The 205535-nt window shown below is 30.0% G+C and overlaps 19 protein-coding genes, 1 non-coding gene and 3 pseudogenes across 36 annotated transcripts in view; 9 read left to right on the forward strand and 14 right to left on the reverse strand.

Annotated features, from left to right (window-relative positions):
* The window catches only part of LOC149886698 (caspase-3-like), a 5801-nt gene extending 4020 nt beyond the window's left edge, over positions 1-1781 (reverse strand). The window contains exons 1-2 of one of the 2 annotated variants that reach the window (XM_090091821.1): positions 1679-1781; positions 1134-1526 (exon numbers count right to left, since the gene is read on the reverse strand). In XM_090091821.1, coding sequence (XP_089947947.1) covers positions 1134-1488 — 355 coding nt within the window. In that variant the 5' untranslated portion in view covers positions 1489-1526; positions 1679-1781. Of the gene's footprint in view, positions 1-1133; positions 1527-1606; positions 1648-1678 lie in introns of those variants that run through there. The other variant, XM_090091822.1, reaches the window with a different exon arrangement.
* A 4258-nt stretch (positions 1782-6039) lies between these two features.
* Positions 6040-11852, forward strand: LOC149886699 (caspase-3-like). Of its 2 annotated transcripts, none has more exons than XM_090091756.1 (3): positions 6040-6142; positions 6295-6687; positions 11117-11852. In XM_090091756.1, exons 2-3 carry the CDS (start codon positions 6333-6335, stop codon positions 11665-11667), a joined length of 906 nt encoding a protein of 301 aa, XP_089947882.1. In that variant the 5' UTR covers positions 6040-6142; positions 6295-6332; the 3' UTR covers positions 11668-11852. The 2 variants fall into 2 exon arrangements, with proteins under 2 accessions (XP_089947882.1, XP_089947883.1); XM_090091757.1 differs by lacking the exon at positions 6040-6142 and adding an exon at positions 6172-6214.
* Positions 11853-15926: 4074 nt separating this feature from the next.
* On the forward strand, positions 15927-17482 carry LOC149886700 (uncharacterized; annotated as a pseudogene).
* Positions 17483-23031: 5549 nt separating this feature from the next.
* On the reverse strand, positions 23032-23550 carry LOC149886701 (protein ZBED8L-like). Its single transcript, XM_090091414.1, has one exon. It carries the CDS (start codon positions 23548-23550, stop codon positions 23032-23034), a length of 519 nt encoding a protein of 172 aa, XP_089947540.1.
* Positions 23551-25408: 1858 nt separating this feature from the next.
* On the reverse strand, positions 25409-28072 carry LOC145188124 (uncharacterized). Its single transcript, XM_090091877.1, has 5 exons — positions 27511-28072; positions 26864-27365; positions 26562-26754; positions 25729-26452; positions 25409-25628 (listed from the first exon to the last, which is right to left on the reverse strand). The coding sequence occupies exons 1-5, from the start codon at positions 27861-27863 to the stop codon at positions 25415-25417; spliced, it is 1986 nt and encodes a 661-aa protein (XP_089948003.1). The 5' UTR covers positions 27864-28072; the 3' UTR covers positions 25409-25414.
* Positions 28073-36468: 8396 nt separating this feature from the next.
* On the reverse strand, positions 36469-38363 carry LOC149886702 (uncharacterized). Of its 4 annotated transcripts, XM_090091673.1 has the most exons (6): positions 37925-38363; positions 37732-37818; positions 37600-37656; positions 37470-37526; positions 37327-37396; positions 36469-37194 (listed from the first exon to the last, which is right to left on the reverse strand). In XM_090091673.1, exons 1-6 carry the CDS (start codon positions 38081-38083, stop codon positions 37175-37177), a joined length of 450 nt encoding a protein of 149 aa, XP_089947799.1. In that variant the 5' UTR covers positions 38084-38363; the 3' UTR covers positions 36469-37174. The 4 variants fall into 4 exon arrangements, with proteins under 4 accessions (XP_089947799.1, XP_089947801.1, XP_089947800.1 ...); XM_090091675.1 differs by lacking the exon at positions 37732-37818; XM_090091674.1 differs by lacking the exon at positions 37470-37526.
* A 1101-nt stretch (positions 38364-39464) lies between these two features.
* LOC149886703 (uncharacterized) lies at positions 39465-42151 on the reverse strand (annotated as a pseudogene). The gene is made up of 4 exons (XR_016453783.1): positions 41766-42151; positions 41420-41587; positions 39606-41264; positions 39465-39523 (listed from the first exon to the last, which is right to left on the reverse strand). The product of XR_016453783.1 is annotated as an uncharacterized LOC149886703 (transcript).
* Positions 42152-45793: 3642 nt separating this feature from the next.
* Positions 45794-46551, reverse strand: LOC149886704 (zinc finger BED domain-containing protein 4-like). The gene is made up of 2 exons (XM_090091415.1): positions 46254-46551; positions 45794-46191 (listed from the first exon to the last, which is right to left on the reverse strand). Exons 1-2 carry the CDS (start codon positions 46549-46551, stop codon positions 45794-45796), a joined length of 696 nt encoding a protein of 231 aa, XP_089947541.1.
* Positions 46552-49526: 2975 nt separating this feature from the next.
* On the reverse strand, positions 49527-52808 carry LOC149886705 (uncharacterized). The gene is made up of 2 exons (XM_090091416.1): positions 51041-52808; positions 49527-50902 (listed from the first exon to the last, which is right to left on the reverse strand). The coding sequence occupies exons 1-2, from the start codon at positions 52485-52487 to the stop codon at positions 49527-49529; spliced, it is 2823 nt and encodes a 940-aa protein (XP_089947542.1). The 5' UTR covers positions 52488-52808.
* A 7983-nt stretch (positions 52809-60791) lies between these two features.
* LOC145190313 (cytochrome P450 20A1-like) lies at positions 60792-67214 on the forward strand. The gene is made up of 12 exons (XM_090091755.1): positions 60792-61192; positions 61347-61402; positions 61553-61722; positions 61919-62064; positions 62242-62412; positions 62527-62605; positions 62807-62934; positions 63207-63261; positions 63375-63492; positions 66424-66535; positions 66662-66726; positions 66825-67214. The coding sequence occupies exons 1-12, from the start codon at positions 61097-61099 to the stop codon at positions 67081-67083; spliced, it is 1455 nt and encodes a 484-aa protein (XP_089947881.1). The 5' UTR covers positions 60792-61096; the 3' UTR covers positions 67084-67214.
* Positions 67215-71733: 4519 nt separating this feature from the next.
* Positions 71734-87402, forward strand: LOC145189735 (uncharacterized). Its single transcript, XM_090090921.1, has 10 exons — positions 71734-72251; positions 73181-73273; positions 73610-73642; positions 73747-73863; positions 82775-82815; positions 82944-83242; positions 83472-83698; positions 83800-84486; positions 84612-87044; positions 87165-87402. The coding sequence occupies exons 1-10, from the start codon at positions 72231-72233 to the stop codon at positions 87192-87194; spliced, it is 3981 nt and encodes a 1326-aa protein (XP_089947047.1). The 5' UTR covers positions 71734-72230; the 3' UTR covers positions 87195-87402.
* A 138-nt stretch (positions 87403-87540) lies between these two features.
* LOC149886706 (uncharacterized) lies at positions 87541-90201 on the reverse strand (annotated as a pseudogene).
* Positions 90202-96822: 6621 nt separating this feature from the next.
* On the forward strand, positions 96823-115460 carry LOC145189771 (uncharacterized). 4 transcript variants are annotated; one of them, XM_090089662.1, is made up of 31 exons: positions 96824-96973; positions 98980-99069; positions 99856-99947; positions 100876-100950; positions 101075-101170; positions 101431-101538; positions 101718-101783; positions 102214-102343; positions 104225-104328; positions 104525-104614; positions 105949-105990; positions 106215-106301; positions 106522-106627; positions 106734-106844; positions 108534-108602; positions 108737-108904; positions 109017-109153; positions 109241-109456; positions 109588-109805; positions 110272-110590; positions 112208-112305; positions 112855-112939; positions 113023-113116; positions 113548-113620; positions 113731-113770; positions 113874-113936; positions 114150-114368; positions 114485-114596; positions 114747-114904; positions 115048-115098; positions 115204-115460. In XM_090089662.1, exons 1-31 carry the CDS (start codon positions 96883-96885, stop codon positions 115339-115341), a joined length of 3546 nt encoding a protein of 1181 aa, XP_089945788.1. In that variant the 5' UTR covers positions 96824-96882; the 3' UTR covers positions 115342-115460. The 4 variants fall into 4 exon arrangements, 3 of the variants coding, with proteins under 3 accessions (XP_089945788.1, XP_089945789.1, XP_089945790.1); XM_090089663.1 differs by having other exon boundaries at positions 114488-114596; XM_090089664.1 differs by having other exon boundaries at positions 96849-96973; positions 101718-101856.
* Positions 115461-116830: 1370 nt separating this feature from the next.
* On the forward strand, positions 116831-119809 carry LOC145190173 (transmembrane protein 106B-like). 2 transcript variants are annotated; one of them, XM_090089666.1, is made up of 7 exons: positions 116831-117012; positions 117221-117284; positions 117457-117610; positions 117806-117940; positions 118097-118149; positions 119400-119444; positions 119531-119809. In XM_090089666.1, the coding sequence occupies exons 1-7, from the start codon at positions 116847-116849 to the stop codon at positions 119667-119669; spliced, it is 756 nt and encodes a 251-aa protein (XP_089945792.1). In that variant the 5' UTR covers positions 116831-116846; the 3' UTR covers positions 119670-119809. The 2 variants fall into 2 exon arrangements, with proteins under 2 accessions (XP_089945792.1, XP_089945793.1); XM_090089667.1 differs by having other exon boundaries at positions 116870-117012; positions 117221-117289.
* Positions 119810-123974: 4165 nt separating this feature from the next.
* Positions 123975-127088, forward strand: LOC145190555 (uncharacterized). Of its 3 annotated transcripts, none has more exons than XM_090089670.1 (2): positions 123975-124116; positions 124889-127088. In XM_090089670.1, exon 2 carries the CDS (start codon positions 125397-125399, stop codon positions 126516-126518), a length of 1122 nt encoding a protein of 373 aa, XP_089945796.1. In that variant the 5' UTR covers positions 123975-124116; positions 124889-125396; the 3' UTR covers positions 126519-127088. The 3 variants fall into 3 exon arrangements, with proteins under 3 accessions (XP_089945796.1, XP_089945795.1, XP_089945794.1); XM_090089669.1 differs by lacking the exon at positions 123975-124116 and adding an exon at positions 124272-124331; XM_090089668.1 differs by lacking the exon at positions 123975-124116 and adding an exon at positions 124344-124475.
* A 3557-nt stretch (positions 127089-130645) lies between these two features.
* On the forward strand, positions 130646-131854 carry LOC145190019 (uncharacterized). The gene is made up of 2 exons (XM_080066764.2): positions 130646-130807; positions 131002-131854. Exons 1-2 carry the CDS (start codon positions 130693-130695, stop codon positions 131718-131720), a joined length of 834 nt encoding a protein of 277 aa, XP_079922890.2. The 5' UTR covers positions 130646-130692; the 3' UTR covers positions 131721-131854.
* Positions 131855-133355: 1501 nt separating this feature from the next.
* Positions 133356-142482, reverse strand: LOC145189955 (uncharacterized). 4 transcript variants are annotated; one of them, XR_016453305.1, is made up of 17 exons: positions 141925-142479; positions 141379-141540; positions 139844-140020; positions 139373-139453; positions 139108-139267; positions 138419-138549; positions 137952-138171; positions 137707-137852; positions 137234-137530; positions 136646-136935; positions 135547-136004; positions 135348-135445; positions 135112-135265; positions 134940-135006; positions 134568-134821; positions 134229-134430; positions 133356-134157 (listed from the first exon to the last, which is right to left on the reverse strand). XR_016453305.1 is itself a non-coding variant. In XM_090090244.1 (17 exons), the coding sequence occupies exons 3-17, from the start codon at positions 139911-139913 to the stop codon at positions 133799-133801; spliced, it is 2997 nt and encodes a 998-aa protein (XP_089946370.1). In that variant the 5' UTR covers positions 139914-140020; positions 141379-141540; positions 141925-142482; the 3' UTR covers positions 133356-133798. The 4 variants fall into 4 exon arrangements, 2 of the variants coding, with proteins under 2 accessions (XP_089946370.1, XP_089946371.1); XM_090090244.1 differs by having other exon boundaries at positions 136636-136935; positions 141925-142482; XM_090090245.1 differs by having other exon boundaries at positions 136636-136935; positions 139357-139453.
* Positions 142483-150407: 7925 nt separating this feature from the next.
* Trnay-gua (transfer RNA tyrosine (anticodon GUA)) lies at positions 150408-150498 on the reverse strand. Its single transcript is given in 2 exon segments — positions 150408-150443; positions 150462-150498. It is a non-coding gene; the product is annotated as a tRNA-Tyr (tRNA).
* A 7243-nt stretch (positions 150499-157741) lies between these two features.
* On the reverse strand, positions 157742-162269 carry LOC145189770 (cilia- and flagella-associated protein 337-like). Its single transcript, XM_080066437.2, has one exon. It carries the CDS (start codon positions 160771-160773, stop codon positions 157756-157758), a length of 3018 nt encoding a protein of 1005 aa, XP_079922563.2. The 5' UTR covers positions 160774-162269; the 3' UTR covers positions 157742-157755.
* A 349-nt stretch (positions 162270-162618) lies between these two features.
* LOC149886707 (costars family protein ABRACL-like) lies at positions 162619-163641 on the reverse strand. The gene is made up of 2 exons (XM_090090863.1): positions 163450-163641; positions 162619-162818 (listed from the first exon to the last, which is right to left on the reverse strand). Exons 1-2 carry the CDS (start codon positions 163580-163582, stop codon positions 162697-162699), a joined length of 255 nt encoding a protein of 84 aa, XP_089946989.1. The 5' UTR covers positions 163583-163641; the 3' UTR covers positions 162619-162696.
* A 458-nt stretch (positions 163642-164099) lies between these two features.
* LOC149886708 (uncharacterized) lies at positions 164100-165112 on the reverse strand. Its single transcript, XM_090090862.1, has one exon. The coding sequence runs from the start codon at positions 165063-165065 to the stop codon at positions 164646-164648; it is 420 nt and encodes a 139-aa protein (XP_089946988.1). The 5' UTR covers positions 165066-165112; the 3' UTR covers positions 164100-164645.
* Positions 165113-169357: 4245 nt separating this feature from the next.
* On the reverse strand, positions 169358-172255 carry LOC145190028 (vesicular inhibitory amino acid transporter-like). The gene has a single exon (XM_080066774.2). The coding sequence runs from the start codon at positions 171813-171815 to the stop codon at positions 170340-170342; it is 1476 nt and encodes a 491-aa protein (XP_079922900.2). The 5' UTR covers positions 171816-172255; the 3' UTR covers positions 169358-170339.
* Positions 172256-193619: 21364 nt separating this feature from the next.
* Positions 193620-201383, forward strand: LOC149886709 (E3 ubiquitin-protein ligase MARCHF4-like). 2 transcript variants are annotated; one of them, XM_090091701.1, is made up of 3 exons: positions 193620-193760; positions 195132-195413; positions 200843-201383. In XM_090091701.1, the coding sequence occupies exons 2-3, from the start codon at positions 195138-195140 to the stop codon at positions 201113-201115; spliced, it is 549 nt and encodes a 182-aa protein (XP_089947827.1). In that variant the 5' UTR covers positions 193620-193760; positions 195132-195137; the 3' UTR covers positions 201116-201383. The 2 variants fall into 2 exon arrangements, with proteins under 2 accessions (XP_089947827.1, XP_089947828.1); XM_090091702.1 differs by lacking the exon at positions 193620-193760 and adding an exon at positions 193768-193791.
* The last annotated feature ends 4152 nt before the right edge of the window (positions 201384-205535 follow it).

Genomic DNA, 205535 nt, shown 5'->3' on the forward strand with positions numbered 1-205535 from the left:
AAATACAACAGGTTAATGCAAGTTAATCAAATTGAATATCTATAATTATAATAATCAACATTTAGCTAGCAAAAAACACAAGGTAGTAGTATTATTAAAATGAATATAACACAATAAATTGGAAAAAAATAAATAGAAATACAAACAAGAAACATTTTGCCAACAAACAAAAAAACAACAGCATAAAAAAGTAAATGAAAATGACACATTAAAAAATAATTTAAAAAATTTGATCACTGTATCCAATTCTTTCTTCGTTTGTTCGAAATTTATTTGTTTGCGTTACGAAAACAAATAAACTACGCAAATTGCGTAAGAACTTTGTTATTTTAATTCGATTTCTTTTTTTTTATTATTATTTCCTTTATTTTCCTTTTTTTTCTTCCTCTCTTCTTTTTGGTTTATATACTTCTCCTTTATCTATTGTTTTTTTTCTATTTGTTCCTTTTTTATTTTTCTATGATCTGGTTCTATCATATTTTTTTTTAAACTTTCATTCAAACATCTTTTTTTTAAAATATAAAATATGCCTTTATAAAAAAGCTTCCGCCATCGTGGAAGTCATTGCATTTGATAGTAATATTTCATTTAAACTCTTGTCATTTACATTACGGTTAGTAAACTATAAATGAATTAAATTGATAAGATATCGAAATAAAATCTTTTAACAGTTAAAAGAAATTTTGTGAATATTAAAGTTTGTTATTTTGCTTTTCCAGGGGGGGGCAACTGCCCCCCCTTGCCCTTGCCTGCCGGCGCCCATGTGTATGTATGTATGTATGCATGTATGTATGTATGTATGTATGTATGTATGTATGTATGTATGTATGTATGTATGTATGTATGTATGTATGTATGTATGTATGTATGTATGTATGTATGTATGTATGTATGTATGTATGTATGTATGTATGTATGTATGTATGTATGTATGTATGTATGTATGTATGTATGTATGTATGTATGTATGTATGTATGTATGTATGTATGTATGTATGTATGTATGTATGTATGTATGTATGTATGTATGTATGTATGTATGTATGTAATACTAAACAAAACTGAAACAGCCTTTACTAAATAAAGCTATAAAAAGAGTCCACTTAAGATTCACCTAAGAATGTTAGTATTACCTTGTATCTTTTCATTTGAAACAATTTTACGGCATTCTTTTATCAGTTCATCTCTAGTGTAATCTGTATGTGATTCAGTAAAAAAGTTATTATCTTTAAAAAACTCCGTAAATTCTTTCGCATCATTGGCGGCTGCATAACGCGGTCTACAACAACCGATATAATTCACGCAGTTGAAAACAACCAAAAAGCCGTTTTTTACAGGGTAAGTCAAGTCATCGGCAGTACATCGTTCACGCGCTGGCGCATCAATATAATCTTGTGATAACTCAGTACAGTAATAAGTTTTTTGCTCAGAAAATAGCTCATTGGATTGTTTAAAGGGTTTTTCATACATGTTATTTTCTAAAGGCATGGCAAAAGTAGAAACTTCCCTTAGTTTGTTCTAGATAACTATAGAAAAAACAAAAAAGGAAATAAAATAAAATTTCATTAACGCATAAACTGTTTTTACTTATGAATACATTACTTACTAATGTGACTTGTAAAAAGTTTGAATGATTCGACTACAACAACGCAGCAATACTACAAAACCTCAAACTTACAATCGTGAGAATCTCTCGTTACAACAGAAATCCAAATGCTTTACGTTTGTTAATGAACAATATTTCGTCAATTTATATTAATTTAGTCAACGTAAATAAAGTTAAACGTAAACGTAAAATTCACTTTTTTAAAGAAAACTTTACCTCTGGAAATTACCTGAAAAAAAACCTCGGTAAATTTATTTCATTTGCAAATATGCTTTGCTTGACCAAAACTGAGCAGAGAATGCTTTAGAGAAGGAATAGCATGAGCTTTAAAATTAGTATAAAATATATTTGGACAGATGTCCAGAGAAAGTTAAAGATATGAAAAAGATATATGAAAAAGATTTGAAAAAAAGATACATGAAAAAGATTTGTTATATAGCACGTATATGAAAAAGATTTAAGCACTTAATCTACCCTGCGGGCATACTAACATTTAATCAACGTTTAGTAAAAGTTCGCCCAAAATGTTTAAATTTAATTTCGTTTTGATTTAGAACGTAAGTTATTCGAATGTTCCGTTTAAACCCTACTTAAACGTTCGTTTTAAACGCCGTACGAATGTAATAAATGAAACGATCGTCTTATTACTTTTCAGTATTTAGTATAACACTCATACTAAATATTGAAAAGTAGTAAGAAAACATCTGATTATACATTTATGCATTTAAAATTGTAATAGGACATGTCCAAATAAATTTTTTTACAGGTTATATAAAACTTAACTAGCTTAACTTATATAAAACATTGTGAATATAAATTGTAATAAAAACAACTCAATAAAACAATTGTACTAACTACTTAAAAGTAATCTAAAACGATCGTTGTCTAAATTTAGACGTTTAACTTTTCTTAGCTTCGACGTCAAAAAATGTTAAGCGTTGTCTAAATATGTATAAAGGAATTAAACTTCAAAAAAGTCTTGTTTATTTATTTTTAAGTTTGACAAAAATACACAGGGCCGCCGAGAGAGGGGGGGCCAAAGGGACAGTTTGTCCCGGGCGGCAGATGTCGATGGGGCGCCAGATGCCAAAGTAAAATAAAAATAGTTTTTTTAATCTTAAAATGCCATAATTGAAATGTATATATTACTCGCGTTATATCATTATTTTTAATTCCTCGAAAAAATAACAAACTGTGAATACAATTTAGAAATAATTCTATTCAGAATTTAGAAAGTAATAGTAAATATTTTTCAACTCTTTACGATCAACTTATTTATGGTAATTCATGTTTAAGATTTATATTTAACTATTGAAATATTGATTTATGACATTAGCTTTTTGAGATTGAGTTTATAATTTTTTAATGAGTTTGCGTAGTTGACAATGCTATTATTTTATTGATGCGTACGGTTATTTACAGTAACTGTTAATAATGAATCGTAAAAAACTTTCTGGTGCCCAAAATAGGGCATTGGCTTCCAAAAGGGTAAAAGAATGTGAAAAAAATAAACAAATGCTCCGAGAATTACGTTGGTTTGAAGGTGATTTAGTAGAAATAAAAATATAACATATATATATATATATATATATATATATATATATATATATATATATATATATATATATATATATATATATATATATATATATATATATATATATATATATATATGTGATTTTCGAAGCAATTTACAAATATTTTCGAAATTAATCATTTTTCACACAATGCCAATATCCGTTGCAGAGGGTGAAAGATCTTTTAGTAGGCTTAAGATTATAAAAAACCATTTCAGAGCCACCATGGGACAAGAGCGACTTTCAAATCTTATGATCTTGTCTATTGAAAATGATCTCGCGAAATCATTGTCATATGATGAAGTAATTTATAATTTTGCCTCGAAAAAAGCTCAAAAATTTTATTTAAGTTAGGAATTGTTTATGCTGCGGTTAGTTAGCAAAAAATGAAATAAAGTTAAAGTAGCTATAAAGGCATAATGTACTTTTTTGCTTCTATGCTAAGTATATATATGAAGCGAAATCTATAAGGGCGCCAAAAAAGGTTTTGTCCCGGACGGCTTGAAGGCTCTCGGCGGCCCTGAAAATACATATAAACTCATGACAATTTAAAAATCATTATTGCCATCAAGATCGTTTTCATGGTGATCCTCGTCATCGTTTTTATTTAAATTGATCAATCCAGCTTCTCCATTACACATTCTAAAAACAATTAAATCAGTATAAATGTTTACACTAAATGTTGGATTAAGGATCCAAAGATTTTAGCAAGTGGATGCAAAAAATTAAATACAAAAAATCAACAGTGGTACAAGAGGAGCCGTGGATAGAGCACCGAAAGATTAATAAAATCGTTTAAATTGCTTCACTACTTTTATATTCTTCTAATCTTTTTAGAAATATTAAAAAAATTTAATCAGATGGCGCTATGCTCTTTGAAAGCCCTATTCAACTTATCATAGGTTTACATTTCTTAATTAAAAATAAAATATTTTCTCCCTCTGCAAAATGGAGTATAACATTGCAACCAAGTAATTTATTGTACAGAAAAAGGGTTGATGTAGTACTTTTAATATATATACTTAGCATAGAAGCAAAAAAGTACATTATGCCTTTATAGCTACTTTAACTTTATTTCATTTTTTGCTAACTAACCGCAGCATAAACAATTCCTAACTTAAATAAAATTTTTGAGCTTTTTTCAAGGCAAAATTATAAATTACTTCATCATATGACAATGATTTCGCGAGATCATTTTCAATAGACAAGATCATAAGATTTGAAAGTCGCTCTTGTCCCATGGTGGCTCTGAAATGGTTTTTTATAATCTTAAGCCTACTAAAAGATCTTTCACCCTCTGCAACGGATATTGGCATTGTGTGAAAAATGATTAATTTCGAAAATATTTGTAAATTGCTTCGAAAATCACATATATATATATATATATATATATATATATATATATATATATATATATATATATATATATATATATATATATATATATATATATATATATATGTTATATTTTTATTTCTACTAAATCACCTTCAAACCAACGTAATTCTCGGAGCATTTGTTTATTTTTTTCACATTCTTTTACCCTTTTGGAAGCCAATGCCCTATTTTGGGCACCAGAAAGTTTTTTACGATTCATTATTAACAGTTACTGTAAATAACCGTACGCATCAATAAAATAATAGCATTGTCAACTACGCAAACTCATTAAAAAATTATAAACTCAATCTCAAAAAGCTAATGTCATAAATCAATATTTCAATAGTTAAATATAAATCTTAAACATGAATTACCATAAATAAGTTGATCGTAAAGAGTTGAAAAATATTTACTATTACTTTCTAAATTCTGAATAGAATTATTTCTAAATTGTATTCACAGTTTGTTATTTTTTCGAGGAATTAAAAATAATGATATAACGCGAGTAATATATACATTTCAATTATGGCATTTTAAGATTAAAAAAACTATTTTTATTTTACTTTGGCATCTGGCGCCCCATCGACATCTGCCGCCCGGGACAAACTGTCCCTTTGGCCCCCCCTCTCTCGGCGGCCCTGTGTATTTTTGTCAAACTTAAAAATAAATAAACAAGACTTTTTTGAAGTTTAATTCCTTTATACATATTTAGACAACGCTTAACATTTTTTGACGTCGAAGCTAAGAAAAGTTAAACGTCTAAATTTAGACAACGATCGTTTTAGATTACTTTTAAGTAGTTAGTACAATTGTTTTATTGAGTTGTTTTTATTACAATTTATATTCACAATGTTTTATATAAGTTAAGCTAGTTAAGTTTTATATAACCTGTAAAAAAATTTATTTGGACATGTCCTATTACAATTTTAAATGCATAAATGTATAATCAGATGTTTTCTTACTACTTTTCAATATTTAGTATGAGTGTTATACTAAATACTGAAAAGTAATAAGACGATCGTTTCATTTATTACATTCGTACGGCGTTTAAAACGAACGTTTAAGTAGGGTTTAAACGGAACATTCGAATAACTTACGTTCTAAATCAAAACGAAATTAAATTTAAACATTTTGGGCGAACTTTTACTAAACGTTGATTAAATGTTAGTATGCCCGCAGGGTAGATTAAGTGCTTAAATCTTTTTCATATACGTGCTATATAACAAATCTTTTTCATGTATCTTTTTTTCAAATCTTTTTCATATATCTTTTTCATATCTTTAACTTTCTCTGGACATCTGTCCAAATATATTTTATACTAATTTTAAAGCTCATGCTATTCCTTCTCTAAAGCATTCTCTGCTCAGTTTTGGTCAAGCAAAGCATATTTGCAAATGAAATAAATTTACCGAGGTTTTTTTTCAGGTAATTTCCAGAGGTAAAGTTTTCTTTAAAAAAGTGAATTTTACGTTTACGTTTAACTTTATTTACGTTGACTAAATTAATATAAATTGACGAAATATTGTTCATTAACAAACGTAAAGCATTTGGATTTCTGTTGTAACGAGAGATTCTCACGATTGTAAGTTTGAGGTTTTGTAGTATTGCTGCGTTGTTGTAGTCGAATCATTCAAACTTTTTACAAGTCACATTAGTAAGTAATGTATTCATAAGTAAAAACAGTTTATGCGTTAATGAAATTTTATTTTATTTCCTTTTTTGTTTTTTCTATAGTTATCTAGAACAAACTAAGGGAAGTTTCTACTTTTGCCATGCCTTTAGAAAATAACATGTATGAAAAACCCTTTAAACAATCCAATGAGCTATTTTCTGAGCAAAAAACTTATTACTGTACTGAGTTATCACAAGATTATATTGATGCGCCAGCGCGTGAACGATGTACTGCCGATGACTTGACTTACCCTGTAAAAAACGGCTTTTTGGTTGTTTTCAACTGCGTGAATTATATCGGTTGTTGTAGACCGCGTTATGCAGCCGCCAATGATGCGAAAGAATTTACGGAGTTTTTTAAAGATAATAACTTTTTTACTGAATCACATACAGATTACACTAGAGATGAACTGATAAAAGAATGCCGTAAAATTGTTTCAAATGAAAAGATACAAGGTAATACTAACATTCTTAGGTGAATCTTAAGTGGACTCTTTTTATAGCTTTATTTAGTAAAGGCTGTTTCAGTTTTGTTTAGTATTACATACATACATACATACATACATACATACATACATACATACATACATACATACATACATACATACATACATACATACATACATACATACATACATACATACATACATACATACATACATACATACATACATACATACATACATACATACATACATACATACATACATACATACATACATACATACATACATACATACATACATACATACATACATACATACATACATACATACATACATACATACATACATACATACATACATACATACATACATGCATACATACATACATACACATGGGCGCCGGCAGGCAAGGGCAAGGGGGGGCAGTTGCCCCCCCCTGGAAAAGCAAAATAACAAACTTTAATATTCACAAAATTTCTTTTAACTGTTAAAAGATTTTATTTCGATATCTTATCAATTTAATTCATTTATAGTTTACTAACCGTAATGTAAATGACAAGAGTTTAAATGAAATATTACTATCAAATGCAATGACTTCCACGATGGCGGAAGCTTTTTTATAAAGGCATATTTTATATTTTAAAAAAAAGATGTTTGAATGAAAGTTTAAAAAAAAATATGATAGAACCAGATCATAGAAAAATAAAAAAGGAACAAATAGAAAAAAAACAATAGATAAAGGAGAAGTATATAAACCAAAAAGAAGAGAGGAAGAAAAAAAAGGAAAATAAAGGAAATAATAATAAAAAAAAAGAAATCGAATTAAAATAACAAAGTTCTTACGCAATTTGCGTAGTTTATTTGTTTTCGTAACGCAAACAAATAAATTTCGAACAAACGAAGAAAGAATTGGATACAGTGATCAAATTTTTTAAATTATTTTTTAATGTGTCATTTTCATTTACTTTTTTATGCTGTTGTTTTTTTGTTTGTTGGCAAAATGTTTCTTGTTTGTATTTCTATTTATTTTTTTCCAATTTATTGTGTTATATTCATTTTAATAATACTACTACCTTGTGTTTTTTGCTAGCTAAATGTTGATTATTATAATTATAGATATTCAATTTGATTAACTTGCATTAACCTGTTGTATTTTAATTTTTGTTTTGTTTTTTGGAATGTCTAACTTCTATTTAATGTTTTTTAACTAATCATTATATCACTATATAATTTAGCATTATTTGGTGTTTACTTCACATTAGTTTTTTTACTGATTGTAAACAACCATGAATGTAAAATCTTTATTCAGAAATATATGATTGATATCATAAAAAATATTTGAAAAAAAGTTTCTTCAATTTATTTAATTTTGTGGACTGTTCTAAATTTAGGTTTTTACAATATTTTTTTTTCAGAATACTGAAAAAAATGTCCAAAAAACGACAAAGTAGTAATATTTTGGATTACTTCAATTTTAAACGTGTTGCAACTACAGATGATTCCGATAAATCACAGGAACATATTACTCTTCCTCAACCGGTAGTGGCACCAAGTGAAACCGATTGTGATGCAAGACAGCAACAAGATGTTGATGCATGCAATGGAAACATGCAGAAAACGTCAGAGGTTATGATTGGAGATAAATCATCAGAATGTAAAAATGATAACGGTAACTCAGTTTTCGATGTTGGACTTTATATTCAGGCAACAGCTAGAATTAATGATGATCTCAAGTATCATATACTTACCGAGCCATTCAAGCCCCATGAAACTTATGATTTTAAAAAAGATGTGCCAGAACATGAAGCTGGAAAGCGACGGTTTAGACATGCATGGTTGGTTCAATATGCTCCTTGGCTGGCGTACTCTTTAAAACTTAAAGGTGCTGTTTGTATATATTGCATTCTTTTCCCACAAAAGGTACATCGAGGTTTTCAAGGTGCATTTATTACTACAGCCTTAAGAAAACATAAGGATTTTAACGAATGTGCTCGAAATTACATGTCATCGTCATGGCATATGTGTTCTGAACAAGATGCTGAAAACTTCATGGCAGTAAGAAGAAATCCAAACAAAGAAATTGTATGTCAACTTGATGATTCTGTAAAACGCATTGTTGAAACAAACAGACAGAAGCTCTTTTCTATCCTTTCAACGATTTTGTTGTGTGGAACAAATGATTTGGCTCTGCGAGGGAAGGAAGGAAGTAAAGGAAATATGCATCAGCTATTGAACTTTCGAATTGAGGCTGGTGATAAGATTATAAAAAATCACCTTGATACTGCTGCAAAGAATGCAAAATATACATCACATCAAACCGAAAAAGAATTGATCAAAATATCTGAACAGATTCTGGTAAATGATATTGTGTCAGCTGCAAATAACTCCATTGGATTCTCAGTATTAGCTGATGAAACAGCCGATATTTCAGGGACAGAACAACTATCCATTGGAATACGCTTTGTCGACCCAACAAAAGAGCAAATGATTCGGGAAGAATTCCTTGGATTTGTTCCACTGAACGACATGTCTGCAGCTTCAATTTCCGACGCCATATTAAGCAAGTGTTTATCATTAGGTCTCAATTTAGATCGTCTGTTAGGTCAGGGATATGATGGTTGCTCAACCATGGCAGGAAAGGATAACGGCGTCCAATCAAGAATTAGAATGAAATATCCAAAGGCAGCTTTTGTTCATTGCTCATCACATAGACTGAACTTGGTTGTAAATGATCTGAGTGCACTTCCGCAAATTCGCAATACAATTGGTACTATCAAGTCAATTATTGCATTCTTCCGTGAAAGTCCTAAGAGAAGGTCAATGATACCCAACGTTCCTCTTCTCTGCGAGACTCGATGGACTGCAAAGTATAAGAGCATACGAGTGTTTTGTGATAATTTTGATCAAATATTTACCCAGTTGGATGTGTTATCTAATGAAGCAACCGGAAACACACGTCAATTGGCACATCAGTTGTTGTTAGCATCCAGCTCAACAACTTTTTTATTTGGACTAATTATCTCTTCATTTTACTCAGCTCTCCTGGAACCCTGTACTCAAGCACTTCAAGCAATTCAACTAGACCTTCCACAAGTACAGAGGCACATTCACGAATTGCTCTTGGTTATAAACCTACACCGTAACAAGGCAGATATGCATTTCAGTGAAGATATCTACAAGAGAGTGATCCAGTTGTCTGGAAAGTTGAACATTCAACTAACACCACCAAGGCAATGTTCAAGGCAGTTATACCGAAACAATTGTGGAGCAACGGATACAAATGTCGAGGAATACTTTCGCCAGGCTATGTATATCCCTTATCTCGATTCATTAATCGATTCGCTTCAAACGCGGTTCTCAGAAGATAACATTGCTCAATTTAATCTTTGTTTTCTTCATCCTGCGAAGATGAGAACTTTAACTCGTGAAAAATTCATTGAGAAAATGTCAACTGTCAATGAAGTATACAAAATTGATAACTTTAAACTCGATAGTGTAATTTGGTTTGATTTTTGGGCCATTCAATCTTTTAAAAACACAATAAACGAATTCACAGATTTACTACCAAGGACTGTGTTCTACCCTGCTGTTCGTGAAGCTTTGCTCATTTTAATAACACTGCCAACAAAAACATGTACTGTAGAAAGATCATTTAGTACATTGCGGCGCGTGAAGACTTGGCTACGATCAACCATGTCCAATGAGCGTTTGTCTGGCATTTGCATGCTGAGCGTGCATCGTGAAAAAATACGCTCCAGAAAATCTGAATTTATGGAACAAATTGTAAATAAGTTTGGCAGTGAACGCAGACGACTACAATTTGTTTTTACTGAATAACAATGATTTAATCCTTGTGTTTTTATTTTTACATTTTCTTTAATTTTTTGTTGTCACTGGTCTGATAAAATGACTTGATTAATTAATGCATTTATGTTGTTTTTGAAATATCACTGTTGAATTTTATTTTGCCCCCCCTTGTAAAAAATCCTGCCGGCGCCCATGTACATACATACATACATACATACATATATACATACATACATACATACATACATACATACATACATACATACATACATACATACATACATACATACATACATACATACATACATACATACATACATACATACATACATACATACATACATACATACATACATACATACATACATACATACATACATACATACATACATACATACATACATACATACATACATACATACATACATACATACATACATACATACATACATACATACATACATACATACATACATACATACATACATACATACATACATACATACATACATACATACATACATACATACATACATACATACATACATACATACATACATACATACATACATACATATATGCTTAAGTAAATGTATTTTCAAATATATATATATATATACACATGTATATAGATTACGATTGTATCGCGGTGCTGATATCAACTCATGGTAATGAAACAGGTTTAATCTGTTCTGATAAAAAAGTAATACCACCAAATGAAATTATTGAAATTTTCAGCGGCAAACAAAGTAGAATTAAAGATCAAATACCTAAACTCTTTTTCGTACAAGCATGTCGTGGTACTGAGAATGATGAAGGAAAAGTACCAACACGAAATTTTTCCATACCTCTTTCACATGATGCAGGTACCAAACTTTTGCTATCCTATACAAATACACTTGTAGCGTACTCAACCACAGAGAAAAGAAAAACATTCTCATATCTAAATCATCCCCTCCAAAAATACAATGAATCAAACACAGATGGTTCTTGGTTTATATCCTGCCTTCTTTCAATATTTAAAAAGTACTCTGAAAGAGAGGATATTTTGAGTATGCTCACACGAGTAAATGAGGCAATGTGTCTATATGGGGATGAATATAAGAAGAAGCAAATATCTTCACAAGAAAGTCAACTCAGATGCAAGATATATCTTACCAAAAGACACCGTTATAGTGTTTAGAAAAAAAACATTGAATTATGTCTCAAGTAGAGACATTATTTTAGTAAAAAGTTAGTTTTTAGAATTTTTGGTTTATAAAGTTATAAATTTAAAAATTAAATTATTTAAAATTTATTTAAAGTTTATAAATTGACAAATTTAAGTTTATGTATGATTTTCATTATGATCACAAAAACTATTCTCAATTTTAAAAAAGAATTGCCAATCTAAAGTTAACGTGTATTTCTTCATTATTCATCTTTCTTAATACTTTTAAAATTATAAATTTTAAAAGTGCTAAGAAAGATGAATCATTATTTCTATTCATCTCTGGTCCACTGAGTTTAAGATTATTATACTTTTATTAATCAACAATGTTACATACTGTGATGGAGAAATAAATACATGAAATACAAGTTTGAAAATAAATACATTTTAAAATCAGTATTCTCTACATAGAAGAGGGTTCAGGGATAGACGATTTGAAAGAAAATTTATGGCATTCCTTTATTGCTGAAAGTTGCGCTGAAAGTTTTTTGAGGATATTATTGCTATTTTTGCCATTTGATACCATATGTTTACCATGATGTTTTAACACCCTCCCACAGATCTGTTTTATTTACCTTATTCTTTACAGCTTTTAAAAATTTTTTCATTGGATTTAAATACGGGATTTGTGCTGGCTAATCTAATAGTGCTATATAATTATTTTGTAACCCTCTCTTAGATTTAGAAGCTGTATACTCAAGATCGTAATTATACTGGTATGCCAAAAGAAATAGTGTGTTATCATCAGTATTCAAAAGAATTGTTTCTTCAAGTATGCTAATATAACTATCAGCTGTCATATTGTCTGTTATTAAGTGTATAGGATCAACAAAAAATGGCAATTCACATTCCCAATCTATTATACTTCCATTACCAAACTTTTACTGTATTTTTTAAATGAGTTACCTTCTGAACCAAAAATGTTGAGTATGTTAAATTTAGATTCGTCTGTCTACAAACAACAGATTTCGTTGGTATTACCAATATTGAGTCTAAATTTAAAACAGAGATTTACAACCAAACAAGAAAATTAATCTATTGAAAACGTGCCACAAACACATTAAACTTACGTTATCACTGTTGCATTGTGCAGTGAAGGTGGGGCGTCATCAAAACCCCAGGAAACAATTAGCAATACAAATTATTTAATAGTAAAGAATCAATCGTTTTTTTTTTGTTTTTTTTAAAGGATGAAGGTCAATCCAATGATATATGTTAAGTCACTGATCTCAAAATATAATTGGATAGCGTATACCATTGATCTCAAAATATAACTGGATAGCGTATTCAATTGTCTTTTTCAAAAAAATGTGAAGCCAAAATTGGTCTTCCAAGATGGCGGCGATAGGAGCTCTTAGCGGCAATGGTATATTATATGAGCCCATGAGATGCATAGTGGTATAACTCACTTTTTTCAATATTTTGAGTTATTGCCACCAATGGTTAGCATTTTGTTTATTCTATTACATGGCAGAGTGGTATAAGTCTAATGATATCGATAATGATTCTGGAACTGTTTTTTTTGTTATGCTCTTCATTAAGCAGCTGTTTTTGTTCACAGCCATAGTGATATTAGTCAGACTTATACCACTATTGCAGTGTGAGGGTGGCGTTTTTCTTTTTTATTTATTATTATTATTATTATGTTTTCTGTTTTGCTGTAAAGGGGAAGGGGAAGTTTGGGTTTGGTGTTACGGTTATGTTAGGTATATGGAGGTTGGGAACGAGGTTAGTGGTCTGGGGAGTATTTGGTTAGGTAAGGGCGAGGTTTGGGAATAGTTTGGTTAGGAATGGGCAAGGTTTAATCTAACAGGGCTAAACTTATAATCGCCGTCCTCAGTAATTCTATAATATAATAAAAATCAACAAATGTTCTATTAATGTGTAATGGTAGCACTCTTACTCTTATAACTTTTATATAATACAAATAATATTCTCTTACGCTTCTTGCAGTGTTCAATGCTTTTTATTTCAATTACTCCTCTTTCTTTTATATCTTCTTTTATTACAAATATCTCTTCTTTAATTAAATCTTCTGGTTATTCTCCAACAATCAATCTTCTTTAAAATCTTCTTTTCTTCTTTTATTCAACTGCTTATTAAACTGATAATTCATCAAAATACTCTTCTTACCACAAAATTCTTTTTCTTCTTTAAAATCCTCTTTAAATCTCTTATAACTCTTTTCTCATAAAAATCTTCTTTTAAATCTCTTTAAAACTCCTTCTCTTAAAATTCTCTTTTAAATCTCTTCTTCAAAAACTCTTTCTCTTAAATTCCTCTTTAAATCTCTTTAAACTCTTTTCTCATAAAAATCTTCTTTTAAATCTCTTTAAAACTCCTTCTCTTAAAATTCTCTTTTAAATCTCTTCTTCAAAAACTCTTTCTCTTAAATTCCTCTTTAAATCTCTTTAAACTCTTTTCTCATAAAAATCTTCTTTTAAATCTCTTTAAAATTCCTTCTCTTAAAATTCTCTTTTAAATCTCTTCTTCAAAAACTCTTTCTCTTAAATTCCTCTTTAAATCTCTTTAAACTCTTTTCTCATAAAAATCTTCTTTTAAATCTCTTTAAAACTCCTTCTCTTAAAAGTCTCTTTTAAATCTCTTCTTCAAAAACTCTTTCTCTTAAAATTCTCAATTAAATCTCTTCTTCAAAAACTCTTTCTCTTAAAATTCTCAATTAAATCTCTTCTTCAAAAACTCTTTCTCTTCTTATCTCTTCCTCCACTTAACTCCAGTTAACTCTAGTTAACTCTAGTTAACTCCTTTTTGACTGTCTTATTCTTTCCTTTTTTTGAGCTTTTATAGTTTTTGCTTGTTTTCCTGTTGCGATATCTTTTCATTTATTTATATGGCAGGTTTATGAGTCTTCGTGTTTACGTCTTTTCTCAGTTGTATTTAACTTTTCTTCTTTCCGTTTTATCGTCTACTTACGTGATAGATCGGTGAATCATCGTGTATAAGTCTTTTCTGATCGTTGTTTTTAACTTTTCTAATTGTCGCTTTATCGTTTACGAGTCTCCACGTTTACGTCTTTTCTCAGTTGTTGTTTTTGACTTAATTCTTTTTGCTTTATCATTTATTTATGTGAATAGTGGATGAGTCATCTTGTATGTGTCTTTTCCGATCGTTGTTTTTAGCTTTTCTTATTATCGCTTTATCATTTACGCGTCTTCGTATTTACGTTTTTCCACAGTTGTATTTAACTTTTCTTCTCACGCTTTATCACTTATTTATGTGAAGAGTTGGTGAATCATCTTGTGTATGTTTTTCTATCGATCGTCGTTTTTATTTTAGTTTTCCCTCCTCACAGCAGCCAGCAACTTGACTTATACCACTTTGCCAATTCCTAATCTGGCTGTAAACAAGATTGATACGGTTCTGTAATACAGTATGATGGTATAATTTTTGCATAAGCCACAGGATATTGAGTTTTCTTTTTTAAAAATGAATTCAAGTGACGATGAATCATCTAGTGAGCCATCCATACTGGAAGATTCAAGATCTGAACATGTTCCTTCAAATTCGGAAGAAGTTATGTTTACTTTTTGAGGTTATGTTTTGGATAATAGTTGTTTGTTATAAACATAGACTAGAAAACTCTGGGAATGTTTATTAAATTTGTATATAACTTGAAGTTATTTTGCAATATACAAATTTTGAGTTTTTGTTTTTATTGAAAGTTGCTCACTACAGTGGTTTTATAACTTTTATAAGAAATAATAACCATGCCTTTAGATAAATATTTAATTTAATATGATAATATAAGATATGACTTCAGAAGAGACCTATTTTCAAGAAGATTGGTTACAACACCATATTTTTAAAGATTAGTTAGTTCCTGACGCTCATGCAAAAACTAAAGCTGATTGCAAAAGATGTAAAAACCGTTTGAATTGTCTAATATGGTTATTCAGACTGTTAAAAGTCATCCTGCAGGTATTTATACAAACTTTTTTAATGTGACAGTGAAAACTAAAAAGAAATAATGTTTGATTAGTTCTTGACGTTATATTATACTCTCAGTTATTAATAGATTGTAATAAACCTTGTGGTTGCAGTTATTGTTTTTACATTACTATTTCAAGTTTTGCAAGTTAAACTGACTGTGACAAAAAAGATAACATTAAAATGTGGCACATTTTTGAAAGCTAAATGTTTAATATTCAATTATTTTATTTTAGGTAAAACGCATCAATCTGCTGCAAAGTCTGTTAGCTGTTTCTTTGTTAATGGAAAAGAGTTGCAAGCTGAGTCACTTAGATGTGAAGAAAAAGATCGATCTCATCAAAAGATACGATGTAAAAATCTGATTTTGTGATTTATTCTTCTAAGAGTGTCTTGAAGTATGGCGCTAGTCCATACTTAAAGACACTCTTAGAAGAAGAAATCACAAAATCAGATTGTTACATCGTATCTTTTAATGAGAGTTTGAAAGACATAACCCAAACATGTCAGATGGACCTACTCGTTCGATATTGGGATGTCAATGACAAAGTCAAAATACGATATTGGACATCAGCTTTTCTTGGTCATCCCAGAGCTTTTGACCTTCTTACTCATTTCAGCGAAAACTTATCGAGATTTGATTCAAGTAAAATGTTTCAAGTTTCCATGGATAGGCCCTCTACAAATTGGAAATTTCTCAATGATCTAAATAAAGATAGAAAGAACAACGAGATCCCACAGCTTATAAATATTGGAAGTTGCTCCTTGCATGTTATATGGTACCTTTAAAGCAGCTATTGAATCAACCACATGGAATATTAAAGAAACTCTGAAAAGGTGTTGGCAAATTCTTCATGACAGCCCGGCTAGGTGTCAAAATTATGAAACAGTCACAGATGCAAAAAAGTACCCTCTTTTCTTTTGTGCAACAAGGTGGGTTGAAAGCAAATCTGTTGCGGATTGTTGCATTGTAATCTGGCCTAATATATGCAAGTTAATTGAGTTTTGGGAAAAGTTACCATCTTCAAAGCAACCCAAATCAAAAAGCTTTTTAACTGTCAAAAAAGCTGTTAAAGACAAACTTATTCTTTTAAAATTTGAAGTTTTCAGCTTTATTGCTAGCATATTAGAGTCATATTTATTGGCATACCAAACTGACAAGCCAATGATTCTATTCATGTTTAGTGACTTAGAAAGGCTGTTGCTATCCATACTGAGCTTGTTTGTGAAACGCGAAGTTATTGATATTTGGTCTATACCAGAAGTTGACTTTTACAAAAAAGAGAATCTACTTAAGGGAAATCAAATCAAACTAGGATTTGCAGCTGAAACAAGATTAGCTTATTTATAAAAGAAAGATATAATAACAATTACTGATATTCAAAGTTTCCAAAAAGATTGCACTAACATGTATGTACAATTATTTGAAAAGTTCATGGAGCGAACTCTATTAGGGTCTATCATTGTATGCAATTCTCAGGTTTTTAACCCTAATGCATTGATAACAATGACTCCAGAAAACGCTGAAAAGAAGTACAAATCTTTGTTGAAACACTTGATCAGCTTAAAGTATCTTTCACCAGTCTTTTCTGATAAAGCTATAAATCAATTTACCAATTTCTTTAGAGAATCAAGGGTTTATCAAAACAATTTTCATGAATTCAATAGAGATAGAGATAGTTTACATGACTTCTATTTTAAAAAGTGCAATCTAAGTAAATATAACGAGTTGGCATCAGCTGTCAAAATACTTTTTACACTAAGGCTTGGACAAGCTTCAGTTGAGAGAGGTTTTAGTATAAATGCCGCAATACTCGAACAAATCAATAACTATAACTAATACTCGAACAAATCGATAACAAAAAAAATCAATAACTGAAAGGCGTTTAGTTAAAGACCATATGCTATCAAATAATCTTCAGCCACATGATAGTTCAATAACAGACACTAATAAAAAAGAAGCAAGTCAATTGGCAAGGAAAGTTGTTAGCAATGAAATAAAAGATGTTGAAACAAGACGAGATCAACTGAAGAAGACCAGTGAAATGTTGCAGTTTGGTTTTGTAAAATTTGTTGAGGAAGCTGAAGAGAAGCAAGATCTAGGGTTAATTTCTAAAGCTAATGCTATGAAACGAAAAGCAAATAAGAAAAACGAAGAAATTAAGAAATTAGAGCTAGCACTTGGTATCTTAGAGCAAAAGAGAAAGTTGCTAAAATAACTTTATATAGAATGGTTCTCATATAAACTTTATATATTGTTAAAACACATTACTCTGTTCGAAATATCTTTTTAAAAAAACTTCTTCATTTTATTTTTTAAATAAAAGAATAATAAAAGGAATAAGGTTTAATTATCAATAAATTGCATGGAAAGATAATATGATTAATATTTATTGAACTTTTATGGTTTTTGTTTCCTTATTAAACCACATTTTATTACTTAAAAACCTTCCTTTAACAGATTGCTATCAATTAAAAAAGAAGTATTTATATAAGTATTTATATCCTTAAAAAATTTTGATAAAAATATTAGGGCAGCATGGGGATTCAGTTGCGAAAGTATTATATCCTTCAATATTAACAAGGAAAATTATATACTTTTCGCCTCCCGAACTCAGGGAAAAAGTCCTTGAAATTGGGTAAGTATCAGGGAATATTCAGGGAAAACTCAGGGAAAATGGATTTCTAAAACTGCCATGAACCCTGTGCTATTCTTTCAATAAAGAAAGTTAATGTACTCTATGTTCGTTTTTCTCTAAATATTCATCAATTTGTCAAGCCCTGAGAATATAACCAAGTGATTGATCTTTCAGATAATGATAATGAACATTCAGCAAAGAAAGTTGACTATGTGGCTTTAATTGGCTAATATTGTTTTGAATTCGCACAATAATGCAGTGTGTCAAAGATAACTTGACAGTACGAGTTTTACCAGTACAACAACAAGCTAATAATATAGATTGTTGTTTGTTTGCATTGGCATTTGCACAGCATATTGCTTCAACTGGTTCAAAATTAATGAAATGAGAAACCATTTATTTCAAAGTATTGTGGAAAACCACTTGAATGATTTTCCAGAGACTGAAAAACTGGCAAGGTTTTGTAAAGAAAGAGAATTTAAGTGAACTAGTAATGAAATTGTGTTTCAGCTTTTCAATTTATATATATATATATATATATATATATATATATATATATATATATATATATATATATATATATATATATATATATATATATATATATATACACTATTGGAGAAAACATTTGCAACCAATATTGAAAAATTCTAAAAAGTATTCCTAATTTTACATGTCTTAAAAACGAAACGAACTATACTACCACAGCAAACAGTTCAGGAGTCTGGAGTCATAGCATGCCATGACATGAGCAATCAGCTGACAGGTGACAGCACACAGGCAGAATTTCGTTGACAAGTGTTATTTTGCAGCGGACAAAACAGGTGCAACTTTTTTGGTTTGTTTCATTTTCTTAAGTCTGATCCGCGTCAACGTCACGGAAGTTTTTTTAATAATTAAAGGAAGTATCCAGAAGTTTCCAGAAGCATGCAGAAGCTTCCAGAAGTTTCCAGAAGAAGCATCTGGAAGCATCCAGTAGCATCCAGAAATATCCAGAAACATTCAGAAGCATCCACACGCATCCAGAAGCTTCCAGAAGCATCGAAAAAAAGCATCTAGAATCTTCCAGAACAGGTTCACACAGGTTCATTTTACTATATAAGAGACATGTAAATCGACATGTAATTCAGTCAGTATTATCAAGACAGTTTATCGAAATGAGTTTTATCAAAGTGTTTTATCGAAGAACATCAATACAAGAAGTGAAATGCAACAAGTGTTTCATTACATCAATACAGTTCACATCCAACCAAGACGTTGTGTTCCACAGAGCATTATTGTATCATCACAAGGTAAATGTAAAACAGTAAGCCTTGAGAAGCGTGATTATTTATTTTTATTACTTTTATGACTTCAAGTGCAAAAATGGCTCCCGACAGTCTTGGATTGGAACTAAGAAAGAAAATTATTGGCGATTACGTAAGTGAAATGTCACAAAAAAGTATTTGTGATAAATATCGCGTGAAAAAATGGACCGTATCAAGACTATGTTCCAAATATTGTTCTACGGGGAAGTTGGCAGCAGATAATAAAGGTGGAAGACCGCGTTCCACCACTTCTAGAGAGGATTCTATGATCGTCAGATCCGTCAAGAAGGATCCCTGGATATCATCATTCGAGATACAAAAGCAATTAGAGCTGCCTGTATCGGACCGAATAATCAGACGACGTGCTGTTGAAGCCGGATTGTTTTCTCGACGCCCTGCAAAGAAACCGCTGATTTCACTAAAAAACCAGAAGAAAAGACTCCTTTTTGCTACATCTCATATTGATTGGAATGTGCAGAAATGGCGAACTGTTCTGTTTAGTGAATCGAAGTTCAACATCATTGGGAGCGATGGCATTTGCCGTGTACGTCGACCGGCCGGAAAACGCCTCGATTTACGTTACTGTCATAAGACCGTGAAGCATGGTGGAGGCAATGTAATGGTCTGGGGGTGTTTTTCTGCTAACGGTCTAGGTCCAATGCATTGAAACGATGGAATAATGGACCGTTTCATGTATAAAAATATCCTGAAAGATGTTATGTTACCTTATGCTGAATGGAATATGCCAATAAAATGGGCTTTTCAGCAAGACAACGATCCGAAACACATTGCAAAAGTAGTCAAGCAGTGGTTTCAAGACAACCACCTATTGGTGATGGATTGGCCGCCTCAATCTCCGGATCTCAACCCTATCGAGAACCTGTGGGAGATTGTCAACCGCAGAATTAATCGTGAAGGTGTTCGTAATAAGGATCAACTGTTTGAACAAATCCAAAAGGCCTGGGCAGCAATTCCACAAAGTTTCATTGATCACCTGATCGAATCTATGCCTCGAAGATGCAAGGCTGTGATCAATAACAAAGGATTCGCCACGAAATATTGATAGCGAAATACAGCTTGGTCAACATTTTGTCGAGTTGCACTTGTTTTGTCGAGAAGAAAATCATCTTTTTTTAGTACTTTTGATTAACTTATTAATTTTCGTGTACAAATAATGAACTTTGTGATGAATGAAACTTGAAGAACTTTGTCTCTAAACAGTTACATAGTTATTTCTCTAAATTGAAAAAATGCAGCACTTTTATATAAAGAAACTAAATTAGCATTATTTGGTTGCAAATGTTTTGTCCAATACTGTATATATATATTGGCGACTAGGCCTAAATTATTTCTTTCTTTCTTTTTTTTCTTTCTTTCTTTCTTTCGTTCTTGCGTTCTTTCTATCTTTCTTTCTTTTCTTTTCTTTATTTCTCTATTGCTTTCTTTCATTTCTTTACTTCTTTACTGCTTTCTTTCTTTCTTTATTTCCTTTCTTTCTTTATTTCCTACCTTCTTTGTTTCACACTATCTTTCTTTCTTTCTTCCTTTTTTTTTTTTTTTTTTCTTTCTTTTTTCTTTCTTTTTTCTTTTCTTTCGTTATTTCTTTGTTTTTTTTTATATATTTTTGATTTGTATTTCATGGCTGATGATTGCCGTTAGGCATGAAACTTTAAGTACCATACATAGCTGTTGTTTCTTCGTTTTATATATATATATATATATATATATATATATATATATATATATATATATATATATATATATATATATATATTTATGCAATTGTGATTATACTTTAAAAGTTTAGAGTCTACAATATTTAAAAAATCGCTGAGTTTTTTTAATTTTAATAATTATTAATAAGTTAATGTATATTTTTATTTTCTTAGAAAAGTCTCATGGCTGAATATCATGTGACAAGGTTACTAGTTTTTTAAAGCAGCATTTGAAAAAGACAAAACAGTGTTCAAATATAGTTTAAAAAAACATAAATGACACCTTTTGGATCTTAATCACCCGCTACAACATGACAAATACTTTTATAACATATTTGCATGGTGAACGGTCTTACGTGTGAATTCCGTATGATCCATTAGTTAGGCAATGTGAACACACACAGCCTAAAGGTTGCTTTTGTTGTGTTTTTTTTTTCTTTATCATGATAGTTCCGGTTTAATTCGATTAATTATTTTGCTTGAGGTTGCTTACAAGTCTTATTGGTCTCAATCAACACATCTTACCGCGCAACCAGAGAAACATCCAAGTTCAAACTAAATATGGATTTTGCAATAACCAGACATGTCCGTTATGTATAAACAGCTGCTTCTGTGAAAGTTGTGCTATCATGAATCTAGATATCACCAAGTTGATAATGAAGAGATTTCGAAGCATTAATTACGTTCCTTTTTTTGTACCGTTTTTATGGACAGGACGAATGGGTAAACTACAGTCGTACAACAGCAGGGTCATTTCCGACATCAATTTCACAAAGCGGAGTCTTTTTCAAGTGCTTGATTGCCCAGTTGAATCGCCTCTTTAATCCTAAAGTAACTTGCAGTAGTACTGGATTGATTAGCACACTTAGAGGCGGCAATATTTAAAATTATTCAGCTGGAAACTAGTTATTTATTATCCAATTCAAAAAATAATGTGACTAACGTTAGTCACAATAAAAAAAAAATTTTTATTGAGGGTTTCCTGTGTCCCCGTGCCTATTTATTGGTATTCAACAATTCGCATAATTTTAAAACAACAGCTTGCGCATAATTTGTATAATTTGAGTGCGGACTTTGATCGCATTCTGAGTGATACTTTCTTTTGCTTACCTCACTTTTCGTCCAATAAAATCCCGCAAGTTAGACTAGTATATATAATATATCATTGATAAGGAGTGGCTAACTACCATAGAACGTGTTCAAATAATAACTATAGTTAGTATGAGATTCGGCGATTATGAGATTCGGCCCACGGTTCAAGATTTTAAAATCGAATTTTTAGTTCGAACTAAAAATTCGATTTTAAAATCTAAATTATGTAACGTTTTAAACCAGTGGTTCCCAACCTTTTCTTATTTATTCCCCAAATTATATATCATAAAATCTCCATGGACCCTTTTGCTTTTAAAAACTATTACAAGGCAAACATTTTAATACTGTAATTTTTATTCATCAGGACAATATTTTATTCAAGGTATTTTTTAATTGAATAGACTATCTATGACCCAAAAATATTTTATCTTAGTTAATATATGATACAAAAACTGGTCAATGTGAATTCTGGCACTGCTTATCAGCAATTAATATCTGAAAACTCGGTTTAGTTTTTGATAGAGCACATCTAATAACTGCATCAATTTCAAGTCTATTTCTTTTTTTGGTTTTTACAGATAACATGGCTGAAAACCCTGCTTCGCACAAATATGATGTTGAAAAAGGAATAAGGGCTTAAAGTGCAATTGTTGAACACGATGGATATGAATTCCTCATTTTCAACCAGAAGTTATTTAATGGTGTTATTTTGAAGTGATCCTTAGCAGTGGTATCATTCTTTAACTCTATAAATTCTTCTTGTGCTTCCTCATTCACATTTTTCACATCACAGGAAAATGGTGATATAATTACTTCACTACTCAAAAGGTTCACATCTGGAAAATAGTTACCAAATTCATTAATCAAATTATCTAGCTGACAAAGTACTTCTATCTTAATAACTTCGGGAAGCATGTTATTTCCAATTACGCTATTTAAATTTTGAAACATCAAGTTTCCATTATTAATTCTAGTCTTATACAGTTTGAGCTTTTCAATGAATGCCTTCAGTTTATCCAAGTATGTAATGACATTAGCATTTTTGCCTTGAAGTTGCAAATTTAAATTGTTAAAATGACCCACAATGTCCACAAGATAAGCAGTTGTTATTTCAAAATTGTCAAATTCAAAATATTCTACCAGTCCACTTTTCATTTGATATAAAAACTACCACTTCGTTTCTAATCCACATTCCAAAGGTTGTGTGGTTCGAAATGGAAACGAGTGTACAGGCTCTCTAAATTGTTGTAAAAAAAGTCAACTTGAATAAAACAGTGTACACCAACTACATTTGGAGCAATCTCTTTTACCCTAGTCTGCAATCCAGACTTACAACCTATCATGGCAGGAGCTCCATCAGTAGTAATTCCTAACAAATATTTCCATTGTAATTGATTGTCATTGAAAAACTGTTTCATAATTTCCATAATATCAGCTGCTTTTGTTGTTTCAAGGAAAGAAGAGAACAAAAATTCTTCTTTGAATTTATTATTGTGAATATACCTACAAAATACAATTAATTGTGCCATTGAACTTACATCTGTGCACAGTGGGCCATTGACTGGACAAAAGTATAAAAACCAAAGTCAGAGTTTTAATGTCATAATGGTTTTAAACAATTATATAGATATTATAAAACAGTTTAAAACTGTTTATATACACTTAAAATTTTAATGCATATACAAATGATGTGGTTGAAGTAGACGCAAATGTAAATTACAAAAAAAAAATTATAAAGAGAAAAATTTTGTTTAAAAAATCGATGGAAATAAATAACATTTACATAAAATATTGCGCTTTTTAAAATATTATATTATAACTCTATATATTATCTGGATTTTAAAAGTTGTTTGACTCAAATTGGTATGTAATTAACAAATTTGCAGCTACTTTAAACAAGCTTATTATTTTATATTTTATTGTATGACTTTTGTTTTTATTTGACGAAGTATTTTTTTTATTGTTACATCTTGCTTTTATACTTAGATATTTTGAAGCTTCTATATGTTTCCTTTATTAATTTCATAAATATGGCTGCCACTAGGCGCCACCTTGGTTTTCTTTCACATTTGAACATCTCTTTCCTAACAAAAAATCTGTAATTGCGCTCAAAAATTTTTATTTGCACAAAATTTTAAAAAACGCGGAAAACATATCATACGATCTTACTCATACTAAGCGTAGTACTGAACAATAATATATATATATATATATATATATATATATATATATATATATATATATATATATATATATATATATATATATATATATATATATATATATATATATATATATATATAGATATTAGGGTGTCCCAAAAAAAAAAAAAAAATTACCTCTCAAGCTTTTCCCATTCTCTAAGGTCTAAATGGGCTAAAAATACCACAGAAAAATTTTTTGTTCCAGTAAAAGTGATATCTGTAAAATTTCATTTTTCAAAAAAAATGCAATTTTTTGGAAAAAAATCATGTATTTTAGAAACTCTCTTGAAAATATATATTTCCAGTTTAAAAAATTAAATTTTTTTGAGTTGTTTTTTTGTCAGGTCCTTCTTCAGCTTCTTTCTGTTGTCTCTGGCAACCAGCATGAGGTTCTGTTTCATGTTGTCCGACCTGTAGCCTCCAACAAAGTCCTGGATTAGTCGGATATTCCTTTCAGCGCAGTCATTGACACATTTAATCGACTTCAAAAACCTTTTAAATATATCAAATGTCTGACTGGCATCTCCGCTGATCCACTTCTCCACCTCTTCTACAGGGATCTCACATACCTTGAACAAGATCCAGCTCTGGGAACCTACCAGCTCAGTAAGCTCTGTTGATCTGATAATAACCGGTAGCTTCGGTTTCCCCATATGAAACTGGTCAGGGACATCACACTTGACCAACTTCTCCAACATTTTCTTCTTTACCTTGTCGTCAATATCATCGTCAGCTAGGGACAGAATAACTAACTGTTCTGTTAAATACCAAGCATGCCGTTGCATGCTGGAAAGAAGGGCCTGTCCAAGTTTTGGTTAGTGGTCCCTTATGTCAAACGATGACTTAAAGGCAGCCAAGTCATTTGAAGTCGACTTGTCCACCATACAGGATTTTAAGAACCAGGGCCCATAACATACAGAAACAAAGAATGCTGCTGTCTTTACCATCTTCTTCTCTTCCTCATTCATCACCTGGGCTACCTTCTCAGTCATCCTTAGGGTCAGCAGGTATAGAGCATCTGCCATGAACCTTTAGAAAAAATTATTATTATTATCAAATATGTAAGAAAAACTTGAAAATGTACTTTCCCCTAAACACAAAAATTATTGATAATATACTATAACTGTACCTGGCTTCATGGCAGGCTCCAGGTTGATAAAAATGAAATCCTGGCACATCTCCACCCAAATAGAAGACAACTAGCTCACAAAACTTCTTGTAGTCCCCCCTGTTAAATGTCTCTATGGTCAGTGCCCTCTTGCCAAACTCCAGGGCCTCCCTTGCAATGTTGTACAAGGATGATCCGACCTGAAACTCATTCCAATCAAACCTAATGATCTCCTTCATCTTGTCTACCTCCTCCTTGATGTGTGGCCAGGTTTTCTGCAGTCTTACGTAGAGTGCTCTCCTTGGCCCCTTTGTTTTCTCACCAGTAAGAGTCTCCATAAAATGAGAGATGTGTAGCTCCAACATGTGTCGCCTGCATAGAAACCAGAGTAAAGGAATGTTGAGGATGTTTGTGAGGATGGTAATGGCCCCAAAAAATACTCCAGTGTTGGAAGCAGTGGTGTCACAGCATATGGCAAAGATCTGATCAACAATATCGTAATATTCTAGGAGATTTAAGATCACATCTGCCTGGTCAATTCCCTTGGAGCTTTCAGCTTGAACTACTCCAAGGAGAATGTCATTTGTGTCTTCAATATCAGGAGATGTAACACTGATTGCAATCCTTTCAACCGTAACAGTTATGTTCAGGTTCTCCTCCATCTCTTTGATCTGTTTGCCGTCAAAATGTAGGACAAGCCTCTTTCCCTTCAAGGTTTCCATTATATCTTGTCTTATCTTGTCTCCTAGTAATTAAAATAACTTTATCACCTATATAATTTAATCTTTATTTATCCTAGTTTTACTTGACCTTCATTATTTTCAATAATTTTATATTCTACTATTTACTCTTACCTAGATCTTCAATCTTCTTGAATCTCTTTCGATGAACAGAGCTTCTGGAGATGGGCACATCCTCAAGATTCACGCCTGCTTTATTGCAGATTGCTGCAATGAGTGCGGTTTGAGGTCGAATCCCGACCCTGTATCGAGCAGATACTTCAGAAGTACAATCCACCAGATCCTCAGAACTGATACTTATCATTATCTACATAATAAACAGCTATGATATTTCTAATCTAATTGAATTCAGTTTGATTAAGTTTACTCAAAATTTGTACAACCAACTTTACATTTTATTACAATCTTTTATTTACCTTGCCTTTTACTGTAGAATCAGAGTTTTGGAGTAATTCATTGACTGAATCTTCATCTGTGGAAATTACAGCTTCTGACTCGGATGCAGAAGAACCAGCATCAGATTCAAAGGAAGCCTCAAGTTCACTCAGAACTAGTTCCCTTGTTTTTTGTGTTTTTTTCACTTCTGTAATCTTCATATTCTTCATTCTCTGCCACCGATCATGTCTGTTTTTAACAGCTTTTTCAAATTCTTTGTCTACCTCTGTAGTTATATACATTTTTCTATCTTCTTTTTGATCTAAAAAAAACTGGATGTCCTCTGCCTTGGCCTTCTGGGAACGAAGTCGATCTGATTGGATCTTCTCCTCAAATTTCCCCACAGATATATCGAGGAGTTTGCTGCTCTCCTTAATGAACTCTTCCTGTATCTTAGTGAATCTACCAATGCTCGAATCCCAGTTTAGATCTCTCAGATGGATTATTTTGCAATACTTAATGTGGAGCTTCAGAATCTTATCCCTGATTACACATAAAAGAAGTTTATAAATTACATAAATATTGGTTATTTTTTATTATTTGTATTGGTATTTGATTATTTATTTGTTTATTTTTTGATTTACTTATTTGTTTATTTACATAATTAAAAGTTACTTAATTTTTTTACCTGACAGCAGCTCTAGAAATGATGAGTTCTCCAAAACCAGCCTTGTTCCACACATCCATTACAAGAGAAGTAACACATTTATGGTTGGGATCTTTACAGGATCTACCCTTGCAGATAAGGTCTTTGCCTGGAAAACTTTGAGGACAAGCTACAAAAGGTTTTGTAGATTTAAACTTTAAAGCCTTGGAAGATTTGATAAACTGTATATATCTGAGCACATTTCCAATGCTGGGGAGCTGGTTCGTGGGCAGCTGGTTGATAGGATACTTGAGAAGAAACAGTAGCCTTCTGGGATTAGTCTGTATCTTCCTCTTTTCTCCTTTATTCTTGTCTTTCTTACGATGACGGTCCATTTTAGAAATTACTATTAAATATTAAATTATATAACACACTTTATTTTATCTATTCATTCAATCATTCATTAAACAATTATATTATTCATTGAATCTTTTTTTAATTTTTAGCTATGTGTAAAATACATTATGTAGCATGACAACAAAAGTAAACTTGTATGTAGTACATATCTCTAAAACGTGTCATATGATCAAATCGCGCGTAATTAAATTTTCCTTTTTAATTGACCACAGACGACTTAAATTGACATTTAATCACACTAATACTTATAATAATATTGTTAAACTAGGGGATCATCATTAAGTTTATTAAAAACAAAATATAACATCAGAAAAAATTTCACTACAAATTTATCAAACATTGAAATAATGGACATTTATTTCTAAAAAATCGTAATTTTTAAATTTTACAGATATCACTTTTTGACAAAGGTTTTTTTTTTTCCGTTTATTTTTAGCCTTAGGGTACTTCAGAGAATGGGAAAAACTTGAGAGGTATCCTGGAAAAAAAAAAAAGTGTGTTTCTGGGACACCCTAATAGATATCGTAATTCAAATTTAGTTCTTGTTAATTTAGCGCTTGTCAAACCAAATGGATTTAATAATCTATTTTAATTGGTTTGGTTGGGGTTACTCATTTTAGATGTTGAACTGCTGTTTTTATTTAGGTTTAATGAGTGTCACAAGAAACGAAATTCACCAGTTTATCAGACTCAACAGTCTGTCAATACATAAAAAAGAAGACAGTATACTTGTATACAACTTTATTAAAGAACATGATTTGAAGCTACAAGGCAAAAAGTTTGAGAGTCAATTTCATTTATTTATTTCTGAATATGGTAAAAGATGGACTCGAAGTAAACGAACCGATGCAAAGTTTATTAGGAAGAATTCAGCTTGGCTTGAAAATGATTTTAATACCACATTAATGAAGGAGAGTAAAAATAAACAACTCGGTAGACCTATATTACCATTTGAAGATTCGTCTTCAAAAACAAAGAAAAGAAAAGTTGCAACTTTGTCAGCTTCAAATTCTTATGAGCTGTTGTTTGCTAGTGGCACACACCTGTGGAAAAAAGGTAGAAGAAAAGATGCTCAGATAGCAATAAAGTTGGCTAATAACAAAGATGCTGAACTAGATCATTCTGATAATACATCTGAAGAAGCGTTGGCTCTTTTGTTAGATAATGAGATGAGCAAATCTCAGTATCAGCGCTTAAGAAACAATGCGAAAAGCAAAAAAAGTAATTTATATCCACCATACAATGATGTACGTGAGGAAAAATAGAGGTGTTTGCCTAGTCGTGAATCATGGATAGCAACAGATTACTCTGCAGGCATCAATTTCCAAGCATTGGTAGATCATACTGTTCTGCGGCTGTTGGAAGTACAACATAATGTTATCAATTCGTTTGTTTTTGATAGGCTAGTTCTGCGCTCAAAGGTAGGTTTTGATGGGTCAACTGGGCAAAACATTTATACACAAGTTACTGACGAGCTGGAAAACAGAAGCTTTGTCCAAGAAGCAAGTTTGTTTCTTACCTGCTTTGTACCACTTGAATTGACAGGATTCTCTGGTGAAGTGGAGAAGATTGTTTGGAGAAATCCCCATCCGTCATCAAAATTGTACTGCCGAATTGTGCGGTTTAGGTTTGTAAAGGAGACAACTGATGTAATGAATGCAGAGCATCAGTTTCTTGAAAATGCTATTGGAAACTTAACTACAACTGCTTTGCCTAAGTATGAAAACTTAACTGTTCTTCACAAAGTTGATGTTACTATGATAGATGGAAAAGTAGCCACTGCATTATCTACAATTACTAATTCCAGTCAGTGCTGCTCAGTTTGTGGTTCAATACCAACTCAAATGAACCAACTTAATATTGTTTGCAATTTGCCATTAACTCCAACCGGATTGAAGTATGGTTTGTCAACACTTCATGCATGGATTCGTAGCATGGAGTGTTTGTTAAAAGTCGGCTACAAAGCTGAAGTGAAGAAATGGGCATCAAGGTCAGTTGCAGACAAAGAAAAAGTTAAAGCTAAAAAGAATTTAATTCAATCTCGGTTCAGAAATGAAGTTGGGCTGGTGATTGATATCCCCAGGTCTGGTGGTTCTGGATCATCAAATAGTGGCAATACTGCCCGACGTTTCTTCAGAAATGCTGAACAAACAGCAGCAACTATTAATGTTGATGTGCATTTAATTAAAAGGATATATGTTGTGCTTTGTATTTTGTCATCTGGTTTTATGATTGATGCCTATAAATTAAAAGACTATTGCTTAGAAACAGCACAGCTTTTTATAAAACTTTATCCCTGGTACTACATGCCACAGAGCTTGCACAAAATCTTGATACATTGGGTGGCAGGTTGTTGATGAGATGGTGTTGCCAATTGGGATGATGAGTGAAGAGGCCTTAGAAGCACGAAATAAAGACTTTAAAAAATTTAAAAAAGGAAGTGTTCGCGTTTAAAGACAAACGAAGATCTTTTACGGCGCTTTATGTGCTCATCCGATCTAGTAATCAGTGCTTTACGATCACCTAAGCACCCTAAAAAAGAAAATTTTCCAGATGGTGTTGTGCAACTCTTAAAAGAAAGCCATTCTTTTATTTTTTAATTTCGCCTTATTTATGTTGTACATAATTAATTTGTATTTTTAAATATGTAGACCTAACACTTACTAAGCTTGTACTACTTGTAGCATACATTGTCAAAGATTTTCGGTGATTGTGAATGCATGGGTACAATAATACCCATACAAATTTGAAAAGTAATGTAGACGCTTGTAAAATCTGCTAATTAGAAAAACTAATTAACTAAGCTAGAATATAATTATTTTACAGGAAACCAAGTTTATCTAGCGACGAGTAATAGCACGTGTAATAACACTAGTTAATATGACACGTTTAATAACACATATTAAACTGAAAAAAGATTTGCTTTCTGCGAGCGAGGATCAAAGGGAGGATTTCATAATAAAACACGTGCTAAATAGTGTACTTAGCACAAATAAAACATATACAACTAATAAAATTTAGCTGTTGCTAAGTAAAATTAGGTATCCATAGCAACTAAATAAAAAATATGTTTACTTTTTTAAAAAGCGTGACCTCATATTGGTACTTATGTAAAATTTGGTGAACATAGCACTTGTAAAAATATCTTAAAAAAAAACTATGTTTTTGCTACCCAAAATTAGGTATCCATAGCAACGAATTAAAAAAATAACACCTTCATAAGAAGCGCAGACATCATATTATAATAATATTATTATTACTCATCCTAATTTTAGTCAATATAACCCTAATATTAAATTAGTTATGAATTTTGTTCAGTAAAAGTAAATTCTGGCCCACTGTGCTGTGGACTCATCCAACTGAATAGAAAAATATGGTGATTATTTAATTTCATTAATAACATTTTCTTTAATATTTGATGAAATGTCAGTTAGCCTTAATTTGACTGTATTATATAATAAAGATATATTATCTATCTTCTTTACAGCTTCTTCTCCAAATAATAATCTAACGATTTCTTTTGTACATGGAAGTATGACTTCTTCAGTCAATGTGTGAGCTTTTTTCTTCTGTGCTATTATATATTAAACCTTATAAGATGCTTCTACTATATTCTGTTGAGTTTTGTGAATAATCCCAGTTTTATCCAACTTACATCTCTTCAGTGATTCAAATTTTCTTTTGAAAAATTCAGAATGTTTTGTTCGAAGATCAGGATGGCACTTATTTAAGTGAATAGCAAGCTTTTTGGGTTTCATAGAGTCATTTCCTAGTACTTTATAACAAGTAATACACTGTGGGTAGCAAATGGTTTGTTTTAGCATGTAGGTAAAACCATATTTCATATATTCATCTGAAATGACTTTTTTTTACTTTTAGACATGTAAAGAATTTAAAAAATAATATAAAATAATGTAATATATTAACTCAAGATTTGTATAATTCAGTTGAGAGTAGTACATTCTCGACTATTCAAAGAAAATAATTCAAATTACTTTCTTTCAAACCAATTAGTTAGGAAAAATATTTTTACCATAAGATAAGATAATTTTACATAGCATTTAAAACTTCGCAGTGGCTACGGGTACGTCTAGACGTATCTTTAATGAAAAAAGTTAGAGATACGTCCAAATATCCGGATGCAGTAGGAAGGATTAGACGTATTCCTTACAAAAAAAGTTAAAGATACGTCCAAACATTCGGTCGCGGTAGAAATATTTAGACGTATTCCTAACAAAAAAAAATTAAAGATTCGTCCAAACTTTCGGACGCGGTAGGAAGGTGTAGACATATTACAAACAGAAAATGTTTAAGATACGTCCTTATATTCGGGCGCAGTAGAAATGTTTAGGCCTATTCCTAGCAAACTAAAGCTAAAGGTAATTCGAAACTTTTGGACATATAGAAAAATTTAAGTGAGTTACTAACAAAAAAAAATATTACAATTGGTTCAAACTTTCTGAACTGAATTTTAGCAATGAACCGTAGCGTAGTAGGCAACCATTGCGTAGAGGTCAAGCACTTGGACTTCGACCGCAAAGCCTTGGGTTCGCTTCCCGGCCTGCCACAAAAACTTATTCAGTGAGGTTGGAAATTGAGAGCTAATCTATTAAATGCTATTCTATATGGGGCGGTGGTCTGTGAAAAGAGCATTAGGACTTCTTAGAGCACCTTAATAATACTAATATTAATAATAAAAAAAACTTGAGCCAATTTAACGAGAATTAAGAAAAATATTCAGCGATGGATGGATAATAACCGTATCCATATAATATATCCGTATACATCTAAATACCGAAGCCATAAAACAGATTCCTGTTTTATAGTACTATAACGGTCACGGATAAAATGCGGAAATACAGAATGCTGAAACCATGGACCTATAAGAGATGGACGTGCAACCTATTGTTTTACATCAAAGAGGCCGCAGAAATCAGCGAGCCATGCGAGTTTCCGACAAACTCTAAACTTTCACCCGTCAACAAAAAAATCTATTAAAATGGCTGCCCACAGTTTTAAAACAGAAACTCTGATCACGTGGTATTAGTTTAAACTTTCATAGCATTTTTTTAATAAGACTGTTCAAGATAAAGTAGCTACTTCACGCGTTGACAAATTACTAAACAACTTACACAAAGGTAAAGGAAATTAGTTGTCGGCACGAACAGATTTTCATCATTTTTCCAAGATAAACATTTGTAAATTTGTGAACTTTTTTCGTGTAAACAAAGTTCCGTCAATAATAAAATAGAGTTGTAAGGATAATTTTAAAATGAATAAAAAAAGTATAGCGAAATATAAAAAAGCTTAAATAAAATTTTTTGTTAAGGTCTGGTTTCATTCAACTCCTTGGTACTTCATTCACCAGGCTTAATTTTGTGTATTTTTTGAGTATTTTTTCCGATATGTTGCCATTTTTTGCCTCGACTACTCTATAAGCTCCATAATATATATTCCACTATGCATTATTTTTTCATAGGTGTATTTTCTAATGGGCTTTTTTATAATTTATTTGATATAGCAAAACGTTTTAAAATTTATTCAAATTTACAATTATCTTGCAAAATGCGGCCAGATATTTCATGTTTTCGTTTTTCATATTTCATATATTATTTCATTTGTCATAAAATGCATATAATAACCCATTTGTTTTTGTGAAATAAAAAATAAAAACTAGTTTATATATAGCTGGTAAATCATGTTATGTTAAAATTAAATACTTAGTTATTCTCGCAGTTTGCCATAAATTGGCTTTGCTAAATTCTTTAAAACTGTGACAAATTATTTTTTTCTATGTTGTATTTACATTAATTTTATGTATAAGTTTTTTATCCTTAAATGTATATATTTCTGTTGTTAAACATAAAAATGGAAAATTCTATAATATTCATAAACAAGAAGTCTACAGCAATATAATAGATGGAGTAGTTCCCTGGACATGAAACCATTGTGCTTTAGGTAGCTACAAAACTATTTGATATTTTGTATTATTTATTATATCTCTAGTTATACATGTACTAAAGTAGTTAAGCAAATGATCTCAATTTCTATATTATTATCAGCGTTATTTCTTAAAATGTTAAGAATGTCTAGCTATATAAAATTAAGCTTAAAACCTGATTCTATTGCTGTTATCTTGAATAACTTTAAGGAAGTTGATGTGACTGGTAAGGCGAGACCAAACTTTTTCGACGAACCCGACAGACTTCAATGTAATTTAATTTCTATTGTTTGAAACAAAAGATTTGTTACAACGCGCAATGAGCATGGTTCGCAAATAAAACAATAGGTTGCACGTCCATCTCTTATAGGTCCATGCTGAAACTAACAACGGGTAAAATGAGGGAATAAAGCGTGGAAATTAGGATAGGAGTATTATTGTCAAATTAACGATAAAATTTGTGAAAGTGGTTTTCAATTTATTTTAAAAAAATCCTAGCGTATTGTCAGCACATGTATTCTATATTGCTGATATATATTTTATCACTTTATGTAAATTAGATCAACTGCTAAGTTTTGCTAATATTACGAGGAAAGCTCGTTGAAAAAAATACATTTTGACGTAGCAATCGGAGGTTCAATGAACCCGGCTCCCTGAAGTACATAATTATACTTTTTTAAGCATGCATTGACTTAGCAAGACTTTACCACGACTTTAGCGCGTTACTGAAGTCTGAAGTCCCTCATTCAACGCACCCTGCATATTATATTCAAAATTTGCCCATTAGGCCTCTATCAAAAACCTAAACCCGGACCCCCTACGACCTTGCTACGTCACTGACCATTGCTTCAGAGGCCGCTACATTTAGAATAAAAATCAATAACTGCTAAAATTACTAAAACTACTAAAACCTTGTTGAGATAAAACAACTACATTGAATAAGTATTATTTATTCCATAGATATTATATAAATAGTACTTATAAATATACATAAATAAGTTTTAAAAACTCTTATTAATATTACAGTTAATGTTAGTAATAAACATGTTAAGAAATGAAGCTTATTGTTAAATTTAAAATAACCTACTTTAAGTACCAATAAACTTCAAAATTCAGGATTCAACAGGCATGTGCCACAGCACCAATTTTTATTTATCTTGGATGTTACCTTGACACAATTAAAGTGATACCATTCAAGGCAACTGCTACACTCAATTGATTCTGTAGGGGAATTCAGAAGACAAATTGGACAATTCCAAATTTTCATTTTTTTGCGTTTTAAAATAGCAGCTCTTAAAATCTTCCACGCTTGTGCTGTAAGAAATGGCTTTAAAATTTCAAAAACTACTATCTCATTAATTAGAGATGATGGAAGATCCTTAGCCTCTAAATTAAGATCTACAGTATCAGCAGGTGTAAGAATTGTAACATCAAAACTAAAAAATAAGGAAAAAAGGAATAAGGATTTAAATTCATCATCTCGTAAAAAAAAACACTATGAAGTTTGTTAGAGTATTTTCAAATGGTGATCTTGTTATCAAACTCCAATTCAATTATTAGCCAATTTTGTATAGTTATTTATAAGCATATTCGATAAGATTTTACTGCAGATTTTAATTTGTGGAAGAACATAACAAAAATAAATTTCATTAACCAAATTAAAACATTTAGAAAATGATTTTCGACAAAACCATTGAAGTAAAATCTAATCAAATTTTATGAACAAAATTACAAAAATATTAAAAAAAACACCCACTGATACAATGCATTACCAGAAATTTTTAAACATATTGAGTTTTTTCACATAAGTTCTATACAAATATTAAAAAAAATTTTCAGAATGACCAACTTCAGTTTTGTAAACTATGTATCTAGCAATATAAACACACTCCATTTTGCTATCTTCTTTCATAGATCTTACTAAATCATCCAACATGTTAAAAATCTCACTCATATATACTCATAGTCTGCATCAGACCTCAAAAGCAATTTGGCATGGTAAATTATGCATTTTCTCAATAGCTTGTTGATCAAATGTAAAATATGATGCACCAGCACCCTGCCTTAATTTACCAAGAACTTTCTCTAAATGATCAGTTAAAAAATCACAAAGCATAATAAACTGAATATCTTTACTAGTTTCAAGTAAAAAACTAGTTAAGCCTATAAAACCTTCTAATGTGTGTAATATTGCATCTGATGCTGTCAAAGTAAAAGTTTTTATTCTTTTATTACCATTAATCGCTCCCATATTTTCACACATTTGTTCAATTTTCAATGTTGCAACCGAGTGTCTTTAGCACTTCAAATCACAGCTCACAAAGGATGATGTAATCTTACATCATCAGAAAATCTTTGCACATTTATAATTATTGATGCATTTGCTTATACAGAAAAGCAACAGTAACTTTAAATTCTTCCTGGTTTATTACTGACTTTATTTTCAATGGTTTCTTTGCAAAAAACACACATTACTAGTTTCACATTTTGTTGTTCTACAGACTTTGGAGAAATGGCCAATTCATTTAGACAAGATAATGTGATAAGTGAGATTAATTCTAACGCTCTCAGTATCTCAAGATCTTTCCAATCAGCAACTAACTACTCCCCTTTATCAAAATTTAAATTGAATTTCTTTAATCTTTTTGGTAGGCCAATTGTTACGTATATTCTTTCATAAATGGACATAATCATATAATAAAAAAATGTTTGTCTTAGTTCTCCAGGGTTTATTAGGAGTGGTATCAAAAAGAGTAAAACATTTTTTATTTACTTCATCTCAAATATTTATATCATCATGCCAAACTATAGCAGAAACTTTTCCCTTATACTGTTATATATATATATATAGTTTGCAAGTTAATTGGTCCAAATATAGTTGGCCAGTTAATTAACTTGTTGGAGAGAGAACTCATAATTTTAAACCATATAAAAGATCAGTCTTTAAGAAACTATTGACTTTCTCTACCGTGACTTACCCTAACTCATGACTTCTTATGGGTATTAACTTGAAAAGTTGAAAAAAAAATTTTAAGTAAATTAAATAATTCATCAAATCAATTGAGTAAACCAAAGCCAATTTTAAATTTCTGATTGTTGACAAGTTAATAATAATGTATACTTACGATGAACTTTTTCTTTAACAGTCTTCTGTTCATAAGGCAAGCAGATCTTCTGAACTTTTTGTAGACCAACAGCATTTTTTTTCCTTACTGACTTAGGAGGCCCTCTTGATACAAACTTGGATGGAAATTGAATTTGGGAGAAATCAAATTGGTTCTCTGGTATTTTAGCAGTATCACATGATAATCCAATCTGATTGAAATTTATATTTTCTTTTTTATGTTTTCAAATTTCCTTTCTAATTTCTGGAAATAAATTTTATCAACAATTGATTCTATTGTAAGTTTTTATTTCATATAACATCTCTCAAAAAAATTAAAGTATTGGCTGTTTTGCCAGTTAACAAGAGGCACATTTGATGGTTAAAACTATAATACCTTTACAAGGAACTATAAAGTTTTGAACTACATTGCTTTCAACTTCACTGCTGCAACCTGGTCTTTCAAGCTATAATTGGAAATAAAACAATTTAACTTTAGAAAATAAATAATTTTAATAGGGAAAATAAAAGAAAGTATACTGTATAGTTTTGAACTGCAATGCTTTCAACTTCACTGCTGCAACCTGGTCTTTCAAGCTATAATTGGAAATAAAACAGTTTAACTTCGAAAAATAAATGATTTTAATAGGGAAAATAAAAGAAAGTATACTGTATAGTTTTGAACTGCAATGCTTTCAACTTCACTGCTGCAACCTGGTCTTTCAAACTATAAATGGAAATAAAACAATTTAACTTCAGAAAATAGATAATTAAAAAATAAGTCGAACAAATCAAAGTTTACTTTATAGTTTTGATCAAAATTGTTTTTGTCAACTTCTTCAACATTAACAATATCAACAACTTGCTCATTTAAATCTGTTATTTCAAGCTATAGTTAGAAAACAAACAATTATGAATACTAAAATACTTAACAATTTACAGCAGCGAAATTAGCAATTTAAATGCCAATAAATCATAAAATGTTACCATCTTACTTTTCTTTCATGCAGTTCAGACTGAAATTTATCATCATCAATTTCGAACATGGAAACTCTATTTTGTATGTTAAAATCAACAAATTGATTTTGAATTGAAGTTACCATAGCTTCATTATTAGAACCCCAAATACTTGCTAAATTTTGCAAGACTCTCATTCTACATTCAAACTGTGATGATCCACCTTCTGCTGCTAAATCAGATAAATGTTGTACAAGTCGATTAGCGCGACGATATTTTTCTACATGGGTCAAGGGTTTATCCTTTAGCTTAGCAAATTTTATATGGATATCATGTTGATCCTTTGTTCTTCTAACTCTTTTAAAGGGTTAAACCTATCACCAACATTTAAAGCCATTGTTAACGGAAATCTTTTATTATGAAGGAATTTATAAAACTAAGTTTCACAAAATGTTCCTACCGCGTCCGAAACTTTGGACGAACTGTTGCGTTAAAAAAGTTAGTCGTTAAAAAAGTTTATTAAATGTGAAATCTGCGCATGCGCAAAATCATTAAAACTTTTTTAACGCCTAACGGCGCACTATGCGTCGCGCTGATAGAAAAAAAGGAAATAGCCTTATAACTAGAGAACTGTTTAACATTTTGAAGTAATTTTTTTAACAAAGCATCAATTATGAGAAATTGTTTGTTTTTATATATATTTATAAAAAAAGTCCGGTCTTTTTTAAAACCGGTTTCATTCCGGTTTTTTAGTTGGTTTATCCGGACTAATTCGATTTTTGATTAAAAAGATATAAAACCGATAGTTTTTTATATTTAAAACTCTAAGTCTGATATATCAGTTTATCTTTTTTAGGGGTTACAGGCATTTTTATTCTCCACTTATATTTTCATGTTAAATAAAAAAGGAAATAACAAGTATTTTATTATAAATAAAAGTAAAATAAATGCTCCAGTAGTTCCATTCCCCTCAAATGCAAAATAGAGGTTCTGATGCTAAAATAGGTTTTTAACAATATGTGGCTATGAAAATAGCCGTTTATTAAAAGTTGCTTATCCACTACAGCTGCATGGTTTAATGATGCTTCCTTGATTTCTTTTCTTAATACGAACCATTACTCTTTATCTTCCTAAAATTATTTAACAACACACATTAAAATTTTAAAAAGTTTTGTTATTGTAATAAATAGTATAGTTTAAGATATAAACTATTTATTATAGAAATTATCTATCATCAAATTCTAATTCTAATAATTATACATTCAAGAAAAAACTTTATTCACTGTAATAAATAGATACAATTGAAATATAATTAAAATTTTTACTCTAAATGTATCTCAGCAATCCTTATGTGGAGCAACATTTAATATTTACAACAAGCCTTCAAGAATTGCACTATGCATCACTAAATAGAAATAGGACTTTAGACACATCTTTGAGGAAAACAAAAATATGGCAAAATTGAGTCAATTTGAGGCCAATTGATGCAATTTTTCCTCAAACATGAAAGTTAGGGATTCTTATGTTTCAACTTTTCTAACAACTAGTATTTTTTTTTTTTTTGCAAGCATAAAAAAAACATACTGTTTGATTATGTAAAAAGATCTCAGAAATATCAGATTGGCTACCACCAGCACCTAAAATGTATCATTAATAAAATTAAACGATAACATTAAATATTTAAATTTAAAGATATACATAGCTTTCTCCAATATTTACCTTAAGAACAGTTATCAGCTTATCTTCTTGCAGTATAGCTTTTATACCTCTTGCATTTTGTTCTTCTTACAGTATAGGTACATGTCAGATGTCATAAATAAATAATTAGCTGTATCCCTAGTATTTTCAGCAAAAGAAGTTAATCGTGCATGACCTACTCGTGCAGTTTTGTTGGCTTTGTTCCTGGCTTCAATGGCACTCTCAGACAAAGAACCTATTGGATACTTAAAATATTTAATAAAAGAAACACCATGAACTACCATTCTATGTACAGACTGTGACATTGGAATGGCTTTTAAAAACTGATCATTAGAAATGAGACTAAACAGACGTTCAGATTTCTGCTTGAAAATTTTCACATCCGGTCTTGCGGTTGTACTATTTATATCAATGAGCAGGTCCCTAAATAGTTTGATCATAGTGGTATTCAAATTTAAAATTCTTCCAGTCACAGATGGATTATTAAAGAATTTTCATGCAACACTGCCAGTGTTGGATGTACCACTTCCCTTCCTGACAAAAGATACCCTTATTTTTAATTGTATTTTGAATAAGTGCTGGAATTTTTTTTTGTTTTCAATAAATTCTTGGCTGTTTTTTGCTGGAATTTTTCTTCCTTGTTTCACTGCTGGAAGTTTGCAAGCAGTATTGAAAACCCACTCCATGCTGCATATCCACAAATGAAGACTGCAAATTCCAAGTTTCAATATATTCTTGTCTACATCTTTATCTTTATTCCAAATGGTTTCCAAATTAAACTCCTTAGGACTTGCTTGACATACATGACAGCACTGAGATGCTATATTTTTTTTAAGCATTTTTGATACCACAGCATTAAGTGTTTTACCATCATTCATTGTGGTATAAATAGTTGACAAACTTGAATTTATAACAAAAGTATTGTCATGAAGTGTAAACTTAATATTCTCTAAAGACAAAATTTCATTTTGTAAATGTTCAAACTTCTCTTAAATAAAACTAGTAGTCTCTTTGGCAAAACAAAACATAAGATGACGGGTTGCATCTGGACTATTTGGATTACAATTTTTCCATAGTATCTTTTTTCCACTTCGAATCTCCAACAGTACAAACACTATGCTATACACAGTGGAATCATCCACACCTCTCTTCATAGTTGCTGCATTCTGAAATTCAGATTGGTCACTCTGACCATCACCACCCACTTTGCAAATAACATATATGTTATCACGTTCCTCCTGTGCTAAAAATTTAATAGAATTATCTTCATCCTCCAAAAGATACTCAAACACTCTAGAAACTGAATGTTTGATCATATTAAATAGACTTTCTGAATATTTCACCTGCTCTGGATATGTCAATTTTTTGTATTCTTTTAACTTGGTTAAACCTGGAGGAACAAGATGATGATTTTGTGTAACAATTTTTTTAAATTCAGCCCATGTTCTGTCTGTTAGTCTCAAATTGCAAAAAGTATGCAATGATAAATTTGGACCATATAAATTAGACCTGGGTGCAGTAGAGGGATTAGATGCAAACCTTTTTACAGCATGTTGAAGTTCTTCTAGTTCTTTTCCCTGAAGATTATCAGTTCTTTTACGTTTCATCCTACTCGTAAGTTCTAAAAAAGATTTTCTAGGTTTTGGTGCTTCAGGTGTTCCTGTTGTTACAGTATTTCTCCTAAAATATGTATAAAATGTGTGTACAACTTTTAACTTTATATATATATATATATATATATATATATATATATATATATATATATATATATATATATATATATATATATATATATATATATATATATATATATATATAAATACACACATATGTACCTGTTTAACTTCAGTCTAAGACCTTCAAGTATTAATTGGCCCTCCTTCATTTTTTGTTCACCCTGCTTGATGAGCAGGTTACCCTGTTGAATCAGCTTTTCACCCTCTTTTAAAATAAGTTGTCCCTCCTCATATTTCCTTATCTGTTGCTCAGGATCTGTTTCTAAGCTACATATATATATATATATATATATATATATATATATATATATATATATATATATATATATATATATATATATATATATATATGTATATATATATATATATATATATATATATATATATATATATATATATATATATATATTATAACATTTTATTTTAGAAGTAATAAAAAACTTACCAGACATATGATTTGTATTCTATTTTTTTATCCAGAAAATTTTTGTATTTAGTGAAGAACAAACTGCTTTTTTTTCCACATTTGTTAAGGTTTTTTATTAACTCAAAAGCTAGTCTTCGAAAAATTTTAAAACTAACCATACAACCAGCATTATTTAGTGCAATAAACTTAGACTCCAAAAGTTTTGCACAGGCTTTAAAATTTTTTCTTAAGAATATATGCCTTGGGGGAAATGTATGTGTTAAAAGTTGACGAAGAGTGAATGTAGCCATTTTGATAGTTAATAAAAATCATCGCAAGGTAAAACTGAATCAAATAAAAACTTACCGGAAGTTATTGAACTACGGAATTTTCATTTACTTCACAGAATTTAGTCGGTTTTTGAATAAAATTCACCGTAGTAAAAATGATTTTTAAGCATGAGGTCACAGAGGTCGCCTCAATTTTTTTGCATGGCAGTAAAGTCAATTCGCAGTAGCTATATTTTATTAAAAAAAAACGAGGCGACCTCTGTGACCACATGCTCAAATCAATCAATGTTTAAGAAATCAAAAAATCAGCAAAAAAATGCTATGCCAAAACCCTTTTTTTCTATTTCTAGTTTTACATTCAATTAAATACATGATTATTTTAATTTCGCATAAAAATAATATAGAAATTCAACACTTATCATATACTTTGAAAGGATTTTAACAAAAATGCGAGTTTTTTAAAACCTCAAAAAAACCCTTAAGATGTCAAAAGTTTAAAAAAACTTAAAATAATTTTTTTTTTATAAAGAGTTTAAAACTAAATGCAAAAAAAAAAAACTTAAAAAGTTTAAATATGAAAAATCACTAAAAAATATGTACAAAATCCTATTTCCGCTAAGCGATGCATAGTGCGGCGTTAAGGTGGTAGAGCACAATTAAAATACAAATATTTGATCAAAATATGAAAAAAAAAATTTTTCATTCATCTTATTTAAAATTTTATCCTCTTTCTTTTGATGTTAGTATGAAACTGAAACTATTTTTGGAAATGTGTTAAAAACCTACATTTGCAAAATTATTTACCTTAGCAACGCCATAGCAACCACAAACATACCCTCGTTTATTATATACGTTGAGCAAAATTGCAAGCTAATTTGTCTTTTTGTTGTGTCTATCATGCTTTTTATTGTTTATTTATCAACTTTGCTTTTAAAGAAATTTGAATTTTGAGAATTTTGTTTTTCTTTATTTTGTACTTATTTTTGTTTTTTCTGCAAGTTGAGTTTTTCATATTTTATCAAGATTTCAAAACATGATTTTTTCTGATTGAATAAAGCTTTTGTTCTGAAATTTTCAGGACATATTCCTAACAACATTAGAATTCATTTGACAGATAGATTTTATTTAATTGTTTTTAAAACTCATTATTTTTAGTTTTAACTTCTTTAAACTGCTTGTAAATCGTACTAAATTTAACTTATCTTAAAAAATAGGTCATATCTTTACATATAAAAGGACTAATTAAAATTCTATCTGTTAAATGGAATAAAATAAGTTCATTAACAGATCTGCAAAGTTTAATTAATGGTTCTTAAGTCTAACTCAAGTTAACGTGTTTTGAAAACATAAGAATTAGATCTTTATTTACACTGTTTTTGCGCCATTATGGGTTTTTGGTAAAGTTTTTCAAATTTTTTTTTTTGCAAAAACATTTCATTTCTCTTAGTGAAGCATTTCTGCATATTTTTAAAACTATTTTTTAAATCTTTCATGAAAAGTGTCTTTTTTGTGCTCTACCACCTTAAAAAAGTTTGCCCGTTAAAAAAGTATTCAAAATGGTACCGTCAACCGAGGTAACTTTGGTTGCCGGGGTGACTTTGTTGACCGGGGTCAGTTGTTGATTTTTTTTTAAATTCCTAAAATTTAACAAAGATAACATGTTTTAATTTTGTTAAAGATACCAACAATATATATCGACTATTATATCAACAATTTTGGTATATCAACAGTTTTTGTGAATATAGCACAGTTACTTCGTAGACTACATTGAGTTTATTTTGGCATCTTTTGACACTTCTGATACATTTGAATTCTTAGCCGGTGAAAATGCCGAGGAAATATAAGCGAAAGCGTGGTTCAATAGCATATGCAACTTCATACAGTCAAGAAACGTTGTCCAATGCTATAAAAGAATGTTTAACTGGAAGAATAAGCGTGAGAAAGGCTAATCGACAGTTCGGAATATACGCTTCCCATTTGCTTCAACCGCTGGACGTTGCTGTTTTCCGTCCGCTAAAGATAGAAACGCGCATCAAAAAATCAATACCAAAAAATCAGTTCCTCGGTCTTCTTGCTCTACTGCAACGTCAATTGAAAAGCGATAATTTGAGATCTGACTTCAAGGCTTGTGGAATATTTCCCTTTGATAAAGAAATGGTCATGAAGCGTTTGCCACAGGTTAACAAAGACATTGGAGGAGGTACCGGTAGTACTGTTAAGGAAGTATTCAATGAAGATATAGGTCTATTAGTGAAACATTGTGGACAGGATGGGAAAACAAATCGCACCAGAGGGAGAAAGATCACATCTGGCAAAGCGATAACACCGCAAGATCTGGTGAATAACACAACTCCTACCACATCAAAGAATAACAATAACACCAAGAATAACAGTAACACCAAGAATAACAAGAAAAGGGCAAGAGTTAAACAAGTGTCATCATCCTCAGATAACGATTATGACCTACTAGAAAATGACTTTTAATGACTTTTGCACAATAACAGGGAGCTAGTTGCAAAATTTTTTGTCCATTTTAATGTTCTTTTCATGTTTCTCTAAGTGTTTAAGGACTGATGATTTTTTAAAACTCCAAAAAGTGACCAATGTTACCCCATAGCAGGGGTATTATTGATCAAACATGATAGAAACCTGGGGTAATATGTAATAAAAAAATTAAAAAAATAAATATAGAGGCCTATAGCCAAGACCTATAATGTTATTACCACAAGAGAAAACTGTAAAAAATTAATAAGATTCAGAGATGTTTAAGAAAAACTGCCAAAACTGACCTAAGTTACCCTGGCTAACGATACTCTTCAATTTGCGCAACCCTCAAATCCACAACAGAATATGCTTTGAAATTTTGATTAAGGCATTGGGAGGCATTCTTTTTTTATTTTTGAGCAAAAGCTCTCAAAGAGAGTTGCAATTATTTTTTCCAAATTTTTTTTCCCTGTAATTTTCTAATTCTACAAAGTTATACAATTTTCATGACATTTTTTTTTTCATTTGACCTCCTCATAGTATCAAAGCTTTTAAACTCCTAAATAAATTATATTTCATGAAAAAATAGAACATAGATACTCACTTCTAAAAGAATTATACTATACTAACTATAGTAATATATACAAAATCAAATATTTTTAAATTCTCATATTATAGTTCAGAAATATTAACATTTCACCATGAGCTCCTGTTAAGCTATATCTCTTTGCAGTATATACATTTCCACCTATACTAAAATGTCTTTCACTCTTCACAGAAGACGGTGGGCAGCTTAAATACTTTAAAGCAAGCTTTGCTAATAGTCGCATTTTGGTTTTCTGTGATTTCAACCACAACAAAAGATTGCTTTCTTTGTCAATAAGGTCTTCATTTGAGTAGTGTTGAACTTTGTTTAATAAAGTTTCATTTGAAATTAAAGTTTGTGGTTGACTGATTTGTTTAGAATTAAATCCTACATGTTCTTCAAAGCAATTGTCAAAACCCATTTCTACTATATCTTTCTATTCCATTAGTACTGTACCATTATTTTCATGTTCTGAGTCAATATTTTCAATGTCACAAGCTGCAGACCGATCATTTTCAGTAACTTTGATGTTTTTTATATTTTCATGGGTTTTAATAAGCTGAATGGTTATGTTCTCAGTACTTTTTTTAGCAGCTGAAAAGGTGTTTTCATTTTTGAACATTTTTAATTTGAATCTGGGATCAAGAAATATTGACAAGATGATGTTATAGTTATCAGTATATTGTTTGAAACTATTCTCCATTGAATTAGTTGTCATCAATTAAAGGTTTATTATTGAAATGTTTCAAAAACTGTATCTGTGGTATAATATCTGAGACAATAGAATTTCTTTCACTCAAGCGAACTCTTGTTTTGTGGAAATCTTTTAGCAAAACACAAAACTGTCCAATAATCATCCATTTGTTTGCATTTAATAAAGGAAGCTTACCATTTTCAAGTGCATATTTGGTTAGAGGTTTCCTTTGATCATAAATTAGTTCTAACATATGACAGGTACTATTCCACCTTGTTGGAACATTTTGAATAAGTTTGTGCTTAGGAACATTCTTTGCTTCTTGAAGAGCTTTAAGTTTAGGGCAGGCTTGGGGAGAATGGCTAAAATACCCAACAATTGAATGCCAGTTTGCAATGACATTCTTGACAACTGTTTGTTCAAAAATACACTCAATAATTACTAGTTGCAGTGTGTGTAAAAACAAGCCATACTATCATATGGGCTATCTTTAATAGCCTTAACAATATTTGTACCATTATCTCTAGCTATTAAATGAATTTTTGAAGGTGATATTTTAAATTCAGCCATAATATCTTCAATCAATTCAGCAATATTTGCTGCTGTATGCCTCTCAGGAAAAGGAGCTACTCTAAGTACAACAGTTTTCTGATTAAATGTATTGTCTAAACAGTGACCTGTCAGGCTAATGAAGCTTTCATTTGAACTACTGGTCCATATATCAGTAGTAAAGCTTATGAATTCAGCAACTGAGTAAACATGGACAGCCATTTTTAACATAAAGTATAAAATAATTTCAGCAACTGAGTAAACATGGACAGCCATTTTTAATATAAAGTATACACTAATTTTTATTATTTTACATACCCTAATGAAACAATGCAACTTTTTTAACGTCTAATTTCATTCCCTAACGAACACTCCTTTGACCATACTGCGCATGCGTAACGCATGTGCAGAACTATTTGTTAACTTTTTTAACGACTAACTTTTTTAACGCAACAGTACCTCTAACTTTTTTCATTCACTTGGCGTACCCGTAGCCACTGCGTTAAAATTTACAGATGTAAGCAATGATATATTAAGAATAACTAGATGTCTAACTGCCGTAAATCGGTATAAGAAAAAGTGAAGCAAAAATTGGCCATTATGGGGGGCAAAATCTTTACGCTATTTATCAAAACAAAACAAATACGAAGCTTTTGATTTGTTAAATTTGCCCCCCATAATGGCCGATTTTTGCTTCAAAAAATACGTGGAAGTTAGACATCTAGTTATTTTTAATATATCATTGGATGTAAGAATAATATAAAGTATTTATTGTTTCATTGTGGTCCGCAAGTCATAGACGGTTAACGTCGAATTGGCTTACACAGATTTTGTGCAACATGTGTTGTCTAGCATGAATTACATTTTGAATTTAAGATTTATTTGTTTCTTTAAAACAGAGAAAAATTTCAAAATTAAAATTCAATAACTCAAATTTATTTTGAATTTACATTTACCCTGTGGTCTTTTTCAAAAGTTTACATGGACCCCCTGGGGTCCATGGACCACCGGTTGGGAACCACTGTTTTAAACACGTTTAAAAAATGTGTCAAATTCTACGTGATATTTGCAACGTGTTTTAAGAAGTTCAAAAAACGTTCAAAAAGACTTTGGACGGAAACACGAATAAAATACGTGAATAAAATGTTTATATTTCGTGACGTGCTCAGTAGGATTAAGATATATATTTTTTTTAATTAAACTTTTTTTTCTTAGATTTACCTAGTAAAAACTTTAATTTGTTAAGTTGTTACATTTTTATAGCAGGCTGTTTGTGCTGCTCTCCACCATTTTAAGATTTAAGATTGTTTATTTTATGGATTTCTCTGATCTGAAATAATAATAATAATAATAATAATAATAGTAATAATGATAATAATAATAGTAATAATAATAATCATAATAAAATCAATAAGTAAAAAGTTTAGCTTACGTTACATATTTACATATATATATATATATATATATATATATATATATATATATATATATATATATATATATATATATATATATATATATATATATATATGTAACGTAAGCTAAACTTTTTGTGATAGTATAAACTATTTACGTAGCCAAATGAAACGATGAAACTTTTTTTAACGTCTAATTTAATTCCCTAACGAACGCTTTTTAACATTACTGCGCTTGCGTAACATAACAATTCCCTAACGAACTCTTTTTAACTATACATTAGGGATCCCCGGTTACAGTATACGGTTTAAGATTGTTTATTCTATAGATTTCTCTGATTTGAAATAAATAATAATAATAGTAAACAAAAAAATCAATAAGCAAAAAGTTTAGTTTGCGTTATACTTTACAGTATACTTTACGGTATACTATACGGTATACTATACGGTAAACTGTACACTAAATTTTTAGTATACTATTTGTTAACTTTTTTAACTACTAATAGGCACTTCAGTCCATTTTATGATCTCGTAATATGGTAAATCTGCAGTTAAGCGGCCTAAAATGATTTTACATTTTTCCTTTTTGCGCTCTCGTTCGCGGAGACTAAAAACGTCATTGGCTATTTATTAAAAGCAAATTAGATAAGTTTCAAAGTAGTTTTTTACTTACTTTTTTTTTTTAATTTCGGAACTGTGTACTTTTTATATAACCTTTTATATAGGTTAACATAATAACTGTTCATGCTGATGTGTTTTTAAAAGATATGCGGCTATGAAAATAGCCGTTTAGTTTAACAATTACAGATGATACTGACCGGACACGCAAGAAAAAAATGTTGAGAATATAGGGACATCTTTAAACTGTTGACGCCACATATATTCGTGAAGATGGGAAGTGAACAAATCTTCGTATGTACCGAACTGTTGCCGCATTTTACGCTGAGATTTAAAACAAGTTTTGCATGATAATTTTGTATGTTATAATAAATATATGATATAGTAATTTAAAATCAAGCGCGCTGCACTATTTTTATTTTATCAACTTCAAAAGTTTATTTCGTTTTTAAAATCACTCATGCGTGCATACTATTAATCTATTTAAACGCATTTCTTTACTCTCCACCGTATTTTTTAAAAGCAAAAATGTAAAATTATTTTAGGCCGCTTAACTGCAGAATTACCAAAATATATATAGCAGAAAAATATATACATAGACAATATATGTCATAGACACATTACACATTAATATAGTCATAACTCTATTACAACATTAAATTTGAAAAAATAAAACATAAGGTTGCCCAATTTTAAATTTTCTTAAATATTATAGATACGATATTATAAATATTATAGATCAATATAAATAATATATATCTTTACATATATGATATATATATATCTAAATATATATATATGTACATATAAATATATATATACATATATATATATGTATATATAAATATATATACATATATATATATATATATATATATTTAAACAATATAAATAATATAGATTAATATATACGACTAATTTATAATAATATTATATAATTTATAATATATTTATAATATAATATTACTAATGATATATAATAACTATATACGATACGTTATAACAACTATAAATGTTATAAATATAAATATTATAGATTAATATATACGACTAATTTATAATAATAATATATAATTTATAATATATGTAATATATTTCTAATAAAATATTACTAATAGTATATATAACTAGTAATTATTTCAAATAAATTGTAAAATAGGCTTTTTACAAAACTGTAACCTTTCCTTTTTCAAGGTCAACAAGCAATGGAAAAGTCCATACTTGATTTTCCTCAGTCTCATAGACCACATCAAACAAAGTTTTTTTTAAGTTAGGATTTGACTTGTTTACTCGAAGAACTTCAACTGTACACCAAAAGTATTTTTTAGTGTCGATTTTCATTATTTTATGTTGAATAAATTTCCCAACAAGATAATTAACATCATTTAGAATGACAGCCAAGATGTTTGTTTTTTGTTGATTTGCTAATTGAGACAGTCTTGCATTCTTTAATTTTTCACTTAACTCTTCTTTCTCTTTTGCAATCAAAATATCTCGTTCTTTTCTTTCAATAAGAATAACTCTTCTCTCAATGGGCTCTGGAAAAGTCCTTGTTCTAATAACTGATTGTAAATTACTGAACAACTCATAGTTTGTTAAGTCTATTCGCTTACTACCATGCATTTTAGTTTTGTAAAAATATTTAGGTTCACATTTAACTTCCATAACATACCTATAAAAATCCAACTGTGCTCTTAATATTTTTTTGCTTTTAAATGTGTCAACTAACAAAACATATTCATCATCTGCTTCTTTTGAGGTCAACCACACCTTTGTCCTCAATTTTAACAACTCATTAACCGATTTAGCTTTTTTTAAGAAGGCTTTGTCTTCAGCTGTTTTTTTAGCTTTATGCTTTTCAGACAACCTTTCACTCATTTCAAACTTTAATTCTAAATGACATTGTTTGTATTTATCTTTCATTTTATTAAAGTTTGTTGAAGCTTTTTTTAGCAATGAGTCACGCTCACCTAAAGTCTTTTTATCCAACCAGTCTAGTGTTTTGTTTTTATACCACATAGTATAAGCTTGTATAGTTTGTATTTTGGCATTTGGCTTTGTACGAATTAAAAGATCCAATACCGCAAAGTCACTTTCTGATGCTTTGTTTGTTGTTGGAACATTCTCTGCAGCCTTACTTACATTATCAGAAGGATGCCAATATTTACCTCCAGGAAGTTGATCAGCAGATTGTCTTTCCAGAACAACTAACAAAGAATGACAAATTACTTCTAATGTCTGCTGTGTTAAAATATTTAAATCAGTGTCATTAGTCTCTTCAAATAATTTATCATACAAAATATCTTTATGAATATTAACATCACTTGGACTGAATATAGGTGTTTTCGAGATCATAATCGATGATGCATTTTTACACCAATCTGAAAGTTTCATTTTTAGGGTCAACAAAAATGGATTCATATCAAGAATACTCTTTTGTGATTCAATTATCCGCCAAAGTGGACCTGTAATTATTTTATCAACTATTCCAAGAGCCCGCACTTCTGCTAAATATAATTTGTTGCTAATATCTTCTTTAACTGCAAGTAAAAGATTATTTTGATTTGGCCAATTTTGAAGAAACTCTAAAATATCTTTTGAATGAAAATACAAAGCTGCAGCATTATAATACAATATATTAAATCTGTTACCAACAAAGGGTGCAAGCATACACTTACTTTGTCCTTTACCAGCAAGAAATGCATTAAAATACCCAGCAACTCCAGCTTCATCATTTCCCCTTACATGAAAAGCTTTACATGCAGTTCTTACTAATCTAGTGGCACCTGATTCAGCAGTATTGAATGCAAAAATATTTTCATAACTAGTACTTAAAACTAACTTTTTGAATGAGTTAATCGTTTTATCAGTTTCTGTTGCAAAGTTAGATAATAAATGCAATTTACAAAAAAAATTAGACATTTCAATGAAATCTGCTTGCTCGCCTTTTTTTAAACCTTCCCAGTTCTTTATAACTTTAGGCAGTAACTTTTTCCTCATATCTTTAAGCTTTAAATTAAACAGTGGATTAACTGGCCCAAGATCAGACATGGTAGTTTTAAAAGAACATACAAGGTTAGAAAAATTGTTTTCCTTGCTGCTACTTTCTAAAATGTCACATATATCATCTAATGTTTTGGTTAACGCATTAATAGTACAATCTACATCAGTGCCAGCCATTTCACATAATCCAAAAGATAAAGTGCTTCCATTTGTGGTAGTAACTTGGAAATTTTGAAAATGTCTATGATGTTTAGTGGTACCGTCACTGTGAAGACAATTGCCCGAATTAATTTCTACAGTGTTTATCATTTCTTCTGCAACTTGAAGTTGAGCAAGTGCTAAAGCCTCAGTCATAAATCGAGATTTTGTACCAATTGAGGGAAGCTTCTCTATATCTATCTTTGCTAGTTTTTTTAAAACAATTGTGATAACCTCATTAACTTTGTTCATGCTGACATTCAAAGAAACTAACTCCATAATAACTTCTCTTATATCATTAGAATACCTTCCGTTTTGAAATGTTGTTATTCTGCGATCATGGAGAAGAGAACTTAAATTAAAATCTTTATTTTCTTTGCTTAATACTCTAGTGTTAGGAGAGTCTGTATTGTTTTCAGGATTATTTAAACTGTTAGAAGACAAATTTTCATGTTTATTTACTACCATGCTAAACTTCTTTTTTACATAATACAATTTTTTGCATGTAATTCTCTTTTTCTCATGAAGGAGTGCAACTTTATTGTCACTTTTTTCAAGCTTAACTAACAAAAATTTAACTCTTTTATTAAGATTTTTAATAACTTTATTATAAAAATCTTTTAATTCTTTTATTTCCTTATTTTGTTTCTTTTTTAATTGATGAATCTTTGCTTTATTACTTGCATGTAATAGTTTATATGTCCTTCTAGGGTCGTTAGATGTAAATTTTTTTTTCATATTACTAATACGAACATTAGCAGATTTGAACTTATTTATACAACCAGATGAAGCAAGTTTCAATTTTTTAAAACAGTTTTTCGAGGTTTGTTGGTTCAACTTTCTTTTTTTACCCTTCGTTTTATTTTTTTCACTTGATATGAATAATTCACAACTAATTTCCGAAATAGGCGGTTTAAAGAGCATCAGCTTATATATATCTCTTCTTTTATTGTTTTTTTTTTAACGATTTAAATTTATCTACAACAATTTTAATTTTGTTGTACAAGCTCAAATTATTTTCAGTTACTGAAAACAAATTGGAGAATCGGCTTCTGAAATTCGAGCAAACCATTTTCAAAGATTTATCACTCAAGCATAGATACCAATCATATAATTCTTTATTATTCATTATGATAAGGCTAATTTTATACAAATACTGTATTATACAATTAAATTGTGATATTGTTTTTGCAAATTAGTTACCGTAATAATTTTTTGAAACAATATTAAGACGGACTGAAAGGAAGAAGAGGACGGGATTTAGCAGGTTTTAACTAGAGCATCCCGCCATCGGAAATTGCGTAAATGCGTAAATCCCGATGCGAGAAATAGTTTACAAAGGTGACTCCGATGTGATACGATTGTGAGGAACGGTATCACATCGGAGGTGCGATGTAGTCCGAGGCCGATGCGGAGAATTTCACGCACTCTCCGATATATTTCGAGATTTACGCATCATCATCGTACGATATTTTCGCGTAATTTCACAATAAATCGTATTTACAGTGTAAACTAGTAATATTGTGATATTTCCGATGTATTTATCTATAATTACGAGGTTTTCGCAAAATTACAGCAAAACTTTGCAAACCACCACAAATCATCGTAAAATATCAGAAAATAAAAAATTTTTTTTTTTTTTTTTTACATTTTATTTACATTTCGCAAATCATCACAAACCATTGTAAACACATCGGAATATTTTCTTTTTTCATTTAATTTATATATTACAAAATTACAAAAATTTATCAAATAATTAATTCAGATGTTGATTCAGATGATGAGTTTTCACCACTGTGGCTGTCATATATTTCATCTGGTACATCTATTAGTTTACTTGACGCATCATATACATGAAATGATGGATTTCTTCTTAATTGAGGGTTTAAAACTTTTAACTTTTTTCTGGCTGTTGGACATGAAGTAGTCTGAGTGTGAGGCGTTTTTTTGGCTTGTGTGAAAGTAGATTTTTTTAACCCAGAACCTCCAGCTTCAGGTTCTTGTGATGATGCTCTTGGGGTTGATGGTAACTGTGTTTCAGCCTGAGTTTCAGTGGGTTCAGGTATTTCAACTGTTGTTGGTGGAGCACCAGGCTCATCATTACAATTTTTGACCCAGTACTTAATATTTGCTTTGACCTGTGAATAATTCTCTTTAATAAAAACTAACATTTTTAGTGTTTCTGGTTTAATACACTCCCGTTTGGCACTTATAATATTTCCACCTGTAGAAAACATCCTTTCTGATGAAGCTGATGTTACTGGTATACACAGATGGTCTCTTGCAACAGCTGACAGCAATGGAAATTCCTTTTCATGATCCTTCCACCATTGTAAGGAATTCACATTATAACTTTGTGCTGGCAAGTCCATGTATTTAATTATTTCAGTTTCCAGTGGGGGACATTTCAGCTTTGATTGTGAAGTTTTCAACAATTCTTGCTCCTGAATGATGTCAAACAATTCATCAATTTCAGCTTTATCCAAAGTTTCACTATTTTTCACTGTCATCTCGGCTTCACGGGCAGCATAGAATTCAAGTGTTGTTGGATGATTTTCCACCAAAAAATTTGTCATTTCTAACAATTTGTCTGTGTCTTTTGTGATAAGTTTGACACCAACACCTCTTTTAGATGGGTTGAAAAAGTTTCCATAGTTGTAATATTTATAGTTTATGCCTTTTTCTGGTAGGCGAGTTTCTAATTCTGATTGGAAGTTTTTCAAAAGAGGAACAAGAACTGATGAAACCCAATGTCCTTTTTTCACTTCATTGGCACAATACTGATGCAAACACAGAACATCATGTTGAATTTTATCAATTGTTGTTTGTGTGTCGGATGCCCACATTTCACTGTTATGTTTGCACTTGGCAAAAAAAGGTTCAATTGCCTCAATTAATTCAAATTCGTCTGGTGTTGGGATGAGTTCTGTGAGGATTGCATTGAGACTGTTTTCCTGAACATGTCTCAAACCAGGTCTAAGGGTTAAAATTGATTTCATCATCATTTGGTTTGAGTTCCATCTTGTAGCAGCTGGTTGGATTAATTTGTTTGCAACTATTCCTTCTTCAGAACATGCAAGTTTGATTTCCTGCCAATCAATTGTACTCTGATGTGTTCTTTGAGCCAGTTTCTTGCATTTGCTAATTACTTCATCAACCATTTGTGTGTTTTTAACAGCAGACTGGAAAAAAAATTAAAATCTTTTAAAAAATTTTATTGTAAATACGATGGTTTATTGTAATTCCAATATTTATTGGTAATTATAAAATCCGATATTTAACTGTAAACCCAAAGTTTTTACTGCAAAAGCAATTAAAAAAAGAAAAGAAATCTGATATTTTGCTGTAAAACAGATTTAACGTAAATTTCGCTTTTTTAATTGTAAATATTTACCTGTAAACAGAGGTTCATGATGTGGTCCACACAAAGCATGTGTTGATCAACAAGTCTTGATTGCGTAGCAGCACTCTTCATGTTACTAGCACCATCTGTCACACACACTCTTTTAAGAGTGTCCCCAGCAAGGATGGGGAATTTGTTAATCATATTGTCCAATCCTTGTGCAAGTTTGATACCAGTTTTTCTGCCAATAAAGTTCTGGCAATCCAAAGTGAGCTTTTTCAACTCAAAATCCTTGTTACAATAATGGACTGTAAGGGATTCATAAGGATCATTGTTTCTGGCTGTCCAACCATCACTTGTGAAAGCAACAATTTTTGAATTAGGAACGTCTTCATCAAGTTGCTCCTGCACATGCTTTTCTATGTTTTTGTAAAGCATTGGAAGTTTGTACTTTGCTAATGTTGTCGAGCTTTTAATGGTTGCTTTAGGACACAAATAGTTTAGGAGCATTTGGATCCCTGGAGATTCAACCATTTTTAAAGGAATGTTTGATAGGACAAATGAAAGTGTGAGAACTGCATCGAATTCTTGCTGATTATCACTATGTAAGGACCATTTTGGTGCATCAATATAATCTCCGATTTGACTTTGTGCTTGCAATTTTTTCTGAGATTCTGCCTTAGATTTTGGCTGAGACTTAGACGAAGATTGGGTCTCCTTCATGGGGGGAAAGAACCCTCTTCTTAGACCTGATATTTCTTTTTGTTTCCTTGCTTCCTCCTTATCAGCTTCCAGTATCTTGCTCAAGGCACAAGTTTTAGCCTCCATCTCAGCAAATTGTTTTGGATGCTGAGATCTGCAAAAAAAAAGAATTAAAAATAAAAGGTTAAACATTGGAAATTACAGTTATTTACAGATGGCGCTATAAATCCGATTTTACTGTAAAACGTGAATTACCCATAATTACAGTAAAATTTCGGTTTTACGGTTTGTTTTGGTAATTTTAATAAAATGAACTAATTATTCGTTTAGTATAATACTGCACTTCTACAAAACTTCAGTCTACAACTATTGGCCTTCCTTCTTTAACCACAGTATATTTTAAAACTATAAGTTATTTACAGCGAAAACTCGTTATTATAGCTATAACTACATTTACGAAATATCTGTTTCTTAACAAAATGCGATGTATTATTTTAAATACTTACTCTAAATGTCCTCTGATTCCAGTAGTGCTTCCATGGGTGCATTTGAGTGATTTTCTGATGCCTGGACACAGAATACATTTGGCATCATAATTCTTCCTCTTACCACTCTTTGTGTCAATCCATTCAATAGAATCCTCATCAATGGTGAAGTAATCCCAAATGAGTTGAACAACCATTGTAGTTTTTTCTCGCAACCAACAAATCAATAAATGGCAATAGTCTTCTCTCTCCTAACTAAAACTCTCTTTTACAAATTTTCTCCTTCATTTATACTCTATACTTTTCCTAAAATATCCTTTAAAAACCGTCATAAATAACTGCAAACACATGTTTATAATTCTTTGGTTTTCACTGGTAAAAACTATTAAAACTATTAAATCTACAACGTCATTAAATGCTCTAGAACTTTCCCCAACTGAGTTACAACCATGTTGATTGATTGATTGATCAATCTAACTATTTCTTCCGTGCCCACCTTAAAAACATCAATAATCGACTCCGGACCATGCTCATATTGGCAATTAAAACCATTCCTAGCGCAGGAACAGTATCTTATTTACTATGAAAGCCATTCTTAGAGCCAACCCGTTTAAAAAAAAAATTCAACTCATGGCCGAGCATGGGAACATTTTACTACTCTTAGGCTGGAGGAATTATCTTTTCGAAAATGTCCAGAACGTATGGAATTCAAACGGCATCAGGAAAAAATCACTCTGGAAAAAATTCCGAAATAGTTCTTTTATATACTTTAGTATGCTTTAGTATAGTATCATTTTATTATTGTATCAGCTTTTTTCCTCAAACCGTTTTTACTGTTTAATTTTTAAAAATTTATTTTATTGCTTTTTAACTTTTGTTTTATCGACTGATTATATTTACGTAAGGTTACTTTCAAAAACAATTTACTTTTACATATAAAAAGTAAATTACATTTCGATGTAAAGTATTTGTATAGGTAAAATCTAAATTACTTTTTAAAGTAAATTACTTTCACATGACTTACTTTTAAATTGATTTACATAGACAAAGAAAAAGTAAATAACATTTTTTATGTTAATTACTTTTACTTGTAGTAATAAATTACTTTAACAAGTAAAAGTTACGCATTTTTAAAATTAACTTTATGTAAGTAATTTTTACATGTAATATATTATTTTACTATGCTACTTTTTAAAAAATGAATTACTTTTAAATGTAAATATATTTGATCATTTAATCTAAGTTATGTAAAGTAATATTTGTTTAAAAGTAACTTTTTAACATCAAAGTAAGTAAATGTGCTATCCCTAGAAGGTTTGTAGGAACTAAATATAAAAACTTTAATCAAATTACAGCTTTTACAGCTTTACTAGTTTTTCGTCATTCGGAAATTAATTTCCAATTAATTTCCGATGGAATGTTTAATTGCGGAGGGAATTTGCGAAAATCTAAATCGGTTTTTACAGTTAATTTACACTTTTTATAGATTACCATCGCAATTTAATCAAATACCTCGTATTATTAGAAATACTTCGTATTTACAGTGAAATCTCGTGATAAATCATCGAATTACATCGTGCCTCGAGAAACCTCGTAAAGGTTTTTCCGATAAATTACCGTACTTTATTTTGACCATCGGTCGCGTATTTTTACGATGGAAAGTAATCCAATTACGCACTTTTGCGTAAAAACCGATGCATCGCTATCGTAAATCTCGTAAATCTCGTACGAGATTCCCGCCGAGTACGATGGCGGGATGCTCTAGTTTTAACTTAGATTTAAAAATTAAGCTGAATACCCGAATATTAGCAAAAACTTAGTTTTTTTAAAGTTATTTTAGACCAACTTATTCATCACAAAACCAAAAAAAAAAAAAGAAAACAAAGAAAAATAGTTATATATTATTTTAAAGGATGCTAGAACGCAAATAAAATAACTTTAAGCTAAAATAATTACAAATACTTAATTGAAACCGCTCCTACAGCCAGATAAACTGATATTGAAAATTCTAGCAGATATTTTATGAAAGATTAATCATTTTACTTTTCGTAAAACGTTTTACCATGGCATAATAGATTAAAAAAATCGGTCTAAATTTAATCTGAAAAAGTCTTCTTTATAGGGTAATTCCACATCAAATCACCCAGTCCATTGAACCATGTGTCTTCCTTTTGTGTTATATTTTGACACATTATTCCTTATTATAAAAAAATATTACATGCAAAATTTCAGCTAAAAATGTTGAGCGGTTGACAAGATACTGCAATTTTAATATTGACCTGGTTTCCCAAAATGACCCGGTTTTCATAACATTCTGAAAAAACATTTTTCTTAAAAAAATAAGAAATAAAAATGGCAAAAATATGAAAATAAACATATATAATGTTTTTTTGATGCTGAATTCAATAAAAGTACTTAAAATGCTCAAATATAAAAGGAACATGCTTAAAAGTTAATAAAACAACTAGTTTCTATAAACCAACTTTGGGGCCCAATATCTCAAAACACCCCTGTCAAATTTTTTTTTTTTTTGCTGTTAACATTTTCAACTGCTTATAATCTTACTAGGCACAAAAAATCTAACTGGAAAAACAACTGAAACTTATGGAACTTTAATTTCAAAGATCTATTATTTCAAGAAATTCCCAAAAATTATTTGTAAGTAAAATAAAAATAAGTTAGTCGTAATTTAAACAGTCACTTAAATATACAAGATTTTTAAAAGTATCGAAGATGTAAGTTATTTTGACTGTGTTTGTAATAGTTTACAATATTGTTCCCATTTTACTTGTACTTCCTCTATTTCAGCATTTTCAAACACATAGTTTCTACCGGAACTAGAGCAAGCTTGTGGAACAGATAGTTTTTTCAATATGTTGGTGTTGGGAATAAAACAGTAGTCGTCTCTTTCAGGCCAGTTAAAACAGATTGATGGACCATTTGGGTGAAGAAATTTAACTTTAGCATCAACTTCTTCTTGGTTGGATTTAGTTACAATGCTGATCCATTAATACACAGACTACCGCTACATAACAACCTAAAACAACAGTATCAAGTTGAAATATATCTTGTTTCTTTTTAAGATTGTGGATTATTGAATATTTAATGTCCGTACTACACCTCTTTGCCCCAACCCTGTTATCTCCAAGATCATAAATTGATGAAAGCTACCAGTACCAGGTAGAGTTGTTACACCAGTGTATCTTTCTTTTTGCTCTTCATGTTGCAATTGTAAGTCCAATCCCTTTATGTAAATGAAGTTAACAACCTTGATTTTCTCAATACAAAATTCATACATAGCTTCTGATGTGAGAATTTGGTTTTTTATGGTCGTTTTAAACTTTTTTGTGCTGTTAACCTTTTTACAGTACCACCAATCCCATTGCATGGTGACTTTTCATGGGACGTGGCAAAAAAGTTCCATTCAACTTTAAGGTCAAATTCACTTTCTAAGGTCAAATTTACATAGATTGCAAAAGCTTTTACAATTTTTGTACTGTCCTGCGCAACCATCAGTGAATATATGTAATTTAGACAGATTGGAAAATTTTTTGATAAAGAAATAATTCAAACCTTTTCAGAATCCCTCTGTTGTATATTTTTTTACACTGATAGATATTGGTTATTTTCTTTATAGATATATTTATATATATATACAATCTGCATATATATATATATATATATATATATATATATATATATATATATATATATATATATATATATATATATATATATATATATATATATGAAATATATATATATAAAATTGTTAATTTGGTAAAATTTAAATAAAATTTACCAATAAATATTGTTTTATAACTGAACTTTTTATAAACTAGTTATTATAAACTTTTACAAAATATAGTTGTCAAAATTTTAAAAACAAATGCACATCAATATCACACTTATTCAGTTTTTATATAAAAACAAAACAGGATGTTTTTTTCAGTTGTTAAGATCAAATAACTAAGTTATCATATAATTAAGACTTCCTTAAATGTAACAAAATTCTTTTTTTTTTTTTTTAAGGAGTCTATAAACTAAATATAATATTTTACAGAATTCTATTTGCATGTTTTTTAAAATAATTTCTTCAAAAAGTAATAAATCATTGAAATTAAAGTTCCATAAGTTTCAGTTGTTTTTCCAGTTAGATTTTTTGTGCCTAGTAAGATTATAAGCAGTTGAAAATGTTAACAGCAAAAAAAAAAAAAATTTGACAGGGGTGTTTTGAGATATTGGGCCCCAAAGTTGGTTTATAGAAACTAGTTGTTTTATTAACTTTTAAGCATGTTCCTTTTATATTTGAGCATTTTAAGTACTTTTATTGAATTCAGCATCAAAAAAACATTATATATGTTTATTTTCATATTTTTGCCATTTTTATTTCTTATTTTTTTAAGAAAAATGTTTTTTCAGAATGTTATGAAAACCGGGTCTTTTTGGGAAACCAGGTCAATATTAAAATTGCAGTATCTTGTCAACCGCTCAACATTTTTAGCTGAAATTTTATGTGTTAACTTTTCTTTTTAAGATGCAACAGCCAAAGAAATTTTTAAAAAATTTGAGGACCCATGGTTCAAAATTTTCTAAATTTTGGGTGATTTGATGCGGAATTACCCTATATATAAAAAACTTCGCAAATTTTGTCTACGGAATTTGTCACGTGACTGAAGTGCCTACTACTAACTTTTTTACGCAACACTGGATCGTGACGAACACGTGCTATAAGGGTTTTAATTCCGAAAATAAAACTAAATAGGCCGGCCGGGCTACTACAAATGAAAAAAAAAAAGTTTAAGGTTTAATTTAAGACAAGAAAACTTAACTTTTAATTTTTCAACTCCATAGTAAAAAAATCAGCAATAGCAAATGCATTTTTGTTGAATACCAAGGCCTAAAAAAGTTCATTAAAAAATCTTCGAAATTCATTTTACAAATTCTGTTTAGAATCCACAAGTTCTGTTTATAATCTTCCACGTACTTAAATTTGGATCGTCATGAGAGATTTGATAACAAATGTTGGAACTGATTATGTGGCATTTGCTATTTCTGGAATTCTGGTACTAATTGTAACATTGCTCTACTTATGGTGGGTAAGTAGTTTTGGAATTCCTTCAAACAATACACGTGAGCATGTGTGTACTTGTGTATGTGCATATGTTGTTATCTATTCAGTTGCATTTATATTATTTTTTAATTTTTAAAACAATTTTTTTCTATGTTTTTATTTATCAGCAATTTGTTTAGAATGATGGAAATACTAGCACCCTAACATGCCCTGGTTTAAAGCCAACGGATTCTGTGTAAGTAATTACTATGGTTTACCAAATTACCCAAATGAAAGCAAAATAGATTGCTGATTATTAATGCATTTGGTACTTTTTCTTATCATGCTAAATTATACTTTTATTTAGTAGAGTCTCAAGTTGTAAAACTTTATCTTGTCTAATTAGATTGGGGAATCTTGGTTCTTTAACACAAGAAGGAGGAATTCATAAATTTCTAATTGAAAACCACAAAATATTTGGGCCAATTTTCAGTTTTTATTGGGGTAAAGAGTTGGTTGTTAGTCTTGCATGCCCGACTCTGTGGAAAGATGTTATAACACTGTTTGATCGACCAGGTTTTATCATTAGTATTATTGTTGTTAGTATATTACAATTAATATTGCAAAAGTATGTCAATTTTGTTTTTATAATTGATTGTGCATTATTAATTGTTTATATTATTAACAGCTAATAACACAAAGCCATTTATATTCAGCAAGTATATTGATAACTCAAGGTTCATGTTGTAATTTTTTTAAACAATTTTTTTAGTGAATCAGTTTGGACTATTTCGTCCATTAATTGGTAATGAAAGTGTCCAGTATGCCAATCAAGCAAGAGGTAAAAAACTGAGGCAGATAAATGACCGTCATTACAGCTATTCTGCAATTGAAGGTTATTTTGAAGACTTTAAACAAGTACTATTTAATTTTTCACTCATTTAAAAAGGAGATACAATTTAATATAGACATGTTTAAAATGGTACTTTATTCTTTCAGAAACCTCATGAGGTTAGATTGATTTATTACTCAAAATCTTTTTTTATTCAAATTTTATATTTAAAATTAGTTTACAATGTTTTTTTTTCTTCATAGATTGGCCAGGAGCTTTGCACTAAATGGTCCACAATCGATAAAAATGTCCACATTCCCCTAAACCAGCATATGATAACAATTGCATTCAAATCAATTGTTAAAACATCTTTTGGTCCTGATTATTTCAAGACAAACAAAGAAATAATTGAGATACAAAACTTGAAGAATTTGGTAAGTTAATATCACTTTAATAACTATTCAAAGCTTTTAATGTTTGTCACAAATGATGCATAAATAGCACACAAAGTTTGTTTTGTATCTTTCTATGAAAGTTTTGGTATCTAGTGTTTGGATGAAATGGAAACTCGTTTGAGAGGGGATTTTCCAGAAGCTGGTAGCAAAAGAGAAAAAGATTTCGAAGCAGGTCTTTTTCTTAAGCGTGATTTAGTTTAACATACTTAGATAGTTGTTTGATATTTCACTAAAAGTTTGATATTTAACTGAGTTAAAATTTTCAATGAGTAATTAATTAATGAATTAAGGAAAAATTCTTATTTAGCTATTAAAGTGGCAGTTTATGTAATACATTTTTATTAAAAGTGTGTGACATAAAGTTTCTGTATAGCTCTTGACAGTTTTAAAGATAAAGTGAGAAGTGTCATAAATCATCGTAGAGCACTTAAGGTTAAAACATATACTAACTTTCTTGATGTAATGTTGACGGAGGATACTGTATACACAAATGATGAACAGGTAACTTCTGATAAAAGAATACATTTTTTTAATTTAGTTTTTTTTCTAAAAATAAAATTATTTTTCTTAAAAAAGTACTTAAGCAGATGTAAAAAAATAGTTGTCACTTCAATCTTAAATATGCAGTCTAAGGGGCCCATCTACTAAAGGTTTTAATGACTGTTGAACACAAGTTTGAATTCAATTAAGATCCAAATTCACTAGCAGACAATAGCATTATGAAATGAAAACTTATGGTTTCTTGTTTTTGAAAGTTTCATGATGCATTTTAGATTTTGGATATGGTCATTACATACTTTGTTGCTGGTCATCATACAACTGGGAGCTGTAGGGAACTTTATTTCCTAGATTAATAAGTTTGTTAATACAAATTGTTTACAATATTCCCTGCTTTATAGTTACCACAATCCCTCAGATGTTTCCCTTTTTGTTTATTTCAGTACTTACATGGCTGGTATACTTTTTGTGTAAGCACCCTGAAGTTGAATCAAAAGTATACAATGAGTTGAGGGCATTTACAGAAAATGACCTAAAGATGGAAACACTTGATAAATTTGTGTAATGATTCTTTTTGTTCTTTTAGAAATGTTCCCAAAATCTTTTATCATAATATTTATTTGTATTGTAATATATTTTTTTATGTCTTTCAAATGAAATTATGGTAGCCTTGATGTTTCATGTTTGTAAGTCTATATATATATATATACACTACCGTGCAAAAGTCTCTGCTCATTTGTAATATTTCAATAAAGTAACAAAAGTTTGCAAGAAAATTGCGTTTATTTTTAATTGTTTATTAAACAATGAATTAGACAGTAAATACAATACATTTTAGGATGATTTTAAAATATAAAATCAAGAAAATGTTAATATACAAAGTTGTAAATGTTAAATTTTATTTTCATCAATATGAGACCCCTTGGAGCGTATAACAGCAGCACATAATCTTGGCATTCGGGCTAATAATTTATTCATGGTTTCCTCTGTTATTTCATTCCAAGCTTTTTGCAAACGTTCCCATAGCATTTGCTGATTAATAAAAGATGTTTCACCTGCTTCTCTGATCTTCCGATCCAGTTCATCCCACAACTTTTCGATGGGTGATAGATCTGGTGATTGAGGAGGCCAAGTCATAATTTTGCAAACTTTTCCCCTTTCTTTTAGTTTCAAATAATTTTTGCATAATCCAGATGCATGTTTTGGATCGTTGTCCTGCTGCATGATGAATCCTTTCCCAATTATACGAATACCAGATGGAATCGCGTGCTTATCCAAAATATTATGGTACATGTGTTTATCCATGGTAGATGTGATTTTAACTAAATCTCCAGTTAACCTATTGCCAAAACATCCCCAAAGCATAATATTACCACCTCCATGTTTTACAGTACTTTGTATACATTGAGGAAGCACTCTTTCATTAGGTAAATGCCTAACATGCACGCGACGTCGGGTACCAAAAAGTTCGAACCTACTCTCGTCTGTCCATAGAACTTTCTTTCAATCTTCTAATCCCCAATTTTTATGCATTTTTGCCCATTCCAATCTTTTCTTCTTATTTACTGCCCTCAACAAAGGTTTACGTGCAGCAATGCGTCCAATTAAGTTGACTGATCTTAGTCTTCTTTTTACAGTATCAGTTGATACTGGCTTTACCCTTGTTTTGTTGAGTTCTGCTGTTAAAATTGTGGCTGGAATTTTTCTATTTCTTTTGCTGGACACAACAATAAACGTATCTTCTTGCCGTGATGTAACTCTTGGTCTTCCAGAACGTGATCTGTCACTGTTGGAACCAATATCATGCAATCGTTGTAGAGCATATCTCAAACCTGATTCGCATATTTTTAACCTGGAAGCAATTTTTCTATATGAATAACCTTCTTCACGTAAAATACATATTTTGCCACGAAGTTCTTCACAATATTCTTTCTTTACTTTCACCATTTCTCAAATTCTTTATTAAATTCAAGACATTAAATGCGCACACTAATGCCATTTTCAAGTATAAATATAAACATAAGTCTATTAAAAGCAACCAATTAAAATTACTGAAAACATCCTTACCATGCCGGAAAGTATCATGCTACTGTCAAACCTAAGCTTACAAAAAATATTTTGGTTAAAACTTTTGTGCAGTTTTAAATTTAATAAAGAATACTGAAGAACTTTATATGTATTTTACGTGAAAAAGGTTATTCATATAGAAAAATTTCTGCCATGTTTTTAGCAGCAGAACTCAACAAAACAAAGGTAAACAAAATTATTTGAAACAAAAAGAAAAGGAAAAAGTATGCAAAATTATGCTTTGGCCTCATCAACTTTTTATATTAACATTTTTTTCTTTTTATATATTTAAAATCATCCTAAAATGTATTGCATTTACTGTTCCTTGCAAATATTACACATGAGCGGAGACTTTTGCACGGTAGTGTATATATATATATATATATATATATATATATATATATATGTGTGTGTGTGTTATGTTGGCAATTAAGTCCCACCATTTTTAAAACTATTTTAAAGTGTTTATTTTTCAATAATAATTAACAACTAATAGGCAATAATCTATTCTTCCTAATTTTCAACAAAATTTTCATTTTCTCATTAGTAGAAATTACTTTTTTTCGACACAAAAATGTCATCCAAATAAACTGATCATTCTGCATCAGTATTGAATGAAACTCTAAGCATCGCATTTGAAAGAGATCAAATGATATGTAATTCTTTGTTAGTGCCATATTAGGAGAGTATGGCAGCTGTAGCAGCAGTTCCCTGCCATATATTTGAATGGGTTGGTCTTTAGGCAAAAAAAATTAATGCTGTCTATTAGGTGTTATGTTGAATATAGACTTTTTTGTTGACCGTTTAGTTTTGTTAACTTAACAACATTGTTTTAAGTGGATGATGATTTTGTTTTATGTGTGGTGTAACTTGTTTACTGGGGCTTAACACTTCTTTCTGCTCTATAAAAGTATGATAACATTTGATTTTTTCTAACAGTTTCTTGTGATTTGACAGAATTTTTCATGCAAAAGTTGGTTTGATTTCTTTTTATTGAACTTAACTGGACAACTAGAACTATGTGTATTTTTGAGGTCTATGTTTCCACTGGGGGTACCCAAAAGGGTCAGTTTTCTCAATTTAATATTCCATTTTAATGACCTGATAATCAACATAAACTAATTTGAACAAAAAAACAAAACTTAGATTCCGGTTAAACAAAACATCCTCTTCCCAATTATTTAAAACATTACAATAATTTCCAAAGTGAAAGTTAAAAAAACTAGTGGGAACCAATAGAATATCTTTAGTAGTATAAATCTTTTAAGTATATGTTAAATTATATTTTCATTTTTTGTATATTGTTTCATATAATATCTATTAATTCATATAATCTCTATAATATTCCTCATAACATTCTTAGCCCTTTTCTGTTTGATGGGAAAACTTAGTTAAAAAACCTTAGATATGTTTTATCTTTTGCAGCTACACAAAGCAAGTTATTGACGAAACAATGAGAGTAACTGCCATAGCTACATATACAGCTAGATATTCTGATTATGATATTATAGTCGGTGGATACCTTATACCTAAAAAGGTTTAAATATTGTTGATAAGCTCTGCCAAACTAACAGTTATATCATTCTTTATTGATAATAATGATGAGAAGTTTCAAAGGTCTTGGATTTTAAAATATTTTGGTATTGTTTTTGTTTTGTTTTAGACGCCAATCATGTTAGCTCTGGGTGCTGTTCTGATGGACGGAACAATTTGGCCCGAGCCTGAAAGGTGTTTTACAATTAATCTTATTGTCCAAACTTCTCTTCTCGTCTTTATTTCAATTCATTTTTGTTGTCTTTTTCATTATTCTTAATATTCTTATTTAGATTTGATCCTGATCGTTTCAGTCAGGAACAAATGAAAGGCCGCTCTTCTCTAGCCTTTCAGCCATTTGGATTTGCTGGAAAGAGAAAATGCCCGGGATATCGATTTTCTTATGCTGAAGCTTTAACCTATTTGTTTTATATTGTCAAGAACTTTCATGTTTCTTTAGTTGAAGGTCAAACTGTACGAATGCATCATAATTTATCTACAATACCAGCAGATGAAATTTGGATTAACGTTTCGCCACGGAAAGACATTTAGTTTAGCGCTTACTATTTTATGGAATGATAATTCGAAAGTCCTTTTTTCAATTGGGAAGATTAACGTTCATTGTTGATGAAAAGTTCTCAAATGTATTAAATAACCTCTGAAATATACTCTTACTATCAGTATGAATTCTTGTTTCTACTTTATACAAGATAGTCGGATGCTTTTAACGACTGTTCAGAAACAGTACCTGCTTACTGCTGCATATGACGTAATAAATGACATAGCAAGTGCAGCTGTAGATAATTCTAAACGAAATTTTCCTAATCAAATTAGTAATCCTTCAATAAGTAACTCTTCTTCAAAAAACGTGGCTCCACCTTTATTAAATCGATTTTTAACCTGAAAAAAATAAATTGTTCAAACTAATTTTCAAACGTCATTTCAGTTACAAATTCACAGTAACTATGTTAAATGGTTCGTGAGTCTCATGATTTGATTTTTAATTAATAATAAATGTCAAAACACAAGTATGACACATCGATAAGGAATAATGTAACTTTATGTTAGCGTGCGTTGATTTTTTTTTTAAAACATTGTGAGAAAGTTTGGGGGTCTCTATTTATGATTTGTAAAAGAAATGTAAAAAAAAACTTCACTTACTTCTTCCAACTTTAATTTGAATTTTACTGTCAGCTCAAAATGATGTTGTTTTACGACTGTCGAATCATTGCACGATGATAACTATTTGTCTGGACCACGTGATCACGAATAAGTTATTGCTAACCAAGTAAAAGAAAGAGACAAATGAAGTTTCGAAAAGAGAACAAGAGATTAATTTGCATAGTGATGAGACAAAGAAACTGACGCTTGTTTAATTTGATTAAAAACAGGATAAAAAAGCCCCACAGAAGTATAAAAAAGGAGCACTGTATTACAGTTTCCTTTCCAGAAAACAAATATGTTAATCATGATGTTCCGAAAAGCTAACTGTCTGTAGACACTTTTCAAGCAATTGTATGTGATGGAGCAAATAGCAATACCGGTATGAACAATAGCATATTGAGATACCGGTATGAACAATAGCATATTAAGGTTGAAGAGCAGTTGGGAAGATCACTTGAATCGCTGATTTCTTAATTGTACACGAATGTACTTACATATAGAATCTATTTTTCAAACGTTGATGGTGGGCAAAAGATAAGACCTGCAACATCATTTGGTTTCATTGCAAGATCAATTATATTCAATCCAAAAGACATCCTAAATGTTGACTTTTTCCCATTTATGGAAAGGTTGTTAATATTCTTGATGAAGTTCTTAAAGATCTCATTACAGATTGGGGTTTCTAAAAAAATGTTTATCACGTTTAACCTGTTTTGCAGGTAGGATATGATTCAAATCAGCTTTTTCAATTTCTAGAGTGTAGCGAAACAGGTAATGTAAATCATGCTAGATGACTCACTAAAGCTAGCTGAGTCCTGCGTTTGTATATTTTACAGGCTGTTTTATCAAAATTATACCAAATACTAGTTAGCTAATATATATATATATATATATATATATATATATATATATATATATATATATATATGTATGTATGTATGTATGTATGTATGTATGTATGTATGTATGTATGTATGTATGTATGTATGTATGTATGTATGTATGTATGTATGTATGTATGTATGTATGTATGTATGTATGTATGTATGTATGTATGTATGTATGTATGTATGTATGTATGTATGTATGTATGTATGTATGTATGTATGTATGTATGTATGCATGTATGTATGTACAGTATGTGCCAAAATTGTCACTATGTTTGAACAAAGAAATATTTTACATTTTTAATAGAAAAGCTGTGAAGAAAAATAAAATTTATTTATTAAATTTAAGACTTAGCTAACTGAAAATATTGCTTTTTATTAAATTTAGAGGATATTGAATTTTTTTTTTAATTTTAATCTGAAGAGCTGATGGTGACAACTTTGTCGCGAATGAAAGCAATTAACATATTTGCCGACAGTTAATTAGTCATACGACATAAATTAATAGCCTTATGACTAAAATGATTGAGTTATCAACTTTTCACAGATTTTTAACGATTAAATATAATTTAAAGTTTGATTTTGTTTACAAAGCATAAAAAAAGTATTGTTATTATCATCATGAGGAAAATAAATCTTGAACTAGAAAAAAATATTGTGGATAGATTTAAATCCGGACAATCTTATCGTGAAATCGCTGCTGAATTCGGAAAGTCTCATAATCTCATATGTAAAATCAAATTCCGCAATAATTGAGAAGTAAATAAGTCTAAAAGCCTAATTTAATGATTTACAGCTATGGGACTCATGCTTAAGTGCGGACAGTCAATAGAGAGCTCAAAAGAATTGGTTTTCACTCCAGAAGAAAGATCAAGAAGCCATTGTTAGTTTCTCGTCACCGTCAACCTCGTTTAAATTATGCTAAACTTCATGCACACATGACTTTTGATGACTTTTATGACTGGATTTGGACAGATGAAAGCAAAACTAATATGTTTGGATCAGATGGTATAAGATATACTTGGAGAAAGCCTAATTCACCATTAAGTGCTCGAGATTTTACACCAACCGTTAAATATGGCGGAGGAAAACTCTTGTTTTGGGGATGTTTCTGTGCTCGTGGAGTTGGTGAATTAGTGAAACGCTGATGCCTAAATCAACATCCTTAAGGTCGGATATTTCAAGCCCCTTTGAAAAAGGGGCAGAACTGTACGTAACACAATGTTCATGCAAGACAACGACCCCAAGCATAAGGCTGATAAGACCATTAAATTCCTTCACAAGAAGAAATTGAAAGTCGTTGATTGGTCAGCACAAAGCCCTGATCTTAACCCACTCGAAAATTTATGGGCAATAGTTAAACAACGGATCTACAACTTTCCTACTCCTCCAAAGAATATGGATGAACTTTGGTTGTGTACAAGAGGTTTGGTACTCAATTACACCCAAGGAATGCCGCAAATTGGTTGCTAGTGTTCCTGAAAGAATTTAGGCTGTAATTAAATCTAAGGGAGGATACACTCGATATTAATTTACTACAATATGTTATTTGCTTTCATTTGCGACAAAATTGTCACTATTTGCTCTTCACATAAAAATTTAAAAAATTCAGTATCCTCTAAATTTAATAGCTTTTTTCTTCACAACTTTTCTATTAAAATATCTATAAAATATTTTTTTGTTCAAACATGGTGACAATTTTGGCACATACTATATATATATATATATATATATATATATATATATATATATATAAATATATATATATATATATATATATATATATATATATATATATATATATATATATATATATATATATATATATATATATATATATATATATATATATCTGTCTCATCTTTGTAACCTCCATATACCCAAGGTTTCTTTGCTGCAAATAGAGTAGTGTTTTCAAAAATTTAGTAAAACCAGAACAGTTTGTTATATAATCTTGTTCTTATAACACAAGTAACAAATTTTTCTGTTAAAGTTACTTTGTTTCTAAATCTTTTAAACTGAAAGTGGAGAATAATTTCTTCATTTATAAAAAAACATTTTCTCCGAACAGATGCGCTCTTGTTCTTCAAAAATGAATACAATATTCAGTTTTGATTATTTTGCAAATAATTACAGATAGAACAACACACAAACTAGAACAGAAAATTACAATATGCTGGCAGTAAGACAAGAAAAAATTCTCTAAAAATGCCGCTTCAATGAACATCAGCTGATCAGCTGACCGACTGTAAATGTCATTTAATAATTTATTAAATATACTGAGTAAAATACAATTGACAATTTGCTAAAAATCACGCGAAATTATCCTCCCAATCTAAATAGGGGACGGCGAGCCCTCTTTCTATATGAAATTTGAAAATATTTTATTTACTTAAAGAACTTCACCTAAAACGAGAAACAAATCAGTTTTAGTTTAGTACTCATCTTTAGGTAAATATTAGTTTTTTATAACTATCTCCCGGTCATGTTGACTAAATTCATATATACTCAGTTGTGCTAGCTACCTAAATTTGATACACGGGAAATAAATATGGTACCGTGGTGTGAACTAACAAAGTTCTATACTATAAGAAAGTCCTAATATAACAAATAATGAGTTTTGTATTACAAAATAGATATTTACTTATTGTATAACGTTTAAATAATAACTAGATACCTAATTCAAATAAAAATATTATTTTCCCCTAATGTTTATGATACAATATAAAATTTATCATTTTCTACTTTTGGACTTTCTTACAGCATAAGATATTGTTAGGTCACACCGCGGTATCTACAAAAAAATTACCCTTTCTAGGTTACTTTTTTAGCCCCCGCTAGCCCCGTATAGAGTGACAGGTTTTCACACCTAAATTGGACTGTCGGGTACTTTCAAAGTCATTCCACATGAAACTTTTTTGCTTAAAATTATTTTAACATACACGGGCCATATTTCAGGAATATGCAAACTGAATTTATAACATTAAAATTTCAAATGCCCTAATGTTTAGCTCAAATAGCTTTTCTGATCGTTCTGCAAACGAACTGTGATCTCGGCTGCTGCTTCTAGTTCTACAAGTTAAAGAAAATCACCTTCATCTAGAAAAAGACATTCTAACATTAACATTATTGACAGAACAACATGAATGATGTTAACTGTACAGTTGCTTTAAGTATTTAATCATGATTTAATTAATCAAAACACCATCTCATTAAAATATAGGTATGAAATTACTCTCGAGCTTACAGCAATCTGACGCATCGCAAGGTCACATTTTAACAGTACGCTTGTTTTCTTGAGATTTCTAAACTTCTGTTATAGTAGGAAATCTATTACATTAGACGTTTGCACTCACACTGACAATATCTCTAAGGTGAAAGCTTCACAGTCTTTTTGCACTGTTTAAAAATTTGAGATGTAATTTTAGAAGATTAAGTATAAAATAAATCTTTCTGGTATTGTGATAAAATATACTTAAAAACCGTGCCCTAAATGCATTATGCGCTTTAAAGAAAGTAAATATTACTTCTTTTACCACCCACAAGAGGGTTAGAATCTCCCAATCATATTTAAAGTTTTCCAACCGTCACCAAAATTCAAAACAAAATTTTAAAATAATGGTAGCGTTTTCATGAAAAATCAACAAAATGAAATCTTTAAAAGAAAAAGTAAGCGAATATGTTTTTACTTGTGTCTAGTTGCTTTGTTAGTACTTTTGTAACGGCTCATTCTTTGTATGTATGTATGTATGTATGTATGTATGTATGTATGTATGTATGTATGTATGTATGTATGTATGTATGTATGTATGTATGTATGTATGTATGTATGTATGTATGTATGTATGTATGTATGTATGTATGTATGTATGTATGTATGTATGTATGTATGTATGTATGTATGTATGTATGTATGTATGTATGTATGTATGTATGTATGTATGTATGTATGTATGTATGTATGTATGTATGTATGTATGTATGTATGTATGTATGTATGTATGTATGTATGTATGTATGTATGTATGTATGTATGTATGTATGTATGTATGTATGTATGTATGTATGTATGTATGTATGTATGTATGTATGTATGTATGTATGTATGTATGTATGTATGTATGTATGTATGTATGTATGTATGTATGTATGTATGTATGTATGTATGTATGTATGTATGTATGTATGTATGTATGTATGTATGTATGTATGTATGTATGTATGTATGTATGTATGTATGTATGTATGTATGTATGTATGTATGTATGTATGTATGTATGTATGTATGTATGTATGTATGTATGTATGTATGTATGTATGTATGTATGTATGTATGTATGTATGTATGTATGTATGTATGTATGTATGTATGTATGTATGTATGTATGTATGTATGTATGTATGTATGTATGTATGTATGTATGTATGTATGTATGTATGTATGTATGTATGTATGTATGTATGTATGTATGTATGTATGTATGTATGTATGTATGTATGTATGTATGTATGTATGTATGTATGTATGTATGTATGTATGTATGTATGTATGTATGTATATGTACTACAACATTTGCATATGCTACAACATTTTTTAGGATAAAGAAAATAACAAACAAAGTCCAAGAAAGGCAAAGCCTGCCCCTGATTTCTCAAAGTTGCATAAGCAATGGGACTCTAAACTTCAAAAGGTAAATCTTATATAATTCTAGATGATAAATTTTGGTTATTAGATTTTTAGAATTTTATACAGCTTTAGCTGTTAATTCCAATACACATTTAAAATCTGACTTTAGGATATTATCTTTGTAATTAATTTTATCTATTAGTTAAATGAGAATTAGATATTGAAGGGAGGTACTTGAGGTGCTTTTTTAAGCTGTAAAAAGCACAACTTATTAATTAGTTTAGGTATATATGGAATTTAAGTGCATGTGTAGTTTAGTTATATAAATATGTTAAAAGACTTATATATAGAATCAATAGAATATTGCTAAAATTGTGTTTGTTTCTTTTTTTTTTAACAGGGTAAAGCAGTGACAAAAAAACCTCTTACTGATGTAAGTAATTTTGTTCTAAACAGTTTATTTCTAATATTAAAATAGTCAAATAAATAAATAACTTTAACAATTTTATCTTAAGTTTATTTTAAAATGTTATTTAGAGTCAACCATTTCAACTTACAAGCACAGCAAAGTATGTTTCACCAAAAAGAGACCACAGTTTTCATGTAAATGAAAAAGCTATGGAGAGTATTCTTGATGGTAAAGGAATTCCTCGGGTAAAATATTGTTTTACAATTTAAAATTAATTTTATCTTTTATCCAAAATTTTTTTGATATCTGTTTTATTTTTACATTTTATAAATTGTAACTCTCATCCAAAAATGAGTTTAATGAGCTGCTTGTCATTAAAAAAGCATGTACTGATGGGTACCAGTTTTTTGGGCTGATTTTTCAGCTCATGTTCTCAGAATTAGTTCTTAGTGCATTTTATGTCCCATCGATACTTTGAAAATTTAGACCATTAAGTTTGATGAATTTGTGAACTTTTAAACTTTGCAGTAATTTACCCTTTTTACTGATTCCACATATTTTTTCCCTCCTACCAAAGTTATAGTCTTAAATATTTTTTTGTGGTTTATATATCAATGAAGGCTAAAAAATGCATTAGGGTCTCTCTCTCTCTCTCTCTCTCTCTCTCTCTCTCTCTATATATATATATATATATATATATATATATATATATATATATATATATATATATATATATATGTATATATATACATATACATATACATATACATATACATACATACATACATACATACATACATACATACATACATACATACATACATACATACATACATACATACATACATACATACATACATACATATGTAGAGAGACAGACAGACAGAGTCATATAAATCTTTGAAGTTTTAAAAATTTTTGTTTTTTGTTTAATTTTTATATTGTATTCTATATATTCATTTTAAAAGGATTAAACTTTTTTTACTTGTTTTGCAGCTGTATCACAATCATAAAAGAGCTTTGTCTAAATATGAAATAGAAACATTTAATAAAGTTAAAATTTTGATTCCTATTTATTGGAGTTGACCTAATCTGGCAGACCCGAGAAAACCCTTTGGTGGTATGAGAGCGTATACTTGCCTGACTTAAAAAATGTAACTCCCAAAATCAGGTTAAAATCAAAAATTGGTAAAATTTTTGCAATTTTCGACTATAGATGACAGCCATTTTCAGCATTTTTACAGATTGAATTTTTCTTTTAATAAGTGAGGAGGTATAATATACAACTAATATAAAATTTGGAAAATTTTCTTAGTCTTTAACCAAAATGAATTATTTTGATAGTAAATTAAACGTTGTATCAGCTCATGTCAGCTACAATAATGAACTAATTAATATTTTCTAAATAAAGCACAATAATTCTAGATTTTAAATATGAAATTGAACATAATATTCTTATCACAGTAATTGCTTTGAACTAAACTCAACAAGACAATTTTTCTCCATATTCTGGATGACTTTTGTCTCTCTTAAATCACTGGCCTGTGAAGACACAGTGAAAAAATTCAGCGCTTTGTTCACTGTAGATTCTAAGGGAATAGTTTTTTCTTGTTATAAAATGTTCAATATAATGAAATTTTTTGAATTTTTAGTGTTGTTGAGATTCCAGTTTAAACTTTTTGAATTTTTAGTGTTGTTGAGATTCCAGTTGTGAGAAAAAGTATTCAGAGTTCTTTGATTCTTAGGCTGTAAAGACTGGCCACGTAAAATTTGAACACTTTTTACAAGGAGATTTTTAAAATAAAATATCAGTCTGAGATTTCAGTTTGTGTAAAATAAAGAAATTTGTCTAAGCTATTTAAAAAATAAAACATTGTAAAAGAAAATTTTTAAAATACTTTTTAAAATGCCATCGAAACAAGAAAATGCTTGCAAAAACATTCTACACAAATTTATTTCAATTCCAAGCACTTCACATTCTTCAATCGCAAAGGCAATCAAAGTACCTCAATCAACAGCCCGATGTGTGATTTCTAGATTCCAGGAGTCTGGAACTATTCAATTAAAGAAAGGCTCAGGAAGAAACCAAGGATTCCTCAATAAGAAATTGAGAACTTAAAGCGATCATTCAAGCAAAATCCCAGCCAATCAGAATTTGAGCTCAACGATATGGAACTTCATGATCATTTGTGATGCAAGTGCATAAATTTTGTAATTTGAATGAGAAGCAGAATTTGGCTACTAAAAAACAAGCTAGGAAATTATTTGATTTGGTGATGACAAATCAAATGGCTGCCTTATCATTGATGATAAAGCTTACATCAAATTGACTTAAAACAGATCCCAGATCGCCAATTTTATGTTTCAAACAAGTAATTTAGGGTTTGCGACAAGTTTAAGTTTCAAAAGTGCGATAAATTCTGCAAAAAGTTCATGATACTGCAAGCAACATGCAGTTGTGGCTGTAAGTCAAAGGCATTTGTCACTTCTCAGATAATGACCAAAGGAACTTAACATTTCTGAGTGCTTGCAAAAATGTCTGCTACCTTTTACTAAGCCCATAATGGTCCCACCACCTTCTGACCAGATCTCGATTGATTGGGTGAATGCTAAAGATTTAGTTTTTGTCTCAAAAGAGCTGAATTCTCCAAACTGCCCTCAATGATGACCAATTGAGAATTTCTGTGCTATTATCAAGGGATACATGTCTAAGAAGTCACAGGTAATTAAAAATGCTGATGCTATGTTGAAATCATGGGAGAAAGAGTGTGCAAAAGTTCCAGAATCTGTTGTGTGCAAGATGATGAGCAGTATCTAGACAAAGATTTGTGCATATCTCCAATTGTAACTTTTTGTTATGTAGTTAATAAATGAGACATTGCAACTAGTTGACACATATCCCATTAAAAAGTGCTCAAACTTTATGTAGCCAGTCTTTAATCCTTGCTCAATATTTTTCCAAACCCTTAACCACATTGTTGAATTTTCTCATTAGCTCAATTAGTGGAATAGCTTCAAAAGCATTTTTCTTCTCAGCGTAAAGTTGAAGGTGATAAACACTCTTGAGAATTCTCCTACAATCAGGACCTGCAAGCTGGGCTCCATGAAAAGGTTGAGGTGAAATATGAATAGAAGTCAATTATTCAATAATCTCAGGCCATTTGTCTCTCAAGGCCTTGAAGACATAATTAACTACACCCATTATTAGGTGGAGCTCCATGGCAGGTACAGCATCAATGATTGGGAGACTGTCAAAATTTTTGAACAAAATTGGAGCTTGCACAGCATTAGAAAAATCTCTGGCTCTTCTAGCATCTCCACCAGACTTCAAAAAGGCTTGCCTTTTTTAGTGTCCCTATTGTCTGAGGAGATTCTGATTTTTCCAGTTCTTTAGCACTAACATTACATTAGCAGCATGGATTCATACTAAAATGAGACTGAAGGCCACAAAGAATAATGGCCATTTTCATGTCACAAAAAATAACAAACTGAATTTCTTGAACTTGAATACGATTAAGAATGGTTTTGACATTACCATTAGTTTCTAGCATATCTTCTCCTATGGCTATTAGCATTTGGCACTTCACACCAGAGTCTTTGGAAGATTCTTGATGCAACCTGAGGCCTGGTGAATCAGCTTGATTATTTTCAGGTTTCTTTTCTATGTCTCCAAGACTGACTCTCAAAAACCCCTCCCCACATCTATTGTGACCTAATCTTTGTGATGAGGTCCACAAAAGAATCTGATCTTTTTTCCAAAAGAAGCTCATGGATGTTTTAAGTTTTTACAATGAACTTTGGTACAAAAATATCTTTGCTCTTTATTGATATCGCACAGAAGAGTTGTTGCAATGAATTCATCTGAGAGTTTTTTTCTGACATTTTGAAACTAATTTAGCTTCAACACGTCTTTCACTTGCAACAGAATTCAGAGTGGATGCCTGCTTTATCATATTGACAACCCAGTGTTAAGCAGATTTTGTGCCAAGTCTTGTGCTGTTAGGCAAGTTGATGTTATTGGTATTTGAAAAGCTTGGGATGATACTGTGAATGGTTTAATAAAAAATTACAAATTGCATTATAGTCAATTGTAAAATAAAACAGCTAACAGATATCATTTTGTACATTACCTAAACAAAACTGGAAAAGGACTTCCTCCTTGTAGTTGTTTCAGACAAATGGTGCCCCAGGAAGATAATGGTGATGAAAAAAGAGCATTTTTTGCTATCATGTTTGTTGCAAGCTGATCCTTTGAAGCAATTTCAACAAGATTTTCACGAAAAGTAGTTGTTGTGCAGCTGTGAGGTTTTCCTCTGCTAATTATCAAAAATCAAGAAGAGCACCTTTTTTTGTCTTCAGATTTTTGGTTTTGGGCTTTCGAATGATGGCTTAGCTAATGGATGTTAGGATCTTCAATTAACCCATGTTGCTTCACATATAACACATTCACAATGAACAAAAGACCAAGTTTAATAAGAAATATTGATTGTTGAAAATTCATAAAATTCTGGTAAAGTGCATTGAGTTCCATCAATAGCTTTTCTCATTGTTGTCCTACAACCCTCACAAATTCCAGAGGGACTGCAAGGGTGTTCAAAATCGACCCTTTTTTTTTATTTTTATTTTTGTTTTTTTGAATTTTGATTACTTCTGTAATTTTTTGCTTCAAAAAGTCAGTCAAAACTCTTGATGTTTTTTTAAAATAGTAAATGCAAATTGCTTTTTTACTTTCTTCATGATTTTGTGAACATTATTTGGATCATTCGTCATGCGCTGACAAACAAAATGTTTTCCATCATGAGTTACAGTAGAATGTTCAAATACAGCAGATTTACCAGAAGGCTTCTTTGACATATTTACATTTATACATATACAGATTGAAACAATTGTACACAATTACTACAATGTATATACTTATAAAAGTATATTGCACAGCTATCCACTATGTATACATGTATATGTTAGAATTATATTTGTCTTAGAAGAGACTGTTATGTTTCTCTAATTGACAGATCCAAAGAAAAGTTCAATTTCATTCAAGTTTTTGATGATGACCAAAAAGAAATTGATAAAACTTTTTTTAAACCAAAAAATATTTCAATGCTTCTTGTGAATTTGACTGTAGCAATCTTGACAATCAGTTAAAATCTTCGAAATATTTGCCATTGGATGTTCAGAGCCATCTGCCAATCAATGAAACAATATGGCACCAATAGTCAAAACAGTTGTTATCTGAGTCAGAAGTAGTGAATCAGATAACAACTGTTTCACAGTTTCATTTTTTTTTTTTTTCAAGCTGACTGTTGATTGGGTGTCCACTGTCATGGCTCATCTTTCTTAATTGGCGATAGAGTGGGTCTAATATCATAGACAAATTTGGAGGAAGAAATTTGTATGTATAGAAATGAATATAGGCTTGACTGGCCTTCGGAATATTGCCTTCTTCTTAAAATATACTGCTTCGTGTGACCATTTTTACCACAAAAATTGCATTTGGCATCCTTGAAACAGCAATTTTTGTGTTCATGGGTTGATTTGCCACAACTTCTACAAGTGGTTGACTCAGTCTGAGACTTGTTTTGTCAAGGAGATGAGGGTTTGGATTCCAATTGATGTTGCCCCAACTTATTGATTGGAAGAGACATCAGAAACTTTGAAGGACCAACAGCAGTTTCCTTGTCTACTTTGGTGGCCTCCGTTTCAGTTGTAGCTTCTACAGTCTTGGCGAAAGTTCGATCCTCCTTTTTGCGCTTGAAAACAGACTTGAACACTGTTTTATTTTTAAAAGAGCAAATAAAATGTGTTTGAAGAGCTTCATCCAGTGGATTTGTGATGTTAACAAAGTTGCATGTTGCAGCTAACTGTTAAATTTGAGCAACCAGTTGTGGAATAGGTTCACGTTGATTTCAACCAATGCTTGACCAAAATTTGAATCTTTCACGAAAAACAAATTTCATTGGATTGTATTGTTCTTTCATAAATTGAGCAATTTGATCATATGAAAGTTAATTGACTGTCAAAAGAGTCTCTTGTTGGCTTGCAAGATTGCATAAATATTTGTAGATGATTGGAGTTTGACAACTGAGAAAATAAGCAGCTTTGTTATTTCTTTTTACCCCAAACTTTAGCTAATTTTTCGAATCTTTCTTGATAGTCGACCCATAATTCAGCTGTTGAATCAAATGCAGTAAAATCTTGAGTGCAGTTTGACAATAGTGTCTTATTGTTCTTTGATTTGTTGTTCAGCTAGTTGTTGTTGACTAGCTTCTTACAGCTTCTGTATTTTTGCTAATGTGTTTTTCTTCCATGAGAAATAGTTTTTTAGAAAATAGAGAGTTCTTCATCACCAAAAATCTGTTATGTTTCTCTAATTGACAGATCCAAAAAAAAGTTCGATTTCATTAGAGCTTTTATTTTTGATATAAAATACCAATATAATATATAATACATTAATCACACAAACTTAATATTTATAGTAAAATAGAAAGTTCCTAGAAAGATACAGAACATTCTGGAATGTTACTATATATCTAGAAGGGTCTATAGAACGTTCTCAAACGTTCTGTTGAATCTAGAAAATTCTAAAATAGACCATAACAAAAACATATGAAAAGTGCAGCTGTTATGTTTAGACACAAGGGGGTTTATTTTATCAGACTAGTTTAAGCAGAACTAGTTCAGTTACTCTTAGCAACCAATCAGATTTCACATTTCGTTTTCCAAACTAGCTGTGAAGTGAAATGAAAGCTGATATCTGGTTGCCAGGGGCAACTAGACCACTTCTACTTTATATACTTTATACCAGTTTGATAAGTTAGTTCCTGGGTGTCTAAATCTTATAGTTGCACTTTTTGCATAGACTACACATCTACATAGGAGGTTTACAGCTGAGCACAAGTGCTTAATTCACAGCCATACAAACCAGCACTTCTTTATATTGCTCTACATGATCTTGAGGCTACATCTGAGTGAATAAGACAAATTTATAAAGAATCTTATTCTCTTCTGTGTGTGCAGTGGATGCAGCTAGTCTCCACCCATCAAGTCCTAGCATAAACAAGGTTAAAGAGCTAACAATGCCAAACACAAGTAATATAGTGGTCAGACTGTTATTCCTCATGTAATATCACTTTATAAAAATATAGCTCAATTTTAATTAAATACTTACAGTCTTTCTGTTCTGTGAAGCAGTTCTTTTGTGCTTGATGGTGGCAGGCCTAGCTTTCTACTAAGAATATGCAGCACAGTGATGACAGTGTAAGATGCTTGGTGGTGGCAGGCCTAGCTTTCTACTAAGAATATGCAGCACAGTGATGACAGTGGGCATCATAAAGTTATCTAGTATGAAGGATGGTGGAGGAGAGTACTTGGGAGGAGAGTTATGATGGTGGAGGAGAGTACTTGGGAGGAGAGTGATAAGCAGCAAAATACCCTGTTGCTTATTACTGTTTTAAAGGTCTTAAACTAACATGTCAAAATCCTGGCCCTCCAGTTGTTGCATACTACTATTCCCATTATGTCTGGGTATTCTACAGCTATCAGACCTTGCTGGAACTTGAAGTTTTGTAACAACTGGAGGCCTGTGGAGTTTTTTTTGTTTTGTTTTTTTTTTTTGTGAAAATAAATGTTTTTGGTATTAGATATATTCCACTCCTATTTAAATCTCACTCCTAATATTGGTGTTACCAAAAATTTTTCGAATTAAGAATAAATCTGTCTTTACTTTTTTAGCAAAATTGACTAGCAAAATAATGTTTTGGTTAATTGCAATTACCAGCTGCTCCAATAATTACACATCATTTTGGTCTAATTGAGCAGAATTCTGTAGAACTACACATCATATTTTTAAATGATGAGTCGAACTCTTTCAAAACACATTGATTACAAAAAAAATTTGTGTTTGTTAGTGGATATTGTGCTTAATACTTAAAAAAATAAGAAGAACAACTATTTTATTGTTGCATAAAGTTTTTTTGCTAACATAACATATTTGGCATGTCCACCTAAAAGTAGAACTAAAATGTTTAAAAATAAACTTCAAAAAGCACTTCTCAAGCTTCACAAAAATAAAGTAATATAATTAACTTCACTGGTTTATTTTCAATTCTTTTAAGGATCTTGAATTAAAATGAAAGTTACCTTTGTCTTTTCCTTTTTTTGTTGGATTTCCTGTCTACTATTTTAAATTTAAGTATGTGATGGTGATACAAACAAACAGTCAGATTTCCATGTTGTTTACCTTGCAGTAAAGTTTTCCATAATATTACTTCTAACTCTACCTGAGTTGTAAACCTGACCTGCAAATTTGATGGGTTTTTTTTTTTTTCTTGTACACAACAGATTGTAGCATGCATAATTATTTTCAATACTTAAACCATACCAAAGTACTTAAATATCAGTTGTAAATTCTAAGAACGGATAACTTCTCTTCTAAATATTTATTGTCTAAAAAAAATAAATATGATTCAATTTATTTTCAGAGCAACAAATTTTCATTAGTTTATTATTGGATTGATAAAAGTGTTAATGGCTTAATTCATTTAAGTGTATATTATACAATCTTGAGAAATATCAGACACAAATATATTAAAAAATAACTTTTAAAATCTTGCTGTTACCTTTGCTTGTTTATACAAAGCACAATTTAATGCTTTTTTAACATTGCAGCTATGTATACACCACCAAAAACTTTTTTTCCAATATTTCAAGCTATGAATTTCACTGTTTTAAAAATGCCAAGTTAAACTGATAGCAACAGGTCTGTAAAGTTTATTTATACATATTTATGATTGTTTTGAAGTGGATTTTCCACCCTAAAAAAATGGTCAGCTATCAATATTCAACTCTTAAACATGTTTTTCAGAAATTGTAGTGCTGTATCTAATCTTCAGGTAGGAGAACTGATACTTTTAATCAGTAAAAATGGTAATTTACAGCAAAATTCATAAGTTCATAATTTGAACCAATTAATTTTAATAGCCTATCTTTGTAGAGAATTCATGGAATATGAAATCCAAAAAATGGTAAAAGAAATTTGAGAAAAAATTTGATGATTTGACATGAAATGGTTGTAACCAATAAAAGTTTACTTTTATTGATTGACCAAAAAAATTTCTGTCAATTCTTACCCAATGATTTGGTTATTTTTTAAAATAGAGTATTAAAAAGAATCGAACAACTATCAGCGAAGGAACAAGGTACTTTTTTTTTTTAACACTTAAAAAGCAATTTGAATTCAAATGGTTTTCTAAGTATTTTTTTCAAATGATTTTCTAATAGTTTTTCCCTCTATCTAGTATTAACTTTGTTAAATTAAAATTAACAGGGGAGTTTGTCGAAGTTCTATTCCACGTCCATCATTTGGCTGTCAAGCTGCTAAGTCTTCCTTACATAACAATAAATCTTCAGAACCTTTGCAGCATTTAACTTTTCTACCCTTAGAGAAGGAAGCTTCTGCTGTTAAAGTTAATAGGACAAATTGTTCAGCAGTTACATCTAAAGTAGTATTTGAAGGCTCATACATTGAGGAAAAAAAGGAAGGCAAAGAAGGAAAAGAAATAGATGAAGAAGAAGAAAAGAAGAACTTGCTGAAAAATCGTTCTGCAAAAGCACAACAGCTGCAAGGTATGCAACATTTATTTTTAATATTTTTTGAAGTTTTGTTGAAAGATTTTGAAATTTTCTGTTAACTTATCTTTGCTAATAAATATTATGTCAATGTTTTGCTAAAATTTATTTTTTTTGTATTTAAAAATGTTTAATTTATTTACATGATTTATTTATTACTGTTGTTTAATAAACATTATAATACTTAGTTATCAAAAAATATTCTTCATCTTTTTTTATATAAAAGGTTTTTCAGTTGATTTTAAAACTGATAGTAATGCATTAAAAAGTATCCTCACTGAAGAAGGAATCCCTTTTTTTAACACACCTGCAAAACGCAGCAGTCAATTTGGACCGCTTAGAAAAAGAAGTTCAGAACGTGTTGCTCCTTTTTCAAGACTCTCTAATGCCAAAAAACCAATTGGTCGAACAACACTAGGAGCCTCTAGAGCAAATAACCTTGGAGTATCACAGGTGTTTTTTTTACTTCCCTCTACTTTTGTTAATTTTTATTATCATTTGTTAATATTTGGGAAATCATTGGATACATTAAAATATAGGTTTTTTTGGTTTAGTTACATAAACCCCGTTGGTCAATTTTTTCTCGGGATAGCTTTTCAACCAAACCTGATCTTTTGACATGGCTAAAAGAGCTTGCTGAAAATCCCAATTTTCGGAAATCCATGTGCAAAGAAGATATCTTGATTAAGAGCAGCACAGGAAAGGACTTGCAAACTACTTCAGATAAAATTGAATTAAAATCCAAGTTTAATGAAACTGTTGTAGGCTATCAAGGAGGAGCCTGTGTGATGCCAATTAACAGAAGTATTTTAAAAGATAGTAATACCTTGGAAAAGATTTCTGAGCACACTTCAAATTTTGATATTCAACAAGTTTCAATGGAGTTTAATCATTCATCAAGATCAATGTTAAGTAAAGTTGAGTCTTTAGAAAAAATAGAAAAAGAAAAACTTTTAGTACCATTCAGCCAGCACTTAAAAGTTGAAAGGTATACTACAAATGCAAATGGTATCTTTGATGAAAGCTCAATTGTCTTTCAAGCTGTTCCAAAAAATATAAAACAACTTGTATCATTGGACAACAATAATCAAACAGCTCAGAGAATACCTGATGACTTGAAATACTCATACTCAACAATGGTGAGCCCTTGTACTTCTATAGATTTAAAAAGAGCAACAAGCACATCAGCAATGAAAAAAGTACATTGGGCAGATAGTGCATGCATTAATTTAACTAAAGAGGTATTAATACATATATATATGTAATATTTAGCTTAAGAATATATAGGGTTTCTTAAACTATTTTTCCAAAACGTTTTTTTTTTTTGTGTTGTGTTAGCAACTATAAAGACTTGGAACTTCTTTAGGTTTCATCTGTATGTTCACAACCTACAAGCCATCAAATCCAGTTTGTAATGCCAGCTGAGCATCCGCTTGATAAAAGTTTTTCACCAAAAACTCTTGTTAATGATTATATCCAAAAAATTAGTTCAACCAAGGTAAATAATCAGCCCACTTCTGCTTTAAAAAGTTTGCCTGTCATTAGTTGGTCTGATGTTTTGCAAGAAGAATTGCTCTCTAATCTTAATACCACATCAGGCATAGGAAACAGTAATGAAGAACAACCTTCTTATCAGCAAGTTGATTTTAGACCAGTTCCTGTAATTCCTGATCATTTCGTTAACAATTTTAAGAATAATGATTTCAAAGATGGCGTGGATCAATTTAACTCAAATAGTAAAAGTTCTTTTCTTTTACAAAATAGTAATCTACAAAGTACATTAATGGTTACACCACTAAATAAAAAGTGTGAATCAGGTTCTTTAGTTGATTACCCCTTAGTAGAACTCACCTGTACAACACCTTTAATAGAATTAAGTGAATCAATTACTCCTAGTAAACTGAGGACTCAAGCTAGAACTCCATATAAGGGAAAAGATTCCAAATCTTATTCAGATGCTGTTGTATCAAAAATTACCTGCACTAAAGATACTGATGGAATTAAAGAACAAAGCAACTATTTCAATAAAGAAAATCTTGTTGAAAGTTCATCGGGCTTAAAAAAAAGTAAGCATCGGAACTCATATTTAGAAAAGATTTGCGGTGATTATTTTTCCTACATTAGTGAAGATGAGAGTCCATCACAGCAGTCTTCAGAACAAAATGTTCAAGTATTTGTTGATAAATCAATTACTAATAAAAAGAATAAGAAAAGTAAACATCGGAATTCATATTTAGAAAAAATCTGTGGAGATTATTTTACTTACATTAGTGAAGATGAGAGTCCATCACCAAAATCTTTTAACAATATCCAATCATCTTGCAGTTTGGAATTGAAATTTACCACTAACAGTATTTCAGTAACTGATGGCAAAACTACTGACACTGTAACACCTAGCTCTGAGTTAGAAAGTAGCAATTGCTCTTTAGACAAGTTGAAGAGAAACTCAAACTGCCCTGATTCACTGAATAATGAAATAACAAATATGCATATCCCTAATGATATGCCAGTAAGACCTTTGATTAACTCAATGACTAATGAAAATCTCACTGGTTCAAATGTAAATGATGTAAATAAATATACAAGACAAATGAATGATGGTCAAAAATTTACTTCTGATATTTTCTCTTCAAATGATCATTCAGAAAGTAGTCAAAGTTTAGTAACAATATCACCAAAGAAAACGGACATTTTAACAGTTTCAATAAGTTCACCAAAGTACCCTGTTATAAATTCCTCTATAGTAAATATTCGCTCACCCAGCATGTTGCTTTTTCCACAGTCAACAATACAATTTGGTAAAGTCTCTTTGAGCAGTTTACCGCAAGAATCTCCAAAAAGCAGTATACTACGTCCAAGCAAACTTTTAGAATCAAAAGAGGTAAAAAATGATGTAAGTAACAATAGTAATAATGATCATTTATCAAAAATTCCTGCTGTACTTGATCAAGCTGTTAAATATTCAGAAAGTGAGTTGCTTTCTAGATTTGCCTCACTATCTACAAACAATGATGGAGCTAAGTATTTAACTAAGTCATCTTCATCTTCGGACCACCAAAATGTTTTGAAGCCAAGTCTTCTTGCTGCTAGCCTAAACCAAAGTCAGAAGAGTGCTTTAAAAAATTCACAAAGCTCGATAAAAAATTCACAAAGCTCGATAAAAAATTCACAAAGCTCGATAAAAAGCTGTGAAAGTTTCTTGTCGAATTCAAATCATCCACTTTTCACTCAAGCCCAATTTCCTATGAATCCGTTATTTAAAACGCAAGTTTTGAAACCCGATATTAGTGATTCAGGAGTTTCACCTGTCCGTAACTCACTTTACACTCCTGAAAGTGCAGTAGATTCAGAAAATGACGATAATGATGATGCAGATCTATGTGTAGTGTTTTCAAAGTCAAAAAGTGCTCAATTACATGACCATCAATTTCAACGCATAGCCTTTCCTATACATTCAGATGGCTGTTTGCCATCAGAGGAAAATGTTTCAGTTAAAAAAAATTTGATTGGTGCGTCGGAGGATTTGAGTGCTTTTCGACATATAGCACCTAGGTGTAATGTCTTTCCTCGGATTTTTTCTACTATATCTGCATCTAAACCTTCTGAGCAACTGAAAAAGCTGCAACTTTTAGTGATGGATTCGGAGCTTCCAAATAAGTATGATGCTATGTTAGACGCAGAAGTATCAGTCTGTAGTAAATTTGTAGAAATTAATCAAATGTTTATAAAGAACCAAATGGGAATACGCCATGGTGCTCTCGACCCTGTCAGTCAGCTGCTGACATATGGCGATGGGAAGGTAATTAATAAATTATTTACGTTATTTAGTTATTTGCGTCATACATTTTCTTTTGTTTTTCATATTTGAAGAAAAAAGAATTATTTTAATCGTGATTTTTTTTCTATGTTTTCTTTGCAGCACTTTGTTCCAATTAGCCTGTATGCTTAACAGAAACCATAACGAAACAATTATTTTTAACCATTTGTAAAGCTGGAGACGATGAAGAGTTTGATCGCATTTTCTTATTCCTTTTTACAATCTTATATCATGTTAAGAATATTTATAATATATATATATATATGTATGTAAAAGTGTAATAGATAATTAGCACTGTGTGTAAATAATTGAAAATAGTAATTGACTTAAATAGCAATTGACATGAATAGCAATCGACTTAAATAGTTGTGGATTTTATTTCTGAATTTTTGGGGCGTTTTTTAAATATGATCTAAATATCGCACACTTGTCCAAAATGGGAAATAATTACTCCGAAGTTTCCCGAAAAAACCCTTTGGAGCGAAGCATCTACATATGTTCCTGATTAGAAAAATGAAAAAAATGAAATCCTTCATGACCGTCCGAGCGAGAAATTTTAGTTTTAAAATGTAAGAAATTGCGACAAAAAATATTTTTTTGCAATCAAAAGAAAACACATTTTTTATTCACTAAACATTGATCTACACTACATAACAGATCCCTGATGCATGGGTAAGTCACTAAAATGTTTAAAAAACTTCAAAATCAAAAGTAAAATGATTGTTTAGCAAGTTTAATTTTGATTTTTTTTAAAATGATTTAACAATTGTCCACTGTAGATTGCTTTTATTCTTTTTATTCTATGAACACATAACAAAGAAATAATGTGAGAAAACAATGTGAGAAAACAATGTACTCTTTAAAAAATTGAGTTGGGGGCAGCTTTAATGTTAGTTAGTCAAGCTTTTTTGAAAAACTAAAACATAAATAAACTGAAACAAAGAGACGATGTTTTCTTGATAACTTTGCATTAAAGACGCTTGCTGTTGAAATCTACTATGCAACTCAGCAACTTTTCTGGATAGTCTGGATGACCCAGAGGCCTTTTGTATCTCTCCCAGTGGGTTCGGAAGCTGTGATGAAGGGCTTCTGTTGTCTGTTCGCTGAATGGTCCAAGAGACTTTTTGTGACGATCAATGAAATCCTTGACATGAAAGAAGACAGTGTGGACTTTTGGAGTCACACTTACTTTTGGCAAGGAGAGGAAAGCCAGTTGAAATTAGTCAATTTTCTTTGAGTAGTTTGAATCTAGATGATTTCCAAAGCAGGCATTCACAACTGCATCAAACTTTCTCAAAGTGTCGATGAATGGAAAAACATGAAAAGCTGAACAATTCTCTGCTTGTCTTTGAAGAAGGTCAACATTTTTGAGGAGTTTGCGGCATTCATTCCCAGCAAACTGCCCTCCGTGAAAAGGCTGTTCTTTGATATGAAGAGCTTTAGGCCATTCTTCAGCCTCAGGCCAGGAGTCCTTTAGTGCCTTGAACAGATGGTTTACTACACCGAGAAGGAGATGTAGCTCCATTGGTGGTATGATGTCAAGAACAAGTGCATTGTCAGAAAAATCCAAGAGGGGCTCATGCACCACATTCTGAAATTGTTTAGCCTTTTTCATGTCTAAACCAGCTGCTTTAAATGAGGCATAAGATCTTCTGATGGATCCAAAGGTTCGAAAGTTACCATTCTGTGATAACCTATTGTGGTCAATGTCACACCATGTGCAAGGGTGTGAGCTGGCATGTGACTGAAGCCCACACACAAGGTTTGCCACCTTCAGGTCACTTGAAAGAAGAAAGTCAACTCGCTCAGAGAAGATGAGAGATAGTATTGTTCTCAAATTCTCATAGTTTTCTGGTACATCCTCTGCTACAGCAACAAGAAGTTGAGATTTCACACCACTGTCTTTTGCTGCAAAAGATGTAAGTGTCTTCTTGTCTGGTGGAGCTTGAACTTGAGAAATCAATTCATCTTCTTGAATCCCAAGGCTAACCTTGAGGAAACCACCACCACCGTCAATTCCAAGCTTGACTATGTGCTCTTTATACACTTGTCTTTTGAGCAAGACATCATTGAGAAGTTCAGAGAGATTCTTGCAGTGAACCACAATTTGTTTCTTTGTCTGAGACTTTTCATGTGTCACAGTTATGTTTGTGTGAGTGAAATGTTCAGATAGTTGTGTACCTATTTGATGGAATTTTGCCCGGAATTGAGGTTCAACAACTCTGGCTTGTGCAACATGGTTCAATGTTGAGGCCAATTTTTTGACGCTTGCATTAGACAGCCCTGTGTTTGTCTGAATGTTTGCAAGGTCTTGGGCTTTTAGAACTACTTCATCACCAAAGAGTCTTTTTGCGCTTGCTGCACCTGTATTAAAAACATTGCTATGAGTAGGAGCAAATTTTTCACATAAACAACCAAGTTTTCTTTATGGAAAGTAAAGTTTAGATTTGAACTGCAAATTTTATTTGTTAAAGGTTTTTTCTTTTGTAAAAGACAAAGACAATGACAAAGTTTTAATTACTATCAGATAAAAGATTTGCAAGTTACTGTTACCTGGAGTAATTGGCAAAGGTTGCCCACCACCACTTTGTGCTATTCTTAGGGTTCCATGAGGAGAAGCCTCTTTAGATGAAATGACTGCTGAAGCAATCTGTTCACTGACTTTGGAATCTTTTGATGCCAACATCTTTATGTTATGCCTGAATGTGAACTGATTGCATTGATGAGGTACTCCTCTTCCAATTAAGGAGAGGCAATCAGAACATCTTCTTTGGTCTTGGGATGGTAAAGGCTGTTGTGGCATTTCAAATGGGTGCTTTTGCAATGCTTTCAGGTGTCCAATTTTGCAAATGATGCAATCACACTGCTGTCCTCTTGTCTCAGGCCTAGGCATGACAGATGAGAAATCAAAAATGGGAGGGACAGAGACATTCTCACCATTTTTCTTTCTCCTCAGAAGCAGTCTGCAAGAATCACACATTCCAAGTGGGACTCGTGTGTCACAAAAGTCAACATCCTGAGAAATCAGACTCTTGACTTGGTCTTTAAGAAAACTTGTTAGCTCCCTAGAACATTTTTTCATACAGAGGAGACAAACTGACTTCCGACAGTCTTCATGATTTTTTGCTGAGTTTGGCATTTTTGAGTTGTGCATTCCACGAATGAAAACATGAATATGTCATTAAAATGCCTTTTCCCGAAATTTGGTTCAATATTTTATTAGGGATGTGCCACTAATACTTAAGAACTGATTTTTTCATCAAATTTTGAAAAAAAAAATTAAAATTTTTTTTGGCAAAAATCTTATTTTTTAAACTGAAATTTCTCGCTCGGACGGTCATGAAGGATTTCATTTTTTTCATTTTTCTAATCAGGAACATATGTAGATACTCCGCTCCAAAGGGTTTTTTCGGGAAGCTTCGGAGTAGTTATTTCCAATTTTGGACAAGTGTGATCGGGCACTATTTTTTGATTCTGTTGGAGAGTTAGTGTTTCTCCCTGAAATTAACAGACCCAAAGGACGAAGACGAAGACATCGATGAAGATTTCAGACAGACAGGGGGTGGTGGCCATAGAAACCTGCCATGCTGACCAATCATGGCAGGGTCAAGTTTTATTAGTTGACAAGCCTACTTATGTACTCAAGGTCGTTGAAATGAATGAGCATTTGAAATCAATACTAAAGATTCTTACCAAAAGATTTGATGTCCAATGGTTGAAAGAGTTTCGAAATACATAATGTTTATGAATGTTTTGTGGTAATTCTACAACAATATAGCCAAAATGTCACCTTGTATTTCAAAATAACTTGATTTTTAGAATTTGGACATTCTCTTCCGAACGAAGGGCTGGATAAAATTTTACCCAGCCTTTTGGTTCATTCTATAAAGGTCAATATTGACTTGATAAGCAGACAAGAATACGGTGCAATTACACTTTCGCACTCTCTTTTTTTTATTGCAGGTTATGAAATATCGTTATGTAAAATAAAGAAAATCGATATCCGTTTTTTTTTTGGCCAACGGAAATTCTACTTTGACGTTTCTACACCATATAGGGGAGACCGGGGCTAGTTGGCTACTGGGTAAGTTTATACACTACGTTTATCTTTGGAATTTTCCACCAGAAATTTCCTAAATTCACATGGAACCCTCCTACTTAACTAATTCATCTTTCAGTGTAGTATCAGGGCTATGAGCGCTTGCGCACAGAAGTTATATGAGCGCTTGCGCACAGAAGTTATAGCAATTTTTGTGTTTTTTTAGTAACTGTTATTTTTGTAACAATATTACTTTTTCCATTTTAAAAAGCAATAGCATTAGCTACAAGTAAACTCAAATAGATGAAAGTGTTGCATGGTTCACTCTAACCAGTCACGTTTAATGTTTCTCAATATTTTGCATTTTTAGGGATTTATAGGCCATTTTGTCAGCAAAAAGCTTTTGGGGTTAGTCGGCACAATGATCGCGGGGCTAGTTGGCAACATGGGCCAACTTTCAATTTTTTGCATTGGTCGTAAATTCATTAAAGTTATATATAACACTGCAGATCTACAGACATGAAAAATAGTAAAAGAAAAGTAGACGGCCTATAAATTCTAAAAATGTTACAAAAAACGCTGTTGATGCTGTTTTTACAGAAGGAAAGTCTATTCCATCAACTTTAGTGAACAAAAGTTAAGGTAAAAAAAAGTTATTGGATAAAAATTATCAAGAGTTTTCATAAAAAAAGATGCACTTGAAATAGATGCTTAACGTTATTAAACCTGTCTCTTTTCATATGGTGAGCCAACTTACCCTGAGAGTATAGGCAACTTACACCGGGCCGGGGTAAGTTCGCACATATTTTTTGTTAGTTTTGGAGGCCTTTTTTGGGCCACCAATATTTTTTTAATAATGTTTGACACTTGAACGTGCTTGGCAAATCCATAATCTTTTGAACTGCAGTTTGATATTTACAAAAAAGTTCACCCAGAAATGCACAGAACTCAAAAACTAAAACAGTAGCCAACTAACCCCGGTCTCCCCTACACGTATACCTTTAATTTTCAATGACATTTACTCTAAATTTTATTCCAAATGACATTCTTCAAAGAAACCTTTGTAATACTAAAAGTTTTTTTGCATCGTTAAGCAATACATCTCCAAATAAGATGTATGGTTTGATGCTTACAGCCCCTAAGTAATTTTGCTATATGTTAGGTTTGACACGTAAAGGACAATTTATTGTTTTTGCAAAATTTTTTCAAAAATTTTTACCCTATGTACCAACGAATAGTTGTGTCTAAATTGTTTGTAAATCTTAATACAATTTGGATCAGAGATATGGAATCAAGCTCAATCATTAACGAGAATCGAGGAGCCACGAAGTAAAAGAATGAAATAATATGACGTAACACAATAAAAAATTCTTACAGCAGAAGGCTTAAAAATACAGTGACAGATCAAAAAAATTTTACCTCTGGATTCGTCACTGAGCCGATTTTTTTGTAATGACAAATTTGTAAAGCAAATGACAGAGAAAAAAGATTACGTAAGTATTAGCATATTCCAACATTTTCAAAAACGTCTGGTACTTAGCAACCTCAAAGAATTGTATATGGCTTTAAACCAAAAATTCCAACTGAAAATTTGCTTAATCAAGTTTTGAAGTCTGAAACTTAAATGGTGTGTTACTCCTGTTGTCCTGGAGTAACTGGACCAGGAGATACTTTGGTGTGTTACTGACGTTGTCCAGGAGTAAATGGACTAGGAGATGAAGTATTCCTGACATTAGAACTATTTGACTTTGATAACTCTAACGAAATCTCTTTTAAACCAATAGAAAACTATTGGTACTGAATTAATCACTCAATCAGCAACAGTTGATGACTACAAAGTAATGCTGTGTGAAGCTATTGACAAGCTTGCTTGATTAGCTTGTGGCTAAGCATATTATTACCAAATAAATGCTACGGCGTATGCCTTTTTGTGAAGGCATATGTCGTAAGCCCAAATTCAATCGCATTGTAAAATTTGCGACTGCGTTCTTGGTTGTGTGTCTTCATAAATTATTACAAAACTTGTACTTTGTCTTCTTATTGGAATTAAAGTTTGGAAAAATGAGACCGTCATCAGTGTCTGTTTAGACCAAAGTAGAATCTGACTCACTTGAAGTGGAAATAAGTGTATTACATAACTTAGATTTTTTTTTTTAATTTTTTTTGTTAAATTCTCTTTCTTCACATTCAATTTGTTTTTTGCATTTCCTTTCTTTCTGATTTTGTTTCTTCTTTTATAAGTGGTTATATTGGTTTTAATATTAGGAACCGGAGATTTTTTTGCTAGAGAGTAGAATTTGCTTGTGCTTGAATCTAGACCTAAATCAAAATTGGAGTAAAGTAGCATTGTTTTCATTTGTTTCATTTGGAATTTGTTGCCTAATTATAAAATCTGCTTCTTTAAAAATATTTCTTTCAAATGGATAAATGATCTCAGATACTCATAATGACATTTTCAGCTTTAAATTCAAGTATATCAGGATATTTTATATTATCAGGATATTTTACCAGCATATTTTACATTTAAAGCGTGTAAAAAAAAAAGCTATCCAAAATTATAACCAATACATCAAAACTCATTGATTTCATTATATGCCATTTTGAATCATTTTATTGGATTGGAACAGGAAGAAATTAGTTTTGTTTAGAAAACTATAAAAGTCAAGTTTAAGCATCCACACATAGACACAGATAAACATACATAGTGTATGCATCCACATACACCATTTACGCAGCTACATTTTCCATCTATAGTAAATGACCGGTGGATCCCTTTTAACGACATATTATTTTCCGTTGAAGCGCTGATGTAAACGGGTTACTTTATGTGAGATTTCTTTAAAAACTAGACGATTGATTAGGTGAAATAGGACTTTAAGTTATACTCTGCGATCTCGGTAAATCCCATTAAAAGCAATCAAACATAAAATAAATCATTAACAATCAACACATTCGTTTCAAAAATATATTTAAAAATTCAATTGTAAAAAAAATCTGTAAAAAATAGTTCGTTCAAAAACACCTTTTGATTTATTTAAGGTAGAACAATAGGTACTATCTTTATATGAGTAATTATACCACTTCTTTAGAGCAAGAGATTCAGCTACCCTTATACAATTTATTACATAAGTTTTTTTTGTTTTTTTTTTTTGTTACAAATAAATGCATATGCAAGCATAATTGCGAAGAATTTTTTTTTGTCAGCTAATCAAGTGAACTTTTATAGCATCAACAACATTTTATAGCATAAATTGTCAGGGTAAAATTTACCTTAAATAAGAAAATTATTTGATAGATTTAAAAGACATTGAGGTTAAATTGCTTTTACAGCATTTTAGTTTTTTTTTAAGAATCAAAGAAATTCTAATTTAAGATGGAATGAGCATGAACTGGACTTTAAATTTGAAGTCGAACTTTAAACCTGAATTGCGAGTTTAAACCTGAATTGCGAGTTAATGCATAAAGCGAACTTCAACTCAAGTCAAACTTGAAAGCCGCCAAAAATAGATCGCTTTTCAAGTCTGACTTGACAAAGTCGAACTTGAAAATTCAAGTCAAACTTGGCTTAAGTTCGGTTCTTGCATTCCATCCTTAGTTTCTAAATATATTCAAAATTTCACCAAAAATATAAAATTTAAAATAATGAATATTTGCTGATCTTTCATGGTTCTTTTCAGCAACAGTTTCAAATGACATTGATTTTTGCTTCCGCTTTTTTCCATCTTTATTTGTTTAACCTGCACTTAAACTTTTTTTAGTTCGTAGCAAAATCTTTTTTTCTTTTCTTCTTTACCTTATTTTTAATTCTTCATGAAAAAATTGACGCAAAAATTAATTACTTATATAAAAAAAAAATAAATGGATTTATAATGAAGCCTACACGATAACTTGAGAAAGATTTCTACTCGAGACCTACACGATACCTTGAGAAAGATTTCTACTCGAGACCTACACGATACCTCGAGAAAGATTTCTACTCGAGACCTACACGATACCTTGAGAAAGATTTCTACTCGAGACCTACATGATAACTTGAGAAGGGTTTCTATTCGAGAAGGAATAAAAGGTTCGTTCTTGATATCATTAAAACTGCGATGAAGTTGCGTCGGAATAATTAGGAATAATTATTTAAAGCTTTCAAAAGTGAGTTCTGCAACTAAAAATTGGAAGCAGATTCAGAATCGTCATCTACGCCGATTCACCTCTTACATTGAATATATTCTCAATATTCAATAAAAAATGTCTGTACGACGGAAACCACTCATTTTTTGTTTTGCAATAATTCTATCATTCATCAGTTTTAAAGTCTTCAAAAATTCAGCCTCATCAACCTTTTTGCTACCATTTTTTTCATTTCCAATTTCTAACTTTCTTCCACCATTCTAATAAAATGGTAGAAGGAAATCTGGTCCAAAATTTGATGAATCTCACATTCGCAGAATGTGATGCTAGGAGTAAGGAGAGAAAGAAATTATGTATGGCAAAACCAACGCTTTGAAAGAGCGTTGGTTTTACCATCCAGATTCAGTTTGTGTGAATAGAAACATAATTGACAGTTCCAGAAACATGCAAGATTTTCCGTTCGAGCAAACTTTTTTTAAAACTATAAGCTAAAAAGTGGCTTCAGGCAGCGATGCTTTATTTAGTCAAGCACTCTGAAGCATTTTTCTCATAAAAAAAAGTAAATACCGCAAGAAACACCCAAAACAATATACCGCCAAAAACAAATCTTTTACCCATTATATATATCCAAAAGAATACTTTTGAAAGTCACGTGCAGTTTCTTTTTTTTTTAAACAACAGCATATTAAAGCAACAGGAAAGGTACTTTTAATCTTCGATTATAAAAGTAATAAATACTACACATTTCATAAAATCCTTACAACTTCACCATATTTTTTTATAGTTTCGCTATTTCTTGCTGGCAGATAAAAATTGTTTAAAAGCGGGCAGAGCGGAGTGTGATATTTAGTTAATGTATCGTTAGTCTTACGGAACTTTAAATTTTTTGGTATACAAAACATTTTACTTTACTTCAAAACATGAAAAATGATGAAAAAAACATGAAAACTGATCTTTAAGTGGGTTTTTAAAATGATATGTTTTTGCAAGTCAGTTTCTCCCATATATGATTGCAAATTCAACTAATAGTTTGAAGAGAAGAGTTGTCTGAAAGTGACCCATGCCTCGCTGGTGAAAAATAAAATCCTTTGACAATTATTTTTGAATTAATTGATTTTTTTTGTTTTTTTCTTTAACTCAGAGATTTTTTTTCTTTACATCAAAGTTCCTCATTCTCATGATTTCGAAGATTTGCATTTTGCTTTAAGTAAGTTTTAATTAGAAATTAATTAGCATTTTGAAAGAGAGCAACTAAGAAAAACACTTTTTAGATTAATAAAACAAAAATGTATATGATAAATTTTATCAACATAAGATAAAAACTAGCATATAGAGTTTCAAATATACCAAAAATGGAAGGAAATAATAGCAGATTTAAATTTTTTAAAGAAATAATTTTCCTGACTGATGTCTTAACTGAGTTATTTAAAATACTTTTAAAAAGTTTGTTGGTATTTAAGCAAATTAACATTGTACACGCTGTATAAACTAACTTAACATATCAAAGTGGAATCAGATAATTTTCCCATTAAAAGCTATGTAAAATATGAGAGGTTGTTGTATTATCAAATTAATTTCTACTTAGCTTATGAGTGTAATTTTTTTCTAATACAATTTCTTGTCTCAGTTTAAAAAGTGCACAAATGATATGAAAGTGACATGAATTTTTTCCGAAGACTTAAACAAAAGCCACCTGAAACCCAGGATGCTCTCATTATCAACCAACTTTATAAATTACTACGAAATCATGGTAATAAATTTAAATTGAATCTTAACTTTTAGTTTTAGCTTTTTGTTTATTGTTTTTATGTATTTTCTCTTTTTTTATGACTTTCTCTCTAACAGTTTTGTATGTATGTATGTATGTATGTATGTATGTATGTATGTATGTATGTATGTATGTATGTATGTATGTATGTATGTATGTATGTATGTATGTATGTATGTATGTATGTATGTATGTATGTATGTATGTATGTTCATTATCTATAGAAATTTTTTAGGGATTAATCTACATTTAAAGGTTGCACATGAATAATAAAGTTCTTCTACTTTCCTATTACATCATTATTCCTTCATAAGATGAACTCAACTTTATTTCAAGATTATTTTAGTGTTAATTTTTTTTTCTTTAAAAAAATTTAAAAGTAAAGTTTAATGAATTGTTTTTTTTATTATATATAACAGAATATTCACTCATTGTTGTCCAGTTATTTGTGTACTCTTTTTACAATCATGGAAGGCATGTCTATGCTGAAATTCAACCTGAAATAGGAATTAAAGCTGATCTTTATCACATGCCATGAGCTGAATATATTTAAGCCATTCCTTTCTCTTCACTATCATTAGTGACCTCAATACTTTGCACCATTTCTTCTAGCTGGCTAATAGCCTTGTATATACTTCCATGTGCTATGTTCTTCATCCAGGAACTTCTAATCCATTTTTCTACTTTAAAAGAAGTTCCATGTGTTAATAGACACAAAGTTAGCCAAGCACTTGTTGGCACAGTTGTTTCTCTGTGCATATTTATATGGCTCTTCATATCCATCTTTGCTGATTGAGACTACCATTGGCCTCTTCATGTCAAAGAAAGTCAAGGCCACTAATTCCTCAGACATGTATCACTTATGACTAGACAATTGTTAGATGCTGTGGTTCCAATTCTTTTATCATGATAATTCTGCAACATCCTGAGCAGTTGCATATGTAGAAAAAGATGCTTTCATTTAAGACTTTAGTTAAAATGTGATGGTGAAAATACACATTGTACCCTGCTCTTCATGTCTTGACAGTTTAAACTGGCTACAAAACATACAGATTTTCAATGAGTAAATGACTTTAGCCATTCATCTCGCTCTGAGCATTGTTCCAGGGATCTGAATATTAAATCTTCATGAGGGAACATCACGAATAATTATTATTGAAATCTCCAGTGATATCATTCATGAGAATTGAAAAGATAGCTTCAATTCCCAACTCCAAGATGTGATGGTGATATATCCTGTTCAAGTTTTGCTTTTGTTTGCTTACAACAAATGGAGGACCTAATCAAATTTAGTTTCTCAATGTATAATCTAAGTATGTAGTCTTGATATTTCTCTGAACATATACACTGCACTTCTATCAGATATATTTGATTAATCAAGGGCCATTTTGAGTGCAACAGTGATTATGTTTCTTGTTGCCCTTCTTGGTTTCTTTAGGCTGGTCCTACGCTGCTAAAGCACCAAACCTCCTCCTATAACTCCTTATTACTACTACTGCTGTCTAATGATTCTAGCTGGATAATTGCATAAGATGTGGATGCCTCTTCTTCAATATTCAATATGTTACAAGATTCTTTGGCTGCATAGATTTTGTGAATTGATCCCCTTACTCCTCTCTCCCTGGGTCCCCTTGTGGAAGTAGGAAATTCTGGTTCTTTTAATTTGTAATTACAAACATGGCATTTGCTTGAGAATTATCAAACAAATTTTTCAGTTCTTTTCTCAAAGACTTTCTTTAGCAACTTGTGGTACAGATCATCAATACTTATGGTAAAATATTTTAAATTTCCATCAGAATTCCAGCTTCATCCCAAAGTTCTGCAATTTTTTCAATCACTTGCATTACTACCTAAAAGGAGCATTGCTATCCTAAAAGGAGCTTAACAAAATTGGTTAAGGTTATTTGGTAAATTTTGTATACACACACACACACACATACATGCACGCACATGAAATGCAGATTTGAAAGCTTTATTTTGTTCTCAAGGTGATGATATTTTGCGTGGAACTTCAAAGTTGAGTTTAACAGTTCCTGTTTTAATTCTTCTTAATCGCTTATTTCAGAAACTAACTGAAGGTAAAGTCTTTTACATTTTTTTTAAAGTTTTGTATAGTAGATTCATATATATAAAATTCATTAACAAATCTATTAAAAAAAAATTTAGTTCAGGTGTTCTTTTAACTATTTCAATCTTTTGCCAAAAAAATCGAACATTTGTTTTGGTGGCTAATTTAGTGGCTAATCCTAAAAATGCCAAAAAAATGAATATAACAAGAAAACAAAAGTTTCGGCAAGAATCTTATGGATAAAATTTACAAGTTGAATGCTAAATGTTTGATAAAGTTGGCAATTTAATTCATGATATTTTTTTCTTGTGCAATAATCCTAATTTATACTACTCCAATAGTTTTTTCAAGGATCATCTGCCCAAATGCTTATCTGATTTCTTTGTTAATTTTTTAAAGCAGATCTTTATAAATGTAAAATTTAAACCTGAACCTGAAAGTCTGATAGTCATGGTGACAATCCAAATTGTTACGAATTAATTTTTATATAATTAAGTAACAATTAAGTGATAATCTATATGTGCAAAAACCAACCATTTACGCAGCATTCTTTTGCAATAAAGATTTCTGTAGAATGTTATAGTGTATTTAAGGGTTATACTGATGAACTTGCCATGACTGACACACAATCTGAAAATTTTTAGGTTGTTTAAGTTTTAAAAAAAAATAAGTCTATGTTCCTGCTTCATAAGTAAAATAGCAGATGCCATGTTTGATCATTTTGATAAAATGCTATTAATATACTTTAAATATGAAATTCATCTTTCTTTGTTTTAGAAGCTTTGAATTTATTTAGGTGTTAACCAGTCTGACTTTCAAGTACCTCAATGTGACGAAAGTGAAATTTTGTTCATTTATGATTTTGTTCAGAAAGTTGTTTCTCTGAAAGTAAGATTTCAATTGTTGTAGCTTTGGTTTTAGCAGAGATCTTATTGTATATAATCTTGTTCTGAAAGAGATGAATGAGAAAACTGTAGGTAGTACTATTAAATATAGCTACTTCAATACTTTGAATCTCAATTCAGTTAGAGATATTTTAAATTAACGCCAAAAAGCTGCTTTTTTAAAATCTGAGTCAGAAATATAGAAAAAATATTGACCAAATGTTTTGATTTATGAATTGATTTTTATTCTCCTTGACTTGCAATTTTAGTGGTAAAATAATAACCAAACCTTCACTGAAAAAATGAGGTTTGAGGCTTCAATTGATAAATTTAGCATTGAATTTTGTTGAAACTTCTTAACTTTCCTTCTTTTGTTAATTTTTCAAATTTTACAAGTGCAGATTGGATTCTTTCTTGTAAATACAAACAATTTTGCAGTTCTTTCAGAAATGTTTTTTGTAAAACTGTGAGTGGTGCATTGAATTGGTCCCTTAATAGTGCTTTTGACAGCATTGGAGTTTAGGTAGTTGCTAAATGGAAGGTATTCATTTTCAAGGAATATAAGATATATGGATCTATTTTTTAAACCTCCTGCACATTTGGGAGAATTTTGGACTGCTTAGTAAACAATATATGTTTTTGTACAATTTGTAATGAATTTTTGAAGTTGGCATTCTGAACCCTTTAGATCATTACATTCATGAGTAATGATAGGCATATGTTAGGATCATATTGATTTTAATATTTCTTACAGTTTTCTTATTCTTTTCTCTCAAACCTTTTTTGGTTTTTTTTATCAAATAATTATGGATAAAACTTAATTTAAGCTTCAGATATCAAAAAGAAACTTTTTGAAAAAATTTATCACATTACAAATCTTTAAAAAGCAAATTTTAACTTTTTCCACAACTGTTGTTTTTTTTTTCTTCCAGTTGTTACCTGGAGTTGCAATCTCAAATGACCCACTTATAAATTTATCTCACTTCAAGTTAGTTGAAGTTCTTGAGGTAAAAGTATTCTTTTGTAATATAATTATTTTTCATTTCTTCCATTTTATAAAAGTTTTTGTGTAAAAGTTGTTTATTATCAAATCAATCAATTATGATAATTTTGTAAGATTTACATACTTAGGTGCAAAAAATTCCAATTTCATACTTAAAAAATTTGAACTTAATACGTCGTCAGTTGAGGTCACTCACCTGTTGCAGATCAGTTGATACCATCTCTGTGAGTTACTAAATAATTTTGTCAAATCTCCATCTTTTTTTTCTTTTTTTTTTTTTTGATTACAGATTTAAACTTGAAATGATCTTTTTATTTACTTTAAGTCAGAAAACAAATTGGATTTCAGTAATTGGATTTTAAAATAATATTTTATCTTTTTAAGTAATTTATATATGAATATGGTTATATGTTTATAAATGAATATGCATCAACTTGCATATAAACAAATATGATTATATAGAAATATATTTTTTGTATTTTAGAATGTTATTAGTCAATTTGACTCTTCTGAAAAACTACTTCAATTGCCATCTCTGATAGAGTTAGATCTTAGTTGCAATAAAATCTCAAATCTTAATGATGATGCCTTGGTAAGATGTATAATGACCTTTAACTCTATCTAAATTTAATGAAATACGACATTTTGTACGTTTCTAAGTTCAACTCAAATCTTACTTAATCTACCATGTACTCCACATAGTGGATTAAGTAGGATTTTTTTAAAATTTTTACATCTTTTAAGCTAACATTCATGATTTGTTTTTTAAAGAAGTTGCTGCCTGTTCTAAAGAAACTCAAACTCAGTTATAATAATTTACAAAGTGCTGACTCTGAGGTGACCTATTCTGTTTTGTTTCACCTACTTTTATTTCACAGACATGCATGCACACACTCACATATGCACACATGTAAGTATACGTATGTTTGTATGTATGTATGTATGTATGTATGTATGTATGTATGTATGTATGTATGTATGTATGTATGTATGTATGTAATGTATGTATGTATATGCTTTCAAACAAGGCAATGACTTAAGATTTTTGTACTTTTTGAAAAAGTTGCCACAACTGCCAGTCTTTACTATTTTATAAATAGCAGTGATTACTTAGCATTTAGAACTGGTCCTTCAGAATTTATACATCCCATGCTTCTTTTACCCAATAAAGAATTCACTTGTTGAATTTGAATACTTCTACTATTGAGTATTTATAGAATAAGTAAATCTAAACCAGTTTCATGTTTGTTTTTGTTATTTTTCACAGGTTCTACCAATGCTTAGTCATCTTGATTTAAGCTTCAACAGTCTCACAAGTGTCCCAATATTTTCTAAAAATGTATTAGAAAACTTGACTCATCTAAACCTAAGAAATAATAACCTCACCAGTTTAAAGGGTAAACTTTTAATTTGCTTTAATCCTTATTTATTTATTTAACTCAAGTGTCTCAAATCTCATTTACTTAAGTTTTTGAAATCTCAAATGAAATCAAAACTTGTTTTTCTCCTATTGATTTTTTGTCTTTACATATATCAAGCCCATCTTAAATTGTAACTAGCATATATTTGGCAAGGCTTTTCTGCAGTACCATAATATACTTTAGAATTTGAGTTCCATTATGCTTATGTGATACATTTTTTCTTTTGCTACCATGTAAATTATTTCTTTACAATTTTTTCAAAAAAAATTTTTCTAATTTTTTAGAAGGTAGTGGACAGTTAGGTATAGTACTTCCACCTTTCATATTTCTTCCTAATAGAAAAATAGAAAAATTCCTATCATGCTTTTAAAATTTGTTCAACATGCAATGTTAGACAATATTTTTTTAAAAGTTTTGCTATCATTTTTAAAATTTAATTTAGCAAAGGTATTACTACTATTCTGAAGACTTGTAACAAAATTGAGTAAAGGATTTATTCCTAAAGCTCCAATATGGACTGTCAAGATCTTAGTAGCTGAAAGTAAACCTAATAGTGGAGATATAGATCCCATAGCCTATTTGTATAGTGAACTTATCTGAACTTGATTTGTCTTCTGAAACTTCAAATCTTCTTTAAAATAGCCTGCCTGTACCAGGGTAGAGATGACTTGGCCTCATTCTTATAGGCTAGTTATGTCAAATAGACAGGTACTGTGTAACACTATTTGTTGTAATAACCTTGTAGATGTAAAAGAGTTCTCCTTGACTTTAAGTTCTATTGTGATTCACTCGTTGCCTTTAGAACAGTGGCTTCACCTTATTTCACCAAACATTTTTATGCCAGGCAGATAATATATAGTTTAATTCAGCTCTTTAGGGAATTTTAAACTGTAAGAAACAAATATGGAATAATATTTATTACTAAAATATCTAACATGAGTTTTCTATCAAAGTCTAAAAGTATAAGAACTGCAAATATAATTGTAAAATTTGACCTATTTTAGCACCAGTTTAGGCAAAACAGTAAAATAGTGATAAACAACTAAAGAAGGAAAGTTACAATTTTAGAATTGGTTTTAAATTGATCCACATAGAAATCATAATCAGGGTTGTCAGTAATTTGTTGTTAGATATTAATCTGAAAAGGTGCAGTTAACAATTTGTTTTGGTTATAAAATTTTGAATAATATTTTGGTATCCAGGTGTATCTTGGTATCCAGATATTGATCTGTTTAATTTTTTGCAGATTCTTGTACCTGAAATCCACCCTAACCTTTTACTATGATATATTTTAAGCACTTTATCTGGATCTATTTAAAACTTATATTCTTGAAAATTTTTTAAAGTATGTTTGAAGCAAAATCAAAATGTGTTGCATAACACAAAAAACTCAAGTTAAAGAAAAAAGTTTATTGAGCAATAAATTATCATAAAGTATTTAAAATTGGCAAATAAAACTCGTTATATGCTAAAAAAAAAAAAACTATTTAGTAACACTGGGTCACATGGATTTTTTTATTCTTGCTGTTCCAGTTTTTATCTTTTTCTTTTTTTTTCACTGATGTTGCTATCTAAATAAGATAGAAAGAACAGTAATGAGCAAGATAAGAATCAAGATTTTGAATACTGATTCACTCTCTGGTTATTCCTAAATTATTTCATTTACTGTAATTCTTTTTAAAAAGAAATTCTAAAAGTGGCTTCCATGAAGTATTTCTTGTTTGTTTTTTTAGGTCTGTAAGAATTTTCTCTGCTCAAAGTATTAGATGTATCAGTGAACTGTTTGTTTTTTTAGGCCTGCAAGAATTTTCTCTTCTCAAAGTATTAGATGTATCAGTGAACTGTTTGTTTTTTTAGGTCTGCAAGAATTTTCTCTGCTCAAAGTATTAGATGTATCAGTGAACTGTTTGTTTGAATTCACTGATCTTGTTCACATATCGTATTTAGAAAAACTAGTCACAGTGAGATGTTTTCAACATTTTATTCTATTTTTTGCAAACTCTTTAATTTGCTGATTTAATTAGTTTAATGAAGTTGCCTGTTTATATGTTTACAATATTTTATTTTCTTCACGCTTTTTTCTTTCAGAAACCATTTTATTCAAATATTTTTTTTTTTTTTTAGCTTTCCCTTTTTGTTTTATCATCTGTATTTTAGATATCTTTAAAAGACAATCCCATTTCATTTAATGCACGTTATAGAATTACTGTTATTAGAAATCTATCACCTGTTAGAAGAAGAAGTCAGGTGAAAACTTGTGTAAAGCTCAATTTTATTATGGTGTTAGATATCTTGTTAGACCAGTAATTAAATGTTCAGCCAGTAACTTTTTGATTGTTGGTTCTTAGTAAAATATATGGCTATTTCCATGTCTTAGTGACATTATTTTGAGAGATTTTATTTAATAAAATACTTCTTTATAAGTCAGAAAATCTACGCTCTTACTCTAAAAAACCCATTAACTAAAATGCTATAACACAACATTTACAATTTTAATGTCTCAATTCTGATACAGGATAAATTAAAAAATGAGTTCTGTGATGCAATGAAAGAAGTATCTGGCTAAATTAATTAGATTTTTTTGTTGTAATTTACTTATTTGGCAATCAGAAAATCATAAGAAATTACAACTAACTTTTGATACTGAATTATTTAACTGAAAACACAAAAACTAACTTTTGACACAGAATTATTAAACTGAAAAGAAACTATCAGTTCTGCGACACAATCTTCAGTAACAAAACAAGCAGTGTATATAAAACCATCTAATATATAAACCCCAAAGTTTGTATGTGGATGTGTTCTTTATACAAATCTATAGTTTTGATCTAATCCTTACTAAATTTTTTACACAGGTCTAATTTTTCCCAGGGAAGGTTTTAGGCCAGTTTTGGACCACCCTGGACTCCATGTTCAGGGTTCTTATGGCTTGAACCAAGTTCCAGCCCCCTCCAACCACTCCTTGCCCCTGGTGAGGAAGTGATTGTGAAGCTAATAATTTTAGTAGCTTTTATCAGTGAATACCAAAAAATTGTAAATATGTGTTAGCAGTTTTTTATGACGATTTTTGAGCAATATTTTTAGAACCAAATAAATTAACAAGAAAATTTGCACAGGTTTTTGTTTGAAAGGACATGTTTTTTTTTGGAAAGATTTTGATGTATCGATGTGTTTGTTGTTAAAAAGCAAATATAGTCATATTTTTGGAAAGTAAACCACGCTGTGGTTAATTGTAAATTAATTAAGCAATCTAATAGTTTTCAATCACAATCATATATTTAATTTCAAAGAACCTTTTTAAATAAAAGTATGGCATCAGTTTGTTATGTGGCCTCAAACTTTAGTTTTAAATTAAACTATGAAAAGAGTAAACAACTGCTAACATTGAGTAAGCATTATTCACTGCTCTTATATTTTATGCTTGAAATTTATTTTTACTTAATTTTCAGGGTTTTTAAAAGTTAAACAAGAAAAGCTTTTTTAAAATAAAGTTCCGAGCTCGTAATCTTTTCCATCTTAGAAATATCTATATTTTTTTTTAGTAAGTGCATTTTAGACTTTCTTAAAATCTTCTGTTCTAGATTACTTTTGATGGAATTAAGTTAACCTCTGATGAGTTAGGTGTAAGTTTTATGATATCTTGTTTTGTATTTTTATCTATTTTTACGATTATCTATAATTGATGTTTTAAAGAATATATAATATTGTTCTTGTAAATGTAAATAAAGTATATAATGTAATGTTTCTTTTATTATATGCAAACTTGCTAACAACTGCTACTTTGCAAGATTTTTTGATTTCTTGCTAAACTTAGTTGATTATTTTAAATCAATTGCTATTTTTTCAGTTTTTAGGCAAAGATGTGAAACCTGTTCCACTTTTACCTCCATGCTTTCCTGAAATTCAAACCAGCAATTTAAAGACTGTAAATAAAGTAAGCTTGGGCATATTTTTTTCTATATGGGAAATTTTTTTTTCAATAGATCAACTTTAAAAATCAAAAGATTATTATTAAGATGCTGCTCATCAATTTGTACCACACAATAACTATTCTACCTCATTGTATTAATATTAACAATATAAATTACCACAGTATTAATGTTAATAGTGTTTATGAATTATTATTTAGATAAATGTTTTTTCTATTTTGTAAGAAAACACGCAGGGTTCGAAATGCATCAATTAAAGAATTTAGTACATGTTTGCCTAAAAGAAATGGAAGTTCAGACTCAGCATCTTCAACTTCTACTAAATGCAATTGTATAACATCTTTTATTTTTCTATTTATTGGACCCAGTTTTTCTTCTTTTTTTTTAATTGATTACAAGATTGCCCAAAGATTCAATTTTAAGACTTTTTTTTAAAGTATCTGATGACCAACTAAAGTTACAAATGAAGAATATTTATTCAAGCCAAAATTGTTCTTCCAACAACTCAGTCCGGAATAACAAATCTGTTGAACTTGATGATGAACAAAGTTAGTAAAATTTTAAAATAATTTTTTGATATTTCTTATTTAAAAAAAAAAAAAAAAGGACTACATAGGAAAAATCACAGATGTCCCATTTAATCAACGTAGAAAAAATGGACAACTGTGGGTTTTCCCATGTAAGTTTCAATTAAACAAGTTTTGTTTATCTTTTTCTTAATGCTTGTAACATGTTAACAATATTAGGGAACACATATTGAAATTTACAAAAACATTATAGTATGCTACGAACTATTTTGATTTCATTAAAAAAAAGTATTAGCTAGATAAAATTTAGCATAAGCATTTATCCTATGCAAGATAGTTACATATTGATACAGTATTATAACAAAAAAAAAAATTTCAACTCCAAAACTACAGAAACATTTAACATTAAATCATCAAAAGTGTATTAGATCAGTAATTGATGTATATCAATTTTTCTTAATAACCTTATTACATCTATGAGGCATAGACTCGATAAGTTTGTCAATTTGATCTTGTTTTATTTGACAGTTTGATACGATTCTTGAGCATTTCTGAATTAAACACACAAATGTACTTTATCATTAAGTTGTTTCCATAAATCCTCAATATGACTTAAGTTAGGAGATTATGCAAGCAATTGTTTTACAAACTCTCAAACTCATTGACCAATTAAAGAAAAGATAAAATTAGAACACCCATGGACACTGTCTATTTGAGCTCAACTTCAAGTGACTAGGAAACAATAGATATGGAGTGAGTTAATGGAAATTGTGCCAGAAATTTGGAAAATGATATCAAGTTATTTCATAACAACTGTCAAAAATGGAAATTTCTTACAATAAATGAACAAAAACTCCAAAATACAGTGATGACCAAGCTTTGAGAGCCAAAAAAGTGAGTTGAAAGTTAGTAAACCATCTTTATGAGGGAAAAAAAAATGTATTGATTGACAATTAAAATTATTTCTTATTTAATGGTATGGAAATGCATTTAAGTGCTGGTATTTACACCAATAATATTCAAAATGTCAAATATACAGGAAAAGAAAAATCCAGAAAATGTCAAATATACAGGAAAAGAAAAATTCCCTTCAAAAGTTCTTGTATGGGTAGCAATTTCATATGCAGGTATATCAACTCCACTTTTTCTTAAAACCAAGTCATGTTCCATCAAACCTGAGCTATATATTAAGAAATGCTTAATGAAAAGGCTTCTCCCATTTCTTCATAAGGATTATCCTGAATTTCAGTACATATTTTGGCCCAATTTAGCAAGTGCCCATTACACAAATGCAACTGTTGCATAGATGGACTAAAAATTGAACTATCCACCAAAAATCCCACAAGCAAGGCTATTCAAAAATTTTTGGGGTTTAGCACAAAAAATTTAGGAGAATGGTTGGGAAGTAAAAACAACTGATCAGTTGTTCAAAAGAATCAAAATGAAATTGACTTAAAGTAGTTACAGTCCATAATGAAAGGATTCAAGGCAAATTTAAGAAATATAACAGATCATGTTTTTTTTTTTTAATATTTATTAATAAAAACTTAGTTTTGAAGGACAGTGTATGTTATGATACTGTTTTACTTTCTGATAATTAGGTTTAACAAAGAAAACTTTTTTTTTTGTTATTTTTCTCCTTTATATATGAAGATTAAGTTACTTTTTTGTACTCATCTGTTTTTTGTTTGTTTTTTTTTGTATTTTAAGGCAGTGAAAATGAAAGCTTGAAGGTTGAGTGTGATACACAGCCTACTAACAGTGATACAATTTTAGGAGGTAAAGTTCTTTTATGTATTTTTTTAATGATTTTAATGCATATATTTAATGGATCAAAAAGAAAAAGAATAGTGTAATACCTGATTTAGAATTTTTAGTTTTCATTTATTGGGTTTTGGTACATGATTGTTTAGATCCAAATGAAAATTCAGCTTTGCAAGTTGTGGATGATGGGATTTTTGGAAATGTTCCAATGATGGGGCTGTCTACTATTGAAATGCATCTAAATAGTCAAAATGAAACTATTGATGCACCTGCATGCAGCTCTTTTGATCATGAATTTAGTGATGATACTGAGTATGGTAAAAGAAAATTTAACTATTTTTCATTTAATTCTTATTAGTTATAATTGTGATAAATTTGGATAAATTCTAATCAAAAAGTATCAAATGTAAACAAAAGTTGCAAATTAAGTTTCAGAGTTTGCTTACTTGGTAAAGAGCACTAGTTCAAAACTTCCTGCGGCAGAGATTGACTCAATCGAAGATTTTGAATATCTTTTCATCTATTTTCATCTCTCTTATCTTATTGAAAAGTGTGATAAAGGTGTTGTAAGTTATTTTTATTTTGTTTCTCTTATGTATTGAGCAATGAAGAAATATAAGTAAAAAAACTGGAAGCATTATTTTTTTGTTTAGTTTCGCAATAGATTAGACTTGAACTACCTTTCCAAAGTTGATTGTGTAGCAGAATCATTAACAGTTAAGATGTCATTTGACCTTTTGCGAGCCGATTGGCAGTACAGAAAGTATGTGTTTGAACAAAAGGATCATATGGATGCATTCATTAAATATGCCCATCCTTTTGCAGTCAAAAACTTTCAAAAGAAAATATCTGACATGATTCACTGTAAGGTAAAGATTCTTTCTCATGGTACTGTTGCAGCATGGGTAATTAATAAAGTTTTTATTTAAAATGTTTAAAAAAAAGCCTTTTTTGTTTTACAAAAAAAATATTTACTTAAAAGATTAGAATTATTTTTCAGTGCTTAAAATGTGGTGTGGTATTCCTGAAAAAAGCTCTAAATAAATCTGAAAAATGTGATGATTGTGGAAGCGCAATGATTGTTCAAGTGAATACTAATGAAACTAGCCAATCAGAATGCTCTAGTCAGAACAAAGAAGAAGTTATACCAACTGTTAATTTGTGTCGTTTTCACATTTCTAAGTCTCTTCCATGTTTGCATGAATTAGAAGAAACCAGGTTGATTTACTTAGCTTGTTTCTATCAGGTTTTAAACTTTTACTTTCCTGAAAGCAGTCTGTCACACCTGAATTGTTCCTTTTTTTTTATCACAATTGCTGTTTGAAAAGATTCCATATTGTTCTTAAGCATGCTGATATTGTTTATGTCTGTGTTTTAAATTGTGTTTATTTTTGTCATGTTTCAATCTTTATCAACAATTGTTATCTTATTATCAAATTGAAATCATTGAAAGTGTTTTTTTAAAAATGTTTAATCAGCATAAATTCAAAATTTACGAAAACTAAATAACAATTGTTATTAAAAATTCTTTTTTTTTCCAGTTTCTACAGACATAAATGAGTATGTTTTGTACTCAATAAATTTTTGTGTAGATCTAAAGTTGTAAAACCTTGGTTTGATGCTGTGGTGGTAAATTTTTATTTAACTAAGAACTTGTGTAAAACCATCAAAACTTTTTTTTTAGTTTGCTTTCTCTGCGTCGTTCGTTCTCTTACCCAAAGCTTACAAATGAAGAAAACAGCAGTAGTTCCATAAATTCAATGAGTTGTCAAACAAAAGATAATTTGTTTTCCCAAAAAGTTTCTGGAATTGCTGAGTTGTCTACTTCATCAGATAAATGTGCTTTTGAAAGTCCCAAAAATCAATCTAAGTTATCTTTGAATACTTTAGAGCAAGAATCTTTATACTTAGATGAAGTCTTCAGATGTCATCACCGGCTGAAGTTGTTTTTGTCTATAAATGTCTACAAGCATGAAGATGAGGAATTTGTTTGCCAATTGCGAGTGAGCTGTAATTTTTGTTTTAAATGTTTAATATTGGTTGAACACAACGACATTCAGCACCCTTTAATCATTAACTACTTAAAAACTACTTGAGAGATTTTTGTAATTATTTTAAACAATGAAGCTAAGTAAATTGCTTATTTTGATAATTTTTTTATTTTTTTAATCAGATGCTTAGATAGAAACCGAATCTTTTTGTGAGTATTTGACATCATCTCCTGGATCTTGCATTCAGTTTCTTTTTTTTGAAGCTGCTGTCCACTTTTTCTTAAAATCTTTATCTGAAGCTCATTTTTTGCTTTTCAATAGGATTCCTTTTCTGATTGGCTAATAACTTTCAATACAACTTCATTCGTTCATACCATTCAAGAGACTTCTTGGAGTAGTGGATTGTAACAAAATTAGGCCATAATATTTTGGGCATTTTATACCTTTTAATGAATGGCAAAAGGCATTTCTTAAAACATTTTTTTTATATATATGAATCAGAACTCAAAGTCTTATGAGTAATGTATAGTGCACTTTTCAAACCACAGGAAGAGATAACTTGCTACACAAGGAGCTTGGGAGCAAGTTTTTTAGTTTGAATATTACTTGAATTTGTTGGGGGCATATCTACCATTATTTAGTATGTAGAAACTTAAATTAGAAAGAAGAGAAACTGGATGATAGTTGGTGCAGTCAACCTTAGATCCTTTTTTGTGGACTGGAATAACTTGACATCAGGAAATAACCCTTTGCAAAATGAAATATTTTTGTATAGATTAGGCAGTACCAGGTATTTAATGTTTTGACTTTTTCATATGTCAGTCTGTCAACTCGATTACATTTTATGTGCATCCACTCGTCACATAGGTGATTTTTAGCTACTGCGTTAAGGGATATGCCACAAGGTTGTTTCTCTACCATCATTAAATAGTTACAGAAACAAATTGTAAGATAAAGAAAAAAAAAAAAATTTAAGTTGCATAAAAAAGAAAGAAAATCAAGAAGAAAGTATATATATAATAAGTATATATGTAAGTATATTATCTAAGAATGAAAATATTATATTAGCTCTACTAATTAATTACTGGTATATTATTATCTAAACTTATATAAGTAAATAAAGTCTTAACAAATATAAAATCATGAGATAAAAACTTTTCATATTTCAACTTTCATTTTCATTGACAGCAATTTTTTCTTGACTGTTAACAGTTTTTTGTGTTTTCTTGTTTTGCTTTGTTTAATTTTTAACATGAGAATGATCTTGATTTTTACTTTTTTTTCCTTTTCTTTTTCTTTAATTTTACAATCAACTTTATCTTTAGACTTTCCATAGTAATATTCTTTTTGGTCATTAGAGTTTTCACGAAAGCTCTTTTAAATAAAGAATCTTTTTGAAGTGCTTTATTTATTTTCTTTACTTTGATATGATAACAAATAGTTAACAATAATACAACCAAAAAACAACACATTAGCTTCCATCTGAAAATTCTGTTAGGCAGTAATTGAGTAATTAAGGATTAAAGGGTGCTGAACTTTATCATGCTCAAACAATAAGATTGAAAAAAAAAGTTTAATAAATGCATTAACAATTTTTAGGCTTTGTACCTTAATTTTTGTTTGTTTTAGTGCAAATGTGTTCTTCATACAAAATCTGAGCCTTTTGATTGCTTTTTTCATGTCAGCAGTGCAGCAGTTTATATTTTTGAGGTTCTTAATCAAGAAAGGTCAGTTTCTTTGTGCAAAAGATTTACTCCGTGTCTTTTGGGAAGATTTTTGTTTTCATGTTTCTGACAAAAGTAACTTAATACTTTCCTTTCAATTTTGTATTTATTTGCAGGAGATATAAATTGTTGCTTCTTTCTGAGTTTCTTCATAAAGAAGAACTTTTTAACTTTGATTACAAAATAAAGTTTAAGTTTCAGCTTTAGTAATATGTAAGAACTTTAGCACAACTGCGGGCACAAAAGACATTTTCTTTTTGTAACTCTTTTAATGAATACGAGGGACCTATACCTCTTGAATGTAAAAGCTAAAAAATGTTGATTTTAAGATTATGATAATTTGGATTTGGTGTAACTTTTTGACGTTACATAATGTACAATATTACTATAGATTTAATTAACAAAGCTGATGACATTTTTTTGGTTTTATACATGAATATAATGAATGGGTAACTGTTCACTGTTGAAAGACAATCAAATGATAAAACAGTGTTTAGCTTGTGTTTAAGGAAAAGAAGAATCAGAAGTACTTCATATTCTTTTCTTTCACAGTTTATCACCAGAGAAATCACTGAAAAAAGTTGTGTCATGTGACATAAAAAAGGTTATGCTGATTGCACCTTGCTACAATTATCAGGTTATTTCTGCAACTATTTTCTTAAAGGATAAATTATCTATTATGAAATTTTTTTTGGCAAAAAGTTGTTTTTTCCTTTTTAGAGTTTTATAATTGAACTTCCAAAACCATCTGTGAGGCTGAAGTTTTTGACAGGTGACAGCTTGAAGACATTTAAGTTACTTGCCGCAGTAGAAGGTATTATTTGCGTTTTTTTTTTGTTTTTTTTTTTTATTTATATAAGAAGACTAAAGTTTTATTTTGCTGCATTTGTAAATGGAAAAATAGTTTGACACTATGCAAACTAGTGTTTGCAATGATGATCTCCTGTTTGGGTACAATTAGCTTCTCTTATTAATCAAGGTTGGTTAAAGTTTCAAACTTTTCTTTCAAGCTCCTGATGACCTTTTAATTTTTGTTTTTCAATGATCAGTCATCATGCTAGAACATAGTTGAAAATGATATAGCTAGTTTTGAGAGAGGTTGGTGCAAGGCATGTCAGAAGTGTAAGTTGGTGGGCTCATTAGAAACTGAAGAATACAAAGTAAATCTAACATCTCAAATTGTTTTGTGTTGATTCATTAAAATTAATAACCTTTTACTCAAGTAATGTAATTTTTTTATTTTAGTTGAGTTTTCAAGGAACGAAGTAGCATCTAGTTATTCCCCAGTTTATCATCCCAGAACAGCTGCTAATATCAGGTGAAGGTTTTATTTTAACGTTTTTTATTCATAAGGGTATTTGTTGTTTTTCCTTTGTTTTTAATTTCATGAGTATCACTACAATATTATTATTACATTATTACTTATAGGTTACAAGTGTTTGGTCTTGAAGAAGATCTTTTAAATAAGGTTTTATTGTTAATTTTATTAAATTCTAAACCACTCACTACAAAACTGTATAATCAGTAAAAATCTTAAAGAAAGTTGTTGAACTATATATATTTTTTAATAGGCTGATCGTTTGTACACCCAACTATTGTTATATTCCACACCTCAACTTCTTCAAACTCGGAAGGTAGTAGAACTGTTTATCAAAAGTTTTTCTCTCAAAAATAATTTAAAGAAAATGAGTGAAATTAGGAGGCTATGTAGATCCATGTGTTAAATTGTTTTCCTAGTTGAAGCTATTTAATTTATTACTACGTTAGCTTTTTAAAGCCTTTTAACCAGTAAAGTTTTAAATTTTTTTAAAATAAGATAAAGTTGTAAGTATATACTATCTTTTTAGTACCACTTACGAACTTATCATAAGTGTTTTGTTGCTCAAGAATTTTTGGACTGGCTTTGTTTTCACAGAGAGGTTTCAAACCGAAAAGAAGCTCTTTTGCTCTGCAACCAATTATTGCATGAAGGTCATATTATTCATATTTCAAAAAAGTCTGAGTTTAAAGATGATGCTGATTGGTATCAGTTCACTTTGTTTACCGATGAATCTACAAACTCCATGGTTATATATATCTTATTTAGTTTTTTTTTTTTTTTTAAATAGAGTATGCTCTAATTAAAAAAAAACAAAAAAAAACAACTAAATAAGATATATATAACCATTTTTTTCTTTTATAGCAGTCCTCTAAAGTTAGCAGTGATACTCTCAGCTATATTTCGTGTAGTTCAGATAGTATAAGCCATGATGTAAAAATCTATCTGTTAGCACGTGTGATTTTGCATGAAGAAGGTATTTTTACTAATTTTGCTTTTTTTCAACATATTTTTTTCAACATATTTTTTTCAACATACTATGACTTATTTGCAATTAAATGATTGTTGTTGCTTCTTAGTTGAGTTCTACTTCTTGAAGGAATACTTCTATTATTATAAAATTTAGATCTTTTGCATCAGACTGTATTGTGCACCCTATCGCATATTTTTATTTTAACTGAAAGTCACATTTGGCCTCTTCCTCGAACATTCCTACCTACAGCTGTATCAAGTGACCAGTTTGTTACCACTGCTTGTATAAAAATGACCGATATTGTTTCACTAGTATAACTACTGTTTTGTTCTTCACTGATTTTGTTTTGCTCTTCACTTATTTAAAATTTAGAATTTTCATTTTATTTTATTTTTTTTTTTTTTCTTTTTCAGTTTCTATTTTAATTAATTTTTTCTTTTTGTGTTTTTTGCAGGAGTTGTATGATGACTCACCTTGTCAGCTTTCAATTAAATTTGCTATTGAGGTTTGTTCAATATGAGTTATTTTGTTGTAATATTTTTCTCTGTTATGGTTCCTTCTTGCAGCAGTGTTTTTTTGCTAACTTACAATCAAAAAACTTTTTTTTAAGGAAAATGAAGAGAGAAGTTGGCTTATAAAATCAAAGTCAGCTATTGAATGCGAAAAGCTGCTGGTATTTATCAAAACAGCATGGCAGGAATTATTTGCAATAGAACTGAATTGCTACAACCAACCAACATATCTATGAATATAGTTATTTTTCTACAGATGTTGTAATTATTATTTTTATTCGTGTTTTTAGTAAGTCATGTTTGTAATTATAAACAAAGTTCTTTATCAATTTTTAAATAAACTTTTGTTTTTTTAATATTTTTATTTGTAATTTAGGCATTTAGTAAATCATGTCTTGCTATTTTAATATTTTAGATGTTGTATGTTTTTGATGTTGTATGTTTTTGATGTTGTATGTTTTTGATGTTGTATGTTTTTGATGTTGTATGTTTTTGATGTTGTATGTTTTTGATGTTGTATGGTTTAGATGTGGTGCGTTTTAAATGACGTTCTTTTTGTTTTTCATGTTGAGTCACAACATTTGTTTTGATCTTTTGTTGAACTTTTGTTGTTTTCTTTTGTTTTCTTTTGATCATATCTTGTTTTCTTTTGATAGAAAATTACATTAAAAACATCTTTTATTTGAAATAATATTTTCATAAAAGTGTATCACAATATTTAATTTACCTATAAATATTTATACATTGTTTAAAAAAACTTTATGTGTAGTTCATCATTAAGATTTCAAAATTTAAAAATGTTTATGATGTAAATAAGTTTGATACTTATTAAAAAGTATGAAAATAATATAAGACTTTATGAATCATATGTTTTTGGTTTTTTTTATTTATTTTTTAGGATTTTACGTGGTATGTATATTATATCTGCTTCATTTTATCTTCTACCTTTTCACTGGCCATTTTATTGATAACTCGTAAAATATATACGACTAATTATAAATAACACAGGCTAACAAGATATATGTTGTGAAAGCTTTTTAAACAAGTGCTGTGAATCTTGTATAATTTATGTATACTTTTTATTATAATTCAATTCTGAATCTTATGTATTTTAGATAGCAATTGTACTTGAGGCCACGTTTAAGTAAAAAATTTAGCTGACAGTGTACTTTTGTTTTTTAACTACACATGTAATTACAAATTCACCATATGTAAGAAAAATTGTTGGGAAAGTTTTTTACAGCCATGTTTAGTCATACTTGGAGCACATGGTCAAAAAAGCAGACAAGTGAGGTTTATGTTGACTGAAAGAAATCAAACAGCTACAAGCTGAGTAGTACTGAGGATGCCATTTACCACCTCTGCCAACTAAATTTCTTACTATATGTTTTAGTGTAATAAAATGCACAGATATTAAATTTTAAAAAAACGAGTTTTCTCACATTTCGTAATTTCAAATGTGAAAAGGGGATTAACTAACAGAAAAACGTAACAAAAAAGATCTCTTCTTTTTTACCGCTACTGTATATACACCTTTTAGGATGATAAAACTGCTTCCTAAAAGAAGGCAAATAAATACATTTCACTTGTCATTTGACTTAGAAACATGTTAAAAGAAAAATTCAAGCATTACATAATCAACTTAATGTATGATTATGTGATCATACATTAGTATGATTATGTAATTATACTTATGTGATGTGATAGATATATACTAATATATTTTAGCTATAGATAATATATGTTAATAAATATATTTAAGGTATATTTGATAGTGGATAAAATATTAAAAAAAAAAAAAAAAGAGCATGCCATGGATGGTGGTTATGGCACTTCACACAACTTCAAGTATGAGCACTTTCCCGTTGTTTGTCCAACATGCGAGGGTACAGGAAAACGCTATCCAGGTACGATGTTTTTTAAAGAATCAGATTTATGTTTTAAACTCGTGAATCCAGGTACGATGTTTTTTAAAGAATCAGATTTATGTTTTAAACTCGTGAATTAGCTTTTCTCAGAAAAAAAAGAGCATATTGTTGTCTTGCCTGTTTTACTTTATGGTTTTCTACATTAAATTCATCAATCCTCAAGTACATATGTTATTTTGTTACTCAGATATACACGATGGAATGGTCACATTTATTCCTGTAAAAGATAAAAGATTACGACCTTCGTATACGTAGAGTAGTTTTTTAATTTTTCTTAAATTTTCTTTAATCTCCGATTAATTGTTAAACACCCTTAATGTAGTTATTGTTTGTGTTAAATTTTTTTGTTTGTTAATTTTTATTATTAGTTATATTTGTTTTTTGTTTGCTATTCAAACTTAAGCACGTTTTTTTTCCGTTTAGTAAATTAAAGATTTGCATGCTTGCCTTTTTCCTAATATGTGCTAGTGCAACGACTGTTTATTTAATTTACCCGCGAGAGATAAATGTGTGTATACAAGATGTCACAGTCTTGAATTTCACAAACGGAACAAGCAACTCTTCAATAGTGTACCAGGTATCACTGGTTTTTCATGTTGATAAAAGGTTGGAATTACTGTTGACTTTAGAACGCAATGATACGAACGAATACGAACAACGATACGAACGCATTGACAACGCTCAGCCTTTTGATTGAATTTTTTTATTTTTTTCGTATGCTGAAATCTTGTTTTTAGTAAATATTTAAATAACATTATGTTTTACGCTCTAGGTCAATCTATTTCTAAACAATACAAACTTCTATCCCGTCACTGTTCACAACGTAACAATTCAACTTTCGTATAATCAGTTTGTCGTTGCTGACGCTTCTACTCAAATGCGCGTCGGCTTGAGGAAGAAAGTTGTCGTATGTTGTTTTTCTGGTTTAATGTGTCTTTAAATAATATCATTAAATGGATTTTAGCTTGTACTTAAGCACACGTGAAATGCATTTTAACTTTTGGTTAAGTATATTTTTTGTTCAAAATTGTGTTTCAAGTCATTTTTTTAAACTAATTTTTAGTTACCAGTCATACTCGAAGCAATTTACGATGGGGATGCTGGGAAGCATATTTGGTAATCAGTGTTTAAGTTTTGCATTTTAACATTTGATTAACACAAAATTTTTAGATAGTTAAAGTTTAAATTACTTTTGCCGTTTCAGACATAAACTCCTGTTGGACTTTTTAAATACTTGCACCAGGAACTATTTATCAATTGATTACTTGAATTAAAGATCATTAGTGACTGAGTTGGCTACGACCGTCTGATGATATGAGGAAGTGAACTTGGGTGAACTTCTCACCGTCGTTTTTATTTATAAAGTAAGTGATGTAATAATTATAAAAAATAAATAGGGGATATTATGTTATTTTATTCACATACCCCCTATTTGTTTTTTATAATTATTACATCACTTACTTTATAAAGAAAAACGACGGCGAGAAGTTCACCCAAGTTCACTTCCTCATATCATCAACCGTCATTACTTTCATCATCAACGTGACCATCACTTTCATCATCATATTTATACGCGACCATTATTTTCGTGACCATATTTCCATCATCATCATGTCTATTAAATACATCTATAGATATATTTAATAGAAAGACTGCTGCGTAACATCTTTTAAAAGTGGTTTCATAATGGAATTTTAAGCTCTTTTATTTCATTGAAAACGTACTCAAATTCATTTAATTGAAGAAACTTGCAAGATTTCCTTTTGAATTGCTGCATAAGTCACTTGTACATTTATTACATTATGAGTGATCGTGCCGGAAGAAAGTGACCTATAGGCTAAAGTTAAGTTAGTAAGAGAAACACGCGATTTTCAATATGCAAATATGTATTTACTAGTTCATCATAATCACTGTCGTAATTCTTCTTTGTAATACTAATTTTTGGATGAACTATCTCTTGTAAAATGATCATTTTGATAAATTTGTTTTATAAATAATCATCTTTAACTTGCAATATCTTTATTTTAAAAGATAGAAAAATGGGACAACTTTTTTCTTAAAGAGCATTTGCTAAATATATTAAGTCCATCAAAAGCTGTAAGTCTTTATTTTTTTTGTTAGCCATGAGGTCCCTTTCTTCGGGCAAAAGATCCTTCTTCTTTGAGTCATCTACTGTCATTTTAACTATGTAGAATCATCGCTTGAATCATCGCTTGTTTTTTCGGAGAATTATGAAGATGAACGTCTTTTTCTTCCTTGGACTAATTATTTTTGTTTGTTTTTTTACAAAATTTTGTACAATGACAACATTTACTAGTCAATCACCCAGGTCCACTTTAATCCTTTTTTTTTTTTTTAACTTTTAGGATTAATTGTTTTAAGAACCAATACATGTTTGGCCAGGACATTCAGTAAGTTTTTTACTCAATTTTTTTTCCCTGTAAATAGTTTTTGTGCGTATGCGTTTATCTTTTTTTTTTTTTTTTTTTTTTTTCAGAACGTCCGCTGATTTAGAGTATTGGCTTCGCTCTGATCACATATCTAGCGAAAATTATTATTTCTATGTCGATTGCAGTTCACTTGTATCTCAACTACTTCCAGAGGACACTTCGATTACAACTCAAGTGACGAAATAATATAATTGGATCCAAATATATGTACATGCAATTACTTGCATTTATACATATTCGCATTCTAATGAAATGGTTTTTTTTGTTTGTTTTTTTTAGTTTTATAGTTCGTAATTTTACATCTATAATATATCTATTAATATTGACTTATCTATATTATTAATATATCTATTAACTTTGTTTTGTAAATAAATAACCTTGATCTTCGCAATTTACTAAACAAATTAATGGATTTAAGCGAGCCTTTGCATGGGTTGTCTTACAGATACCAAATTTATTAACTGTAAGCAAGCAATAAGCGCCCCAGTTTGTGTAAAAATGAGCGATGCACTTATTCCGGTTTCCATTACACTGAAAAAAAAAAATTCCACTTAAAATGGCTTTTATTTAATCTTTTCAAACAAAATGTCATGTGATGGAGTTTTTACTGATTCCGTCCAAGAAAAGGTTAACGTTGAACCTACAGCAATAAAATGAAGATGCTTGTTTTTGAACTTACAACCAAATATCTGTCGATATCTTGCTCTCTCCGTGGGCTCCAAATATTATATTGTTATTATCAATCCAATGTTAATGTACATATAGTGATGGCAGAAATAATAAAAGGAGGCTCAACAACAATGATAAAAACGCTTTTCTTCTCTAAGACCAATATTATTCTTACACACACAAGCACACGAACACGGTTCCGTGCTATGTTACACACAAAAAATATAAGAGAAGAAGCGTAGCGACTTAAACATACTCAGAACACAACACTTGTAAATGAAAAATGTAAAATATAGAGTAATGATCTGCGTCTCGAAAGAATATTGTTATGCTATTTTTTAGCGATACGTGGCTAAACTAATAAAGTTATGAAGTTCATGGTTTAAAACAATGGTTTTTTCGAGATTTACTAAAGGAAATAAAAAAATACATGTTTAAAGAAGTTTTAACTTGTGCAACAGTAGTAACTATTTCTTGAAACTAGCAACTTTTTGTCGAAAATTTAACGATTGTTGTGAATGACCCCTTCTATAATCGGTGGAATTTCGTCAGTAAACGAGACTTACGAACTTTTGTTGTTAAGAAATTCATATCAAAACATTTTTAATCTTCTAAATTTTGTTTTATTATTTTTTTTTTTTAAATCTTCATTTTATTCTGATCTTCTTAATTATGTTTAGAAGTTTAATTGCAATCATTAAATTTTGAATAGGATTCATTTTATTTATTTTTTTTTTTTAAATCTGCTTAACTTACTATCAATGAGCAACAATGCAAAGTATTCGAGTTTTATCAATGAACAACTCCTACAATGCAAAGGGTTCGAGTAAATTTCTTGGTCTCATTTTTAAAACAGAAGTATCGTTTTTTGTAACATGGTATCGTTTTAAAAGAAATCTTTTTTTTTTATGTCTTGGTTTAAAAAAGATCAATGTTGTCGAACATCGGTATCGGAATGTCAAAAAAAACATCAGTATCAATTCTGATACACTGATGTTTAATTTACAGTAATTATTTTTCCAAATTGACTGCTAAATCAGAAATAATTAGTCTTGAGTGAAATCAAAGTAAAATTTACTTAATTCAGGCAGAGTTTTTTTTCTATTGTTGTGCAAGAAAACAGCGATCTCATGGTCTTTTTCAGAATGAGCAAATAAATACAAATTTTTAATTTCAAAAAACTTTACACAAACATTGATAAAAATGAACACTTTATTTAGGTGTCGATTTAACATCAAAAACATCGAGAAAAAAATATTTTATCCTCGACGGAAGTTAAATCTTTTTTTGAATATATTTTTCTGTAATTCTTACTTTTTTCGTTGACAAATACTGGCCCATCGTTGTGTTTGTCAACGTTATATCATTTGCATTTCTGTATATTTCTAAATCAATATTTTCAGATTTCTTTCTCCAGTTACTCAAATTTTTCAAGTTTTATTATGAAATCACTTTGATTCTTCTACAATACTTTATTAAAAACACTTCTGTAAATTAAAAAAAACAACTCCAATTCAACGTTTTTTTTTTCTCGTTTTGTTCTTAATTACTAGAATGTGTTATGGCAGTCTTTTTTAGAGTCGTTTCATCTGGGATTTTAACGTTTTGATACAAAATTTGATTGGATTTGTTTCAAAAAGAATCAAAATTTTAGATAAGATTGCTAATTATATTCTATATATTTAAGTGAAACAAATGTAAAATGCGTCTGTTTTGAAAAGCGGAAAGACATTTCCTGATTTTTCTTAGAAAAAAAAATGTTTAAAATGTTAGCGAGTGGCGAGGAGTTGCAACAACCACACAATGACAAGTTAAAGTCAATGCAATTCGATTGCATTAGTCAACAAACCGTTTTTATTAAAAATAGCCTTAACTACAATGTTTCCATCAGAACATTTCTTTAAATTCGATAATTAGATTTTTTTTTTTTTAAAAAAATTTAGTTTAAATGGTAACTTTTAACTGTATCAATAGTAAAAAAAAACTTTTTACTTTTTTACAACAAAGTAAAAGAAAGCATATTTATGATTAGTTCAAAACAAACATAATTGAAAAAAGTGCAAGTACTAAAAAATAGGTATAAAAAGTACGTGAACGACTGAAATTACTGGTAGGAATCACATAACATTTGTATTTTGTACTAAAAAATAGGTATAAAAAGTACGTAAACGACAGAAATTACTGGTAGGAATCACATAACATTTGTATTTTGTACTAAAAAATAGGTATAAAAAGTACGTAAACGACAGAAATTACTGGTAGGAATCACATAACATTTGTATTTTGTACTAAAAAATAGGTATAAAAAGTACGTGAACGACAGAAATTACTGGTAGGAATCACATAACATTTGTATTTTGCAAAAAATGAAAACTTAAGATAGATTTAAGATAATTGTAATGGCAGCAATTTGGAGTCATTTTTACAGGTCAAACTTTGCACAGTTAGATTTGTTTTCTCAAACTCTGTGAGCAAAAAAAAATTGTTGAACCAAATTATTAAGGCAGAAACCTGTGCCGAATCATTGGTCGTGTATTTAAAACCTCAACCAGAAAAATCAGCGATTTTTTTTTGTTTTTGATAATCTAACAATATTAAAAGTATTTGAGAAAATCTCAATGCTTTTTTTAAAACAACTCAATTGAAAAGAAAGTTTTTATTTTCTGTGTAAACTTTTTACACTTTTGCAATTTCAAACGGAATTGAAGTTCCCCATGATTTAGTTTAGAGGAACAAATCCTGTCTCGAAATCCACTGATTCCTGCAAGAAATTTCCACATCGCCGGATTGTTTTCTCGTTGATGCTTGCTAGTTTTCTTAAACACTATCTCACAAGATCAATGTTTTCAAGCGACCTGCCAGCTTGACGTCAGTACTTCCTTAAATCTTCAACAAATCCAAAGTTATGTAATAGCAACCAAATAGTTGCTAGTGGATAATTTAATTCACCTTTGGAGGTTTGAGCAAACAGAAACCTGCAGAGGGGACCTGAAAAGAACAATTTTTGGAAAAAAGTACTGAATTTGTCAATTGATTTTTAATTGGATTTTTGGCTCTGGAGACAGATTTTGTTTATCACTTCAGGATTTTGTTTAAAAGCATCTTGATTTTAGGAAACAAGAAAGAATTACTTTTATATAGGATTTTTTTTTGCTTTTTTACAGAAAAAGAATGTTTTCATTTTTCTTTTGAAAACTTATCTATTTAGAAAGTTTGATAAGATTGTTTTCTTTAAAAAAGATTTGAGGCTCCCGTATTTTTCTTTTCCCTTTGTCTAGAACCCAAAAATTCTATTGGCGATTAAAGAAGTAATATCTACAATTGTCTGAGCAGTTTCATACAAAGTTGGCAGTTGTTTCAAACACTTATTTTGCAGGAATTGTTTCAAAAACGTCTATAACGATTAGAATTGATGTATAGCACGTTGTAACGTACATCATGGGTTGGTTAAAAATAAAACTTCAAAAGCGATGTTTAAAAGCAAAATTATGTTCTTTGCTGTGAGCCTTTTACTTGATAAACTAATTTTCTGAAGGTGCAGATTCTTTTAAATAGTGCATCAAAATATTTTTTTAAAATAATCATTTTGAATCTTTTTTTAAATGTTTACTCTTGGATTAGCTTGTAGAGGCTGCTATGTTCTTTCTATGTGCTATGTTCTTTTGATATTCTTTTGATGTCATTATAAGTGAGACAACTTTACATCTTTTTTAAATCTATAAATGGAAAGTAAAGTCTATTCCTTTTAAGTGGAAAGTAAAAAAAATATATATATATTTAGTAATCGTTTGAAGTACTTAAGTAATTACGTATGGTCTGAACATTAACGTAGAAGTAAGACGTTGATTGTAAAAAAGGTTTTCACTGCGTTTAAAGTCATTTTTTAGCCTTTGGGTTCTTAATCGAGCTGTGACGCTTACTTGGCTTTATTTGTATTTTTTAATAACGGCTACAGATAATTTAGGTCAGTTAGCCTTTTTTATGGATTATAGTAATTTGTACTTGTACACTTTTAACGTATTTTTATACAAATTAAAAATGTTGTTTATTTCCAACCAAGCTGAACTGTTAAACTACTGTGTTTTTTAACTGTTTAATCTGACTTTTTTTTTTTTTATCATTCTGGACTTACAGTCATATCTTTCTGTAAACATAGACGTCGAGTATAACAAATAAATGGTAAGATCTATTCGCATTCAAAACGTGGTGTGTTATAAAAAAGCAAGACGTCTGCTTCTATAATAAGTGTTATTATAAATAAGTATTTTCATAGGATTTCATTAACATTTTATAAAAATATTTGATTCCCGGATTTTAAAAAAGGTATTAAATATTCTTTTGCTTCAACTACTGTTTATTAAAGATTTACGAAATTTTTAGCCCGCCACCTGCTCAACGTCATTTGTAAGAAATTTACCAGCTTATCGAATTTCCGATTAATTTATGTTAATTATGTAATAATTAAAGTGAATATAACTAAATCTGAATCGGTTATCGATGAATTTCCAAAAGAAATACTTTTTGTGCCTAACTTATACGAAGTCATTTCGAAAAGAATTTTAAACTGTTGGTTAAAAATAATCAAGATATTTTATTGATTAAAGGAAAAAGTTACTGTTTGATATTTTCTTAAACTTTATGAGTACGTTTTGCGGGTTTGCTGTATAACCAATCAAAATAAATTTCTTAAGCTAGTTACTATTTATGTCAAAAAACATTTATTTCTTCACATTTAGATTGATTCAAATCTTGGAAAGAAAAATATGTCATTTTTAGCATAGTTTTAATTGTGCAAAGATAACCAAAGAAATACACTTTTATTGCGGAAAATAATTTCAGGTGACATGGATTCGCTATTTTAGTCTTGAAAACTTTAGAAGTGTTAAAGGTTTAACCTGACTGAGATAAAATATTTGAACTTTAAAATTTTTCTGTGTCTTATTTACATGCTTTCCGAATCCTTTTATTTTACGGATACAATAAAAAGTTTGATAAGAAAACAAGATCTTCTTTTAAAAACTTGACTAACGTAGATTTGAAAATAGACTTATCGACATTTCAAATGTCATGTAACCGCCTCACGGCTTTCCCGCCTCAAAATTCCCATCCTCAAAGGATTAAAGTTCAATTTTCAGATTTCAAGGAAAAAATACAGCAAAAGAATTTTATAAAGTGCGTACGTGTTCATGCAGCAGTGTCTTTTGTATTATTAAAAAAAAAACCTCGAGTTTTACGTCTTCAGAGATGAAAAGACTCTGTTCTCTTATTTGGCTTTTGATTTACTTTTCAACGAGCGAAGCATTTGGGGCAAATGGTTGCAACATAGAATTAACAAAAGCATTTTGTACAGACGAACTGAATATAGAAGACCTAAAACTATTGCATCAAACTTTACCGAATTCACTTCGGGAGCTTATCGTTTCCTTCCAGAATATGACAACTTTTGAAACGTGTAATTTTAAGAGCTTCAGCAACCTTACCCTTTTACGCTTAAGTTACAACCAGATGATAGATTTACCTAAAAATATGTCAACGTGTTTACCTTCTGTAAAACAACTTTACTTAAATAACAACAAATTTTCTACAATTTCTAATGAGAGCCTGTTAAGTTACGAAAAAATCGAAGTTTTACGCTTGCATCGCAACCAATTTCGTGAAATACCTGCTCATACATTTCAAGTAATGAAACAGTTACAAGAGCTATGGTTAAACGAGAACAATCTAACAAACATCCAATTAGATGCTTTCTATGGACTCGATAAACTGGAAAGGCTAAATTTAGCTAATTGTGGATTAAAACAGATAAATGATAACATATTTTCTAAATTGAAAAGTTTACGTTGTTTGAACTTAGAAAACAATGACATTAGTTTGGTTGAAAAACGTGCTTTCCAAAATTTATCAATGCAGTACATAGATCTACATTCAAATAGTATCACAACGGTATACGGAGAAACATTTCTTAACTCAAGACTTTTGCAAATAAACCTCGCAAACAACCCAATAAACTGTACCTGCGATGCTTTTTCTGCCCTTAGAGCTTCCTCTTATATTTTGGGTAAGTGTTCAAGTCCATCATCACTAGAAAACAAAGAGCTTAATGTCGTAGTTCGTGATTTAGATTTATGTCATTCTAATAAGTCTTGTCATAAAACAATAAACAACACGTGTTTAAAAGATGACATAACATTTGTAAACCACAAAAACAATTGGAGTGTCTTATGGGTTGTCATAGCAGTATGTCCTATTATTCTTGCAACAGTTGCATACTGCTGCTACCAAAGAAAAATTAGACGTCATCAAAAAGTTGTTGTTTTTCAAAATATCAGCTTTGGTAACGTTGGCCATAGTTTACTTGATGACTAAGAGTATTAAAATTGGCCATAGTTTACTTGATGACTGAGAGTGTTAAAATTGAGAGATTGAGGGGCTGAGAGATAGCCCATGAAAATTGTCTTGCAGGTTTTTATACTGATAAGAAAAGATTGGAATTAAGAAAGGATTTTTTTTTCCATTTGAAGCAAAAATTCATCAATTTAATATCAACAGATTTAAACTGCACAATGATAAAAGACATTTATAAAAATTTTTGATTGGTAGGAGCTAACAGAGCATTTTTCCCGGCTGTCAGAATACAATTAAAACGCATACGCTACGAGGATGGTAGTTTATTTAATGACTCTTATCTTTCAGATGAAATGTTTTACCAGGTGTCAGAATAAATCAAATTTTTTTCTTATAACTCTCCGTTCAAAAAAACTTCGATAATTACTTTAAATTGCGGCGGTCGGCCGCTTTTAATTTAAAAAAAACTTTTTGTAAAAACGAAAGTTAGTGGGTCTTGAGCTTAAATATCAACTTGAAAATTTTTAGTTATTGTAAAGTATTCTTTTGTTAAGGAAAACAGGTTTACCGAAAATAAATCACATGACCAGATATGCTTTTAGATATAAGTCTAGGGTTAATCTTGTGTGTGTGGCTGCGGTTTCTTTTCCTTTCTGTTTTTTTTTTTTTTTTTTTCATTCCTTTTTTTATTCAAGGACAATCGGATCAATTATTGCGGTAGAAGATTTTCGATTTATAAATGTGGTTGTATGAGCTATAAGACATTGTGGTAGATAAAAAATTGAATGAGAATTTTTGCACCGAAGCAAAGATATTAAAAGGTTTTTCTTACTAATAGATTTTTTTTTAACTTAATTAAAAAAAGTTATAAAAAGAACTTTCATCCAGTGCAAAAAAAAAATTTTTTTAATTTCAATGTAATATTGTTGCAGACCTGAACAAGATCCCTCGCTATCAAATTTGCAAAGAAACAGCATCTTTGAAAATTTGATTGCGAAAATGTGCATCTTGAAAAATGTATTAATGTGATATAGGGATTTATTACCTTAAAATCAATTTTTGATATGAAAACTCGTAATGACTTTTGCCCAACTTTATTGTTAAACAACGCGATAAACTTAAGCTTGATAAGCTTCTTCGCTTTTTTAATAACTAAGTAAACTGACAAACGCCAGATTAATCATGCAGACATGAAAAGCCTGCTAAGTATTTTTTTTTTATTGTTATTTGAAAATCACACCTAGTTTCCCACGATATCATTTTGAAGGATTTCAATTTTATTTTCAGGTTTTTGTGTATTTAAGTTGTTTTTTCATGGAAGGAAGTTAAAGGGGAGCTGGTTATCAAGAATTGTAAAATGTTTATTTATTGTGTACTTTTCATTTACAAAGTAGAGAAAGAATTCTTCTTTTTTTCTCTATCACCGTGCCACTCTTTTTCATTAAAAACACCTTTTTGATGACCCAAAAAAGAATTCAAAATTCAATTTAATCAGGATCAGTCATTAAATGCAGTGATCAAATGATTGGTCAACGTTTGTAGGCACAAAGTTAAGAATTTACGAAAGACGTAGAAAAAATATCGATTATGGTATCTAACCATTATTTAACTAGAAATTCTTTTTTATAAAAAATGGCTGATTCATTTGTTGAAGAGTTTATTCCTAAAATACGTGTTTTTTTTTTTGCTAAGCAAGCATAAAAGTATTTTCTTATTAAAACTCATTTCTGGGGCCTGTTATAAGATTGCTATATGACATTAAAAGGTTATAAGGTTATGTTATAAGGTGTTAAAACATATCACCCAACAGGCACAGGACGTTAGCTAAACACGTCTTTTTTTATTGTTCTGTGCTTGTTGGGTACAGTTAATTACAATATAACGTGCCATAGTATGTATTGTAATGCATGCTGTAAAATGTAATATGTTGTAATATATTTTTAAATGCTATTTGAAACTTTCATCCAATCTCGACAGTTTTAAGATCAAACGTATATTTATGTGGATATTAAAGATTTTATAAATAAAATGAACTGTTTGTTAAAATGTTGCCCAGCTACATCTCAAGCGTTGGAGTCCTGACACATGGGATAGAACGGCGTTTAGACTAAACAGGATAGTCAAGAATTTTTTACCAAACATTTAAACAATTCTAACTTCCACACAAGTCTTTTGGAAGCGCAGATTCATTTTTATTATTTAAGTTGTTGATCATTCATTAAAAAGTTGTAAAGAGAAACTTGTCACGGAAATTGTAATTTATTACTGTAGTTGATAATTTTTCTCAACGATAAGAATGGAAAAGATTGCATGGTTTCCGTTTACGCTTTTTTTTTAGCACGCCTAAAATGCGTTTTTAAAGTTGATTGTTTTTTCAATTAGGAGTGATGCAAAATGCAAATTTATTTTCAACCATTATGTTTATATTAAGCTATAAATGTATACTTTAAAGAAAGCAACAAAAAAAAAGGTGAACGGGCAGAAAGGAAAAATTTCAAATGCTATTTTCTGACTTTTCTCAACAAGTTGATCCAGAAGGATTTGCCACTTTTTAAAGTTGATCAACTCGGACCAATTTCATAATTACTATTTATATTGACATCTAAAGTTATGGACATAAAATTACGATGCATGCATATGGTGATAAGATGACCGTGTTTTAGAACCTTGTATTTTTTTTATTCTAAAATAGATTTCTTAGATTTAGTTAATGAATAAAAAAAAAATGGGTTTAAATACTCAATATTGTCAAAATAGTGAAAAACGTTTCAATGAAAGTCATTGCTACTATTGTTAATCGTCTTAGATGCTAAAAAAAGCTCTGTTTATTATTAATTCATAACAGATTAATTGAGCAGATTTATATAGCAGTACAGAATTATTACAAACTAAATGCCAAGATTTATAATTTTTTTTAAATAAATCTTTTTATTAAATATATAATTTGCATCGTTTTAATGGAAAATAAAATATGAAAGATGAGATTTAACAAAACTGTAATGAAACAACACTAAAATGTAAATATTAAAATGTATTTTACATATCATAGCATGGTAACTGGGGAGTGGCTTTTTTCGGATCATATTAAATCTGTGTTTATTGAACGGATTTTTCAATAGATTTAGTTTTTGCAAGCAAAACAACTTGAATTTTATAATTTTTTTTTAAAACATTCAAAAATAAAATGTGTTTCCTTCCGCTATACGTTTAACACTAATCTGTTAGGAGGGGCAAAATTGTGCAACGTGCTATGGGTCTATAAAAAATAACGCGAACATATTTATCACACAGGTTCATTTCCTCCGCATAATTATGTTATGCTCAATGTTGGAACATTAGATAAGGCCAAATCTAAATTAGAGAAGATTTTGTTTTGTTTTTTTGAATTATTGACGGATATATCCGGTACTGCTTTGATTGATTGACAGCTATTAAAAAAAAAGACTAAAAGATAAATATTGCTGTATATATATATATATATATATATATATATATATATATATATATATATATATATATATATATATATATATATATATATATATATATATATATATATATATATTTGTGCTTGAGAGTATGTATATATGGTGAGTACTCTTAACAGAAGTTTCTAAGGGGTAAAATGAGTAATTAGGAGTGAATTGTAATTTACCAATCAAAGAAAGAGTTACAAGTTTAGTAAACTTACATAGAAAAGAAATATTTCTTTATTTTATTTTTTTATTTTTTATTTCGCATTTAACAAAAAAAAAAAGCTTGTTGAGATCGGAAGTAAGCAAATTCGTGACAATGTGTTTTTGTTTTTTTAAATGAATTAAAATAACGTCCTCAGCTAAATAATTCGCTAATTGATTGCATATTGTGATTTGTTTTGGAGATAATTACACCTTAATAAACAGATGAAAAAAGATGGAAACAATAGAACCCGTCGAAGATTTCTATAGTTGCAATCTACTTAATGCTTTTAGATAAAAATCAGCCCTCTAAACTATTTAGACATCCCGATTTTAATCTCTGCTGTCAATTATTCAAGTTATGGACCTCGCGTAACCTATGAGTTGCGTTAAATAGATATTACGTAAATGAAATTGAACAGCTATTATTTTATATTGGAATTCTTTTTATCACCTATAAAATGAGTTCTCGATCAATGACCATCTCACTCTGTTAAATACTTTTCACAAGCAACAAAATGCCTAAGTCTTTTCTAATCAAAAGAGAACCAAGTTGTTTGGTGAATGGTTCAAGTTGTCAAAACGATTCAAATAAACAAGAACATAATTTGGAAAGTTGTTGTAATGTGACATGTAAGCATTTAAAATGGATTTATTTTCTGTTTCTCAAAGCAAAGAACGAATTTTACTAATAAAATCAGACGGAAGTGTTTTTTTATTTTTTACTAAACTTGAAGTGTAAAATATAATTTGAGATTTTGACGAATATACAAAGAAAAAAATTTTTCTTTAAAAAACTGATTTGATTCTTTTATATTCTATTTAAGTACTTGGATCCAACGATATTGTCAATAAAGAGTCAACTCAACGGAATGGTAACTTTACGTTCAAGTCAGACAGCATTTGCAAGTTTAGTGGCCTAAAATTGAGCGCTGCAAGAACAAACTCGAACTTTAGCATAAAAGACATATTGCTATTGGATAGAAATAACGATCAAAACAATGACAGACCGCAAGCCTCATATGTTTCTCAAAATAGTTACCAATATAGCCCGCTCTCAGAAGTCCTTATTCCATCTCCTCAAGCAAGTATTTCGAGCATAGAGGAAGAGAATGAAGACCTTTTTTCTATCGAGCACCCAATAAAAGCAACTAAAATTTTTTTCCCTTGTGAAACTAAAAGTCCATCGAACATCTTGAACACTTTTCGTCAGTATCAATGTGAAGTCTGCTTAAAACGTTTTCAAAGGTCGAGCAGCTTGTCCAATCACCGTCTTATACATAAAAACAATAAATCTTACGAGTGCAAACAGTGTGGTACTTGTTTCCTTCGTAAATCAGACTTAGAAAAACATGTAATTATTCATAGTGGTAATAAGCCATACCAATGTCACACTTGCGGAAAGAGATTCAGTCAGTCTTCAAATATGTTAACTCATCAACGTAGGCACACTGGAGTGAGGCCATATTCATGCAGTTTTTGTGGAAAATGTTTTTATCGAAAAGTTGACGTGCGAAGACATGCAACTATTCATCGAGCAAATTAGAATTGCTTTTTTTTTTTTTTGTGATGGATTTGAGTATATAGTCTAGAGTTTCTACAGTCTTATAAGTTATATAGATAAATACGCATATATAAATATTTATGTTAAAATTATATATTAATAAAAATTAAATTATGATACTAAAAAAACAAGCTTTTTATTCTTTAATCTTGTCAAAAAGTATTTTCTATTTTATTTCCCATAAAAAGTTCAAAAGTTTCTTCTTTTTTTTTTTTGCTTTTAATAAAAATTTTTAATCCGAAACATATATTAAGAAAATGCAAAAAAGGGCAAAAAAATTAAAGATGAAATGATAGTAATAAAAAATTCAACTGAGTTTCATGCCAAGAAAAAATCTTGGACGAAAAGCAAAACTCATTTTACTCATTTTAATACCTATACAAGTAAAAATTTTTAGTTTTTTTTTTTAAAAAAACACACTACAAATTCATGTGATACAACTGAAGTCATTTTAATGAATCGTCATTAGAGCATCTCAGCGAGCAGGTCAATATCTATCATTAGATTTCGATAATATAACGGAAGTGAGCCGTTATATCAAGTTTATTATTGCTCTGATGCTCAAGCCATGCAACTTTAATTGACTATTATGCATGTAAAAAATGAATTTTGTAGTTTTATATCTTAGCAATTATTAGTTAAAAAACGTCATAAACTTCTGTATTACAAGTAGTTATGGGAACGAGTTGTTCTTTAAAAATACTTGGCAAATACTACATGTTCAGATGCCAGACTCGTGTCATACTTCGCATGCTTCGATGATAAGATTTACCTTCATCCAGAACTTATTTGAACATAAAAGACGTTATTAAGCTTTTTTTGTATAACAAAAGAAAAATGCGACGTATATTAGTCATTCCGAAAATGAATTAGGATATTCAGAAGACATTAAAATGATTTTAAACATCTCCTCTTCATATATATTAACAGAGGTGTTTATAGTATCATCACGTATGTTTAGAGTATCATCACGTATGGAAAGCGCTGAACCATTTCATGAAAGATTTATAACTTTAAAACTTAAAGAAATTTAGGAAACGTTGTTTAGAAAATTTAGAAAATATGACGATACAACGGACTGGACAACCTCTGCAGAAACAGGTATTCGAAAACAAAAAACGAAAGAAACACATTTGCTATAATTTAGACGGATTAAAGTGATACTAATTAGGTTTATATCAACGTTTAAAAATTATTACAGATCATTCATTATAGGTTGCAACCCATACATTTTGCGCTAATGTTTGTGGTACGTAGATAAAACCTTAGTATCAAAACTACAATATTACAATAAATGCGTGACAAATATAACGTAGATTAAACTTCGTTGCGCCACCCGCAGTTAGAAGTGTTTTACAACTCTACATGCAGTTGAATAAAATATAATGCAATAAAAAAAAGTTCTCGGAACATTAACTTACAAGAAATAAACTTTTGTGAGTTCATGTTAGGAAAATTTTAAAACTAGAAAGATTTCTTTTCTAAACGTTATTTCATTTAGACGTTCACGAGTCCTAAGATTGATCATTACAGAATTTTTTTCCATCAAAATTCGAGGAAAACAAAGATGGTTACTGCAGAAAAAATTGTGAAAGTGTTTTTGAAAAACTTAGAAAATTTAGTTTTTTTTCATCTTCGTATAAAATTATAAAATTAAAAATACAGCTAAGAATTGTTGTAATTCGAACAGCGAATATAATATAATTGAACAGCGAAGATAAACGAATGAAAACGTAAAATGGGATCCTTCTTTCATCAGCATTGAATCGTTTAACATCCAATTATTGACTCGTTTACTTCAAATTACAATAGACTTTAAAAAATTTGTACACGAAGAAAATTTTGTTTTATTAATATTTAAAAGCCGATCAAAGAAAGTTACTAAATATGTATAAGAGACGCATTCAGACTTGTTACTATGTGAACATTATCAGAAAAAACAAAAACGTAAAAGGAATAAGTGCTTCAGGATTTCAAGAAGCCATTCATAGCACGTAACTGCCTGACCTCGATCTATTTGATCTGTGTGCAAATCATTTTAATACTTTTTAATGAGTTATTTATAAGAAATGTTTAGAGATAAAATCATATATTAAGTCAGCTCTAATTTTAATCCAATTCCATTTTTTCTTTAGAGATCCCATCATTCTCACTATGAGGCCAGGTTTCGGAAGATTTTTCATTTCTTCTTTAAACAGAAGTAATTCTTCTAACGAAACTCCTAAATCTTGAATTTTAATGTACTTAAAATTAACACCGTATAACTTAGAAATTTCGCCACGTAAGCGTAGTATGTCTAGTTTTTGGTGATTTAATAAGGCATCGGTTTTATGTTGCATCTTTTTAATCATTTCACCAAAACCATGGCAAAACTCATTGGATATCTTGATGAGCTCTCTTTGGAGAGCAAGACGTTTATCTAAACAGATTGTCAGTATAAGTTTAAACAATCTTGATAATATAAGTTATATATGTGTAATTATAAAATACCTAAGGTTGTTGCAATTCTTTTTCTTCTCATTAGTTCTTTAACGTATCTTATGCCATCATAAATTGACCCAATCAAAATAAATGCCGCAAAGACGACCCCGGATGTAATTGAAGCCAGTTCATATATCGGTGCTCGATAATTGATATAAACTGAATCATCTTTCTTTTTCGTTTTTGGTATCGTTGAGGAATTCAAAGCTTTCTAAAAAAGAAATAAGAAATCGACAGAGATTTTAATATTTTGAGAGAAATAAAACACTTTTTTAAAAAACAAAATCAGAAAAAAAACTTCGTGTCAAAACAACGATAACACAATATCGCGATATAAAATTTTTTTACTATTTTCTCCGGTGAATCAAAGATAGAATATTTCTTTAAAAAACCAATATGTTGACTCGCGCACGTGTAAAGCAACTGATACTCGCCAAAAAGAGACATCCCAAATATATTTTCTGTCATAAATATTTTCTCTATGTTGGTTTTTGTGAGATTGTTAGAATAAAAGTTCATGACGTTTTTGTCAACCAGAGCGTATTTAACATTTTTAGAAAGCAATGCATTAAACAGTTCGCCATAGGTTAAATAGCTTTCATCTATGAAGGTTGAAGAAATAAAAATAAAAGCACGCGCCTCTTTCATCTCATCTCCTCCCCCTCCCGCTCGCTAGCTCTCTCTCTCCATATAATATTAGAATTAAATATTGAAATTTACTTGTTTCAAAACTAACGATTTTTTTAGCAGCATATAGATATTCCGGTGTTTTTTTAACGGTTATTACCTAAAACATGAAAATATATAGAGAATTTAATATATATACACAAAAAAGTAGATTAGATAGAAAGAAAACAAAATAAAAAAGAAAGAATATTGCTGGAACTCGAACCTTTTCGGAGGGATAAACATGGCGCATTTTGGATATTTGAAAAACTATCAGGGAGGAACTTAAGTGCGACACCACTACTGCCGTAAAAATGAATGCAAGTGACATCCATAACAAAGCATATAAGCGAGCACGACAATCTATTGGAGCTCTTCCTCTAAAAACAAATAAAAAGATACCAAAAGTCAAAAATGGATAAACATAAGATCAATTTCTCCTTTAACAGTTAAAACTTTTACCCAACAGTGGTGCTGATCATTATAGCTGAATAAAAACCTCCAAAGATTCCTTTTATCCAGCAACAATGATGACCCTGAAATCCTATCTCAGCTGGCTCCTAAAAAAAAATTTCATTTTTTTAAAATAGAAATGCAAAAAAAAAAAAAAAAAAAAAAAAAAAAAAAAAAAAAAACTAAAATGAAGGCACATCATACTTACTAACAAAAAATATATTCCACCAATCAAAGCATTAATGACGGCATATAAACCAAAAATAGGCAATGCATGAAGTATAACATTAACAAGCTCTCTTTCATGCTGAGAAATCTTTTCTGATTCATTTGTTGGCAACACTAACAACACTGAATCTTCGCCTGAAAGTATCGGAAGAAATTTGCTATAAGCATTTTGTATGTTGGGACTTATTCGTGGCACGAGTATTTGACTTTCAGAATAAGATGATACATCTGAAAAAGTCATGTTTGTTAACTCATTGAACACAAGAGAGATATTTTTTGCAAATGATCTGCAAAACTTAGAGCATGACAAAATTGCGTCTTCTGCTACTCCAATAAGAAGACCATTAGGTCGGGAAGCAGTTGATGATGGAGATTGAACATAAGGTGGGAAAATAAGGTAATCAAAATAAATGGTATCTGTAGACACATGACAAGTTTCTAAAAAGAAATTAAAAAAAAAAAATCTTTAAGCTCGCAGTATACTTTGTAAAATTATGTCAAAAATATGCAGTAAACAATATACAGAAAAGCTATAATGTAAAATAGTTATTGCCAGGGGCGGATTAAAGGGGGGGCAACCGGGGCACTAGCCCGGGGCCCCCACAAAAGGGGGGCACCACAAATTATGAAAAAAAAATTCAATGACATGCCTTAAATAAGGGTAACGATAAACATAGATGTATATTTTTAAAAATAGATACAAATTTTTACAAAGTTGAACAAAATACATGTTTATATCATTATATGTTTCATGTCTATTGATTGTTTTTATTTGTCCATACATTGCTTTAGCATTACCCCCAATTTATATGATGGTCAAACCTTATGTGGAGTTACTTTAGATTTTAACACATTACATTACAATACAATTTTAGTACCGGTAAACAGTACTAAACCCTAGCTATGCTTGCTTGAAAATCTTTCTCGAGGGCCCCCACAAACTTCAGTGCCCCAGGGCCATACAATTGTTTAATCCGGTCCTGGTTATTGCTATCTGCACATTATGCAAATTACAAATTAAGAATATCCTATTGTTTAACTTGTAATAACAACTCAGTAAACAACACACCAAACTTTACCCAATTTGATTTTTTGCCAACACCTGAATTTGTTTGTCCTGCAATTTGTAACCTGTATGTTGAATAAAGTTCAAGTTTTGTCAGCAAAAATGAATTTGTATAACTAATCGTCAGGTTTTCTATAGGAGAGTCAGCAAATATCTCTCCACTACAAAGCTTTTGGTACCAAATTATATAGCCAAGTTGAGCACCATTCCATAAGGAGTCAGGAATATGAGTCCAGGAAATAAATGAAGAGTTAGGAGATTCAAAACTTGTTGCAACAATATTTGGAGGCGAAACAGAAGGAACTAAATTTTAAGTTTTAAAAAAGTAAAATAATTTTAAGAACTTATTTTATAATTTTTTTTTTCAGTAAAGTTTTCAAAAACTAAAATTTAATTTTTTTTTAATATAAGACAAAAACATTTAGTAAGTGCTTAATGAGTTTACAACTTTTACCATGTCTTTCATCATTAGCTTTTATTATTATAAATCATTTAAACTGTGATTGATAATATGTTCATATAGTTATCAAAGTAATTGAATTATGAAAAGTAGCACGTTAATGCAAAAGTGAATTTAGATAACATAAAATAAAGCACTAACCAGACTCTAACGTTTGACATTCTATGGAGGTAGTTTCAATACCAACTCCTAATGATGTATTGGCTGTTAAAAAAAATTGATATACATTATGAGGTTCAAGAAGAAAAACATCACCACTCTCCAAATATGGATATCTTGAAGAGTAATACATCTGACCATCAGGAACTTTAGCATAATGAATTGTGTATGAAGAACGAATTCCTTGAAGTAAGGACATAGGAGCATGCTTCCAACCTATTTTAATAGTTGCTTCAGTAGCAGACAGACAGCAAAGACATTGTGCTGATGCTAAGGGAGCTAAAAAAAAATATGTAATAAAATTGTCAAAAATGCTAGATATGCACAAAATAACATTTTGCACGATAAATCAAGAAATTAATACCAGTAATTGTTAGCCTAGTTATCTTGAAGAATGTAATTGAAAAGTTTAATTGAATGAACTGCAAAGTATGTTAACCATATTAGTAACTTACTCTTTTCTGGGGTTTTTATTTGAATGGTCTCACTGACAGCTCCAGAATATTTATTAAAAGCTGCTACAGAAATATTGTAATCAGCATATCCATACAAATTGTCAAATATAAAAAAAGTGATGTTTCCAAGTGCTGTATATGTACGGCTAAAAAAAATCCAAACAATATTTTAGATCATACATGATGTGTTATTAAAAAGCTGTTAATTGAACAAAATGTAGCAATCAAACAGCAATAGTTCTTACTTATCAAAAACATCACTCAAATAGTTGCACAATGAAGATAAGCGCCTCTTCCTTTTTCTATCATTTGACAATTTTTGATTATTTTGAATGATAAGTTTTGTATAAATTCTGTATCCATACAGAGTTTTTGGCAAGTGTTGTGGTGGAGTCCAGCTAAGATATATTGTTTGATTACCAGGTTGAACATTGAATTTAATTTCAGTAGGTGGATTAGATATAACTAAAAAACAATTTAACTTAAAAAAAAACATTCAGTTTAAAGAAGTTTAAAGAAATTTTAAGATATGCATAGTTTCAATTCAAATAATGTGGTGTCAGAAAATTCATATCAGGTACATAGAGAATGTATGTACCTGATATATCATCTATCAGAAATAAAAAGATGGTAAGAAGAGTGTCCCCCGTATGAAGCTGGGTGAAAACTCTTCCTTTAAAAAAAAAGCCCTAAAAATCTACTTTGCATTAACCTTTCTGATCAGTTGAGATTTTGAAAGGATTTGAAAGACTACCAATGCCATTTTCATTTACGCATGCCATAGTTACAGTGTAATTTGATGACTCATCAAGATTAGAAACTGTGTAATTATACAGACCATATCTAAAAAAAAACTTTAATCAAAAATTCTTTTAAATATTCAATATTATATTTAATGGGTTAATTTCTATTCTGTTTCAAGAAGAGTTGTGTATATTTGAGAAAAAAAAAGAAAGCCACAGCATAAATTAGCATAAACTAACATAAATTAACCAATAAAAAATCAAAGTACATTTCTAATTATATTAATTATTTAAGTACAATTCTAATTAAATCTCCTGAAACAAAGCAATTAAACAGAAAATGTTTTAAATTACTTTAATTTATTTTAGAAACCCTTTAATTTCTTTAGTTTCTAAATAGGGTTAAAAGATAAATAAGCTTGTAAAAGGAGTGTGTAGCTTAAGAATAAAAATCAAGAAAAAAGGAATAAAAAAAGGAAGAGCATTAACAAATAAGGAGGAAAAAAAGTGCAACTTTATGAAATTGATAAATTAAATTCCAAAAATTCAATGAAAAAGTATTAAACATTTTTTTAAAAAAGCTAGACTGTAAATTTGATAAATTTTCTGCACAAATAAAATGTGAGATCTTTACAAAATGTTAAATTTAGGTACATACATTATATCCTCAGAGAAGACAACTTCATCATTTTCATTGACAACTTTTATTTGAAACTTTTTAGAATTTCCTAACCAATCTGTTGGATAAATATCCGTCCACTCAAAAAAAATAGTTGAAGAATCAATGTAATGGCCATTTGTAATGTTTGGAGCACTTGCTAAATGTTAATTAATTGTATTTCAAAAATAAAATAAGAACCATTTTAGAGATTAAATATATTTTTAGAGTGACTATGGCCACACATACCATAATGGATACATACCCGGAGATGGCTTATACACTGGTGTTGTTGTGATGGATTGTATTACAGAGGTTGTTCCTGATGTATCTATACTCTCCACACCTTGAATGAAAATATACAGTTTAAGAGCAGTTCAAGAAGAGTTCAAAAGCAGTGAGAGAAATCTGAAACGAACTCAGAAAAATAACAAAACGTATTTTCGGATGTTGCAATAAAGCTGCAGAGATTTTAAAATCAAGTCTATCTAGATTTTAAAATAAAAAGTCTGTCTCAATGAGTGATGAAAATGATATCTTACAAAGTTCTGTTTTTTAACAAACAAAAGAGGGAGAAATTACTTGCAAACAAAGGAGAAATACTATAACAAAAAAAAGGAGAAACTACTATAACAAACAAAAGGAGAAAACTATAACAAACAAAAGGAAAAATTACTATAACAAACAAAAGGAGAAATTACTATAACAAACAAAAGAGGGAGAAATTACTAATTACCATTCCTTGCACAAGTCAACAACAAAACAGCAATTAAAAAAAACTTCTTCATCTGGCTGTTGAAAAACATGTTTATCAAAAATTTGAACTTAGTAAACTCTGAGCTGTTTCAAACTTCAATCAACTACAAAACTTTTACAGAGACTTTTATTGAATGCAATTACTATCAACACATGTCTAAAATAAATAAATAATATATGTGTATAGAAATGTATTTCATGCAGATAAAAATATTTGATTTTAATGTATGAGCAAAATTAAACGAAAAAAACAAAAAAACCAAAAAACAAAAAAACAACTACAAAACCATTAATTTCTAAAATAAAATACAGTATAATTATAATAATTATACAGTATATAATTATAATTATTAATAATTATACAGTATAATCATACATAAGTATAATTTTTGAAGATGTTTATAAATCTTTAACTGATGTACCCTTTGCTTATCCTTTCAAAATTGTTATAAATTCATAGCTTTTTTTTACACATTTGATCTTGCTTTCTAATTTCTTTTTTTTTTTTGCTTTTTATTTGTATCTGAGCAGGTTGTATGTATTCTACATAAAACACATTCACATCTGTAGCTCTAATAGATAAGAGTGATAAAACAACTAAAAACAGGCAAAGGGCATAGCATATAAGTTATCAAGAATTTTTCTGGAAAAATGCTTTTTTTTTTTTTTTTTACCAATTCAGCTACAAATAGTAAAAAAAGTTTGTAAAAGAAAATTAAAACCAACATCCCCTACATATAGTGAATTAAGAAATGTACAAATATGGTTAACAGGACTAGTTTTCTATCTGCAGTTGCTATTATTTCTTACCACGGTAATACCTAGGTAATTTGTATTTTACATATTTCCCTGGTTACTTTTTTCAAACTACTTGGGTAATTTTGAAAATTTCATTTTTGCTAAAACTTACTCTTGTCATTCAAATTATTTTGCCGCAAACAATGTCTATTAGCAGAAGAATTCCCTTTGCACACAAAAAATAAAAGAAATTTCATCTAAATTACTTTCTAAAATCAAATTTAATTTAAATTGGCCATTTTTTGAATATTTATTTGTTTATTAACAAATCAAACAAAATTGACTTTGAAAATTTCAGTCCTCAATAAAAGTCTTCAGTCCCCCAGTCATGTGATTTTTTTAGATATTTGAAACCTTTACAAACCAAAACAGAAAACCTAAATTTCATATATCTGTTAGCTAACTAGTGGATTGGCCTGTGGCCTGAAAGCTTCTTTGAATACTGTAATTGTAAGTTTACATTTTTTTAAAAAAAATAAACATAGTTTTTTAATTATGATTGTTTAAATTGGAACTTAATAGAAATATTTCATTTCTGTTAAATTTCATGAACCATTTAAAATATTTGCAAATGTTTAATATAAATATTTTCATGAGTACAATTTAAGTTGTTTTTTTTTAAAAAAAAAATCAACAATGCTTTTGACTTTGATTGCTAGGAATTAGTCAAAACAAATATCTGTTAGATAATACATAGGTATGTTATTAAATTCTTACCAATTTAGATGTTACAATCTTAAAGATACGATATATTTGATTAAATGCCAGATATTTCCTACTCCTCGTACTAGGTCAAACTTCAAAGCTCCAATGCTCATGAAGAAGCTGTCTGATTATCATGTCCAGAGAGTGTTTTTCATAGATACCAAATACATAATTCTGAAAAAAGTTATAATTCAATGAGCCTCTAATATAAAAAAGATTACATTGTACAAAATAATTATAAACAAATAATATTCTGTGAGTGAACTTGTGAAATTTAACAACCTGATTTTTTCTATTTATGTCAGTTGATTGTTAGTTCTAGATTTTAGCTTATTGAATGTTTTTTCTTAGTTTAACACCTTTTCTTTAACAACAAAAAAATCTTTGAGCAATCTATATACTAAGTATCAAAAAACCATTTTTACTTACCTTTTTTTAACTTGTAAAAGGTTTAGCAAATTATGAACTAGCAAGACTTGTTACAGGCAACTTTTTTAGGTAAACTGTCATAATTGTTTCAATAAATCGTTTTTTCTTAACTTAAAATAAAAATCTTACCTAAAAATCCAAATTTCTACAACATGATAAAGATTGAATGCTTCTAGGTGCATTGAAAAATTCTTGTCAAACAGCGATCAGAGGTTCTTACAAATTCATGAAACGGCAAGATTGTACAAAGTTACAAGCTCTTTACAGGTCCTTTCAGATTAATAATCTAACTATGTAAGTGATATCTAACAAAAGATCCAAATTTCCTGGTTCTACTTTGTAAAACTACAGTTTTCTATATTTAAATTTAGATTAATCTGTGTAAGATAATAGGAAAAACTTTGTCTGACAATGGTTTTTGTAGTACATCTTATTTGAACTCAAAAAGAAGCATGATCAGATGATAGAAACTATTTATTCCTGCTCGACAGCTACAAAGCTGTAAGTAGCAAATAAAACGTTAGTCTTTCTATTTAAAGTTACTCAGAATCCCAATCATATTTTTTATGGTTATCTTTTCTTACAAGAGTCTCTTCTCTGTAAACTTGTTTGACTGCTTGTGTTATGTTAAATTCTTTCGATATCGTTAGTTTTTGATTTCCCATATTATAAGATTCGTATATCGTACAGTAAGTCCGTAATCCGAAAAGAATGGCATAACCCCCCCCCCCCCCCAAAAAAAAAAAAAAAAAAAAAAAGAAGGCATTTGTAAGAAACAAGTAAATTATTTCCTTATATCAACAGAAGCCGATAATTAATTTTTTAATGATTCACCAATTTTTTATCTCGTGCAAAAAATGCTCAATTTGACGTTGCTCTTTTTTATATGGGTAAAAACACTTCAAAATTTAACTTGAAGGCATTCGTTTAAGATATTTAGTAACTATAAACAATATTTTTGACACTGCATTTTGATTTTACCTTAGATCTTGGAAAAAATTGCCCAAAATCGATTTTTTTAAAATTTATTTGTGAAATCAGTTTAGTTAAAAAAAACCTTTGAGACTTAAAAAACAAAAAATGGTTTGACGGTCACACTGACTGAATTAAACGTTAAAAATTAAAAGCTGAGTACATATAAAAAATGATAATTTATCGCTTACACCCATCATAAAAAGATTATATTTAGTCTATCATTCAAGAGTAAGGAATTACTATTGATAATTTACTAGAGGCTCTTTACATGAGTTTAGTAGGTTGGAGGATCGAGACCATGAAACTATTTATAAACCAGGACTAAAAAATTTCAAGAAAATTCAATCAATATTTAAATGTAAATTCAAATCTATATACTGAAAAATTCAAGAAACTTCTCAAGACTTCTGGAACATGAGCGAACCTGACGGTAAAAGAAATAATAGTTAACAGAAAAGACGTTACATCAGGTCCAAGTAAAAAGACAAGGGCTGGGAAGATCTAGGTGAATTGCAAAAAATCTTAGGCAGTAATATATCAATTGAATTCAAACCAACTCAAAAATAGTTTACTCACTTATAGTTGACTTGCCCAATTCGCTAAAGCATTAAGATTAGTTTCAATGAGATTTGTTGCTGTTTGGTGAAAAAATAAAATTTCAGTCATAGGAAAACTATCAAATTAACGAGAGAAACAAACGTACTTAGATCGGTATTCGATGTAAGCAAAGGTTGACAGTGACTGCTTTTGCTTCAAGTTTTAATTTAACACATGCTGCATAAAAAAAAAATTGGTGATTTCAAAAGCCGAACCCGAACTGTACAACTGAAGGGGAAAAATAAATATTCGAGACCTTATTGCCATCTTTTAGAAAAACAAGGCTTGATCAAAGACAGATTGGGAGGATGAAATGCTTAGTAACAAACTCTCAATCACGCAATTTAGTTATTGTTCTATAAAATTTAGACGCCAGCTTTGCCAAAGATACAACCTTCAATATCTGCTTGCGACGATAAATTTTGGCCTCAAAATAATGATTTGGATGCCATTGCAGTTAATGAAAATTGTGATTTACGCTTCCGAACTCCCAACGCCACAATAAACGGCCATGTTTACCTTGGAATACTTCAAGAAAAACATGAAATATTTATGAACATCACCAATATCAACATAATTCAACATGATGGAGCCCCCTGATTCAAGGTTTAAGCTTGTATGCAGTTACTTCATAAGAATGGGATTGAGGTCGTGAGCCCTTGGCTTGGTAAGTCATATAACTCAATCCCATTGAAAACTGTTACAGTTATCTTAAAAATGAATTCCAGAAACTCATCTACCAATAATCTCCAAGAAAATTAAAAGTAGGCATAAATTCAACATATTACTCTGAATATTTGAGGAAGCCGATTCACTTAATGAATTTTTATAGAGCCTAAAGTTTCCCAGTCCGAAGGCTATAGGACTTGACAACAGCGTTTTTATCGGCAAATTTACATTCATCGTAAAACGACAAAAATCGCAATTCGTGATTTCCGGTGGCTAAACGGTAAAAAAGTAAAAAACAGAAAAAATGTTTTATTCAACTCTTAAAACCCTAAAGTTGGTGGACTAAAAACATAAAAGTCAAAAATATAGTTTTTACAGAAGAAACGAAAAAAGCTAAATAAAAGACAAGTTAATAATTGAAGAATGAAACATGCAAGAAAATCTTTAATGTTTTGTAGATTTACAGACGAAATTTGTTTAATGTGCTTAAATATAGTTGTCGATTGACAGAAGTTATTTTTGTGGTATGGCAAAATCGAAAACTTGCTAATTGTGTCTTATGCCGGTGCCGAAAAATTTATAAACACTGCTGTACTATTGATCATTACAAGAATTGGATGAAATAGAAGATTGAATAAATTACTTTCATTTCCTCTGGTGTTCCAATAAATAAACAACAACGGCATTTGTGGCGCTACAAAATTTCAAATTCGATAGCTCGTAATAAATTTGGTTTACATTTTTTGTCATAATTGACAAAAAATGTAAACCAAATTTATTACTTCTATTCTTCAGCTTCCCAAAAAAGGTTTTAAGATTCTACTACCACAGCATACTTCATGGAAGATAGAAAATAAATTTTCCAAAAAAGACTTTATACAGTCTCCTTAATTCATTCTACAAAAAAAAAGTTTGAATCACTCAAACATAAACAGACCATTAAAAAAATGCAATAAATTGGCTGGTAAAACTTCATTCTGGTTAGGTTTATCTTACGTTTTGACGTTTCATTAACGTGATGTTTCTTACTATTGTTTTATTATCGTGATGTTTTTTTTTATCGTTTCATTATCGTGTTTTTTGACTTCCCACTCAACCTTTCTGCCCCAGAGAAACTCTCTAGAGGATTGATACCTAGTACATACATAGAGGATCAAAAAAGTACTAAACCCTAAATCAACCATTGGCATTCGAGAGAGAAAACTCTATATAAAGTTTTTGCAATTAATTTGCAGTTAATATGCAATTAGTACGAAATAATGAACTTGGGAATTTTTATGATTCCAAAGTAGATTTTCCTTCATAAACATATTGTATTACGGCATAATAAATAAAGAATCGGAAAATTCCTATAACTAAAGCAAAAGAAAATTCTAAGTTCAAATTTTTCACTCTTCCAAAAAGTTGATGAAGAACTCTGCACAGTGAGGATAACCTGGAAATTTTTAAATCTTTGCCAGAGGAGTTGAAACTCGTTATGAAGAACTTCTGTTCTTTGCTCACTGAAGATACCAAAAGAGCATCTCGTTCTGTTGATGAATTGCAGTGTGAAAAAACTTCGTGAACTTTTAGTGTTATTGATGGTTTGTTAAGATTAACGTAGGACTCCTCGACGCTTTGGATTTTTTCAGAGCAGAATTCTTTAAGCTCTACTCCAAAGCAAGTCTACATCAGCATTGAACATTTGCAGAGTGTCAATAAAGCCAATACCTTGGAATGCAGGTTCTCTTACAGCAAGCTGGAAATCTTGTTTAACTGATTGTCTGACAGCTCAAGGACACCAAGTGTTTAATTGATGAGTCAGCATTTATCAACATTTAAAGAAAATACTTTTATAATGATTATTAACGTATTTTGATAAAATTCAATGGAAATCATTATTGCTTTTTGATCTTTTAAAATTTTTTTTGGAGTTAAAACGTCGAAAATGCTTTCTTTAATGTTTTAATTTTCAAAAAGTTGAGTATATAAATTGAAACATTAAAATGTTTCAATTTATATAGGGGGAACATGGGGCAAGATGACGAACATTTTGAAAAGCACTTATATCTTATTCAATAACTGTTTCAATAAGTAAAACTTTATCAAAAAGTGGAAAAAAAATTATTATGCGTCACATATGTATAAAAAAAAAACCCATATAAAAATTAAAAATAGCCTGGAAAAAACTCATTAACCAAAGTTACCTCAAATTATCATCTTGCCCGTATGCGGGGTAAGATGGCGACTTTAAAAAAAGTAAATTCCGTTATACTATTACCTTCTCAAATAACACGATATCATAAATTTTTTAAACAGTTAAACTATATATTTATATAGGGCTGCAAAAAACAGTCTACTAATCAGTTCATAATGAATTCCAACACAACAAAATAAAGCAAATGTCAAACAAAATGTTTTAATGCATAATAAAGCAATTTAATAATGACTTAGCTACACAAAAGTTATTAGAGTACAGGTTTATGGTAAAACATGTACTTCGGCGAAACGACAAACGAGTCATCTTGCCCCGTTCATCTTGCCCCTAGGCTATTTAATCTTTAAAATGACTCAGAACTCTACATAAATAAGTTATCATAACTTAATACTACTTGTATGGCTTCTAAATTGAACAAACTGAATGAGAAATTCTTGCTTACCTTTGGCTGATGATCTAATGATGAAATAAATCAAATACAAGTGGATAATTTTTTTTTCCTTAACACAGGAAAAACCTTTTTAATAATTATCTTTGATTCCGAAAATAATATTTATAAAGAAAGCATAAATAAATCTAGTAGATGTAATCTACTTCCCTCTTAGCTACAGTCAGATTTCATATTTAGTTGAGTTTTGAAGATAAAATATGTTTTCATCTTGCCCCATTCGTCATCTTACCCCATGTTCCCCTACTTACATAATTATACAATTTATGTGATTAAATTTAATCAAACCGGAAAAAGAAACCCAATAATATACTATTTTTTGTAGATACAAAGTTTAACAATAATTCAATAGCAATAAATTTTATTTAATATTTAGTGAGTGGTAATTGTTTTTATATTACAGTCAATGCCAAGAAAAATTGTCAAGACTTTTTGTGTGGTTTAATTTAAATCTAACTCCATGGGATTTAAGGGTCTGCGTCTCGGAATCGTTTTCTCGAAATGATCCGGGAAAAAAATAACGAGACAAAGGAAATAATTATCCCGGAATAAAGTTATAAATCGGGACATAAATTTTTTCTCGGAATTTAAAAACTGTGTCCCGGATAATTACGAAACGTTACGAGACAGATCAATTATATTAACTAGATATCTAACTCGAAGCTTTCGCAGTGAAGAGAATTTTTTGCCAGCCAGAAATGACGCACAGTGATTCAAAACAACAACGAAAATGGTACTAAACCCCTCACAATTTTTTGATAAATATAGTACCCTTTTTTAAGTAATATTAAATTAGAATGATCATTTATTTAAAAAGTAAAATCAGTATTTTAATAAAACTTATATTTTACATTTTTATGGTTAAAAGAAATTAAAAAATTTAATATTACTTTCAAAGAAATCTAAAAAATGAGAGATTTTTATTTAGTAAAAATGGAGAACTTTTAATCTAAATTAAAGTCTATATTTACTATGAAGATAATCTTATAACTTTATATATTTTTTGATGAAATACAAATGTCAATGAACCCATAAAAACCTTGTCTTCCGCCATTTTTTAACAGTGGTTTATTATATCAAAATAAATGAAAATGGCGGAAAACAAGGTTTTTATGGACTAATTGACATTTGTATTTCTTGAATTTGAGTTTTTTACTTGTATGACTTGTTTCAACATATCAAATATAGTTTCAAGAAACATATTTTTGTCATCATATGCTACTTAGAAATTTGTTAAAATGTTTAAACTTGAATAATGATTTACTATTCAAGAAGTGCTAGATATTTGAAATTACTTAACAACTTCAGTATTTCCTGTATAATATACAAGTAACGTTATTTACTTAAACATATGGAACGTAATGTGATAATTTTCAAAGAAGTTATAACATAAAATGTTAAACAGTGTAAAGTGAAAAATAACATAAAGTACTCAAAAATGTTTTTGATATATATTAATGATTTTAAAAACAACAACAACAAAAAGGTTAGATCTTATCCCGAATATACGTGAATTAGGAGTGGATAATTTACGAATTTAAGGATTTACTTAACGAAATCAAATAAAACTGAAGAAATTAGCAACCAGAACATAAATTAATGCTACTTTAGATAGATTTATTTCAAAAGTGAAGAAAAAAACTAAAACAATGTGGTAGAAATTACGATTCTTTTAAAGAAAAAGAATACCAATGGCTTCAAGAAAATCTTATGACCATTAAAGTCATTTAGCCATTTTGGTTCTGGAAAACCCCATAAGCAATGGGTGGTCCTTGGGAAGCAAAGGAAAAGAGAAAAAAATAAAAGAACTAGGTATTGAACATCATGCTCTATTGTTAGTCTCTGCAAGAATTAAACTTTTTAAAAAAAGTCAAACGTTTTATGGATCAAAAAAGTTAAAGACACTTTGGATAACCTTTCCCTTAAATATGAGTGTAAAACAAACTCTTGCATTAGAAGTGAATACTGACCTCTGCGGTAAACAATACTAAATGATCAGAAACTTAGCCCTCGGACACATATTTATCCCCTTCTTCCAACATATTTTAGTGGAAAGATTTAAATACTATCCCAAAAATATATTTTTTCCCCTGATTTCAGTTGCTACCATTAACTTTTACAAAGCTGTGTTTATGTAGATGGTATAGCAATATCAATAATAGCAGTTGAAATAAATAATGGTAATTGTGCCAGAAATTCATTAAATTTTATATTAAGGATTAACTAGTATGTCTCTTTATGCCTCGTTATGTCTCGTTATGTCCCGTTAAAAAGATGTAAATTCCGGGAAATTGTAAAGCTCCTATTTTGTCCGGGACATCTCGTCTCGTCTCGGTATCGTCCCGGATTTCGACTGAAAATTGAAAATTGTCTCGAATTTTATCGCTAATCTGGACAAAGCTTTTAGGATCGTCTCGTCTCGTCTCGATTTAAAAAAATAACGAGACGCAGACCCTTAATGGGATTGCTCTAATGCACAAATACCTTTTACGCGATAAAACGAAAGAAAAAAATTTTTTTTCTTTTTATTAAACCAATCATTGATTACAGACGCTTCATTCGATTGGCTTCTAAAAATACGATAACTGATATAAAAAAAAACGTTTCAATTTCCGAGTATATTGATGCTCTTTTCAAAGTAATTGAAGGTTAACTATAAATATATTCTTCGGTTTAAATATATTCTTCGGTTTTTATAATAAAAATATACTTCGGTTTATTCGGAACTTGAAAAAACAACAAAAACTTAAATCCAAATAATTATTAAACTACAAACCGTTTGTCATAGAATTTTTTTTTTTGGTGCAAAAGAAATTCCTTAATATTGGTTAACTTTTCAAAATAATTAACAATCCGAATGATTTAGAGGTGAAGATCCGTCGAACGCATGAGTGCCACTACCGTTTTTGGAGTTTAAAAAACTGGCATATCAAAAACCTGAAAGTTGTTTCTGTTTCGCATTGTGAATAAATCTGGTTTTAGTTTTCTATATCAAGTTCTCGGGCCGGTTAGTAATGTACTCTATTCAGGCGCGTAGCTACCCTATAGCAAGAGTAGGCACAGCCTAAGGGCCCGTCGAAAAAAGGCCCAAACGTCGACATTACTCAAAATTCATAAATCGAAATTGAGATGTTGAAATTTACAATAGAGCTGACAAGTTTTTTTTTTTAATTTGAATTTTTGTTATCTAAGTAACATTTGTAATATTAAATCGAAAATTTTGAGTTTTTATTTATTACTGTATTTTTATTCAAAATCATGACTGAAATCAATTATGTATCTAAAATTTAAAAAAAAAAAATCAACAATGGATGTTTAAAGAAGTTGTAAATATCTTTGCAAATACAAAAGCTAGAAAAAAAGTTTTTTAACATTATGTTACTTTGTAAGTGTTTTTCATACTGTGTTCTTTTCTGTAATAATGATAAACTATTGAATTTATAATATAATTAATGATTTTATTTTTTTTATAATATAAATTTACCTTAACGGGTCCCCTCAGGGGATCTTGCTTATGAGCCCGAAACTTTTAACTACGCTACTGACTCTATTGCTTTAGTAAGGCCTCTCTTCCATATTTAGGAAAAACAGAAAATCATTTAAAAGAAACAGTGAATAAAGTAATACAATTAACATTGTAACGTGTACTAACTCTTTAAAATGTAAATTTTGTTTTACATTTTAAATTGTAACGTGTTTTAACTACGTAAAATGTAAAATAGAATTTCCACCGAGCCGGATTTGAACCAGCGACCTAGAGATATCAATTTCTTCATTTAACTACAGTCTCCCGCTCTGCCAACTGAGCTATCGGTGGTTATGGTAATGCAAAATTATTTACTTTATTATTTACGTTAAAATGTTTAAAAACTAATTAAGCTTCAGTATTTCGCGTCTCATTCTTTTCTGTTCGGTTTGTGACAAAAACCTGTTTTATTCCGGAAAAAAGCAATTATGTCCAGCCAAAAAATAAAATTCTGTTAATAGTAAAAAAGCGCGTGTAAATAAAAATGAGCAAATTGCTTTATTTCCGTGTTTATGGAGCAATTACTTAACTTTACGTGAATAATAATTAAAAGTAATTGCTCACTAGTGAGTACTAGTGCTCACTAGTGAGCACTTGTGAGCAAAAACCTTTGCTAATGAGTAATCACTTAAAGAGTGACAAACAAGTGGGTGAAAAAAAAGCCTGTACTCAAGAAACGTTATGCATTTGCTCTTAATTTTGTGAGCACTTGTGATAGTTACTTTTAAGTTAAAAAAACTTTATGCAAACAAATTACTGATATTTAATGATTAAAACAAACTTTTTGTTTTGAGTTATCTATTTTTGTTTTCTGTATGCGTTTATTTATTACATCAATTTATATATTTGTTATAATAATTTTTTGTTATAAATTCTGCAGCTAGTACCATACTCTTAACATAAAATGGATCAAATCATTATTACAGAACCTAAAACTAAAACTTATCCCAAAGTCATTATCAGCACCTACTAATTTATATAATAAGCTACATCAATTTACTAATGATCATGTTTCTAATGATCATGTTTCTAATGATCATGTTTCTAATGATCATGTTTCTAATGATCATGTTTCTAATGATCATATTTCTTGGATGGCTGAGACTCGTGGTGGGGATTAAAAAAACAAGTAGAGAAATGGAATCAACTTTACGATTTCTTATAAAACCGAAATTTCCAAACTGGAATTGCAGAGGAAGTAAGGATTCAACGTAATGCTGTTTCCAAGACAGTTTCTTTTACACTGAAAATATTTTGACAAAAAAATTTTAGGCTTCTAAATTTTAGGCTTCTGAGTGGATAGCTTTTTTACATAGGAACTACTAAGAAACAAATATTTAGAACAAAATATCCATGGGCTAAAGAATGGGGTGTTTCCTGTTCAATTGATGCAATAGGCTGTACCCATCCTAAGATTGAGAAACCTTATGGAGATTTTGCTGATAAATATATCAACAGGAAAAGGCTTTCTTCAATCAATGTGCAAGTGAGTCATTTTATAAATCTACTATTGATTTATGAAAGCAATTAGCTGAATTGAACTAATTAAAATAATATATATATATATATATATATATATATATATATATATATATATATATATATATATATATATATATACATTATTTCTTTCTTTTCTTTTCTTTCTTTCTTTCCTTTCTTTTCTTTCTTTCTTTTCGTTCTTTTCTTTCTTTTCTTTTTTTTCTTTCTTTCCTTTTCTTTTCTTTTCTTTTCTTTTCTTTCCTTTCTTTTCTTTTCTTTCTTTTCTTTTCTTTCTTTTCTTTTCTTTATTTCTCTATTGCTTTCTTTCATTTCATTTCTTTACTTCTTTATTGCTTTCTTTCTTTCTTTCTTTCTTTTCCTCCTCTTTTTCCTAATATGACGTCAGAGCACACGATACAGTAATTTTTGCAATTTGTAACGGTTTTTATAGATTTTTGATTTGTATTTCATGGCTGATGATTGCCGCTAGGCATGAAACTTTAAGTACCATACATAGTTGTTGTTTCTTCGTTTTATATATATATATTTATTGCTCTATTTATACAAAATATTGAGCACTCTTATACGAACAAGAGATATTGTATTTGAAAATAATACAACTTGAAATAGCTATATATATATATATATATATATATATATATATATATATATATATATATATATATATATATATATATATATATATATATATATATATATATATATATAATTTGCTGTATTTATGTTATTCTGCAATTAAGACTAAAATTTATTACTATGTGATGCAAAAACATTTCTTAAATATAACAAAAATATTTTATAAAATTTAGTTTTTAAATATGGGTGTGGTTGGCAATAAAAACTATTAAATATCAACAGGAGTAACTCGATATTGTTGCATATATAAGTAAATATCATTTTATTGTTGTATAAAACAAATATTGTTATTTTGAAGAGAGTCGAATTAAAGAGATGCTAAGTTATTTTTGTCTGCACTTAGATTTTTCGATGTTTATGAACAAATATGTAAAATTTCAATGAGAATGCATGCGCTTGTTTGCCTGTGTCAACGAGAACATACATTTGTTTTACTCAACGTTGTATTGAAACATATTGCATTCACTAGATTCACATGATCCCAATTGTGTAATCCACATGATCCCAATTGTGCATTTGCAACAGCCATTGCCTTAGCCTCCCCTGTTCTTGCAAGTATCTTTGGAACAACTAGAAGTTGATTTATTTCCACTCCAGAGATTTTCTTCGTCAATTATTATATCAGTATATGATTGTAAATTTCTCAGCAATTTGCTCAAAAACATTTGCTCTGGCTAAAAGTAAAAGCTCATCAGCAAATTGCTCATCACAAAAGAAAATGTTCATCACGAAAGAATACGCTCAAAAATCGGCGAAAAAAGTGTTTGTTTTTTTTCGCTCGCATATTTTTTCTTAGGATTTTGAGTAAAAGCTCCTTGTTTCTACAAATAGAAAATTTTTTCTTTTTTTTTTTTCATGTAAATTTGAATATCACTGCGACTGATTTATTTAATATTGCTAATAAAAGTGAAGAAGATTTGTTTACTAAACTTTATGTAAACTGCTGATACTTCTTTAAAAAAGTCATGCTCTTGATTTTAAAATAAAGACAAAACAAGCATTTTTTACTATGAAAGAACTTTTATTGTAAGAGGTACAAGGAGAATGTTATGATATTAGATAAAAAATTCGTAACACAAAGACAAAGCATCGAAAAAAGTTGTTTTTTCGATGACATTTTTCAAAAATCTCTTTTCGAAAGAGATTTTTCCTGTAACTGATATTTTCTGTGTCAGTTATAGGAAAAATCTCTTCTTCTTAGAGTATATCATCTTCATTGTCCTCAAAATCATTTAAATGTTTGACAATGTTGTGGAGGATAAAGCATATAGTGATACATGTGGCAATCATCTCCCACTGATTTTCACCTTTAAGATTATTTCAAAATAGGGATACAATTATCGCTATAGATGTTCGAGTTTTTCAATGCTCCTAAATCATGCACTGACCCAGGACAACTGACATCTGGTAAATACAGCCTCACTTGCCTCAGTTACCTCAGTTGCCTGGATATAAAAAAAACATATGAAAGGAGCTTTGATATATGTATTACTTTTATTTAGAAGTTTAATATATATATCTATATATATATATATATATATATATATATATATATATATATATATATATATATATATATATATATATATATATATATATATATATATATATATATATATATATATATATATATATATATATATATATATATATATATATATATATAGATATATATATTAAACTTCTAAATAAAAGTAATACATATATCAAAGCTCCTTTCATATGTTTTTTTTATATCCAGGCAACTGAGGTAACTGAGGCAAGTGAGGCTGTATTTACCAGATGTCAGTTGTCCTGGGTCAGTGCATGATTTAGGAGCATTGAAAAACTCGAACATCTATAGCGATAATTGTATCCCTATTTTGAAATAATCTTAAAGGTGAAAATCAGTGGGAGATGATTGCCACATGTATCACTATATGCTTTATCCTCCACAACATTGTCAAACATTTAAATGATTTTGAGGACAATGAAGATGATATACTCTAAGAAGAAGAGATTTTTCCTATAACTGACACAGAAAATATCAGTTACAGGAAAAATCTCTTTCGAAAAGAGATTTTTGAAAAATGTCATCGAAAAAACAACTTTTTTCGATGCTTTGTCTTTGTGTTACGAATTTTTTATCTAATATCATAACATTCTCCTTGTACCTCTTACAATAAAAGTTCTTTCATAGTAAAAAATGCTTGTTTTGTCTTTATTTTAAAATCAAGAGCATGACTTTTTTAAAGAAGTATCAGCAGTTTACATAAAGTTTAGTAAACAAATCTTCTTCACTTTTATTAGCAATATTAAATAAATCAGTCGCAGTGATATTCAAATTTACATGAAAAAAAAAAAGAAAAAATTTTCTATTTGTAGAAACAAGGAGCTTTTACTCAAAATCCTAAGAAAAAATATGCGAGCGAAAAAAAACAAACACTTTTTTCGCCGATTTTTGAGCGTATTCTTTCGTGATGAACATTTTCTTTTGTGATGAGCAATTTGCTGATGAGCTTTTACTTTTAGCCAGAGCAAATGTTTTTGAGCAAATTGCTGAGAAATTTACAATCATATACTGATATAATAATTGACGAAGAAAATCTCTGGAGTGGAAATAAATCAACTTCTAGTTGTTCCAAAGATACTTGCAAGAACAGGGGAGGCTAAGGCAATGGCTGTTGCAAATGCACAATTGGGATCATGTGGATTACACAATTGGGATCATGTGAATCTAGTGAATGCAATATGTTTCAATACAACGTTGAGTAAAACAAATGTATGTTCTCGTTGACACAGGCAAACAAGCGCATGCATTCTCATTGAAATTTTACATATTTGTTCATAAACATCGAAAAATCTAAGTGCAGACAAAAATAACTTAGCATCTCTTTAATTCGACTCTCTTCAAAATAACAATATTTGTTTTATACAACAATAAAATGATATTTACTTATATATGCAACAATATCGAGTTACTCCTGTTGATATTTAATAGTTTTTATTGCCAACCACACCCATATTTAAAAACTAAATTTTATAAAATATTTTTGTTATATTTAAGAAATGTTTTTGCATCACATAGTAATAAACTTTATTCTAAATTGCAGAATAACAAATACAGCAAATATTTATATATATATATATATATATATATATATATATATATATATATATATATATATTTAGTATACATGATATGTTAGTATAAATGTTAAACTTAAGCAATGCTTTTAATCAAAAACTAAACATAAATTTTGAATAATATTATATAATGGAAAAATATTATTTTATGAAAAAAAATCAGAATTTATTATACAACGTTATTTGATTAAGGATTTACATATTTTTAGTTATTAATTGAATTAATTCAAAATTGAATGAAGCAAATACTCTGCTAATTAGAGAATTTTTTAAAAAGGTTTTGTTCTATTAATCAATTTTACCGGAAAGTCTCCGAATGACCACATTCTTAACCGAGATTTCGGCTTGATTCAATGTTTTTTATCTCGAAATTGTTTTTTAGTTTTTATCTGCTACGCTCTTTAGCCTACAGTAAAGCATACAGGAAAATCAGGCCCGGCAAGAGGATTAACGAGGCCCAGGTCAACATACTCTGTTAGGAATTTAGAGCCGAGGGGCGGCTGCAAGGGGAAGGATGAAGCTTTCTAGTTGCTAATCCTTCTGCAGAATTTCTTTTTATTGTTTGGGTGCGTGACTAAGATATAATTACAAATATACTTTTTTTGTTTTTAGATGGGACAAAGATATATTTACAAATACATTTTTTTATAAAAAGTATATAATATTCAACAAAAGTCTAGTGAAAAAAAAGCTAAAAAAAAAAGTTTTTTTAACCATTGTAACGGGTGGGAGGCTCCAACAGAGCCTCCAGTATATTTGCAAGTATTTTTGGGGCACCTAGAAGTTAATTTATTAACAAAGTTGAGTTTTTTAAAGTTAATTTATCGATGTTTTGATTTTTACTATAAATCTTAATTTTTGAGCAAGTGTGCGCCTTAGGTTCATCCTGTAAAATGATGAAAGCGCTCTCGGATATTAATGTTTATGTCATTATAAATAAAGTCAGTAACTTAATTCAATTTTCCTAATACTAGAAATTAGGTTTTGTAAAAACTCATCTTAAACAAAAAATAATCCTAATTAATGTGATTTCAATAGGGATGCACTACTTTAAAAGTTACGCTTAAGGGCTTTTATTACCTGGACAAATTTTCATTTCAATCTCTTTGGACATTTCATTTGGACATTTCAAAGCATTTCAGCTTTAGTTCAGAGATTTTAAATCTTATTACTTATTTTATTTTAGCTTTTCAATAAACAATTATGTTCGCATGATATATTCTTGGACATTTTGGCGTACAGGTTTTTATATAAAGAGTGACAATAATTGCGTTGTCTATTTTAAATTTTGTGAAATAGATTTACCTGCTCGCATATCGCTTATTCGCTGTTATTATTCAATAAACAACCGCGCTACATCTGCTATTCGCAAATTCAATACGGAGAACAGTAATCTACGCGAGGTCCCTTGTATTGTTAGAGCGCAACTTAATCAACTAAACTAGTTGGATGGAAAAAGTTCTGTAGACAGATGGGGCGTATTAACATCTAGACGGAACTGTTTGCACAAAGTACGCCTTCATTTGGATTGACAGTAATCCTCAAAGTCATGTCAAAAAGTTACTTAACTCACCAAAGTTGTGCGTGTGGATAGATTTTTCTGGCAAAATTTACATTCCACCATTTTTCATCAAAACTGATACTATTGAAAGTGGTAGCTATCTGTCTGTGTAACAGCACCATGTGGTTCCATACTTGAAAGTCCATCGAAAATAAATATCCATAATATACCAACATGGCCACCACGTTCATCAGATTTATTGCCTTGCGATTTCTGATACTGGGGCAATTTAAAACGGTTGTTGTATGCCCCCGGAATACTTTTAACACTTAAAAATCTAAAGGCTTGAGTATCAGACGCTGCCCAGCAAAAAACTACTGACAGTATTGGATCAGTGTTTCTGTCTTTTAATGATCGCCTTCAATTATTGCTGGAAAATGATGGTGATCATTTTGAATGATATTTACAAAACCCATTCCTATGACGTTTATTTATCATTCCGATTTGTTTGATTAAATAAATGTTTGGAAAAGTTAACTAGATTTGATTTTGTAGTGACTTATGGGACACATGGTAAATTGATATGCAATATATAGATATAACTTTTATGGAACTAAAATAAAGAAGTATTAAAACAGAGAATGAAAATGTTTTTGAAAACTATGATTTTTACATTTTATTTATAAACAGTTCTTCTGGTCTTCTGTTAGGTGATTCCTAAGATGAAATAAGTAAAGAAAGAATAAGAAAATATTAAAAAAAATTCTTTTCGGCCTAAAGCTTTATTTTTTATTTTTAGTCGCAGCTGTTTTATTTGCGGTATTTTGCATATTTTTTGTTTTTGAATTGTTATTAAGCGTAAGAAAGAGACTCGCTTCGTTATATAAAATGTTAGGTTTTGGTGAGTCATCTAAAGGGGACAAAATGACTCTTTGAGATCTTTTTGAGAAATAACTTTCAGGATAAGCGGAAAAATTTGGTTTACTGAGTGAATCTAGGTTTGTAATATTGTAGGTGTGTAGACATCTGTATAAAGTTCCGTTTTCGATTGATGTCTTAAAAGATTGTCTTTGCTTGGCGTTGATGCCCTTTAAAGAGTGAATCGAATCTGAATCGATTTTCTGAAACGGATTGTCTAAAATACTCCTTGGTTTCTTCAATACATCAGGTGAAGTTTCATATACCGGGGATTTATTTATTGCTAATTTAAGAGGGGGACTTTTTGGTAGATTTGTGTTTTTACTTTCTTCTTTATTTTCTTGCTTTCCAAATGATACCATTTTGAAGTTAAAAGTCGCATCACTGATATTCCAACTTGGCTCCTGACCGAATACACCGATAAGCTTGCCAAAGTAATGAAGAGCAATTGTGCGATCGTCAGATGCAGACAATAAAAATAAACTATTGTTTCTTTCAGCAAACTTTACAACAGTAATTTGTTCGTTATGCGGAGTGAAGCAAGATATTAGTTCTGGGGTCTGTTCGCTTGTTGGAAAGCTGTTGCTATTAAAGAACATAGACGTATTCCACACCTTGCATGTGCCAATCTTTGAACCTACGCACAAGAATGAGTTTGTTGAATCTATATCTGAAACTAGCTGACCATTTAATTCGAATGCTTTAAATTCACAAACTTTAATACCAGCATTCCAGAACATGACTGAACCGTCATAATGGCATGTGTAAAAGTCTGGCACTTCTTGATTTTTTTTGTTCTGATTATTTAAAAATTTAATCGATGAAACAGAAACGACATGGTCGAATTTTGGAAGAGATTTTTTATCTTTTAGTGTAGCGCTGTTTTCATTGGACACTTTCAATGGATGTTCTACTGATTTCTCTATGGATGTAAGGCCATGGTTATTTATTAAAGGTAGCTTTAGAAAACAATTCTCCGATGTATTAGAAATACTTACATGTTTATTACTAATCTTTTTCAGTACATTTCGGGTTTCTGTATCCCAAACTACAATATCCCCATCACAGCTGCCAGTAATTAAATAATTTGGCTCCTGGACGTCAGCCACAACTATTTCATCAGAATGTTCAGGTTTTCCCTTCCAAATCGCAGCTTGACAGTAGTGATTATTGTTTATGCTAAAAGGTATGCACCACAAATCTTTGCTCCAACCAATGACTATAATCATTTTTCTTAGAAATAATATTTTTGATATTTGCCATGGCTTGACATTATCCACAAAGAGATCTTGGTGGTGAGTTTCATTCATATCCCAGATTTTAATTTTTCCATCAATACCCGCAGTTAAAAAACATTTTTTATCGTCATCAAGAATAACAGATGTTATCTCTGCTCCATCATGGGCGTTAGCTATAGTTCTAACTTTCTGTCCTGTTGTTAAAAGCCAAATAATTATGCTCGATTCTTCGCAAACACTTATAACGTATCCAAATTTCGGATTGTAAACAAGATCTTTCACAGGTTTTTCGTGACTTGTTTTAAGACTTTTGTTTCTTGTTTTGAGAACAGCAACCTGATTATTAATTGAAACTAGTAAACAAAAATCCTCTATATTTAAATGCATAGTTATGTTAACATCTGGACCTTTAGGAAACAAACAAAATAACTTCTGCAGACACTGTTGCAAATTGACGTCCCACAAGCATAAAACTCTATCTTTTGACAGACTCACAAGCTGATAATTGTCGTTTATAAACTTTACTTCAACAACAGCTTGATGATGAGCGCGTAAGACTGCCACTGGTTTAATTCCGAGGTAGGGGTTCCATAGACAAACATTTGTATCAATTCCGGCTGTTGCTATGACATTTAGTTTTTTGTAGTAATCAAATCCATTAATGCCAAGAGAAACGTTGAACTTGGTCAGTTTTAAGTCGCTTTTTTTTTTCCCGAGCCATGCAATTATTAATGAATCTAAGTTTGATGCCGAACATGACGCAATACAGTGTAAGTATGGAACATGCATTATATTGCATACCCAGTTAGTATGGGCGTTATATTTAATGTAAGATACTGAAGAAACACTCCCATTTGCAATTTCATTGATTGTAAATATATTGCTCCTCTTTAATTGGTCATCTCTATGTTGGGGTTTACTAAGTAATGCACATGATTCAAAGTAAACGACATGTATATTGCCATCAGTGTCTCCATAAGCTAATATACCCTGATTAGTTTTATCTTTATCAAATCTATAAGCAAGACTGAGAGGGATAGCATCTAACTTATGAAATTTACACTGACAATCAGCGTCTTTCGGGGGGCTAATATCATAGAATAGAAGTTCTTTCTTGGTTGTTGAAAAAGCAAACTTGCTTAAATTCTCCATTAAAATGGCGTCAGTCACCCAAAGGTTTTTTAGTTTCATATCCTCTATACTACCTTTCAACTTTATAGAATGTTCAACTTGTAAAACTTTGTTCAGAAATGTTACATGTCCGTCTGTACTAACAATGTAGTAATATTGTTTAGATTGCAAAATGCGGCATATTGACTTTTTATGAAAAATAGGAACAAATTCGACAGGCTTCCATTCAGGGAGTTGAGTTGCTGTTCTCTTTTCGTCTTGCTCATAAAACTTAAGGAGCAGAAAGTCGCATAAGGAATTCCAGTTTAACATCCCGCTTTGCAAATTATCGACGGCATCAAACAAACGTTCGTAATCTGTCTTATTTCCTTTCGATAGATTTTTCGATAAAAGGTCACAGAACGCTTGTTTGTTGATTAGTTTCGACTTTTTATTAAACAAATTGCAGATGATGTTAAGATCTTTTGCATCAAGGCATAGCAAAAAATTTGAAAATGAATTTTCTGAAGACATTTTCTATTCTGTCAAGGAAAAAAATGCAATGAATATAAAGTATAAAATTAAAAAAATTATATTTTGAAAAAAGAAAAAAGAAGTTACATTGCAACTGAAAGTTTGCAAAACAAGAGAAATAAAAAGTTGTAAAATTAACAAATTCAAACAAAAAAACTTAACATTAAATTTTGCAAGTTTCAAATGAAATTTGAATTAAATTTCTTTTTAAAGTTTTCAAATTAAAAAATAAGATTACAAGCTTATTACATCATGTTTGTTGCTTAAATGTAAAGATGAAAAGCTCCTTCGAGAAGCTTACTGATTTAAAAAGGGAAACTATAATTTTGGGTACTTAAGTGTTAAATGTTTTTTTTTTACTTACTAACTTGACCTGGGTTCTTTTTTATGTAAGGCGAAAGGCTTTCTTGCTAATTACCAGATGTCGACTGTATCTTATAAAGTTTTATTTAAGGTGAACGGTTTCTTGTTAAGATGTTATATCTTGTTAAGTTTAAAGATTTTAAAGACGGAATGTAAATATTTTTCATTTTAAGATGGTTTTAAGCATTTTCGTAGTAGTATCTTTTTTGCAAACGAAAATTTTATACTTCACTTTGCGATTTCCGTTGTAATGTGCCCAAATAAAGATGGTTCAAAAAATTACGCTAAACTGCCTTGAGTCGCCATAGTTACTTTAAAGTTATGTTTGGATATTAAAGTATTATTTGTGGAGCGAGCATGAGAAACAATATAAATTAACAGCTTCAAATGCGCTTTGATTGTTTATTTAAAGTTTAGATAACAAATTTAAACCGAGCAAACAAAACATTTTTGCATCGAACACTCGATTGCTTTTGCTAACGTTTCTGTGTGGAAATATTTTTACAGATTTTAGGGTTCTACGCTAACAGATTCCTTGGGAAAAAAAATTATGTTTCAATCAGATCGCGCAACGATCAAAAAGATAAATTGACATAAAAACTGAAAAAAAAATTTACGAATAAAAAAAAGAGACGTTCATCAGGAAATCTTTTTAGAGAAATGGAAGACGATAAAATACGACTCAAGAACTTTTATCTCTGATAATACAAACGCATTTTAGTGAAGTTAACCTTTTTTTTTCTTAATTGAAATTCCATACCTCTTTTGCTGTAAAATTTTAGAAGGGGCAAATTTTTTTTTTCCCGCTTTAGTTAACACCTATTTATGGATTTGCTTTTATAATTGGTCATTTCGTTTCTAAGGGCGACTTCCTTTATTTCAAATTTTCTCATAAGTTTTTTTTACTGGGATTCATTTCTACCTGAATCAACTAAAAATTTGCTTTAATTTGTTTTAAAATTATTTTAGTTATAGATCATACACTAGTGATATTTATTATGAATTTAAACAAAAATTGAAAAAATAGGCCAAAATTTTATCTTTAGAACATTTATTTTATTATAAATCAACGTTTTATCTATTTTTCATTAGGAGAGATGCTGTTGAAAGAAAAAAAAAAAAAAAAAAAAAAAAAAAAAAAAAAAAAAGTTATTAAACAAAGTAATAACTTTATGCTAACTTTTAAATCTGCGCTCAGTTTTTGTGATGAATTTCTTAAACTTTTAAATCTGCGCTCAGTTCTTGTGATGAATTTCTTAAACATTTTTTTTTTGATAATTTTTTTATTAAGAACTATTTGAATTAAATAAATATCAAATATTTCTTACAATTTAGGGCACGAAAAACGTTTTGTACACGAGAAAAATTTACTTTTTCATGAAAGAAAATTCGAAGAAATTTGCAGCAGATCAACTTTTTTGCAGATGATCATTTAGAATTGAAATAACTTCACATTTTTTTAAATAATAAAATGTCGCTACCTGAAGTAGTAAAATAGTACTTTAATTTAAAAAATTCATATTAAAAATTACAAAATAAAAAATTGAATCTCAACGTTTCCTAATCATCGTTATGCAAGAGAAGCTTAATAGGAACATTGTCATGCACTCCTTGTAACAGCAGTTCACCTTCGAATGTTACCACCTTCTTCCGCTTGGCTGCGCGAAGCGTACCAACCAAAGCTATTTTTCAAATGAATAAAAAAAACCAGGAATAAAAATAACACAAAGTTCTTTTTGTATAGTTAAATAAACTATAAATAAGCATACATACCTGGGACCCAGGCCTAAAATTAAGAACCTAAGTTATTCCAGAGAATGGTTTAAAGTAAAACTTCTATAAAGAAATGCTTGAATAGGGAATAAAAAACGATATAATTTATAATAAACGATAAAAAGTGATATAATTAATTTAATTATTAAAAAAAAAAGAATACGCCAAACTATTTTTGAATAAGTATGAATTGAAAAATTTTAAAGAAGTTAAACTAAGAAAATTGAAGAGAGCCAATAAAACCACTCTTACTAATGTGCCATATTTATTAGCAGAAACACTTAAACTAGTGCATAATAGGTTACAATAGTATGACATTTATTAACATAGTTTTACTTCCCGATATAATTTACGCATCACATCTACATATACTACATTTATTAACAAAATATAACTTATAACTTATTATTATATCTAAATATATTAGCATAATTGTTTTTTACAAAATAATTTATACGCAATAAAATTTTACAAATTGTGCCACCTTTTACAGTAAAAAAAATTCACATAAAGTTAACTAAAAGTGAGCATCAAACATACCTTCGAAGATATTTGCACATCTTGTATCATTAAAGATCTTACCAAACAGTACTTCATACTGCCCATCCTTGTTTTTAGTACCCAGTCTTTTGATTTCTTGAACAAGGAGCTCTACTTCATGAGCAACATTCATTTTTTATAAAGCTTTACTTAATTTGGATATAAAAATAAACACCGAAATTATAATTAAAAAAAGCATGCTTTACACTTGATAAACTGATTGCTGTAAAAAACTCAAAATTTATATTATGGTAGTAAGAACTTGAGAGCATAAAATTTGAAGTTTACTATAAAATGAAACAACCATTTATGGATTTCATCAGATTATCTTTAAATCCAGCTTATTCGTAATTCTATAGAGTGTTTTAAACTTAAGTATATGTAAAGTTAGCCTGTTTCAATAATTTTTTTACAAACTTTTATTACAGTAATATAGTTATAAGCAGTATATTACAAATAGTAAAACTGTCATGATTTAATATTATAAACTATTATGCTTTTTTATGATTAACAATTATAAGATTTAACAAATAAACTAAATTTAGAGAATTATTAATAACAAATAAAAAGATAATAATTAATAAATAAAATAAAAATAAAAAGTAAATGATAAAGGAAAAGTTATTATTTAAAAAGAGAGAAAAATATCTGTAGGATAACATTGACATTGATTATAATCTGCCTGATATATTTACCACGAATCTGATTAGGAATAAAACTCTTTACTCTTAATCAGATTCTCACAGAGCATTTTTATCTAGTTATTCAAATATAGCTAAAATTAAGATGATCTTAAAAAGAAACCTAATATTTGATGTTTAAGTTAAACAAATTTAAAGTAAAATATTAATCATTTACCTCCAGAATAGCAAACAATAACTAAAGTAGTAATGGGGTTAATTTTACAACTCATAAAAAAAAAAAACCACTGCCTCATGAATCTTCATTGGTTTTTAAAAATTGAGTTTACAATAAATTGACCAAATCAAATGCTAAATGTTTTTACAGCAGACAAAAGTTTATGCTAAAAAAACTCTGCTAATAAAAATATATCCCAAAAGAAGATAACTTTTGAAGAAAAAAGAAAAAAAAAAAAGAAAAACTTTTGAATGTCAAAATGAAGAACTTGATGCAGATACTTAATTTACTGTTAAAATTACAAACATAACAGTTAACTTTAGTGACTAAGATATAGTCTAGTCATCATAGTCTAAGATTTGAAAAGGTTTTTGATCAAATTGTTTAATGAAGAGGTCTTGGTAAGAAGGAAATCTTGGCGTTGAAGGATACTTTTTACGCTCAATATGACACATCATCCTCAAATGGGAATCTTCTAGCATTTTCCTTCGCTCTTTAGCACCTCTTCTCCTTTCATCTTCTTGCAACTTCCGAATAAAAGTTGTCAACCAAGGTTCTTTTGGATTTTCAGACTGATTAACTTCCCCTGAACCACCATTAAGTTTGTAAGCAATAAAGCCACAAAATGGTAAACCAATTAAAAATGAAAGACGTGTCCTTGACATTTTACTGGTGTCTTTAACATAAACAACTGGAATAGCATGATCTGATGCAAAACGAACATGAATTTTCTGCAAGTGTTTGCAATGATTTAACATGATAATTATTTACTTTTTCATAATAGAGAAACAAAAAAAATTAAAAACATAAGCTATAAAATAATTTAACAGCATATATTAAACCAGAATATAACACATCTACTTAAAACATAAAGTTAATCACATATGAAACAGCTCTTTTGCTGAGCTTTTAATTTATGTTAAACTGTACTTTACTTATAAATGATCAAACAAATGCATTTATATATGAGAACATATTAACTACTGGCTCATCAAATACTGGCTATAAAAAATTGAGAAAAAAATGAGAAAAACTAAAATTTGAAATTGTACAACTGGAAATAAATGGAGACTACATTCAAAACTGCAATAAAACTAGCCTGGGAATAGCACAATTAAGTTGAGACAAAGGTTACCCTTAGCTGATGACTTCATTTAAATTCTGCCTAGCTAACATGGAACATATCGATAATTTAATAGTTATTATGTTAATTTTAATCTATAGTTCTGTGAAATATATCATACCAGTAAACCATATAAGAATTTTACTTTTTAAAAAACTTCTTCCCTTGTATGTATATAGATATTGTCCCTCGTCGAAACAACAAAAGTATAATTAAACGGGATCCTTCTAGGACAAATTCGAATATAGCATTTGAAATGACTTCAGAAATGTGGTTTAAGTTAGATTTTAAAATGATTAATAGGCGCTACTTCACTTTCTCTACCTCCACCTCCCTATTTTTATGACTGAATATGATAGAGAATTTTGCTGATTAAGAATTATATATAGGTCTTAAAACAGGAATTGTTACTTGCAAATTTTAACAAAAAAAATATAGGTCTCAAAATCAGTGAAAATAGTGCTCTAATCTGAAGTTGAAAGTAGAAAAGTATACATCAAGTCGCCATAATATACGCCATCTTGAATAATGATTTATATTGTTTAAAAGTATCAACAACCTGGTTTTTATTTTTTTCTTCAGATTTCGATTGTAGAACTTTAAAAAATGTTTGCGAATTATATCTTGTTTTTTTATAATTGCCTCAAAATTTTAGCTGGATTCTTACTTTTTTGTTAAAATGTGCTGTAAAAAATTTTATGGAATAAGTTGAAATATTCTTTTTTATCTTTTGATTATAAACTAAGATAAAACAATTGAAAATCTTTATAGTAAAAGTATATAAATTTACAACCCGTTGACTTCCTTTTTTAATTTCAAGTTAACCTTCTTTAATTTTATTTTTCTTTTTTTTCTTTCTTTTTATGCGCATTAATATACAATTAAAGTTTCAAAACAAGTAAAAAAAAAAAAAAGATTGAAAAAAAAAAAAAAGATTTTCTTAAAGAATATTGTTATGTTCTAAAATTTACAAGACTGAATCATCTGTTTTATAATAATCATGTTTCAAAAGAACATACTTAAACTCGATTTTTTTTTTTTAAAGTTTATCTTAAACAAAACATGTTTAAGAATTGAATTTCTTAATTTGATGAAAAACTTTTGTAACTTGACTTAATTAAATAAAAATCTCTCGATGAATAACTTTTTATAAGTTTAAATTTAGTGGTAATTAATGGTGTTAATAATAGAATAAGTGGTAAAATAAGTAGTAAATAAAGCAGTGGTAATTAAATATAAGGGAATGTTCACCAGGACACATTATGATTATAATTATAAACATAATCAAGGATAAAACAATACCTCAAAGTTCTGTCCAACTTTTTAAGTCTAAATATTTAACTTATTAAAAATTTGAAAAACTTCAAACGACTGACATGCGAAGTACTTTTTATTTGTTATCCATCAATAGAAATTTATTTTAAATTTTAATAATAGAAAAGTTTATGAAAATTATGTAAAATTTTTTGAATTCTTGTTTGGTACGACTTCACAAAAACTTTACTTGCTATTTTAAAGGATTAATGAGTTCTTGCTTTGAATTCCACTGATTTTTTGATTAATTTAGAGACTGTACATTTTATATTTAAAATATAAAATTATTTAAGATAACTATCTTACCTAATAAACAAGGAAGGAAAAAATACATATTAAAGTATGGAAACATAAGATATATTAATCCATAGGCCAGGTTAAGAAAAGGCTCCATAGGTTCTTAAAATGATTAATCCCAACTTTCTTTTTTTCTTATTTTACGAAAATAAATTTTCCACGTGAAAAGGTTGTGGCACCTACTAAGAAATTGGGGAATCCAAATAGGTTTGAATCATCGTTTATTGTTTTCGTTTTTCGAAAAAGATTTGCGTTTATCGTTTTTACAATATTTGAATACTTAAGGTGAGTTTCCAATCATCCGTTTTAGCTACGGGAAAGGGAAAGGGATGGGAAAATTAATCACGTGAGCATGCGCAATTTGTAATTAAATTTTGAAAATTAATCACAGCGCATGCTTACATGATTAATTTTCCCATCCCTTTCCTTTTCCCGTAGCTAAAACGGATGAGTGGAAACTCACCTTTATATCTTTGCGTTTTTGTTTTACTGGAAATAATTTTAATAGTAAGGAAAAGCAGAGGCGGAAAAAATTAGGCTTTTGCGCTAATTTTCTTTTTTTGATTTATATAACCCGATTTAACTGAATTTGCGGTTAATATAAAATGATATATGTGAAGAATATTTTTTGTTCTTTCGAAATAGCATGTCCTTAAGTTAAATCAATATGATTCAAGCGAGAGTTAAATAATTTTGTCGTTCCGAGACAATTTTTTTCTCTTTAAGACGTTTTTATGTTAAATATTTGCGGTGGAAAGAGGCTCTATTTTGAAATTTAGGCGTCTTTGATAAAAGAATGTTTGCAAAGCATTATTATAGACAATGGTTATAGGGATGAGTACTACGAACGAATATTTTACCAAATCATTTAAAAATTCTATCTGAGGATTTTATCTTCTGCATTTCTAACCAGCGCATTATGAAGATACCTTTTTAGGAGACACGCAGACCAAAGCTTTTGGATAAAAAGTTTTCAAACGTTTCTGGTTTCTGGTATAACGTTTATTGTTTTGACATAAATTTTAAAAAATGAATTTTTCTTCGGAGAAAAGAACTGAGATGAGGGTTCTATCTTCCATTTGGTTTCTTTACGCTATTACCATTCTAATTTTAACAAAACATTTTTCGCACAGTTGATCTGTCATTCCAAAATATTCAGACGTGCTCTTTCAGAAGATTCTGGTTATTTTCTCTGACGTTTTGTATGTTGAATATTTGTTTTCTTAAAAATCTTTTGTTTTCTTTAAAATCAGCTTTAGTTAATCAAGCGATTATTTAACACATTAGGTTAGCTGGCCTAATATGTTAAATAACCGCTTGACGAAGAAAAAACACATTCTCACCGCCGGTTTTGTTAAGAGTATGTTTGGGACTCCCTTCCTAAGACAAAATTATTTATAAATTTTCAAGTTTATGCAAACATAAAATGCTAAAAAAGTCTTATAAGACTCTTATAGAATCTCAAAAGGCAATAGAAGTTCTATAGAATTTTAATGAATTTTACGTCTTGGGCCTCCGTGGCTGATTTTCTTTCCGTGACTGACGATCTTTCCGTGATTGATGATCTTTCAAAACTACTTGCATTTCCCAAAACAAAAAGTATAAAATATATATATAGAAAATGATATTGGAAAATGAGCAAATAATAATCGTTCACTCTCACAGTTTTGATTATTTTGATAAATTTAATAAAAATAGCAATGCTAATTATATATTTAATAGTACCTTATAAAAATCGTTTTAGCAGTGGAAGCACTTGCTGTAGCAAGAATTATGGCGTACAATTTTCTGAGCAAGAGTTTGTCATGTGTATCTCACTTATGTAATAATAGAAGCCGAAAAAAATCAAACTTAAAAAATCGCTGCATTTTTTTTTTTTAACTTAAAACATTTTTATTTTTGCAACATATTTTAATATACTGGTGTTATTTCTCTGTTTCAGGATATCTCCAAAGACATCTCCAAGAACTTTTTGTTTTTAAACACAGTTTGCAAATCTGTAATTTAATTGGCTCAAACATGTATATATTACTGAGTGCAGGTTGTTAAAAAATTATTTTTAACTTGATTAAAATGAATAAATCTAGCTTAATATACCAACTTTAAACTCTAAAGTTGCTTAAGCAACTCGTTCACTTGTAAAAATTCGGATAATTTAAAACGTTTTAGAAAATGCGAAATTTCGTTCCGGAGTTCAGCAATTAATATTTCTAAAAGTTCTTTTATCTTCTTGCCGTCTTAAAAGTTTGTTAGACTGCTTGTAGGGCTATGCTTTAGCCTTTAATGCTCTTTTTTTTCAATGCTTTTAGCTTTTAATGTGGATTGTTCATGAAGCCTGACTTCCTGTTCGTTTAAGATTAACTCCAAGTCATCTTAAACGAATACCATAAATTCAATTGTGATACTCGATGTCCCAATTTGTTGGAGAATTATATGCGATGCAATACATTAATACAAATGTCTCTATTCCCCAACTAAAACTTAAGAATCTAATTCTGCTATCGAATTCTGTACAGTCTTTTCACGGGTATAAAATTTTTTAAGTTTGGCAGCATTAAATTTATCTAAAAGATATTTTTGTAAAAAAGATCGATTCTTACCGTAAAAATGCTTTAGGGTTTTAATTATAATTCTCATATACTATCATTATTTGGGTACTTTATTTGAATTTGGGAATAGAAGGATGAAAGGTTGGAGGGTTTAAGGATTGTGTGTAAAATATTGGTGTCATTTCTTTGTTGTTTGTTAGTGTGTAAAATATTGTTATTTTGGGTGGTTAAATAGATACCATTGGCGTCGTTTACAGTTTCAATTACAATTATCTTCCTCAGAGAGACGTCCGTTTTGCAGAGTAATTCAGGTTTTTTTTTTAAATTTTTAAACAGGAAAAAAAAAAAAAAAAAAAAAACAACCAGAAGAAAATAAGAAAAGAAAAAGTAACGAAACATATTTGTTTATCAAGTTTTAAAAAAGCTGTATGAAGTTTCAAGCTTATAACCGTGGCATTAGAAATGCACGGTTCTTTTCTCTTCCAACTTGTTTAAGAAAAAAATCCACTTTAAAGATTTTTTTATCATTATGCGTTTTTTAAAATTTATCATTGATAAAAGTAATAAAGAAAAATAATCACAATAAGTAAAAAATAATAAACGGCAGCTACAAAAAAAAAAAAAAGATGAAAAATTTATAAAATATGTTAAAAAGAAAATTACCAAAATATCTGTTTCCTTTTACTTTTCATGCAGAAATAATTGATTATGAATTTTTTAAAATATTCTAAAACATAGTGGCATTCCAGTTAAACCCCGTTCCTCAATGCCTTAATAAGGGCGTTGGTCGAAGAATAAGTTGCTAATAATCCAATAGTTATTCCAATTACAAGCAAAATCACTTCTAAACTTTTTCTCAGTATAGACAACTTTCTCCATTTTAGTTGAAGATGAAACGTAATTGGGAACAAAAATATTGTTAGTATCCCGATAATTGAGCCGATAACACCAGATACTAATGCGAAGTAAGGTACATATAATGCAATTGCAACCGATACAACGAGACAAAAAATTCTTGTTAAAATAGACCACAGAGTGTACAAAATTCCGCTCATTTTTCTTTTTGTCATTGAGTATACAGAATTATCTAAGAGCTCAAGAAAAGGTATGAACATTAAAGCGAAGTTTGTTATAGCATATGTCATTAAACAGATAGCCAGAATGAATTTTGCAGTATTGGATTTATTATTAATATTAAGCGAGACAATTTCACTGGTATCAGATCCGAATGTAAGAACACCCAACACGCCAAATCCAAGCTTTAAAATAGTTGATATTGCAAATGAGATATGAAGAGCTCTGGGGCAATACTCTGGATTCTTCATGCTTCCTTCGATCTGAGCCAGAATAGAATTAACCATTAATGTATACATCAGTATTCCAATTGCTAACGGAAACTCCTCTATGTTTAATTTTGATAAAATATGAATATTTGAATGCCACGAAGAGTGGGAGTTAAAGAAAATAAAGGTTGAAGTTAAAGACGCCAAAATCACGGCACTTACTCCAATAGCGCTGGTGTAGGCAAGAATCGAAAATCTTTTAATAAATAGCAAGGGGAAGAGCAATGGAGCGAATGCCATAGCTAATTGAGTTTGGTTGAGTTTGGTATGATTTTGCAAAATATTTTCAGCATTCTTTCCAAGCAAGATGACGTTTACCACATTGTTAGCAAATATATATATAACATTAATGATGTTGCATAACATTTTCCCTCTTCTACCCCAGCAAGCGTATGCAATTTCAATTAGGTCCCCATAAACACGTTTTTTCAGCTTGCTTTTGGGTGAAACATTGTACATGCAATCAATCAGAAGTTGACCAGTGAAGTCAGCGTATAAACATAACAGAATTGCAACTGGTATAAACCAAACTCCACCATGCAGCACAGCAAAAGGGATACCAAACGTCCCGCTTCCTTGAAGCAGCAACAAAATATTAAAAATCGTGAATGGAAGAGAGGCTCTTCGGTCATCTGACACCTTTTCATCAAGTGTAGACAAGTATGAACGGTTTTTCAATGATAGCAGTGAATTGAAAGTGCTTTTTCTCGAAGTAGTTGAGTAATGGATGCTTCTAATTGATGGATGTTCATCATCATTTTTTGGAGGCGATATCGATGATAGAATCGAAGATGTTCTTAAATGGTCTTCGTCATAGATCTCGTCGTTTTTACCCGATGCTAAGAGCAACGGTGTATGCTCCTCAACGTTGTTGGTATCCATAATTTTATATTTTTATCTAAAACGTTGAACCAAATAAAAACCAGGTAACATCCATGTAGAGTCGAAAATAAATACATTTTTACATTATCAATTACTTTTAAGTATAATTAGGAATAGAGAAATAAATAGGAATAAAGATGAAGAGAAACAAAAGCAATACTTTTAAATATCTGAATGTTTTGATACAAATTTTTTTATTTATTATTAATATCTCTTTAATACATTCATTCTTATTTAGTAAACAATTTTATTTTTTATGATCTCACAGATTTTAATTTCACGATTAAAAGATTAATTTTACCATCATGATGAGAAAATTTACCTTTGTAACTTTAAATTACAAATAATAAAAAAAAATGTAAAAGTGTAATTGCAGAACTTGCCAAGTTTTGTTGAAAAATATTTCTTATGCATCTCTCTACTGCAAACAGACAATATTTTGCCACGCTTACGAAATAAAAAACCACAATGTTATAATAACAAGCACAATAACAAGCGCAATAACTCGCGATGAAAGAAAAACAGTTTTGAGAAAAGAAAACAGCAAACATTTTTCGTGTCTTGTTTAAAAGACCGAGGATCATCATGATGATCATGATCACTTTGGTTATGATGATCATCATGAGAATCTTAATCATGATGATCATGATTATTGGAACAAAGTTGTGATAACCATGTGATGACTTAACAAGAATTATTTCCTTACTTTAAGAGCTCTTTAAATCATCTCAAGAAATTAATTTCTTTTAAATTTCAATAAATATTTAACAATTAAAAATCTTCGTTTTATGCAATACAATATTTAGTCTAATGGGATCACCCTGACCTATTTATACCGTAATAGTATAGTTATGCAAAAATTGAAAATTCACTTCAGCAGATCAGATAACAATATTTGCAAACAGTTCCTTTATTTGTTATATTTGCATTAAACAGCGAGAAAGTATTAAATAACTTTTTCAATAACTTTTTATTTAAGCTTCAATATATCTAACTACCAGTTTTTCTAAACAACAGTTTCTCATTATTCAGATGAACCATCGAAGTTTTTCTCATAGATGAACAAAATTAAAGTGTTAAAAAATCGGCTCAGGATAATATTCATAAATTCACTTATTTGAAAAAACTCAATCATTGAGGTACAGAAAGATTTGTTAAAGGTGTAAGCAGGGGTGCACTAAACCACATTTATTTGAAAAGGTTGGGTAGGGGGGGAAGTAAATAAAAATTTATGTTCGTGCCTAACTAAATATTTTTGTAACCAGAAACTGAAGGTCACTTTGAATTTGTTTTGATGGGCAACTGGTTTTCATTTTCATTTATTTTTTGTGTGTATGTGTTTGATATACATATATACCTATAAAGATATATCTATAGCTTAGTGCTAAAAGGGCCTTTGTTCAAAGTAATCAATGTGAACTATTTTCTCTACAATACTGTAAATAAGGTATCGTAATTCACAGAGAGTGCTCGACTTTTTGTGATTATGATTTAAAAAACAACATTTGAGGACGATGTTTAAGTATAAAAATGCAGTTTTATGTCTCGTTCTTCAGCTAATAATGACTACAGAAAGAAAAAGAAATCTGGTGAATTCCAATAAGGGATCAAGTTTCTAATTCCTTAAATGTTTTGAAGTAAAATAAGGTAGATAAAATAAGGTAGATAAAGGCGATCAATCATTTCAATTTACGAATTATTTTATTTTAAATTTCGAGCTTTTGAAAATCATTTCTAAGTTTAGAATTGTTTTTGATATTGATAGAATTTAAAAACTGACGCCAACGAGCTTTCAGCATACGAAGTTTATTGCTGAATATTTACTTATTTTGTTTAAGAAGCTTATTATTAAAGCAAATAAGATGGCGATGGCGCGCTTTTTTTGAGTGACATGCAAGTAAAAATAAGTCACGCCAATGTCGTCGACAGTTTTTGTAATTAGAATGACGCTTCAAAAATATTTTATTTACTGCTTCGTTTTATTTATTAACATAGGGGAGATGTCAATAAATGTATTATGGTTGTTACCATGATATTTTATCTAACATAAAGCATGTAAATGCCACGTGGTTTACACTTTTAAACATGTAGTATCAACTGTTTGTGTATTTAATAGCTTTTCAAACTAAAACAGCTATTCTGCCAGCTATTAGTTTGGCGTTGATTTAATTCACTTTGGTATTACTTTGTAATTTAATACTCATTTTACAGGCTTTTTAGTTAAATTGTAAACGTACAAACGTATGATTGGATTAAACTTCTATCGAAAATGAAATTAGGAAAGCCATCTTGAGTTCTCAAAAAAATTATGCTCTCTAAAGTTTTAGTTGAAAAATGATTTTTTAGCATTATGGCGTTATGTTAGAATTCATGAAAGCAAGGGTTAGAATTCAAAATTATTTCAGCACTATGGCATTATCGCAGAATTCATGAAAGCAGGGGTAGACAATTTATGGTCCGCTCTAAAAATTTTGAAAATGACGAAGTGTTCTTGTGATAAATTTAAAGAATATAATCAATTAATTATATAGCAGAATTTGCTTAGCTCCAATAATAAAAAGCACAACCGCTTTAAGTGTTTTCATGTGTTTTTAATTTTTAGCTACGCGCGCTAGAACACTTTCGAACCATTTTGAAAAGCTGCTTCGTACAGCGTGAAACTGGCCTGACGTATTACATTAAGAACAGTAGATGTGAAAACAGTTGTAAAGTTTGAGTACCTAAACGCAAGAATGCTGATGACGAAAATGAGGCGGGTGAATTTCATTTTTACATTGAATTTTTCATTGTTTGGTTTGCAACAGTTGGCGTGAGGCTTTGTGGTTTATAAGGAGTATAATTTAAAACGACGCCATGAGACATAAAACCGAGAACAAATTAATGTATTGGATGAAAGAAGAAAACTAGAAAAAATCAGATCTGTTCAGCAATAGGTTAGCAGCAGAAACGAATTCCTTGACTTTTCTGAGGGTGGGAGGTGTGTTTTGGTGTTATTGTTTTTATTTCTTGTTGTTATTTTTAGTTTTTGTGGTTTTGACTCATTCATAAAATTGTTTAAAAAAACTCGCTCTTCGTATGGTTTATGAACAATAAAAACTGCTACTTGAATTACAAGCTCTGTTGCTCTGATAATATAAAATCTTGTTTCTCCATTCATTTTGGTTTTCCAATTGCGTTGTTTAATGAAATATAGTTTAAATATTGGTTTAAAATTATTTAAACAAAATAGTGCGTAAAAAATTCCTTAAATATGCCGAAGAAATCTCATAAACACGATAACCACGTCATTAAAAGCGATCAAACATGCATCGCGTCTTCATGAAAACCTGTTCTGCCGAATAGGCCCCCAAGTTATCTTTAAAATAACACAACTGAGCATGTAACATGCAATTTAAGGGATATCCTGCAACCCATAACCTAGAAAAAAAAGTTCTTTAAATACTGAGAAGCTTGAAAAGCTTGACTAACAGCTCGAATAAACTCCCTCATAAGAAATGATTTATACGCAATAGAGTATTAGTAAGTGTTTAAACGTATTTGACATTACGACTTTCTATCTCAAATTTAGCCCTTTTGAGAAATGAGTTTTATTAGTAAAGCGCTGCGTCTGGTAAACTTTCCCATAAGCAGCCATTAAGAATAGTAAGTATAATTGTCTTTCATCACTTGCCAGGTGTATTTCTTATACTTTGAACTCTCAAGTGCCATTTTCATTTTCATAAGTTACTTAGAAAATTATTCAATGAGTCAAAGGAAAAAAAGGAGATTTGTTTCAACTGAGAGGCTAGGATATCTGCTAAACTTTTGGGCAGGTTCAGATCTCTAACTAAGTTGTTTGTCTTTTGAGTGTTTGGTTCTCATTATATTGATTTGATCACTAAATCCTCGCCTTCATAAATTTCTAAAACATAAACTTAAAAATAATTCAGTTCTAGGAAAAAAGTTGCAGGAAAATTTTTCACTACTTTGACACTGGAGCAGAAAATCTGGATAAAATTTTTCACTACATGACACTGGAGCAGAAAATCTGGATAAAATTTTTCACTACATGACACTGGAGCAGAAAATCTGGATAAAATTTTTCACTACATGACACTGGAGTAGAAAATCTAGATAAAATTTCTTTTGGCGTTTTTGCCGGCCCAATCTTCACTTAGATGAACTATAGAAATTTTTGAACATGATCATTAGGTTATCTTCGTGATCTTAGCAATGAAAACTTTGGAAAATTTTTTTCCCCCCCAATACCAATAAAATTATCAAAAGCAAAGAAAAAAGTGTTAAAATTTTAAATTAATCTTAAAGATGAATTTTGTTAACTTACCTTCTAAAAATTGTTTTTTACCTTGAGTTTAAGTAAAGCAAAAAAAACTGCATGGTGTTTACAAAATCTTAAAGCTGCAACTAAAGCAAGTTTTTTACTTCTTGTCTTAACAAATTGGAGTCTACCTCGCTTTTGAAACTTTTTAATAACATTTTAGGACTTGCTGTCATTACAACAAGTTGTTTTGGATTATTTTTCAAAGTCAGCTTCGTTTATAATCTCTTTTAAAGATATCAATATGCTGTGAATATGTATCGTTTTGTGATGGAATCAGCTAAAAACTGTCCCAGTTTTTGGCTGATTCCATTTTTGACTTTAAGTGTTGTTTCTAGGATTTAAGAAATGTTCCACTTTGATTTATTTTAAAGCCGAACTCTAAAGCAATTGATAAGAGTATGCCCAAAACCAATATATCGAGGGTCTATTTGGCATGGTGTTTTAAGTAAATGCAATTTAAAACGACACGTAGAAGCTATAGCCTCAGTTAGCCTATTCGTTAACACGACTATGGGGCTAGGCCATTGATAGGTAAGATTATATGATTTAAACTATAGTATTTTTATATTACCAATTACAATGTTTTGGTGATGTCACTTAACTTTTTGTACTTCTGATGCATCTCTTCTTTTATCATTAGCTACCGACCCACAAAGAGCAATATCACAAATATTTTTCAGTGAATTAGTTTTATTCTTTTCAATTCGTGAACAACCTCCACTTAATAGGTGAAGAAGAGTCTTTTCTAGCTGATGGCGTTAAATCACATAGCTCTTTTAAGGTTTCCCTTAAAAGAGCTATGTGATTTAACGCCTACTTCAGAAATTCCGGCTTCTCATTATCAATTATCCTTTTTTTTCTTAAAATCTTTTTTTAGTTCAATTTTCTCTTTTCTTCCGCAAACTTTAATTTTTAGGTAGATATTAACTTGACGTTCGAGTCAAAGAGACCAAATCAAGTCTAGTTTTGTCTAGTCTAGCTTTGAAGCTGAAGACCTGTGTTTAAATAAATCACCTTTGACTTTCATTGCTTCGGAAGAAAATTTATTTAACAGCTCTTTGGCTTTTTGAGAAAGTCTTTTGTCATTTTTTATTTCATTCCATAGAGAATTCAATTTCTCTGACATCTTTGTTTAGACTTTGTATGACCATAAACTTTGAAGTATCTTTCAAATAATTCTTTATATATATGTATATATATATATATATATATATATGTATGTATATATTAGTTTAAGAAAAAAATAATTAAAAAGTTAACGAGAAAAAGAACTTTCTTTTAAATATCATATTATAAAATATTTGAAAGTGAAATGAGCTGATTAATGTAAAAATCTTAGCTTGGATATTTACCCGTTTAATACGGATTTCTAGATAGAAGCAAAAAAATTCTCATTTATCGAGAACTAATATGAAAGCTAAAACTAACTTTCATTTTTGATTGCAGAGTGTTCAAAATATCACCTATATGAGAATTTTTTACCAAGACATACAACCCAGCTAACGCAAATCTTTCAAGTACTTTCAAAGAACGTTTCCAACGTTCTTAGAACGTTCTTAGAACGTGCCCGACCTTTTCTAACGTTCTACGAACGTTTCTTAAACGTTTTGTGTTAGCTGGGAAGATCTGTGCTTAATGAAGTAAATGTGGAAAAGTTCTTTAAGCCAAATTTAGAAGCACCTCAAGTTTTATTGCTCATTTTAGGGCAACAAATGTTGTAACAACGCTAATTAAAAAATAGAATAGAATATAACTTTGACAGTTCTAACTTAAAAGGCTTTCGAGGAAATCTGTTTTAAAAAAAATCGTCTTCAAGTAAAAGAACCAAATCTAAAGTAGTGATTAATCAAACGCATCATTGGCCAAATGATCACGTATAAGATGTTACTTTGATAAGCTTGATTACAAAATGGGTTAACAAAGTCTCGTCATATTTATTAAAAGTCAAGATTTCAATGAAATCATTGAATACGGAAGATATATAAAGAAAAGATATAGTCTAATTTCTGCACAAGCAATATTTCCTTCATTAATACCAGAGATGTTTGAAGTGGGTATTATGTTTTATATACGCATCAGCAAAGATATCAACGATATTTTACGGTGTATTGATCATCAAATTCACTTGATTGTCACAAAATCTTTGGAGGCAGTTCCCGAATGGACGTACACTGCCGGCAATTAATTTGAGACCAGCGGTTAAAAACGGTATTTACATTTCAAAAATAAATATATCTGATTATCATATTTGCACTTCTTTATTTTTGGATCAAAAATAAATAGAGCACAATAAATAAGTGGATTGAATAAGATATGGGCATTTTTGCACCCAAAATTTTGCTTACGTACAAAAGTAAACAAAAGTGTATGTGCTGAGTTCTTCCAGCATTAAAGACAATACAAGTATTATTTTTAACTGTTACTTAATTTTGATTAGTGACTTGTAATTGATATTGAAAATATAATTTTTCTCATTGGTAGCTTCTTGTAGATACTATATGTAGATCCAATATAGTATATAATGACTTGCAAATGAATATACAAATATTGTATTATTTGAACTGTTTATTTTTTTTTAGTTTCTATTTTATCGTACTAAAATGGCTCCAGTTCGAGAATTAAGCTTTGAACAGAGAATTCGCATTGTTTTTCTTGATGAAGAAGGTGTTTCAGAAAGAAAAATTGCCGAAAGAATGAAAATATCAAAGGCTGGAGTTCACAATACAATCAAGCGTTTCAAGGAAACTGGTCATTGTGACTTACCACGACCTGGACTGCCTAGAAAGATAGATGAACATGGTGATCGTCGTATTACGAGATTATCTATGTCAAACAGAAAATTTACAGCTCCACAAATAATGAGAGAATACAATGAAACTGCTGAAAAACTTGTTTGTGTCCGGACAATAAGAAACCGTTTGACGAAAGCTGGACCCAGAGGGCGTGTAGCTGCCAAAAAACCGTTGCTAAGAAAAGCAAACAAGGTGAAACGACTACAATGGGCTTGCAAACATACCAACTGGACAACAAGTCAATGGAAAACAGTAGTATGGAGCGATGAGTCCAAGTTTGAATTATTTGGCAACAAGAGAAGTATATTTGTACGCCGGCACCAGAATGAACTTTACATTCCGCAGTGCATTGTGCCTACTGTTAAGCATGGAGGAGGTTCAATAATGATATGGGGTTGTTTTGCAGGTCACAAAATAGGAGATTTGATCAGAGTTCGTGGAATTATGAAAAAGGAGCAATACAGAGAAATTTTTGAGAATCATGCAGTTCCATCTGCTAATCGATTGGTGGTTCGACGCCAGCCTGTTTTTATGCAAGATTATGACCCAAAGCACAAACTAAAACTTTGTACAAATTATCTGAATCAACTAGTACAAGAAAAAACCCTTACTTTAATGGACTGGCCTGAGCAGTCACCAGACCTCAATCCCATTGAGCTTCTTTGGGATGAAATAGACCGGTATATGAAGAAGTTCCAAGTAAAATCTGAGGAACATTTATGGGAGTTACTGCAAAAGGCTTAGAAAGCTGTAACCATGGAAACTTTAAACAAATTAATCTTTCGTATGCCAAGAATATGTGAAGCAGTAATGAAGAAACGTGGTGGTTATTTTGATGAACGCAAAGTTTGAAACTTGTGCAAAATAATAAAGACCTTATAATTTAACTTTTTAATGTTTGTTAAGTTTTCTATTTGTTTAGAAATATTTGTGAAGAAAACTAAATAAAGTATATTTCATGAATTAATATGTAGTTTCTTCATTCACTGAGATCGAAAAAAACAAACAAAAATATAATTGATAAACTTAATTGATTTTTAATAGAATTACTGTTTTCTCATCACGGGGGTCTCAAATTAATTGCCGGTAGTGTATATTTTTTAGAAGGTCAGCGGTTTGACCCACTCTGCAAAAGGTACAAGTATATCAATAGAAATTAAATAGAGTAATAATTGTCAACAAGGTGAATCTCAGATTTGAGGTAGTTGCAATCAGTTCTAGACCTTAAAGGTTACTAGAAAATAATACCACACAATGAAAGTACAGTTGACAACTTGAAGCCAAATCAAAATGAAATTAACATCATTAAAAGTCTGGTAGGAATTATACAGCCTATTTTAGTGTATTTATCACAAGTTATGTTAAAACTCTACTCTCTCCGAGGCGTGTTGTAACAACTCTTTTCTAAACTTTCGTGAATGTTGATGTGGCAGGCCAAGTACTTTACAGGTTTGAGGAAGGTTTTTACATTTTGGAGCAAATATTGTAGAATATGCAATGGGTCATTTCCTTGACCCTGAATTAAAGGTATGCAATCTTGCCAAAATTGGCAATCATGACATGACAAATGATGCTATAATTAAGTTCATACTTCAGTTACACAACCTTGATAAAGCCCAAATCAGTTTTATAGCTGAAGAGAATCCATCACAATTATGAATAAAAAAGATGCAAACATGATTGTTTTTAAAAAGCTTTACTGCCAAAAAAGAATAGCAGGCTGTTAAAGATCAATCCTTTTATGAGGCTAAGTATGTTATGCTGGATGTTATGTGGATGATGAAAATGGAAAAGAACAGTGTAACATACTACAGTATTGAATAATAACTTAAATTTTAAATTTTTTCCGATTCCTTGAGAAATTTAATCATAATTTTCGCCCCGGGAAAATTTTAAGAGGGATTTTTTCGAGCTCTCAATTCTTTTATCGTTCAAGATCACGATGCTACCAAGATCACGATGCTGCCTACTATAAACCAAAATAAGTTACAATTCTAATAAACATCACAAAGTATAATTTTTAATTAATTTATTTATTTAATTAATACTAAGTGTTAATTGCAAAACATTACAAAGTATAGTGAGGGTGAAGATTTGTTTAGTCTTTGGGGAATGTTTTTTTTTGGTTGTGTTAGGGTCTTTGGGTGTCTATAATTAGGTTGTTGGATGTGTGTGAATCGTGTATGGTTTGTGTATGGTTAGTTTAACCGCAGACTCGTTGGCTTCTAACACTTTAGACCAAAGTATAGTTTAACAACAAGGTCTTGATGCAGTTAATAACGATGTAACAGTTCCTAAATCAAAATATAAATGATAATGGTACTTACGAGTTTTTTAACTTATTTCACAAATACTCTCAAAAATTTAACTCGAATGTATACTTTTAATATTTATAAATACAGATAATAATATGCAATAAAAAGTCACAAAAAATTATTCTTTTACCACCAATTAACAATTTTGATCGTTTTTCGCACTTTGGAAGTGTTTATAACATTTTACAAAATGTGTTGTATCGAAATGTGCATGTACATGCTATGAACCACGTAAGCGAAATCCCATTTGTTTTCCATCCCCTTGTTTCCATTCACTATTGTCAATATCGTAAATCTGAGAAATACTTTGATTACAACCTTAAATATCAGCCATTGGCTGCTGATATTCAGCGCCAAAGATCAAATTAATTAAACCAAAACTTAACAATAAAAAACTTGCTTTGTGATTATTAACAAAGCTTTAGTTTTATTATTTCCAACATTACCAACCATTACCAACCTTTTGGTGAAGAAAGTGCGAATATTTTTTTTGATTTTGGTTTTTTCAAGCAAACATTTGTGCTTGTTTTTTTTATTTAAAGGCTTACTTATCTTTGCGGTTTAGAAGTAAAATTGAAAAATGAAAATTTCTGAAAATGTTTTTGGTTCTTAAATATATCTCTCTAGAACTTAATATTGTATTATTAGTGTGTAATGGGCTCCGGCAGGCAAGGACGAGCAGTTGCCCCCACCCCCTGGAAAAGCAAAACAACAAATTTTAATATTTACAAAATTTCTTTTAACTGTTAAAAGATTTTATTTTGATATCTCATCACTTTAACTTATTTATAGTTTACTCACCATAATGTAAATGACTACAGTTTAAATGAAACATTACTATCAAATGCAATGACTTCCACGATGGCGGAAGCTTTTTTATAAAGGCATATTTTATATTTTAAAAAAAAAGATGTTTGAATGAAAGTTTTAAAAAAAATATGACAGAAATAGATCATAAAAAAATAAAAAAGGAATAAATAGAAAAAAACAATAGATAAAGGAGAAGTATAGAAACCAAAAAGAAGAGAGGAAGAAAAAAAAGGAAAATAAAGGAAATAATAATAATTATTATTTTTCCTTTATTATTATAATAATAAAAAAAAAAGAAATCGAATTACAACAACAAAGTTCTTACGCAAACAGATAAACTTCGAACTAATGAAGAAAGAATTGGATGCAGTGATCAAATTTTTTAATTTATTTTTTAATGTGTCAGTTTCATTAACTTTTTTATGCTGTTGTTTTTTTGTTTGTTGGCAAAATGTTTCTTGTTTGTATTTCTATTTATTTTTTTCCAATTTTTCGCTAGCTAAATGTTGATTATTATAATTAACGATGGTTAAACTCCACGTATCTAAAAAATCACAACTTTTCAGGAGAGCCAAAAAACGTGATATTTTTCAAAAAAACCACAGAATTAAAAAAATAAAAAAACGTCAAATTATTAAATTCTTTTGTTTGTTTATTTAAAATATTGATTTGATTAAAATAAGTTTTTACTTTGAAATATAGGCAATTTTTTAAGATCCGTGGAATTGACCTAAAGTTTTTTCTGAGATAAGTGTTGCTTAAGAGGGTAAGTCAATAATAAAACTGCATTGTCTAAAATGAAAAAGGACACAAAGTATTAACTAAAAAGCATATAAAACTGTAAAAAGGCAATCTTTTAAGAAATAGTAACTCTAAACAGCTACATAATCCCATATATCTTCTTTGGTGTTCTAATGGGTAATTTTTAAGTGTCCTCCAACACCTGCAGTTGTCTCCACAAAATTATTTCTTGTAAGGAAGGGAGTCATTAAAGTGATGGTAATCCTCTGGGATGACATACTTCAAGTCTTGTATTTGTTTTCATTTGGTGTATGGAAGCAGAATCCTTTCCTTAAATAGGTTACTCATCTTTTTTAACTTTGATTGGTCTTCTAGGCAAATCCACAAAACTTCCATCAAAAGATAATTTGTATTGAATCGTTCCTGTGCGTAGGTACTGGAAACAACGAACACCAACGACACATGGGTCACCCTTCTTTCTTTCTGGATGAGCTGAGTCGTAATAGCTCACATAAGAGAAACCCTTCTTTCTTCTTGGATGAACTGAGTCGTAATAGCTTACATAAGAGAAATCCTTGAAAAAGTCATATTTCAAGTATGCAGCCTCATAAGGGAACGGAGTTTGCCGGGCCTCTTCTGTATGTTTTACATACTCAAATGGTAGGTACACATCCTTTTCCTTGATTTGTTTTTCAACCCTCGCATGTACTGAATCTCCCTCCATTTGTGTATACCCCTTCACTAGGTATTTCTGAGTTACATTGATATTATTTTGGACGGCAAAGTGAAGAAGGGCATTGGATACAAACTGGTTACGATTTTGATTTGTGCAACCATCTGTGTATACTACAATGGGGCTTCTTGTTCTGAATGCTGTGCTTCCTCGTCGTCTGGAGACACAACTGTACTTGATGTACAATTTTAAACCACCCATTCTTTCATACCAAGGGTACTCAAGAACATATGTTTACAAACAGGTTTTAAATCACCAATAGTTGGATTTAAGTAGAATTAGAATGGACCAGACCTCCTGCTTATTTTGTATATAACAGTTTTCTGTTGTACATCAATTTTCTTCACGTGGTTGCGGCTGTAAACTTGTTTTTGTTTCCAAGATAGTTGCCAAAAAAATTTTTAAATCATGTCTCATCTCTTCTGATATTTCAGTACATCTTCGTTTTTTATTTGCTTTAGAAATTTTGGAATTACACGCAGGTCCCATTTTTCTTTCTTCATGCTCCACTTCACTTCGTTTAACTCTAATTATACCATCAATTTTGACTTTTTTAAAGCTTAAGTACTTTTTTCCAGTCATTCTTAGTTTCTTGTGAACGTTAACATCCTAAGAAGATCTATCAGGCCGCTTGTTTCTTTTTCTCTTGCCATTATTGCCTTCATCATTAAGTACCTCAACAGAACACAAATCATCTTGAGGTTTTCTTGCAAGTTCTTGGCAAATTAAATTGTCTGCATTGGGATTATTTTCGATATTTTGGGCTTAGTTTTGTAAGTTATCTTGAGGCTTTCTTGCAAGGTTGTTAATTAAATGATCCGCATTGGAATTGTTTTCGATATTTTGATCAACTTTTTTAATTAGGCCAATATTTGAGTCATTTTCAAGGCTAATTTGCATAATCTCATCATCTGACAACACAAAATCTGGGACATTAGGGTCATCAGGTTCTTCATCATTGTTATTGTAATCAATACTTTTGTCAAATGTTTGTAGCAGTTTTTTTTTGATCTATTAAGTATAGAGAGCAATCAGTAATAGGTATAGGTTGATCTCGTTCTCGTAAAACATCCTGATGGTTTGTCCCGGGCTGATTCAAATCCGTTTCGTCGACAGAGAGGATGATTTCTTCTTGTAGGACGTCTTCAATAGCTAGGCCATCTTCAAATATCACTTCTGCTTCATTTATCAATTGTCCAAAAGCTTGATTTCCTGTATCATTATTGCTGTTCAAAATATTTGTTCTCCCAAGGTAGTTCGTAGTCCGCTCAGTTCCTGAAAAAATATTAGGGTATTATTATTGTTTTTACAGACTAATTTTTAATGGATAAGTTATGAGAGAAATTTATTAATCTTTTGTGGCCAAGCCAAAAGTTCAAAACTATTTCTTGTTATTATACCTTTCAAATGTTGTAAACGACTAAGCTTGAGCTAGTATTGTCAAATAGTCATACTTTATACAGGAGTAGGCCTAGGCCTATCACTTTATGGAGTAGCCCTATAGAAATTTGAATTAAAGTTTTATTTGAAAAGCTACTTTCGTTCTGTTTTTTCATTTTGAAGCAAACCGATCACGTCATCATAGAAATCACTATCTTCACTATTTGGCTCATCCATGTTTCAACTGCTACTTAGCAGATATTAATATTGCAAAACGTATCTTGGACCTGCCAGAATACAAACTAAACTGTAACAACACGTATCTTGAGCGTTTATTTTACAAGCAATTTTTGTATAGTAATTGGTATTATACCTCTAAGCTAGTAATCAATTAACTTAACTGCATTACAGTTAACAAGTTAAACAATAATTACCTGAAATGAACCAACTGGTTAATATTGTCACATGCTTTTAATGTAAACAACTCATGATACGTGGTGTTAGAATTCAGTTCTGTCAACTAACAAGATACAGGAAACAAATTTACCTAATTCAAACACTTTTCCCGGTATTATTTAACTTAAGTGTTGTTAGAATCAGGTGTCGAATTGGCCATAGTTTTTTATTCACAACTTAACTCAAAACAGCCAAATTTTGAGATACGTGGTGTTGGAGTTTAGTGATCGTTATGTATATTTAATTTGATTAACTTGCATTAACCTACTGTATTTTAATTTTTGTTTTGTTTTTTGGAATATCGTCAGCTCGGAATACAAGTGTCGTATTCGATATTTTTGAAAAAAATGACTTATATATGCGAACTATCTATTTTTTGTGGACTTATTTTTAAAAAAATTATCCGATAGCTCAATTAAATTTTTTTCCAATATAGTTCAGTAGATCATTTGTCGTAAATGAACTTTTTATACAAGACGCTTGAGGTACATTTGTTGTACTTAGCGTAGACCAATAGTAGCCTTCTATTTGCTCACGTGACTTTAGATTTAACTACGTATATTCCGTTCATTTGTTTACTTTTAACATGTGTTTTTTGTAAATAAAAAGTTATACATCCCATTTGGTTTTTTTTTCTTTGAATTGAATTGAAATGTTCAGTAAATAAAAATTATTACTCGTAATTAAAAGAACTAAACAGTATTTATAAATATATCGTTTGTTTGTAAAGATAAGTAACAAATATGGAATATTTCATAACAAATTTGGAGTATTTTATGGCTTCTGATGCTGATAATCCGATACCAATAGTATTGGAGCTAAACCAGCAAATGGAGGAAGAAACTCCTGGATATGTAGTGGAAGGTCCTACTTATTCATCTTTTTCTACTATAATTTCTCCTAGCAATGAAAAGCAAATATAAAATACTTGTGTACAAAGATTTCATTACAATATACGTCTTGTGTTCAAATAATTTTAAAGAGATCATTATTTTTGCATTCTAAATAAGCTCTTGAAATTTCTTTTATTATTATTAGGGGAGAGTGGGGAGAAGTGGGACGCGGGAGACGTGGGACGCCCCTATAATTTTATTTCGCAGCAGCGCCAAATTACTATTATTTAATGTAAACGTATAGATTTCATGTGTTCTTTTTATTAGACATCGTTTCTCGTCCCTGCGCGCGGTGAAAACCCCTTTTTTTGAAAGTACCCCAAAAAAGTACTTTTGCTGACAGCCTTGTAACTCGTGTATGTATTTATTTTAGACAGTTATTGCACTTCTTTTTATTTTATAGGGAAACGCACTTATCATCTAACATTTAGTAATTAAGTTTATATTTTAGCTTTAACTGTGTGGCTGTAATTTTAGTTTTATTTTGTCTTCCCTACATAGGGGTGAAGCGGGACAAAGAAAAAAGTCGCTGTCCCACTTCTTTTAGATTTAGAAAGAGAGATCTTTATTAAAGTTAAATTTGATTTGATTCATCATTATTATTTGGAGCAAATTGAGAGTTCTTTTTACATCAATAATTTGAAAGCATATGTAAATAAAGTTGTTATTTCATAGCAGTCTGATATTAGATATAGTAATAACAGTAACCTTAAATATTTTTTTATCAAACCTAATTTCTTTTAAATTTCAGGTCATGCCAAGAGTTTATAAAAGAAAAAGTGAAACTCCACATGTTTCAGAAAACATCTTTCTCAAATGTCCCGCTTCTCCCGCACACTTGTCCCACTTCTTTCACACTTGTCCCACTTTACCCCAATAGCAGGGTTCCTCTTAAACTAAAAAAATATGTACTTTATTAAAACATTCTGTCAATCTTAGGGGATGCATTTGGTGCCCCAAATATTGCTTTATTTTTTAAGACTAGTTTGGTTCAGTTCATACATCAAATAAAAAAGATATTGCAATTATCCTGAAAAAAAAAAATCGTGTCCCACTTCTCCCCGCTCTCCCCTACCTTTTATTTATTTTTACATCAACTGTATTTATGCATTGTTTTTTTTATAATACTCTAAGTTACTGTTTTAATAACAATTTTTCTATTTTAAATAAGCAGTTTGATAAATAGTTTCCAATACAATAGATTTACAGCCCTCCTACCTTATTCAAGTTACTGTCATCTATTGAAAAAACTTCTGGAGTAGAATTGAAAGTCATACAAATGTACAAAGATGACTTCAAGAACTTCAAACTTGCTTCAAAGTCTTTATATTTCCATAAAGTGCCTTTTGCAAAGGTAAAACTAATGTGTTATGAAAAACATCTACCTTTTCATATTAAATTCAAAAAATAGTTCTTTGGTCAGTTAATTGAAGAAAGATTGGTAAAAGGTACCCCTCAGAGAAAAAATAAGCAGAAAGTTAAAGTTCTGAAAGAATTTCCTCCATTAAAAAACGATTCAACACGTTTTTTGCTCTCAGATAAAAAAATTAATGACCTTGAGTCAATGGTAAAATATTTTGTTGCCGATGATCTTGAATTTTATAATACTCTTTTTAAGTCACAAAGCCTGAACAATTAAATATATCACTTTGTAAAATGTTTTAATAAACATTCTATATATTTATTTCTTTATTATAAAAAAAAAAGGTACAATAATGAAAAATGTTTGTTTTTTATATTTAAGGTTTAACTTATTTATATCATTTTTCACAGACAAATTAAAAGATATGTGTGATAAATTAGTTATTTTATTTTTAATTATTCAAAAATAAATAATGTTAATAAAAATTGCTTAATGTAAAAAAAGAAAAAATTGTGAATATTTAGTTATTTATAAATTGAGTAAGTGAAACCTTACATCATACTCAATTTATCAATAAGTATATTTGTATAAGAAGCTTATTAATTTTTATATAAGAAGGTTGAAGATTGAAAACTGTATATTTCTGTATATAATGCCGATAAATTGGTTACCGGGAATGAATTAAAGAAAAAAAATGCGAGAGACAGTCAAACTAAAATTATATTAATGCTATAAGTCATTGTTAGTTACAACATAAGTAAATTTAACCTTAATTCACCTACTATCAAATTAATTGCATCTATGACAATTGTATTCCGACAAAATGTTCTGATTTTGAAATACATTTGTCGTATTTGAAAAATCGTGCTCAAAGTTACAGGGGAAGTTTTTTTTTATTTGTTTTTTTGACAATTTAAACAAAAACTTATATTGATTTTAGTCAACTTTGTTAAATTTCAACTTGTAATTAAATTTACATAAAGAGATTTTGTACTTTAAACTTTAAATGCAAAATTCTCAATTTAAACACAGTGTCGTATAGACACTTGTATTCCGAGCTGACGATATGTCAAATTTGTATTTAATAAATCATTTAATGTTTTTTAACTAATCATTATATTATTATATAATTTAGCATTATTAGTTGTTTACTTCACATTAGTTTTTTAACTAATTGTAAACAACCATGAATGTAAAATCTTTATTCAGAAATATATATGATTGATATAATAAAAAAAATTTTTAAAAAGTTTCTACAATATTTCTTTTTCTGAATACTGAAAAAAGTGTCTAAAAAAAGACAAAGTAGTAATATTTTCCATTACTTCAATTTTAAACGTGTTGCAACTACAGATGGTTCCGAAAAATCACTGGAACATATCACTTTTCCTCAACTGGTAGTGGAAGTGAAAGCCATTGTGATGCAAGACAACAACAAGATGTTGATGCATGCAACGGAAACATGCGAAAACGTCAGAAGTTATGATTGCAGATAAATCATCAGAATGTAAAAATGATAACGATAACTCAGTTTTCGATGTTGGACTTTATATTCAGGCAACAGCAAGAATAAATGATGATCTTAAGTATCATATACTATCCGAACCTTTCAAGTCCCATGAAACTTATGATTTCAAAAAAGATGCGCCAGAACATGAAGCTGGAAAGTGACGGTTTAGACATGCATGGTTGGTTCAATATGCTCCTTGGCTGGCGTACTCAGTATGGCAGTGAGAAGAAATCCAAACAAGGAAATTGTATGACAGCTTGATGATTCTATAAAACACATTGTTGAAGCAAACAGACAGAAGCTCTTTTCTATTCTTTCAACAATTTTGATGTGTGGAACAAATAATTTGGCTCTGCGAGGGAAGGAAGGAAGTAATAAAAATATGCATCAGCTATTGAACTTTCGAATTGAGGCTGGTGATAAGATTGTAAAAAATCACCTTGATACTGCTGCAAAGAATGCAAAATATACATCACATCATACCGAAAAAGAATAGATCAAAATATCTGAACAGTTCTGGAAAATGATATTGTGTCAGCTGCAAGAAACTACATTGGATTCTCAATATTAGCTGATGAAACAGCCGATATTTCAGGACAGAACAATTATCCATTGGAATACGATTTGTCAACCTAACGAAAGAGCCAATGATTCGGGAAGAACTCCTTGGATTTGTTCCACTGAACAACATGTCTGCAGCTTCAATTTCCGACGCCATATTAAGCAAGTGTTTATCATTAGGTCTCAATTTAGATTGTCTATTAGGTCAGGGATACGATGGTTGCTCAACCATGGCAGGAAAGGATAACGGCGTCCAATCAAGAATCAGAACAAATATTCCAAAGACGGCTTTTGTTCATTGCTCATCACATAGACTGAACTTGGTTGTAAATGATCTGAGTGCACTTCCGCAAATTCGCAATACAATTGGTACATCAAGTCAATTATTGCGTTTTTCCGTGAAAGTCCTAAGAGAAGGTCAATGATACCCAACGTTCCTCTTCTCTGCGAGACTCGATGGACTGCAAAGTATAAGAGCATAAGAGTATTTTGTGATAATTTTGACCAAATATTTACCTAGTTGGATGTGTTATCTAACGAAGCAAATGGAAACACACGTCAATCGGTACATCAGCTGTTGTTAGCTCAACAACTTTTTTATTTGGACTAATTATCATTTCATTTTACTCAGCTCTCCTGGAACCCTGTAATCAAGTACTTCAAGCCATTCAACTAGACCTTCCACAAGTACAGAGGCACATTCACGAATTGCTCTTGGTTATAAATCTACACCGTAACAAGGCAGATATGCATTTCAGTGCAGATATCTAAAAAAGAGCGTGATCCAGTTGTCTGGAAAGTTGAAAATTCAACTAATACCACCAAAGCAATGTTAAAGGCAGTTATACCAAAACAATTGTGGAGCAACGGATACAAATGTCGAGGAATACTTTCACCAGGCTTTGTATACCTCTTATCTCGATTCATTAATCGATTCGCTTCAAACGCGGTTCTCAGAAGATAATGTTGCTCAATTCAACCTTTGTTTACTTCATCCTGAAAAGATGAGAACTTTAACTCGTGAAAAATTCATTGAGAAAATGTCAACTGCCAATGAAGTATACAAAATTGATAACTTTAAACTCGATAGTGTAATTTGGTTTGATTTTTGGGCCCTTCAATATTTTCAAAACGCAATAAACGATTTCACAGATTTACTACCAAGGACTGTGTTCTACCCTGTAGTTCGTGAAACTTTGGTCATTTAAATAACACTGCGAACAACAACATGTACTGTAGAAAGATCATTTAGTAGATTGCGGCGCGTGAAGACTTGGCTACGATCAACCATGTCCAATGAGCGTTTGTCTGGGCTTTGCATGCTGAACGTGAATCGTGGAAAAATACGCTCCAGAAAATCTGAATCTATGGAACAAATTGTAAATAAGTTTGGCAGTGAACGACTACAATTTCTGTTTACTGAATAACAATAATTTAATTCTTGTTTTTATTTTTACATTTTCTTTAATTTTCTGTTGTCACTGGTCTAATAAAATGACTTGATTAATCGATGCATTTATGTAGTTTTTGAAATATCACTGTTGAATTTTATTTTGCCCCCCCCCCCCCCCCCTTCCTTGTTAAAAATCCTGCCGGCGCCCATGTATCTTTCTAATTTCTTTAATTCTTTTTCTCAAATTTTTTTAATTCTTTTTTTTAATCCGCGATTTTTTTGTTGGGGACCGCTAATGAAGGGTTTACATTTGTCTATTAAAAGTATTTGTTTATTATAACATTTTACAATTATTTATTATTAGATTTCACAATTGTTTATCATTACATTTTATAATTGTTTATTATTACATTATACAATTGTTTATTATTACATTTTACAATTGTTTTATTATTAAAGGGTGTTTTTTTTAGAGGTATAGAACTTTAAATTGCAATAAAACAACGATGGATTATTCGATTGACAAGAATTTTTTTTTATTAGAAAGATAATCTTGTGGCATTACATTTTAAATATAATTTCTGGCATATGACCGCCACGGCTGGCTCGGATGTAGTCCAATCTGGACGTCCAATTTTCGATGACTTTTTCCAACATTTGTGGCCGTATATCGGCAATAACACGGCGAATGTTGTCTTCCAAATGGTCAAGTGTTTGTGGCTTATCCGCATAGACCAATGACTTTACATAGCCCCACAGAAAGTAGTCTAGCGGTGTTAAATCACAAGATCTTGGAGGCCAATTCACAGGTCCAAAACGTGAAATTAGGCGGTCACCAAACGTGTCTTTCAATAAATCGATTGTGGCACGAGCTGTGTGACATCGCCGTCTTGTTGAAACCACAGCTCCTGGACATCATGGTTGTTCAATTCAGGAATGAAAAAGTTTGTAATCATGGCTCTATACCTATCACCATTGACTGTAACGTTCTGGCCATCATCATTTTTGAAGAAGTACGGACCAATGATTCCACCAGCCCATAAAACGCACCAAACAGTCATTTTTTCTGGATGTAACGGTGTTTTAACATACACTTGAGGATTATCTTCACTCCAAATGCGGCAGTTTTGTTTGTTGACGTAACCATTCAACCAGAAGTGCGCTTCATCGCTAAAGAAAATTCGCTTATGAAAATCGGGAACAACGGCAATCTCGTTTTGGGCCCATTCGACGAATCTACGCCTTGCTTAATGATCGTTTGGCTTCAATTCTTGCACGAGTTGGATTTTGTAAGCACGCATACCAAGATCCTTCCACAAAATCTTCCATACAGTGGATGGACACAGATCCAATTCCTGTGCTCGATGGCGGATAGACTCATTCGAGTCTTCCGCAATGCTACGCTTTACAGTAGCAATAGCTTCTTCTGTACGCACCATACGGCGTCTCTGGGGATGCGAGTTATCAATAAGAGTAAACGTGGTGCGAAAACGTTCCATGGTTAATCGAATTAACTGCTCTGATGGATGATTTTGTCGAGGATAAAATGGACGTAGAGCGCGATACGTATTCCGCACAGAACCATTATTTTCGAAATAAAATTGAACTATTTGCAAGCGTTGTTCAGGCGTGAGTCTATTCATGATGAATTGCCAAACCAAACTGAGAATAAATCACTTGTCACCTGTTAAATCGGTCGCTATCTTGAACAGTAATGCCAACTTAAAGTTCTATACCTCTAAAAAAAACCCCCTTTACATTTGTTTATTATGCGTCATCATGCTTATAATTTTTGCGGAAACGTATGAACGTATACTTCAGGTTTCCAGTTGCAATCAACGGTTAAGGAAAATATCGTTAAGCTTGACTGTTTTAACTACCACGACGGTATTTTAGTTCATGATATAAACCATTAGACTGTTTATAAATTGCGGGAGTGTTACACTCCAGGTACCCTAGTAACTACGTTCTTGCTGGTGTCAAAACAGATGACTTTATTTTGTCATCGGACAAATTTCTGTGAAAATATTGTCAACTTTAAAAATTACTTTTTTACTTCGGATTTCCAAAACGATGAACTGTTTTCCTTACGTTTTAGTTTTGGTTACGTTGTCTTAATCGAGGAAAAATTTTAGAACGGGTTTTACATTTCCTAAAGGAAAATAAGATTATTTTTGAAAATAAATTAGTACACTCAAGAATGTAAACGCCTTAAAACATCGGTTTTATTTAAATATTAATAAGCAATTTTTATTTTATTTAAAATGAATTGATAAAAAATGACATTTTCCTATCGAATTTGACATCCAAAGACGTGTCGACATTGAAGCCAGTTTGTTCCCACTTGATTTTCGTTTTTAAGGTTATAATTGATCTCAAGTGGGGTTATCGGCAAATTTTAGTAACGAATACGCACGCGTAATGCATAGCAATTTTGTTTGTGCATTACGGGTAAATTATCTAAAAACCTCCTAAATAAATCAAAAAAGGAAAGAGTAATTTTTTAAAAATTTCTTTTTTCTGCTATTTTATAAGTTAACTTTTTATGCAGTTGCGAGTTAGCAAAGCAATTTAATCGAAGGACTTTAGTGGAATTCGAATGTTTGCAAAGTTCATTTAAACGATTAATGAGGACAAAAACATTCTATTATAATCTGAAAAGTGAAAATATAATAAGGTAATTCTTTTAAAGTAATTCTTCATATAAGGTAATTCTTTCTTATCTATCTGTAAAACTTTTGAGAACGCATTTTGTCAAATTTGCAGCTTTTTTTTTTTCACTCGTTAAAATATACAACTTGTTTTTTATTTGTATTTTTTTTTTTTTTTTTTTTTTTTTTTTAATACTTGTTCCATAATCCATGAAAAAAAAAATTTACAAAACATTTTAATTCAATTTTTTAACTTTTCCAAAAAGTATGTTTACATAAAAATTCCCATTACACATTTTAGCAGCTTTCTTTACATGAAAATTTTGATATTTTCTTCCTGAAACAGCTAAAGGTCGAAAACTCGCTCAATTTCTTTTAAATTTTGATTTATGTCCTTTGTTAACAAATCGAAAAAATAACAGACAACTACTTTTTGACCTCTAAAATCTTGTTAATTTCGCCTAATCCAAAAACAGTGCAAATCATTCACTAGATTTCATTTCAAAACGTCCAATATAAGAAATGTTGAGTAATTTAACGTTTTGGACATTATTTTGTTTTCGTGAGCCTTATCTAGTCAATATATTTTGTAAAATACGAAAGTTAAGGACCCTGTTCCTATGAAGCCAATATTTTAATCCTCCCGAATTAAAAGTAATCTTTTTTATATACAAACGTAACTCATCTGTAAACTCTTCTACCCAATCAGATATCAGTAAATAAAAGTAAACTGATTAATTTAAACCTGATTGGTTCTTGAAATGACTTTTGAAACGTCAATCAATTATTATCCACAATTAAAAGTCATCTTTAATTCCACTAAAGAAATATTGCTTAAATCTTTAGATCATTAAAGACCATAAGTAAATTTGTTTTGAAGCAAAATTTAAGTAAAATAACTAGATTATTAAACTACTTACACTAAATAATATATATAACATTTTAAAATTATCATTGAAAAAGAGAAAGTTTTGTAAATTCTATCGGTATATATAACTGAATGGTTAAATACTTCCAGTGCATTAAAAATGATTAAAAGTTTCCAGTGCATTACAAACTGCTGCATTTACAACTCTTACCATCGTTCATTTTATTCCATTGACCGTTGTTTTTTTTTTTTTTTTGTAAAAAAAAAAAATAAAAACAAAGATCAAAATAAAGATAACGTCTGTAAAGCTTAAGTGAATCCGCAGAAAATTCTTTCACCAAGATATAACTGACATAATTAAACTGCACTAATAGCGAGCGATTAAATCGACAATAAAAGCATTTATCGCAAACAAATTCGTAATTAACCAAATTTCTTAAGTTACTTAAATCTTTTTACGTTAGATTTAAATTCTGATTATTGTTTAAAAATTTGTTCAAGATTTTTCTGTTACGTTTACAATTTTTAGATAAAAATGCCTTCAAACGTACCGGAGTGTTCAAAAGAAAGCAGTTCTAACGTTCTGGAGCTTCCTCTTATGAATTCTAACAAGAAAACTGATGTCGTATGCAAGTATTGTCTTGATGATACCGTTGACAATTTAATTCGACCATGCAACTGCACTGGGTCAATAGGTTATGCACACGAGGATTGCGTAGTAAAGTGGTTGATGACTAAAAAAAGTTGGAAATGTGAGCTATGCCAAATGACAATGAACTTGGAGCCTAACGGTTTCAAATCTCCGTACGAGGTAAATCATTTCAACTTTTTGCTGTATACTTTTTAAAGATTTCTATTTTTTACTTTTTCTTTTTCTTTTTATTTTTTTATCATTTTTATTGTTGAATTTTAATTTAAATATATTTCGTAACAGAAAACCTTAATCTAAAAAAAATAGTCAAAGCCAACTTATCGTAAATATTTTGTTCATCATAAATTTGATGTGAAGCTTCGTTTTTTTTTTTTACCCCTGCTTTTTTTTTAACATGCTGTTAATTCAAGTTACACCTCCAAATTTGCTATATTCGTTTAATCTGTTTTTCCATGGCTTGAGTAATATTGCCATACAAACGGATAAATGCTCTGAATACTTTTTCCAATAATGCTATTGTTAAACTAATCTAAAGATAATTACTGAACATTTGATTGGTTATTGAACAAATAATTGCATTTAAAATAAAGAGATTTCAAACAATTTAATTAGTTTTGATGTCATAGTTTTCAAACCCTTTCTTCTCTGCTGCAGTTGCATCAAAACAACTCAACAGTTATTTTTGATTAACGTCACATTTGCGAACGCAAAATACTGTTACTTCGGGCTTTTGTTTTTCAATTTGTGTTTATTTTTCTTTTAGAGGAAGAAATATACCTCTGTTCTTATAACAAATATGAAAACAGGGATTCTGAATATGTTTTCAACTTTTTCGAGAATGTCTTCTGCATCCTTTTGTCACCAGCATAGCAGCCGAGAGAAATTTCGGGCCCCGGGGAAGTTTTCTTAACAAAAGACCAAAAGAAGTGTGCTCTGTTCATTGAAAATTAAAAATAAAAGTTAATTAAATCTTTTAAAAGTCAAAACTATTTAAATCTTTTAAAAATTACTTTAAAAAATTATTTGCACCTATACGGGGCCCCGGTCTTCCCCGTCCACCCCCCTCTCGGCGGCCATGGTCACCAGTACTTTTAAAACTAATTTTGCTGCTTCATCCATTGTAGAGTTCAACTATCCACTCAGAGATGTTTAAGTTTTCAACCTGAAAAAATCTTTAAAAATCTTTTTTAAATCTTTCAAATCTTTAAATCTATTTGAGTCTTTTGAAGAGTTTTTTAGTTTGGAATAAAGCTGTGACAACCTAATTTGAGGTCATATCCGATGCCTAAAAGTTACTTAAAGGAACTTCTCAAAGAAAAGCTCTTTTAAATTGTTGTTTTGTTCGTTTAAAGGTTCCATCATTGCGAGAGCATGCTGTTCTTTCGTTCATAGGAAAAAGAATTTCTTTAAAAAAATTGATTTCATTGTGTTTGACAACTTCTTTTTGCGTAATGGGAAATCATCCTTTAAAACCATTCCTTTAAAATCATACTTTGAAAAGATGATTTTAAATTAGTAAGCAAGAAATGTTTTCCAGGAGATACGTATATATAAGGTATTTTTATACCAGATGAATCGAATAAATTTTCATTTTTAAAAGATTTTGAAAAAACTTACAAAACTTACACAATTTTTAAAGGAATAGTTAATAACAATAATTTAAATTTAAAATGTTTTAAAGCTCACAACAGCATGGACACAGCTTTGTAAATGTAATTACAATTATAACAAACAATAAGTAATAATATTATATAAATATATACATTACCGTTTAAATTTTAATTTTATGGTGGTACTAAAAAATCTGCATGTAGTTTTACAGGTGTAGAATGATCATTTTAGAAAACCGTCAAAATTGGTACAGAGATTAATTACATAGAGAAAAGAGAAGCGTCCAAATTTTAGCTCATAAACATTTTTCGCTCCAAAGTTAAAATCACTTGAAAAGTGGCTTAATCAACCAAGTTTAGTGTATAGGTGGAAATTTAGAAATTCAATAAAAAGTTAACTTCTCAAGGGTGCAGCCAAATATTTTTAAATTTGGTACCTGGCTATTTTTAAAGAATGAGAATCCAAAAATAAATTTAAAAAATCATGGTTTTTAATGCAAATTAAAAAAGCGAATTTATTCTTCAATTTTGAATCTTCCTCCAAAAGAGTTGGGTACAAAACTTTTTATCTAAATAAATCTTTCATATAAAGTGTTTTCTTTTTTTTTATTTATTTTTTTTTTTTTTTAAATTTAAATTAAAACTTGAAAATGAAAACTTGTTTTCATCAGAAGAGACGAAAGTTTCTTTAGGCGACAATAATTGAGGTATTTATTGAAATATTACTTGTATTTGATTAAGAATTCAGTAATCGTATTTAAATCGGCTCTTCTTTTAATCTTCAATAAAAGATTCTATTTACAAATTTCTAGCAATATATTGTTAAATTAATAGCAAAAATTATGAAGCTTTTTACTTAAAAATCTCTTGTTGTCTGTTTTATGTGTTTGGATTATATATTCTTAAAATGTTTGTCATAGCGATGTAAAAAAGAAAAAGCTTGATTAGGTTTATGTTACAGTTATGATAAAAGCAAAATTAGAATGAACTGATATCATTAATAATGAAACAAGTTCAGTTAACTGTGTATATGAAAAAAATGCTTGCACATATGTAACATCTAGAGTGCGATAAAAAAGAAATTATATAATGTTCAATAAACGCAAACATTTCTGTATACTGGCATGAAGCATACTAAAAAACACATTGTTCAATCAAAAAGAATATAAGTCCAGCAGTGAGACTGTTTGAAAGGCCGAATAATACTTGTTTGCACTAAACAACTTTTCGTTTGCAATGTGATACAAATAATTATAAGTAATTGTATCTGAATGCAAATGATAATTTATTTACTGCTAATGACAAATAAATTATCATTTGCAAACTTTTATTCCAAACAATATATAATGGCTTTATACTAGCTAAATGAACAAAAGTCAGTTCAAAGTATTGATTAGCTGATGACATTTTCGCAATAACAATCCCTCATTGGCAACAACTTGAGGTATTAATTATGACAAGCATTCTAGAGCGATGATTCATAATGCAGTTAAATTAACGTCTAAATGTAACTGCATTTATGAATAAAATTTCCAAGATTTTAAAAAACGAATCGTATTGTTGTAGTGATGGATTTTTCTTTTCGAGTGTCAGTACTTTTTAATTTGATCATTTTTTTCAAAAGAGAAACAAGGTGTGTATACATGTGTACGAATCTATTTTGAAAAAACTGCGTTAAAATTGAAATTCCATTTTTCACTTTTAATTTGAAAGCATACTGCTTTTTGTATCTACATGTATCCATAGAGATGAGAAAGCGGTATACGGGTTCTTTTTCAAAAATGGAGATATTTGAAAAATGGTGGAAACATAGAAAGAAGAAAGAAATACTAGTTGGTTGGATTTTAATATAAAATTTTTGTCTTACTGAGATGTAATTCGAGGTTAAGAGAGGTCTTTGGGGTAAAAATTTCATGTATTTCATCAAAACTCTCCACAAAGTAGCACCAATCATGATGGAGCGTTTTTTTAAATGAAAATAAAATTTGGTAAAGGCGTAGATATAACATTTAAAATAAATATATATCAGCCGGCCCAGAAGGAGCTAAGAACGGCCCAAAATGAACTTTGAAGACGTATCTTTTAATGCTAAAAAACGTAGGGTTGAAGGCTAGTGATATTGCGAGTCCCACTGAGTTGACCACAGCAACTGAATTAGCAAACTTTTTGTTGGGTAACAGAAAACGAACTACTTTATTTACAAAAAATTTTTGATCACCAGAAAAAATGAAATCAAGTGACATTATTTTGTTCCGCCAAGCAGTTGAATCATGACGAGAAACTAGCTTATTATATCGACTTTAAATGTATTAGTTTATTCTTACAAACAAACGCAAAAGTGGTCATTAAATGCAAGATAACAATTATTTTCATTTTAAAACAAGCTATCCCAATCGAAAAAGGTTTTTACGCCTTCAGATGAGCACATTTCTGTAACAAAAAACAGGAACCGAAATTAACCTTCAAGGCATGCTGGTTAATCTACTAAATGCAATGACAAGCAATATAGTGAGTGAATGTATATTTCCAAGCAATATAGAAAGTTTATTTTTTCAAAAAAAACAATTTTTTCAAAATGAACTTACTATAAAAGAACCTTAACTTATTCCAACACTTATAAGAGTCAGCGAATTCCAAATTACTGTTAAGCATGACTTTACACTTTGAATAATAGATGGAAAAGTATGCAATCCTTTGACACGCGTTATTAACAAAATGTTACTTATGCTATGCGACTCGCAAAATGATGAATGGTGAAGTAAAAGACTTAGTTATTAAAAAAAGAACATTACGGGTTTTGTCTGCTTTGCACTATAGCTTTGTATACTTTGCACGATACACATTAGCTATCGTTTGGATATAAAAAAAAGGTGGCAGGTTAGAAGTGATGAAAATAAATCTAGTATGCAAAAACGTTTGGAAGAAATCGAGCAAAAATTTAAAAACCTTTTGGGGCTTCTTATATACAAAACAATACCTGGTTTTGGGAGTAAAAGTGATAGAAACGCAGCTCGTAGGGTCTTTATGAAGCCGGATTCTAGTGTTTAGTAGTGAGATTATGTGATTGGAGCTCATCAAAGTTTTCACTGTTTTATCAAGAACACTTATCCTCTAGATATGACATTAATTTTATACTGTAAAAAAATACTGTACATTGTTCAGAAGTTGTTAAAACATCCATTCTTCCTATCGAGCAACTCTCGGAAGAGTCTCAAGAAACCTGTTCTAAAGGTTTTCGTCGATTCGAGCACTATACTAGAAAAAAATCACTTATTTCCACAAATCACTTTCACATTTCCACAAATATAGATTTCCGTAATATGTTTTTGGTAGCATTCAATCCTGTTTTCAACTCAGACAGAGAAGTGCTGAGTAAGAGAACCAGGGAAGTTGCAGTTAGAAATTTTGAAAATGTCCCCCCTTACCATAACATCAGGTTAGAAATAAAATTCTTTGTGACGATTCATCGGATTGTGAATATGAGACAACCAATCATCCGATGATATTTGTTGAGTAATGATTGCTAATTTTGGATCATCATCTTAATTATAATTAGTATATACAAATCTTTTTAAATTTTCTCCTTGTGAGAGAAATTTTTTTTTCAATTTAACATTAGTTCTTTTTTTATTCTTAATGGATTTTTTTAGTTAAAAAAATCTTCTTTTTTATGCATTTTTTTATTCCGTATTAAAGTTATTTAATATAAAAATTACCCTAGGCTTTAAAATGATTAAAAACCGTTTAACTAATCAATAAAGATACTATTGAGCACATCATTGCAATCAAATCAAAGAACAAAATGATGCAATGTGCAATGTTCTAAAACGTCTTTAGAACGTTTCAAAGAGTTCTAAACAAAACTTTTATTTAAAGTCTTAACCCCAAATGATACTAATAAAATATATTTATTTTGATGCAGTTAATTTTATTTGCAAGCATTAATAATGAGTTTCTATTCTTTTTTTGTAATTTTAGTGGAACTTTCAGTGTGTAGCGTTTGATTGGGTGTCTTTCGTCTATTTTCTATCGGCAGCATTATTATTAGCAGTGGTTATTAATGTTTCAACAATGATCTACAATAAATGCACGAGCGCATACTGTATGAATTATTATGGGTTCATGCCTGTGGTTATAATTTATCTATCACTTTCTTTCTGCCACTTGAAGACACCTTACCTTAATATCAGACAATGGGTTCAAGCAAACAGGAAATGGAAATTAGTAAACCATCAACACCGGATCAATTAATTTTAACTTGCTGTAAATCTTATAAAAAATTTTTATGTATCCTTAAATATCTGTAAATACCATGTTATATTTATGCTTGTTACATTTCATTTTAATCCAGTATGAGGAGCAATATTGCAACGTTTAAGCAATATTTTCCCTAACATTTCTATTTGTATTTATATGCATGCATTAAGATTTTTTTTTTTTTTTTTTTTATGTATTTAGGAAGTTTATTTATGTAAATATTTTGGAATTTGTTGCAATTATTTTCAAGGAATTTTTATACTAATTTCTGGTGTGTTTTCTTATTTATTCAAGTAATTTGAGAGGAAATTTTGTTTTCCTCGCCTTATAGTTGAGTAACACTTTTATTGGACGTCTTTTGAAGTTTAATTTACCACCCCACCCCACCCCACCCCACCCCACCCCACCCCACCCCACCCCCACCCCCTGCAAATCTTTTTTGATTTATTTTTTATTTTTGTCATCCATAGTGGTATGCTAAATAAGAGTTATTTAACATCTGCTTTCAGTCGTTTTACTCTTTCACTACCACACGTCGTTGACAGCGGCTTGTATTTTATTAAATTTGACCATAAGGCGTTGGTGGCGGCTTTTTAATATTTGTTGAATTTTTAAATATAATCGCACTCAACTCCTTAAAAGTTTTTGTAAAAAATGGTGGGCGTTTAAAACTTAAACATTTTAAGTTTTTTTTTTTTTTTTTTTCAAAGAAGTTTGTTGTTTCAATTTACTTTTTCAATATATAATACTAAATTTTCTTGAAAACTATTTGCAGTTAGAAATTTTGTAAAACTGCAGTTGTGAAAGAGTTATAGGTATCATTAAATTATTTGTAAGATGCGTTGTTATAAACGAAAGGCACCAGCAAAACGATGCTTGCTGTTGTCAAAAGAGTAGTTAAAAACGGAGAGAAATACTGAGGAGTTGCAGCTTTAATACAGTATCTTCTGAGATACTGTATTAAAGCTGCAACTCCTCAGTACTACAGTATCTTCTGAGTATAATATTACAGTAATAGTTCTGAGATACTGTATTAAAGCTGCAACTCCTCAGTAATACAGTATCTTCTGAGTATCACATGAGTTCCTTATGTGATACTCAGAAGATACTGTATTAAAGTCAAAGCGATGCCAAACACCCAGACCAGTTTAACTGCGGAGTACCAATATACAAGAAATACTTTTACTACGCAAGAAAAGAATTCGCTTACGAGGTAAATATTAGAGGTTTCATGCATATACTATGGCCTCACTCCTGGAGAACTGCAAAAGTTTGTTTACAATTACGCGAAAAATACTGCATGCAAAATTCCTCCGTCATGGGAAAAGAACGAACGCGCTAGTGCATAATGGTTTTATTCGTTTCTTAAAATAAAACCAGAGCTTGCAATAAGTACGCTCGAAGCTACATCGTTGTGTATTGGCACCAGCTTTAATATATGTAATGTGAATTGTTTTTCAACTATCTGAATTCGGTATTAACAAAACACAGCTTTACCACAACGGATATGTGGAATGTGGATGAGACAGATTGTACAACTGTAAGAGCCACAAAAGATTGTTGCCGGAAAAGGAGTGAAAAAATGGGAGCTGTCACATCGGCTGAGAGAGGAAAATTAGTGGTAGTATGTTGTGCGGTGAACGCTTCTGGGAATAGAAATTACATTGCTAAACACCAACGCTTTTTTTTCCTAGAGTAAATTTTCGCAACTATTTTATTCGTGATGATCTAACATGGATGTATTGGAACTGCGAATCCATCCAGATGCATGAATGAACAGAGTTTTTTGCAGTTAATGAAGTTTTTTGTGCCTCACGTACGATGCACTTCACAACATCTAGCTTTATAACTACTCAACGTCATGAATTGCACATTAACCAAAAAGTTTTAGATTTCGTGAAGGCCAATGGAGTCGTAATGTTGTCTTTTCCGCCTCACTGCTCACACAAGATGCAGCTATTAGACAGATTTGTTTATTCTCCTTTTAAAAAATTCTTCAACATGCGGCATGCGACACATGGATCATTTTAAATAAAGGCAAAACAATGACTATTTATGACATTCCAAGCTGTGTACGCAATACATTTCCTATGGCAATGACACCGAAAATCATATGTGCAGGGTTTAAATTCAGCGCGAAGTTTCTTCGGATGTTGGCTATATGCCATCGAAAGTTATAGACCACCCAGAACCAGCAGTGGCTATCGTACAGCTTGAAGTTCCGGTGGCCTGAATAATGATAATAATAATGATAATGATAATAATAACAACAATAATAATAAAACATGATTTTTTATATAATTTTGATTGTGATGTTTTGTCTTTATTCAGGTGCAGAACGAGATATTCCTGAGCATATCGGACCATCAACTTGTATCATTAACTGTACGTTCAACAAGACTTGGATTGTAAGTGCTGAACTGGTTGATTTAGGTGTAGATGCCGGGCCTAAACAAATCAAACAAGATAACCTAGAAGACACTTGCTTAATGTGATCACTTGTGGATGCTTATAATATTTTTTGAAACAAAAGTTTTGGAACTGTGCAGAAGTGTATAATTATCTGGTGTTAATGGAAATAAATTTCCTCCTCTAGCTTGACTCAGGCGGAAACTTCCTCTTGAAGATGCATCCTTTAAGCTAATGATTGCAGATGAAATTTGCTCAGCTCCAACTGGCTATGCCTGAACTAAAACTTGTAAGTTTCGGTGTTTTGTTCCGATAATGCAGGAATTTCTGAAAGGATTTGAAGAAGGTCCAGGCTTGGAAGTGTCAAATTGTTCGGGTTTTTTTTATCTATTCTTTTGGTCCCAAAGAATGTTTTTCGTTGAGCATGAGCTTTTTCACTTTGGGAAATAAGTCACATGCATTAGATGTTCTTATCAATGGCTTAACAACAATTGTTGAGAGGTTGAAGATTGGTGGTACCACTCGTGTGACTAGAATCTCTTGTTGCAACAGAGTTTGACAAGGGTTACAAATGGCCTGTGGAACCCTTTTATCAGAAAGATTTATGGGAATTTTTACCTCTTTATGAATTTTTCCAATGATGAATTCATTCAAATCTCTGTCAGCTTTTCTCATGCAAAGAAAACATACAAACTATTTACAGTCTTTATGGTTTTTTTGCTTTATTTGGCATTATACATTCTGTTTTATTTGCTAATTTTAAGAAAATGTCTCTCATTCAACAAGGAATAAAAAGTTTATTTACTTATCCTAAAAGATCGATTTTTCATAATTTTCAGGCTAATCTGTTTGTATACTACAGGGGAATGGGGATGACCGGATAAGATTTATCCCCTAATTATTTCAAAAGAAATATTTGAAACTTTGAAAAATTTAATCAGACTCTAGCTTTATGAAGAACTGAGGAACTGTGTTCATCATTTCTCATAACCAAGTTTGGTTTGTTTACAATACGGTCCAATATGGTTTTTCTTGATTTCTTCCGAAAGTTTTTGAATACTGGGTTTACCATCATCATCTCTTGTTTCGAATCCACGTAAGCAAATTAGAAAAGCCGAACCCTATAATTTTTTTTAATAACAATTATACGTTTTAATTCACCGTTCGTTATTTTTGGAGTAGCACTACATATTTAACATTTTCGTGGAGAACGTGTGCCAGTCATAGCATTGCATACTTTTCCGTCTTGTATAATTGTGAGTGTAAAGTGGTGTTTTAAGGTTAAGATTAAAAAATTAAGATTAACTTTTAACGGTGTTGAAAGAGATAGTTCTTTTAAAACTCTGTTAGTTTCTGTTAAAGAAAATTTATTTGAAAATAATAAACTTAATTAGTCGGCTATAGAGTGTGGATGATGGTTGCGGATTTTGCCAAATAATGTTTTGGCCGTCGCCCAATCTAAATGAAACAAATGCAAGTATAAATAGAAATTCATCAGTAGCATCAGAGTTTGTAAATATCTGAATGTAACTATTATGACGTTGAATTAAACAACTGCATTTAACGTTCAATATTTTTATTCAGTAAGGAATAAAAGTAATGAACGTTTATGAACGCTTTTAACTCATCGCTCTCGAATGTTTTTCAAATTATTACCTTAAATTTTCATCTATGGAGGGCTGTTATTGTCATGAGATCATCAGTTAATCCATTCTTTGAACTGATTTTTGTCCAACTAGCGTAATTAGGCGATTCTCTGTGCGGCGTTTATTTTAAATTTCAAAAAAAAAATCAATTTGTCTAACTTACTAAAATAGAAGTAATAAGACTTACTAAAAAATAAGACTTACTAAAATAGAAGTTTCTCCTAAACTCGTTTTCTTTCGTAATTATTTCGCTAATTAATTTCGAAATGTATTTCTTTCGTAATTAACAGAAAAACCAAACGATGATGTTTAGTCAATATCTTAATTTTCTTTGTTTTCGTTTTTTCGATTAAATTGTT

Source organism: Hydra viridissima, unplaced genomic scaffold (assembly GCF_058129835.1).
Source record: "Hydra viridissima isolate aposymbiotic clone 2 unplaced genomic scaffold, HvirCarnegie_v1 scaffold_6, whole genome shotgun sequence".
In the NCBI taxonomy this organism is placed as follows: Eukaryota; Metazoa; Cnidaria; class Hydrozoa; order Anthoathecata; family Hydridae; genus Hydra; species Hydra viridissima.

Bases quoted from the DNA above. Each gene is read 5' to 3' on its own strand.
- LOC149886708 (XM_090090862.1), bottom strand. From the start codon at position 165,065: ATGTTAAATCATTGCAAACACTTGCAGAAAATTCATGTTCGTTTTGCA.
- LOC145190028 (XM_080066774.2), bottom strand. From the start codon at position 171,815: ATGGATACCAACAACGTTGAGGAGCATACACCGTTGCTCTTAGCATCG.
- LOC149886699 (XM_090091756.1), top strand. From the start codon at position 6,333: ATGCCTTTAGAAAATAACATGTATGAAAAACCCTTTAAACAATCCAAT. The intron at 6,688-11,116 runs GTAATACTAACA...ACATGTATATAG, and splicing joins TTCAAATGAAAAGATACAAG to ATTACGATTGTATCGCGGTG.
- LOC149886705 (XM_090091416.1), bottom strand. From the start codon at position 52,487: ATGCTCTTTAAACCGCCTATTTCGGAAATTAGTTGTGAATTATTCATA. The intron at 50,903-51,040 runs GTAAGTGTATGC...TTTTACTTGCAG, and splicing joins TCTTGCTGGTAAAGGACAAA to TTAAAGAAGATATTAGCAAC.
- LOC149886709 (XM_090091701.1), top strand. From the start codon at position 195,138: ATGCCTTCAAACGTACCGGAGTGTTCAAAAGAAAGCAGTTCTAACGTT. The intron at 195,414-200,842 runs GTAAATCATTTC...TTGTAATTTTAG, and splicing joins GTTTCAAATCTCCGTACGAG to TGGAACTTTCAGTGTGTAGC.
- LOC145190313 (XM_090091755.1), top strand. From the start codon at position 61,097: ATGAGAGATTTGATAACAAATGTTGGAACTGATTATGTGGCATTTGCT. The intron at 62,413-62,526 runs GTAAGTTAATAT...TTTGGTATCTAG, and splicing joins TACAAAACTTGAAGAATTTG to TGTTTGGATGAAATGGAAAC. The intron at 62,606-62,806 runs GTCTTTTTCTTA...GTTTCTGTATAG, and splicing joins AGAAAAAGATTTCGAAGCAG to CTCTTGACAGTTTTAAAGAT.
- LOC145190019 (XM_080066764.2), top strand. From the start codon at position 130,693: ATGCCTAAGTCTTTTCTAATCAAAAGAGAACCAAGTTGTTTGGTGAAT. The intron at 130,808-131,001 runs GTAAGCATTTAA...ATTCTATTTAAG, and splicing joins AAGTTGTTGTAATGTGACAT to TACTTGGATCCAACGATATT.
- LOC145189770 (XM_080066437.2), bottom strand. From the start codon at position 160,773: ATGTCTTCAGAAAATTCATTTTCAAATTTTTTGCTATGCCTTGATGCA.
- LOC145189955 (XM_090090244.1), bottom strand. From the start codon at position 139,913: ATGTTTTTCAACAGCCAGATGAAGAAGTTTTTTTTAATTGCTGTTTTG. The intron at 138,550-139,107 runs GTATGTACCTAA...GTTTTTTTTTAG, and splicing joins GTCTTCTCTGAGGATATAAT to ATATGGTCTGTATAATTACA. The intron at 137,531-137,706 runs GTAAGTTACTAA...ATTTTTTTTTAG, and splicing joins AATAAAAACCCCAGAAAAGA to CTCCCTTAGCATCAGCACAA.
- LOC149886701 (XM_090091414.1), bottom strand. From the start codon at position 23,550: ATGAAAAGTGGACTGGTAGAATATTTTGAATTTGACAATTTTGAAATA.
- LOC145190555 (XM_090089670.1), top strand. From the start codon at position 125,397: ATGAAAAGACTCTGTTCTCTTATTTGGCTTTTGATTTACTTTTCAACG.
- LOC145190173 (XM_090089666.1), top strand. From the start codon at position 116,847: ATGTTAATAAATATATTTAAGGTATATTTGATAGTGGATAAAATATTA. The intron at 117,013-117,220 runs GTACGATGTTTT...TTTGTTACTCAG, and splicing joins TACAGGAAAACGCTATCCAG to ATATACACGATGGAATGGTC. The intron at 118,150-119,399 runs GTAATCAGTGTT...TTTAACTTTTAG, and splicing joins GATGCTGGGAAGCATATTTG to GATTAATTGTTTTAAGAACC.
- LOC145189771 (XM_090089662.1), top strand. From the start codon at position 96,883: ATGAATTTTTTCCGAAGACTTAAACAAAAGCCACCTGAAACCCAGGAT. The intron at 101,171-101,430 runs GTGAGTTACTAA...TTTGTATTTTAG, and splicing joins GATCAGTTGATACCATCTCT to AATGTTATTAGTCAATTTGA. The intron at 114,905-115,047 runs GTATAACTACTG...TGTTTTTTGCAG, and splicing joins TGACCGATATTGTTTCACTA to GAGTTGTATGATGACTCACC.
- LOC149886707 (XM_090090863.1), bottom strand. From the start codon at position 163,582: ATGAATGTTGCTCATGAAGTAGAGCTCCTTGTTCAAGAAATCAAAAGA. The intron at 162,819-163,449 runs GTATGTTTGATG...TTTGAAAAATAG, and splicing joins ATGTGCAAATATCTTCGAAG to CTTTGGTTGGTACGCTTCGC.
- LOC149886704 (XM_090091415.1), bottom strand. From the start codon at position 46,551: ATGGCTGTCCATGTTTACTCAGTTGCTGAATTCATAAGCTTTACTACT. The intron at 46,192-46,253 runs GTATGGCTTGTT...TTGAACAAACAG, and splicing joins TAAAGATAGCCCATATGATA to TTGTCAAGAATGTCATTGCA.
- LOC145188124 (XM_090091877.1), bottom strand. From the start codon at position 27,863: ATGGACCGTCATCGTAAGAAAGACAAGAATAAAGGAGAAAAGAGGAAG. The intron at 27,366-27,510 runs GTAAAAAAATTA...ATGTGTAATCAG, and splicing joins ATTTCTAGAGCTGCTGTCAG to GGATAAGATTCTGAAGCTCC. The intron at 26,755-26,863 runs GTAAATAAAAGA...TTTATTATGTAG, and splicing joins ATTCTACAGTAAAAGGCAAG to ATAATGATAAGTATCAGTTC.
- LOC145189735 (XM_090090921.1), top strand. From the start codon at position 72,231: ATGAAATCTTTAAAAGAAAAA. The intron at 73,274-73,609 runs GTAAATCTTATA...TTTTTTTAACAG, and splicing joins GGGACTCTAAACTTCAAAAG to GGTAAAGCAGTGACAAAAAA. The intron at 84,487-84,611 runs GTATTAATACAT...GAACTTCTTTAG, and splicing joins GCATTAATTTAACTAAAGAG to GTTTCATCTGTATGTTCACA.
- LOC149886702 (XM_090091673.1), bottom strand. From the start codon at position 38,083: ATGAGAGTCTTGCAAAATTTAGCAAGTATTTGGGGTTCTAATAATGAA. The intron at 37,657-37,731 runs GTAAACTTTGAT...TTCCATTTATAG, and splicing joins ATTTTGATCAAAACTATAAA to TTTGAAAGACCAGGTTGCAG. The intron at 37,527-37,599 runs GTATACTTTCTT...TTCCAATTATAG, and splicing joins TTGCAGTTCAAAACTATACA to CTTGAAAGACCAGGTTGCAG.